This window comes from Scyliorhinus torazame, chromosome 6 (assembly GCF_047496885.1).
Source record: "Scyliorhinus torazame isolate Kashiwa2021f chromosome 6, sScyTor2.1, whole genome shotgun sequence".
NCBI classification, from domain to species: domain Eukaryota; kingdom Metazoa; phylum Chordata; class Chondrichthyes; order Carcharhiniformes; family Scyliorhinidae; genus Scyliorhinus; species Scyliorhinus torazame.
The window spans coordinates 151284863-151573220 of NC_092712.1; the positions used below are offsets into that span (position 1 = coordinate 151284863).

The following is a 288358-nucleotide window of genomic DNA, read 5'->3' on the forward strand; positions in this document are numbered from 1 at the left end:
AAGATTATAATGTTAAAGTGGGAGCTTTAAGTTCTGCTCTGATCATCTTTAGAGTGCAAGGAGAGATTTAACAGAGCTTTATTACAAATTTTAACAGCCGTTTCAGTAGTGCGCAGTCTATGAAAGGATAGATTGTATGTTGCCTATTGGATTGTGCCATATTTTCTATGTTCTTACTCTCTACCGGACAGGGGAGATATATTTTGTAAATTTCCCATTTCTGAGAGCTTATTACTGCGATGTGTTTGACATTACATTCACCCTGAATATGTGTGTTCTTCGGAAAATGTCTGCTATTGAAAAGTGCAGTGTGAATCTTGAAAGGCTGAAGTGGAAGCTCGAGTTCTTTAGAGTGTTTAACACCATTCTCTCTGTAATCTGTGTTGATAGAATGCCAATTGTGAATCGATGCATGGCTCAGTGACACATTGATTTTCAAACACCAAAGTACACAACATTACATTGACAATAGTTTGTAATCTCTGCTGTTAAAGGCACAATCTAGATATGAGGATCACAGAGGTATTGTGTTGTGCAGCAAATAGCATGCCAAATATGTCTACAGTTAGAAGTGTTTTGCAATGAACTGTAAAATAAACCATTGTATAATAATATAATGCAATCTTTATTATTGTCACAAGTAGGCTTACATTAACACTGCAATGAAGTTACCGTGAAAATCCCCTAGTCGCCACACTACAGAGCCTGTTCAGGTACATTGAGGGCAAATTCAGAATGTCCAATTCACCCAACAAGCACGTCTTTCGGGACTTGTGGGAGGAAACCGGAGCACCCGGAGCAAACCCACGCAGACACAAGGAGAACGTGCAGACTCCACACAGACAGTTCCCCAAGCCGGGAATCGACCCCGGGTCCCTGGTGCTGTGAAGCAACAGTGCTAACCACTGTGCTACCGTGCCACCGTAAAAAGAGTGTGGCCGCGAATATGGTAGCACGGTAGCATAGTGGTTAGCACAGTTTCATCGCAGCTCCAGGGACCCAGGTTTGATTCCCGGCTTGGGTCACTGTCTGTGCGGAGTCTGCAAGTTCTCCCCGTGTCTGCGTGGGTTTCCTCCGGGTACTCCGGTTTCCTCCCACAGTCCAAAGATGTACGGGTTAGGTGAATTGCCCATGCTAAATTGCCCTTAGTGTCTAAAAAGGTTAAGTGAGGGTTGCTGGGTTACGGGGATAGGGTAGAGACATGGGCTTGAGTGGGGTGCTCTTTGTAAGGGCCGGTGCAGACTCGATGGGCCAAATGGGCTCCTTCTGCATTGTAAATTCTATGATTCTATGATTTAGCCGTGTGTTTCCCGGCGCTCGCGCTGCTGAGGAACACATGGCTATTCAATGCGACTCGCAATGTATAAGGGGTCTCAAAAGAGAACATGGGGCCGAGGCCGCACAGAGCCCCATTTTGGACAGTGGGGATCTCCGCTCGCTGGAACTCCCCGCACCCCCTCCCCAACACACACGCAAGACACTCTCAGTCCAATCGCCCACGAGCAATGACTGTCAGCTTGGCACCTTAGTAGTGCCAACCTGGCACCCTGGCAGTGCCCATGCCAGCTGACAATGCCACCTGGGCACCTTGGCAGGACCAGGCTGCTACCCATATGGCACTACCAGGCGATGTCTTCCTAGGGTCCAGTGTCTACAGGCACCTTGTCTTCCTCTCAGTTGTCTGTGAAGTGAACAAGATCCTCAAGGCAAGTCCAGACTTCTGCACACCATGGTCCCGACGTGTCCTGGATCGGTCTGTTTTCCCTCTGGCATTACAGAGAACAGGTCATGGGGGGAGCATTCTGGTTGGACCTTCATCTGCATCCCATTAGTGGGGTGCAAATAGGTTTCATTCCAACCTCCAGTGAGATTCCATATCTGCCATGGCAGGCACCAGCAGAATATCCCACACGAAACTCATGACAGTGAAACTGATTTTTGGACACCCGCTGAACCTTTCTCCTCTCCCCCCACCTGCAATTCAACTCACCAGAGGGTCATGGGGGAATTCCACCCCATTTATATTCAAAGTCCTATATCAAAGGCAACTAATGACTTAACAACCTGAATTGTCAATCATACTGAATTTTCAGACCCCCCACTGTGTTAATGATAGGTTGTGGAAGTAGTCAAGCTGTACTACTGTTATAATGATTCCTTAAGACTTAGGGAAACAAACAGCTTTGAAATTGCAAGCATTGTTTTTGTTTCATCTGAGAGACTCAGCAAGCTATTTTATTCAAAACCTAAAGAACATGGAATTCAAATAACTTGATAGCTCCCACAGGCCTTATCGACCTTTTATGTATATTCACATCTATTCTTAAAAATCCCAAAAGAGTTCCTGACCTCGCCAAAGAATTCCTGCAGGTTTGGACCTATTCCTCAAATTCTTAAATTCCACGAGTTGTGTTCCATAAACCTTGGATATGACAATTGTTCCTGAGAAAATTGCCTCCATGAACAACATGTGTGAAATATGTCTTGTCACCATTTCCAATCCCGACCACCCACATTGAAAATGATGGGTGCCAGATACAAGGGGTGATGGGAATTCTGGATTTGGGGCTCTGGTGCCATTTTGGCTAAGGTGTGGACATCCTCTGACTGTAAAAATTCAGGCCGAAGTGTCAGTGGCCACAGGCGAAAAGTATATGGCAATAATTTTGCAAATGCATCCAAATCTAAATTTAAACTGGAGTTTACACCATTTATGTAATTATTCTCTTGCCAAGTTTCTTAATTGTGGGAATTTTAGCTTCTCCATCAGAGCGATAAAAATAATTCCATTGGTGGATTCTCTGAAAAGAACTGTATGCTCTAGATGGAGCTGATTGTGTATCCACGGAGAATTTTCAAAAATGCTTCGAAAATAATATCACTGAGATAGCCATCCAACGCATACCACTAATTTAATTACGTTACTGGATATGAGGGAAAACATGCTTGTATATGACGTCTATGCAATTTAAAAAGGTAAACTGAGCAAACTGTTTACCTCAGGGTTTCATGTCACAGACCTGCTTACAGTGCCATCTTGTGGTCTACATATGTAAATACCACTTCACATTTTCTCACCAAGAACATCTTAACACTTAAAAATATTGGACATGACTTCCGGTGGCGGCCATGGAGGAGTAGGTCACATATTTGATAGTTCCCGCCTGTGACGGACATTTGGACCTTTTTCTCCCGTTTTCCCCCGGATTTTATTGGATGAATCGATGGAGAGTGAGACGGTGAGAAGAAATCCCACTCCAGCGTCTGGAGAATTGGACCAGAAGCGGCCGTATAAGAAGACAAAGTTCTCCAAGAAAGACGCGCGCAGAGCTGGCAATGCGGGAAAGCATGGCGGAGAAGCAGGGCCGTGGGGAGACAGCACAGTGGTCGATGGAGCAGCTGGTGACGTTTTTTGACGATTGCTTTGCTAAGCTTAAGAAAGACACGCTGGACCCGATCAAGGCTTTGATTGATCAGGTTGTGCAGAATCAAGAAATCCACGGACGTGAGATCCAGAAGGTGGAGAAAAAGGTGTCCGAGCACAAGGAATACCTAACCGTGCTGGAGACCAGGGTGGAGATGATGAATGACCGCCAGAAAAGAATGCAGGAGAAGCTGGAGGACTTGGAGAACAGGTCCAGGAGGCAGAACCTGAGAGTCGACGGTCTCCCTGAGGGCAGTGAGGGATCGGTTGCGAGGACCTATGTGACGAACATGCTGGAGAAGTTGATGGGGGCTGAGGCGTTCCCTCGGCCCCTGGAAGTGGATAGAGCGCACAGAGCCCTCGCGAAGAAGCCCCGAGCGAACGAGCCGCCGAGAGCGATGGTGGTACGTTTGCACCGATTCCGGGACAAGGAGCACATTCTGTGGTGGGCCAAGAAAGAACGGAGCAGCAGGTGGGAGAATTGTGAGCTGCACATTTATAAAGACCTGGGCGCGGATTTGGCCAAGAGGCGAGCCGGGTTTAATCGGCCCTCTTTAAGAAGGGGGTGAGGTTCGGGATGTTGTACCCAGTGAGTCTGTGGGTCACATATGAGGCCCGGGAATTTTACTTTGATATACCGGATGATGCATTGACTTTCATCAGGGAAAATAGATTGGAGGTGAACTAAAGACACTGAATCCTTGGGGAGAGTACTGTAATGGCGATTTGTTGACAATCACTTTTGTGCTGGTTTGAATAAGTAGTGTTATGTGCAATAAGGGGTTGTTTCGATGGCTCAAGTTAACTTTGTCTAACAGGGAGCTGGGTGGAGGGTGGGGGGGGCATGGTTTCTGTGGTTGTTTTTTCTGTGGTTGTTTTTCCACTGTTTTTTCTGCTGTTTGTTTACAGGGGAATGTGATGCTTTGAATATGTTTGTCCAAGTGGGGAGAGAGGGGAGAGAACAATGGGGAGACAGACTGTTTGTTGCCACGGGTGGGAGCTATCAGGGCAGCTAGGTCAGCTGACTCACGGAAGCACAGTGGGGGACGAGCAGGTGATAAGCTTGAGGTTGATATGGGGGGTTGGGTTTCTGGTGCTGTTACTAGGGGGGAGGGAGGGGGATGGGGAGCTGCTTTGCTGAACTGTTACTAGGGAACAATTGGGAGGTCGGAGACGGCGAATGCCCGAGGAGGCCGGGGACGTGAGCTGGAGGACAGGTGTGCGAGGTGCGTGGGAAGCCCAGCAAATCATGTCCACATGTTTTGGGCATGCCCGAAGCTTAGAGGGTTTTGGCAGGGTTTCGCTAAGGCAATGTCCATGGTACTCAAAACATGGATGGTGCCGAGTCCAGAGGTGGCGATCTTTGGAGTTTCGGAAGAGCCAGGGGTCCAGGGGGCGAAAGAGGCGGACGTTTTGGCCTTTGCCTCCCTGGTAGCCCGGAGACGGATCTTGTTAATGTGGAGGGACTCGAAGCCCCCGAGTGTAGAGACCTGGGTTAGCGACATGGCTGGGTTTCTCAGTCTCGGGAAAATAAAGTTTGCCTTCAGAGGGTCAATGCTAGGGTTCACCCGGAGGTGGCAGCCGTTCGTCGACTTTCTCGGGAAAATTAAAATGTCAGCAGAAACAGAATTCTAAAGGGAGGGCGGGGAGGGTGGGGGAGAGGGCCGGACTGTTGTTTTATGGTTGGGGTGTGTGAAGATTGTGATGGGGGTGGAAATGTTTATTGTACCATGTTTATGTCGCTGTTATTGTTATTATCATAAAAATTGCAAATACCCTAATAAAAATATATTTTAATAACAATATTGGAAGTGATTCAATCACCATGCTGTGCCCAGATTGAACCCGGCACGCTGGGTAAATAGCAGGAAAGTCCAAAATCCTTTCAGGGGTGGGCTTTGTCAGAGGACTGAAGCATTCTAGGTCAGGGGTCGCCCCTGGGCTGGTGGGCGGGGGAGGGGGGGGGGGGTGAGGGGCTTTCCATCTGTGAAGCCTTCAAGCCATCTTCAAGTATTGTGGAGACCCATAACAGGGGCAACCGCAGCTGCAGCTGCAGCTGCAGCCTGTCTGTCTGTCTGTCTGTCTGTCTGTCTGTCATACCAAAAACTTCCAGGACAGAAACCTGCTCTTGGTTCTATGCTGAAAGTCACTTAAACTCTCTTTAACTGTGAGCAGCCTCTAGCTTCACAGCTGAAGGCTATGAGGAATTGCCTTGTTAATTGTGAAAGCACTTCACACTCCTCAACTCTGAAGTGGCTTCTCGAGGGCCCAGGTGCCATGTCTCAGAGGATGTTTAGTGCACAACTCAAGCACACTTTGATGCCTGAACAGTGTGCCTTAACTCTAGGAGCACCAGCACCATAAAGGCAGCTGCCAACAATCAAACACTAAAGAGCTGGGCGTCAACACCGGGGATATTCTCACAACCATAGATCAAGGGAGGCAACCTGAGCATGGTCTCCCTATTGTTCCCAACAGGGGTCTGTGGTCTAAGGGGTTCTGATGTGGCCAGGTTGCATTTTAAGAGCAAGGCTTGCCAGCACACCTACCTTGCTGGATGGCACTCTGAGAGAGGGCTGGACACGTAAGGATGGGGGAGGCTTGGGGGATTTGAGGGAAGGAAGCCCGAATTGATTGTCAGTCTATCTGAGGAACAAGCACGAGGAGTGGATATGGGGAGAGTATGAGATGTCAACCTGTGATTTGTGTCAGGGTGGGTCGGAATTTGAGGGGTGGCAGATGGAACTGCTGCCAGGGGAGACGCAGTAACATACCCTTGCAGCTTGGGGTTATTGCTCGTCTTCTTCCAATCCTCCTCCTTGTTTAGCTGCCCAAACTGACAGCTGCTGCCACTGGCTCCCAGGCAGTATAGGTGACCCTGTTGCTGGTCCTTTGACCCTCTCGGGGGAACACGGTGCCTCATCTCACATTGACGGTGTCGCGAAGGCTGGCCAGGTCAGCATCCCCAAAGCAAGGTGTAGGTCTGCCCGCTGCCATGCTTGTGTATTGACTGGGAGCGAGCGAGCGAGCGTTTAAAAGCAGACTCCTCTTGTTAGTGTCGAGACGCTCACGCATGTATCCGGTGAATGAGATGATGAGACAGCCAGTAATGGGGAGAAGTTAGTGGGGCTCATTTTTGGCCCATTAAATACGGGCCGCAATCTCACCAATGCGGTCGCCAAGGAACACCCGGCCAAACGCGCCCAAAATACAAAATGTTTCAGTTAAAAATCCAAACTTCCAGCACTAAAATTCCTCATTTCAATAGAACAAAATTAACAAAAAAAACATTTTTTAAGTATCACTGAACCCTGAGCACCAAATTATGCCAGAGAGACTGCTCAGCTTGACTACTGGCAGAATGCCAATATTATTGAGTTGGCCAAGACGACAGCAGAGGCACAAAACAAAAAAGAGTTTAAATCCCAATTCTGATTTTTAACACATTGCATTTGTAATTAAAAGAAACAGGAAATGCTCAGCAGGTCTGACATCACCAAAGCAAAGAGAAGCACAGTTAATGTTTCAGGTAAGTGACCTTTCAGCACAGCTGCTCTGGAGAAGGGTCACCTACCTGAAACATTAGACGACCATTTCCTAAGTTGTTGGAGGTGGGTTCCAGGGTGAGAGGAGTGGGATAGTACATTGCAGAAGGATCTTGATGTGATCCCACTCTCTTGCGGCTTTTCCAGGGGAAACCTATGAGTCCCGAGGGTAGGTGGGAAACTAATTGCAGTTGAAAAGACAATTGAGATCCTTTTAAGTTAACAGTCATACTCCGCACCTGATAGCCGTGGTTTTGGAGAGGGAGCCAGCCCAACGGCTGACGTGTAGTTTAGATGTGGGGCTGCTGGTGGATCTGGGTTTGTGTACGGATGGCCAAGGTGGTGGATGAGTACGTAGGTTTAAACAAGAATGGGGAGGTTTCACCTTCGATAGTATGAGAGGCTCTGAAGATGGTGGTGAGGGGGGAAGCAGTTGCATACAAGGCGCAGGTGGATACGGAAGCAAGGGAGGAATGTAAGTGGTTGGAGAGTGAGATATTGGAGGTAGATGGGAATATTTGGAGGATCCTACTCCAGAGCTTTTGGCCAGTAGGCAGCTGTTGCAGCGACAGTTTGACCTGGTGTCCATGGTTAAGGCAGTGTGGCACTTGAGAAGGGCAAAGGGGGCAGTTTATGGGTATGGGGAGAAGATGAGCCATCTGCTGACGAGCCAGTTGAGGTGGCAGGCAGCTTCCCAGGAAACTACCCAGGTTCGGGGGATGGGGGGGGGGGGGGGGGAGGGGGAGCTGTGTCGGCGCTGGAGAAGGTGAACAGAGTGTTTGAAGCGTTATTTAAGAAATTGTACAGTTCAGAGTCGTCGCCAGAAGATGATTCGGACATGGTGGAGTTTTTGGAGGGATTGGAATGTCCCATGCTGGAGGAGGAAGGTCTAGAAGAGTTGGAGGAACCGTTGGGGGTGGTGGAGGTTAGGAAAGCGATAGGGAGTGTGCAGAAGGGGAAGGCCCCAGGGCCAGATGGGTTTCCGGTGGAATTGCAGACTAATTGATGGAGGCATTTAAAGACTCGATGGCCCGGGGGTCGCTCCCAGAGACGATGAGTCTGTCGTCCATTTCACTTTTGTTGAAAAAGGAAAAGGACCCGGTGGAGTGTAGCTCACACCGGCCAATCTCATTATTAAATGTGAATGCAAGTATTCTGCCGAAGATGCTGGTGCTCAGGTTGGAGGGGTGTCTCCTGCAGGTGGTCAGGGAGGATCAAACTAGTTTTGTGAAGGGTTGGCGGTTATCTTCCAATGCGTGGTGCCTACTGAATGTGAGCCTCTCTCAGGCAGAGGGGCGAACAAGAGCTGAGCCCATTAGATGCAGAGAAGGCTTTTGAGAGAGTGGAGTTGGGATACTTGTTTGCAGTGTTGGAGCGGTTCGGGTATAGGGTCTAAGTTGTATATCGGGCCAAGGATCAGTATTTGGATGAATAATGTTAGCTCATGTTATTTTTGGTTGCAAAGGTGCCCTTTGTTCCCCCCCCCCTCCGAATTGCGTTGCCGATTGAGCTGTTGGCCAGTACTTTGAGAAGTTCGGGTAAGCGGAGGGAAAAATTAAGGGGTGGAGGAGAATAGGGTGTCGAGTTATGCCGATGATCTTTTGTTGTACACAACCGACTCGTTTCCCATGATGGGGGACATTATGGGTTGTTAAGGCGGTTTGGGGCTTTCTCCGGGTACAAATTGAATTTGGAAAAAAGCGAATGTTTTCCGGTTACTCCGGCGGGGAGTGGGTTAGCTTGGGGGCACTGCCATTTTGCTTGACGAGCTCTTATTTTTGATACTTAGGGGTGTAGGAAGTTAAATTTTACGAGTTTAGTTAGTATGGTTAAGGCGGATTTCCAGAGGTGGGACAGCCTCCCTCTGTCTCTTGCTGGGCGAATGCAATCAGTGAAGATGAATAATTTGCCACGAGTTATGTTTTATTCCATTGCCTGCCCACTTTTCTACCAAATACGTTTTTGGTAGGGGTGGAAGGTTTGATCTTGTCGTTTGTTTTTGAAAAATATTTTATTGAGGCATTTATATATTTACTCATCAAACACAACCATAAAACAAAACAAGCCAACAGGGCTGCAAATAATCAAACCAACTAAATACCTAACACCCCACCATCCCACCTCTCGCTCCCCAGCTCCCCTACCTCCCTATTTTACCCCCAATCCCCCCAACAGCTGACATCTTAACTGTTCTCAAAGAAGTCGATGAACGGCTGCCATCTCCCCAGACCCTCTCAAGACGAACGTTATCTTCTCCAGCCTAAGAAACTCTGCCAGGTCACTCACCCACACCCCCGGTTTCGGTGGACCTGAGTCCCTCCATTCTAATACGATCCGTCTCCGGGCTACCAGGCAGGAAAAGGCCAAGACATCAGCCTCTCTCGCCCCCTGGACTCCCGGATCCTCTGACACTCCAAAGATCGCCACTTCTGGACCTTCACCTTCACCTTCAGAATCTCCGACATAATGTCGGCAAACACCTGTCAGATTACCCCAAGCTTTGGGCAAGCCCAAAACATATGGACATGATTCGCGGGCCCACCCGCACACCGCCCACACCTACCTTCCACCCCTTCAAAAAACCTGCTCATCCTGGTCACTGTCATATGTGCCCTGTGGACAACCTTAAATTGAATAAGGCTAAGCCTAGCGCACGACAAGGATGCGTTCACCCTCCTCAAAGCCTCCTACCAAAGCCCAGCCTCGACATCCCTCCCCAACTCTTCCTCCCACTTGTGCTTCGCTACCCCTATCGGGGCTCCATCCCAATCCATCAGCTTCTTGTAAATTTCTTTCACTCTACCCTCACCTACCCCTGTTTTTGACACCACCTTGTCCTGTAGCCCCTGGGGCAGCAGGTGGGGAAAGGACGGTACCTGCTTCCTGACAAAATCCCTCACCTGTAAATACAGAACCCATTCCCGACAGGCGGCTCAAATTCCTCCACCAAACCCTCCAAGGTCGAGAAGCTGCCCCCAATGAATAGATCCCCAAACCTCTCTATCCCCACCCATTGCCACTCTGAAAGCCCCCGTCAAGCCCGCCTGGAGCAAACCTATGATTCCCACAGATCGGTGCTCAAACCAAGGCCCCCTCCAGCCTCGGGTGCTGCCCCCCCCCCCCCCCCCCAGGGCTATCATCACTAACCGGCTTGTGGAGTACCTAGACGGCGAGAACAGTAAAGGCCCAATCAACAATGCCCCCAAACACACGTCCTTACAAGAGGCTGCGTCCATCCGCTCCCATACCCCCTATCCCCACTACCCACTTCCTAACCATGGCTATATTCGCCGCCCAGTCGTAATTTAACAAATTTGGAAGAGCTTACCCACCCCACTACTCGACCCCGCTCCAGCAGCACCTTCTTCACCCGTGGGCTTTAACCGCCCAAACACACAACAAAATCAGCGCAATCACCCTCCTAGAAAAGCCTTAGGGATAAAGATCGGGAGATTCTGGAACACAAACAAGAATCTCGGGAGAACCGTCATTTGCACCGGTCCTGCCAGCGACAAAGGGAGTATATCCAACCTCCTAAAATCCCCCTTCACCTGTTCCACCAACCGAGCCAGATTTAGCTTGTGCAACTGCTCTCACCCCGCGCCACCTGAATACCCAAATACTGAAAGTTCGCCCCACTAAACGGCAACTCCCCCAGCCTCTTCTCCTGCTCCTTTCGCTTGAATCGGAAAAACCTTGCTCTTCCCCATATTCAATTTATATCCCGAGAACCTCCCAAATTCTTCCAATATGCCCGTAATCCCCCAATACCTTTAAAAGGGTTTATAGAGCAACAGATCGTCTGCATACAACAAGAGCTCTACTCCCGTACTATCCCCTGACAGTCCCTCGATGCTCTCAGTGCCATTGCCAATGGCTCTATATCCAACGCAAAGAGCAATGGGGACAGTGGACATCCCTGCCGCGTACCCCGATGCAGCCTGAAATATTCCAAACTCGCCCGGTTCGTTCGCACACTCGCTACTGGTGCCTGATACAAAAGCCGGACCCAATCTCCAAACCCCTGACCAAATCCAAACCACCCCAGCATCTCCCACAGAAAGTCCCACTCCACCCGGTCGAAGGCCTTCTCTGCATGCATGGTGACCACCACCTCCACACTTCGTCCCTCCGGGGGCATCATTATAACATCTAACAGCTGCCTGATGTTAGACGTCAAATGCCTCCCCTTAACAAACCCCATCTGGTCCTCCCCTATCACCCCTGGCACACAGTCCTCAACCCTTGAGGCCAAGATCTTGACCAGCAAATTTAACAATGAAATTGGCCTATAGGATCCACACTGCTCGGGATCCTTGTCCCTCTTTAAGATTAAGGAGATCGAGGCCTGCAACTGCGTAGGGGGAGAGCACCCACTGCTCCCTCGCCTCATTAAATGCCCTTACCAGCAGAGGCCCCAAGTCCACCAAAAACATTTTCCAAAATTCCACCGGGAATCCGTCTGGGCCCAGGGCCTTCCCCGCCTGCATCGCCCCCATACCCTCCGCCACCATGGGGGCTCCCAATCCCTCCACCAGGTCCTCCTCCATCCTAGAGATCTCCAACCCCTCCAAAAATCGCCTCATTCCCTCCATCCCGGACGGGGGTTCCGACTTATACAATCTCTTATAAAAATCCCCAAACATCCCATTCACCCCCACCGGGTCCAAGACTGTATTCCCCTCTATCCTTCACCTTTCCAATCTCCCTCGCTGCCTCCTGCTTTCTCAATTGATGTGCCAACATCCTACTCGACTTTCTCCGTATTCATAGACCGCCCTTTAGCTCTTCTCAACTGCCCTACCGCCTTGCCCATGGATATCAGCCCAAACTCCATCTGGAGTTTCTGCCGCTCCCTCAGCAATCCCGCCTTCGGGGCCTCCAAATAACTCCTATCGACCTGCAAAATCTCATCCACTAACATCGCCATCTCCGCCCGCTCCGCCTTGTCACTGTGCGCCTGTATTGGAATAAACTCCCCCCTTACTATTGCCTTCAATGCCTCCCACAACATGGCTGCCGAAACCTCACCCATGTCATTCAGCTCCACATATCCCCGAATGGCAGCCCTCACCCGCTCACAAACCTCCTCATCTGCCAACAGCCCCACATCCAACCTCCACTGCAGGCGCTGGCCTCGCCCCCTCCCCCCACACCCCGATTCACCTGCAAGTCAACCCAATGTGGCGCATGGTCCGAAACCACAATCGCCGAATACTCCGCGCCAACATCGTGACCAACACAAAATAATCGATTAGGGACTACACCCTACGGATGTGGAAAAAAAACGAGAATTTCTTTGCCCTCGGACTACCAAACCTCCACAGGTCCACCCCCCCCAATACGTTCCATAAACCCCCTCAGTTCCCTCGCCACCGCCGACCTCGGGCTCGACCGATCCAATTTTGGCTCCAGAACTGTGTTAAAATCGCCCCCCATTTTCAATCCATGCGAGTCCAGGTCCGGGATCTTCCCCAACATGCGCCTCATAAACTCTACACATCCCAGTTCGGGGCATAAACATTCACCAATACCACCGGCATCCCCTCCAATTTCCCACTCACCATAACGAAATTCCCCCCCGGAGTCTGCCACTATGCTCCCACTTCAAAAGCTTCCTGTTTATTTATCAAGATCACTATCCCCCTCATCTTCAAATCCAATCCTGCGTGAAATACCTGCCCTACCCACCCTTTCCTGAGCCTCGATCGGTTCCTGATCTTCAAGTGCATTTCCTGTAAGAGTGCCACATCCACCTTTAAGCTCCTCAGATGCGCGAACACACAAGCTCTCTTGACCCGCCCATTCAGCCCTCTCACGTTCCATGTGATCAGCCTGGTCGGGGGATGCCCCCTCACCCAGCGCCAATCAGCCATATCCCCTCCTCGACCAGCCTCCAGCCTGTGTTCCGCATCCCCTCAGGCCCACCCTCGGATGTCCACCGGCATCGACCCTCCTCATACCACACTTCAAAAGCCCCTCCCCTGTCAGCATTCCTCCCCCCTTCCCCCCCCCCCCACAAAACAACAATCCCTACGCCAATCAAAACTCTTACCACCTGCTCACTCCCCACTGCATTTCCGTGAACTAGCCTGGCAGCACCCGCTCATTGCGCCGAGCGTCCGACCCCAACTGATTCCCTCCCACCCCCCCGCTCAAACATTATCCTGGTGCAAACAACAACATAAACATTCAAAGAATAAAAAAGAAAAGAACAACCAAGGGGGCATCCCTTACAGAAGAACAAAGGACGATGAGCCCCAGAGAAAAAAGCACCTCCTCCAAAGTTCAATGTCCTCCCTCTCCTGCCAGTCCATTGTCCCCCCAAAATCTGTTGCTTCCTTCAGCATCTCTGATGCACAATCAATAACCTCAGAAACGAGATTGGAGACAATTGAAGGCTTTAATGCGCTAGATGATTCCCCCAGCAGCGCAGGTACAGAAGGAAACTGCTGGGGCAGCACGGGCTCTTATACCCCGCCTTGCAAGGCGGAGCTAACATGCAAGCTTATCCAATGGAACAAGTACATTCTCCACCAATGGTATTCCGGCATTACTAGGTACCGCAATCCTCCTAACACAGACTACCACAGTCCCAAAATAATATTCTCGGCCATTGTAGGTCATCCACAGGTGAGCTGGGTGCAGCATCCCAAACTTCCCCCCTTCTTAAAGAGGGCAGCCTTCACTATATTAAACCCCGCTCTCCTCTTGGCCAGCTACCTACCCAGGTCCTGGTATACTCGAAGTTCAATGCCCTCCCAGGTACATCGCCTTGTCTGCCAGGTCTACCTCAGGATCCGCTCCTTGTCCAGAAACTGGTACAACCGCACCACAATCCGCCTCGGCAGCTCGTTACCCTGTGGCTTCCTCGTCAGCGCCCTGTGCACCCGGTCCACCTCTAGGAGTTCAAAGATCCTCCCTCCCAGCAACTTCCTGAACATCTTGGCCACATACAAGCCAGCGTCCGCTCCCTCAATGCCCTCTGGCAACCCCACGATCCTTCGGTTCTGTCTCCAGGGGCACATCTGTGCTGTTCTATGTTCTATGTTCCACCTTCTCCTGAAGCTGCTTCTGGATATCTCGCATCACCCCCATCTCGGTCACCATCGAAGTAAGCTGCTCCTCATGCTCCCCCTCCATCTTGTTCAAGAAGTCCACCAGCTGCTCCATAGACCACTGAGATGATAGGGCCAGTCCCTTACCCTCCGCCATCTTCCCCTGTGTCGCAGGGAAAGTTTCTCGCTCCAACAGCTCCTTTCGCCTAAAACCACTCATGGTCCACGAATCCATCCACCGATGGAGCAAAAATAATAATAATAATTGCTTATTGTCACAAGAAGGCTTCAATGAAGTTACTGTGAAAAGCCCCTAGTCGCCACATTTCAGCGCCTGTATGTGGAGGCCGGTACGGGAATTGAACCCGTGCTGCTGGCATTGTTCTGCATTACAAGCCAGCTATTTAGCCCACTGTGCTAAACCAGCCCCTCCATAGGAGACAAAATATTCCTCCACGACTCCTGCACCTTTTTCCATTGAAAAAGTCCGGCCGTTAGCTGGGGAAAAGATTGAAAAATACCGCCACAAGCGGGAGCTACCAAATGTGCAGCCACTCACACCATGGCCGCCAATGGAAGTTGATCTCGTTGTTTAAATTGGCGGGGAAGGGGGTGAGGATTCTGAAAAGAATCCCTCAGATGGACCGGCAATCTGGGCATTTGGTGCTGCCAAATCTCGTGTATTATTACTGGGCAGTGAATGCGGAGAAGGTGTCGGGCTGGTGCGGGAAGCAGGAGGCAGTCTAGATGAGGATGGAGGCTAAGTCATGTAAGGGGACAGGGCTGTGAGCGTTAGTGATGGCTCTGCTGTCATTTGTTCCGGGAAAGTGGGCAGCACGGTAGCATTGTGGATAGCACAATTGCTTCACAGCTCCAGGGTCCCAGGTTCGATTCCGGCTTGGGTCACTGTCTGTGCAGAGTCTGCACGTCCTCCCCGTGTGTGCGTGGGTTTCCTCCGGGTGCTCCGGTTTCCTCCCACAGTCCAAAGATGTGCAGGTTAGGTGGATTGGTCATGATAAATTGCCCTTAATGTCCAAAATTGCCCTTAGTGTTGGGTGGGGTTACTGGGTTATGGGGATAGGGTGTGGAGGTGTTGACCTTGGGTAGGGTGCTCTTCTCCAAGAGCTGGTGCAGACTCGATGGGCCGAATGGCCTCCTTCTGCACTGTAAATTCTATGAATTCTATGAAAGTTTCAGGGAATCCGGTGGTGGTGGCCACATTAAAAGTATGGAGCCAATTACGGCAGCATTTAAGGTGGGGGGAGGGTCAAAAATGACTCCGATTAGGGATAATCACATGTTTGAACCAGTTAGATTGAATGCCAGGTTTAGAAGTTCAGAGGAGAGGGGGTAGTAGTGTGGCATCATTTATTCCTGGTGGGGCAGTTTGCGAGTCTGGGGGAATTAGTGGATAAGTACGAGTTAGCGCAGTTGGAGGGTTCGGATACCTCCAGGCTCTGAATTTTGCTAGGAAGATCTTTCCAACCTTTCTGGTGTTGCCACTGTCGTCATTGGTAGAGAGGGTAATGTTGTTAGCGGGGTGGAGAAGGAGAACACTTCAGGAATTTATGGGAGGATTCTGGCAGAGGACATAGTGATGCTGGAGGGGATTAAGGACAACTGGGAAGAAGAACTGGGGAGGGGGGGGGGTATGGTGTGAAGCTCTGCAGAGGGTGAATGCCACCTCGTCATGTGCAAGGCGCGGGTCCATACAACTAAAGGTGGTGCGTTGGCACATTTCACAAGGGTTAGGATGAGTCGAGTGTTTGAGGGGGTAGAAGATAGGTGTGAGCGGTGTTGGGGTAGGGCAGCGATTCATTTACATATGTTCTGGGCATGCCGTAAGCTAGCAAACCTTTGGGGTTCCTTCTTCAGCACCATGTCGGCGATCTTACAAAGGGAATTGGAGGCTGGGCCCCTGGAGGCCACTTTGGGGGTGTAGAACCTGGCAAAGCTGCAGACAGGAAGTGGGGGAAGATATTTTAGCTTTTGCCTCGCTGATTGCTCGCAGGCAGGTTCTGTTGGAGTGGAGGTCAGCTTCTCCACCCAGTGCCTTGGTGCGGCTGGGCGATCTTATGGAGTTTCCCCCCTGATTTCCATTTTTGCTAGGGCTCCTTGATGCCATCCGTGGTCAAATGCTGCCTTGATTGCCTTGATGTCAAGGGCATTCACTCTCACCGCACCTCTGGCATTCAGCTGTTTTGTCCATGTTTGAAACTTGGTACTTGGTAATGAACCAGGGCAAGTGATAGATTTGTTAGTGGGGGAGCATTTTGGAGATAGTGACCACAATTCTGTGACTTTCACTTTAGTAATGGAGAGGGATAGGTGCGTGCAACAGGGCAAGGTTTACAATTGGGGGAAGGGTAAATACGATGTTGTCAGACAAGAATTGAAGTGCATAAGTTGGGAACATAGGCTGTCAGGGAAGGACACAAGTGAAATGTGGAACTTGTTCAAGGAACAGGTACTACATGTCCTTGATACATATGTCCCTGTCAGGCAGGGAAGAGATGGTCGAGTGAGGGAACCATGGTTGACAAGAGAGGTTGAATGTCTTGTCAAGAGGAAGGAGACTTATGTAAGGCTGAGGAAACAAGGTTCAGACAGGGCGTTGGAGGGATACAAGATAGCCAGGAGGGAACTGAAGAAAGGGATTAGGAGAGCTAAGAGAGGGCATGAACAATCTTTGGCGGGTAGGATCAAGGAAAACCCCAAGGCCTTTTACACATATGTGAGAAATATGAGAATGACTAGAGCGAGGGTAGGTCCGATCAAGGACAGTAGCGGGAGATTGTGTATTGAGTCTGAAGAGATAGGAGAGGTCTTGAACGAGTACTTTTCTTCTGTATTTACAAATGAGAGGGGCCATATTGTTGGAGGGGACAGTGTGAAACAGACTGGCAAGCTCTAGGAAATACTTGTTAGGAAGGAAGATGTGTTGGGCATTTTGAAAAACCCCCGGGCCTGACGGGATATATCCAAGGATTCTATGGGAAGCAAGAGATGAAATTGCAGAGGCGTTGGCAATGATCTTTTCGTCCTCACTGTCAGCAGGGGTGGTACCAGGGGATTGGAGAGTGGCAAATGTCGTGCCCCTGTTCAAAAAAGGGACTAGGGATAACTCTGGGAATTACAGGCCAGTTAGTCTTACTTCGGTGGTAGGCAAAGTAATGGAAAGGGTACTGAAGGATAGGATTTCTGAGCATCTGGAAAAATACTGCTTGATTAGGGATAGTCCGCACGAATTTGTGAGGGGTAGGTCTTGCCTTACAAGTCTTATTGAATTCTTTGAGGAGGTGACCAAGCATGTGGATGAAGGTAAAGCAGTGGATGTAGTGTACATGGATTTTAGTAAGGCATTTGATAAGATTCCCCATGGTAGGCTTCTGCAGAAAGTAAGGAGGCATGGGATAGTGGGAAATTTGGCCAGTTGGATAACGAACTGGCTAACCGATAGAAGTCTGAGAGTGGTGGTGGATGGCAAATATTCAGCCTGGAGCCCAGTTACCAGTGGCGTACCGCAGGGATCAGTTCTGGGTCCTCTGCTGTTTGTGATTTTCATTAATGACTTGGATGAGGGAGTTGAAGGGTGGGTCAGTAAATTTGCAGACGATACGATGATTGGTGGAGTTGTGGATAGTGAGGAGGGCTGTTGTCGGCTGCAAAGAAACATAGATAGGATGCAGAGCTGGGCTGAGAAGTGGCAGATGGAGTTTAACCCTGAAAAGTGTGAGGTTGTCCATTTTGGAAGGACAAATATGAATGCGGAATACAGGGTTAACGGTAGAATTCATGGCAATGTGGAGGAGCAGAGCGATCTTGGGGTCTATGTTCATACATCTTTGAAAGTTGCCACTCAAGTGGATAGAGCTGTGAAGAAGGCCTATGGTGTGCTAGCGTTCATTAACAGAGGGATTGAATTTAAGAGCCGTGAGGTGATGATGCAGCTGTACAAAACTTTGGTAAGGCCACATTTGGAGTACTGTGTACAGTTCTGGTCGCCTCATTTTAGGAAGGATGTGGAAGCTTTGGAAAAGGTGCAAAGGAGATTTACCAGGATGTTGCCTGGAATGGAGAGTAGGTCTTACGAGGAAAGGTTGAGGGTGCTAGGCCTTTTCTCATTAGAACGGAGAAGGATGAGGGGCGACTTGGTCGAGGTTTATAAGATGATCAGGGGAATAGATAGAGTAGACAGTCAGAGACTTTTTCCCCGGATGGAACAAACCATTACAAGGGGACATAAATTTAAGGTGAATGGTGGAAGATATAGGGGGGATGTCAGAGATAGGTTCTTTACCCAGAGAGTAGTGGGGGCATGGAATTACATGCCTGTGGAAGTAGTTGAGTCGGAAACATTAGGGACCTTTAAGCAGCTATTGGATAGGTACATGGATTATGGTAAAATGATATAGTGTAGGTGTATTTGTTCTTAAGGGCAGAACGGTAGCATTGTGGATAGCACAATTGCTTCACAGCTCCAGGGTCCCAGGTTCGATTCCGGCTTGGGTCACTGCCTGTGCGGAGTCTGCACATCCTCCCCGTGTCTGCGTGGGTTTCCTCCCACAGTCCAAAGATGTGCAGGTTAGGTGGATTGGCCATGATAAATTGCCCTTAGTGTCCAAAATTGCCCTTAGTGTTGGGTGGAGGTGTTGACTTTGGATAGGGTGCTCTTTCCAAGAGCCGGTGCAGACTCAATGGGCCGAATGGCCTCCTTCTGCACTGTAAATTCAATGATAATCTATGATTAATCTAGGACAAAGGTTCGGCACAACATTGTGGGCCGAAGGGCCTGTTCTGTGCTGTATTTTTCTATGTTCTATGAAACAAGGCTGTAATGAGTGATCCTGGCGGAACCCAAACTGAGTGTCCGGGAGCAGACTATTGCTGAGTAAGTGGCGCTTGATATTTGATTTCTTCAGCCAGAGGGTGGTGAATCTGTGAAATTCTTTGCCGCTGAAGGCTGTGGAGGCCAAATCACTGAGTGTCTTTAAGACAGAGATAGATAGGTTCTTGATTAACAAGGGGATCAGCAGTTATGGGGAGAAGGCAGGAGATTGGAGATAAGAAAAATATCAGCCATGATTGAATGGCGGAGCAGACTCGATGGGACGAGTGGCCTAATTCTGCTCCTATGTCTTATGGTCTTCAGATAGCACTATTGATGACACCTTCCTTCACTTTACTGATGATTGAGAGTAGACTGATAGGGCGGTAATTGGCCCAGTTGGATTTGTCCTGATATTTGTGCACAGGACATACCTGGGCAATTATCCACATGATTGGGTAGATGCCAGTGTTGTAGCTGTACTGGGACAGCTTGAATAGGGGCACGGCAAGTTCTGGAGCACATGTTTTCATGACCATTCCCGGAATATTATCAGGGCCTATAGACTTTGCAGTATCCAGATCCAGCTTCTTTCTAATTGGCCCAAGAACATATGGTCAAGGAGGTTCATCTGAACACATTTCAGAAATACCTCTCCTCCTTACCCGTTAACACTATCCTAACTGATATTTATGTAATTAAGATCCACCAATATCACCCCGATCTATAGTTCTTGCCCATCTCTGTGATTTCCCTCTGTTGTTCCCCTATCATTCTCTATCTCACCGTTCGGAGGCCTACAGAATTCCCCAGTTGCATAATCATATTTTTATTGTTTCTCGACTCTTTTAAAAAAATGTTTTTATAGGGATTTGTACATAATATAAATACAGGTTTATACATAGCAAAGCAAAGCACAAAGGATCTAGGAAATGTAGAAGGACAGGGGGTCTGTTGTACCCTCAATAACGACGCGAGAGAGTAAAACGGTAAAGAAGGCTTTAATAAGCTAAGAACTAGCCTGGTGCCGAGACGGGTGCTTACTGGGTGCCGCCTACAAGGCCGCCCCTTATATACGACTCCCAGGTGGGCGGAGCCGGAGGCGGAGTCCCCCAGGGTTCCAAGCCTGGTCTTAAAGGGGACATCACCTTACACGATGATAAGGGTACAGTGATACAGTAACCGTTCATCACATTCACCCCTGTTTAAAAAAACGAAGTCCGGCGGGGGTGAAGTGAAATCATAAGTCCATTTGTTTCGGCGGCCTGATAGTCCTCATCGACCTCCTCAGCTCGGGCGGTGGTGCGGCGGACATGGACATCTTAGTTGAGGGTACATCCGGGAGCACGGTGGTCGGAGCCTTGGTCCAGGTCGGGGTAGAGGATCGGGGCGCAGGGGAAATAGCTGGGGCTGGGGGTAGCGGTGCCAGCGCCGGCGGGGGGTGTAGAGGGGGGGGGGGGCGCGCGCGGTTGGTGTCCACCGACAGGGAGTAGGACCGGGGGGTGGGGGACGGGCTGTGGGTGCCGGATCACGCAGGGGAGCTGTGAGGGAGGCGGCATCTGTAGTGGGGGAACCAGCGGGTGCCAGATCTCGGAGGGAAACCGTATCTTGCCTGCCGTCGGGGTACTCAACGTAGGCGTATCTGGAGTTCGCGTGTAGTAATCGGACCCTCTGGACCAGGGGCTCCATTTTATGGCTCCTCGCATGCCTCTGGAGAGGAACAGGTCCCGGAGCCGTCAGCCAAGGTGGAAGCGAGACCCCGGAGGTGGACTTCCGTTTCTGGATGAATAAAGCTCTCCGTGCTCCCGGAGTCAAAAAGGCATGGAGTGTCATGCCCGTTGAACTGGACCTTCATCATAGAGTTCTGCAGGTGTTTTGGCCGTGTTTGGTCGAGGGTGATCGCTGCCAGTTGCGGGTAGTCCGAGTCCTCAGCCAAGTCGGATTCGTAAAATGGCCACCACCGTCGGTCGCACGAGTCGGGTCGAGAAGATGGCCCCCGCCAAAATGACCGCCCCCCATGATTCGCAGGAGGCAGATGACGCGTCAGAACGGGGCGTGTCGGGTCGATGCGCTGCCGCATTGCGAGGCCTACGGGCCTGTGAGCCTGATTTTTAGGCCTGCTGTTCTTTGTGCTTCTGGTCCTTGGGCCTGGCCAGGCAGACCCTTGCAAAATGCCCCTTCTTCCCGCAGTCGCTGCAGATGGCATAGCGTTCTGGGCAGCTTGGGCGTGGGTGCTGGCCCTGCCCATAGAAATAGCACAGTGTGCACCCGGTCTGGGTGGGCCACCGCGCAGCGCAGGCCCATAACGTGGGCGAGTCTGGGGAAGTCTGAGGGGGACTCGCAGGGTACGTGCGCAAATTATGTCGGGCCACTTCCAGCAAGGAGGCAAGCGTTAGCGTGTCCTGGAGGTCTTTTGCCCCATTTTCGAGTAGCCGCTACTGGATGTAGGTCGAGCGGATGCCGGACACGAAAGCGTCTCTGATGTGCAGGTGTCTATGGATTTCCCCCGTCACATCCAGATGGTCACAGTCCCTGGCGCGCGCGGTGAGTTTTTCTACAAATTCGTCGAGCGTTTCCCCCGAGCGCTGCTGGCAGGTAGAGAGCAGATGCCGGGCATGTACCTCGTTGATGGGTTTGACAAACCGCTTGCGTAGTATCTCGAACGCCTCTTCATAGGTAGTCGCCTTTTCGAGCGTGGCGGAGATTCTGTGACTCACCCGGGCGTGGAGTAGGCGCAGCTTGCGTGACCCCAGGATGGGAGTCTCTGAGGAGTCCAGGTAGGCCTCGAAGCATTGGAGCCAGTCTTTAAAAATTTCCTTTGCCTCCGGTATCCATGCTTCCAGATTGAGCTTCTCTGGTTTTAGACCTGCGTCCATCCTGATGTAGTTTAGCTTATTAAATTGTTGTACCCTCAATAAAGACGCTAGAGAGTAAAACGGTAAAGAAGCTTTAATAAGCTAAGAACTAGCCTGGTGCCGAGACGGGTGCTTACTGGGTGCCGCCTACAAGGCCGCCCCTTATATACGACTCCCAGGTGGGCGGAGCCGGAGGTGGAGTCCCCCAGGGTTTCAAGCCCGGTCTTAAAGGAGACATCACCTTACATGATCATAAGGGTACAGTAATACAGTAACCGTTCATCACATTCACCCCTGTTTAAAAAAACGAAGTCCGGTGTGGGTGAAGTGAAATCATAAGTCCATTTGTTATCAGGGTCTTTCCTCCCCTCTCTTCTATTTTCTCTTTCTTTTTACAGAACATCAAACTAGAGTGGGGAGGGCATCAGGGTGGTCCCCCTAATGCTCTTTACATTCTTTGGTGCAGTTGCTTCGGCATTGGCCATTGCTCGTTTCTCCTTCCTGTTTTTCCTTGCGTTCTCTCGCCCTGCTGTGGTTGATGCTGCTGTTGTCCTCCCCTGTGCTCCCCTCCTTTTTGTTCTCTTATCCCTACCCCCTTCTGGCTCCCCGTTTTTGTTCTCCCCCGCTCTCTGCCCCCCTCCCTCCCTACCCCCCCTTTCCCCCTTCTTCACTGCTGCCCCCTTTCTTTCCTGCTGGGTTTTGCTACCTCATCTTGCTCCCCCCAGGTCCTCCCTCGCTTTCCTCTTTCTATCTTGTCCTGGCTATTTCTCCGTGGCTCCTGACTACTTATTTATTTATGTGTTGGTCACAAATAGGTCCTGAAACCCTCTGCACCCGCCTTGTAGGCGGCACCCAGTAAGCACCCGTCTCGGCACCAGGCTAGTTCTTAGCTTATTAAAGCCTTCTTTACCGTTTTACTCTCTAGCGTCTTTATTGAGGGTACAACAATTTAATAAGCTAAACTACATCAGGATGGACGCAGGTCTAAAACCAGAGAAGCTCAATCTGGAAGCATGGACACCGGAGGCAAAGGAAATTTTAAAATACTGGCTCCGATGCTTCGAGGCCTACCTGGACTCCTTGTAGCATATATAAATGATTTGGAGGAAAATGTAACTGGTCTGATTAGTAGGTTTGCAGACGACACAAAGGTTGGTGGAATTGCGGATAGCGATGAGGACTGTCAGAGGATACAGCAGGATTTAGATTGTTTGGAGACTTGGGTGGAGAGATGGCAGATGGAGTTTAATCCGGACAAATGTGAGGTAATGCATTTTGGAAGGTCTAATGCAGGTAGGGAATATACAGTGAATGGTAGAACCCTCAAGAGTATTGAAAGTCAAAGAGATCTAGGAGTACAGGTCCACAGGTCATTGAAAGGGGCAACACAGGTGGAGAAGGTAGTCAAGAAGGCATACGGCATGCTTGCCTTCATTGGCCGGGGCATTGAGTATAAGAATTGGCAAGTCATGTTGCAGCTGTCTAGAACCTTAGTTAGGCCACACTTGGAGTATAGTGTTCAATTCTGGTCGCCACACTACCAGAAGGATGTGGAGGCTTTAGAGAGGGTGCAGAAGAGATTTACCAGAATGTTGCCTGGTATGGAGGGCATTAGCTATGAGAAGCGGTTGAATAAACTCGGTTTGTTCTCACTGGAACGAGGGAGGTTGAGGGGCGACCTGATAGAGGTCTACAAAATTATGAGGGGCATAGACAGAGTGGATAGTCAGAGGCTTTTCCCCAGGGTAGAGGGGTCAATTACTAGGGGGCATAGGTGTAAGGTGAGAGGGGCAAGGTTTAGAGTAGATGTACGAGGCAAGTTTTTTACGCAGAGGGTAGTGGGTGCCTGGAACTCGCTACCGGAGGAGGTGGTGGAAGCAGGGACGATAGGGACATTTAAGGGGCATCTTGACAAATACATGAATAGGATGGGAATAGAGGGATACGGACCCAGGAAGTGTAGAAGATTGTAGTTTAGTCGGGCAGCATGGTCGGCACGGGCTTGGAGGGCCGAAGGGCCTGTTCCTGTGCTGTACATTTCTTTGTTCTTGTTCTTTGAAACAGTCCGGTGAATGGCTCCCATGTTTTGTGGAAGCCCTCTTCCGACCCAAGGATGCCGAATTTGACTTTCTCCATTTGCAGAAACTCCGACAGGTCGGTAGCCATTCTGCAGCTTTGAGTGGTGCTGCTGTCAGGCTTCTACGGCGGCGATCAGGGAGGCAAAGGCAAGGGTGCCCACCCTCCTCTCCATGGAGAGATCTGGCTGTTCTGATACCCCGAAGACCGCTACGTTCGGGCATGGCTCCACCCTCATCCCCACCACTTTGGACATTGCCTCGAAGAAGGCTGTCCAGTACCCAGCAAGTCTGGGGCAAGACCAGAACATGTGGGTGTGGTTGGCCAGGCCTCCTTGGCACCGTTCACATCTATCGTCCACATCCAGGAAGAACCTGATCAAGTGGGCTCTATGTACCACTTATAGCTGTTTTAGGTTGAGCCTTGCGCATGTGGAGTTGACCCTGTGCAGTGCTTCGGTCCATAATCCCCAACCTATTTCAAACCCCAAGTCTTCCTCCCATTTCCTCCTCGTCGTGTCCAGTTTGGTGTCTGCCCTCTCAAGTTCGGACATGTCATTACACTTCCCTCTGCCTAGGATGTCTGCACCCAATGGCTCTTCTAATAATGTCGGTCGTGGTGGTCACGGTTATTTCCTTGTCTCCTTCCGTAGGAAGTTTTTAAGCTACATGTACTTGAGTTCATTGCCCTTAGCTAGCTGGAATCTCTCCGTCAGTTCATCCAGTGTTGTGACCCTACCGTCAGCGTATAGGTCCCTGTCAATTTCGCCCCGTCCTGTGTCCATCTTTTAAAGGTGGCGTCAGTGAGTGCTGGTGTGAACCTGTGGTTATTGCAGATGGGGGCTTTGTCGGACATTTCGGTCAGTCTGAATTGCTGCCGTAGTTGGTTCCAAGCCTGGAGGGTGGCTACCACCACTGGGCTGCTGGAGTGTTTTTTGGTTGGGGATGGGAGTGCTGCCGTGGCGAGGTCCCAGAGCAGGAGGCCTCCTCCGCGTGCACCCATTCAGCTTCTGGCTCCTTTATCCATCCCATCACTCTTTCCACTGTCGCTGCCCAGTGGTAGTATTGTAGGTTTGGGAGGGCTAGCCCTCCCCTGGATTTTGTTTTCTGGAGGACCTTCTTTGTGAAAGCATCCCCCCCCCCCCCCCCCATACAAACACAATGATTAATTTGTCCAGTGAATTAAAAAAGGCCTTGGGGATATAAATCAGGATGGGTCTTAGAAGGAAGAGGTGTCTGGGCAGTACATTCATTTTGATCGACTGTACTCTCCCCGCCATGGAGAGTGGGAGTGTGTTCCATCTCTGCAGGTCCTTTTTGACTTCCTCTGTCAGACTTGTCAAGTTCCATTTGTGGACCCCTGTCCGGTCATTAGCGATTTGGAACCCCAGGTAGTGGAATTTGTGTTGGGCTTGTTTTGTTTCTTAACACTTAACCAAATGGATTCCAGGCTTTTTTTAAATTCACCAGCCTGTGCATTTAACCCATTCTTATTTTTGCAATACATTTTGAAGCACAACTGTATTGCGATAATCTGGCTGTACAATTGAACCTTGGGGGACTCAGTACGATCCATGAACCATCTGGAATCATTCTGTCGGAGCTTTGCTGGTCTATGGGGCCTGGGGAGTAAATCATGGACAGAGCTGCATCCTGACTTAGCTGCACTCTGGGGAGTGAGTCCTGGACCCGGAGAGCGAGCCTTGGGCGGAGCTGCACCCGGGGAGCGAACTTTGGGCGGAGCTGCACCCGGGGAGCGAACTTTGGGCGGAGCTACAGCCCGCCAGCCGGGGCCATCGGCCGGTCTCTCTCTCTCTCTCTCTGGTCCTCATTCCGGAAAAGGTTTTTTCTTATTCCTTAAAAGGCTTTGGCGGTCTGAATGAGGTAACCAGAGTGTGAGCTCAGTGCGTTCCACCTCAGCCAGTTCCCAACTTTTTTCATCATTCCCTCTGGTTCTCCAGCAAGTAGCCAACATGGGCAAATCAGGTCAGTGTTTCCACACGCATTCGGATCATTGTCTCTTTGTTTATTTTTACATTTGTGATTTTTAAATTTACTATTTCAGCTTCCAAGGAGTTTCCCCGTGAAGTTTTAAAAACGCACAACGATTACAGGAAAAAACATGGTGCTTCTGGATTGAAACTATGCAGCAAACTTTGCAAAGAAGCACAACAGTAAGCCTCTTCCTATTGTCTAGACTTTATTGGATACTCTGCTAGTGTTGACTGTGTGTCTCTCTCTCTCTCTCTCTCTCTATTGTCTGAACAGTTTTTTTGGATGCTCTGCTGGTGTTGACCGTGTCTCTCTATTGTCGATTGTTTGTTGGATGCTCTGCTGGTGTTGACTCTGTATTGTCGACTGTTTGTTGGATGCTCTGCTGGTGTTGACTGTCTCGCTCTCTGTATTGTCGACTGTTTTTTGGATGCTCTGCTGGTGTTGACTGTCTCTCTCTCTCTGTATTGTCGACTGTTTGTTGGATACTCTGCTGGTGTTGACTGTCTCGCTCTCTGTATTGTTGACTGTTTTTTGGATGCTCTGCTGGTGTTGACTGTCTCGCTCTCTCTATTGTCGACTGTTTGTTGGATGCTCTGCTGGTGTTGACTGTCTCTCTGTATTGTCTGGATGGTTTTTTGGATGTTCTGCTGGTGTTGACTCTCTGTATTGTCGACTGTTTGTTGGATGCTCTGCTGGTGTTGACTGTCTCTCTGTATTGTCTGGATGGTTTTTTGGATGCTCTGCTGGTGTTGACTGTCTCTGTATTGTCTGGACTGTTTTTTGGATGTTCTGCTGGTGTTGACTCTCTCTCTCTCTCTCTCTCTCTCTGTATTGTCGACTGTTTTTTGGATGCTCTGCTGGTGTTGACTGTCTCTCTCTCTGTATTGTCGACTGTTTTTTGGATGCTCTGCTGGTGTTGACTGTGTGTGTGTCTCTGTCTCCCTCTCTATTGTCTGGACTGTTTGTTTCTTGGATGCTCTGCTTGTATTGACTCCTCTCTGTCTCTTTCTATCTCTGTATATTGTTACAGTTTTATCATTTTTATAGACAATGCAACACATTTTTAAAACACAACTATTTCTGCAAATGTCAGAACAGAGAAAGGATAAATTCAGAACTGTCCTTGAGAACTAGTGCCTCCATTTAGACCAGCTCAATCAGGAACTCGAGGGGGGGTAGACGATAAAGCCATCTAAACATGATAGGATAATATATCAAGGTGCCCACCTTTTATATATTGCGAGATCAAGACTTGCAATATGGCTCATGGAAAACTTTGCAGGAGCAGATCAGTCAAAGCAGAGACTAAAAATGTGACATTGGGTCCCATACTTTACAGAATGTATCAGACTTTGAACGGATCACAGACAAGAGCACAGACGTCAAGAATTCCATAAGAATACATTCTATGATTTTATGCCAGTTTTGAATTGAAAGGTACTTGTCACTGATCCAGGAGCAGAGGATATTTTTCCAAGCTATAAAGGTTAGGGGGTGCGATTCACCGATCGGGGGACTAAGTATCCGTGCTGTCGTGAACGCCATCGTGTTTCACGACGGCACAAAACGGGCGCGGGCAGTAGGGATTCTGACCTCCACAGGGGGCCAGCTTGGCGCTGGAGTGGTTCACGGCGCTCCAGCCTTACATCCTGGCACGGACTGGGGGCGGCGCAAACACGCGCATGCGCAGTGGCGAAGCGCCAAGCGATGCATGCGCGGTAGACTCACGGTACGCTCCGGCCCTGACGCAACATGGCATGGGGGTTCTGGGGCCGGAAGAGGAACAAAGTAGGCCCGGGGGGGGGGGAAAGAGAGGCCGGCATGCCGATCAGTGAGCCCCGATCGTGAGCCAGATCCCATCGGAGGACCCCCCCGGTGAAGGAGTGCTTTTCCCCGCCCCACAGGCCGCCCCCCCGACCCTTCGCGCAGGCAGCGACCAGGGGTGAACGGCGCCGGCAGGACTCTGCCGCTTCCGCGCGGCCCATTTGGGCCGGAGAATCGGCGGCCTGGCCGCGAACAGTGACCGGCGCCGCGCCAAACGCACCGGCGCAAATGGCGCCGATTCTCTGCACCTCGGAGAATCGCGTGCCGGCGGCGTGGCGTGGTTGCGCCGATTCTCCGGCCCGGCACGGGGCTCGGAGAATCGCGCCCAGGATATTATACAGCCTCTTTTCATTAAAGTCAATAATCCTCCTGTCTGGAAGACCCAGAATTAGGAACAAAGGAACAAGTTCTAAGGCTGTGCCAAATATCCTCTCCAGCTCCTCAACTACACCAGACCAATAGGATTGAATCTTGACACAGGTCCGTACGTGGTGTACATAATCACCCTTGACTACCAGGCACTTTAGGCACCACGGGGATATAGCAGGATGAAACTTGTGGCTCAAACTTGGAATGACGTGCAAGCAGTACAGAATCTTAAACTGAGTCACCCAAGTTCGGAATCGATCCTGGGTCCCTGGCGCTGTGCCACCAATCCCTTATAAACCTAAGATTAGAGGGTAATTGGCACATTCTAATATTCAGGACGCCAGGACCCCCTTAGAACCTAAAAACTGCAACGTGAACGAGGCTTCTTTTTATTCCATGTAAACAAACTGATCGTTCCATTGATCCCCTTTAAGATTCTAGCCGACAATATGATTGGCAACATCTGCAGGGGAGATAACAATCCAGGCAAAACATTCACCTTAATACAATCCCACCCAGCCTCTGGCAGGGAGGACCAATGACTCAGGCCCCACCTTTAAATCAACTGGGGGAAATTAGCGCAATATAGTTTTTTGAAAAAGGGGGTATTTACAACACAGAAAAGTAAATCCCAACGGGGCCCACCTAAAAAGGGAAATTAACAATGGGAGGTAAAAGCAAATTACTGCGAATGCTGGAATCTGAAACGAAAGAGAATCTGGAAAATCTCAACAGGTCTGGCAGCATCTGTAGGGAGAGAAAAGAGCTAACGTTTCGAGTCCGATGACTCTTTGTCAAAGCTAACAGACCGAGAAAGTGGGAAATATTTATACTGTGGAGTGAGAATGAAAGATGAGTCACAGCCACAGAAACCCAGGGAAACCGGGTGCTAATGGCCACAGAAACCAAGGGGAAAGCGAGCTAATGGCAGACCCCAGAGAGAACAAAAGATGTGAAAGGTCAAATAGCAGGGAAACTAACATCAGAGGGTGAACTGTAGATGTGGGGGGAGCAGAAGGGGGAAGCAAAGAGGAGAAAGGTGATGGAAAGGTGGATAAGATTGGAGGGGGGGGAGAAATTCAATTAAATATATATTAACAAAGAAAGAAATGGTAAAAGACAGTTAAAATGAAATGGGATGAAAACAAATGGGTCGAGGTGGGTAGAGCTGATCATCTGAAGTTGTTGAATTCGATGTTCAGGCCGGAAGGCTGTAGCGTGCCTAACTGGAAGATGAGATGTTGTTCCTCAAGTTTCGCAAATCGGTCTTCTAAATACACATTCAGGCTCTGTGCCTGCTTGTTACTTTGCATTGTCCATTTTTCCCTGCATGCTCTGCGAGTGTCCATTTTATATGCTGAAAGTGGCCATCCCAGATAGTTACACTCCCTGCTTATGATCCTCAACGCGAATCGTGAAGGATCACATTACTGAATCTTCTTTATTCTCTGCCTAGGTCGAGCACCCGCAGTCAAGGACAGGTTCTATCCTACTCTGTCCTATGGATTCGAACCTTTACCTAAATTGCTTTTATTTACATCATATCACTATAACATTCAAGCATGCATTACATTTCTTTCTTCAAACACAAGAACCTCTAACTATCTTCCTCTAAACTTTATTCAGGCTGTTTAGCCAATAAAAAGAATTTACAAATAGTATAAAACTATACAATAGCAGCGTTACATTTCTCTGTATCTTGGCGGTCAAGTACAGAAAATTCAAATCCTTTCTTTTATTAGAACAAATCAAAAAACAATAATCGATGCACTTTATTTATTTAGAGAGAGTGGGGGGGGATTGCTGGAGTCCGAAAATAAGGGGTCTAAGTGTGTATACTGGAGTGCGGGAGGCTTTCCTTCGCCAATTTAGAAGTCTCAGTGGCTGGAAGACACTGCAGAGTATTGCTATCACTAGTAGGGCTTCCTCGATGTATGAAAGGGAATACCATTTTATGAGGTTGTCGCACCAGGTTGGTGTGTCAGTGGCAGTTTCTGGGTGTATATGGCAGTGATGGGATACATTCACGGCCTGTGTGGTGGGGGTTAGGTGGGTTGCTTCTGCGCGCAACTGTAGTGATCCCACGATGATCCAAATGTGCATTATGTCATTATGTCCGTCTTCATTTTTCTCTTGGTCTTCCTCTGTCTTCTGGTGTTTTGGATTTCCTGCAGGCACAAGCATAATATGTTATTACCTTGTTTAATATCTCATATGTCTGTCTGTCTCTCCTTTTGTCATCAATTGCCCATTAAAATTGTCACCATATATTTTTTTTTTAAACCAAATATTTTTGGGGACAAGACCTCCGAAAAAGAAAATACTGTCACAGTGCGAGCAGTCTCGCAGCCTGTGTGATCGATGCGCTGAGTGGGCAGACAATTTCGGCACCCAGCAGCAAATCGTTTCACCCAAGTGTTTGAACATGTAAATAACGTGTGGGGATAGCGACCTAAGGGTCGCCGGAAAGCAAATAAAACTTGTGGCAAAGAGCATTCTTTAAACCACATCCTAAGAAACAGTAAAAGAGTTTTGAAATAGAAGCTCCGAATGGGGGCAAGAATGTGTGGAATCCTCGGGTAGGGCGGTGACCAGTGTCGTAGGTGCACTACCCAAGCCTAGCTGACCATAGAACATAGAACATAGAAAATACAGCACAGAACAGGCCCTTCGGCCCACGATGTTGTGCCGAACCTTTGTCCGAGATTAATCATAGATTATCATTGAATTTACAGTGCAGAAGGAGGCCATTCGGCCCTTTGAGTCTGCACCAGCTCTTGGAAAGAGCACCCTACCCAAAGTCAACACCTCCACCCAACACCAAGGGCAATTTGGACATTAAGGGCAATTTATCATTGGCCAATTCACCTAACCCGCACATCTTTGGACTGTGGGAGGAAACCGGAGCACCCGGAGGAAACCCACGCAGACACTGGGAGGGCGTGCAGACTCCGCACAGACAGTGACCCAAGCCGGAATCGAACCTGGGACCCTGGAGCTGTGAAGCAATTGTGCTATCCACAATGCTACCGTGCTGCCCTTAAGAACAAATAAATCTACACTATATCATTTTACCGTAATGGTAAATGACCAGATGGGTGTCCTCAGGGGGGTATGATTGCCGTCGAATCAGAAGAGTAGTTTGACTGTATCAGCTGGTGTCTGTCGACAAACCTGTCCCTTTGACTGCCATGTGGCATTAAAAGAGCAGTTATGACTGCATCAAGATTTGGCGTGGGGCCATGAATAAACTATCGTGAGTCAAACAACATCCAAACATTCAACATTTTACAAAAAAAATAAGCTGAAACAAGAAAGCGGGCAGGCTCCATCGAAAAGAAGGACACCGTAAATGTCAATCGGTTCCTTCTCATCATCTGGACACCTCATTGTTCTACTGTAAAAAGAGTCGCAAAGGGGCTGGCCTGGTGGGAGTCAGACTCTGAGTCATCATCTTCTCCCGGTTGCCACACTCGTGACTGGAGTAGCTGTGCCAAGGTGGCCTGGGCCAATGTGGGGTCCATCTCATCGTTACGGATGAGTCAGTAGGAATTGTCACGGTGCCAATCCTTAGTGTCGAGGGTGGAGGCAGTAGGGGGCAATCCATTGTCATCGGGCGGTGGGTCCAGTTCAGGGGCTTTTACATACGTGGTTTCATAGGGGTCAAACATATCCTGTTCGGAGTCGCTGGGAGTGGGGCCTGGTGCAGAATTTAAATCGTGTGGCGGTTCCATGAGGTCGTAACGTATCAGTGCTGTCGCTGTCGATCGAATGAAGGGAGGGGCGGAGTCGTGTGTCTGGGGGTGGAGTCGAAGTGGTGTCTGTGGACGGGCTGGACTGGTTGGGGGAGGGTAGGAATAGCTCGTTCATGGGCGGGGTGTGTTCGTCTGCTACTGCGAGTGAAATGTGGTGGGAGTGGTTGCACTGTGTGCCTTAAACCTTAAGCTGGTTTATGTGAAACCATCTGACTTGCCATTAGGATAAGTGTTCTTATAAACGGAGGGGCTGACTTTGTCTGAAATTGAGTAGGGTCCTGTGAATTTGGGGGAAAGGAATGAACTGGGGTTGTACAGGGAGAGCATGACTTGCTGTCCTACTGAAAATTCTGTTGGGTGTACTGTTTTATCAAAACATGCTTTACTCTGTTTTTTCCGTGTGCCAAGCCTAAAGCTGGGCTGCTTTAACGTTTTCCAGGATTTGTTGTACTGCTTTCTCATGCGTGAGGGCGGTGACTGTGGGGCTGGCCAAACCAAGCCCTAATAAGTATTCTGTTCCCTTCATGGGTCGTCCGGTCATGAGGGTGTATCCTGTTGAAGTCGATACCGTGTTCCTAATGAACATGAGTGCAAATGGGAGAACTGTGTCCCATGTTGTATTATGCTGCTATACCATTTTCCAAAGGGTTGCTTTGAGGGTTTAATTCATGCGTTCTACAATCTCGCTGGATTGGGGGTGATAGGCTATATGAATTTTTTGTCGTATGCCGATAATTGTGAGGACATTTTTAATGACGCGTCCTGTGAAGTGTGAGCCTTGGTCTGACTCGATACTACGGGGGGTCCCCCACCTTGCCTGTCGTTTTAGCCGTGTTAGTTCTAGATGGAAAAGCTTCCATCCAGGTGTCGATCACTACCAACACATATTTGAAACCATTTTTGCAGGGGGGTTGGGGACCTATATAATCTCTCTGTAGATTTGTCCAGGGGCCATTAACAGGGCGGGTGTGACTGAGTTGACCTTTCTTCGCTTACCTGTCTGGATTGTTCTGGGCGCAAATCAAACAATTCTCAATGTAATGAGTCACATTGGATTTTAAATCGGGCCACCAGCAGAGAGGTCTGAGGTGGGCAAGGGTTGAATCTATCCCTTGGTGTCCATGGTTGTCATGGAATTGTCAAATAATCTGGTTTTGTATCTTGGGTGGGGACCACATAAATACCGTCTTTTAACATTATGCCATCGTGTGCTGTTAAAGCGTGTCTGTACTTATCATAGGGGGCTGGGAAGTTACCTTTTAAAACTTCCCTGAGCTTTTCGTCTTCCTTCTGTGCTTGACCTAAATCTTGAATATTGGTCTGTGAGACCTGGGCCGCGTGTACTGGGGCACTCTCGGGGGGCGGGGGATTCCAAAAGTGACCATGTCTGGAACCTGCTTTTGCTGGGGCGTCTGCCTTAACGTTACCGGGGGGGAAGAACGATGGTGGCTGCGAACCTTAACGATACCGTATATACGGCCTTTAGCTGTCTTGAGGATATGCTGGAGTAATGGGGCTGAGGATAGGGGTTTTCCGTCGACGGAAACAAAACCTCTAGATTCCCACAGGGGTAGGAAATCAGTTAAGCGATTGCAGACAAATAGGCTGTCGGAGTATATGTTGGCTGGGGTCGGGAACGAGTCGGGGTGCTGTACAATGTAGGCTAAGGCTGCTAATTCGGCTGCCTGCGAACCTAGATGTCCAGGCAATTTCAGTGAGATTTCTTCTCACGCGTATCCTCTACATAAATACCGCAACCTGTGATTCTTTTACGATTTTAAACTGTGGAGGAGCCATCCACATAAATCCCAAGAGCTGCGTCTGTATCTGTGGGTTGGGGTCTCTGGGGTGTAGTACATGGTTTCGGGGGAGCTGATTTGGGGACAAAGGGTCCTGTAATGATCTCACACTCGTGGGGTGCCTGCGTACTGTAAATTGTCTGCTAGAAACCTGTGTGTCTTAGTCCTTTTAACCGTAATGTCCTGTCCTTGTAGGAGTAGGGTCCATCGTGCTGTGCGAATTTGGCTGACTGTGCCGTCCTTTAGTCTACTGTCTAGTAGAAGTTGGGTTGGGGTGTGCTCTGTCAAAATGGTTACGGGGTTGAGTCCTGTTATGTACGCAAAGTACTGAACAGCCCAAAAAACTGCGAGCAAGTGCCTTTCTCAGGCAGAAAATCCTTGCTCTACCGGATCGAGATCTCGTGAGGCTTATGATACGGGGCCTGAACAATCGTGTCTTTCCTGACGGAGCACGGCCGAAAGGGTTCGGTCGGTGGATGCTACTTCTATTGCGTATGGGGAGAGCGCGTCTGGTACCTGTAAAGCGGGAGCTGTGCTCAGGGCACCTTTCAATGCATCCACGGCATCCGTGTGCTGTGGAAGCCATTTCCATGGGGCTTGCTTTTTTAGGAGCTCGGAAAGAGGGGCTGCCTTTGTGGCAAAACCGTCTGTGGTTCCTGCAGTAGCCAACCAATCCTAGAAATGACCGTAGGGCTGTAACATGGGGCAAGGGTAACTTAACAATGGAGTCAATGCGTTTCTCCTCGATCCTGCGTTTACCATGGGTGATTACTGTGCCTAAATAAATGACCTTTTCCTGGAGAATCTGGGTCTTTTTGGGGTTAACTTTACATCCGATGTCGTGAAGGAGTCCTAATAATTTGGTGAGAAGCAAAATGTGCTCTCCCTGAGTGTCCGTCTGTAGGAGTAAGTCGTCTACATACTGAACGAGGCATTCGGGTCAGGAAAATTTAGCTAATCCATTTGCCAATTGTCTGTGGAAAATGGAGGAGGTGTGGGAGCTTTGTGGTAGGCACGTCCACGTGTATTTCTGTCCCTGGAAGGTGAAAGCAAATTTGTATTGGCACGCTTTATCCAATGGAATGGACCAAAAGCCGTTGCTGATGTCCAAAACCGTGAAAAAGTTCGACTGGAGTCCTTGTTTCAACATTTGTCTCGGGACTCGTGGCCACGGTGGGGGCTGCTAATGGGGTCACGTTTGTTTAGTTCCCTATAATCGGTGGTCAGTCGCCATGAGCCATCGGGTTTCCTTACGGGCCAAATTGGGGCATTGTTAGTTGAGGCTACTGAATGAAGTACGCCTTGGTCAAGTAAACTTTGGATGACTTTTGCAATTTCTCCCTCTGCTTGTTGGGGGAAACCATACTGTTTCTGGGGTTTAGGATCGGGACCTGTGATAACTAAACCTGCGATCTTGCCGTAGTCGTGCTTGTGCTGGGCAAAAGATGCTTTGTGTTTCTGTAAAACGTCTTTAACTTCTTTGTCTTGACTAATGGTTCATGGATCAAGCCAGAAGTCTCCTACTGCGCTAATCCTGTGTGCGTAGTCCCCAACTGTGAGCATGGCGGGTGCTCGTGCTGCCTTTGCCATTCTCCACACACATCTATTGACGGGGTCGAACAAAAGATTGTGAGAGCTAATGAAATCTATCCCCAAAATGTGTTTGGCTGTCTGGGGTAGATCTACTAGAACAACGGGGTGTTTTGTCTTAATGTTGCCTATCTGAATAGCCACGGGGCCGTAATATGTCCCTGCTGTAAGTGTCCTGTGAAGCCGCTAAGGGTAATGGTGTCTGTGGTGGCCCATGTATCCCGTTGGAACATTGTGGAGGAATTTAACGTGGTACGGGACCCTCCTGTGTCCCAAAGAAATTCTATGGGGTGTTCCCGGACTGTGCCTGCTACTACCGGTCTTCCGGACTTGTCCCAAAGGGTGTTGCAGACCCAAGTTGGGGAGTCCGAACACTGTCAATCGGTGCCGTTCATGTCTGTGTTCTCGGAACGAGCGCTAACACTCTGAATGGGCTTGGCTTTGCTCTTATTTGGGGCATTTGCCTGCTGGTTTCGCTGCTGTTTCTGGGGGGCATTGCTTTCCCGGGCGTAATGTCCTAACTGTCCACAATTGTAGCATTCTTGTGATTTAGGCTGCTGTGGGCTGTTTCTTCCCTCGATTACCCATGCGGGGTTTTGATGTGTCCGGACTGGATGCTCTTCCTCTACTTTTCCTTGTTCTGACCTTCCCTGAATGGACTGTTCCCAAGGTGCGGGTCCAATGTGGGTTGGAACGGTTTGATTTTGTCACTCGCGTCCCTTAATTGGGTGACGGTTAATGGGGTGGGGTACAGAAAATCGGGGTCTCTGTCTTTTGTGGCCCTGCGCTGTGTGATGACAGGGTTCATGGGATTGTGCACTACCTGTGCAGTCGGGGGTGGGGGTGCTTTCCTTTTCTGGGTATTATGAGTACATGCTCCATGCACATAGCGATGGGCAGTTTCATTTAGCTCCTGCCAATCGGGGCCATTTTCCTGATCTAGCTGGGGTCCAAATGTATCTTGGAAAACATTTTGTACTGAGAGCAGAGATTGCAGGTCTGCAATTTTTGCTTTCGGCATTGGCGTGGTCCACCGAACTCTGCCTTTGTTCCGTGGTGGAACTGTGCAGTGCTCGTAGGGCTGCCTTTAAATCCTTACATTGCATCTTTAATTGGTCGACTTGAAGTTCTGTCTCTTCTCTTACCAATACCGCGCGTTGCGTGTCTTGGTAGACCTTATCGTACTGGGACTGAAAGCTGCTTAGGTGAGCGAGACACGATTGGTGTGCCTGTTTGACATCAGCCATCTCCTTCACTGCTAACTGCTCTTTGAGTTGCCTGTTAACTTTCTCGCATTCGGTCACGTCTCCCTCACTATTCTTCTCTCTGTCTCAAATCTCTCTGCGGAGCGTCTTCACAACCTCCTCTGTGCCTCACAATTGTGCCAAGCAGGACCCGATTGCCATCGGCTTACGAACTTTTCCTAAACTCTTTTTATGGATCTCGGTTAGGTTATCCCACCAAGTCTGTCCTATACCTCCGGGACCTGTTTCTTCATTTGCGCAAAATTTGTTCCATAGGGGCCATCCTTTCCCTTTTAGGTACTTCCTAATCTCTTCTTCCCATATGGGACACTGCTCTGCTCTATTGGTTGCTGCGACCTCAAGCTCTTGTGGATGCATAAGGCGTTCCATTGCTTTCATTGCCATCCCTTCTGTAATCTCTGGGTTTCTACCGTAAATTTGGAACAAGGGGGAATAAAGCGGTGATGCAAACACGGGTACGGCTTAAGCTATTTTCCAGTCTACAAGACTCCCGACAGTTTTACTATCGAGGTTACCTTATATCCCTTGTTAGTACGCATGCAAATTACACACTTCCGAATCTTGGACGTTTGATCGATACTGGTCTTAGGCTTGTGGTTTCTACTTTTTCCAGTTGGGTTTCTAATTCAAAGTTGGGTTCTCTCGGAGTGACAAAGTCACTTCTAGCTCGAGTCCCGGCGGAGTCGCCAGTAATGTTGCTATCTTTTAGTGGCTATAAATATGGCAGTTAATAAGGTCGCCTTTCTTAATCTTAATTATGAATATGCTTTTCAGAGTAGCCAGGTATCTCTTGATACTGCCACAAGGTTCAACCGAATATCGATCAAAGAGCCAGTTAGTTAGTTCAAAGTCAATGGTACTTTATTTACACACAGTATGGTTTACTCATGCACAATAACACTACAGGCTAAATTATGTCTATCACTAACACCTATACTTAACTTCGGGTACCCGCTTAGGTCAGAGGAACAGTGGCCGTTGTTCGGATCTGAGGCTGTTGGGTTCGAAGAGGTAGCAGCAGTGTAGCTATGGTCGTCCGTCTGGTAGCGAGCTTTGAACTTGAACTTGCTTCTGGTGGTGCAGGTGGAGGGGTCTCTCCAATTGAGAGCCGAACCCGAGAGAGCGAACACATGGCGGGGTTCCTTCTTATACTCGGGGGGGGGGGGGGCTTCGCGCACTTTTAGACAGGTCTTAAACTTAAAATTGGGCAGCTTCTCGATCACCGCCATCGATCTGAGCCAATAAAGGGGCGGGTGCCTTGATGGCTGGGCGTGTCCTAAGTAGCCGTTGGCCTTGCTTTGTTTGTAGCTTCTTGCTGAGGTAGTGGCGCCGGAATGTCTGGGACGGTATCGGCTACCTGAGCACTAGTCTTGTGTTCATCGGAGATGGGCCATCAATGTGCAAATCGGCCAAGAGTTTCGGTTCTGTCTGCAGTCTGTCTTCTAAATACACATTCAGGCTCTGTGCCTGCTTGTTACTTTGCATTGTCCATATATGCTCTGCGAGTGTCCATTTTGTATGCTGAAAGTGGCCATCCCAGATGGTTACAGGTTTTCCAGCATTTTGTCTTTTGTTAACAATGGGAGGTGGTCTACCTTTCAACCCTCCCACTAGCATAGCCTCAGACTTTGTAAAGTTAATCTTATAACTGGAGAAGGTACTAAGTCTACCACGTCGATAATAGCAGGAACTGAAATTTCTGGCTTCAATGCAAATAGCAGCACATCATCAACATAGAGCGCGATCTTATGCTGCTGCCCCCCACAGCGCAGCCCACATATCAAAGGATCTTGCCTAATCTTGCTAGAGACTCTCTGGCGAATGCAAACAGCGAGGGGGATAAGGGGCAGTCCTGCCTAGTCCCTCACTGTAGGCCAAAATTCTCTGATTGTTAACCATTCGTGAGCACTGCCGCCACTGGCCTGCGATACAACACCTGAATCCACTTAACATATTCCTCACGCAGCCCAAATCTCCGCCATGTATCAACTGAGTAATTCCATTCCAACCTATCTAAAGCTTTCTCTGTATCCAGGGAAATGACTAACCCATCCGACACACACTTTTGGAAAACTTAGATTACATTCAGTAATCTTTTGACATATTGCTAGAAAACCAATCTTTTATGATCCCAGTCTGGTCCCCCCCCCCCCCCCCCCCGAAACATCAAGTCAACACTTTAGACAACAAAATTAAATCAACATTCAGAAGTGAGATTGGCCTATAGGAGGCACATTCCTCTGGGTTCTTGCCTGCCTTAGTGGTAACAGTGGTTAACACTGTTGCTTCACAGCATCAGGGTCCCGCGTTCGATTCCTGCTTGGGACACTGTCTGTGCGGAGTCTGCACATTCTCCCTGTGTCTGCGTGGGTTTCCTCCAGGTGCTCCCACTGGCCCTGAAAGACTTGCTGTTAGGTAATTTGGACATTCTGAAATCTCCCTCTGTGTACCCAAACAGGTGAGAGAGGGCGAGGACAAGAGTGAGAGAGGGCGACTAGGGGCTTTTCATAGTAACTTCATTGCGGTGTTAATGTACACCTACTTGTGACAACAATAAAGATTATTATTGTTAAAAATCAGGGAGATATTCGCTTCCCGGAGTGTCCGTGGTCAGAGACCTGCCTCAAATGAATGAAAGGACATACTAATTAATGGATCATTTAACAGGTCCTTAAATTCCCTGTAAAACTCACACCCAAAACCATCCAGCCCAGGGGCCTTTCCCAGTTGGAACACCTAATGGCCATAGCCACCTCTGTTTTAGAGATGTGAGCATTACATGTCATACATCTCCAGACTGGCCCGACTTATACAATTCAGCATAAAAATCCCTGAGTGCCCTATTAATGTCTTTATTTTTAATCAGTCAACTACCTGTCGAATCACGAGCAGAGTGGATAGCTCTAGAATCAGCCCTCTTCTAGTCAAAAAAGCTAAGTATTTACTCGGCTTGTTGGTTTGCAAACCGTAGACTCCTTTTTGGCCAGCTGGGGGGGGGGGGGCGGTGGGGGTGGGGGGGGGGTCGGGGGGGGGGCGGGGGGGGCGGGGGGCGGGGGGGGCGGGGCGGGGGTGGGGGCGGGGGGGGGCGGGGCGGGGGGGGGGCGGGGCGGGGGGGGCGGGGGGGGGGGTGGGCGGGGGGGGGGGTGGGCGGGGGCGGGGGGGGGGGGCGGGGGGGGGGGGGCGGGGGGGGGGGTGGGCGGGGGGGGGGTGGGCGGGGGCGGGGGGGGGGGTGGGCGGGGGCGGGGGGGGGGGCGGGGGGGGGGGGGGTGGGGGGGGGGGGTGGGGGGGGGGGGGGGGGCGGGGGGGGGCGGGGGGGGGGCGTGGGGGGGCGTGGGGGGGGGGGGGGTCACATCAGAAATGGAACTGACTGAGTAACAAAACACGGTGACACAGTCCCTGGCACTGCTGCCCCAAAGCGCCAGGAACCCAGGGTCGATTCCAGCCTTGGGTGACTGTGGGGTTTGCACGTTCTCCCCATATCTGCATGGGTTTTCTCCGGGTGCTCCGGTTTCCTCCCACAGTCGAAAGATGTGCAGGCTAGGTGGATTGACCATGCTAAATTGCCCCGTTTCCATTTCCAGTTCTCTCTAGCTTTGAGAAAGAATCATCCAGACTCAAAACGTTAGCTGCCTTTTCTCTCCACAGATGCGTCAGACCTGCTGAGGTTGTCCAGTATTTTCTGTTTTTGTTAAATTGCGGCTTAGTGTCCAAAGATGTGCAAGTTAGGTGGATCAATTCTAATATGTCATTGAGGAGCTGAGAAAAAAGTAAATTCTTTATCTCTAGGATGTAAATTCCTTCACATGTCTCGCAATCCCATCTCCTCACATACTGAAATCAACACCCTTGCCTGGAAGGTGGGGGTTTTCTGGTTACTGGGAGCTTATTCAATAAGGTATTCAAATGACAATTAAAGTTCCTGCGCACAAAAAGAATTGGCCAAAGCCAGGTCTGTGAAGTTCGTGAAGACTTTAGTAACCAGCTCCATGGAGTGATTTAGATGGCCATACGCCACCAAGGCAGATTCTGCATTTACAAGCCCCTTAATAATCCTGTATCTACTTCCTTTATTCTTCACATCCTTAATTCTCCACCTTGAAAGGAACATCTTTGTTGACCAAAATTGCAACACTCCTGCTGTTGGTCAAAAAGCAAGCAAAGAAGACCTTCCCCACCCATTCCCGCTTTAACTATAAGTGCTCCTCTTAATAAAAATGAACCTTGTAACAAGGCTAAGACTTCTTTCTTAAGAAAAGACAAGGGGTGGAATTCAACCAAAAAATTCCCCCAGGGTGTTTCCCGCTAGCTTTTCAGGTGCGATCCACACTGGGAACACTCACACTTAGTTAGATTTTGGGGGCTTGTGGGGGCTTCTCCCCGGCCCAGCCCACACTTGGAAATATTTTCTGCAGTGGGGAACTGAGCTTGCTGTTGAGACCGGATCCTGGATTGGCTGCCATTTTGAAAGGTTGTCACGATCTTTAAGTGAGCTTCTGAGGGTCCTCCCCACCTACGGACAATGTCACCCCCCTGCAGACATCGGCATTACTCCATACCTCCTCTCTCTGCATTGTGTGGATTGTTTGTTTTTGGGCTCTCTCGCTCTCTTTCTCTCTTTCCTCCGCTCTCTTTTTTTTCTTCGCCCTCTTTTCTCTTTTGCACGCTCTCTTTCTCTATTTTGCGCTCTCTCTCTCTCTCTCTATTTCACGCTCTCTATTTCGCACGCGCTCTCTCTCCCTTGCGCGCTCTCTCACTCTTGTCCTTGCCCTCTCTCACTCTTGTCCTCGCCCTCTCTCGCTCTTGTCCTCGCCCTCTCTCACTCTTGTCCTCGCCCTCTCTCACTCTTGTCCTCGCCCTCTCTCACTCTTGTCCTCGCCCTCTCTCACTCTTGTCCTCGCCCTCTCTCACTCTTGTCCTCGCCCTCTCTCACTCTTGTCCTCGCCCTCTCTCACTCTTGTCCTCGCCCTCTCTCACTCTTGTCCTCGCCCTCTCTCTCACTCTTGTCCTCGCCCTCTCTCACTCTTGTCCTCGCCCTCTCTCACTCTTGTCCTCGCCCTCTCTCACTCTTGTCCTTGCCCTCTCTCACTCTTGTCCTCGCCCTCTCTCACTCTTGTCCTCGCCCTCTCTCACTCTTGTCCTCGCCCTCTCTTGTGGTAGGGGGGGTGGTGGTGGAGGGCCAGCAGCAAAGTTACTAATGTTGCCTGCAAGGCAGTAGCAGTGGTTGTCAGTGTGGGCAGAATGACCAGTAGGACCGCTGTACAACGTTGGAAGAATACCAACGACCTCCATCGAGCTTCAAGGGTAAGTTACCACCTCTCCCTTGGCATCAGTTCTGCAGCCCCCCCCCCCCCCACACACACACACACAAATCACTGGCTGACACCCTGTACTCATCCCACATCTGATCTTCATGCTTGCTTCTCAGAACCCACCAGCACAACGCCTTCATGTCCAGACACGGTGCCCACACATGCCATCTGCTACCAATCCCCCAGACTCATTAAACATGCGGCTCACAATGTCCTCTCTTTGTCCCTGCAGGAGAAGATAGCCCATAATAAGCAGGAAAGGGCCAAGACTGAGTCGAAGTACCAGAGATCTGGGTCCTCACCCCTATGAGGAACTGGCCCTGGAGATCGCAGGGTTGAACGAGGAGAGATCAACCACCAACAATGAGGCTGGCCTTCACCCAGATGACCTGTCACAAGTGAATTGTCCATGTCAGAAAAAATTAAGCTTCCTTCTCACTGACCACATGTCCATTGTCTCGTAGAAACGCCATCTGATGGGCCGGGCCATCGGGAGTGCCCCACCCTCCCCTGCCACACAAAAGACCAAAAGAAGAGTGGATTGCTGAGTGGGCACGGGGGCACTTTCTGTAGCTAGGGGAAATGTAAATGTCAAATGTTGAAAACTAAAACATGTTGCAATTGGTTATCCCATAACTCCATCACTGGTAGCAGGTCATCTTGCATCCTCCCTTTCCTTGGTTTAGGCCACAGAAGCAAAAGAGGCGGCAGCAGACAAACACATAGCCTCCAGGCATTAAATAGTCAATAGTACAATAAAGCCACCAGCAATCTGCAAAAGCATTTCATTAACACTATGAGCAAGTTACTTGATTGAATCAGTCAAACCCACCCCCCTTCTGCAGCTCCTTGGAGTAAACTTGCATCAGTGGTATGTTGCTCACGGGTAGGGTAACAATACACCGGGAAGTTGCACCGACACGGAGCACATTCGAAGAGCGAAAAGAGCACCGCTTCCCCTTCTCCAGCGCTGGTAGCTTATATCCTCGCTCCAGGCGACAGAAGCAAAACAGGCAGCAGCAGACAAACACACAGCCTTCAGGCATTCAACAGTCAACAGTACAATAAGGCTATCAGCAATCTGCAAAAACATTTCTTCAATATTTCCTCAAGTTGCTCAATCGAATCAACACCGCCTCCAGCCAGCTGCATCTGGATCAATCCGCCTCTCTCCCCTCATGGAGCTCCCAGCAGTAGACTCCCAACAGTGGAAAATCACACCGGAATGTCAAACCGTCGCAGAGCATGCCAGAAGAAGAAAGCGCACACCTTCCCCTTCTCCAGCACAGGTATCAGGTCATCTCTGTTTCATTACTCCAGGCCACAGAAGTAAAAGAGGCAGCAGCAAACAGACACATGGTCTTCACACATTTGCAGCTACCAGCAGGAGCAATTAGCAAACACAACCTGCAGCACCACTTGAATATTTTGTTAATTAAATCGCCAACAGTAACAAAGAACAAAGAAAAGTACAGCACAGGAACAGGCCCTTCGGTCCTCCAAACCTGTGCCGACCTTGCTGCCCGTCTAAACTAAAATCTTCCACACTTCCGGGGTCCGTATCCCTCTATTCCCATCCTATTCATGTATTTGTCAAGATGCCCCTTAAACGTCACTATCGTCCCTGCTTCCACCATCTCCACCGGCAGCGAGTTCCAGGCACCCACTACCCTCTGTGTAAAAAAAAAAAAAACTTGCCTCATACATCTTCTCTAAACCTTGCCTCTCTCACCTTAAACCTATGCCCCCTAGTAATTGACCCCTCTACCCTGGGAAAAAGCCTCTGACTATCCACTCTGTCTATGCCCCTCATAATTTTGTAGACCTCTTATCAGGTCGCCCCTCAACCTCTGTCGTTCCAGTGAGAACAAACAAAGTTTATTCAACCTCTCTATTACCATTAACCATTAAACAACAAGGAAATATCACCGTTCCATACTGGTACCAATACAAAGTTATGCCAGCTCATTATCACAAAAAACACAAACATGATATCATCCCTCACAGGTTCCTCAACAGAAACCGAGGATAAGCCCGAGAATGTGTTACCATGTCCAGAACTTTGTCGTAGAAATGATCTGTCCATCAATGTGTGACTTGTTCCATGTATCTGTCCAGGAGCCCCCACATGGCCCAATCACACCGGAACCAAATCCTGGCATTCACATATTCCACTGGTGCTCAAGGTGTAGTTGAGCAACCTTGACTTCCAGCGTGTTTACCTCACGGTGATGTACCAGTTACATGCAGCACTCACTACACCAGCAACAATCTGTGAAAGCGGCGCCATCAGGTACTGCATTTGGACAATGTCGCACACCAGGTCCCGCAGTCTGGCTTCTAACCAGATTGCCTTCTGGACACATACATCGCCCTGAGCCTAGTATGCCAGGACCCAGGTATCTGAGAAAAAATTGGCCTTCTTTCCAGCTACAGAAAAGGAAGGAGACAGCAACAGCAGCCTCCACGCAACTGCAGCCACCAGCAGAAGCAAGCAACAAATACAATCTGTAGCTATGCTCTAATAACTAACAAGGCCAATTCCTCATTAGCAATAGCCTTCAGTTGTGAATCTAGAGGCTGCTCACAGTCAAAGGGAGTTAAAGTGACCTTCAATATAGAACCAAGAACAGGGCTCTGTCCTGGATGTGTTTGATAGGACAGACAGGCAGCAGCTGTCGTCGTCCCTGTTATGGGCATCCACAATATTTAAAGATGGCTTGAAGGCCTCACAGCCAAAAAGAAATGAATGCAAATGAGGGTTAATAAACTCGCCACATCTGGGTGTAATCTGGAACTTGCCATCAGGAGTGGGCTGGTTAGAATGCAATCCGCCGAGAGTGAATCTAGATGTTGACCTTTACCGATATTTAACCGGCGCACCCAGATCAACACCAGGCGCAATGTAGTTAAATCGCGCCCTGTGTCTGGGTGTCTCTGTGTCTCTCTCAAGCCCTCTCTCGCTCTATTGTCTGGACTGCTTGGTTTTTTGGATGCTCTGCTGGTATTGACTTTCTGCCTCTCTCTGTGTAGGTATGCGGAGAATCTGGCCAGTACCCGGGTCCTCAAACACAGTGCGGAATCCAGCCGGGGACAGTGTGGAGAGAACCTTGCCTGGGCATCCTATGATCAACCTGGTTCGTGCAGTTACTCAAACTTTAGCAATGAGGCCTGTTTTCTTTCAAGGCTATTACACTAAGTAGAAGCTGCACACTGGGAGTTGATCCTGGTATCTAATGTGACCCACCTTCATCATGCATTTGCCAATCAGCCCAGTTACCTCATGTTGTTGTTCCCTGCCAGTCATATTTATAAGTGAAAGGGCACTAATTTACTGTGACACACATTATCTGAAGAATGGGCATGTGACTGGAATCAAGGGTATGATCTACCGGCCACAATTGGCGTGATCAGTTTTTGGCAAATCTGCATATTAGAACAAGGCTTCTAATGTGCAGATTCCCAAGGTACCTGAGGCTTTGGGATTCAATCCCTTCGCCTCGGGCACCTCGGGCGAGTGCCGTTTGGTATGATCCCCACAAACGGGGACCAGGTGGAACGGCACTCGTGGGGGTCTCCAAGCAGATCGGAGGCCCCCAGCTGCAAGTCCTTTGGGCAGGGTGATGCCCTGGCACTGGTGTCACCTGGGTACCCTGGCATTGACACCTGGGTGCCAGCCCGGCACTGCTAACGTGCCCAGGTGGCATTGCCAGCTGGCAGGGGGGGACCCTCGCATGTTGCGTTCGGGGTGGGGGGAAGTCAGGGGTGGGGGGAGGTCAGGGAATGTTTTGTGGGCTTCTGAGATCTGCCTCATTGTGGGGACTATGCGCCCTCGGCCACGTGTTCCCTGTTTAGGCCCCTTATTCAAAGCGAGTCGCGTTGGATAGCCGCCATGTGTTTCTTGGCACTGCGAGTGCCAGAAAGCACGCGGCTAAACTCACTCGCACAGGGACTTTGTTCCCTTTTGGGAAGAACACGCCCTATTTATTGAGCAAGATATCAAACATTGAGCTGGAGATAGTCAGGTGGTATTAAAGGAGGATGGTGTGGTCAACCAACGGGAAGTGAAAGGTAAAGTTTCCATAATCCCAGATGACCATAGACTGCTCTCCCCTTTGAGGGGGAGGGCTGGCTGGTGGTGATTCAACCTGAGGATCACCACACCTCAGACGAGGGGCAAGGTTGAGAAGGCGAGGTCTTCATGAATTACCTGAATGACAACAGGGAGTAGTCAGGGTCAGGAGAAAGAGTGATGATTGGGTGAGGGTGGGGGGTCAGTTGCGTAGTTATGCAAGTGCTAGACAAGATTTTAATTTGTGTAAAATTTCCTGGGTAAATATCCAGGTAAGTAATGTGGGACTGTTCAAAGCCTCCAGCTGTAGCTGGACATTTTCACAAAGGGTCCCAGGGAACAGGAGAATTGTCCATCGCAAGTTTCATATTCCTGGGCAATTCCCACATAGTTCACATGTCAGGACTTCTACAGGATCCCAATTCATATCTTCAATTGTACATCTGGCCTCCGATGATGCGGAAACTGGAACATTTGGCCCTTTATGATCTTGGGGTAGGCAGGGAATTGCTAGGACTGATTGGGCAGCTAAACCTGTCAGCCAAATCTTCATAACTCTTCCAAGGTTCAGGAGAGGTTTCCAGTTTTAGTTCCTAATGCACTGTGTTTTTGCTGAGATGACTAACCTTAAGTGGTATACAGAAAACATAAAGTGCCAGTTAATAAATTCTGCACATCACCCAGTTTGTGTGATGTATTGTCACAAAGCAGAATTGTCCATTTTTCCCACAGCTCCATGTTTGAGTCCTTTTAATCAGGTTCTCACCACAGTTACAGCCCTAACCAAAATCACAAATGGAACTCTTTGGGACTGTGGTGAACTATCGCTCCTCATTGTCCCCAACTTGTCTGCAACCTTTTGACATTGTTGACCACCCCATTCTCCTCTAATGATGCTCCAGCTGGCTGGCACTGCAGTTCCATATTTTATTTATCCATTTGTAGCCACAGAATTATCTGCAATGACTTCTTAACCTACTTGCACTCTGTAACCCATGGTTCCCCCACCCTCGCAATGATCTATCTCTATGCTGCCCCTTGGTGACACTGCATGGGCTGGTTTAGCACAGTGGGCTAAACAGCTGGCTTGTAATGCAGAACAAGACCAGCAGCACGGGTTCAATTCCTGTACTGGCCTATCCGAACAGGCGCTGGAATGTGGCGACTAGGGGCTTTTCACAGTAACTTCATTGAAGCCTACTTGTGACAAGCTATTATTATTATTATTATTGTGTTCCACATGTGTGTCAGTGCCACCCAGCAGGTGCAGGACAGGTGGAGAAACATTTAATAAAGCATACAGCATCGTGGGCCTTATTAATAGTGGCATAGAGTGCAAGATGAAGGAGATTATGCTGAACCTATACAAGACACTAGTTAGGCCTCAGCGGGCCTATTGTGCACGGTTCTGGGTGCCATACGGAGTGCAGAAGAGGTTTACACGAATGATTCCAGGATGCAAAACTTCGGATATGAGGACCGGTTGGAGAGGTCGGGTCTGTTCTTCTTGGAGAGGAGAAGACGCAAGAGGAGATTTGATAAAGGTGTTCGAAGTCAAGAGGGGGCTGGATAAGCGTAGATAGGGAGAAACTATTCCTGCTCCTAAAAAGATTGAGAACAAGGGGGCACAAATTTAAAGTGATTTGCAAAAGAAGCAAGTGCAATGTGAGAAAAAGCTTTTTCACAGTGAGTGGTTTGAGTCTGGAATGCCCTGCCTGGAAGTGTGGCGGAGACCGATTCAATTGAAGCATTCAAGAGGGCATTAGATGATTACTTGAATAGAAACAATGTGCAGGGTTACAGGGAAAGGGCACGGGAATGGCACTAAATCATAAAGCTCATTTGGAGAACTGGGGCAGATACGTTGGGCCGAATGGCTTCATTCCGCACCATAACAATTCTGTGATTTGTCAAACATCCAGTGTTGGACGAGCAAATCTTTCCTCCAACTAAATTTTGGGAAGACTGGAGGGCCCTGCCACATAATCCATTCCTTCGGAGACCACTCATCCTTCTCCCTGGCACTGTCTCAGGCTGATCAGCACTGTTCACAACCTTGGCATTGCATTTGAGTTGAGCTTCTGATCACATATCCATCTTTTTCTTCCTTTGTAACATTGCCCAATTGCTGCATTAGCTCATCGGCTGCTGAAACCCTCATCCATTACTTTGTTTCCTCTAGATTTGGCAATTCTATTACACTGTCAGCTTGCCTCCCATTTTGCACCCTACAAAAAATAAAGCTCATCTAAAACTCTGCTTCCTAAATCACACCAAACTCTGGTCACCTATCACCTCTGTACTCTATTCCTGCTCCTGAACTTTTTTTCCGGGGACCGATTTTTATCAACTGGCCGACCTTCGCGACCCACGCCGGCCGACCTTCAGGACCCACCATTTTCTTTTACCTTGTTTGCTGCTGACAAAATGAAGGAATCGCAATTGCACCCAAAGCATGTGATGTCAACGTTCGGGGGGCGTAACCTGCTCTCTGCCTCCCTGCAGGCAGGAACATCACATTAAATTTTTTTTAAAATCTCCTCCTGCGTCCCCAATTCGCGCTCAACAGCCGGGTTTTAACAATGCCGGCTGTGAGCGGCCTTCAAAATGACAGCCGCGACCATATAAAAAAATGACTGCGCACTACGCATGCGTGCCTGCTCATTGCGCATGTGCATCGATGAGCTGGCACGCAAGCGCAGTGCACCCGCATTTTTTTTATATGGTCGCGGGCGTCATTTTGAAGGCCGCTTGCAGCCGGCATTGTTAAAACCCGGCTGTTGGGTGCGAATTTGCGCAATCGGGAGCGCCGCAACAGATGGCTCCGCGACCCTCCCGACACCCGACTTTGAAAATGCCTGCTCTATGACCTACGTTGCCTGCCAATCTGGAGAATGTTTTTAAAATCTGTCCTTTTAAACCCTTCCATGGCCTTGTCCCTCCCTATCTGTGTACTCCTCCAGCCCTACAATCCTCTCATCCAACCTGGTCTCTTGTGCATCCCTGATTTTAATTACTCTAGCATTGGCTGTTCCACCTTCACCTTCAAGTTCTGGAATCCTTCACTAAGCTTCTGTCTTTTAAAAAAATATTTTTATTCCCCATTTTCACATTTTCATCTAATTTACACCAACTAACAAATAATCAACGATAACAAATACAATGGCAATCCCCTGGCCAACAATCCCTTCCTCCCAACAACCCCCAACATTTTAAGTACAAACACCAAAGAAAAGAAATCAGGGCTGGGATTCTCCAAAGTGTTAAGTGTTGACGCCGGTGTAAACAGTGGAGTGTTTCACGCCGGCGTCAATGGGCCTCTTGGCCCGGCGATTCAGTGGTCCACAGGGGGCCAGCATGTGCAGCACTCTGGCGCCGATACGTGGCCCTGCACTGTCGGCGCGGGTCTGCACGTGCACGTGGTGGCTGTTTCCACACTGGCGCATGCGTGTTGTGGCCATTTCCGCGCCGGCGCAGTGCAACATGGCGTAGCGACACAGCGGGCCAGCGTGGAAGAAAATATGCCCCCCCCCCAGATCGCGTGCGCCCGCCGATCGTTAGCACCCGATCGCGGGCCTGGCCGTCGTGGAGGCCCCCCTGGCGTCTGATCCTCCCTGCCCCCCCACCAGGACTGCCACCGCAACCAGATGTGAACCACGCCGGCGGGAACTCGGCCGGTCAATCGCGGAGAATCACCGCGGGGGCCTCTTTCAACGGCCCTTGACCGGCGCCACGTCAACTGCGCGTGCGCGACTGGCGCCAATTCTCTGGTCGCCGGAGAATTGCGACCCAGTGTCGGAGCGGCGTGGCGGGAATTTTCAGCGTCAACGACGATTCTCTGACCTGCCGTGGGCTCGGAGAATCCCGGCCCAGGAATCCACCATCAACCCATACATAATCACCAATAACCTATACATTCCAACCCCCCAACACTAATGTTCGATGTCATCCAATTCTTGAAAACGCATGATAAAACAAAGCCCCAAACCCTTCCATCCTCCCTTTCAACTCAAACTTCTCTTTCTCGAGTGTTAGGAACTCCAGCAGGTCCCCCCCGCCATGCCGAGGCGATCAGCGAGGCGAAGACTAAGACATTTACCTCTGCAACCGCTTCCAACCCCGGCCGATCCAACACCCCAAATATGGGTTCTAGGGTACATGGTGCGAGGCTCATGTGCACCACCTTCGAGATTACCCTGAAGACCTCCCTCCAATACCCCTCCAGTTTTGGGCAGGACCAAAGCATATGAACGTGGTTTGCGGGCCCCCCGCCAACAGTGCTCTACCCCCTCCAAGAATCGGCTCATCCGCGTCCTTGTGAGGTGCGCCCTATACACCACCTTCAGCTGTATCAGCCCCAACCTCGTGCACAAAGTTGAAGCATTCACCCTCCAGAGCTCCTCCTTCCATACCCTCCCCCAACTCTTCCTCCCACTTTAAGCTTCCTCCCACTTTACCTCCTTTAAGACACTCCTTAAAAACTAATTCTGTGACCATGATCATCTGTCCTGATATCACCTAATGTGGCTTGGTGTCCAGTTTTAAAAAATAATGTTCCCTTGCCCATTTTACAATGTGAATGATGCTATAAAATGCCAGTTATTATAGCTGTTCTGGAATAGTAGGATGTGAATTTGCACTTGAAAACTCCCATATGCTGATCCCACGTCTGCCTATTTACTTAATACTACATTCCTCTGACCTTTTCACCTACAAAAACACATTGGTTTGCACTTGAACCCACTCTTATTGTTAGCACACACAAGTGTCCAAATTAATGCGAGTGATTTCTCAAGGTTGGAAGGGTTGATGTTGTCATATTGCTGTGTTGCTAAGATACACTCAGTTCACATGATGCAGGACTTGTTGCCTATTTGTTTGGTTACCTCCTGACCTCCCAGTGGCTTGTCAGTTCACACCCCCACCCCTTCTCGCTGACGTTTCTACCTTCCATCTCTTGCATCACTTTAGCCAAGCTCATTGAGAACTGGGAGGGGCAATAAATACCTTACTGTCATTTGGTTTCTTGAGCACAATGCCAACCCTTGATCTGAAAACTGCCTTCAGGGTTTTAACTGTCTCACTGCCTAGCAGTTTATTCAATTCATTGGTCAAGACTGGTCAGGTGGGCTGAAAATTGGCAAATGGAATTCAACCTGGAGAAGTGTTGGGTGATGCATTTGACGAGATCAACCAAGGCAAAGAAATACACAATACGTGGGAGGATACTGAGAGATATAGAGGAACTGAGGGACCTTGGAGTGAATGTCCACGGGTCCCTGAAGGTAGTAGGACAGGTTGATAAGGTGGTTAAGAAAACAAATGGAATCCTTTCCTTTGTTAGCCGAGGTGTATGAGCAGGGAGGTTATGCTGGAACATTACTAAACATTTAGGCCACAACTCGAGCATCTTGAACAGTTATGGTCATCTAATTACTGAAAGGATGGAAGTGTATTAGAGAGAGCACAGAGGAAATTGAAGAGGATGTTGCCAGGACCGGAAAATTGCAGCCATGAGGAAAGGTTGGAAAGGGTGAGGTTGTTCATCTTGGAACAGAGGTGGCTGAGGGAAGACTTGTTTGAGATGTACAACATTGTGAGGAACCTGGATAGAGTGGGTGGGAATGGCCTATTTACCTCAACAGAGAGATTGGCGGCTAGGGGTCACAGATTTAAAGGATATGCCTCTCAAGTGTTGTAACCTGCAGGACTACAGGCCAAATGCTGGAAAGTAGGATTAGGCGGGTGGCTTGTTTTTCGGCCGGTGCAGACACAATGGGCCAAGTCTTTCTGTGGTGTAAATGTTCAGTGATTAATTTACTCAGTTCCATTTTGGAGTTATTTTACTTGTCATATTCCTGCCTGATACTTTCTCGCAACCTGATTGAAGCAACCTTTTCTATAGCAGTCTCTTTCCCCTCCGCTTTTTAAAACAACCTCAGTTACTTTCTTTCTTTGTAATAGTAGCTACAATGTCTGCATTTTGATCCTGCCCAGTTAATATTCTCTGCACTTTTGTCTCGGTAAGTCCTGCTTTGTGTGATTTGCGAAGCGCCAATTGTTGAAATTTTGAATCCACTTGATAGTAATTTGCAATTGTGATAGCAACACTGAGTAAACCCCTGAGTGTTCCTTGCAGTCCGTGCGGGCAAAACCAACCCTGCATATCCAAAATAAAAACAGAAAATGCTGTAAGTACTCAGCAGGTCTGGCAGCATCTGTGGAGACAGAATCAGAGTTAATGGCCTGAAATTTCATGGAACTGTGGACAGTCTGCGAAGACTTAAATGTAGGACGTACTCTGGATCTGGAAGTCCCTCTGGCATTAGCAACAGATCCAATTTTCCCCAGTGAGGGAAAAGCGGAAGGATGTGACTCACGCAGGCTGAAACCCAAACTCTGCTGGGCCATTTGAACTCCGTGCTGAGTTCAGACAGACCCCATTTTTGCTGTAGCGAGGAACTTAATGAATTTTTAGAGTAGTTCTAAATGCTCTTGAAGGGCAGATATGGTCTGTCAATATCAAGCTATAAAGATATTTAAATCCTCAGCTCTTCAAAAATTTATAACAAAATAGATTATAGGCTGCTTGTGTCAGTGAGAGGTGAAAAACTCTGTCCTAGCATTTGTTGACATGACCGCAAAGGCTATTATTATCTCATTATTAATGTTTGACTGCTTACCACAACCTATCATTATCCCAGCAAGAATATGTTCATAGCTCACTGACAGCTCAAAGAGATTATTAAAGGATTAGCTATCTTTGATGTGTGATTATGAATTCATGTCTGTTTGTTTTATAAGGAATCAAATTGTTGAGTATTTAAATTAACTATCATAAATGGGAACTTTTTAATATAGTAAAGGCTATAATAGATATTTAGAACTTTATTTCATCTTATCATGACTCCTGAGGTCGTCTCATGGTGCATACTGTGTGCTGGCATGGAGGATGTAAGGTAAAAGGGTGCTGGCTGGGTTGATATAAGTTGTCATTAAGTTGACGTGGAGGCTATAAGGGGCTATTGGGGATAGGTGAGGGCATGGGTTGGCATGGTTACATGAAAGAGTGAGGGCTAGAGAGCTTAATATTTAACAAAGCTCCAGAGACTGGAGGCAGGCATTTTAAACCGTCCTCCTCAGCACATAATAGCCTTTCGAACCGCCTCCGACCCAGGGGTAATGGGCCTGACTCCGTCCCAGGCCCATTCCCCAGAATGAAGTTCTCGCTACAGGCTGAGATTTTCCCGGGTTGGGCGCAGAAGCGAAGCATTCCCTGACTCCTGCTACTCGCCTCGGGAGCGAAAATCCAGGCCAACATTTCAGGTCGAAAACCTACATATCCAAATCTGTGACTACTTTCTGTTCTTGATGAAAGTTTAACTGTGAACCTTTGAAAAGAAAAAAGATGCTGTAAAACCTGGTGTGGTAGCTGCACTTCTGTCCATTTGTGCAAACTGGAAGTAGAATCTATACACCAATGTTTTTTTTTAATAAACAATTTTAATGAGGTATTTTTGGCATTACAAACAACAACAGTATAAAAACAATGTACAAAGAACAAGAAACATAGTGCAATCGCCAACTCCCATCCCGCCAAGACCCGCCTAATTGACACTACACTACCCTAACCCCCCCCCCCCCCCCCCCTGCTGACGATTAATTCTCCGCGAAGAAGTCGATGAATGGTTGCCACATCCGGGCAAAACCCTAACAGTGACCCTCTCAAGGCGAACTTAATCTTCTCTAGGCCGAGAAAGCTCGCCATGTCAGTTAGCCAGGTCTCTGACTTTGGGGGCTTTGAGTCCCTCCAAGCTAGCAGTATCTGTCTCCGAGCTACCAGGGAAGCAAAGGCCAGAACACTGCCTCTTTCTCCTCCTGGATTTCCTGGTCTTCCGACACCCCACAAATCGCCACCTCTGGACTCATTGCCACCCTTGTTTTCAATACTCTGGACATGACATCCTCAAACCCCTGCCAATATCCCCATAAGTTTTGGACACGCCCAGAACATGTGAACATGTTTCGCTGGTCCTCCCGCACATTTTACACACCTGTCCTCCACCCCAAAGAATCTACTCATCTGGGCCACTGCCATGTGGGCCCGTGGACCACCTTGAATTGGATCAAGCTGAGCCTGGCGCATGTTGCAGTCGCATTGACTCTGCTCAACGTGTCTGCCCATAAGCCATCCTCCTTCTCCCACTTACGCTTCAGCTCTTCGGTCTGCGTCTCCTCCACCCTCATGAGTTCTTTGTAGATGTCCGAGACGCTCCCCTCTCCCACCTATCCCCTAGACACTACCCTAACCTGGATCCCCCTTAGTGGCAGGAGTGCGAAGGATGATACCTGCCTGCGCAGGAAGTCCCGCATCTGTAAATATCTAAATTTGTTCCCCCTTGCCAACCCAAACTTCTCCTCCAGCGCCCTCAAGCTAGAGAAGCTCCCTTCTAAGAACAGGTCCCCCATCCTCTCAATTCCCGTCCTTCGCCATACTCGAAACCCCCCATCCAAGTTCCCCAGGGCAAACCGGTGATTGTCACATATTGGGGACCAGACCGATGCTCCCACTGCTCCAACGTACCTCCTCCACTGACCCCAGATCCTCAAGGCCGCCACCACCACGGGGCTGGTGGAGTACCTCGCTGGCGGGAATGGCAGAGGTGCTGTTATCAACGACCCCAGACTGGTGTCCCTACATGAAGCTGCCTCCATCCGCTCCCAAACTGACCCCGCCCCCACCACCTACTTCCTTATCATGGCTATGTTATCCGCCCAGTAATAATTACTGAAATTCGGTAGGGCAAGCCCCTCCTCCCCACGATTCCGCTCGAGCATCACTTTCTTCACTCGCGGGGACTTACACACCCACACAAAGACCAGGATGATTTTGTTAACCCTCTTAAAAAAGGACCGCAGGATGAAAATTGGGAGACATTGAAATACGAATAAATCTCGGTAGGACCGTCATTTTGACCGTCTGCGCTCTCCCAGCCAACGACAGCGGAAGTGCATCCCATCTCCGAAACTCGCCCTTCATCTGTTCAACCAACCGGACCAAGTTCAACTTGTGTAACCTGCCCCAGTCCCACACACCACTTGTATCCCTAAATACCTGAAACTGTCCCCTACCAACCTAAAGGGCAGCTCCCTCAGCCGACCCTCCTGACCCCTCACCTGGACTACAAACATCTCACTCTTTGTCATATTCAGTTTATAGCCCGAAAACCGGCCAAATTCCCCCCAAATCACCATAATTTCACCTATCCCTGCCCCGGATCTGATACGTATAAGAGCAGGTCATCCGCGTACAGCGAGACCCTATGTTCCACTCTTTCTTCCCCCCCCCCCCCCCCCGCCCCCAAAACCAACCAGCCTCTTCCAGCCCCTTGAAGCTCTCAGAGCAATTGCCAGCGGCTCTATAGCTAATGCAAACAGTAGTGGGGAGAGGGGGCACCCCTGTCTTGTCCCCCGGTACAGTCTAAAATAGTCAGAGGTCGTCCTATTTGTCCTTGCACTAGCCTCCGGGGCCTGGTACAACAGCCTAACCCAGCCGATAAAGCCCCTACCGAACCCAAATCGTCCCAGCACCTCCCATAGATAGTCCCACTCCACCCGGTCGAATGCCTTTTCCGCATCCATTGCCACAATTACCTCAACCTCCCTACTCTCCGGGGGCATCATAATCACATTGAGCAGCCTTATATTGGCCCCTAACTGCCTGCCCTTGACAAACCTGGTTTGATCCTCTATAATCACATCCGGCACACAATCTTCAATCCTGGAGGCCAAAACTTTGGCCAGCAACTTGGCGTCCACATTAAGCAGTGAGATCGGCCTATAAGGCCCACATAGCTCCGGGTTCTTGTCCCGCTTCAATATCAACGAAATAGTGGCCTGTGACATCGTCGGGGGCAGCACCCCTCTGTCCTTTGCCTCATTAAAAACCTTGACCAGCAACGGCCCTAAAATCCCCGAGAACTTATTATAGAATTCCACCGGATACCCGTCCGGCCCCGGGGCTTTATCCAACTGCATGGCCTTCAAGCCCTCAACTATTTCTTCAGCCCTAATCGGGGCCCCAGCCCATCTACCAACTCCCTGCCCACCCTTGGGAAGGTCAGTCCGTCCAAAAAGCGTCTAATCCCCTCAGGCCCCGTGGGGGGTTCCGAACAATAGAGTCTACTGTAAAAGTCCCTGAACGCCCTGTTTAGCCCTGCTGAGTCCCCTACCAAATTTCCATCCCCATCAACCACCCTCTGGCCGCCTCCCTCTTCCTAAGCGGCTGTGCCAGCATTCTGCTGGCCTTCATCTATACACCAATGTTGACCGCCTTTATATGGATATTCCTGTGCAACATGACCTTGCATAAATGTTGAAGGTGGCATGTTTTTAATTCCATTTTTGTTCTCCAGAAACAATTGAAAAGCAATAAAATACTTCTCCTTATTCTTTCCTGCAGGTAAGGAGGTGTCTGAAAGATGGTACAGTGAGATAAAGAATTACAATTTCAATTGTCCTGGATTTTCCTCCAGTACAGGTGAGTAGAGGATTTTTGTTCAGCTGTTGTTTCAGATGGTGATAAATCTGTTGGGGTGGATTCTCTGATCCTGGCGCTAAGTGTTGACGCCGTCGTAAACGCCGGAGCGTTTTACGCCACGTCATCTGGCCCCTAGGATCAGCGGCCCTGTGCCACACGGGGCCAGCACGGCACTGGAGTGCCTCACACTGCTCTAGCTGCCGATCCGGGCATCAGAACGGGCGCTGCAGGGCGGCGCATGCGCGCTACGGCTGGCGCGGGTTCGCGCATGCGTGGGTTGCCTTCTCCGCGTCGGCCCCGACGTAACATGGCGGAGAGCTACAAGGACCCGGCGCGGAGGAACATAGGCTCCCACCAGGATAAGCCAGCCCGCCGATAGGTAGGCTCCGATCGTGGGCCAGGCCACCGTGGAGGACCCCGCCCCCCCCCCCCAAAACCAGGACGCCACCCTCAACATGAACGCCGAGGTCCAGCCGGGGTCGGACCATATGAGTACGGCGCTGGTGGGACTCTGCCTAACTCGGCGGGCACTCGGCCCATCGCGCGGGGAGAATCGCCGGGGGGGGGGCGCTTTGGGGCCACGCCGATCGCGCTGGCGCCAATGCCGTCGATTCTCTGGTCACCAGCGAATCGTCGGGGCAGCGTCGTGTGTATCGTGCCCCCGGCGCGGGGTCGGAGAATCCCACCCGCTACGTCTGAAGCAGAAGATCCACTCTGCGCACACGTAACTTTGCAGTCAGTGGAAAGTTTTATTTGATGTTGATTAGAGTTGTGTAATTCGGTTTTCTGATGTTGCAGAAGGACAGATGTTTGGGGTGGCATGGTAGCACAGTGGTTAGCACCGTTGCTTCACAGCCCCAGGGTCCCAGGTTTGATTCCCAGCTTGGGTCACTGTCTGTGCGGAGTCTGCACGTTCCCCCGGTGTCTGCATGGGTTTCCTCTGAGTGTTCCGGTTTCCTCCCACAAGTCCCGAAAGACGTGCTGTTAGTTAATTTGGATATTCTGAATTCTCCCTCTCTGTACCCGATTAGGTGTCGGATGTGGCGCCAAGGGGCTTTTCACAGTAACTTCATTGCAGTGTTAATATAAGCCTACTCTTAACAATAAAGATCATTATTATTATTAATAGCTGCTGTCCAGGACTGTGATTGCCAAACAATGTGTCTATATTCTGATTCAAGCATATTGGAGAAAGCCAGAAGACTGAGTTGACATGCAATATTTGCAAGATGTACCTTTCCTGTCCCCTTCGCCTGACCTCTCTTCCCCATTGTTATTTGAGTGTTAATTTCTCAGTAGCTTCCACTTGCAGCATTGGCTTTGGAAACCTGTAAGTTTAAAAATTGTAGACTGAGCAATGTTACTGTTCACCTCTGGAACATGAATTTGAATCTAACTCTGGTGGGATGAAAGTTTGCTCTGGCTGGAAGGATTCTAATTTTCTAAATGGAATTGCCAATCTCATTGGTGTAGTTGTGGGAGGTGGAGAATGGACTTGATACTTTCCAGCAGGAACGAACAGCAGGGAGAGGCGGAAGGGACTGGTTTCCTAGCAGTTGGACTGTGAGTCATATTAGAGAGTTATCTGTGGTTTGGAGAAGCAATGAGAAAGAGGGAAGATTTAGTATGGAAAGACCGTTTTCCTTTCATCCTTTTTGGGAAAGGAATATAGAATGCAAGGCTTTGCTCATGTTAACATGCCCCTGGACTTTTGGAGCCATGCATATTTTGGAACTCTGTTCCTTCTGCATTTGTTGTCCTGACAAAGTTGACAACTATGACTTGCGATATTCTGCTGAAATGTGGAAAGTCACGTTGACTATTCTTGCTATTCTGACCCTTACTTAAAATCCAATTAGCGGCTTTTTATCTTTTGCTCTTTGTTTCTTCTGACAATAGCAACCGTGATAAATTGTTAAAGATTCTGAGATGACATCTGGCTGTGGTGTTTATTTCCAGGGGTTAGTCAGACTGAGTAAGCCCTCCTTGCTTAATCTAGTGAGGCTCCTGCTACATTCCAGAACCTTTGATAGAAGTCACTACTTGAAACTTGGGGAACTGTTGTTTGGCCTGTCCCCTAGATAGCAGAGTAAACCTGGCCTTTCTTTGTGTGCTCTCAATACGTTAACTAAGAACAGCTTTTTTGTTTTGCCAAGGATTTTGTATGCTGATGAATTGTGGATGTAAATCTAGATATTTAAAAAATGACCAGTAACTACTGCCTTCTCCCCCCCCCCTTCATTAAGTTATCTTTGCAGTATGTATTATCAGTATGGCATAGAACTTCATTGTTTATTGATCCCTTGATTACCATAATCTAATGTATTATTGGTCACACTGCTACAGATAGAATGAGCATCCCTATTCTCCAGACCTGGTTCCTGACTCTTCCAAATGTCATAGGCAGAATGTAATTGGTCTCTTACTGATCATAATCAGTAAAACAAAAAGTGACTTTTTTTTACCCTCTGAGTAATTCAAATTAAATACTTCAGCAGCAAGCTTTTGAGTGTTAAAATAAAGAAGCCTTTTTATTCTTACATATTTACCCTAAATTAATGCAACATCGTACACTTGGTCACACACATGCACACACCTACAACAGTTAGAGATAAATGTGCGCTTTTATAGGTTACAGTTAATTCAGTTTCTTTTTTTTTTATAAATCTAAAGTACCCAATTCATTTTCTTTTCCAATTAAGGGACAATTAAGCGTGGCCAATCCACCTATCCTGCACATCTTTGGGTTGTGGGGGCGAGACCCACGCTGACACGGGGAGAATGTGGAAACTCCGCACGGCAGTGGGCTGGGATCAAACCCGAGTCCTCATGGCCATGAGGGAGCAATGCTAGCCACTGTGCCATCGTGCCACTAGAGTTAATTCTGTCTCTGATTTATGATTTCCAATCTCTCTCACGGCAAGCCTGTAGTTTTGTTAATGGTTTCGATGACTTAAAAGTGTTGACCTTATAAAATGAGGGATTGACAGCAGTTTATGAGGTTTCTAGGAGGTTGGCTCTCAGGTAAACTTTGAAACTGGATAGGATTCAGTACTGTGTGTGCTTAATGATTTGCAAATAGTTTTCAGACTGTCTGACGACTGATTGTTCAGGTGGAATTTACCCACACACACTGTGAAACTAATTGAACTCTTTAGTGCCTTAATAGAAGACCTGACTTTAGCCCCAACTGAACATTGCAGGCAGTGATGGGAATTCAGGAGTTCTCAGTGATTACCCCCTGTGAGGGATTCGGGAATGCAGTGGTTAACACCCTGTGAGGGATTCTGGAGTGCAGTGGTTAACCCTCTGTGAGGGATTCGGGAGTGCAGTGATTACCCCTGTGAGGGATTCGGGAGTGCAGTAATTACCCCCTGTGAGGGATTCGGGAGTGCAGTGATTACCCCCTGTGAGGGATTCGGGAGTGCAGTGATTACCCCCTGTGAGGGATTCGGGAGTGCAGTGATTACCCCCTGTGAGGGATTCGGGAGTGCAGTGATTACCCCCTGTGAGGGATTCGGGAGTGCAGTGATTACCCCCTGTGAGGGATTCGGGAGTGCAGTGATTACCCTCTGTGAGGGATTCGGGTGTGCAGTGATTACCCCCTGTGAGGGATTCGGGTGTGCAGTGATTACCCTCTGTGAGGGATTCGGGAGTGCAGTAATTACCCCCTGTGAGGGATTCGGAAGTGCAGTGATTACCCCCTGTGAGGGATTCGGGAGTGCAGTGATTACCCCCTGTGAGGGATTCGGGAGTGCAGTGATTTCCCCCTGTGAGGGATTCGGGAGTGCAGTGGTTACCCCCTGTGAGGGATTCGGGAGTGCAGTGATTACCCCCTGTGAGGGATTCGGGAGTGCAGTAATTACCCCCTGTGAGGGATTCGGGAGTGCAGTGATTACCCCCTGTGAGGGATTCGGGAGTGCAGTGATTACCCCCAGTGAGGGGTTGGGGAGCACTGTGATTACCCCCAGTGAGGGGTTGGGGAGGTCGTCGACGGGCTGATTGGAGGGCGGGCATCATTCGGGACTGGGCTATTATTGGGCCATCCAGGTTGTGCGCACGGCCGATCGGCGGCACTATTTCTGGGGTCCGCTGGAGGCCGCCGTGCGCAAGCGTGGCCTCTGACCCGGAGGTGCGGGGGGGCGTATCGGCAGCTGGAGCTGCGAGCTCCACGACAACTGCCTGCTAGCCCCCTGCAAGGCTGTGAATATGTGGCCTTTTGACAGCAGTTTTTCTGGTGGAAAAGACCACAGTTTTCACCAAGGCGTGAGGACATAGTCCCTGAAACGGTGAATCCAGCCCGGGGTCCACAAAGGAGGAGTTACTAACCAGAGAACTGAATCGATTGGAACAGGTGTCACCAACTGGCCATGGCGGTAAATCAGTGCCAACTATGACTCTTCATGGAGCTGATCATAACCAGCTGTGCCCTTGTCAGTGAGGAGCTCACACCTCGCTCAACCTGCCAGTATCAGTCACTGTGGCCTTGAATTTCTTTACTGTTGGATCATTTCAGGGTTCAGCTGCAGACTTCTGCAGTATCTCACAATTGGCTGCACATAGTTGTATCATGATGGCCACAGATGCCATCCTCGCCTAGGCTGAAAACCACACCACAGTTTCCACTGATGGGGCCTCCCATGCTCTGAGAGCACTCGGATTTTGCTGCTATTGCCAGATTCCCCCAAGTCAAGGAAATTGTTTACTGCACAAATATTGCTATCTCTCTCTCTCTCTCTCTCTCTCTCTCTCTCTCTCTCTCTCTCTCTCTCTCTCTCCCCAGGCCACTGGCAGGTCCCAAGGTGGATTTGAGGCAACTAGTCCTTTGAGAAGGCTCATCATCATCCCTCTGAGTGCCGTAAACAGAGTCGAAAAGACATTCCAATGACAGCCATCTGTTCACCGAAACCCTTATTGAGCAGTCACATTGGCTGTTAATGCATTCCCGCTGTCTGGACTCCTTGGCTGGTGCCCTGTAATACACGCCTGCAGGTGGTGCTAAGCTTTGAAGAGGCAGAGACAGAGGAAGGTGCGATGCCTTTGGAGGAGGCAGAACAGGAGTTAAGAGAGGATGGGGCAGGGGACCTGGAGGGGGAACCTTCTACGTCAAGTGGTCCGAGTGACCATAGAGATGTCCAGCCTGGGATGTCACAACAAGGTTTTTCCAGGAATCTATGATTATGGGGGACAATCAGATCATGCAAAGGATCAGCTGATGAATTCTGAGGACTGCAAGGCCAACAACATGACTGTGAATGTAGTAATGTGGGTGATTTGGGCATTCTGAATTCTCCCTCAGTGTACCCGAACAGGTGCCGGAGTGTAGTGACAAGGGCATTTTCACAGTAACTTCATTGCAGTGTTAATGTAAGCATACTCATGACAATAATAAAGATCTATCTATCTATGAAGCCTGTACTAGCACAGAAAAGACAATCGTGCATGCAATCTCACCATTAAGGGAGATGGACTACTGCCCCGAGCCTCTACTGTTACAAATCAGAACCTATATTTTGTTCATACACCTTTACGACTGTTCTGTACGATGCTACTTAAATTATACATCCCAAGGATAACGAAATGTTGGGTTTATAGAATAAACCCTACTTATTAATAATGTGCAACCTAGTCCTCAGACAGGTGCAATTCCCTCCTCCAGACATTCCTCCATTGTTCTTCCCTTGTTGCCTCAGAGGAGCTGGAGGCAGACAGCTTGTGGCTGTGATAGCTGTCATAATCTTGGAGGGACTCATTGAAGTCTCTCTTGGAACTGCTCTGTCAACATCCCTACAAGAACAGTCCTCATATCTGGTATGACATCCTCATTCTCCTCCGGCACATCCTTGGCCCTTGGTTGTCCTTCCTGCTGCCTTGAGAGAAGCTGCCACTGGGGCACAGCTGATACCCCTCCCAGCCACTTCTGGGTCACCTGTGCAGCTGACCTGTCCAGACTGCAAAAGACTTGCATGTGCTCCGTGGATATCAGTGCCCAGGTGCTGAACTGTCTTGTCCAGGCTATATAAAGCAACATGAATTCTCTGCAGGACAGTGCACTGCAGGTGGTGTTGTACATGACTCTCCCATGAGATTTGTTACCCTCTCATAGGAAAAGCTCATGCACTGCAAGACCTGAGACATGGTCAAGCTCATCTGCTGCATGGACTCCTTCATTCAGTGCATGAGCGCACACGGCCTCGGCGAGCTGCAACAGATGGGAACAAATCTGCTCCTGTTTCCCTCAATACCGACACTCATCTGTCCGCTGAGGGCTCTTATCGCTGCCAAGCGGAGCATCACTGTGACTGTGTGCAGGCCATTACAAAATGGCTTCCTGCTGTATGTCAACGTTATTAAGTGGTAGATCTCTTTGAGATCCTCACTCACATGGGATGGTGTGAAGTCAGGAGTGCCCAAGGCATTGTTTATTCATTGGCCTCATGGCTTTCGGGTGGTCACATGGGACTATTGGGAGAGGCTCTTTTATTCAGGGTCATTTGTGGAGAAAGGCCCCTCAAAATGGCTGGTCTGCTCAATTGTACCACTTTGCTAGCACCTCCAGTAACTGTGCATTTCAACCTGCACACACTGGAAGAAGAGAAGGTTAAGGGTCATCACTGATTGGATTTGTAAAGGGGCACTGAGGCTAAGTGAAGGCTCAAAACAATAGGCCCTTCAAAGTTTTTAACAATGATTTGATGGTCTTCATGCAAGGCCAGTTTGCAGAGGGATTTACAAACATGAGAGAGCAGAGGGCGACTTCAGAACAGTCCTTTTGTTACTTGAAGATCCCTCAACAGAGCTTAAAAGATGAACAGGATGATTCAGGCAGAACACTGTGGCTGTGGCAGACCTTTTATCCTGCTCACTCTGGAATCAGTTCATCTCCTTTGTCACATTCTTGCAGCCTAAACAAATGGCAGTCCCACCTAATTAAGGCCCGAAACTGGGAAAAATCACTCCTGGTACGAGATTCACTTCAAAAGGAGTCCATGACCTGAAATTGAGCCCACCTCCCATTTCCCAGCCCCTATAGGAAACTCCAGCCCCTGGTGTTGATGGTAAGTATTGGGCTGAAGTTGGGCCTACTTGCTCTGCGCACTCACTAACAAGTGCTGGGTAATTGGACTGCAACCATTCTCTATGGCCTACCAAGTACCGTGCCAAATTTTCTCACCTTCCTCATCTCTTTCTCTCTGTCTCTCTCTCTCTCTCTTCCTCCTTTGGATGCTCTTGTCTCCAGTGACATCATTAATTTGTTTCACCTTGACAATTCCCCAATCACAGCCCTCATCTCTGCGCCCTTAAGATTAAGGATCACAGACTGGAACAAATATGATGAAAAACTCTTTAACCATTTACCAGCAAATATGGCAGGATCGCATAACACGCTACGAGGCCATTCACCCGTCTGCCAAAATTGCTCACTATTCTAGAATCATCCCAGAATGCAAAGATGACCTCCGACTTCTTTTCTCTACTGCAGCCATTTTCTCATCTAAGGAAAGATATACTGGCGTTGGAGGCAGTCCAGACCAGGTTGATCCTGGATATGGAGGGATTTTCATATGAGGAGAGGTTCAGTAGATTGGGCTTGTACTCGTTAGAGTTTAGAAGAATGAGAGGCGACCTTATAGATACCTATAGAATTCTCAGGGGGCTTGACAGGGTAGATGCTGAGAGGATGTTTCCTCTTGTGGGGAAGTTTGGGACCAGAGGGAATAATCCAAGAGTAAAGGGTCACCCATTTAAGACCGAGATGCGGATGAATTTCTCCTCTTGGAGGGTAATGAATTTGTGGAATTCTTTATCGCAGGGAGTTGTAGAGGCTGGGTCGTTGGTATGTTCAAGGCTGAGATAGATAGATATTTAACCAGTGATGGAATCCAGGGTTATGGGGATAAGGTGGGAAAGTGAAGTTGAGGCATATATAAAATCAGCCATGATTTCATTGAGTGGCGGAACAAATTAGATGGGCTGAGTGGCCTACTTCTGCTCCTACGTCTTATGGTCTTAAACTCCTGTCCCCTGTCTCCACCATCCTCACCCAAACAAATGTAATAAACTCATGTTTTTTTGGTCACTAAGATTGGAGACATGTAATCTGTTCCCTCCATTCCCCTTGTCCTTTCTCTAAAGTTCCCTCTCCCCTGTACCAGCCCTGAACTCACATCTCTCTCTGGTATCTCTTCTAACTCCCCTCCAAGCTCATTGTATCCATGAGACCTACATCTTGCTCCTCCACCCTATTCCTGCTACACTACTGACCACCCAAATTCCCCTCCTTCTTCTCATGTTAGTTGACGGTCAACAATTCTGTAGGATGGCTAATGCGAGAGACTATTTATACCCATCGTTGTGATGTGCGGGGGTGACCTCCTTGTGTACGCAATGATGTCATTACAATTTGAATCATCAGATTTGGAGATTCAGTACTGTTTGAAAGACAATGGAGGGGAGGTGCTTTGGTGGGAAAAGTATGAAAAATGAATTGATTTCAGTGACTCGGTCGCATCAAGGTTGCTGCCGTTTGGGAAATGAATGTGCACAGGCCCTTGCTCGTGCTTTATTTTAGTATGTGGACTAATGGTCAAAATACCAGATGTGAAGCCTTTTGGAAACACAGTGGCCAGATTGGTTAAAACCTGGACTGTCTGGTATAAAACCAAACATCTGGCCAGTCTTCTGGTTCTCACTGTTTAGGTACTGCCTCAGCTCCTTCATATTTGCCATGATCATTCCACTCCTCAAAAACAACCCTTGAATAATGTTGCGCTATTTTTTCTTTATATTGCTGAGGACTAGAATCTTCTCTGAACACTACTTCCTTGTCCTTGGACAGCTTGCATTTTAAATGTGACATAAATGGGCATGGAAGGTCTCGATGGTGTCGACAAACACTACGTGTTTCCTTTCCTGGGCACCTGGCAGTGAACATAGCCGTGGAAGAGGGGCAGACAGTTAGCGCGGATGACCCTCTCGGCTACCCACTGCCTGAACCTATTAATTTTTTTAAATTACAAACATGTATCAAAGCAGGTTACAGCAAATGAACACCCCGGGAAACATAGTTCCCAACGATCAACTATACAGTCTAGAGATTTTTCCCACGACATCGGCCTTCCTCCTCTCCATGAGCTGCGGCTTCTCTGAAACCCCAAATATCGCCACCAGCGGTCCGGGTCCACCTCCTCCTCCACTATCCTGGTTAAGACCATGAACACTCCTGCCCAGAATCTTCCCAATTTTTCACAATTCCAAAACATGCGCGCGTGATTCGCTGGCCCCCGCCCACAACTCTCACACTCATCTGCCTCCCCCTGGAAGAACCCACTCATTCTCGCCCAAGTCATAGGCACCCTGTGCACCACCTTGAACTGCATCAAGCTCATCCTTGCACAAGAGGAGGTCCCGTTCACCCTTCGCAATGTCTCTCTCCATACTCCCCAATTGGTCTCCGCTTCCCATTTCTCCTTGATCCTCACCACCCGCTCACCTCCCTGCTCCCACAGCCACTTATAAATATCCCCAATTCTTCCCTCCCCTTCCACATCCGGAAGCAGCAGTCGCTCCAGTATGGTGTATCCCGGCAACCTAGGGAACCCCCTCCAGACCTTTCGCGCAAAGTCCCTAACCTGCAGATACCTGAACTCCCTCCCCCTCTCCCTTAGCTCCTCCAGACTGTCAAACCTCCTGAAACCTATTAATGGCCAGCTTGGCCAGGCCTACATGGAGGTCCTACCCTTTCCTAACGCTCCTCCCCCCCCCCCCCCCCCCCCCCGAAATGCAGTCAAGAAAATAACAGATTTCTCAGAATATTAAATGGGGTGCAGCCGAAGATAACTTGGATATAGCTGATCCACGGACTTCACAAAGCTGCAAGAGATGCATGCATCCTGGGAGCCATGAACCAATGCACTCTACAATTTTATGGAACTGCTATGTGCAACATGCTCTGCCCGAGATCCCCGATGGTAAAAGGGGAGGATTCCCGCGTAGAGGGCTCTCCAATGGGAACCTGCGCCACCAAGCAGCAACAAGGCCTGCCAGAACAGTAGGCAAAGGCAAGGAGGTAAAAGATATGCAGCTGCAACCCATACAGGAAAGCCCTCCTCACCAAGAAGCTAGTCCCTGTTCTGGTGTTAGGTTTTGACACAATTTGGACATCCTCATTAGATCAATTACTCCAGATCAAAACAAATGACCTACTTTCTCACCATTTATAGCCCTTTGTCCACATCGAGCAAGATTGTGGCAGGGAAAGCATTTATCTTAACATATTCAGAAACAAATTGTCTATCCTTACCCATCTGTAATTAATATGTCTACCAGCAAGCAAAGCAGTGTGTGTGTGGTGGGATTTGGATGTATGGTCAGTAATAATAATCACTTATTGTCACAGGTAGGCTTCAATTAAGTTACTGTGAAAAGCCCACATTCCGGCACCTGTTCGGGGAGGCTGGTACGGGAATTGAACCCGAGCAGTAGGGCTGTAATTATTCTGGAAATAAAAGGCGGGATTCTCCAGCTGCACCCGCCCGGCGACTGGAAATTTCCACCCCAATGGACCTTTACATGGTCCCCGTCCCGCCTGTGGCGATCTGGCAGCGGGCGGGGTGGAAGAATCCAGCCCCATGGTTCCAGCATTGTGAGCACTCTTCCACTTGTAAGAATGGACCCACAACTTGTCCAGCAACAAAGAAAATGTGGGTAACAATTAGGAGCATATTTGTCAACCCCTTATCCCAATAGACGTCCTCATCTGCAGCCAGATGTCAGGCAGCTGGGTGGACTCAATTGGTGACACCCTTTGATGCAACTTGACCAATAGCTTTACTGGAGAGTGGTCTGCCGGGCTACCTTCCTGTGGCTCATCTGATGTAGCCAGACCTCCGAGTTGCACTGTTGCTTCACAGCTCCAGGGTCCCAGGTTCGATTGCCGCTTGAGTCACTGTCTGTGCGGAGTCTGCACGTTCTCCCCGTGTCAATGTGGGTTTCCTCTAGGTGCTCCAATTTCCTCCCACAAGTCCCGAAAGACGTGCTGTGAGGTGAATTGGACATTCTGAATTCTCCCTCTGTGTATCAGAACAGGCGCCGGAAAGTGTCAACTGGGGGCTTTTCACAGTAGCTTCATTGCAGTGTTAATGTAAGCCTACTTGTGACTATAAAGATTATTATAATATCTTCAAGCTCAGAGGGAATAGTGTTCCTCACAAGTCTCCACCATGCCATTATTTTTTTAAAATAAATTTAGAGTACCCAAATATTTTTTTTTCCAATTAAGGTAGCGTGGCCAATCCACCTACCCTACACATCTTTGGGTTGTGGGGATGAAACCCATGCAGACATGGGGAGAATATGCAAACTCCACACGGACAGTGACCCAGGGCTGGGATTCGAACCCGGGTCCTCAGCGCTGCAGTCCCAATGCTAACCACTGCGCCACATGCTGCCCCGCCACCATGCCATTATAAAAAATGTACTGCATGCTTCTGCCTCTAGCCAACTTAACTTTTGATAGTTAACTTCAGAAATTTAAAAACTGAATTTTCCCATTCCCAGCCAAGCTGTGTAATAATCTTTATGTATAACCATGACTTATTCAAATGAGGGGAAAGGAAATAATTACAGAAACTTGTGTCAGGGCACCCTCTCCTGCATGTTCAGGGGAACCTGGTAATTAGGTGACCACAACTACATTGCTGCTGTCCTTAGAAAATCCAAGCACCTGTTTCCATTTTAAATTGCTTCTCAAAATTGTCAAACACTGAAAGTTATGTTTGTTTTAATTCCCATGTCCATTTCAAACTTTCCCTGTGCTAATTCTGTTCCCTTCACGTATACCTGTGATGTTCATTCTTTCTGCCAATGTGTTTTGCGTTGTCAGTATTAAGTTCCATTTGTCTTTCATCTCCCCAGTTGGAATCCGTTTGCAAAACCTTAAATGTATCTGTTATTCTAACTACACGCTATATCTTGCTGCGGTCTGGGAATTTAACAACCGTTTCTGAATCCAAATCATTTTTGCAGATGTGAAATGACAAGATTCTAAGCCCTCTTCACTACTAAGCTGTACTTCACTCAGTCTGCTGTTCTACTTCTGGCCTGTCTTATCTGTTTCTTGTTTCTTATTTCTATTCCAAATCTTTAAGCAACCTTGCATCCGACCCTGGATTCTTACAGATTTTAGCTTCATTGACCTTTTGTGTGGGTCATTTATTGAAGACCTTCTGACCGTCCAAATACATCTTACATTAGGACCTTCCACCATCAGTCATTTATAACATCCTTCAAAGAAGTTGAACATAGGAGCAGGAATCAGCCATTTAGCCCTCTAAGCCTATTCTGCCATTCAGTGAGATCATGTTTGATCTCTGACTTAACTCCACATACCATTCTTTGCTTTATTTCATAGAACATAGAACAGTACAGCACAGTACAGGCCCTTCAGCCCACGATGTTGTGCCGACCATTTATCCTAATCTAAGATCAACCTAACCTACACCCCTTCAATTTACTGCTGTCCATGTGCCTGTCTTAAGACTCTGACTCCACCACCTCTGGGCTGGTTTAGCACAGGGCTAAATCGCTGGCTTTGAAAGCAGAACAAGGCAGGCCAGCAGCACAGTTCCATTCCCGTACCAGCCTCCCCGAACAAGCGCCGGAATGTGGCGACTAGGGGCTTTACACAGTAACTTCATTTGAAGCCTACTTGTGACAATAAGCAATTTTCATTTCATTTCATTTCTGCTGGCAGTGCATTCCACACACCCACCACTCTCTGTGTAAAGAACCCACCTCTGACATCTCCCCTATACCTTCCTCCAAGCACCTTAAAATTATGTCCCCTCGTGACAGCCATTTCCACCATGGGGAAAAGTCTCTGGCTATCCACTCTATCCATGCCTCTCACCACTTTGTACACCTCTATCAAGTCACTTCTCTGCCTTCTTTGCTCCAGTGAGAAAAGCCCTAGCTCCCTCAACCTTTCTTCATAAGACATGCCCTCCAGTCCAGGCATCATCCTGGTAAATCTTCTCTGTACCCTCTCCAAAACATCCACATCCTTCCTATAATGAGGTGACCAGAACTGGACACAATATTCCAAGTGGGTTTTATAATGCTGCTGAAAAACCTCGCAGCTCTTAAACTCAATCCCCCCGTTAATGAAAGCCAACACACCATACACCTTATTAACAACCCTATCAACTTGGGTGGCAACTTTGAGGGATCTATGTACGTGGACCCCAAGATCCCTCTGTTCCTCCATACTTCCAAGAATCCTGCCTTTAACCCTGTATTCAGCATTCAAATTCGGCCTTCCAAAATGAATCACTTCACATTTATCAGGGTTGAACTCTATCTGCCACTTATCAGCCCAGCTCTGCATCCTGTCAATTTCCTGTTGTAACCTGCAACAACCCTCAACACTATCTACAACTCCACCAACCTTTGTGTCATTGGCAAACTTACTAACCCACCCTTCCACTTCCTCATCCAAGTCATTTATAAAAAACACAAAGAGCAGAGGTCCCAGAACAGATCCTTGCGGAATACTTTCCATCCACTACCACTCGCTGTCTTCTTTTGGCCAGCCAATTCTGTATCCAGACAGCCAAATTTCCGTGCATCCCATGCCCCCTAACTTTCTGAATGAGCCTACCATGGGGAACCTTATCAAATGCCTTACTGAAATCCATATATACCACATCCACTGCCCGACCTTCATCAATGTGTCTCGTCACATCCTCAAAGAATTCAATGAAGCTTGTGAGGCATGACCTGCCCCTCACAAAGCCATGCTGACTATCTTTAATCAAACTATGTTTTTCTAAATAATCATAAAACGTATCTCTCAGAATCCTTTCCAATATTTTGCTCACCACCGACGTAAGACTGATGGGTCTGTAATTCCCAGGGATTTCCCTATTCCTTTTCTTGAACAGGGGAACAACATTCACCTCCCTCCAATCATCCGGTACTACTCCAGTGGAGAGTGAGGACGCAAAGATCATCGCCAACGGCGCAGCAATCTCCTCCCTCGCTTCCTGTAGCAACCTTGAGTATATCCCGTCAGGCCCAGGAGACTTATCTATCCTGATGCTTCTCAAAATTTCCAGCACATCCTCCTTCTTAATATCAACCTGTTCGAGTCTATTAACTTGGTTCACACTGTTCTCATGAGCTACAAGGTCTCTCTCTCTAGTGAATACTGAAGCAAAATATTCATTTAGGGCCTCCCCCATCTCCTCAGACTCTGGCACAAGTTCCCTCCACTATTCCTTAACCGCCCTACTCTCACTCTGAACATCCTCTTATTTCTCACATAAGTGTAGAACGCCTTGGGGTTTTCCCTAATCCTTCCCGCCAGAGCTTTTTCATGCCCTCTTCTAGCTCTCCTTAGTCCATTTTTGAGTTCCTTCCTGGCTACCTTGTTACCCTCTTAGAGCTGGGTCAGATCCTTGCTTCCTCAACCTTGCGTAAGCTTCCTTCCTCTTGACTAGAAGCTCCACTTCTCTTGTCATCCAAGGCTCCTTCACCTTACCATTCCTTCCTCGTCTCAGTGGGACAAAACTATCCAACACTCGCAGCAAGTGCTCCTTAAATAACTCCCACATTACTGTTGTGCATTTCCCCAAGAACAATTGTTCCCACTTAATGCTCCTCAGCTCCTGTCTAATAGCAGTATAATTTCCCCTCCCCCAATTAAATACCTTCCCATACTGTCTGTTCCTATCGCTCTCCATGACTATGGGTAAAGGTCAAGGAGTTGTGGTCACTGTCTCCGAAATGCTCTCCCACCGAGACATAGAACATAGAACATAGAAAATACAGCACAGAACAGGCCCTTCGGCCCACGATGTTGTGCCGAACCTTTGTCCTAGATTAATCATAAATTATCATTGAATTTACAGTGCAGAAGGAGGCCATTCGGCCCTTTGAGTCTGCACCGGCTCCTGGAAAGAGCACCCTACCCAAACTCAACACCTCCACCCAACACCAAGGGCGATTTTGGACATTAAGGGCAATTTATCATTGGCCAATTCACCTAACCTGCACATCTTTGGACTGTGGGAGGAAACCGGAGCACCCGGAGGAAACCCACGCAGACACGGGGAGGACGTGCAGACTCCGCACAGACAATGACCCAAGCCGGAATTGAACCTGGGACCATGGAGCTGTGAAGCAATTGTGCTATCCACAATGCTACCGTGCTGCCCTTAAGAACAAATAAATCTACACTATATCATTTTACCGTAATCCATGTACCTATCCAATAGCTGCTTGAAGGTCCCTAATGTTTCCGACTCAACTACTTCCACAGGCAGTGCATTCCATGCCCCCACTACTCTATGGGTAGAGAACCTACCTCTGATATCCCTCCTATATCTTCCACCTTTCACCTTAAATTTATGTCCCCTTGTAATGGTTAGTTCCACCCGGGGAAAAAGTCTCTGACTGTCTACTCTATCTATTCCCCTGATCATCTTATAAACCTCTATCAAGTCGCCCCTCATCCTTCTCCGTTCTAATGAGAAAAGGCCTAGCACCCTCAACCTTTCCTCGTAAGACCTACTCTCCATTCCAGGCAACATCCTGGTAAATCTTCTTTGCACCTTTTCCAAAGCTTCCACATCCTTCCTAAAATGAGGCGACTAGAACTGCACACAGTACTCCAAATGTGGCCTTACCGAAGTTTTGTACAGCTGCATCATCACCTCACGGCTCTTAAATTCAATCCCTCTGTTAATGAACGCGAGCACACCATAGGCCTTCTTCACAGCTCTATCCACTTGAGTGGCAACTTTCAAAGATGTATGAACATAGACCCCAAGATCTCTCTGCTCCTCCACATTGCCAAGAGCTCTACCGTTAACCCTGTATTCCGCATTCATATTTGTCCTTCCAAAATGAACAACCTCACACTTTTCAGGGTTAAACTCCATCTGCCACTTCTCAGCCCAGCTCTGCATCCTATCTATGTCTCTTTGCAGCCGACAACAGCCCTCCTCACTATCCACAACTCCACCAATCTTCGTATCGTCTGCAAATTTACTGACCCACCCTTCAACTCCCTCATCCAAGTCATTAATGAAAATCACAAACAGCAGAGGACCCAGAACTGATCCCTGCGGTACGCCACTGGTAACTGGGATCCAGGCTGAATATTTACCATCCACCACCACTCTCTGACTTCTATCGGTTAGCCAGTTCGTTATCCAACTGGCCAAATTTCCCACTATCCCATGCCTCCTTACTTTCTGCATAAGCCTACCATGGAGAACCTTATCAAATGCCTTACTAAAATCCATGTACACTACATCCACTGCTTTACCTTCATCCACATGCTTGGTCACCTCCTCAAAGAATTCAATAAGACTTGTAAGGCAAGACCTACCCCTCACAAATCCGTGCTGACTATCCCTAATCAAGCAGTATCTTTCCAGATGCTCAGAAATCCTATCCTTCAATACCTTTTCCATTACTTTGCCTACCGCCGAAGTAAGACTAACTGGCCTGTAATTCCCAGGGTTATCCCTAGTCCCTTTTTTGAACAGGGGCACGACATTCGCCACTCTCCAATCCCCTGGTACCACCCCTGTTGACAGTGAGGACAAAAAGATCATTGCCAACGGCTCTGCAATTTCATCTCTTGCTTCCCATAGAATCCTTGGATATATCCCGTCAGGCCCGGGGGACTTGTCTATCCTCAAGTTTTTCAAAATGCCCAACACATCTTCCTTCCTAACAAGTATTTCCTCGAGCTTACCAATCTGTTTCACACTGTCCTCTCCAACAATATCGCCCCTCTCATTTGTAAATACAGAAGAAAAGTACTCGTTCAAGACCTCTCCTATCTCTTCAGACTCAATACACAATCTCCCGCTACTGTCCTTGATCGGACCTACCCTCGCTCTAGTCATTCTCATATTTCTCACATATGTGTAAAAGGCCTTGGGGTTTTCCTTGATCCTACCCGCCAAAGATTGTTCATGCCCTCTCTTAGCTCTCCTAATCCCTTTCTTCAGTTCCCTCCTGGCTATCTTGTATCCCTCCAATGCCCTGTCTGAACCTTGTTTCCTCAGCCTTACATAAGTCTCCTTTTTCCTCTTAACAAGACATTCAACCTCTCTTGTCAACCATGGTTCCCTCACTCGACCATCTCTTCCCTGCCTGACATCTGACACAAAAGTGTCCAGAGGGGCAATTGATTCACACACAGGGTGGTGAGTATCTGCAGTGAGCTGCCAAGGGCAGTAGTAGAGGCGGATACAATTTTGTCTTTTAAATAGCATTTAGTTGGTTATACAGGAAAGATGGGTATAGAGGGATAGGAGTCAAATGTGGGCAATTGGTACTAGCTTAGTGATAAAAACTGGGCTGCATGGACAAGTTGGGCCGAAGGACCTGTTTTCATGCTGTAAACCTCTATGACTCGATGATCTGGTTCGTTGCCGAGCACCAAGTCCAATATGGCCTCCTCCCTAGTCGGCCTATCTACATGTTGAGTCATTTGCTCTGATACCTGTAGATAGCAAAACATTGTCAGCCTCAGACTAAAATTAACAGTCGATCTAGTTTGCAGAAGAGAGATCCAAACTTTTATCACACTTTCGTGTGTAGAAAGTGTGTTCCTTTCTTCAAGATTGAAAGGTCTGACTGTAATGTTTAAGATTATGTTCCTTGTCCTAGCCTCCCCAATCAGTCAAAATAGTTTATTTTCTGTCTGATTTTCTTCACTTTTGTTGGACTAAGAAAATCCAAGCTACTATTTCCATTTGAATTTCTTCTCCACAAATCACCCCCTTAACCATCTACATTCCAGGGAACATAACCGCAGTGCGTGAAATTTCCTCTCGTAATTAAACACTTGTGCCGAGATTTTCCCATCCCGCCAGTGGCGGGGATCATTGTGGGCGGAATGGGAAAATTTGGACAGCGACCAAAAGTCAATGAGCTTTGGTCGCTCTGCAAATGTTTCCATCCCGCCGGTGAAGGTGCCCACTGCTGGGGTGTCCAGAAAATCCTGCTCTTTCGAATGCGGGTAGCATTCTATTAAATCTATGCTGCAATGCCTCTGAAGCCAGTATGTCCTTCCCAGGGAATGGCGCCCAGAACCTCTTTCAGAACTCCAGATGTGGTCTAAACGGGGCACTGTATGACTATTGCATAACTCCTATCCCCTTGTATTCTATTGGTCAGCATTCCAATAGCCTTTCAGATTATTTTGGTACCTGTTCATGGCATTTTAATAATCTATTTATCTGCTCTCCTGCTTCCCCCCCCCCCCCACCCCAACCCTGTGGTGATATGCCTGAAGACAATATTGTATATAGTTGATGGTGCGACCTCCAACCAGAAGATGGCGGTACAGATCTACCATGCAGTCCAGAGACATTAGTGAGGTGACATCTGGCCGCCTGGAGAAAGTTGTAAGGCGTACATGAGAATAGTCGCGCATAAGGGTAGTTCCAGGAGAGTCTAATAATAACTTAGTCTGTATTGATTCTGATCATTACCATGCCACATGTAAATCAATAAAACATCGTTCTGGCTAAGTCACCAGCAGTTCTGTAGATTCATTGCAAGACAAGCTCACAGAGCACAACACAACCCACAAGTTTGTTTGATCCCCACTGTTTCCAGCTTCTCACCATTTAGAATATGCCCTGTTCTATCCTTGCTCGGTCCCAAATACCTGACTTCACATTTGCTTGCATTTAAAGACATTTGTTACATTTTTGCCATTAATTTAGTCTATCAATATCTCTGTAATTTAATGCTTCCATTTACACAGATTAAAATGCCGCCCACCTTTGTTTCATCAGCAAACTTAGGTAAACAGCTTTCTATCCCATAATTTAAGTTGTTAATAAGTATGATAAATAGGCCCTGACATATCTCTATGCAGGACACCATTAGTCACATCCTGTCTGTTAGAGTACCTGTCTATTATCCTGACTCTATCTCCTGCCATCTCAGCCAATTTCCCAACTGGAGCAATAACTTCCCTTCAATTCCATGGTCTTCAACTTTAGCTCCAGTTGCCTATAAAGGCCTTTATCAAATGTCAAATTTTTTGCACTGAGTGCTGAATTTGGTGCATTTGTGTGCTATAGTGAGAGTTTGATGACTGAGGGAGTATAAGGGTTCATTTTTATCTAAAGTCTAGTCTTTCTTTTATTTAGTTAATTAACTTAAAAGTTGCTGTTTGGTTTAGAAGAAAGTGAATTTTCAATCAGCTTTAAACAAAGGTTCTACCTGTAGGTACTTGCAGCTGGAGCTTGTTAATTAGTTAATTGGAATAGGCCAGTTTTCAGAGGCTAGATTCACAGTATAAAAGTGATCCACTACAGTGCAGACTTTGTTTGCACTGAGTACTGAATTTGATGCATTTGAGTGCTATAGTGAGAGTTTGGTGACTGAGGGAGTGCTGAATTTGGTGCATTTGAGTGCTATAGTGAGAGTTTGGTGACTGAGGGAGTGCTGAATTTGGTGCATTTGAGTGCTATAGTGAGAGTTTGGTGACTGAGGGAGTATAAGGGTTCATTTTTATCTAAAGTCTAGTCTTTCTTTTATTTAGTTAATTAACTTAAAAGTTGCTGTTTGGTTTAGAAGAAAGTGAATTTTCAATCAGCTTTAAACAAAGGTTCTACCTGTAGGTACTTGCAGCTGGAGCTTGTTAATTAGTTAATTGGAATAGGCCAGTTTTCAGAGGCTAGATTCACAGTATAAAAGTGATCCACTACAGTGCAGACTTTGTTTGCACTGAGTACTGAATTTGGTGCATTTGAGTGCTATAGTGAGAGTTTGGTGACTGAGGGAGTGCTGAATTTGGTGCATTTGAGTGCTATAGTGAGAGTTTGGTGACTGAGGGAGTTAGGTGAGGAGGGAGTAAGGGGCTCCTTTCATTTCGTTTCCTACATTTCCGCAAAGAGCGAGAAGGGAGCCAGGAGTTTACAGAGAGTGCAGCTGACTGGGAGCAGAGTTTGAGGGCGGAGGTCCAGTTGGTCCACAGGGCAGTTATATTCTGTAAGGTAAGAGGGGATGGAGGCAAGGCCAGTTGCATGCTCCTCCTGTAGGATGTGGGTGGTGAGGGATACCACCGGTGTTCCCGCTGACTATACCTGTGGGAAGTGCACCCAACCCCAGCTCCTCGTAGACCGTGGTAGGGAACTGGAGCTGGATGAACTTCTGATCAGAGGGGGTGATAGAGAGGAGTTACAGGGAAGTAACCAAACCCAAGGTACAGGACAAGAGTAGCTGGTTTACAGTCGGGGGAAAGAAAACAAACAGGCAGACAGTGCAGGGATCCCTCGTGCCTATTCCCCTTCAAAACAAGTATACCATTTTGGATGCTGTTGGGGGGATGACCTACCGGGGGAAGGCCCTAGCGGCCAGGTCTCTGGCACTGAGTCTGGCTCTGGGGCTCAGAAGGGAGGGGGGGAGAATAGAAAAGCAATAGTAGTAGGAGATTCAATGGTTAGGGGAATAGATAGGAGATTCTGTGGTCGCGAGCGAGACTCCCGGAATGTATGTTGCCTCCCGGGTGCCAGGGCCAGGGATGTCTCGGATCGTGTCTTCAGGATCCTTAAGGGGGAAGGTGAGCAGCCAGAAGTTGTGCACATTGGTACCAATGACGTAGGTAGGAAAAGGGGTGTGGAGGTAATAAACGAGTTTAGGGAGTTAGGCTGGAAGTTAAAAGCCAGGACAGACAGAGTTGTCATCTCTGGTTTGTTGCCGGTGCCACGTGATAGCGAGGCTAGGAATAGGGAGAAAGTGCAGTTGAACACGTGGCTGCAGGAATGGTGTAGGAGGGAGGACTTCAGGTATTTGGATAATTGGAGCGCATTCTGGGGACGGTGGGATCTGTACAAACAGGATGGGTTGCATCTGAACTAGAGGGGCACCAATATCCTGGGAGGGAGGTTTTCTAGTACTCTTCGGGAGGGTTTAAACTAATTTGACAGGGGAATGGGAACCGGATTTGTAGTCCAGCAACTAAGGTAGCCGATATTCAGGACGCCAAAGCGTGTAGTGAGGCAGTGGGGAAGGGAACACTGACAAAGGAGAGTACTTGCAGGCACAGGAATAAGGTGGATGAACTGAAGGCATGGATCGGTACTTGGGAGTACGATGTGGTGACCATCATGGAAACTTGGATAGAAGGGGGGCAAAAATGGTTGTTGGAGGTCCCTGGTTATAGATGTTTCAATAAGATTAGGGAGGGTGGTAAAAGAGGTGGGAGGGTGGCATTGTTAATTAGAGATAGTATAACAGCTGCAGAAAGGCAGTTCGAGGAGTATCTGCCTACTGAGGTAGTATGGGTTGAAGTCAGAAATAGGAAAGGAGCAGTCACCTTGTCAGGAGTTTTCTATAGGCCCCCCAATAGTAGCAGAGATGTGGAGGAACAGATTGGGAAACAGATTTTGGAAAGGTGCAGAAGTCACAGGGTAGTAGTCGTGGGTGACTTCAACTTCCCAAACATTGAGTGGAAACTCTTTAGATCAAACAGTTTGGATGGGGTGGTGTTTGTGCCGTGTGTCCAGGAAGCTTTTCTAACACAGTATGTAGATTGTCTGACCAGAGGGGAGGCCATATTGGATGTGGTACTTGGTAATGAACCAGGGCAAGTGATAGATTTGTTAGTGGGGGAGCATTTTGAAGATAGTGACCACAATTCTGTGACTTTCACTTTAGCAATGGAGAGGGATAGGTGCGTGCAACAGGGCAAGGTTTACAATTGGGGGAAGGGTAAATACGATGTTGTCAGACAAGAATTGAAGTGCATAAGTTGGGAACAGAGGCTGTCAGGGAAGGACACAAGTGAAATGTGGAACTTGTTCAAGGAACAGGTACTACGTGTCCTTGATATGTATGTCCCTGTCAGGCAGGGAAGAGATGGTTGAGTGAGGGAGCCATGGTTGACAAGAGAGGTTGAATGCCTTATTAAGAGGAAGAAGGAGACTTGTGTAAGGCTGAGGACATAAGGTTCAGACAGGGCGCTGGAGGGATACAAGATAGCCAGGAGGGAACTGAAGAAAGGGATTAGTAGAGCTAAGAGAGGGCATGAACAATCTTTGGCAGGTAGGATCAAGGAAAACCCCAAGGCCTTTTACCCATACGTGAGAAATATGAGAATGTCTAGAGCGAGGGTAGGTCCGATCAAGGACAGTAGCGGGAGATTGTGTATTGAGTCTGAAGAGATAGGAGAGGTCTTGAACGAGTACTTTTCTTCTGTATTTACAAATGAGAGGGGCGATATTGTTGGAGTGGACAGTGTGAAACAGACTGGTAAGCTCGAGGAAATACTTGTTAGGAAGGAAGATGTGTTGGTCATTTTGAAAACCTTGAGGACAGACAAGTCCCCCGGGCCTGACCGGATTACATAGAATTTACAGTGCAGAAGGAGGCCATTCGGCCCATCGAGTCTGCACCAGCTCTTGGAAAGAGCACCCTACCCAAGGTCAACACCTCCACCCTATCCCCATAACCCAGTAACCCCACCCAACACTAAAGGCAATTTTGGACACTAAGGGCAATTTATCATGGCCAATCCACCTAACCTGCACATCTTTGGACTGTGGGAGGAAACCGGAGCACCCGGAGGAAACCCACGCACACACGGGGAGGATGTGCAGACTCCGCACAGACAGCGACCCAAGCCGGAATCGAACCTGGGACCCTGGAGCTGTGAAGCAATTATGTTATCCACAATGCGACCGTGCTGCCCTTGGATATATCCAAGGATTCTATGGGAAGCAAGAGATGAAATTGCAGAGCCGTTGGCTATGATCTTTTCGTCCTCACTGTCATCAGGGGTGGTACCAGGGGATTGGAGAGTGGCAAATGTCGTGCCCCTGTTCAAAAAAGGGACTAGGGATAACCCTGGGAATTACAGGCCAGTTAGTCTTACTTTGGTGGTAGGCAAAGTAATGGAAAGGGTACTGAAGGATAGGATTTCTGAGCATCTGGAAAGACACTGCTTGATTAGGGATAGTCGGCACGGATTCGTGAGGGGTAGGTCTTGCCTTACAGTCTTATTGAATTCTTTGAGGAGGTGACCAAGCATGTGGATGAAGTTAAAGCAGTGGATATAGTGTACATGGATTTTAGTAAGGCATTTGATAAGGTTCCCCATGATAGGCTTATGCAGAAAGTAAGGAGGCATGGGATAGTGGGAAATTTGGCCAGTTGGATAACGAACAGGCTAACCGATAGAAGTCAGAGAGTGGTGGTGGATGGCAGATATTCAGCCTGGAGCCCAGTTACCAGTGGCGTACCGCAGGGATCAGTTCTGCTGTTTGTGATTTTCATTAATGACTTGGATGAGGGAGTTGAAGGGTGGATCAGTAAATTTGCAGACGATACGAAGATTGGTGGAGTTGTGGATAGTGAGGAGGGCTGTTGTCGGCTGCAAAGAGACATAGATAGGATGCAGAGATGGGCTGGGAAGTGGCAGATGGAGTTTAACCCTGAAAAGTGTGAGGTTGTCCAATTTGGAAGGACAAATATGAATGCGGAATACAGGGTTAACGGTAGAGTTCTTGGCAATGTGGAGGAGCAGAGCGATCTTGGGGTCTATGTTCATACATCTTTGAAAGTTGCCACTCAAGTGGATAGAGCTGTGAAGAAGGCCTATGGTGTGCTGGCCTTCATTAACAGGGGGATTGAATTTATGAGCCGTGAGGTGATGATGCAGCTGTACAAGACTTTGGTAAGGCCACATTTGGAGTACTGTGTACAGTTCTGGTCGCCTCATTTTAGGAAGGATGTGGAAGCTTTGGAAAAGGTGCAAAGGAGATTTACCAGGATGTTGCCTGGAATGGAGAGTAGGTCTTACGAGGAAAGGTTGAGGGTGCTAGGCCTTTTCTCATTGGGACGGAGAAGGATGAGGGGCGACTTGATAGAGGTTTATAAGATAATCAGGGGAATAGATAGAGTAGACAGTCAGAGACTTTTTCCCCGGGTGGAACAAACCTTTACAAGGGGACATAAATTTAAGCTGAATGGTGGAAGATATAGGGGGGATGTCAGAGATAAGTTCTTTACCCAGAGAGTAGTGGGGGCATGGAATGCACTGCCTGTGGAAGTAGTTGAGTCGGAAACATTAGGGACCTTCAAGCAGCTATTGGATAGGTACATGGATTACGGTAAAATGATATAGTGTAGATTAATTTGTTCTTAATGGCAGTACGGTAGCATTGTGGATAGCACAATTGCTTCACAGCTCCAGGGTTCCAGGTTCGATTCCGGCTTGGGTCACTGTCTGTGTGGAGTCTGCACCGTGTGTGTGTGGGTTTCCTCCGGGTGCTCCGGTTTCCTCCCATAGTCCAAAGATGTTAGGTGGATTGGCCGTGATAAATTGCCCTTAGTGTCCAAAATTGCCCTTCGTGTTGGGTGGGATTGCTGGGTTGTGGGGATAGGGTGGAGGTGTTGACCTTGGGAAGGGTGCTCTTTCCAGGAGCCGGTGCAGACTCGATGGGCCGAATGGCCTCCTTCTGCACTGTAAATTCTATGACAATCTATGATTAATTTGGGACAAAGGTTTGGCACAACATCGTGGGCCGAAGGGCCTGTTCAGTGCTGTATTGTTCTATGTTCTATGTCTTTGGGGAGGTTCAAATAAATAACATCAATGGACGTACCCTCGCCCAGTACATCCATCAGATCTGTCAGGTATGACCTACCCTTTATATATCTATACTGTCTCTCTCTGATCTGCTGAGAATTTTCAAGATGTTCAATCCTCCTATCCTTAATTCTGAATTCCGGTAATTTCCTAATGACATGGGGCAGCATGGTGACAGTGGTTAGCACAGCTGCCTCACGGCGCTGATGACCCAGGTTCGCACCCGGCCCTGGGTTACTGTCCGTGTGGAGATTGCACATTCTCCCTGTGTCTGTGTGGGTCTCGCCCCCACAACCCAAAGATGTGCAGGGGAGGTGGATTGGCTATGCTAAATTGCCCCTTAATTTTTTTTAAAAATTGGGCACTTAAATTTTTTTTTTTAATTCCTAATAAGAGATATTGGGATAATTATTGTATAATCCCCCTCTCACATCTCTCGAATAATGAGGTAGCTGCACACTTTTCCAAACTAAAGAAACAGTCCCCAAATCAAGGGAACTTTGTAACATTTTTTTAAAAAAAGGTTTTATTCCTTTCTGAAGAGTTACAAAGCCAATGTGCAAAGTGGACAGGGCAAGCCCTGAATCTATCTTGCTTGCTCCAAAAAACAATTCAAATTCAAACCAATTCATGGCCCCCACAAAAGAGACATATTTGATGCAAGCTGACAAGAACAGGCAATATATCTGATCTTGGACTTGATCTTAGCCAAAAGGCTGAGAAGTAGCTGCAGCATCTGGTAAGCTTCCTCCACTACAAATAGTGACACAAAGTAATTATTCAACGTGTCCATCATTTATCCACCTTGCTCCTGATCGCCCTTTTTTTCCTAATACGGTTGTGAAAAAATATTTGTGACGATTTTGATATCCTTTGCTTTTTCTTTTTGCATTTTTAATGCTTTTTCTTTTAGTTCCCTGTTACCTTTTTGAGTCATCAATGGCTTTTTGTTCAGCACGGAGAGCTCTTGCTTTCTTAGGGATGTAAACTGATACTGCATCATGATTATTTTTTGAACAACACCACTGATCCCTCATTTTATCCATTATCAGACAGTTTACTGTCAGCAGTTTCTGCCTTGTTGCATTGAATTAAGCCTCACCTAAATCTTTAATTTTATGAGATGTTTTGCTTTTCCACTTTTCAAACACTTTGTTCAATTTGATCATATTATGATTGCAGTTTGATAAATATTCATGCATCAGTAGGCAGTTAACTGACTCATTTTTCTTATTGCGTAATTCCAATATGGCACCTCCCCGTGTTGATTCTTTGAAGTTTGCCAAACTGGGCCATTCCCTCTTGAATCAACTGTTGGCTGATTGTCAGCATTGGATTCTCTGGTCCCATTTTCAGCTTGAATTTACCAGAGCCTGATGTTGTCTCTTTGCTATGGATTTTCTCCAGTATCTAATTAATCTTTCATTCCCATGGCGACGCATAAGAGTGCTAGAGAAATTCCACCAGCAGTGCATCCTGTGCATACTCCAGGTTCAAGGGGAGGACTGTCAAACAAGCACTAGAGTCCTTCATGAAGTCAGCTCTGCAAGCATTCAGGCAAAACTCCCACAAAGTCAACTTCAGTGGACTGGATGTCAAGATATGCAGACATGCAGATAATGATATACAGACAGGCAGCTAATGAACACAGAACAGGACATGACCAATGAGCAGGCAGGACACTCCGGGGTGGTATCTCACTATAAAAGGCACGAGGCACTCACACTCCGCCTCTTTCCACCGGTGAACATCTACAGAGTGAGTCAGGGTGTATGTACAGTATCACACCTCCAGCACGTGGCTAAGAGCTAGTCTGGTTCAGTCAGACAGAGTAACCACACTTAGGTTAGCAGAGAGTCGAACTCATAGAGAACTGTGCTAACTGTGCTACTGGTTCAATAAATCAGATTGAACTAACTTCAAGGTCTGGAGTATCTTTTGGTTAAAGCTGCATCCAGTTGCAGCCTGTGTTATCCCAGAGTACATAACATGACATGCGACCAGGAGACTGCTTAATCTAGTTGGTTTACCTCAGTCCGTTCCGTGACGACCAGCGAATGTATCCCGGCACCATGGTGAAGATTCAGGCTCCTCACCAGCTCAGGACCTCCGGCAATCTCAGTGCCAACTGGCGGACATTCAAGCAAAAGTTTCTGCTGTACATCGAAGCTTCAGACCTCGTGGGTGCGTCTGATGCAAGGAAGATCGCGCTTCTCTCGACAGCGGGTGATCAAGCCATCGAACACTTTAACTCTTTTCACTTCACCGAAGGCCAGGACAAGACAAAGTTTCAGACCATCCTGGTCAAGTTTGACAGTACTGTGAAGTGGACACCAATGAAATCTTTGAGCGCTACATATTCAAACAGCGTCTACAAGGTAAAGATAAATCTTTCAACTCCTTCTTAACTAACCTCCGCCTGCTAGCGTTGTCCTGCAACTTTGGTGATATTGCTGACTCCATGATCAGAGACCAAATCGTTTTTGGAATTCACTCTGATCCTCTGAGAAAGCAGCTACTGAAAATCAAGCATATGATCCTGCCAGTCGCGATTGAAACATGCACAGTGCATGAGCACGCCAAAAACCGCTATGCCCAGTACAAATCGGCTGAAATTGAGAAACTTGCCCTTCATGAGGCAGTGAGTGTGCAGGCCATCTCCCGGATGCAGTGCCTCAGCATTGATGCAAGCGGCCATTTTGCACTCTTTTCCCGGGGCCCCGCGCATGCGCGATGCGAACGGGATAACAAAGCGGCCGACACCTGCACTGCGCATGTGCGACGACGCGCGGAGAGTCAGGATGCCGACGTCATGACGTGCTCGAACTGCGGCAACACCCACTTAAAGAAACACTGCCCTGCAAGAGGCAGGCGATGTTTAAACTGCGGGAAGCCTGGACACTATGCAGCCTTGCGCAGGTCTGCACCACCAGTCAGGGGCCAGCGCTCCCAATTCCGACGACGGCACGTTCAGTGTGTGCAACAACGATTAAAGGATTCTGATCCTGGCAGCACAACGGATCCAGAGGAAGAATGCCTGGACTCCGCCTACTGTGTGGGCATCATTGCCAAATGTGAATATGCCACATCCAACTCATCTCAAATTCAATCTATCCTCGCTGTGGATTCTGCGGACGAATGGCGTGCGGTGATGCAGGTCAACCACTGCTTCATCCAGTTTCAGCTGGACACAGGTGCTTCTGCCAACCTCCTCTCACAGGCAGATTTCAAACGCATCAAGAAGCCCCCCAAGGTCCTTCCAGCAGCCTGCAGCCTCCTGGACTACAACGGAAATGCCATCACGACACTGGGATCCTGCCATCTACTCGTCTCCAACCGGAGCACCCATGCACAGTTACATTTTGAAATTGTCAAGCCAGACAGGGCATCCCTACTTGGCGCGCAGGCCTGCAAGCAGCTGAACCTCGTGCATCGGGTTTACACAACGACATCCTCCAATATGGATCTTCAGGCCGGCATTGACGACATCCTCACTCAGTATCTGGATGTGTTCGACGGGATGGGCACGCTGCCATATCGATACAAGATTCTGCTATGACCTGATGCCAAGCCAGTTGTCCACGCACCACGCCGGGTCCCGGCTCCGCTGAGGGAGTTCCTGAAGGCACAGCTCAAGGATCTTCAGCAACAGGGCATCATTTCCAAGGTAACCGAACCGACTGACTGGGTTAGCTCAATGGTATGTGTTAGAAAGCCTTCGGGAGACCTGCGCATCTGCATTGATCCCAAGGATCTCAATAAGAATATAATAGAACATAGAACATAGAACATAGAAAATACAGCACAGAACAGGCCCTTCGGCCCACGATGTTGTGCCGAACCTTTGTCCTAGATTAATCATAGATTATCATTGAATCTACAGTGCAGAAGGAGGCCATTCGGCCCCCTGAGTCTGCACCAGCTCTTGGAAAGAGCACCCTACCCAAACTCAACACCTCCACCCAACACCAAGGGCAATTTGGACATTAAGGGCAATTTATCATTGGCCAATTCACCTAACCCGCACATCTTTGGACTGTGGGAGGAAACCGGAGCACCCGGAGGAAACCCACGCAGACACGGGGAGGACATGCAGACTCCGCACAGACAATGACCCAAGCCGAAATCGAACCTGGGACCATGGACCTGTGAAGCAATTGTGCTATCCACAACGCTACCGTGCTGCCCTTAAGAACAAATAAATCTACACTATATAATTTTCCCGTAATCCATGTACCTATCCAACAGCTGCTTGAAGGTCACTAATGTTTCCGACTCAACTACTTCCACAGGCAGTGCATTCCATGCCCCCACTACTCTCTGGGTAAAGAACCTACCTCTGATATCCCTCCTATATCTTCCACCTTTCACCTTAAATTTATGTCCCCTTGTAATGGTGTGTTCCACCTGGGGAAAAAGTCTCTGACTGTCTACTCTATCTATTCCCCTGATCATCTTATAAACCTCTATCAAGTCGCCCCTCATCCTTCTCCGCTCTAATGAGAAAAGGCCTAGCACCCTCAACCTTTCCTCGTAAGACCTACTCTCCATTCCAGGCAACATCCTGGTAAATCTTCTTTGCACCTTTTCCAGAGCTTCCACATCCTTCCTAAAATGAGGCGACCAGAACTGTACACAGTACTCCAAATGTGGCCTTACCAAAGTTTTGTACAGCTGCATCATCACCTCACGGCTCTTAAATTCAATCCCTCTGTTAATGAACGCGAGCACACCATAGGCCTTCTTCACAGCTCTATCCACTTGAGTGGCAACTTTCAAAGATGTATGAACATAGACCCCAAGGTCTCTCTGCTCCTCCACAATGCCAAGAACTCTACCGTTAACCCTGTATTCCGCATTCATATTTGTCCTTCCAAAATGGACAACCTCACACTTTTCAGGGTTAAACTCCATCTGCCACTTCTCAGCCCAGCTCTGCATCCTATCTATGTCTCTTTGCAGCCGACAACAGCCCTCCTTACTATCCACAACTCCACCAATCTTCGTATCGTCTGCAAATTTACTGACCCACCCTTCAACTCCCTCATCCAAGTCATTAATGAAAATCACAAACAGCAGAGGACCCAGAACTGATCCCTGCGGTACACCACTGGTAACTGGGATCCAGGCTGAATATTTGCCATCCACCACCACTCTCTGACTTCTATCGGTTAGCCAGTTCGTTATCCAACTGGCCAAATTTCCCACTATCCCATGCCTCCTTACTTTGTGCAGAAGCCTACCATGGGGAACTTTATCAAATGCCTTACTAAAATCCATGTACACTACATCCACTGCTTTACCTTCATCCACATGCTTGGTCACCTCCTCAAAGAATTCAATAAGATTTGTAAGGCAAGACCTACCCCTCACAAATCCGTGCTGACTATCCCTAATCAAGCAGTGTCTTTCCAGATGCTCAGAAATCCTATCCTTCAGTACCCTTTCCATTACTTTGCCTACCACCGAAGTAAGACTAACTGGCCTGTAATTCCCAGGGTTATCCCTAGTTCCTTTTTTGAACAGGGGCACGACATTCGCCACTCTCCAATCCCCTGGTACCACCCCTGTTGACAGTGAGGACGAAAAGATAATTGCCAACGGCTCTGCAATTTCATCTCTTGCTTCCCATAGAATCCTTGGATATAACCCGTCAGGCCCGGGGGACTTGTCTATCCTCAAGTTTTTCAAAATGCCCAACACATCTTCCTTCCTAACAAGTATTTCCTCGAGCTTACCAATCTGTTTCACACTGTCCTCTCCAACAATATCGCCCCTCTCATTTGTAAATACAGAAGAAAAGTACTCATTCAAGACCTCGCCTATCTCTTCAGACTCAATACACAATCTCCCGCTACTGTCCTTGATCGGACCTACCCTCGCTCTAGTCATTCTCATATTTCTCACATATGTGTAAAAGGCCTTGGGGTTTTCCTTGATCCTACCCGCCAAAGATTGTTCATGCCCTCTCTTAGCTCTCCTAATCCCTTTCTTCAGTTCCCTCCTGGCTATCTTGTATCCCTCCAATGCCCTGTCTGAACCTTGTTTCCTCAGCCTTACATAAGTCACCTTTTTCCTCTTAACAAGACATTCAACCTCTCTTGTCAACCATGGTTCCCTCACTCGACCATCTCTTCCCTGCCTGACAGGGACATACATATCAAGGACACGTAGCACCTGTTCCTTGAACAAGTTCCACATTTCACTTGTGTCCTTCCCTGCCAGCCTATGTTCCCAACTTATGCACTTCAATTCTTGTCTGACAACATCGTATTTACCCTTCCCCCAATTGTAAACCTTGCCCTGTTGCACGTACCTATCCCTCTCCATTACTAAAGTGAAAGTCACAGAATTGTGGTCACTATCTCCAAAATGCTCCCCCACTAACAAATCTATCACTTGCCCTGGTTCATTACCCAGTACTAAATCCAATATTGCCCCTCCTCTGGTTGGACAATCTACATACTGTGTTAGAAAAGCTTCCTGGACACACTGCACAAACACCACCCCATCCAAACTATTTGATCTAAAGAGTTTCCACTCAATATTTGGGAAGTTAAAGTCGCCCATGACTACCACCCTATGACTTCTGCACCTTTCCAAAATCTGTTTCCCAATCTGTTCCTCCACATCTCTGCTACTATTGGGGGGCCTATAGAAAACTCCTAACAAGGTGACTGCTCCTTTCCTATTTCTGACTTCAACCCATACTACCTCAATAGGGTGATACTCCTCGAACTGCCTTTCTGCAGCTGTTATACTATCTCTAATTAATAATGCCACCCCCCCACCTCTTTTACCACCCTCCCTAATCTTATTGAAACATCTATAACCAGGGACCTCCAACAACCATTTCTGCCCCTCTTCTATCCAAGTTTCCGTGATGGCCACCACATCGTAGTCCCAAGTACCGATCCATGCCTTAAGTTCACCCACCTTATTCCTGATGCTTCTTGCGTTGAAGTATACACACTTCAACCCATCTCCGTGCCTGCAAATACTCTCCTTTGTCAGTGTTCCCTTCCCCACTGCCTCATTACATGCTTTGGCGTCCTGAATATCGGCTACCTTAGTTGCTGGACTACAAATCCGGTTCCCATTCCCCTGCCAAATTAGTTTAAACCCTCCCGAAGAGTACTAGCAAACCTCCCTCCCAGGATATTGGTGCCCCTCTGGTTCAGATGCAACCCGTCCTGCTTGTACAGGTCCCACCTTCCCCAGAATGCGCTCCAATTATCCAAATACCTGAAGCCCTCCCTCCTACACCATTCCTGCAGCCACGTGTTCAACTGCACTCTCTCCCTATTCCTAGCCTCACTATCACGTGGCACCGGCAACAAACCAGAGATGACAACTCTGTCTGTCCTGACTTTCAACTTCCAGTCTAACTCCCTAAACTTGTTTATTACCTCCACACCCCTTTTCCTACCTATGTCGTTGGTACCAATGTGCACCACGACTTCTGGCTGCTCCCCCTCCCCCTTAAGGATCCTGAAGACACGATCCGAGACATCCCTGGCCCTGGCACCCGGGAGGCAACATACCTTCCGGGAGTCTCGCTCGCGACCACAGAATCTCCTATCTATTCCCCTAACCATTGAATCTCCTACAACTATTGCTTTTCTATTCTCCCCCCTTCCCTTCTGAGCCCCAGAGCCAGACTCAGTGCCAGAGACCTGGCCGCTAGGGCCTTCCCCCGGTAGGTCATCCCCCCCAACAGCATCCAAAACGGTATACTTGTTTTGAAGGGGAACGGCCACGAGGGATCCCTGCACTGTCTGCCTGTTTGTTTTTTTCCCCCTGACTGTAATCCAGCTATTCTTGTCCTGTACCTTGGGTATGGTTACCTCCCTGTAGCTCTTTTCAATCACCCCCTCTGCCTCCCGGATGATCCGAAGTTCATCCAGCTTCAGCTCCAGTTCCCTAACACGGTCTTTGAGGAGCTGAAGTTGGGTGCACTTCCCGCAGGTATAGTCAGTGGGGACACCGGTGGTATCCCTCACCACCCACATCCTACAGGAGGAGCATGTAACTGGCCTAGCCTCCATCCCCTCTTACCTTAAAGAATATAGCTGCTGTGTGGACTAACTAGATCTCCGCCCTCCGACTCTGCTCCCAGTCAGCTACACTTCCTGTAAACACCTGGCTCTCTTTGCACTCTTTGCGGAAATGTCGGAAACAAAATGAAAGGAGCACCTTACTCCCTCCTCACCTAACTCCCTCGGTCACCAAACTCTCACTATCGCACTCAAAAAGCACCAAATTCAGCACTCAGTGCAAACAAAGTCTGCACTGTAGGGGATCACTTTTATACTGTGAATCTAGCCTCTGAAAAACTGGCCTAATCCAATTAACTAATTAACAAGCTCCAACTGCAAGTGCCTAGAAGTAGAAGCCTGTTTAAAGCTGATTGAAAATTCACCTTCTTCTAAACCAAACAGCAACTTTTAAGTTAATTAACTAAATAAAAGAAAGACTAAACTTTAGATAAAAATGAAGCCTTATACTCCCTCGGTCACCAAACTCTTACTATCGCACTCAAAAAGCACCAAATTCAGCACTCAGTGCAAACAAACTGCACCTTCAACACACTGTTTGGCAGATACTGCTTTTAATCACATGCCGTTTGGCATTGTCTCGGCATCGGAGATCTTCCATCGCATCATGGAGCAGATGATGGAGGGCATTGAAGGAGTTTGTGTGTACGTGGATGACATCATCATATGGTCCACGACCCCTGAAGAGCATATTTCCCGTTTCCAGCAGGTAGTCCGCCGTGTCCATGCTGAAGCTGAACAGGTCCAAATGTTGCTTTGGCATGTCGACACTCAAGTTCCTAGGTGACCAGATCTCTCAGCAGGGTGTGCGCCCGGACACAGACACGGTCAAGGCCATCGAAGCCATGAAGGTCCCTGAAGACAAGAAGGCGGTGTTGCACTTCCTGGGCATGGTCAATTTCCTGGGCAAGTTCATCCCAAACCTGGCCTCACACCTCGGCCCTACGAAACCTGGTGAAAATGTCCACTGCCTTTGAGTGGAAGGCAGCACATCAGGCAGAGTGGTTGGAGCTGAAAGCCAAGCTCATCACTGCACCCGTCTTGGCATTTTTCGACCCAGACAGGGAGACAAAGATCTCGACAGGTGCGAGCCAGGATGTCATCGGTGCGGTGCTGCTTCAACGCGATGACACTTCATCCTGGGCACCGGTAGCCTACGCATCGAGGGTCATGACGCCCACCGCAACAAGGTATGCGCAAATAGAGAAGGAATGCCTGGGTCTTCTCACTGGCATTCTCAAGTTTCCCGACTATGTCTACGGCCTGCCGACATTCACTGTCGAGACAGATCATAGTCCTCTGGTCTACATTATCCACAAGGACCTGAGCGACATGACGCCTCGGTTGCAGTGCATCCTCCTCAAACTCAGAAGGTACGACTTTGACTTGGTGTACACGCCTGGCAAGGAGCTCATCATCGCTGCTGCATTGTCCCGCGTCATCACATTGCCTAGTGAACCGCTGGAAATCATCCATCAGATTGAATCATAGCTGCAGCTAGGTGCTAGCACCCTCCCGGTGTCTGATGAGAAGGTGGTTCGTATCCGCGAGGAGACAGCCAAAGACCCCCTCTTGCAGCGTGTCATGCACCACCTCGCCAATGGCTGGCAGAAAGGGCAGTGCCCTCAATTTTACAATGTAAAGGATGACCTGTCGGTGATTGATGGTATCCTCCTCAAGCTGGACCGGATTGTCATTCCACTCAGTCTCCAGAACTTGGTACTCCGCCAAATCCATGAGGAAACCTGGGCGTCGAGAAGTGCAGACGCAGAGCCAGGCAGGCTGTCTACTGGCCCGGTATTAGCCAGGACATCTCGAACATGGTCCTCAACTGAGCGACCTGTCAACGCTTCCAGCCAGCGCAGAGCAAGGAGACGCTCCAGCAGCATGAAATCGAGACCTCCCCGTGGTCCAAGGTTGGCATTGATCTCTTTCGTGCGAATGGTCGTGACTACGTGTTGGTTATTGACTATTTCTCCAATTACCCTGAAGTCGTGAAGCTCTCAGACCTCACATCTTGGACCGTCATCAAGGCCTGTAAGGAGACGCTCTCCAGACATGGTATCCCACTCACTGTCATGAGTGACAATGGCCCGTGCTTCAACAGCCACGAGTGGTCTATGTTTGCCAAGTCATACCATTTCAAACATGTCACTTCCAGCCCACACTATCCGCAGTCCAATGGGAAGGTTGAAAAAGGGGTGCACATTGTGAAACAGCTCATCTGCAAGGCCGCGGATTCTGCTTCTGACATCTACATCGCGCTGCTTGCGTACAGGGCGACCCCACTGTCCACTGGCATGTCACCGGTTCAACTCCTGATGAACAGGGACCTGCGGACGACACTTCAGCCATACACCTGCCCAACCTGGATCACCTCCCGGTGCTGCAGAAGGTGCAGCATCTCCAAAACCAGCAAAAACAGGGCTATGATGCCACTGATTTGCCCGTGTTATCCCCGGCAGACACTGTCAGGATCAAGATACCGGATGGTGGCTGGTCTGCTCCAGCTGTCGTTCGACAGGCTGCGCCCCGCTCGTATGTTGTACGAATGGCTGATGGTTCTATTGTGCGACAAAACAGACGGGCACTGCGCAAAATTGTCTGCCCGCAACCGCTTTCTTCTCCATTTCTGCCCGTTTTGCCACCTCCTGATACCTCGAACTACGAGGCCTCCAGCCAGGCTTCCATCCCACCTGTCAAGGCGCCGTCGTCCCCACCACCACCTCTCCGGCCGTCGACAAGGATCAGATGCAAGCCCCAGAGACTGGACTTATGAACATTTGTTTTGTTTGCTATGTTCTGTTTTCTCACATTAGACAGCTGTCTTCACATGTAAACACGTTCACACAGGCCACCGCTTGTAAATATGTTAATATATGCCACCGCATGTAAGTACGTCCCCATATGCCAAGAAAACATTTTTTTAAAAGGAGGTGATGTCATGATATGCAGACATGCAGATAATGATATACAGACAGGCAGCTAATGAACACAGAGAACAGGACATGACCAATGAGCAGGCAGGACACTCCGGGGTGGTATCTCACTATAAAAGGCACGAGGCACTCACACTCCGCCTCTTTCTACCGGTGAACATCTACAGAGTGAGTCAGGGTGTATGTACATATCACACCTCCAGCACGTGGCTAAGAGCTAGTCTGGTTCAGTCAGACAGAGTAACCACACTTAGGTTAGCAGAGAGTCGAACTCATAGAGAACTGTGCTAACTGTGCTACTGGTTCAATAAATCAGATTGAACTAACTTCAAGGTCTGGAGTATCTTTTGGTTAGAGCTGCATCCAGTTGCAGCCTGTGTTATCCCAGAGTACATAACACGACACTGGACACTGTCCAAATGGCTGAAAGGTGTCTCGCCGGCTACGTCCTGTTTTCTGAACTCTAAATTGCCAATGTTCCAGGTAAGGACAAAGAAAATGCTTCAAAGACTCCCCGAAGCGTGGCAGCAATGAGATTAATGATTATGAGGAGCTTGCTACAGGTCATTCAAAATTGTGAAAACTCGTGCATCAGGCTGCATCATGATCCAAACACCTTAATGATGAGGCAGAGTGGTGGCAGAGACGAAAAGGAGGAAAATCCTGAACTCCATTCAGATCCCATTACCAAGTGGGACATCCTGCCTCATGTGCTCAAAGATCTGCAGGTTCCGAATCAGCTTGTTCAGTCATATGAAGACCCTGAGTAGATGCCATCCTCAAATCGAGGGATATTCAAACACGTTGGTGTAAAATAAATTGAACAGCTTTTACCAACAATAAGGAGTAAAAATATGAATATAATTCTGAGATGCAGTTATTTTAAGACATGAAGCAACCTGGGCAAATGGTGCGCCTGTGTCTAGGTGTAACGATGAGTCAGCACATTAGCTTCTGCAACCAGCACGCCAACAATTAACTGAACAAACCGAAGAAAACAGGACCAACACCTGAAAACTAATCTCACCAATAAGAGGAAGAACTCAAAAATAAATGTTGCAGACTTCTTCCCCTTCTTCCCCCCCCCCCCCCCTTAACCACCACCACTCACTTCCTTTTAATTCGACGGATTTTTCAGGTTTCCGTATATCAGTTGAAGGTTTGAAGAGTATTTGGTATATACAGATGACTTGTTTTATCAGCAGATAAAAGAATGCCACTTCAGATCAGCCGTGATATTGTTAAATGGCAGAGCAGGCTGGAGGGGCTGAATGGCCTACTCCTGATCCTTGTTTTTATGTTCAGAAATGTGGCCTGTTTGGCAAATAGTTAAAATTATTTAAAATAATTCCTCACTTTTAGTTTGCATCCTGTGAGAGCACAGCTGAGAGAGAGATTGCACTCAAATGAATCCTAGGGTGTTCCTTGTCCTGTTGGCAAGTATGGTTTTGGATTTGGCTGCAATTTTTAATCATTGTTTTTGCACATGTGATATTTCCTGCAGATGTTAAGTTGTGGAAAATTCATAGGGCATGATCTACCAGCCTCGCGCCTGAACAGGGGGGGGGGGGGGGGGGGGGGGTGCCTTCCGGGCTATCTGACACCCCTGGGTGGTCAGGGCAGGGTGGGCCTCCCCTCTCCCTGGAATGTGGGCACATTGGCACCTCCCAGATGACACCTTTACACTGCCAAGGTGCACTGCAAAACCAGCAGGAGCACTCCCAGGGTGGCAGTGTCAGGCTGCCGTGATGGCACTGCCAGGGATCAGGGCCTGAGGGGCCTTGCCCATGAAAGGGGGGATATGAAGGCTGAGGGGGGCAGGAGAGGTAATACGAGCCTCTGGGAGGTTGCAGGGAGGAGTGAAGGGTGGGGGTCCTGGAAGGGGGATTTGTAGGGGGGCCCAAAGAGGGGAGCCCTGAAGAGGGGGGGGCTCTTGGGGTCCCCATAGTGGGGTGCCCTCACTTGGGGGGGGTAATGCCCATGTGTGTGGGAATGACATTGCCCAGGTTGGAGGGTGTGGGGGACCTTCAAGCTCACAGAGATCGGAGCACCCTTTCAAAATAGTGGCCCGATCTCTGAGGAACCGGTCTGGTCAGTGAGTTGTGCTCCCCAAGGGTGAAAATAATTATAACTGTGGGCTAAACAGGTGAGAAACTCCCCAGGGCCCAAAATGTGGCTAAGAGTAGTTAGATGATGGTGGGGAACGAGACAGCGGGAAACTCCCAGTCAAACCCGCCACAAATGACACTTCGAAACTCTTCCGTTTGATCACGCGCACAATGTGTATAGCATTTCTAATTTAAAAGTAAAAGATAGGCCTGTCTGCTCATCTCTATCAATAATGTTTGTGGAAAGTTAACCAGCAAAGACTCAGTGAGTAAAAGCATCGCTTGGTGTGGCCCACTTCCTGGCAATATTGCTGATCTCAGCCAGGATGATGGTAGTCAAGATGTCAGAGTCGACTTCAATATTGCCAATTGAGGAGGGGGAAAGAAATCATCCAGGCCCTGGTTCTTGATTAATTTCCGTTGGCCCTTTCTAGGATTCTAGCCTTGCTAGATTCAGTTTTTAGTTCACTGAAAAAAAAGGGGACTGAACTTGTGGTTCCCTGCCAGTGGTTTTGAAGGCGGGGCAGAAATATAAAATTCCTGTGTGGCCTTTCTGCTGTCCTCCTAACCAATCTGCAGTTTTACATGGGGGGGTTTGGTCCAATTGAGGCATTTCAGTGGCTAATTATTAGATAGGCGAAGGCTGTTTCCTGCCCAGCCTCAATTTTGAGGTTGGTGGTCGGGGTTCAGGGCAAGGGAAAGCCAAAGCCACCCTGCTCAGGCCTCCAGCAAGAAGGTGGTATCACCTCCCTCGATGGCCCTTTTCCACATCGGGGGGGGGGGGGTTCCCACGGCTGCTCTCTCCTCCCAGCCAATACAATGTCTGATTAATTTACTATTGAATAAATATTTATCATCAAGACCTCCACCTGCTTCTGGCCATAATCTCTCCCGGATGTAAGACTGCCTGCACTTGACTGGTCCTGGACTCTGGGACTTTGAATCCGACGACTGCTTGTAGTCCGAGTGTTGGCCACTGCTGCCACTAGCACAGCTGGGACAATAGAGTCTCCAGGCAACCAGATTGGCAGGCGGTAACTCTCTGAAGCAAGACTTTCTCCTGAATGAGGGACGAAGCCCTGTCTCCAGCCAAGTGGCTGCGGGCCTGCTGTTGTGGCAGGGTAGGAAACCCTGCCATTTGAAAAATCTTGCACACAGTCGCCTGGGTGAAGTGATGGAGAGTTGCAGGGGCCCCTGGAATTATATGGCAGCCTGGATGGGAGCCTTTAGGAGAAGAGGTGAGAAGTGTTGGAACGACGCTGACTGCTCCTTCCCAGAGTGACTGGAATGACTGCAATATTGCTGTTTTGCATAATGTTTGATAGCTAGTGTTGACACGAGGCCTATACAGCGATTACATTTTCAATCTACCAGCAGTGTGGTAATGTAAAAATAAAGCTCCAGAATGACTCTAATGGCATTGCTGGTTCAGCTCCCAGACTGCCAAACTATACTGTCACTTCACACAACTGCCTGTTTCACAACCTCTCCTTAAAGCGACTCATGGAGAGACAAATTGGATTAGAGTCAGACACAGTTGAGCAATGCGTTGTTCTCAAAGCCAAAATCTTCAGCTCCTTCAGCATAACATTGATCTTTAGAGGAAAATATTTAATCCTGGCCTGCAGTGTTGCTACGTTTATCCCTTTTTTTTTTTTGCTGCATTTCCAGTGTCAGATTGTGTTTTCTTTTACTGTAAAAAGTTCATATTCATAAATTCAGTGACCTGTTCTATCGTGAAACGGATATAAATTTGAGGTAGATGAGCTGAATTACTCGGGTTAATGGTTTTCAGCTGCTGGTAAGCATCAGAATTCAGTCCGGAGAGTGGAATTATGTTTACTATTTCAAAGAAAATACTCAAAATGAAATCCCTGAGAATGAAATGTCGAAAATGGTGCAGCAGGAAATGTTTGTGAGGATGAGCTGCAAGTCTGTCCTTCCTGATATGACATACTGTATCACTGCAGCAAGCTGTAAGCTATGGCCGTGATGAAACTATATTTTAATGGGATCAAGGTGACTAATTCTCCTCCCACCCCACCCTCACTCCCTCCTCTCCACACACAAAACAGACACTGCACTCCTGTGAATTTAATTCGAGCTCCGCCTGATTCACCTGCATCACTACCACAATCTAGAAGCGTTTAATTGAGTAAATAGTTCTGGATCATTTCATTTTCTTCTGGAATGCTAATAACCATAAAAGGCATTTTCTCTCTTTCAAGTTGCTTCTTTAAAGCCGGGAGTCATGGGAATGGACTGATTCTGGGGAAAAATTATTTGTAATACTTTCTCGTTGGGTTCTATGTCCTGAAGCCAATGAGCCTGTGTGGTGGTTTCAAGATGCACATCAACTCAAGTGCACAAACAGGAATGTGGCTGAAACATCCTGTTGAATAAACCTTTATGGACAATTTTCCACTCTGTGGTCAAGGCTGTCTCTCGAGTGTTGATTATCTTCATGTTCAAAATGCGCTTCAGTGCCAGTGAAGAGGTTCTGCTCCGCACACATTCTTTTCAGGATGTGGGAAGTGACATCCTATTTCGTATTATGAGTGTTGACTCACACAGTATTATGTAGGGTGGGATTTTTCAGATGGTGGGGTTTCCCGCTCCACCAACCAAAATGTCGACAGGAACGCATCCACACTGATCACAGCAGCCTCATGACCATTTGGGGGTCTTGATGGAGAGGTATCCATGGTTGACAGACCTTGGGGAGGGTGGGGGGGGGGGGGGCTGATGTGGCATTGGGTCCTTGGGGAAGGTGCTCTCGCCACTGCCTGCATCCCGAGCAGGGTGGCCTGCTAGGCTTCTCCCCTTCTACTAAGGGGAGGCGGTGGTGTTGTGATATTGTCACTGGACTAGCAAGCCAAAGAACTCGGATTTAAATCCCATCGTAGAAAATGGTGAAATTTGAATTCAATAAAAATCTGGAATTAAAGCCAAATGATTAAGAAATGATTGTCAATTGTCATAAAACCCCATCTGGTTCACTAATGTCCTTTAGGGAAGAAAATCACCTGGTCTGGCCTATATGTGGCTCCAAACCCACAGCAATGTGTTGACTCTTAACTGTCCTCTGAAATGGCCCACCAAATGACGCAGTTAAGGGCAATCGGGGATGGGCAATAAGTGCTGGCACTGCTAGCGAGGACCACATTCTGTGAATGAATTTTTTAAAAATGAAACCTCTCTCATTGGTATTGAAATTGAGGCTGGGCAGGAAATGACCCTAAAGTGGCCTTTAATTATCGAAGAATAGTGGGGAAAGTGAAATTGAGTTTGAACATTTGCCATGATTGTACTGAATGGTGCAGGACTCAATGGTCTGAATAGCCTCCTCTTGCTTCTATTTCTTTTGTTGTTACATTCACCTCATGAAAATGTGTCCACTCCATCTCCATCTCTTCCCTGAAACTTTCTCATTGCTCAAATGTTATTTTGTCGAGCACTGTTGTTTCCAATCCATCTGGACCAGATTTAGCCCTCTAGTAAAGTATTTTTATAATTGGTTATACCTTGTTGTTTTCCATTACTATTCTAAACCTGTTGTAAAAAAGTGTTACATCACATCTACAATACAGAAACAGGCCATTCAGTCCAATGGGTTCATTCTAGTGCTTATAGTCAACAAGCCTCCCCTTACCCTTCCTTATCTAAACCTAACATATCCCTCTATTCCTTTCTCCCTCATCTGTTTATCCAGCTTCCTCTTTAATATATCTATGCTAGTCTCCTCATCTGCTCCTTGTAGTGGGTTCTACATTCTAACCACTCTCTGGTTTAATAGCTTTTTCCTGAATTTGTTAATGGGTTTATTTGTGAGTTTTATACTGATGGCCCCATGTCTGGTCACAAACAAAAGTGGAAACATTTTCTCCAGTTCCATTCTATCAAAGACATCTATCAGATCACTCCTCAGAATTCTCTTTTCTAAAGGCAGGAACCCCAGCCTATTCAATCTTTCCTGATGGGTATAACCTCTCACAGACACTTCTATATGATGAGATCTCTACCCCAGTTAAGAACCTGAGCTCCTCTTGATTAGCATCACCGAGCACACTAGCCGACAAAAGCTACTTGCTACAGATCAGTCAGCTATGTTTATTTTGATAGCATATACAGGGCTGCTGCATGGAACAGTCCTCAAACATTTACTCCTTGTCTGGATTTAATTGTAGCACACGATACTGTCTCTGACAGCTTTTATGACAGCTATGCTGTGATCTCCTTCCGAATATTTGCTTTGCTACCAGGATACAAGGAGGGTGTGTACTTAAGAAAAAAGGTGGATTACCTGCCAGGAAAGAGCATCTTGATTCTTGTGATACTGAACACCTTTCAAACATCACAGTGTTCCCCCTCCCCACCAAGCCTAATTCCAAGGGTTCTGCGGGATATTGTTTTGGGAGGCAACTGATCCGTTTTCGCTGGGCCTGAGGCTATCAGGTTAGCCTGTACCACTGTGTGTTATTGAAAATGAATCTTGCAGCACAAAACAAGACCATTTGGCCCGTTGTGCCTGTGTCAGCCCTTTTAAAGGGCTTTCCATTAAGCCCACTTCCCTGCTCTTTTCCCATAAGCCTACATATCTTCCACTCTGATTCCTTTGGCAAGTGTCATGTTACTTGAAGAATGAAGAAGACTTTATGAAATGGGTCTGCCCCAGTCCCCCACCATCACCCCCCCCCCCCCCCCCCCCCCCCACACACACACTTTAACCTTTTCTCCACTGTCATGGGAAAATCCAGCCCAACATTTCAGATTGTTGACTTTTCATCAGCACTGACAGAAATTGCAGACTTAATTGGTTTTAAACAAGTGCAGAGGCAGGGAAAGTGGGGGAGGAATATAAAGATTAAAAGCAAAGTTCTGTGCCAGATAGAGAATGGATAGTTCACAGGCACTGAGCCAGAATGATGAGTCATACTCTGCAGAAGTGTATTACTGCCGTTGATAGTTTCTGGCGAGTTGTAGTAATACATTTTACAACAAAGCCGATGATCTTCGGTGTCTTGTGCAATTTGTGTTATAAAGTTCGTTCCTGAGGGAGTTCTGATGTCATACAGATTTGCATTTTAGGAGACCAAACACTTCTCTCAAAATATCAGCAGTTCTCAATGTTCCCAGCTGGAAAATATCAGGAGCTGGCGATGGCTGAAGCTTTCCCGATTTGGAAATGGTACGGTCAGCAGTTACATTGAGACGCCCATCATAACATGGCTGCCCAAACGTTAGGTGCTGACCAGAGGCCAGCAAAAGTATTTTCTTTACTGTGTATCACTGGTCTTGGATGCAATCACAACTATAAGCAGCTAATCCTACTTAAAGTGCTGCACAATATAAACATTCCCTAATTTGTCTTTTAACTACTTGAGCTGGGTTAACATTGACTGGATGTTGGTGGGAGACCACCAAAGATGTTTATACGCATTACAGCAGGAAGTGAAAGGGAGGGAGAAGCTTTGACATGTACTTCTTAACTGTTACTGTAGCAATTTTAGAGCATTGCGCATACCCTCTAAACTTTCAAAGCTCAACATACTTTTCTTCTGCAGAGTAAGTTCGAAGAGCTAGATTTTCCGCTCCAGTCAGGGTTTGGATTGGAGGTGGACGGCTTCAGAAATTAGAGCTGCCGACCAGTCGGCCAGCTGTCCAGTTCCATCCTGTCTCCGGGAAATTTTTGTACAGGTGGTATTGGAACCGGGCAGGAGTTACAATGATGGGATTTATAAGATTGTTATATTTTTTAGATCTGTGTAAGGTAAAATTAATGGGTCATGTGACCTGTTCTGAAGTCTGCCTGGCGGCAAGTTTGGATGGTTTGATTGTTAGAGATTAAGTGGGGGCCATCATTTTTTTACTGGGAAGAAGGGACATGGTGTTTACAATTGAGGACAATGGCAGCACCAGAATGCTAACGGTGGATAGACTGCGAGTTTCCAAATCCCAGAATATTTTAAAGAAAGAAATAGGTGGATTTCTAGATGCTAAAAGCATCAAGGGGTATGGGGAGAGCGCGGGAGTATAGCATCAAGATAGAGGATTGGCCATGATCACACTGAATGGCGTAGCAGGCTCAATGGGCTGAATGGCCTACTCCTATTTTGTATGGGTCAGAGTCAAACTTTTTTTCTGCGGACCTATTTTTACCAACTGGCCAACCTTCGTGACCCACGCCGGCTGACCTTCGTGACCCACGCCGGCTGACCTTCGTGACCCACGCCGGCTGACCTCCGTGACCCACGCCGGCCGACCTCCGTGACCCACGCCGGCCGACCTTCGCGACCCACGCCGGCTGACCTTCGTGACCCACGCTGGCTGACATTTGCGGGCCACCATTTTCTCTTAACTTTAATGCGAGAGATGAGCCTGCTTGGTCCTCATGATCTCACTCCAACCAGGTTCACAGGAAAAGAGCATGGATTTCGTACCTCAGTTCATAAACTCTTGAGTAGCTGCCCTGTTGACTGATTATTACAGTAACTCTTCAAGCGGATGAAGTCCACCATCATTGGGATTGACTGGTCACTGTTTCGATGCAATACTTTAATGTAATCTAAAAGGTCAGCAAAAAACTTGAAGTCATCCTTCAGTTACACAGAGGGTGATGATGTGATGATTTCCCATGGCTTTCATTATATCCCTTGCCAAACGTTCAGTTCTGTCCATGATTAAACCATAAGGGTTATATACTCTCCAGTTTACTGCAGTAATGTTAAAGGATGCAAAACAGATCGAGGTCATAGCCTTGTTCATCATCGGTGATCACCACTCAGTCAGCCGCCGCCATGCCGCGATCACACTTTGACCCCAGGTTCAGATCCCAGCACACTCGGGCTGCATGCGCACTCATGAGCGGGCACGCATGCGCAGTGCGGCCGCATTTTTTTAGCTGGTCGCAGCCGCCATTTTCAAAGCCGCTCGCAGGCGGCATTGTTAAAAACCGGCTGCTGTGGCTGTTGTGTGTGAATTCCCATGATCAGGAACGCCGCATTAGCTGGCTCCACGACCCTCCCGTTACCCGCTCGCGGGTCGCAAATCCCACTTTGAAAATGCCTGATCTAGATTACTTTTTTTATTCTCAAAAGTTAAAATGTAGAGCCAATTCATAACTTGTTTGTGCTTCTGTAGCGCCCACTTTTAACTCTAATTTCAACTTTTCTGCTACCATTTGTTAACTGCTGCAAGCACTCTAAGGCAAATCCTCTCTTTCAGGGAAAGCTTCAGCAATAGACAGAGCTATTCTTAACTTTTTGATAAATGTAGGACGCGTCACTGTGAAATCTTGTTCGTTTAAACTCTGGCCAGACACAGTGGGCTGGATCCTCCGCAGCCCCGTGCTGAAATCGCGGCCAGCGTGGGGGCGGAGAATCCACTTTCACGCCGTTATGGGGCCCGGCGCTGGTTCAGCGATTCTCCGGGACCCAAACATCAGCATGACCGCGGAGTACGCTGCACCGCCGGGGGCCATTGCCAGCAATCCTCCGCTCCCGACTGGTCGAGTTCCCGACGGCATGGAACTAACCACCTATTGCCGGTCGGGATGCTGGCGTGACGGCTGCGGACTCAGTCCACGGCCGCCCTGGTCGGCGGCGGGGGGATTAGAAATCGGGGAGGCCTTTATAGGCGGTCGGGGATGAGATCTGGGGGAGTAGATGCTCGGGCACGCGGCCGATCGGGGGAGTCTCGTTTTTTTGTCTGCCTCCGCGGTCCGAGTCCGCCATGGAGCTCAGCACGGCCGCTGGAGGCACCGCCGTGCGCATGCGCGGGCTCCGAACCGGAGGTGCGGGGGCCCGTATCCGCAGCTAAAGCTGCGAGATTTACTCTGGGCCCTGTTGCTAACTTTGCCTTAGTTCAATTGCTCTGTTTTATTACCTTTGCTCTTGAGTCGCCAGGTATCTTTATGATACCGCCACGTGGTTCAAGTCCGAGTAATGATCAATAATCCAATACACCGATTAGTAAGATTTAAATCAAAGCACTTTTATTATACACAGTAATCGCTACTCATGCACAGATTCTACGTCTAAGCTACTTCTACAACTAACAGGCCTACACTTAACTTGGAACTGGCCCACCAGGTCAGGGGAACAAATGGCCTTTCGTTCGGGTTCTGAGCCTGCGGGATTCGAAGTTGGTACAGATTGGTAGCTAGGAGCGCCTATCTTGTAGCGAGCGTTGAATTAAGACTTACGATTCGACCTTCACTGCTCCGGTCACGGTCAATGTTGGTTCGTTGTTGCTGGGTGACCCGGGCAGGACGAAGAGCGCGAAGAAGTGGAGAGGAAGAGAAGAGAGCGATTTGAACTTGGGGCTTAATTCTTATAGTCCCCAGGGGCTTCCCGCCTTTCGGGGCGGCCCCTGAACCTGGTCCCAAGTGATTGGACTTTGTCCCAATCGCTTGGTTCTATTTTCTCCAATGCTGGAGCGGTTCCCTGATAGATGGGCGGTCTTGAGGTGCACGGTCACCTCCTTTTGTGTAGGCTTCTGCTGGCGCCGAAGAATCTGGTTTTGCTTTGTGTGTCTAAATGTTGCTAATTGTTCCCGGGGATTGCTGATTAGTATGCAGATGGCTGTTGTTTTGTTATGCTGATGGTTGCTGGTATCGATATTGTCTGGCCTTTCCAGTGGTAAATACACAGCCAACCTGCAGCTGCTCGTTTGTGTCTTGTTGGTTGACTTTCCCATCAGCCTTTGCCGTTCGCCATTTTGAATCGGGAGTTGGCCATTTTAAGTGGCTACAGCCCCTACTAGCCTCCTGCAGGGCATTAGAATATACAGTGCAGAAGGAGGCCATTCAGCCCATCGAGTCTGCACCGACCCACTTAAGCCCTTACTTCCACCCTATCCCTGTAACCCAATAACCCCGCCTAACCTTTTTGGACACTAAGGGCAATTTAGCATGGCCAGTCCACCTAACCTGCACGTCTTTGGACTGTGGGAGGAAACCGCAGCACCCGGAGGAAACCCACGCAGACTCGGGGAGAACGTGCAGACACTGCACAGACAGTGTCCCAGCGGGGAATCGAACCTGGGACCCTGGCGCTGCGAAGCCACAGTGCTAGTCACTTGTGCTACCGTGCTGCCCAAATTTAAATTGGCATTGAATTAGGTCAATTTTTTTCTCAGAATCTCTGGAGTAAAACTCCACCGTTTTTACGCTACCGGCGTGGGGACATAGTTTAATTTTGGGAGAATCCTGCCCAGTGTTTCTGTCTGTGGATGAGAAATCCTGAAAAGCGTCCCCAATTTTGTTGCAATCACCTTAGAGACTGTTAACTTTTAAAAATAAATATCTTTGTTTGTTTGTGTTGCAACACTTGTTGGAGGGAAGAAAAACCTCAAAGTCTGTTCTCGACCGCGTGGTGTTGGCAAAACTTTGTTTAATTCGGAAAAACTGTGTGCACACAGGAGAGGCAAGTTCTGCTGCTAGCTTTAGCTCTGAAAAGTCAGCTCTGCCTGTCCTCAGAATTACATGCATATACATTTAAAGTTCTTCGGAGTCACAACCATGTATTGACGTCACTGAATCATTTGGAACAATACAAAGTGATCAGTATGCATATTTTCTGGTCCCCGTAATGGGAAAACAATTAAAGAATACAATGTTTCCTTACAATCTCATGGGTTTGTGCTTAACATATTTAACTTCTAGAAGAGGTGCAAATGTGTTGGACAATGGATCCCTTAGACTTACTGGGGCCTCCTGTGTTTCCCTTTTCATATTCAAATGCTCTGTGAGATGATTAAATCATTTTCAATGTGGGTGACTTTAACCCCTTGCTTGCTGGTTTTCCCTTGGTATATGTTTAACCCCTTGCCTACTGGTTTGCCCTTGATCTGTGCTATTACAACACTTTGAGACATCTTTATTATACCAGTCCTGACACGTATAGCAATTTCTTCCGCTAACGACACTAAAAGAAGCATTACCTGCACATGCGCATTTACAGTCTCAGGATTTTTCAGACCTGACACCGGCAGGAACCATCGCAGGCTGGACGGAAACATTTGCAGCGCCTTTAAAGGTCAACGGCTCTCCAAATTTCCCGTCCTACCCGGGACACGGAATATTTCTGCACAAACACGTGGTGGTGGAGGTGGCCCACCATTGGTCTGTGGCGGGATTTACTGGTCTCACTGTTGTCAACGGGGTTTCCCGAGAGCAGATGATCCCGTCCCGCTTAAATGCCTGGAAAATTCTGACCTCTGTGTCAGTGTCAGAGCTGGGTGCATTAAAACAAACAAGTTGGTTTGACACAGACGACCAATAAAATTCAAGTTACACATGTTTCGGTCTCAGAAGTCCTTCACCAATTGCAAGTTGTTGTATCTAGTCTGTGTATCAATTATCAACTGTTCCCTCTGTAGACCATGCTTCTGACGAGGGAGTAAATAATGAAGATATATAATCAGGAATTTCAGTAAATGGGATTCTCAGTTTTCAAAATGGAGAGTTTAAGGACGCTTATGATAAATAAGTGGTCAATAAAAAATGATTTTGACTAAAATATTTAAGAAAAATTCATCATCAAATATGGGACTGAATGAAGAGTACCATTATGTACCAAATGAACTGCGCAAGCTGTGCAAAAAAACTCCTTGTGCTGGATCTAGCTTAAGGAAGCAACACTCACATGTAAATCTCATTGAAATTGAGATTCCACGATATGTTGGGAACGGGAATGAATTGTTGCTGGCAAATTGTGCTTTTCTATTTGCTACAGCAAAATTGATGCTGATCGAAACCCTTGCCAGCGATCGCAGAGACTTCAGGAACAGTTGTGCATGCGCTGACGGCTGCCATGTGGACCAAGTGCGCATGCGCAACTGTTCCTGATGCCTTTCCAGTTGGCAGCAGCAGTTAATGTGAAAATAATTTTGAACTTGGTTAATAGCTGAAATGATGACAGATCAAGATTTCACATTTTACCATGTTTACTATTAACAAATGACAAAACACATTATTAATTAAACACGATCTTTGTGGGCAACGTCTACTTTAAACCACAGAACAGAATACTCCCTTTCACATTAGCCCAATCGAGAAAATATACTTCACAGGTATATTTTTCACTTTCCTTTAGATTGATGTTCTGTTTTCCCAGAATCAATCCCAAGTGATTCTTAGCTGCCAAGAGTTTATTCTTGACTTCCAGTTGCGGCGATGACCAGCTAAGCCGCACGTTTCGGCACCTCCCTTTTCAACGGACTTTTGGGTTCTTATCGGGAGACCCAACGGAAATTTTTTACGGCCAAACCCAGTGTGAGGTGACAAAGGAAGAGGTCCCCCCGGGTGTAGATGGAAAGGAGCGACAGCAGTGTCCAGATTGCGGAGGATCCTCTGGAGCAGCGGCAGGGAAGAGAAGGGAGAAGCAAGATGGCGGCCGAGGGAGCCCAGCTGGTATGGGGCCCGGAACAACAGGAGTTCCTCCGATGATGTGTGGAGGAGCTCAAGAAAGAGGTGCTGGCGCCGATGTTACTGGCAATCGAGGGATTGAAGGAAACACAAAAGGTCCAGGCGATGGAACTCCGTGGAGTGAAGGCAAAGGCAGCCGAGAACGAAGACGAGATACAGGGCCTGGTGGTAAAAACGGAGACGCACGAGGCACTACATAAGAGGTGCATAGAAAGGCTGGAAGCCCTGGAGAACAGCCCAAGGAGGAGGAATCTAAGGATTTTAGGTCTCCCTGAAGGGACAGAGGGGGCTGATGCTGGGGCGTATGTGAGTACGATGCTCCATACTCTAATGGGAGCTGAGGCCCCAACGGGCCCCCTGGAAGTGGAGGGAGCGTACCGTATCCTCGTGAGAAGACCAAAGGCAGGGGAAACAACACGAGCAATAGTGGTGAGGTTCCACCGCTACAGGGACAGGGAGATGGTCCTGAGTTGGGCTAAGAGGACACGGAGCAGCAAGTGGGAGAACGCGGTGATAAGCGTATATCAAGATTGGAGTGCGGAGGTGGCGAGAAGGAGGGCGAGCTTCAATCGGGCCAAGGCGGTGCTCCATAGGAAGAAAGTCAAATTTGGGATGCTGCAGCCGGCAAGATTGTGGGTCACACACCAGGGCAAACACCACTACTTCGAGACGGCGGAGGAGGCATGGACATTCATTCAGGAAGAGAAATTGGACTAGACTTGAGAAATTGATGTCTGGAGAGAGGTAGCGAGGTGGTGGCACGGAAATGTAAAGTGGGGAGAGGGGAGGGCTAATATGTAAGAATGTTGGATGGGGAATTTTTTCAGCCCCCCCCCGGAGGGGGAGGACACGAAGAAATGTGGGCGCCGGTGGAAAAGGGGACAGGGAAGGGGAATGAGGGAACTGCGCAATTAGGGGCGGGGCCGAGAGGGGAGCGCGGGTTTTTTCCCGTGCTATGGAAATTGAGGCGGGGAAAAGGGCGCAGGAAGGAAGGGGGCCTCACACGCAGGGAGGTCAAAGGATAAACGGGGGAAGCCGAGGTCAGCCAGAGTTAGCTGACTCCCGGAAGCAATATGGGGGGAGCAATCAAGCTAGAGGGGAATCTAGCGGGGGGAGAGGGAGGGGAGTGGGATAAACTGGGTTGCTGCTGCTGAGGGTAAGGGGGAGCTGATACGAGACGAGGTGGTCGGGACGGGAGGGCGCCGTCTGGGGGACAGACGGGTGGTGGGGCCTGGGTGAGGAGCTGGCTTAAAAAAGGGGCTGGCTAGTCGACGAGGGGGGGGGGGGTAAATGGCCCCCCAACCCGACTGATCACGTGGAATGTGAGAGGTTTAAGTGGGCCGATTAAGAGGGCAAGGGTGTTTGCGCACTAAAAGAGACTGAAGGCGGACGTGGTTATGCTCCAGGAGACGCACCTGAAATTGGCGGATCAGGTTAGACTGAGGAAAGGATGGGTGGGACAGGTATTCCACTCAGGGTTAGATGCGAGGGGTGGCAATACTGGTGGGGAAACGGGTATCGTTCGAGGCTAAGACCATAGTGGTGGATAGTGGGGGCAGGTACGTGATGGTGAGTGGCAGATTGCAAGGGGAGGCGGTGGTGCTGGTGAACGTATACGCCCCGAACTGGGATGACGCGGGATTCATGAAGCGAATGCTGGGACGTATCCCGGACCTGGAGGCGGGAAGCTTGGTAATGGGGGGGATTTTAACACAGTGCTGGACCCAGGGCTGGACCGGTCCAGATCCAGGACCGGGAGAAGGCCGGCAGCGGCCAAGGTGCTTAAGGGATTTATGGAGCAGATGGGAGGGGTAGATCCGTGGAGATTTGCTAGTCTGATGGGGAAAGAGTTTTCCTTCTTCTCCCACGTCCATAAAGTATACTCCCGGACAGACTTTTTTGTCTCGGGAAGGGCGCTGATCCCGAAAGTGGCAGGAACGGAGTACTCGGCTATAGCCGTTTCAGATCACGCCCCACATTGGGTGGATCTGGATCTAGGAGAGGAAAAGGAGCAGCGCCCACTTTGGAGATTAGACATGGGACTACTGGCGGACGAGGGGGTATGCGGAAGGGTGAGGGGATGCATCGAAAGATACCTGGAGGTTAATGATGGTGGGGAGGTCCAGGTGGGGGTAGTATGGGAAGCGCTGAAGGCGGTGGTTAGAGGAGAGCTGATTTCCATTAGAGCCCACAAGGGGAAACAAGAGGGTAAAGAAAGAGAGAGATTGGTTGGGGAAATTCTGAGGGTAGATAGGCAGTATGCGGAGGCCCCGGATGAAGGGCTATACAAGGAAAGACGAAGACTATAGACGGAGTTTGACCTGCTGACCACGGGAAAGGCGGAGACGCAGTGGAGGAAGGCACAGGGGATACAATATGAATATGGGGAAAGGCGAGTCAGCTGCTGGCCCAACAACTTCGAAAGAGGGGGGCGGCGAGAGAGATCGGAGGAGTTAGGGACGAAACGGGAAAGATGGAGCAGAGAGCAGGAAAAGTGAACGAGGTGTTCAAGTCGTTTTATGAGAGGTTGTATAAGTCCCAACCCCCGGACGGGAAAGAGGGAATGATACACTTTTTGGACCAGCTGGAGTTCCCGAGGGTGGAGGAGCAGGAGGTGGCAGGTCTTGGGGCGCAGATTGAGGTGGAGGAGGTGATCAAAGGAATTGGGAATATGCAAGCAGGGAAGGCCCCGGGACCAGATGGGTTCCCGGTGGAATTTTACAGGAAGTATATGGACCTGCTGGCCCCGCTTCTGGCGAGAACCTTCAATGAGGCTAAGGAAAGGGGGACATTACCCCCGACAATGTCGGAGGCGACGATATCGTTAATTCTGAAACGAGACAAAGACCCGCTGCAATGCGGGTCATACAGGCCCATCTCCCTCCTAAACGTAGATGCCAAGCTGCTGGCCAAAGTGATGGCGACAAGGATAGAGGAGTGCGTCCCAGGGGTGGTACATGATGACCAGACAGGGTTTGTTAAAGGGAGACAATTGAACGCCAATATACGAAGGTTGCTGGGGGTGATGATGATGCCCCCACCGGAGGGGGAGGCAGAGATAGTGGTGGCGATGGATGCAGAGAAGGCATTTGATAGAGTGGAGTGGGACTATTTGTGGGAGGTGCTGAAGAGATTTGGGTTCGGGGAGGGGTTCATTAGATGGGTTAGACTCCTGTACGGGGCCACGGTGGCAAGCGTTGTTACAAATAGGCAAAGATCGGGTTACTTCCGATTACATAGGGGTACAAGACAGGGGTGCCCCCTGTCCCCGTTACTGTTCGCGTTGGCAATTGAGCCATTGGCCATAGCGCTGAGGGACTCTAAGAAGTGGAGGGGGGTGCTTAGAGGGGGAGAGGAACATCGAGTGTCACTGTATGCAGACGATTTACTGCTATATGTGGCGGACCCAGTAGAGGGGATGCCAGAGGTAATGCAGATACTCAGGGAGTTTGGAGAGCTCTCGGGATATAAATTAAATATGGGAAAGAGCGAACTTTTTGTGTTGCACCCCGGGGAACAGGGCAGGGGGATAGATGCTCTGCCGCTGAGGAGAGTGACAGGAAATTTTCGATACCTAGTGGTATCAGGTGGCCAGGAACTGGGGAACCCTACACAAACTTAACCTGACGCAACTGGTAGAGCAGGTGGAGGAGGACTTTAGGAGGTGGGATATGGTGCCCCTGTCATTGGCGGGCAGAGTACAGGCGGTCAAGATGGTGGTCCTCCCGAGGTTTCTTTTCGTGTTTCAGTGCCTCCCCATGCTGATTACTAAGGCCCTTTTTTAAAAAATAGACAGGAGCATTACGAGCTTTGTATGGGCGGGAAAGACCCCGAGGGTAAAGAGGGGGTTCCTGCAGCGCAGTAGGGACAGAGGGGGATTGGCACTGCCGAGTCTGAGTGACTACTATTGGGCCGCTAATGTGTCGATGGTTTGTAAGTGGATGAGGGAAGAGGATGGTGCGGCGTGGAAAAGGCTGGAGATGGCGTCCTGTAAGGGAACAAGCCTGAAAGCACTGGCGACGGTGCCGCTACCGTTCTCCCCAAAAAGGTACACCACAAACCCAGTGGTGGTGGCGACCTTGAAGATCTGGGGGCAGTGGAGATGACACAGGGGAGTGACGGGTGCCTCGGTGTGGTCCCCGATAAGGAATAACCACAGGTTCGTCCCGGGGAGGATAGATGGGGGATTTCAATGTTAGCAGCGAGCAGGAATTAGGAAGCTGAAGGACCTGTTTGTGGACGGGACGTTTGCGAGTTTGGGAGCATTGGAAGAAAAATATAAGTTGCCACCAGGGAACGCTTTCCGATACATGCAAGTGAGGGCATTTACGAGGCAGCAAGTGAGGGCATTTACGAGGCAGCAAGTGAGGGCATTTACGAGGCAACAGGTGAGGGAATTTCCTCAGCTCCAGACGCAAGGGATCCAGGATAGAGTGATTTTGGGGGCATGGGTTGGAGAAGGTAAAGTGTCGGAAATATACAGGGAGATGAGAGACGAGGGGGGAGACGATGGTAGAGGAGCTGAAGGGAAAATGGGAAGAGGAGCTGGGGGAAGAGATTGAGGAGGGGCTGTGGGCAGATGCCCTAAGCAGGGTAAATTCCTCGTCCTCATGTGCCAGGCTTAGCCTGATTCAATTTAAGGTTCTACACAGGGCGCATATGACGGGAGCAAGACTGAGCAGGTTTTTTGGGGTGGAGGATAGGTGTGGGAGGTGCTCGGGAAGCTCGGCGAACCACACCCACATGTTCTGGTCGTGTCCGGCACTGCATGAGTTCTGGGAGGGCGTGGCAAGAGTGGTCTCAAAGGTGGTGTGGGTCCGGGTCAAACCAAGCTGGGGGTTAGCTATATTTGGGGTTGCAGAAGAACCGGGAGTGCAGGAGACGAAAGAGGCCGACGTTCTGGCCTTTGCGTCCCTAGTAGCCCGGCGAAGGATTCTACTCATGTGGAAAGAAGCGAAGCCCCCGGGCTTGGAGGCCTGGATAAACAACATGGCAGGGTTCAAAAGACTGGAGCGAATAAAATATGCGTTAAGAGGATCGGCTCAGGGGTTCACCAGGCGGTGGCAACCGTTCCTTGACTATCTCGCTGAACGATAATGGAAAAACAGAAAAGACAGCAGCAGCAACCCAGGGGGGAGGGGGGGATTATCCCGTGTTTTTGTTTTTTGCCAGTTGTTGATATTTGCTTTTTGTTTATCTCTCCTTTTTTCATTTGTTGTTAGTTCAATATATTATTTAAATAACGTTAACGTTTAATGCATATTCCTTTATTAAGTTGTAAAAACGGAAAATCTCTGTTTGAAAAATGTCAATAAAATATCTTTCAAAAAAAAAGAGTTCATTCTTGTTTTCTTTTCCAGTCTGATAACTTTCAACCTTAAAACTCTCTTTCACAATGAAGTTTTCTTTTCCTGACAAATCTCCCTCTTGCCTAATCTCGACAACTCCTCCAGCCTAATTTGAACTTTCCACAAATTTTACCTTTTCCCTCCGATTGTGAGGGCGTACCCATATTCCTACTCGGAGAACAATAACAATTTTGTTTTTTTAGCTGCTCCCTCTCTCCCAGATTCAGGCAAACTCCAAAAAACTCTGCGATATTCATTAATATTCCAGGAAAAACTACCTTAGCCTTACAGTGGCTTCCTCCGCAGTCTTCCCCAGGGCAATATGAATCATGGGGTATCTAGGTAGAAATGCTAATGAACTGTCCTTCAGAGCACAACTCTCTTTCACCTTGTGAGAGTTTAAAATGTAACTTTACATCCCGACATTCCCAACACTAGCTGGCACTTTTGAGACTTGCTGTTAGCATGCAGGCTGCTACCATTATCTCCAAGTGTAAACACATTGCAAGATAAAAATGAAAGGGATCATGGGGCCTGTTATGAAGTCTGCCCGACAGCAAGTCTGAGTGGTTTGATAGAGGAAAGGGAGGCCCAGATTGTTTTACTGGGAAGAAGAATCCATAGAATCCCTACAGTGCAGAAGGAGGCCATTCGGCCGATCGAGTCTGCACCAGCTCTTGGAAAGAGCACCTACTTAAGACCATGACTCCATCCTATCCCAGTAACCCCACCTAGGCTTTTGGACACTAAGGGGCAATTTAGCTTAGCCAATCCACCTAACCAGCACATATTTGGTCTGTGGGAGGAAACCATAGCACCCGGAGGAAACCCATGCAGACATGGGAAGAACGTGCAAACTCAACACAGACAGTCACCCAAGGCCGGATTTGAACCCAGGTCCCTGGCGCTGAGAGGCAGTGGTCCTAACCAATGCAATAAACCTGACCTTTTTTCTGGCCCCTGGGTGGGTGGGCCAGTCCTAAAAGACGGAATTGTTCATGTTTGGGGGACATTGTGAATGAAAACCTTGGGCTGGATTCTTCGCCGGTGGGATACTCCATTTTGCCGGCAGCCCGGGGGTTTCCCAACGGCGTGGGGCTGCCCCATAATGGGAAAGCCCAATGAATAGCGGCGTAATGGAGCATCTCGTCGGCAGGGTAAAACAGAAATGCGGTGGGGCGGAGAATCCAACCCCTTGTTTTTCTAGTTCAGTGTTTTATCTCTTGCCTCTTTACAATTAAGATAATATTTGAACGATTTCTCTCTGGTGGGTGTTAAGATTTGTTTTGAGCAATGGCTCTCTTGTAGGTTGATAGAGTGCATTGAATTGGAATGTGATTAGTTGGGAGTATTGTGATTGTGAAGCATCCAGCTGATGAGTAATAGGGCTGAGGGACAAACGGTGTACACCTCACTTTTTGATGGTGATTTCCTCAGATCTCCTGCTCCTTAACTTGTGTCTTATTTTTGCTCTAGGTCACTTTACAGCAATAATTTGGAAAAGCAGCAAGAAGCTGGGTGTTGGGAAGGCCTCAGCCACGGATGGCTCTACATTTGTTGTAGCCAGATACTTTCCAGCTGGCAACATCATGAACCGGGGATATTTTGAGGAAAATGTTCTCCCTCCAAAGAAGTAAATCCCTAAAATTTGTAACAGACCGTGAATTCCATCAGTGGTGAAGGAAGAATGTTTGGCCATTTGAACATTCGCCTGTATGATTTGTCATCCAGTGATCTGGTCCGGCAATGTTTTCATGTTATGTGTTCTCATATAATGCTTAAAAGGGCCTGTTATTGATGCATCCGTTGTGCCTTGTTTAGAAAGTACAAAACTAACCAACTAACCACCATGAAAATGGGCTCAAAATAAACACCAGTCTGCTGTATGATCCTGCCTGCTGCACAAGTATTCGGTCATCAAAGCAAACCACTCTGTTGGCAGGTGCTTTGTACAATAATAACTTGCTGCAGTGGATGGCGTTTTAGGGCCTGTTTTTCACTTGAGCTCAAGATGCTTCTGCTATCTGTCCAAGATCTCATGCTAACATAACCTGCAGGTTACTTTTATGATTGATTTTTTTTCTCTTGTGTAGTTCAGCAAGTCATTTATTCTTCTTCCTGCTTAAATCAGTCTTGACTTCATGTTGTTTGTAAAACATCAGACACTTTGACCAGTTTATTATTCAAAGGTTTTACCCAGGTGCCTTCATTTGCAAGATGAACAAAGGACAAACACAAATTCACAATTCAAACAAATTTATCATCAGAGTAAAAACAGTTACTCCCTTTAGATTATCCCAACTACAATAATCCCAAGATTCTTAATACTATCTGTGCCGATGAGCTCAATCGAGCTGCGGTTCAATTCTCTGATTCGCGGTTGTCTCAGGTCTTCCGTCCGTCATCTGGTCCACTGTCGAATCTTCTTTGTTGCCTCTATACCGAGTCTTCATTGGGGAGAGTCCAGGTAGTCGATTCTTATTCCCCTCTTTGTGCCTTTCCAGGGCAACGGGTCACAACACCCAATGCAGTTGCCAATTGCAACTCCACAGGACACCAGGAACCCACTCCCAGGGGTCCATCTCCAGGTATTGTCCGCATGTAACCTTACTCTATATATGGTAACGGTGGGAGATCTGGGCGCCAGAAAGTCTAGCTTTATCTGGGCAATCCACAACAATTGATCCATTTGAATGGGACCGATTATGTCCTGTTTAGAGGGCAGGCCCAGGCTTGTCCTGAATTTAGGTCTCTGCTCAATGGATTCAAACGTAGCTGTTCAAATTCCCATCAGGCCTGACTGTGGTTTAATTTAAAATGTCCAATTCTTAATTTAAAGTGTCCAATTGTATATTGGGCCTAAAATTCAGGCCGTTGTCCATTTTACCAAACTCCCCTACATCAACAAACCTTCACCTTCATCTGGGTAGTAATGCAGAATGGCTGAACCTCCTACTTCCTAATTCAGAGGTGTGAAGCTCAATTGATCATCATCACTGCCCTCTCTCCCCTGTTGCCTCTGGTTACTCTATATGTGAGTCACAAACCTGGGATTTCAGACTGCACCTACTTGCTGCCTAATCTGTTGGGGCCAAAGAGAAGCAAGTCAGCTTTTTGGTATTACCTTTGAATAATTTTTAAAATTTAGATGTGGCCTTGTTAATTCTACAATGCAAATCGGCTGAACAATGGTGTTGACAGTTTTTCACATTGCGAAGAATAAGAAGTGAAAAAGATTTTCCTGTTTTCGGTGAGCATCCAGATGGCTGTATCAGTAGACATGCGCAGGTTCTTGAGGCAATGTAGGCAGGATTAACAGAGTTTTAGAATCCTGTCGTAATCCTTTAAACTAATCAAAATGTGTTCTTGGCCTTCAAATAGGTCTAGTGACGGAATCGCATCCTTATTTTTGTTTGAGAAAAGGCAAGTGCATAAATTTTTATGTTCATATTTTTGATATCTTTTGTGTTTCTGGGCGGCCAATGATATTCTCCTGCAAAGACAACAGGACTGAATACAATCTACCAGCGACATTATGCTTCAAGATTGGTCAACAAGTATTGGAATTAAAGTGAACTGTGGGCATCTTAAACATGCGTTATTTGGTTTCCGTCTTCTGCTGCAAGCTTTCTACAGAAGGATTAAATTCCACCTGGGACCCTATCGATCCAGTTAAGAAGCAATGAAAATCACTTGAGCAGGATGAGGAGGTTTGATTGGTATTGGGTTGTGAAATTCTGCATATTACAGTTAGGAGTACACCATTCAACTAATGAGTCACTGGGGACTTCATTTCTCAAAACCAAAGCATGCAGAAAATGTGGTGGTCTCCTAACCAGCTGGAAAGAAAGAAGTTGGGAGAGAAGCCTACCTATAAAGCTGCTCTAACTCACTCCAGGTGAGGGCTAAACACAAATCTTACTGCAAACAATCAATGATGGATAAAGGGATCAAGGAATGAAAATTCATTGAATATATCTCTTCACAAAATATTCAGCTCATTTATTAAAATTGTACTTACATTTGAAATGAAGTAAAGTTTTTTTTTAATTTAAATGGTGGATGAAAGGTGCAGTTTTGATGAGTTGTCCAAACTTCTTTCCCCACTGGTTGGTTGATTGCAGCTACGTTGTTTTGTATTTAAGTGATTTACAATGTAATATTTCCCGTTCACCAGTTAGGTAAGTAACAGCTACAACGTTTATTTACATAGAACTCAATGCAGAGGCTTGCGGCCTTGTGGTTGCGGGTCAGCTTTCAGGATCAAACTGATACAGAAACCCGTGCTTGCTAGGGTGATCCGCCACCTGGTCCCGGATTAGTTACCCAGGTCACATGACCCTCAGCAGATTTTTAAAATGTATTTATGGGATGTGGGCATTGCTGGTTCAACCAACACTTATTGCTCATCTCTATTGCCCTTCAGACGGTGGTGGTGAGTTGTCTTTTTGAACCGCCCCTAAAGGGGACAAACACCACATCCCTCCCTCTCTAAGTTATTTTATACATTGCTAATAATTAAGTTACTTAGTCCCCAATAATCAGGACATCAAACACATGAAATCAGTCCATCATAAATGGAGTCTTTCAGGTGGTTTTCAATTTCTATTGGAGCGGTGGAACTCCTCTGTCCGGGACTGAGGTGCTTTCTGCTAAAAACACAATACCCGATACCTCCTCAAGTATTGGTAACTGAGCTTCATCTGTTTCCATGGGGACGACAGACTCACCTGTCACAGGCTGGCTCAATATTTCACTGCTTGGATAGTCAACGTTTCCTGCTGGTAACATGGTTTTAGGTGGCAGTACTGGCTGCTGGGACAACTTTTCTCCTCGTAAATAGTCTACATGCTTCAGGACTATTTTTCCTTGTACATCGCTTCATAAGACAAAGGTCCTGTTTTGATACAACACCTGGGACCCAACTCGATCTGTTTCCAAAATTTCTGACATACACGGCTTTCTGCACTGAAAACGACCTTGTTGATTTGCCTGAATCATGATTTTTCTTCTGACTGTAATGACTGGCCTCTACCCTCCCCAGCAAATTTGGAAACACCAGGTTTAGTCTGGTCCTCCGATGCTGGCCCACCAACAACTCTGCTGGCGGCACTGACATTGTAGAGTGCGGAGTGGTTCTATAGCCAAGAAAGAATCATGAGATTCTGGTCTCCAGGGTCGCCCCTGACTGCTTCTTAAGTCCCGCCTTGAAGGCTTGAACTGCTCATTCAGCCAGGCGTTTGGGTGCTGGGTGATTAGGCACAGTCCTAATGTGCTTGATACCATTTAAGCAGGTGGATTTTGGAATTCCGCACTTGTGAAGGCTGTTCCATTATCCAACACTGACTTCCGGTATCCCTTGGATTGAAAAACACTGATGCAATTTCTCAATTGTGGTGTGTAACATCGTTGACTTCATTTCAAACACTTCCATTTACTTTGAATGGACATCGACAAGGAACAGAAACATTGTGCCCGAGAATGGGTGGCACAGTGGTTAGCACTGCTGCCTCACAGAACCAAGGGCTCGGGTTCGATTCTAGTCTTGGGTGACACTGTGTGGAGTTTGCATATTCTCCCCGTGTCTATGTGGGTTTCCTCCGGGTGCTCCGGTTTCCTCCCACAATCCAAAGATGTGCAGGTGAGGTGGGTTGGCCATGCTAAATTGCCCTTTAGCATCCAGGGATGTGCAGGTTAGGTGGGGTTACGGGGCTAAGATCGGAGAGTGGGCCTAGGTAGGATGCTCTTTCAGAGGGTCGGTGCAGACTTGCTGGGCCGAATGGCCCTCTTCTGCACCGCAGGAATTCTATGGTTCTAATGGCCCCATCCATGTGAACTCATGCCCATGGCCAGCCAGGCCATTCCCAAGAGTGCAGTGAGGCTGTTGCTGTCATTCTTTGTTGCATTTGACACTGTTCACGGCACTTCACCAGACTCTAGATATCGACATCAATTCCAGGCCACTATATATAACTCCTGGGGAGCATCTTCATATTAGATATACCCGGATAGGCACCGTGCAATTTGGCTAGGAGCAACTCTCCCCCCCCCCCCCCGATACAGGGACAACTACTCTGGCTCCCCAAAGTATGATGTCAACTTCTCAACTTAATTCATCCTTTCGTAGATAGTATGGTTTGATCTCTTCAGAAACTAGCTCACTGGTCCAACCTCTTAGTATCCTGTGCCCCACTTTGGAGAACAGCAGATTCCTGCTGATCCAATACTTTATTTGCTATGCCGAAACTGGCAACATATTCAAAAAACTCAACACCATACCAATTTCCTCCGGTACTGGGGGAGTGGCTACACCATTACTAAGCAGGCGACTAAGCACATCGGCATTCGCGATATGTCTTCCAGGCCGGAGTGTATATCTGTAGGCGGACAGAATTAACACCAATGCTGAATTTGATGCAATTGGTGGAATACACGTATCTTCTTTAAAAAGACCCAAGATTGGTTTGTGGTCCATAACATTGGTAAACTGCACCCCCCCCCCAATATACTGCTGGGACTTCTTCATCCAATATACTATTGACAAGCCTTTTTCAATCTGAGAGTAGCCTATTTCGGACCTCTGAGATGGTTCTCAAGACGTACTCTATAGTCCAGATCTGGCATCCACCTTATAGGACAATACTGCACTGATGCAACATGGAGAGGCGTCACAGGTTAATATCTATTCCTTAGACGGGTCGCAATGCACTAATAAACTCAATAAATGCAACAATTGCTTTACTCTTTTAAAAGTTTCTCTCTAGGATATCATCTAAATCCAAAGCTGATGCTTCTTTAGTAGCATGCAAAGGGGCCAATAATGTTGAAAAAGCTCATAGTAATTAACCATTTTTAAGAATGCTGAGGTCAGATGTGTTTCTGGAGGCCTGTGCTTCCTTTATTGCTCTGACCTTGTCTTCCATGGAGTGTAATGTTTATGCATCTATCAATACCCCAGATTGGTTAGCGCTGTTGCTTCACAACCCCGGTTCGATTTGGGTCACTGTCTGTGCGAAGTTGCATGTTCTCCATGTGTCTGCGTGAGTTTCCTCCGGGTGCTCCGGTTTCCTCCCACAAGTCCCGAAAAATGTGCTGTTAGGTGAATTGGACATTCTGAATTTTCCCTCCTTGTACCAGAACAGGTGCCGGAATGTGGCGACTAGGGGCTTTTCACAAAAATTTCATTGCCGTGTTAATGTAAGTCTACTTGTGACACTAAAGATTATTAAAATAGGAACCCTCAGGGTCTTGAAAAGTAAATCTTTCCTTCTTGAGGCATACCCCAACCTCTTGAAATTTCTTTAGCACCTCTAAGTTAGCTAGGTACTTAGCTTCTGATGATCCAGTTATCAAAACATCATCCAGGTCTACTACATCTCAATGCAGACCTTACAATAGACTTTCCATTGTTTTCTGGAAAATAGTATATACCGTTGATACACCAAAGGATAAGCACATATACTGAAACAAATCTTTGTGCATTTTTTGTAACATAACCTCGGGAAGCTTCGTCTAACTCAAGTTACTGATATCTAGCTTTGTGTAAGACTGACCTTCAGCCAACTTTGCATACAAGTCTTCAATCTTGGGGATTGAATACTTATCTAACCTGATTAACTGTTAATTTGTAATCTCCACAGGTCCGGACGGTTTTATCAGGCTTTATCACGGTGACTATGGGTGCTACCCACTCCACAAATTGAACTGGCTGGATAATAAGCATTTCTTCCAAACTCTCAATAATGTGTCCAACCTTTCTTGCAAGGCGGTTGGTACTGGTCTTGCTCTAAAGAAAACAAGGGATTGCCCCAGGATCTACATAGATCTCCACCTGGAGGCCCTTTATTTTACCTAACTAGTCATGAAAAAGGTTCTCATACTTCTTCATTAACTCAGCCAGTCCTTCTTCCTGTACTTGGAAGATCTCCATCCAGTTTTAACTTGATTACCTTGTGCCAATCACTGCCCAAAAGACTTGGCCCTTGGCCTGACAGTATTATTATTGGAAGCTGAGCAGAATGCTGCCAATAGCTTACCCTTTACCTTGACGACTTCTCCTGTATAAGTTGTTTGTTTTTCTGCGGTGCCCCTCAAACTCAATGTCTGGGCTCCTTGTAAATATTGAAATGTGTTTGATCACTGTGGTAGAGGCTCCCGTGTCAACTTTCATCTTTAAGGGTCTTATCATTTACCAAAAGCATCACAGTGGTGGAGACTACTTTACTGCATTCACATTGAACAATAAGTGAACATTTAAATCCCTAATACTGGACTCTTCCATATTATGTACTTATGATGTCTTACTAACTGTTACTGGGTCGACTGGACTTACTTTTGCATCGGAGCCTTAGGTGACCTTTCCTGTGGCAGTAAAAACATTCAGCCTCTTTCTATCGGCAGGCTTCAGGGGAGTGATTACACTCACGGAAGTAACACTCTACTTCAATCCTAGGCGATTGATTGGCTCTTTTAAATATTCTCACTCTATTTGTGGCTACATTTGCTTTTAAAATTGCATATTCATTTTGGGCACCACTGCTGACTGCAGCTTCCCGCCCTAACTTCTGGATCGTGCCATTTTGCACGTTCTGAAGCTCCTCTGTGCCCTTTTCTGTGCTCTCCATTGCCAACACCTCCTCTATCCCCAGCGCCTTCTTACATTTTTTATCTGCTTCTGCTAATTACCTCCTTTGGTAGGCCCCATTTAACCCATAGACTAAATGGTTCTGGAAGCATATCGTTGAGTGGCTTTGAAGTCACACTGCTCTGCGATCTTAACTTGGTAATATAAGTTGCAGTAGTTTCCCCAGAGGCACTCCCGGTTGAATTAAACTTAAATCACTGCAACATTACCAATGGCTTCGGGTGGTGGTGTTATAACACCAATTCAACTACCTCAATGAATGACTTGGAATCGGACACACTTGGGAATGTGAGGCTGCGTATTAAATTGTAGGCCTGTGTCCCACACACTCCGAAGGATTGCCTTTCTCGTTCCCTCCTCCATTTCATTGGCCCGAAAAAGGTAGCCTAAATGTATTGTGACCAATACTCCACAGAATATCAAAAGAATCTATCCGTCCAAATAAGGGCACATCTGCAAATGCTCTTTTGTTTCTCAAATCAAACTGAACTTCAACATGACTTAATAGTCACGATCCTACGACCACTTTTTTTTTCTTCTACATTGCCAATGTAATATTTCCCATTCACCAGTTAGTTAAATAACAACTGCAATGTTTATTTACATAGAACTACAGTGCAGAGACTTGCAGTTTGGTGGCTGCAAATCAGCTTCTAGGATCTAACGGATACAGAAACTGCACTTGCTAAGGTGACCCCCCACCCTGGTCCCTGATTGGTTACCCGGGTCACTCGACCCTCTTGTCAGGGGCAAACACCACATCTAGTTTATGATTTTGTACATTTTTAGGCTTTGTTTATATAATAGGATTATGAAAAGAGAAATGTTATTGGTATAAATTGTTCTGCAGTTACTTTAACATCACAACCCTAACTTTTGGCTTAATGAAACTTGAATGTTGTACACATTTTCTTCTATCATGGAACAAATTAACACTATGCAGACTAATTTCCAAATGTGATCAGTATATTCATGATTGCGATAAAAGATTTTTGGGTGCAAAGGGAATCAAAAAATTGGGCAGGAAAGTGGAGTAGATGTAAATGATCAGCCTGATCTTACTGAATGGTGGAGCAGGCTCGAGGGGCTGAATGACCTACTCGAAGAGCTGGTTTAGCTCAGTGGGCTAGACAGCTGGTTTGTAATCCAGAACAAGGTCAGCAGCGCGGATTCAATTCCCATACCAGCTTACCCGAACAGGCGCCAGAATGTGGCGACTAGAGGCTTTTCACAGTAACTTCATACTTGTGACAATAAAAGATTATTATTATTATGAATGGCCTCCTCCAATTTCTTATGACTTGCTTGTAACCTGAATACTTGTTCCCACAGCATTGCTATAGTTTTGCACTATGAAGAAATCAACAAGTCTTTCTATATTAAAAATCAAGCACTTGATTCTTGGACCAATATTGTTACTTCCTGCTGTCAACTTTTCCCATTATAAATTACCTGCCAACATTCACAATGAAAATCTGAACACATTCCTTTTGGTGGTGGTGCAGACTCCACACAGACAGTGACCCAAACCAGGAATCGAACCTGGGACTCTGGAGCTGTGAAGCAACAGTGCTACCCACCATGCTACCATGATGTTCAAGGGAAGCAGATAAGATGTTAGAATCAGGGGTCTCTATTTCAAAATAAGGGGCAGCCACTAAGGACTAACTGTGGTGATCCACTGTAATAGGAGATGTAAGGTAGGACCTGCACTACAGGTTCGCCGGTAGCTCCTGCCGGCTGGCTCTGCCCACGGTGAACTGTATAAATATGCATGACCTCCAGTGCCCTGCCATTTCGCCAGCTGCAGCAGGAGGCCTCGCATCTGACTGTAATAAAGCCACAGTTGTACCCAACTTTAGTCTTTGTGCAATTGATCGTGCATCACTAACATGCGGAGAATTTTTTTTACTCAGAGGGTTGTGAATTCTCTACCCCAGAAGGCTGTGGAAGCGCAGTCATGGAGTATGTTAAAAGCAAAGATTGACAGATTTCTCAATACCAATGACATGAAGGAAAACGGCGATTGTGAGATCTAAGGCATTAAAGTAGATCATCAATCATGATTGTATTGAATGGCAGAGCAGGCTGGATGGGCTGAATGGCCTACTCCACTTCGTACCTGGATTGCAAGGAAACGTCATACAGTGGAAGCGCCCATGCTCTAACCAACTCCATCTGCTTCCCAATTTTGCTACTTAACTAGACATGATCATAATGAAGTCGAAATATTATAGAAATGAGGTCGCAAAAGAAAGAAAATTAGGTTGCATGGTATTAAAAGGTAGAATTTCACCTGCATGCGCTGTTCCAATTTTACACGACCATCATGCCCCACTGTACCTGGAGATTGCACTAGGCCGTGACTCCTTGGGGGCAATTCTCCGATATGAACGCCATTACGTTTCACGATGGTGCGGACAGGGCCCGGGCACAACCTATTGGGGGGCCAGCACAGTGCTGGAGCGGTGCTGCAGCCTCCTTACGCAGCGCCGAATGGGCGCCGCACCAACCCGCACATGCGCAGTTGGGCCGCGCCAACCTGCGCATGCGCGGGGGACTTCCGCATGCCGGCCCCGACCCAACATGGGGTCGGTGTACAGGGGCCGGTCGCGCCAGGAAGTAGGCCCGGGAGGGTGGAGAGGCCGGCCCGCTGATCGGTGGGCCCCGATCGCGGGCCAGATCCCATCGGAGGCCCCCCCCAGTGAAAGAGCCCCCCTCCCCCCCCACAGGCTGCCCCCCCCCGAGCGTTCCCACAGAGTTCCCGCCGGCAGCGACCAGGGATGAACGGCATCGGCGGGACTTTGTCATGTCGGAGCAGCCGCTCGGCCCATCCGGGCTGGAGAATCAGTGGCCCGCCGATTCCAGCGGCCGGTGCCGCACCAAATGCGCCGGTGCAAATGGCGCCGATTCTCCGCACCTCGGAGAATCGTGCGCCGGCGTCGTGGCGCGGTTGCTCCGATTCTCTGGCCCGGCGTGGGGCTCAGAGGATCGCCTCACCTCTGTGCAACACCATGACAGGACTAGTTAATATGATAAAAATGTAACATGTACATTTGCTGGCCATAATGTCTATGTCTTGCAGATTTTCCCATCCCGCCAGCAGCCGGCATCCTCATGAGTGGGATGGGAAAATTTGAACCATTCTCCAAATTGTTCCATCCTGCCACTGGTGGGACTGAAAAATCCAATAAAGTAGAGGACGGGATTTTCCACTCCAGTTAGCGTCGGGTGGGTTCGGCGACAGGTCAGATAATATGGAAGGTCAAAGTCGGGTTTACATCGGTGTGAAAGCTTGCTGTGACCGTCCTTTCTCCCCGACAGTGGCAACCTCGTTTATGTCGGGAATCTCCTTATAATATACTTGCATCTCTATCGGGCCCATACGCCAGAGTCATACCTCCCGTCAATGATGTCAGAATAGCACAAATCACAACTGGCCTGAAAAGTCATATATCTGGTGAGCACCCCTCTGACCGGAGCTCGGATTTAAGTGCAGTGCTCACACACGGCTCTGTATTAAGGTGACTGCCTCGAGTGTACCAGTGTTTGACTGGGGGCCACCAGCCTTTGAGCTGAGGGAGACCAGTGTAACACTGAAAGGGTACTGGGGGTGGTGTGGGGAGAGATGGGGGGGAGGGGTGGTTGACAGTAGTAAACCGGGCGGACAGCTTCAGAGGACTGGGGGCTCAGTTGGGTGAGACCATGCTGTGGACTCGGACGAGACCAGCCGTTGGTGCAGGGGAGAGAAGACTGACAAATGGGAAAATCGCCATTCGTAAGATTGACCTCTGCTGCTGCGCGACAGGCTTCTTGGAATGGCCACGGGCCTAACAGAGAGAATGGAAGCCTGGGGCAGTGCAGTTGGTGGGTGGGCAACCATCAGAAACTGATGGTTCCTCTCAAATCTGGGTGTGGGGGACCTTCTCAGGTGGGATGTTGACAAGAGTAAGGCTAAAGGAAAGACGCATCAGTACCCCACTGTAGCTGAGACCGGTTAGCTGTAATTTGATTGTCATGCCTGCAGTCAAACTAGTCACACGGTTATGCCCACTCAAGCAACTCTTCTGTGTGTGACTGGCACTGATTGCTGCTGACTATTTAACATGGTGCACTGACTTCTAAAATTGCTGAATGCTATGGTTTGCCTGCACCCTTGGCCACTGGGAAAGGAAATACATTCCCTGAGACAGTTGACAATGGCACACTGCCCGAGCAGAGAGCGCGTAGTCCTTGGCTGTGAGCTGAGATGCACATTGACACGTGCCCCTTATAGACCAGGTTGAGCGCAAGGCCTTGGAGTGAAGCTTGGGACAATACCTGCAGCTGAAATGACAGCTCAGAATTCAGTACAGTGGCCAAAGCTGTGACCATTCATGTGGTGTGGGACAAGGGTGGTGTGGGGTCTTGCCCAACCAGCACGCGAATGAAGGATTGGGAATCAATGTGGTGGCCAGGAGAAGAGTCAGTGGGTTTGGAGAGGCAGCTTCTGATGATGAATGGACAAAAAGTGTCCCAATACAAAAAACCTCTCCCCTATTGAGCCACCCAGCATCTTAAGCTTTGCTTTCACTGAGCACTGACCTTTATTCTCCCATTAACACATTCTAATGTCTTACATTGATGCTTTCTCCTGCCACTAACACTTCCTTGTCTTACCATCCACACATCTTTGTTACTTTTCTCCCAACTCCCACCAATTACTGACCTACTCTGCTCCAGCTGCTCCACCCCTTATACAGTACAAAATGCAACAAATTTCTTCCACTCTTTAGCTCTGAAGAAGAGTCATACAGACTCAAAACATTAACTCTGTTTCTCTCCACACATGCTGCCAGATCTGCTGGGTTTTTCCAGCATTTTCTGTTTTTGTTTCAGATTCCAGCATCTGCAGTATTTTGTTTTTATTTTAGTACAAACCATGGAACTTTGTGAACTCGCATTCATTCTTCCTCCTCATAGGCAGGAGAGGAGAATAAGATGTCAATGCAGTCAGCTGGCTCAGTGCAGGACTGAGAAGAGGAAGGGGTGACAGGGCCTACTCCGCATGCAGAAGATAAACCCCAGAGAGCCGTCGCTTGGAGGCACCTCACTGGACTGGACCCAGGTCTATAAGACAGCGCCTAACGTACCTGCGGATGTCCATGGACCATTGTCGTTGAAGACAATGCATGTTGTAAGGATCCTCCTGTTAATCCCTGTTTGCCCCTTGCTTTTTTTCCTTTCAATTTCTGTTATTCTGCTATTTTAATTTTTGTACATGGACAAAATTCACCTACACTTTTAAGAGAGACTTTATCTTTAATTTTTTTAAAAAGAAATCCAGCAGGATGTGCTAACATCGGTGACGACTCATCTTGATGGACTTGGCTGTCGGCTAATGAGCTGTTAACTTTGCTGGGCTCTTAGCTGATAGTCAATGCTGATTGGTGCTGACCATCCCAGATTGTTCTGCAAATCAGGATCAGGCAAGTCAGGACTCCAGAGCAACGGGCTTTGAGCAAATCCCTGGCTTTCCACAGGTGCAGGGTGCAATCGACAGAACTGACATGGTGCTCAGACCTCTGGAGCATGAAGCAATGTGAATCGCAAGGCATTCCACTTGCTGAATGTTCAACTGGTCTGCGGCCACACCAAATATATCGATTCCCAGGGAGTGTGCACGACGCCTACATTCTGAACCGCTCTCAGATCCTTGACATGTTCAGGGTCCACAGGGACTGTAAGGTTGGCTCCTGTAGGAATAAGGGCTACCCACCGAGGAGGTAGTTGATGATGTCTGTGAGTAGGTCCCAGAGTGCAGTTGAGTCAAGATAAAATGAGACTCTATGCTACAATTCGTGCATTGGTGGAGCAGACCATAGAGATGCTGAAGATGAGGTTCCAGTGCCTGGATCAGGCTAGTGGAGCCCAGATATACAACCCGCAGAGCCTGTCATGCATCGTGGTCGCTTGCTCCGTCCTGCACAACCTGGCGGAACAATGGGGGGGGGGGGGGGGGGAGGGGGGGGGGGTTGAAGCTGCCTGAGAAGGTGGTGAAGGAACGGCACATGTCTGCCAATGAAGAGGATGTTGAAGGGGATGAAGCTGAGGAGGTCCTCGAGGGAGAGGATGTCGACCATGAGGTAATGGCGATGACCACATGAGGCAGATGAACTCGGGACGTGCTCATTGCCACTAGATTTATGGATGCTGATGAGTACATCCAGTGAGGACAGCCCATTATCTCTACATGGCTCTGTGCACATTGTTCTCCTGTCTAACTGGTGGCAGGGCACACTCTCTATGATAAGGTTCATGTCATGGGGAGGGAATGGTTGCTCATAGTCCCTACATTCCAGGAGGATGATGACAATTTGCAGTAGGGTCGGTATTTTGATCCTCACGGACCTCCTGTGAATGCCTGACTCCTGTATGGTGATAGCAGCTCACTTGCTCTCAATGACTAGGGTCATATCATGGCAACACAACGAGGAATGTTTCACCTCTCCTGATCTTGGACATCCTTGGTGAGCTTGGTGAGGTTCAGTGTCACCGGAGGATTGGGGGCGCCAGCTGCACCACAAAGGTGCAGAGATCAAACAAGGACAATGACTGGAATGAGTGACGCGAGCCTTGTATATTGTGGGAGACGTCCTCATCGCTTATGGCATACAGGCCTGACTGATGTGTTCAATCACTGTGAAGGGACACAACCAATGTGCTGGAGCGGTCACAGGAAAAGGAGATTCCGAGGGGTGGAGTACTCCCCAAGTCACCTGGGTAGGTGACCCCAGGATGTGTACCAGTTGCTCCAACTCCCTCTGGGTGCCCGAGGGCCCCAAGCTTCCTCCTTGGGATAGATGGGCAGCTGGAGTGAGCTTAAGAAGCTGTTAGTGGATCACGTGGACCCCAACAAGTGCCTGCAACATGCAGTGCATATCCTGCAAGAGTGTCTTGCACCAAGGTCTCCACATGGCCTCCACCCTTGCTGTGTTGACCTCGTTGCATTGCAGTGTTGGTACAATCACCTCAGACATAAGGCTAATGGACTCCTCGATGCAGCCTTTCAATCCGGGGAGTGGACCGGACATCCCTTCCTGATTTTCCCAAGTTTACCTTTGGGGCTCCAACAACTGAGGCATCACCATGCCCAGAAGCTTGTCATCTGACTGGGACTCAGTGGCCTCCAGCAATCCTCTGAGCCTGTCACCCTGGGGCGTCCCTGCCTCCACCTGCTGTGGATCTGAGAGTGTGATGTGTTCACCAGAATGTGACTCCGAGGGTGTTCTAGAACTAGGTCCCACTGAGGAGTGTGTTTCTCGGCTGATGGAAGGTGTGAGTGAGATCCAAGAAATCATGGTCTGAGCTGCTGTCAGAGCTGGTGTCGGGGATATGGTTCATGCCCTCCTGGGCTGCTTCCCAGGTGTGCCTGTGAAAGAAAAGGGAGGTCATTAATGCATAGCAGAGGCCTGAGAAACGGGGACATGACTCACAACATTGTTGTCTGATGGATGATGGAGCACTGGAACCTGACTTGGTTTATCACCGCCAACCACACCATCAGCAGAGAGGCTTCCTCCCCGGCCAGCTGGCTGGCTCTGTCCTCGAGGGTCTTCAGCTCTGACATCCCTCCACCCGTCTGCGATCTCTCACTCTTGTTGCTCGTCCACTTGTCCTGCATGAAAACAGATGGAGAGAGTGTAAGCAGGATGCATGGCAGGGCAGGTGTTAAGGATGCTGGCATGTGTGGATGGTGAGTGGGACCAGCGGGGTGAAGAGGAAACAGCCCTCGGTGGAGATGAAGATTTGTCTGGGAGACCGAGTGGTGATATGAGTAGTGTATGAGATCCCTGTTGATGTGTGAGTTGAGTGAGATGAGAAGAGTGACTTACCCTGGCAGAATAGAGAAGATCATTCAACCTCTTTCTGCATAGCTGTCCTCTTCTGCAGGATGTTAGTGCTGACCACTGCTGCCATCGCCTCCCATGTGGAATTGGTGATCCTGCTGGCCCGTTTTCTGCTTGTAGAGGACATGACATCAGGCCTCTACTGCATCCAGGAGTCTTTCCAGGGAGGCGTCAGACAATGTTGGGGGAGATTTCTCGGCAGCCATCACTTCCTGACGACCTATGAAGTGTGGCTGGCGTATTCAGGGAAGGCCTTTAAGTGATGGTTACAATGCTGAGGTGATGACAGAGGGCAGGCAAAGGGCGGTATGGTACCACAGTGGTTTCTTCACAACGCCAGGGACCCGGGTTTGATTCCAGGCTTGGTCTCTGTGTTGAGTCTGCACGTTCCCCCCATGTCTGCGTGGGTTTCCTCCGGGTGCTCCGGTTTCCTCCCACAAGTCCCGAAAGACGCGCTTGTTAGGTGAATTGGACATTCTGAATTCTCCATCTATGTACCTGAACAGGCGATGGAATGTTGCGACTAGAGGATTTTCACAGTAACTTCATTGCAGTGTTAATGGAAGCCTACTTGTGATATTAATAAAGATTATTATTATTGTTTATCATTAAAAAAATCAGATTACCACCCCCCCCCCCCCCCTCCCGCCAGCAATACGGTGTGGAGCCCGTGGTGAAAATGTTTGGCACTAAGTGCCACACTATATGGCAGGAAAAGCTGCCATTAGCGGGTTCAACGCTACTTTTCCCACCCACCATTGGCCTTTGCTGATTTCTGGGAAAATCTCACCGAGTGGAAGTGCACAGTGGCTATCACTGTGGCTTCACAGCGCCAGGTCCCAGGTTCGATTCCCAGCTTGGGTCACTGCCTGTGTAGAGTCTACACATTCTCCCCGTGTCTGTGTGAGTTTCCTCCGGGTGCTCCGGTTTCCTCCCACAAATCCCCAAAAATGCGCTGTTAGGTGAATTGGACATTGTGAATTCTCCCTCCGTGAACCCGAACAGGCGCCGGAATGTGGCAACTAGGGGCTTTTCACAGTGAGTTCATTGCAGTGTTTATGTAAGCCTACTTGTGACAATAAAGATTATTATTATATGAGACAATTATTTGGAGTGTGCACAGAAATATCCCCATGAACAAAAGAAACACCTGATTAACATGGGATCAGGATGTCTGTAGCCTGCACTGTTTAAAAAAATCAATTCATCCCAAATATTGACTGGCAACCTGAAGAACAATAAACTCTGATTAACCTGAAGTCATGTTTGCAAAGCAATTAATCTTTGGCCTTGGCAGAAGGAGAATATATGTGTAAAAAGTGTCCTGTAAATGTACGTACATAAATATAAGGAAAGACGCTGTACTGAGTTTTCTTTCACTGCTACGGTGTTCCCTCATTGAAGAGGAATTAAACTCATGGGGCGGGATTGTCCATTTCTGAGACGGGGGCGGGATTGTCCGCTGGCAGGATGCTCCATTATGCCGGTGCCCGAAGGTTTCCCGACGGCGAGGCGCTGCCCCACAATGGGAAACCCCATTGACCGGTCTGCGTACCGGAGAATCCCACCGGCGGGTCAGGGCAGAAATGTGGCCAGCTGCCCGGAGAATCCAGCCTTAAGTGCAGAATTTGTGGACTTCCATGACAGCAAAACTGGCGCCGAACCTGGACCAATTCAGCAACTGTGAAGGGGCTAACACCGGCCCACATGGAACACAATCTATTCCAAAGAACAATGGTGCGGGGTTCACCTGATCTGTGATTGACACTCGGGAAGCTGACAAGCTGCAGCCACACATACACATTACAATTCCCACACACATTCATCCCAGCCAACAAGATGGCACTGGTTGTGCTGGAGCGCGCCCATACAGCTGATGGGTCGGCTGGGGCCAGAGAGCACCTGGGGGGGTGGCCTGCGGGGACACCTATATGACCCATGGCTCTAAGTTCACAGCGGGCAGACAGTGGCAAGTGCAGCTGCATGGCTCCCTTTCTGGCTGCGGCAATGGTGTTCCGTATCCGTCCACCCTGACCCCACAGCCCTCATGGCCACCCCCCGTTACTCCCCCCGGCCCTGGCAGAAGCCTCCCCAGCTAGTGGCGCAACCATCTTCACACTATGGCAATGTTGGGCACCTTCCGTACCCCGTCTCTCCCTCAGCAGCCATGACACCGATTTCACGATTTTTAAAACCGCGCAGTCGGGAACTTGGCTCATCGTAGGCGGAGCATTGTGGAGGCCCTGGAGAATACCGGGTCAGGCCTGCCAATGATATACAAATTGTGGCTCCTGTATGTGCGTTCCGGATCATATTGACGCTGCTGTCAAGGTGACGGAGAACAGCAATTTGGCGTCAAATCGGCACCCGCCGCGATTTAAAAAAAAATTTAGAGGACCCAATTATTTTTTTCCAATTAAGGGGCAATTTAGCGTGGCTATTACACCCAATCTGCACATCTTTGGATTGTGGGGGTGAAACCCACGCAGATACGTGGAGAATGTGCAAACTCCACACAGAGACCCAGGGTCGGGATTTGAACACGGGTCCTCAGTGCCGTAGTCCCAGTGCTAACCACTGCACCAAGTGCCGCCGCCTGCCGCGATCTTGGCGTCGGAACCTTTCTCCACCCAATTGCATTTTGTGATTTTGGTATCAGCAAATAGTGAGTCCCGCCCATGGTCTCACTGATTAGTGGCATTAACCCTTTAACAACTTAACATTTCTGTGCTCTGAGCTCTATGTTATCAGTCAATGATGGGTTCAGAAGATGAAATAGTCTTACAAAAATGGCATGTTTTTTGAAAGCTGCAAGAGTTAGAATTTTTAAAAAAATTCCTGCAAAATTGAAATTGATCCTTTTGCTCATCAGTAGAAGTAATCTCATTCTGTTTGTTTTAACAGGATATATCTAACCAATTGCCCAGGTTTTGTATTGATTCTGTTCGTTACTTTCATGATTTATACTATGGGTGTGGGCTCAGGGGCAGTCTGATGCCTCCAGCAATTACTGCCACCTCACAGTTCTACGCACGTTTTCAACTGACTATCGATGATCTCTCAATACAACGCAGTTTAAAAAATAGCTGAGATTCTTGGATTTTAATGCTTTGAATGCATTTGCTTTGCCTTTCCTTTCCATATACTTAAGCGCACAGGTTATATTCAGTATAGCATTAGAGAGGCCAAGTTCCAAAGTTCAATAATATGAAAGTGAAAATGGAGGTTGGGGCGTGAGGTTTGTTTTATATTTGAATATAAACCTGGACAAAAGATTGCGGCCCCACATTTATATTTGCGATGGAGAGACTGAACGCTTGTCAGGTTAAACGTGTAACATCTTGTAGAACACCAAGTCCAGTTATTCCCTTGCAGCTGAGGTGCCATGAGCAGGAGGTGAACACACAGTCAATCCCTGCCACTGTATCATTCATTTATTACATGACATCCTAACTTGACACACAAGCAGGTTTGCATATCATCAGGTCTTCTAAAATTAAACCATACCTGACAATCTATATACTATTGAAGTTGCTTCCAGCTGTCTTTTAGTTTAAATATTAATGAGTACAGGTGACTCAAAATCTATTTAGGTTTGTTACTTTGCATTTTATGTAACATCCGAGAGAACGTGTTGAGCGAAGTGTTGGTCTCCCCACCCCCTCATGCAAATGGTGACCCTCGTTTTATATGTGCCAGGGAAACTTTAGTTTTGTGTCAATTGTTTTATTGGGATATTAATCATCTTTCAATGGGGTTTTCAGCATCATTGCTCATTTTTCAATGCTCACACTGATCCAATTAAGGTAAAATTAATTAGTAATCTGATCTTGTTTCTTAGAATATGGTCATGTGGTCTCCCTGGTTACAGACAACCTTCTCCCTCGGTTCACATTCCATTCAGGCTCCAGCTTCCAATCTGCTCCACAAACTCCCAAGACCAGTCTTTGTGGCCGGTTCCCCCTTACGTTTTTATTTTGAAAAAGCCCCCAAAATATTCAAATTAGGGAGTCTACAGCAGCACTCCTGTTCCCATTTTTGACATTCAGGAATTTTTTTTTAAAGTTTTAAGCCATTCTAATCTTTTCAAACTTTTCTTTTTGGAAAAAAGCAAAAGATTTACCTTTATACATAGTAACCCACTGGTTATCTTAAAGTGCTTTACAGCCAATGAAGTTGTTTTGACGTGTAGGCACTGTTCTAATGTAGAAAGCATGATAGTGAATTTCTGCACAGCAAGCTCCTACAAACAGCAATGTGGCAATGGCCAAATATACGGATAATTTTCTTCTGTGTGATGCTAATTTAAGGATAAATATTGGCGAGGACATCATGGTGACACGCCTGCTTTTCGAAAGAGTACCGTGGGATCTTTCACATTCACTTGAGAATGCAGGGGGTCCTGGCTTGAACATTTCGCCTGAAAGGCAGCGGGCAGGATTCTCCGTTGCCCGACGCCGATATCGTAATCGGCGATTGGGTAGAGAATTCCTTCCGACGCCCAAATCGGGGGTGGCGCCGGTTTGACGCCAGCTTTCAATTCTCCGCCCCCTCCGAAATGACGGCATCGAGTCGTGCAACCCACACCGTTGGAACGGCGTTGGTGCGTCATCGGAATGCCCTTCACCGATGCTCCGCCCCCGATGGGCCGAGTTCCCGACTGCGCGGGGAACTTGTGGTCTGAGCGGTTGGGAACCCGGCGTGGCGGCCGAGGACTGTGTCCAGCGCCACCACAGTCAGCCGGGAGCTCTGCCGTTGGCCAAGGTGGTTTCCGCAAGGGCTGGGTGGACTGGTGGGGGTGGCCAGGGGGTGTCCTGTGGGGCCGTATTGGCAGGTGGGATCCGTGCACGGCCGGTGCCATGTTGTACGGTGCGACCGTTGCAGGTCAGCGCTGTGCACATGCATGGCCATGGACCCGGCTATTCTCCGGCCATTTTTGGCACGGGAGCCGGAGTTTTACCCGGCGCCGCTGCTAGCCCCTCACCAGTCCCAGGATTGGTGAGGGTTCAGCCCCAATTTTGGCATCGTAAAACGCCACAGTTCCCACGCTGGCGTCGACAGTTAGCCGCAGAATCGGAGAATCCAGCCCAGCACCTCTGACAATGCTGCACTCCCTTATTGGAATGGTGAAATCTCTGGCCCCCAGTCTGTAATAACCACCAGTTTGCCCTGGGAACGATGGACGGGAGATTTCAGAGATGGCAGAGGGCAGGAATTGAGAGGATGGCGGATATGTTTATAGAAGGGAGAGTAAACTGCTCTCCCGAACACTCCTGAGAAGTGAGAAGGAAGGGGAAAAAATGAGAAGGAGGAAAAATAAAAGTAAATAATTAAGTAAAGAAATAAAGAAAGAAAAAAACAAGGAAAGAGAGAAAGGAAGGACGGGAGGAAGGAAACCAACCACAACCCCCCCTCCCCCAACAAAAAAATAGCAAGCCCGAGGCAGACCCAGCGAGAGCAGAGGAGCGGGGGAAGTGAGAGCAACCCCAGGGTAAGGAACAGCAGCGGAGAAAGAGAGACAGACAGATGGCTGGAGGAAAGAAAAACTTGAACGTGAAGTGATAACGAGACGCAAGCAGCAGCAGCAGCAGTGAGGGAAAGGCGCATGAGCGGCGGGCGCGCAGGCAGGCGGCCCCACAAGAGACAGAGGTCCAGGCGAGCCTGAAAGGGAAAACGATGGTGGACGAAGCAGCGGAGCGGGAGCAGGACGCAGCGACCAGCATAAAGGAGGCTCTCTGGTCGGAGCTCCAAGCAATGATGAAAGAGACAACGCACAAAATGCAGCAGACCATCGAAGGCCTGGAAAGGGAAGTGAAGGCGCAGACAAAAACGATTCTGGAGTTGGAGAGGGCCGCCTCGGACCAGAGCGACAGGGTGATAACCCTAGAAGCCGAGGTCAAAAGGTTAGTAACGGCCCAGGGGAGCCTCAGAGGGAAAGTGGAGGACCAGGAAAATAGGTCCAGACGGCAGAACATTAAAATAGTGGGTCTGCCAGAGGGGATAGTGGACAGAGACCCAACAGGCTACATCACCCAAATGATGGGCAAGCTAGTGGGAAAGGAGGTATTCCCAAACCCACTGGAAATAGACAGGGCGCACAGGTCGCTCCGACCCAAGCCCAAAGCCGGGGACCAGCCCAGAGCAATTATTGTAAGGCTACACCGGTTCCAAGACCGGGAGAGAATCCTAAAGTGGGCCCTGTTTTGTTATGCTCTTGATGTAGCATAAGCTGCTTCCTTTATGTGCACTCTGACAAAGGGAGGTTCAGACTTGGAGATAGCTTTAACACATTTATTGAACTGTTAACAATTCTCCTACTTTGATTCGACTCTCCTGTTAATCCTGCTATAGCTACTCAGTCTAACTAACCAGCCTGCTACAATCCACGTGGTGGGTGTGATGTGCTTCAGTCAACCCTTTCTGTACTCACTAAGTGTCTCCACTGGAAAGAGGAAGATCACGTGTGCTGTGTCCTTATATATGGGTTGGTGTAATGCCCCCCTGTGGTAGTGTCACCTCTGTGTGTGTCGTGACTGCCCATTGGTCGTGTCCTATCTTACTGGCCTATTGGTTGAATGTCTGTGTGTCATGTCTCTGGTGCTCCCTTTAGTGTTTATCGAGTCTAAGTGTATTTACATTAACCCCTTGTGTACTTACAGTGATGTATATCACCACATCATCCCCTTTTTTCCTGTTACATATTTTCTGTACAGTATTAAAGAAAATTGAACAAAATAGATAGATGAGTGATGACAGGTACAAATCATGATGAGTGATGATTACACAATAGGTCCAAATCATATGCATGAGTCCAAAGTTCAGTAATTAATATGGGCGAGTGGCTTTCTTGTTTGGTTGGTGATGTTAATGGTGACATTGCTTTGTAAACACCATCAGTGTCCCTGTGCTGAAGGAACCAAGAAGTGGTCAACTCACTTTGTTGTCTGATTTGGAGTCTTTCTTTCTTTCGATGCTTGTGGTGGTCATTCCTGATGGCATCTGTCCTGAAAGCCAGGTTGCCAATTGGTCGTGCAGCAAACGTGAATTGGTAAGTTGCATCATCCTGCCATGGCATGTCATTGTACTGAGCTGAGCAGTAACAGTGTCCTCATGGGCAGAGTTGTACCATGTCGTACCAGTCGTAGTTCCACTGTTGTTGTTTTTGTCGTGCTTGTTGTCGACGTTGTTGCCGCTGGTACGCTTCTTGTTATTGTCTTTGATGTTGTTGTTGTGTTGGTTGATTTTGTTGCTGTGTTTGCTGCACTCAAGGACCACACTGTGGATAATACGAGTCCCTCACACAATTACTAGTGTCAGCGTCCTTTGTGGCATCTGTTGTTTACTTGAGCGTGCCGTCACTGAGTTTGCGGCGTTCCCCGTCTGGAGTCAGGTCCGGCTTACATGAATCAGCTTTGGCTTGTGGATGCTCCCCGTCTGGCATCTGGTCTGTTTCACCTGAGTCAGTTTTGGCTTGTTGATGCTCTCTATCTGAAGCCCTTTCTGGTACACCTGAATCAGCTTTGGTTTTTTGATGCTCCCCGTCCAGAGTCATTGCAGGTTCACTTGAATTTTCAGAGGTTTCTTGATGCTCCACGTCAGGAGTCAAAACGTTCAGGAATTCATTTGCTTGTGGAGAGGCTCAAGCGGATGAGGATTGAATTAACGTGGTGTCACCGGAGTCACCAGTAGTTTCACTGTGATTGTCGAGTGTGATGTGTTAGGCAGGTAGGTTCGATGTGGACTGCACTCGATGCAGGGAAGCTAGAAACAGACATCTAACACTGGAGAAGATCCAACACTGTTTTATTCAACGATAGAACTGATATACATATTCAGCTGTGGGTCGACACTATACTGAACTGACTGGAGACCTTGTACTAGCCTGACCAGACTTACTCGCTACCGCATGGTGTTTGCACTTGCTAGCTCGTGGACTCTGACTGTCTCAGTGGCTGGGTCCCGAGAAAGCGGGAAACCTACTGCCCTCTGGCTTTATAGTGGTAGTGTCCTGTCTGGTGATTGGCTGCACTGTGTTGTGTGCTTACTGGTCATCCTATGTGTCAATCACTGCCTGTCTGCATCAAGAGCTGCTGCCAAAGGGAGTCGGAGTGGACCCCGAAAACAATCTGATCCCGGATAATGGAATCAGCCATCGAGTCATAGTTACATGACTGCGCTAGGATGCGGAGATGGGCCTCGAAGGACTGAAAAGGTTCATCTTTACCCTGAAGCCTCTGCTGGAAAACGTACCGTCCCAAGCTCTCATTCACCTCAATGTCGCAGTGGCTATCAAACTTCGGCAGGACTGTTTTGAATTTTGTTTTGTCTTCGCCGTCACCGAACGTAAGGAAGTTGTGGATGTGGATGGCGTTATCCCCCACGGTGGAGAGAAATAGCGCGATCTTCCTGGCATCCGATGCTGCTTCGAGGTTGGAGGCCTCGATGTACAAGAGAAGCTTTTGCTTGAAGATTTTCCAATTGGCACCGAGGTTGCCGGAGATGCGGAGTTGCGGAGGAGGCTGGATGTTTTCCATTTCACCGGATGGCTGCTTGCTGGTCAATGTTGATTCACTTGAGGTAGGTCCGTCAAGATCAGTATCATTCTGGTACCATGATGTGTTAGGCAGGTAGGTTCGATGCGGACTGCACGCGATGCAGGGAAGCTAGAAACAGACGTCTAACACTGGAGAAGATCCAACACTGTTTTATTCAACGATAGAACTGATATACATATTCAGCTGTGGGGCAACACTATACTGAACTGACTGGCGACCTTGTAGTAGCCTGACCAGACTTACTCGCTACCGCATGGTGTTTGCACTTGCTAGCTCGTGGACTCTGACTGTCTCAGTGGCTGGGTCCCGAGAGAGCGGGAAACCTAGTGCCCTCTGGCTTTATAGTGGTAGTGTCCTGTCTCGTGATTGGCTGCACTGTGTTGTGTGCTTACTGGTCATCCTGTGTGTCAATCACTGCCTGTCTGCATCTCATTATATACATGAGTGGATATTATGACAGAGTGCCTCTGTACACACTAGCTGAGGTCTGTCACGTTGCACATCTTGTATGGGAAGGGGGGTGCCGTCGTCACTTGTCGCACATACAGTGGGTAGAGCCTCAGTGTCTTCTTGTCGTTCACTTGAGAGTGGTAGACTGTCATAGTCTTCTTGCTGTTCACTTCAGCGTGGTAGACTGTCATAGTCTTCTTATCAACTCAGGCCCGGCAAACGAAACAGAGCACGTGGGAAGGGAAGGCCATAAGGGTGTATCAGGGCTTTTGGGCGGACCTGGCCAAAAAAAGGGCTGAATTCAACAAGGCGAAATCAGCACTGCACAAAGCAAGGTAAAATTTGGGATGTTATTCCCGGCCAAACTCTGGGTAACATTTGAGGGGAAAGAGCTGTATTTTAACACCCCAGCGGCGGCTGATGAGTTTGTTAGAGCGAACAAGCTGGGGGAGGAGCACACGCAACCGCAGTGAAAGACAGGGGACGGAAAAGGAAGGGAAAACCAGATCAAAGAGCGGAGGACAGACCGCAAACAAGGACAATGGACTCATGAACTGTGCACATGTGTGTTATGACTTGCGCGGAACTGTGCTGTCTTGTTTCAGAGCTTGTCTCCTCTCTCAATGCAATGGAGGGGGGAGGGGTGGAGCGAGGGAAATGAGGGTGAGGAAAGCAAACAGGAGGGCGAGACAAGGGCCAGTAGGAGAAAAATTAAACAGGGCCAGAACTGGGCGAATACTGGGAGGAGGGTCACCGTACTAGCGAGGAGGGCCAGCACGGGAGGGCAGGAAGGAAGGAGGGCCGCGGCGTCCCTGTCAGGGGAGGGGGAGCGTCTGGCACAAGGAGGGGAGGGGGGGCAGAAGGCGGGGGGGGAAGAACGCAGGGGGGGACAAAGGTACAGGGGCTGTGGGGGGGGGGAGAGGAGTCTGGGGGAGAACACAGAAGAAAAGAGAAGCAAAGAGTAGGGTGAGATAGTGAAGCAGTACAGACATAGGCCTCAGCGGGCATGGAGCAGGGCGGAGGGAGACCCCGGAGCGTAGGGGTGCACCCGAGTGGCGTACACGCAGCTGGTGGCCACATTGGGTGCTCCCTGGGCAAAGGGAAACCCCTGAGCGCTGGGGTCTGACCCCATGGTGAAGGCGGTGATCCTGGCCATTTTGGACGGCCCCCTAGCAAAGGGAAACCCCAGAGTGCAGAGGCGCGTCCACCAGGTAAGTATGGGTGATTCCACAGGACCGGGGGGGGGGTCAGAAACCCCCCACCAGGATTGTTACCTGGAATGAAAGGGGACTCAACGGCCCAGTGAAAAGATCCAGAGTGTTCGCCCACGCACAGTGGGTCCCCAACTACGCAGACAATGCCCGACCCCATATCCAGTCCACAACCTTCCCCCTATTGACGGAGGCCAGCCAGGCCTTCAGCCGCATCAAAGCAGACATTGCAAAGGCCACGATGCGCGCCATCGACGAGTCCCTCCCCTTCCAGGTCGAGAGCGATGCGTCCAACTTAGCTCTGGCGGCCACCCTCAACCAAGCAGGCAGGCCCGTGGCTTTCTTATCCCGTACCCTCCATGCTTCCGAAATTCGCCATTCCTCGGTCGAAAAAGAGGCACTGGAGGCATTACCTGGCCGGCAGGAGATTCACTCTTCTCACTGACCAACGGTCGGTTGCCTTCATGTTCGATAATGCGCAGCGGGGCAAGATTAAAAATGACAAGATCTTGCGGTGGAGGATAGAACTCTCCACCTTCAACTACGAGATCTTGTATCATCCCGGGAAGCTAAACGAGCCTCCTGTTGCCCTGTCCCGCGGCACTTGTGCCACTGCACAAGTGGACCGCCTCCGAGCCCTCCACGTGGACCTCTGCCACCCGTGGATCACTCATTTCTTCCACTTCATCAAGACTCGCACCCTGCCCTACTCCATCGAGGAGGTCAGGACAGTCACCAGGGACTGCCAAAACTGCGCGGAGTGCAAACCGCACTTCTACCGGCCAGAGAGGGCGCACCTGATAAAGGCTTCCCGTCCCTTTGAACGCCTCAGCATGGATTTCACGGGCCCCCTCCCCTCCACCGACCGCAACACGTATTTCCTGAACGTGATTGACGAGTACTCCCGGTTCCCATTCGCCATCCCCTGCCCCGACATGACCACAACCACCGTCATCAAGGCCCTCCAGGGTATCTTTACACTGTTCGGTTTCCCCGCGTACATACACAGCGATAGGGGGTCCTCCTTTATGAGTGACGAACTGCGTCAGTTCCTGCTCAGCAAGGGCATCGCCTCGAGCAGGACGACCAGTTACAACCCCCGGGGAAACGGGCAGGTAGAGAGGGAGAATGGAACGGTCTGGAAGACCGTCCTGCTGGCCCTACGGTCTAGGAATCTCCCAGTCTCCCGCTGGCAAGAAGTCCTCCCGATGGCCCTCCACGCCATCCGTTCGCTGCTCTGTACAACCACAAATCAGACACCTCATGAACGTCTCCTTGGTTTCCCCAGGAAGTCCTCCTCCTGGACCTCGCTCCCAACCTGGCTAGCGACACCCGGACCCATCCTGCTTCGGAAGCACGTGCGGGCACACAAGTTGGACCCGTTGGTCGAGAGGGTCCACCTCCTGCACGCTAACCCCCAGTACGCCAGTACGCCTACGTGGCGTTCCCTGACGGCCGGAAAGATACAGTCTCCCTTCGGGACCTGGCGCCCGCCGGAACCCCACGCGCTCCCGAATCATTACCCCCACTCCCACCCACCCCACAGCAGTGGGAGGGGTCAGTACTCCCGCCGCCGCTCCTGCCTTGGCCCGCCCACCCACCGACGCCCCCTAAGGGCGTCCCCCCCTTGTGTCAACCGTTTGCCCCAACAGCGCCGCCTAGGGGTGACGAAGCTGCCAGGGAGGCCGAAACCACGCTCCCGGAGTCGCAACCACCGGGACCCCTACCAGAATCACCACCGAAGCCCAGACGCTCCAGAAGGACGACCAGGCCACCCGATCGACTGATTGCTTCGCTGTGACTTTAACTGTTGTAAATATCCTCGACTGCACGGTACCTCCATACCTGATCATACCATGTTAAAGGCGACTGTTACCACTGGCCACCACCCCCGCCGGACTCTTTTTTAACAGGGGGTGAATGTGGTAGTACCAGGTATTGCGGTACCTAAGAGGCTGATGACCATTGGTTAGACCCAGGAGTTTACCATTGGCTGTTGTTACGTAGCTCCACCCTGATAGGTGGAGTATAAGAGATGGTGCTGTCCCAGCAGCCTTCACTTTCTGTACCAAAGCTACTGGGGAACAAGTTCTAGTCGATTAAAGCCTTCGTCTTGAGTGTAATTGATCGCGCATCACCCACCTAAGAAGCCTAAAAGCAGACATAATCTACCTACAAGAGACGCACCTGAGGGAGAAGAACTGACTGCTGGTAAGGAAGGCCTGGGTGGGACAGACGTACCACTCATGCTACGGGACGAGGGCAAGGGGGGGTAGCAATATTAATCAGCAAAAGGACGAGGTTTACGGGAACCAAGACAGTTACGGACCCAGGGGGGAGGTACGTCATGGTCAGCGGTGTCCTGGAAGGGGCACCTGTCGTACTGATAAATGTGTCCGCTCCCAACTGGGACGACTCTGAATTCATAAAGAAGACCATGGCGGAAATCCCCGACCTTGACACACACCGACTGATTATGGGGGGTGACTTTAACTGCATGCTGGATCCACTGACCGACCGACCGACCCAGAACGGGGAAAACGTCTGGCATGGTTAGGGAGCTAGGGGCCTTCATTGAACAGATGGATCCATGGAGGTTCTGCACCCGGGAGAAAAGGAGTTCCCATTCTTTTCACAGGTGCGCAAGGTATACACCCGTATCGATTTCTTTGCAGTGCGGAAATCGGTGATTCCAGGTCTCACCCTCCACGTTTTGGGAGGCACTGAAGGCCGTGTTCAGAGGAGAGATCATAACCTACAAGGCAAGTGTGGTGTTACCTGCGTGGTCGATAACACATGTTACTCAATCCTTGGTTGATGGTGAGGTCCTCTGAATCTTGTTGAAGAAGACTCAAACTCGTCCAGTAACAACAAAGATTTATTGAGTAACTATAACTATTAATGCATGAACTCTTTATCTTAACATGGAAACTAGGAATTGGTTAACAAGATTTAACAATTATAACTAAACGTAACTCCACTAACTATCTATGTGATTCTGATGTTACCCTGTTCAGAGCACACCCACGAGAGAGAATGAGAGACCCCGTGTGGCTGCCTTTTATACCCCTGCTGGTCCAGCTCTCTAGTGATCATGTGGTGCTGCTATCTACCCATTGACCCCTTGTGTGCGTGCACCTACAGAGATCACTACAGCAATTAGAGACATGGAAGAGAGGGTGGCCAGGCAAAAGCTAGTGGACACCATCCTGGAAGTCGATAGACAGTACTCCGAGGCCCCGACCGTAGAGCTGCTGGCGGAGAGGAAAAAGCTGCAAATGGACTTTAACCTGCTATCCACTAGGAAAGCAGTGTACCAACTCCGCCAGAGACGGGGGACCTTCTACGAACACGGAGAAAAGGCTGCCCGCCTATTGGCTCACCAGCTGAGAAAGCAGGCAGCCACGAGGGAAATAGCGCAGGTAAAGGATAGCAGAGGCAGACTGTTAACAGAGCCAAAGGAGGTCAATCGGGCATTTGAGACCTTCTACCGGGGACTGTACACCTCCGAGCCCCCCGACGGGGATGCGGGAATGAAACAGTTCATAGACAGACTGGAACTACCAGTGGTGGGGGAAGACAGACAGGGGGAGCTGGAAACACCAATAGACCTGGGAGAAATCATGGAGACCATCAGCTCCATGCAGGTGGGGAAGGCACCGGGACCCGACGGGTTCCCGGCGGACTTCTGCAAAAAAGTCGCACCAGTCCTGGCCCCACACCTAAGGGACATGTTCGCGGACTCACTGGCAGGGGGCACCCTGCCCCCCACGCTAGCGCAGGCCACAATTTTGCTGATACCCAAAAAAGATAAAGACCTGACAGAATGTGGATCACACAGACCCATTTCACTGCTGAATGTGGATGCGAAAATACTCGCAAAGACCCTGGCCCAAATGCTGGACGATTGTGTACCAGAGGTTGTCGCAGAAGACCAAACGGGCTTTGTCAAGGGTAGGCAGCTCACAGCTGTAGCCGTCTGGGATGGCCACTTCCAACTAGGTGAAGAGGAACTCGAAAAGCCTGACGGGTAAAATGGACAAGCCAAGACTCAGGCAGGCTCAGAGCCTGGAATGCATATTTGCCAGCAAAAGACCAGACGGTATCGAAACTCCGTCCAATTAGCATTATAATAGGTGACGGTGTTCGGGCTCCCCAACTTGGGTCTGCGATACACTTTGGGATAGGTCCGGAAGACCGGTAGTCACAGGCACAGTCCGGGGACACCCCATAGAGTTCCTTTGGGACACAGGAGGATCCCGAACCACATTAAACTCCTCCATCATGTTCCAGAGAGAGATATGGCCCACTACGGATACCATTACCCTTAGTGGTTTTACAGGTCACCTCCAGCAGGGACACATCACAGCCCCTGTGGACATACAGCTCGGTAATATTAGGACAAAACATTCGATTGTTTTAGTGGACTTGCCCAGGCAGCAGAACACATCCCAGGTATCGATTTCATGAGTACACACAACCTTTCATGCGACCCAGTTAACCGATGCATATGGAAAATGGCTAGAGCAGCACGAGCACCCGCCACACTCACAGTAGGAGATTATGCCCATAGAATCAGGTCAGTAGGAAAGTATTGGTTTGATCCACAAAACATTATCACCGACAAAGTGGTTAGAGAGGTCTTGAAAAGACAGAAGACAGCATTTTCCCAGCACAAGCACGACTGTGGCAAAATCCCAGGTATAGTAAATATTACAGGTCCTGATCCCAAACCCCAGAAACAGTACGGCTTCCCCCAGCAAGCCGAGGGAGAGATAGCCAAGGTAATTCAAAGTTTATTGAATCAAGGTGTGATTCGACCTGTTGCATCGACAAATAATGCCCCGATTTGGCCAGTACGAAAACCCGATGGATCATGGCGACTGACCATCGACTACAGAGAATTGAGCAAAGTGACACCCTAGCAGCTCCCACCGTTGCCACAAGTCCCGAGACTATGTTGAGACAGGGACTCCAGTCGAAATTATTTTCAGTATTAGACATCAGTAATGGCTTTTGGTCCATACAACTGGATAAAGCATGCCAGTCTAAATTTGCGTTTACCTTCCAGGGACAGCAGTACACATGGACGTGCCTTCCACAAGGCTTCCACAACTCCCCCTCCATTTTTCACAGACAATTGGCAAACGGATTATCTAAATTTTCCCACCCTGAATGCCTTGTTCAGTATGTGGATGACTTGCTCCTACAGACTGACACCAAGGTAGAGCACATCTCGCTTCTCTCTGAATTATTAGAACTCCTTACAATGATTGGATGCAAAATGAACCCCTAGAAAGCTCAAATCCTTCAGGAAAAGGTCACTTATTTAGGTACGGTCATCACGCATGGGAAGTGTGAAATAGAACTCAAATGCATTGATTCCATTGTAAATTTGCCCTTGCCCCAAAACGTTACAGCCCTCCGGTCATTTTTAGGACTGGTCAGATATTGTCGCAACCATATAGACGGATTTGCTACAAAAGCTGCCCCACTTTCCGAGCTACGAAAGAAACAGGCCCCATGGAAATGGCTTCCACAGCACACGGATGCCGTGGATGCATTGAAACATGCCCTGAACACAGCCCCCCGCTCTGCAAGCTCCAGATCCCCACTCCCCTTACGCGATAGAGGTAGCGACCACAGATCGCACCCTTTTGGCCGTTCTCCTGCAGGAAAGGCACGATCGTCTCAGACCCATAGTCTATGCCTCACGAATCTTACATCTGGTCGAACAATGATTTTCAGCCTGCGAAAGGCACCTATTAGCAGTTTTCTGCGCGGACAGTACTTCTCGTACATAACCGGACTCAACCCGGTAACCATTTTGACCGAGCACACCCCGACACAGCTTTTATTGGACGGCAGACTAAAAGACGGCACAGTCAGTCAAATTCGAGCAGCGCAATGGACTGTACTCCTACAGGGACGCGACATCACTGTCAAACGGACAAAAACGCACACGTTTCTGGCCGATAATTTGCATTATACAGGAACCCCACATGAGTGCGAGATCATAGCCCCAACGCACAGCACAGGCCCCTTTGTTCCCAAGTCAGTACCAAGAAAGACAGGTATCGGACCCCAGCCCACAAACAAAGCACTGAGAATTTACGTAGATGGCTCCTCCACAGTCCTTGATGGAAAAAGGATCACAGGATGTGGTATTAATGTAGAGAACGCGCAGGGACACGCTTTAGAAGAGATAGCTTTAAAGTTGCCTGGATACTTAGGTACATAGGCAGCCGAGTTAGCAGCCATTGCTTACATTGTCCAGCACCCCGATTCATTCCCGACCCCTGCAGACATATATTCGGACAGTTTGTATGTCTGCAACAGCCTAACAGAATTCCTACCCCTGTTGGAATCGACAGGATTTATTTCCGCCGACAGAAAGCCTCTACCATCAGCCCCACTGCTCAAACATATCCTTCAGACAGCTAAAGGCAGGAAATATGGCATCGTCAAAGTAAGAAACCACCATCATTCCTCCCCGCCCGGTAATGTGAAAGCTGACGCCCTAGCGAAGGCAGGCTCACGACATGGCCACTTTTGGCAACCCCCCGGAGTGCCCCAGTACACGTAGTTCAGGTCTCACAGACCAACATCCAAGACCTCGCCCAGGCACAGAAAGAAGACAAAGCATTAAAGGAGATTTTAAAAGGAAACTTCCCAGCTCCCTATGGAAAGTTTAGAAAATCTTTGACGGTCCATGAGGAAATCGTTTTAAAGGATGGAATTTATGTAGTCCCCACCCAGGACAGGAATGAGATAATTTGTAAGTTCCATGAGTGACATGGACATCAAGGGATTGAATCCACCCTCGCCCACCTCAGACCCCTCTGCTGGTGGCCCGATTTGAAAACCGACGCGTCCCATTACATCGAAAACTGTTTAATTTGTGCTCAAAACAACCCTGACAGGTATGCGAAAAAAGCTCAGCTACGACACACCTGCCTGTAAATGGCCGGGGACAAACCTTCAATTGGATTATATTGGTCCCCTCCCCCCACTGTGGAAATGGATACAAGTATGTGTTAGTGATGATAGACACATTTACGAAATGGGTCGAAGCGTTCCCATCGAGTACTAACACAGCCAAGGCCACCGCTTAACAGAGCAGATTCTTACAAGATGGGAACTCCCCCGTAGTATTGAGTCGGACCAATGTTCCCACTTTATGGGAAGGTTCATGAAAAATGTAATGACGATATTTGGGGTTAAACAAAAGTTCCACATTGCCTATCACCCGCAGTCCAGCGGCATTGTGGAGCGCATGAATCGGACACTAAAGGCCACCCTTAGGAAAATGGTGCAGCAGCACAACACAACATGGGACATAGTGCTCCCATTCGCACTGATATTTATTAGGAACACAGTGTTGAGCTCAACAGGATATACCCCCCATACCCTCATGACTGGACGATCCATGAAGGGTACCGAATACATATTCGGACTTGATTTGGCCAGCCCCGCAGTCACCGCCCTGACCCATGAGAAAGCAGCAGTCCAGCACATGGTAGAGAATATTAAAGCAGCACAGCTCGCTGCAGCTGTTCAACTAGGCGTTAACCGAAAGCAAAGTAAGGCCTTCTTTGATAAAACAGTACACCCGACAGAGTATACAGTCGGACAGGAAGTAATGATCACCTTATACAACCCCAGCTCATTCCTCTCCCCTAAATTTGCAGGACCCTATTCAATCTCGGACAAAGTAAGCCCCTCAGTTTATAAAATCACGTTTCCAAACGGAAAATCAGGATGGTTCCATGTAAATCAGCTTAAGGTTTATGGAACGTAGTGCAGCCACTCGCACCACCTCTCATTGGCGATGGCGGACAATGAGAACCCGCCCACTGACAACCCAATGTCCCCCTCCCCCAGCAGCAGCACGTCCACATACACGACCTTGACCACAGCCCCAGAATCAAATTTCACCCTGACGCTTGATTTGGCTGCTAGCGACAGCGACAGCACTACTGAAGCCCCTGAGAGACCCAAACAAAGATCCCACGAACCAGGCCCCAGTCACTACAGGCCCAGAGACCCTGACCATTATACGCTCCAGCCCTTTGAAACGATTTATCTGCCCACTCCAGAACCTGCCCCGCCACCCGGCGATAATGACAGCCCCCTTACAACCTCCCTACGGAGCACGAAGCACTGGCACTGTGACAATTCCTGTCGCTTGAAGAGGAATGTCGAAATGGACCCCACCTCGGCACACGTCGCGTTAGCACACAAACTCCATGAAAGAGTTTGGCACCCGGGAGATGGTGACAACTCCGAGTCTGACTCCCACCATGGTAACCCCTTTGCAAATCTTTTTGAAATGGAATCTTGAGGTGTCCAGATGATGAGAGTCAGGAACTGATTGATATTTACGGTGTCCTGTACTCTGATGGAGCGTGCCCGCTTTTCTTTCTTTAATTTGTTATTTTTAAATGTTGAATATTTGTTCTTTGTGCAACTATTTGTGTCGACCTCACTGAATTTCTTGATACAGCTTATGGCTGCTTTAGCACAGGGCTAAGTCGCTGGCTTTGAAAGCAGAACAAAGCAGGCCAGCAGCATGGTTCAATTCCCATACCAACCTTCCCGAACAGGTGCCGGAATGTGGCGACTAGTGGCTTTTCGCAGTAACTTCATTTGAAGCCTACTTGTGACAATAAGTGATTTTCATTTCATTTAATTTCATTTCTTTCGGTCTCACAGCAAAGTTCTGGATGCAGCCATAATTACTTGTCCGACGCCACATGGCACATAGTGAAACAAGTTTGTCTGGAGCCCATATAGTTACAAATTCGTACCACTCTTGGAAGGTCACTCAGGCAGTGGAGTAACGGCACTGATCCCCACCCTGCCTGAGGACCCCATCTGGTCAGCCAAGCTCGGGTAGTGGAGCAACGGCACTGATCACTGCCCTACCCGGGGATCCCACCCATTCTTGCCCTGCCGCGGATCATACGCACCACCCCATTCGGATACATGTTTTCAAAACTCTTTTCCTGTTCTTTTCTAGTCCTGTGGTTTAAAGAATGCTTTTTGTCACAACTTTTGCCCTTCCCGGCAACCCTTCGGTTGGTATTCCCCCACATACTATTTATATGTTAGAAACACTTGGTTGAAAACAAACAAGTTTGCCGAGGACGGAGAAATTGTCCGCCCACTCAGCCCATCGACCACAGGCTGCGAGAGTGCTCGCACTGTGACACCAAATTTTTTTTCAGATGTCTTGTCTCCGCAAATGGTTGTTTAAAAAAAAAAATGAGGGAGTCATATATGGTGACGATTATAATGGGAAATTGACATTAAGGAGAAACAGACGGACATACGAAATGTTAAACAACATGATTATAACAGATACTATGCTTGTTCCCTTAGAAAGATACGGAGACACTCAACGGCGAAGGAAAACCCGAATAAGATGAAGACGACAGGCCACGAACACGACCATCCAACACAACACCCCCAGCCCGGACACTACACTACACACACACCCAGCCACCGATACCCCCACATGGTGTGAGAACCTCGTCAAGTGGCATTCACTGTCCTACACAGTGGAAGCATTACTAGTAATAGCCATATTGTACAGTGTCATTCAGACCATTAGATTGCAGAAATGGAGGAGGAGAGCCTCCCACCCTCCAGTATACACATTTAGAGCCCCCTTCCTCGGACTCCAGCAAACCCCACACTCTATCTGAAACTTTCTCTTTAAGAAATTCCGCGGTTGTTGCTTTGTTAATAAAGTTTACTTTCTTATGTATGTGAATGTTAGTGATAGGAAGAAATGTGATGCTGCTATCGGATATTTTTTGTATTGTAAGATAAGTTCTTTGATTGTAAACAGCAACATGAATGTAGTCTAGTTAGAGACAGTTAGAGGTTCCCCTTTTTACTGAATGTTAAATGGCTCCCTAGAAATTCTTAGACATGTGTTGTTTAGGGAAAATTAGGTAAATGTTTTTTGACCCATCGGACAGAGTAAAGTAGAACCTGTCCTTGGTTAAGTGTACCCGGCATTTCAAGAGAACAAATAAGACCCAGTATTGTGATCCTTCACGCTTCGCGTTGAGGATCAAGAGGACGGAGTGTAGCCATCTGGGATGGCCACTTCCAACAAGGTGTAGAGGAACTCGCAAAGCCTGGCAAGTAAAATGGACAAGCCAAGAATCAGGCAGGCTCAGAGCCTGAAATGCATATCTGCCAGCAAAAGACCAGACAGTATCGAAACTCCGTCCAATTAGCATTGTAATCGGGCCGATTAGTATTTGATTGCCTAATCTTCACCAAAACAAAGGACTGGTACTCAAGCAACCGGGACAGTCCCAGACATTTCGGCGCCACTCCCTGTTTCAGGGAAATGCAAACAACGGGGTCAGTGACTGCTTGGGACACGCCCAGCCATCCAGATCCCTGCCCACTTATTGGCTAAGGAATCGAACGGAGTGATCAGGGATCACCCAATTAGTAAGGCCCAAATCGAAGGACTGCCCAAAAGAGTGCGAAACCCCCCCCCCCCGAGTATAAGAAGAAGGGTTTGCCCTATGTTGGCTCTCTCTTGGCGCTCTCTTGACCTTGGTACCCCGGTCACGGCTATCGGCAATTGCAGCAACACCAGGATCAAGTCCAAGGTCAACACTCGCTACCAGACGGATTATCCCAGCTGAGCAGCAGTTACTCCTTCGAGCCTGAGAGATCCAGAATTGAACAGCGGCCACTGTTTTCTGACCTAAGCCGGGTGCCCGAAGTTAAGTACAGGTTGTCTTAGTTGATAGGTGTAGTTAACTAGTAGTGTTTATGTTGCATGACTAATTGTGTGTAAATACTGTACCCTTGACCTTGAACTAACTAACTGGTGTTTGTCTCTTTGATCGATAGTCGGTTGAAACTTGTGGTGGTATCATTCGATACCTGGCGACTCTGAGCATTCGCACATAGATAACATAGAAAGAAGGGCAAACTCACTGATTGCCATAATTGGAACAGAGCCACTGAAAAGACAGAGTAAAAGAAAGCACAACACAGTGAACATAAGGCGGCTTCTGAAAGTGATAATGACCCCCCCCCCCCGGGAAGAGAACACCAGAGGTGATCGTCTCCCTGGACACAAAAAAGGCCTTTGACAGAGTCAAATGGAGCTACCTCCTCGAGGTACTGGAACGGTTTGGGCGAGGAGTGGGATTCACCGCCTGGGTCAGGCTCCTGTACAACGCTCCAAACACGAGTGTCCGAACTAACACCACCAGCTCTGAATACTTCCAGCTACAGAGACGAACAAGACAGGGCTGCCCCCTGTCCCCACTCTTGTTCGCGCTAGCAATCGAACCCCTGGTGACGCAAAAAACTGGAAAGGAATCCAGAGAGGAGACAGGGAGCACACAGTCTCACTCTATGCAGATGACCTGCTCCTCTATGTCTCGAAGCCACAGGAGGGACTGAAGGCAATACTGCAAATGCTGAAAGAGTTTGGAACCTTCTCGGGTTACAAACTTAACCATTGAACAGGGACAGAGCTGTAGGGGCTCCCGTTCAAAACGGCACAGAACAGATACCGTTACCTGGGGATCCAAATAGCCAGAGACTGGACACAGATCCACAAGTGGAACCTGACCAGCCTGGTGGAGGAAGTAAGAAAAGACCTTTAACGGTGGGGCTCAGTCCCACTCACCCTGGCGGGAAGAGTGCAGACGATCAAGATGCACGTACTGCCAAGGTTCCGCTTCCTGTTTAGATCCATCCCGATCTTTATCCCCAAGGCCTTTTTCCAAAACATAGACAGGCTAATCATGACGTTTGTGTGGGGAGAGCAAGAACCCGAGAATTCCCAAACCGACACTGCAAAGAGGGAAAGTCAGAGGGGGCCTGGCTCTATCAAACCTACAATACTACCACTGGGCAGCAACGGCAGAAAAAGTGAGGGGATGGGTACAAGAACCCGACACAGATTGGGTACAAATGGAGGAGGCATCCTGTAAAGGATCAACCCTCCGGGCCCTGGCCACAGCAGCACTCCCATCCTCCTCAACAAGGTACACAACGAGCCCAGTGGTAGAGGCCACACTGAGAACGTGGACCCAGTTGAGACAGCACTTCGGGATAACCAAAATGTCCCTTATGGCCCCCATCGGTGGCAATCACAGATCCCCCCCCCCCCAGCCATGCTAGATACCACCTTCAAAAGATGGAGGTGGGACGGGGGCACACTGATGGTCGGGGACTTCTACGTAGGGCGCAGACTGGCGACACTGGGCGAACTGACGAGGAAGTGGAAACTATCAAGAGGACAGGAATTGAGACACTTCCAAATAAAACACTTCCTCCGCAACGAGACAGTAGGGTATCCCAGGCCCCCAGAAAGCACACTACTGGAGGACCTGATAGGCACAAGCTGCGAGAAAGGGGGGGCTATGTGGGAAAATATACGGACACCACTGGACGGGACCAGACAAAAATGGGAGGACGAACCGGGGACAGAGGTAGGATGGGGACTCTGGAGCGAAGCACTGAGCAGGGTGAGCTCCACCTCCTCCTGTGCAAGGCTAAGCCTAATGCAAGTGGTGCACAGAGCGCACCTGACCAGAGCCCGAATGAGCAGGTTCTTCCCGGAGGTGGAGGACAAATGTGAACGGTGCCAGAGGGGCCCGGCCAACCACACCCACATGTTTTGGGCTTGCCCCAAGCTTGCTGGGTTCTGGACAGCCTTCTCCGAGGCAATGTCCAAGGTTGTGGGGGTGAGGGTGAAGCCGTGCCCAATAGTGGCAATCTTCGGGGTATCGGGGCAGCCAGAGCTACACATGGGGAAGGGGCCAACGCCCTTGCTTTCGCTTCCCTAATCGCACGGCGGAGAATCCTGCCCGGCTGGCGATCGGCAGCACCACCCAAAGCTGCAGACTGGCTCGCTGACCTCTCGGAATTTCTCCATCTGGAGAAGGTTAAGTACGCCACCCAAGGGTCAGAGGAAGGCTTCCTGGATACTTGGGGCAGTTCGTCGGCCTGTTCCAAAACCTGTTCGAGGCCAGCAACGAGGAGTAAGCCAGGGGGAAAAAAAATGATGAAGAACCAAAGGACTGCGCAACCCGGGGGGGGGGGGGGTTGAGAAAATTGGGGAAACCACAAGAGAAGAGGAAGGGTGCTGAAACCAATGGGGGGGAGTGGGAGGACGAAGGGGGGATATCATAGACTGATCCAGAGGGCAGCAAAATGTACGTACAGTTAGTCAAATGAAGGACAAAACAAACTTCTCTGTAAAATCTAGCAAATTAGTGCAGGCAAGAAAATGCACTGTATATAAGTAACAACTGTTTATAAATATGAGAAAAGCCAATAAAAAGATTTTCAAAAAAAAAAAAATGTTTATAGAAGGAAGCTTTCCTAGCTTGAGGGAGCTGGAGGAGAAATTCGGATTGGCGAGGGAAACAAATTTAGGTACCTGCGTAGACAGGTCTCAAACTTCCCGCTCCAACCACCAAAGGGGATTCAGGATAGGGTAGTTTCCAGAGTGAGTGTGGGAGAAGGGAAGGTCTCCGACATCTATAAGGAGCTCATGGGGGTCAGAGGAGACGCAGACCGAGGAGCTGAAGCGCAAATGGGAGGAGGAATTAGGAGGAAAGATAGAGGATGGTCTCTGGGCGGATGGGTTGAGTAGAATCAACATGTCCACAACATGTGCCAGGCTCAGCCTGATACAGTTCAAGGTCGTTCACCGGGCTCACATGACAGTGGCCCGGATGAGCAGGTTCTTTGGTGTAGAAGACAGGTGTGCAAGGTGTGCGGGGGAGGCCAGCGAACCATGTCCATATGTTCTGGACATGCCCAAAGCTCAGGAGATTTTGGCAGGGGTTTGCAGATGTCATGTCCACGGTGATAAAAACAAGGGTGGCGCCGAGTCCAGAGGTGGCGATTTTTGGGGTGTTGGAAGAAATGGGAATCCAAGAGGAGAAACAGGCAGACGTTCTGGCCTTTGCTTCCCTGGTAGCCCGGAGATGGATACTATTCGCTTGGAGGGACTCAAAGCCCCCAAAGTCGGAGACCTGGCTATCGGGCATGGCCAGCTTTCTCTGTTTGGAGAAAATCAAGTTCACCTTGAGAGGGCCACTGTTAGGGTTCGCCCGGAGGTGGCAACCGTTCGTCGACTTCTTTGCGGGAAATTAATCGTCAGCAGAAGGGGGGGGGTTTAGTTTAGTTTAGAGTAGGGGATTAATAAAGGTGGGACCTGCAAGGGAGGTTACAGGCTGTTTTCCACTATGGTTATAGACTTATGTATATTGTTTATTTTGTCGTTGTTGTAAAACCAAAAGATACCTCAATAAAATGTTTATTAAAAAAAAATTCTCTGAACTGGGACGTCAACGCACGGGTTGCCTCAAAGGCAAGGGTGCTACTGATGACACCGAGAGAATCCTTCAAAGATAAGGAAAATTTTAGAGGAAGATACTTTCTTTGCAGAGAGATGTAAATAAAGGAATGAAGGTGTTGGAGATGATGTTTGTTGCAAGAGAGATGTTTGGAGTTCATTCTTTCAGCTCCTCCAGGTATAAAAGGAGGGTTTGACTGGAAGGAACACTGGCATTACCCAAGGTGCCCAAGCTTGATGAACAGTAAGAAGTCTTACACCAGATTAAAGTCCAACAGGTTTGTTTCGAATCACTAGCTTTCGGAGCACTGCTCCTTCCTCAGGTGAATGAAGAGGTGGGTTCCAGAAACATATATATAGACAAAGTCAAAGATGCAAGACGATACTTTGAATGCGAGTCTTTGCAGGTATTGATCGTGAGCGGGACACTCACTGCCGCACGTTGCACCAACCCGAGGCGTGTCATCCTGCCTACTCCTTCGCCAGCCAGCATCTTTCCAATCCTGGTCACCCCAGCAGTCACAGCCCGTTCCTCTGCCAGCCATCAGAAATGGAATTGGTGGAGGTGCGGCTCCCTGACGACAGCCACTACTCCAGATGAGGGCGAGGCGACCATGTTCTAGGCTTTAAGTAGGGACAGTGATTCCAAAGGTTCAAAATTGGGTGCCAATCAGTGGCACACTAATGCATTGCAATGCTAACTTATTTGACACAATTGACTCATCAAGGAAGGACTAGGGGCTGATCAGGCAACTGGCTTCCTCTTGTGGCAGGCGAGGCACACCTGATTCTTGTGAAGACTGCAATTAGCATGTCAACCTCATCCTTAGAGGACACCCTCATTTCCCCCGCGCACATGGGCTGTGGGTTAACAAGCCTTCCAACTGGAACAGTCAGCCACCCAGAAACTAATCCTTGACAGCCAGACCTCCATAACCAGTGGCCTTGAACTTCCATACAGCACATGCCCATGCAGCTTGGCATCTCACTGCACCCCACCCAAGAACCTCACAGTCGCCCACTGTGCTGAGCCTGTGGATTCACCTGCTCCCACCCACATTCCAGCTGCCACTCTGGAAGGCCAATCCCTCAGCGTTGACATCACCACAAGCCCAGCAAGGAGGGACTGGAAAGTGCTGCCCGGATACCAGCCGCCAGACCCCATTACACCAACTGGCTCACAGCCATGAAGGGTTGCTAAGGCCTGCAGGCGGCCCAGATGCTGAGACTGAACGATCCCCCCCCCCCACTCCCAGCCCTGGGTTGAACCTATCTGCGGCCCCCGCATCCTCTCCACTGCCCCCTCTGTGACTGCCACCCTGGATGGTAATGATGACCTGAGCGCTCACCCCTCATATCCCCTTCAGAGGTGAGGTCACCAGCTTCTCGTTTTTATTCAGTTGTTCTAAATCACGCCAGCAACTGATGAATATTCAGTGAGTGGGGAAGTCTCGGAGGGAGGCCTCGCTAATGATATTCTAATGTATTAAAACGAGGACCCTGGCCTTCTCCGGCATATTTCTCGTCACACTGCCGGCGAAGGGCCTGGAAAATCAGTAATTTCAAACTCGTCGGACAGCATCACATTTTCTGATTTCCCCCAAATATTTCTCCTGTGCCGTTGTTCTCACTGATGGCTAAGATGGCTTCAAAATGGCCCCCGGCATCTTCCTTCAGTAGTTCCTGTCCTGTTAATCACCCTGGGGTAACATGGACTGCAACTGGATGCAGTTGTACTTGAAAGTAGACTCCAACCTTTGATATAAGTTCAATACGCTTTATTGAACTTGTTAAGCAGTGCACACAGTTTGCTGTGGGGTTGACACTCTACTAATCTAAGCGTGCTAACTATAACTAACTAGACCAGACTAGCTCTGAGCCATGTGTAGAACGTACTAACCGCTATATACACCCTGACTGTCACTACAGTTGTCACCAGTGGAAAGAGGCAGAGTGTTGATGCCTCGTGTGTTTTATAGTGGAAGACCATCTTCTAGTGTTCTGCCTGATGATTGGTTGTGTTCTGTCCTGTGTGTTGATTGGCTGTACTGGATGTCTGTCACTGTCTGTCTGTATCTCATTATGTGCATGAGTGCATATCATGACATCTCCCTTTTTTAAAAAAATGTTGGTTGCTTGGAGCATATGCGACTGTATTTACTTGGAGAACTATTTACATTAAATGGCGAGTGGATGAAAGCGAGTGGATGAATATATACATAAGAGGTGTCTAGCATGCAGATACAGAACATAATTTACAAGATAAATGTCTATAAGTCCAGTATTTGGGGCTTGCGTCTGATCCTTGTCGACCGCCTGAGAGGTGGAGGTGGGGACGACGGCGCCTTGACAGGCGGGATTGCTGCCAGATTGGTGGCCTCGCGGTGCGAGGTGTCCGGAGGAGGCATAACAACATCTGGAAAAGTAGGATCTGGTGGTGGGCAGGCAACTTTGCGCAGTGCCCTTCTGTTGCGCCGGACAAGAGAGCCATCAGCCATACGAACCACAAACAATCTGGGAGCAGCCTGTCAAACAACAACAGCTGGAGCTGACCAGCCTCCAGCAGGTAGCTTGATCTGAACAGTATCTTCCGGAGACAGCACAGGCAAATCGGTAGCATGAGCAACGTACGCCAGCTTTTGCCGGTTCCTGAGTTGCTGCACCTTTTGCAGCACTGGGAGGTGATCCAGGTCTGGTAAGTGTATGGCTGGAACAGTCGTCCGCAGGTCTCTATTCATGAGGAGTTGAGCCGGGGACATGCCGGTGGACAGAAGGGTTGCCTTGTACGCTAACAGCGCAAGGTTGAAGTCAGAAGCAGAGTCCGCAGCCTTGCAGAGCAGTTGCTTCACTATATGGACCCCTTTCTCAACCTTCCCGTTGGACTGTGGGTAGTGTGGGCTTGAGGTAATATGGTTACATTGGTACGACTTGGCGAAATTGGGCCCCTCTTGGCTGTGGAAGCAGGGACCATTGTCACTCATGACAGTGAGTGTAATACCATGCCTGGCAAATGTCTCCTTGCAGGTCTTGATGACTGTCCTTGATGTGAGGTCTGACAGCTTCACAGTTTCTGGGTAATTTGAGAAGTAATCTATGATGAGCACATAGTCACGCCCATTGGCGTGAAAAAGGTCGATTCCCACCTTGGACCACGGAGAGGTCACAATCTCGTGTTGCTGGAGTGTTTCTTTTGTTTGAGCAGGCTGGAAACGCTGGCAGGTCGCACAATTGAGGACCATGTTGGATATGTCCTGGCTGATTCTAGGCCAATAGACAGCCTACCGGGCCCTGCGCCTACACTTGGCGACACCTAGGTGTCCCTCGTGGATTTGTTTGAGCGCTAAGTTCTGCAGGCTGCGAGGAATAACGATACAATCTAGCTTGATTCCCTCGACGACTGTCATGTCGTCCTTCACATTGAAGAACTGAGGGCATTGCCCTTTTTGCCAGTCATTTGCAAGGTGGTGCATTACACGCTGCAGAAGAGGGTCTTTGGCAGTCTCTTCACGAATGCTGATCACTCTTTCACCTGAGGCCGGGAGGTTGCTGGCACACAGCTGCACCTGTGCCTCAATCTGGCGGATGAAGTCAACCTGTTCACAGGGCGAGGTGATGGAGTGGGGCAGGGCATCCGCAATTATCAGCTCCTTGCCTGGTGTGTATACTAACTCAAAATCGTACCTTCGGAGTCGAAGGAGAATGCGCTGAAGCCTGGGCGTCATGTCATTCAAGTCCTTATGAATGATATGGACCAAGGGTCTGTGGTCAGTCACCACAATGAATGTTGGTAGATCGTAGATGTAGTCATGAAACTTTACAATGCCGGTTAGGTGGCCCAGGCACTCTTTTTCTATCATTCTATCTGGGCATACCTCTGTTCAGTGGGAGTCATGGCCCTTGACGCATAAGCCACTGGAGCCCATGACGAGGAGTCATCCTTCTGGAGGAGCACCGCACCAATGCCGTCCTGGCTTGCGCCCGTGGAGATTTTTGTTTCCCTGTCTGGGTCAAAAGACGCTAGTACCGGAGCAGTGGTGAGCTTTGCTTTGAGCTTGAGCCACACTTGATGTGTGGGTAGCCACTGGAATGCAGTGGACTTCTTCACCAGATGCCTGAGAGCCGTGGTGTGTGAGGCCATGTTAGGAATGGATTTTCCCAAGAAGTTCACCATTCCGAGGAAGCATAGTACCGCCTTCTTGTCTTCTGGGGTCTTCATGGCGTTAATGGCCTTGACCTTGTCCGGATCTGGTCGCACACACTGCTGGGATATCTGGTCACCCAAGAATTTGATGGTTGACATGCCAAAGGAGCACTTGGCCTTGTTCAGCTTGAGGCCGTTTGCATGGACACGTCGAAAACTTATTTGCGACGAGATATGTGTTCCTCGGGGATCATGGACAATATGATTACATCATCTATGTAGACACGTACACCCTCAATGCCCTCCATCATCTGCTCCATGATCCTGTGGAAGATTTCAGAGGCTGAGACAATGCCGAACGGTATACGGATATAACTGTACCTGCCAAATGGTGTGTTGAACGTGCAGAGCTTCCTGCTGGACTCGTCCAGTTGTATCTGACAGAAACCACGCGATGCATCTAGCTTCCTGAAGAATTTGGCGTGTGCGATTTCACTGGTCAGTGCCTCCCGCTTCGGGATCGGGTAGTGTTCCCGCATTATGTTCCGGTTAAGATCTTTGGGATCTATGCATATCCGCAACTCTCCTGAGGGCTTCTTCACACAGACCATCGAGCTGACCCAGTCAGTCGGTTCAGTCACTTTGGAGATGATGCCCTGGTCTTGGAGCTCCTGTAGCTGTGCCTTTAAACGTTCCTTCAGAGGAGCTGGCACCCGGCGTGGTGCATGGATTACAGGCATGGCATCGGGCCTGAGTAGGATCTTGTAGCGGTATGGCAGAGTGCCCATTCCGTCAAACACATCCGGGTATTAAGCAAGGATGTCATCAATGGCAGCCTGAAGATCCACATTGGAAGAAGACATGGTATGGACTCGCTGTACGAGGTTGAGTAGCTGGCATGCATGGGCACTGAGCAGGGATGCCTCATCAGGCTTGACGATTTTGAATCATAGTGTGACATTGATGGTCTTGCTGGAGACCAATAGATGACAAGATCCTTGTGCAGTTATGGCATTGCAATTATAATTGAGGAGCTGGCAGGCTGGCGGAAGAATTTGGGGTTGCCATTTAATGCGGTAAAAATCAGCTTGAGAGATGATATTGGCAGAAGCACCAGTGTCCAGCTTGAACTGGATGCTGCATTGATTTACGTGTATGACAGCACGCCATTCGTCCACGGAATCCACATTGAGGATAGATAGGCGTCTTGCTGAATTTGAAGAGGCATATTCACAAGTAGTGATGATGCCCACACGATAGGGTGACTCCAGACAGTCGTCCTCTGGATCTGTAGTGTTACCAGGATCAGAATCCAGTAAACCTTGCTGTACACATCGAACGCGCTTGCGTTGGAATTGGGATCGCTTGGAGTTGGTTTTTGGCCGCTTTGTTCTCCCGTTCGTGTTGCGCATGCGTGGGGCCCCGGGAAAAGCACGCAAAATGGCCGCTTTCATCGATACTGAGGCGCTGCATCCGGGCGGTGGCCTGTACACCCTCTTCTTCGTGGGAGGCAAGTTTTCGTAGTCTGCCGAGTTGAAACGTGAGTACCGATTTCTCGCATGCTCATGCACTATACACGTCTTGATTGCAACTGGCAGGGTCATGTGCTAAATTTTGAGGAGTTGCTCCCGCAAGGAATCGGAGTACACCCCAAACACGATCTGATCCCTGGTCATGGAATCAGCGGTTGCACCATAATTGCAGGACTGCGCTAATATAGGGAGATGAGTTAGAAAGAATTGCAAAGGTTCATCCTTACCCTGAAGGCATTGCTGGAAGATATAGCGCTCAAAGGTCTCGTTTGTTTGGACTTCACAGTGACTGTCGAACTTCTCCAAAACGGTCTTGAAATTGGTCTTGTCCTGGCCGTTGGTAAAATCAAGCAAATTGAAAATCTGGATGGCTTGGTCCCCGCAGTTGATAGGAGCAGCGCGATTTTTCTGGCATCGGACGCATCCTCGAGGTCTGAGGCCTCAATGTAGAGAAGGAACCTTTGCTTGAAGGCCAGCCATTTGGCGCCGAGATTGCCAAAGATCCCTAGCTGTAGAGGGGCCTGGATCTTCTCCATGCCGCTGGAAGGCACTTGCCGGCCGTCACGGAATCACTCGAGGTAAACCACTCAGAGATAGTAGACTCCTGGTACCATGTCGTGTCAATCACCCTGGGGTAACATGGACTGCAACTGGATGCAGTTGTACTTGAAAGTAGACTCCAAACTGTGATGTTGGTTCAATACGCTTTATTGAACTTGTTAAGCAGTGCACACAGTTCGCTGTGAGTTTGACACTCTACTAATCTAAGTGTGCTTACTATAACTAACTAGACCAGACTAGCTCTGAGCCACATATAGAAGGTGCTAACTGATATATACACCCTGACTGTCACTACAGTTGTTACCAGTGGAAAGAGGCAGAATGTTGATGCCTTGTGTGTTTTATAGTGCCAGACCACCTTCTAGTGTTCTGCCTGGTGATTGGTTGTGTTCTGTCCTGTGTGTTGATTGGATGTACTGGGTGTCTGTCACTGCCTGTCTGTGTCCCATTATGTGCATGAGTGCATATCATGACCGTTCCTACCAGAAATCTCGAATAGGAGACATGTCATGAGAACACGATCACACTTAGTTGTGTTGCTTCATTGGACAATGCCCATTAACCTGTGTGTTCCAGATTGAACCAGATTGTACTTGCAGGAGGCGAGGGAGAGAAAGTAAGGAACGTTATCTGTGTCCTTGAATAAAATGCAATAGTAATCTGTATCTGAACTTTCAAATGGACTTATCTGCCAAATTACTCGAACTGTGGGTTGGAATGAAAAAGTGTAGCAGTTCCTGCAGTTTCAGCCTCTCCTCCAGCGCCACCTGCAGGCAGATGATCTAGTTATTCTGAACCCTCAGTTTGGACTGGACTCAGAGAGATCTCTGCTGTTGTCATTCTCTGTCTCACATGCAGTCAATCTGGTGGTATTTCAAATGGAATTGACAGAATTTGTAGAAATTTAATTTAGGGGAATGACACCACAGGTTACACACATTAAATCTGAAAAACAAAAAGGGAAGGGTAGAGAATGTTCACTGCTCAAAACACAATGTAGTTGGAAATCCCCAGGTTGTGATCTTGGCAGTTGTACCAATCCTGTGCTCACTGCTGCTCTCCAGCATTGACCCCATCCGGGTTGATGGGTCATCAAGAAGATACTTCATGTTCATGAAACTAGGAAGTGTCCATGGCATCACAGAGACATTGCCTTCACCTGTTTGCCCTATAAAACAGAAACTCAAACACTTCCTCACGATTGTCGAAGATTTCCTTGACCCAACACCACCCATTATCGAGAGGCCTTGTGCTTTGCTTCCCAGTCAGCCCCCATTGTAAGATGGGACTTACTAGTTGAGCCCCCTTGTGTCTTTCTGCAAGCTGGTAGACCTCATCTCACTGGATCGATCACATTCCAGTCTTCTCGGCAGGGGAGGCAGGAAGATCTGCCCATGACCCCACCTCCTGGCCATGTGTCTCTTTCGTCACTTCCGTGACCAAGCCAGAATTCCGAATTGTTATAACCTCCCTGCTTACCATTGGCTGGGGACTAATGACAATCCCACAATCCTGTGGGAGTATGAGCTTCCCCAATAAGGGGGGCGGAGAAACCATTAGTAAACTCCTAGTATAAATAAAACTGGCCAGTTTGGAACCAGCAAGTAGCAGTGTGCAGCAAGGGAAGTTGCTGCTGCTGTTATATATATATATATATATGATATTGTAAATAAATGTTATTACTTTGTATCCTTAAAACTCGTGCTGGATTCTTCGTGGCCCTCACAAAACTGCCGACGAGTGTTAAAGTGAATAGCTGTCTACACTGCTGAAGCCACGTCCCTGGATTTTTGTTGGGTACAGGTTGGAAGTTTTGTATTATACCATGCCTCTGTACGGACGTTTGGATGTTTTTGATGCTGCGCTGGAAAGTTGGAACCAGTACGCACAACGGATGCGTTACTAATTCCGGGCAAACAATATCACCGAAAACGAGCGCCAGGTGGTCATATTGCTCACCGCCTGCGGCCCGCATACGTTTGGGATGATGAGGAGCCTTACGTACTCAGCTGCGCCGGACACCAAAACGTTTGATGAACTTGTGAATATAGTGGGGCAACATTTTAACCCAACCCCGTCCATGATAGTCCAGCGTTACCGGTTTAATACCGCTGAGAGGACCCCTGGAGAATCCCTTGCCGATTTTCTATCCAGGCTACGCAGGATTGCGGAGTACTGTGACTATGGTGAGACCTTGTCAGAAATGTTACGCGACAGTTTGGTTTGCGGTATTAACAGTGCGGCCACCCAGAGTAAGTTGTTAGCTGAGCCAACGTTGACTTTTCAACAAGCCATTCAAATAGTATTGTCCCGAGAGAGCGCAGAACGAGGAGTGCAGGAGCTGCAGGGAATGGAAGTGCATGCCTTGGGGCGCAACCCCTTCCGTCCGAAAACGTCCCCCCGCACTCCTGCGGTACCTTGGGCGAGGCGACGTCCGGACAGACGCCAGTGGCCGTCGGACATTCCTCCCCGAAGGGAGCCTTCTCCAGAACCAATGGATGAGGAGCCATGTCCGTGTCAGACTTGTAGGCGCTGACCTCGTCGTGGACGCCGGTCCTGGGGCGCCAGAGGCGCCGTCGTTCTGACCGAAACTGGGACCAGCCCAGGGGCCGTACCTTCCATGTGGATGAACCTGCGGCGACTACTCCTGAGGACGTGGAGACGGAGGACAACTGCCTGCAGCTGCATTGTGTGGCAGCTCCCCGTGTGGCCCCATTAAGGTGACAGTACAGGTCAATGGTCACCCGCTTGAGATGGAGTTGGACACTGGTGCAGCGGTCTCCATGAACGCCCAGAGGACATTCGACCGCATCAAGCAGGGTATACAGACCCTTACATTAACTGACTCACAGGCCAGGTTGGCCACCTACACGGGGGAACCACTGGACATTGCAGGAACTACAATGACCCCTGTTGTTTATGGACACCAGGAGGGGCGTTTCCCACTTATCGTGGTGCGCGACCATGGGCCCAGCCTGTTGGGTCGGGACTGGTTGTGCCATCTGCGGTTGCAATGGCAGCACATCCTCCAAACAGTTTCTGAAGCATTGACTGAGGTGCTAGGACGATACCCAGATGTATTCCAGCCTGGTTTGGGGAAAATAAAAGGGGCCGTAGCCCATATCCAAGTCGGACCAGGAGCCACGCCGCGCTATTTCTGGGCGCGCCCAGTGCCTTATGCCTTGCTCGAGAAGGTAGAAGGGAAGCTCACTCGTTTGGAGAGTTTGGGTATTATCAGGCCCGTCCGTTTTGCTGACTGGGCAGCACCAATTGTACCTGTAATGAAGCCAGATGCCACAGTTCGCTTGTGTGGCGACTATAAACTTACAGTGAATACGGCTTCCCTACTCGACCGATATCCAATGCCTCGCATAGAGGATCTCTACGCGAAGCTTGCAGGTGGACTCTCGTTCACAAAATTAGATATGAGTCATGCCTACCTGCAGTTGGAGCTGGACCCTGCCTCCCGACCATATGTAACGATTAATACACATCGGGGCCTGTATGAATATACACGGTTGCCCTTTGGAGTATCCTCTGCCTGCGCTATCTTTCAACGTGTTATGGAGGGCATTTTGAGAGGTTTACCACGTGTTGCTGTCTACTTAGATGACGTTTTGATTACAGGGACGTCGGAGCAGGAACATTTGGAAAATCTGGAGGCTGTCCTTAGACGCTTTTCGAAGGCTGGAGTCTGTTTACGTCGCACAAGGTGCGTATTTCAGGCTAAGGAAGTAGTCTACCTAGGTTATCGGGTGGACCGCGAAGGTTTGCACCCCGTCGCAGAGAAGGTGCGTGCGATTCAAGAGGCCCCTGCCCCTACTGACACTTCGCATCTTCGTTCTTTTCTCGGTCTCATAAACTATTCCGGGAAGTTCCTCCCCAATCTGGCAACTACGCTGGCCCCGTTGCACCTTCTGCGAAAGAAAAATCACACCTGGGTTTGGGGTCAGCCGCAAGAAACCGCTTTCCGGCGGGTAAAGCAACAATTGTCGTCGTCTGGGTTACTAACCCACTGTGATCCTGGAAAGCCTTTGCTCGTCACATGTGATGCATCCCCGTATGGTATTGCGGCCGTCCTGTCCCACAAGATGGAGAACGGGGCCGAGCGACCGATAGCTTTCGCCTCCCGCACATTGACTGCAGCGGGGAAAAAGTACGCGCAGATCGAGAAGGAGGGCCTGGCAGTGGTTTTTGCGGTGAAACGCTTCCACCAGTACGTGTGTGGCCGCCACTTCACTATCGTGACTGATCATAAGCCTCTGCTGGGACTTTTCAGAGAGGATAAGCCAATACCGCCCATTGCTTCCGCACGGATCCAGCGCTGGGCTTTGTTGCTTGCTGCATACGAGTATTCTCTGGAGCACAAACCAGGAACGCAGATAGTGACGCACTGAGCCGATTGCCTTTATCGACCGGCCCCATGTCGACCCCCACGACCGGTGAGGTGATGGCAACCCTAAATTTTATGGACACCTTGCCTGTCACGGCATCACAGATCCGTGAGTGGACCCAGACGGAGCCTGCCCTGTCAAAGGTTCGGCACATAGTCCTGTATGGCGGGCAGCATAGACAGCTCCCAGGCGAGTTGCGGGCATTTTCCTCCAAGCTGTCAGAATTCAGCGTGGAAGACGGCATCCGCTTGTGGGGGCCGCGTGTGATTGTCCCGGAAAAAGGCCAGGAGCTGATACTAAAAGACTTGCACAATGGGCATCCAGGTGTGACCAAAATGAAAATGTTGGCCCGGAGTTATGTCTGGTGGCCAGGCCTCGACACTGACATTGAGAAGGTGGCCCAAAACTGCTCCATGTGCCAGGAGCATCAGAAGCTTCCGCCGGCCGCGCCCCTACATCACTGGAAATGGCCAGGGCGGCCTTGGGCGTGCTTGCATGCGGATTTCGCTGGCCTTTTTCAAGGACCCATGTTCCTTCTATTAATCGATGCCCAGTCTAAATGGGTAGAGGTGCATAAGATGCAGGGGACAACGTCCTGCGCAACAATTGAAAAGATGCGTTTGTCTTTTAGTACGCATGGCCTCCCCGAGGTGCTGGTCACGGATAACGGCACTCCATTCACAAGTGGAGTGCCGTTTGCGAGGTTCATGAAGATGAACGGCATACGCCATATCCGCACTGCCCCTTACCACCCGGCTTCAAATGGGTTGGCAGAGCGCGAAGTGCAGGCATTCAAACGAGGCCTAAAGAAGCATTCTTCCGGATCAATGGACACGAGACTGGCTCGCTTTTTGTTTTCGTATAGGACCCACCCCCCATGAGGTGACTGGGGTAGCTCCCGCAGAACTCCTAATGGGCCGGAGACTTCGCACCCGCCTCAGTATGGTTTTCCCGGACATTGGCGCAAAAGTACGCCGCACACAAGAACGGCGGGGACAGGGATTTTCTCGACATCGGCCGATTTGGCAGTTTGCGCCTGGTGACCCAGTGTTCGTTCAGAATTTTGCTGGTGGTGCCCAGTGGGTTCCTGGCGTAATCTTTCGCCAAACGGGCCCTATATCTTACCAGGTGCAAGCCCAGGGTCGTCTCCAGCGCAAACATGTAGACCACGTTCGGTCCAGAAGACTATCCCCTCCAAAGATTCCCTGCCCCCGGAGCTCATTTCTACAGCCGCAGAGACCAGAGACAAGTGAAGGTAGTCCTCACAATCTTCCACTGGTGCCTCACTCGAAGCCTGCGCAGGTTGTTACAGAACCGAATGGAGATAGAGACGCTGACATGACGGAAGCAGCAGACTCTGACTCCGAGATGGAGACACAGGACGCATCAGAGGGGGAATCCTCGGGTCCACGGGCCGTGGATGTACAACCGTTACGCCGTTCATCACGGAAGCGCCGGTCACCGTCTTGTTACACGCCGCCTGATCCAGCGCCGCGTGCAAATGGTGTCCGGCCTGCGGCAAAACGAGTCTTACGCCCTCCTTCGCCAGTGTCTTCGGTGGATTCCTTGGACTTTGGGGGGGAGGGATGTTATAACCTGCCTGCTTACCATTGGCTGGGGATTAATGACAATCCCACAATCCTGTGGGAGTATGAGCTTCCCCAATGAGGGGGGGCGGAGAAACCATTAGTAAACTCCAAGTATAAATAAAGCTGGCCAGTTTGGAACCAGCAGGAAGGAGTGTGCAGCAAGGGAAGTTGCTGCTGCTGTTTCATATATATATATATATATATATATGTTATTGTAAATAAATGTTATTACTTTGTATCCTTAAAACTCGTGCTGGATTCTTCGTGGCCCTCACAAAACGAATCAAGGTCAGGCACATCTGAATCTCAGTTTTTCTTCCTGAGTTATTTGGATGTGCTCTAGCCAGATTTGCAGCAGAAAGCTGACAGAATAGCAATGGGAAATTGGCTCCAGTATTTCAGTGTTGGATGTCAGCCATTTTCCTGGTATCCTTGCAAGGATGGGTACAGCTACAACAACACTCTAGAATCACCTAAAACAGAGTATTCTGGTGCTCATGCTCTGGATTCAATATCTACTCATTCCCCTCCCCAACCATTGGCACATTAGTTGCAGTAATTGTGATCTGGAGGATGCATTGCAGCAGCTTCCCCAGGTTGCTCCTCAAACATTTCCCTTTTACGGGAATCCTTTACCATCCAGAAAGAGAAGCATCAATGTATTAGGAACACCAGAACACCATCAAGTTATGCTCAGATTCAGGGCAGCACGGCGGCGCAGTGGCAGCACTGCAGTCTCACGGCGCAGAGGTCCCAGGTTCGATCCCGGCTCTGGGTCACTGTCCGTGTGGGGTTTGCACATTCTCCCCGTGTTTGCATGGGTTTCGCTCCCACAACCCAAAGATGTGCAGGGTAGGTGGATTGAACTCACTAAATTGCCCCTTAATTGGAAAAAAATTAATTGGGTACTCTAAATTTATTTTTTTAAATGTTATCCTCAAATTCTAATGACATGCTAAGTTGGACATATATTGCCATTCCTTTATTGTCATTGGGACAAAACGCTGGAACTCCCTACTCATAATGGGAGCATTATGAGCACTAGGATTAAACTGGCCAACCATCACCAGCCTCCCAGGGTAATGCATGATGGGCAATAAAGTTGATCTTAACTGTGACACCCATATCCTGAGGACAAATAAATTGAAAATTCTAATGCAACATTATCAAATCACAGTTTTGTTGTCACTTTATTTAAGGAATAATAACTAAATGAAATTGTATTTTAATATTGCGCTGCATTTTTTGCTTGTATCTGCTTGAGAAAATCTGTGCCCTCTGATTGGTCAAAATAGAATTGTTACTTTTCAGAGTATGTGTAAAGAGTTGTTCAGAAGACCCAGGAAGCTTCTCATCGTGAGAAGGAAGACTTTTAAGGTTTATGTCCTTGAATTTCTTTTTGTAGGATAAAGTGTTAAAACTGTGTGCTTTCGTCAGTTCAGACACAGAAATATTCTCAGCAGAAATGAAGTGATTTGTATAAATTTGCTTGGCCATCCCAGCACAGGATTTTCCTGCCTGCTGTTGTAGCTTTCAAAAACAGTGAACCAGAGAAAAGATTCTCCTTTGCAATACCCCAGGGTGTGCATGTTCAGTTTCAGATGCACCACACATCTGTCAACTGAACACCAAGAGAATCCATCTGGAAAATGAACTTTAGCCTGTTCCTACAAATCTGTCCAAAAAACATCTAGCTGATTCATATGTGTGGAAAATAATGTGAATTCCTAATATTCCTAGGATTTTGTTGGAGCTACTATTTAGGAAACACAGGCTAACACACGTAATGAGTCTCAGAGTTCAATTGTTTGCTTTCGACCCTATTGTTCATTTTCTCCGAAGCAGAAGATTTCTCCTGATTACAATCAATGAATTTGACTTGGTTGAGTTCGTTTTCCTGTAACTGATTATTATTTTGGAAGCACTGACAAAACCTGGCAAATCAAAAATCTTCAACTCGCAAATAAGTAATTTGCCTGCTTGAGATTCTCCTCCACGCCATTGCTGTTCAGGGATTTATTCAATGGCAGTGTTAACTATCTCCATTTAGTTCCATTCCTTGGATTGCCCAATCAAAGCACGAGGTTTTCAGCAGCAAATCTGGAATCCTCTTCCTTAAAAGACTGGGGTGAATTGAAATTTTCAAGACATAAGATTGACAGATTTTATTTACGTTAATGTATGTTGTTTCCAGCCAATTTTCTTCCACTACATCCACCTCCACTTGGCGAGACTGATTTCTTTAAGTGTGAGTCTCGTCAAGCTATTTAACCATTGTTGGGTATTATAGAATGCCAGAATTTATCTACACCTAACACAACTACATGTGCAGTTCCAGCAATGGTTGCTAGGTAGCAGTCAGGAATGGGAACCTTGATCAAATTTCATCACCTTCGCCCAACTACAGCACCCACCACCCCCTGCCTGCGCACCGCACCCCCCCCCCCCCCCCCCCCAACCCCAACCTTCCACCTCAACCTCCACTCCCAAATCTGGCTAATCATCGCATCATAGCTCCCTGCTGCTACTCAGGCTGACTGCTGGCATCAACTAATACAGCAGGGACTGGGGATTCTATGAGAGAATGTCTTAGTCTGTATGTCTTGTGTACCTTAAACCGGTTGAGCAGTGGACAGTGTGTTCGTTCTTAGTGTTGCGTGTTGTGTCATAATGTACACAGTATATCATGGTGCAGATACACACACACTGATGGACACACAGCAAGACCAATCAACACACACAACACCGCAGCCAATCACCAGTTAGAGCACACTCACTATAAAGACAGGGGGCATCAGAGTTCCCGCGCATTTGGGATGCAGCCTCCTACAACGACAGAGCTCACAGCTTACAGCATAGATCTTCACCATGTGCTGAGTGTATAGACTGTTTCGGACAGGCATAGGTCTTTAGTTTAATCTAACATCGTGTTAACCCACAGTGAAAGTATGTTCAACAGTTTCTAACTTAATAAAATAGTGTTGCACTATTTTAAGTGTTGGTGGCCTGTATGTGTTCCACGGATCCAGAGCACCCAACACATCATGATACCAGGAGTTGAGGGATATTAGAACTTCTTAGACCTGCCTGCAAGTGATCTGCCTTCCACCAGCATACAGTCATCCTGCAAAATGGACAGCGTCCGCCCGCCGCCGCCGTTCCGCATCACCGGTAACCTAGGGGCCAACTGGAAGATATTCAAACAACGCTTCCAGCTCTACCTTGAAGCCACAGACCGGAAAGATGCCTCAGAGACCAAGAAGATCGCTCTCTTCCTATCCACGGCCGGAGGCCATGCCATCCACATTTTCAATTCTCTCACCTTTGCTGATGATGAAGATAAATCAAAATACAAGACGGTCCTCCTCAAGTTTGACACTCACTGCACATAGAGGTGAATGAAAGTTTCGAGCGCTATGTATTCCAACAGCGTTTGCAGGGTAAGGATGAACCTTTCCAGTCCTTTCTTACCCACCTCCGCATCCTTGCGCAGTCCTGTAATTACGGGCCCACCTCCGACTCCATGATATGCGACCAGATCGTTTTCGGTGTTCAATCGGACCCCCTACGCCAGCAGCTCCTCAAGGTAAAGCAGCTAACCCTAGCGATTGCCATCGAGACCTGCATGCTACACGAACACGGCACCAGTCGTTATTTCCACATCTAAGCGGCTGAAACGGCACGGCAAGGTCCCCATTAGGCAGAACGGGTCCAAGCAATCGAGCAACTCCAGGGCCTCAGCCTGGATGAGGGCGGCCATTTTGCGCGCTTTTCGCGGACTCCCGCGCTTGTGCGCACCGAACGAGGGGACGCCGACGTCGACGAACGTGCTGCGCATGCGCGCACCACGTACGGTCTCACCGCGCATGTGCGGTGGTGCAGCGAACGTACTGACGCTACAACGTGCGGCAACTGTGGCTCCGCCCACTTAAAGTGGCAATACCCTGCCAAATCCCGACAATGCCTGAGATGTGGCAAACTTGGCCACTATGCTGCTTTATGCAGATCAGCTCAGCCTGCCAATTCGTATCGCTCCGGCCAGCCTCGCAGGAATGTCCGGGCCATTCAACCCACGGTCACCGAGTCCGATGCGGACCTACTACCCAACATTGACACCGAGGACTCAAAGACACCGTTTCGAGTTGGTATCGTTACAAAAGACAGGGTGTCCCCAAAGCAAAGAATCCAGCCTCTATCGGTATACAGCATCAATCCAGACGGTGAGTGGTGTGCCACCATTATGGTCAACCGGTCCCAAATACAATTCCGCCTGGACACTGGTGCCTCCGCCAATCTCATTGCGCAGTCTGACCTCCAAAGCCTTTGTGTCAAACCAGCCAGCCTCCCATCAGCCTGCCAGCTATTAGATTATAATGGCAATGCCATTGCTGCCAGCGGCTCGTGTCAACTTGAAGTGATGCACAGGTCACGCAAAGCCATCCTTCCCTTTAAAATCGTGGGCTCCTCAAAAGCCTCCCTGCTTGGCGCGCAGGCATGCAAGCTGTTGAACCTAGTTCAGAGAGTTCACTCTCTCTCTCCTGCTGAAGCGTCTGCCTTTCAGGACACTGACTTCAGGGCGCAGCTCAACGCCATTATCAACCAGTACCACGATGTCTTCGAGGGCATGAGCACGCTCCCGTATACCTACAAGATTTTATTAAAACCGAATGCCACGCCTGTGGTGCACTCACCTCGCAGGGTCCCAGCACCCCTTAAGGACCGCCTCAAGCAGCAGCTGCAGGACCTCCAGAATCAAGGAGTAATTTTCCAAAGTTACGGAACAGACCGACTGGGTCAGTTCCATGGTATGGATTCCATGGTATGTGTAAAGAAGCCTTCCGGCGAATTGGGAATTTGCATTGATCCCAAGGATCAAAATTGCAATATCATGAGGGAGCATTATCCAATTCCCAAGCGCGAAGAGCTCATATGTGAGATGGCTCGAGCCAAGCTCTTCACTAAACTCGATGCCTCAAAAGGATTCTGGCAAATCCAGCTCGATAAATCCAGAAGGAAACTGTGTACATTTAATACCCACTAAGGCAGATATTGTTACAACAGGATGCCGTTCGGGATCATATCTGCATCAGAAGTGTTCCATAGGATTATGGAACAAATGATGGAAGGCATTGAAGGTGTTCGCGTTTATGTCGATAACATAATCATTTGCAGGAGCATGTTAGTCGCCTCCAGTGCATATTCAGACGTATACATGAGCATGGCATCCACCTCAACAGGGCCAAATGCTCTTTTGGTCAGACGGAACTCAAGTTCCTCGGGGACCACATCTCCCAATTGGGTGTGCAGCCGGATGCGGACAAGGTAGCTGCCATTACAGCTATGAAAACACCAGAAGACAGGAAGGCGGCTCTCCGATTTCTGGGCATGGTCAATTTTTTAGGGAAATTTATCCCTAACCTCGCCTCTCATACCGCGGCTCTCAGGAACCTGGTCAGGAAGACGACAGACTTCCAATGGCTCCCTGCCCACGAGCACGAATGGAGAGAACTCAAAGCAAAACTGACCACGGCCCTGGTCTTAGCTTTCTTTGATCCAGCAAATGAGACTAAATTTTCGACCGATGCCAGTCAATCCGGCATTGGGGCAGTGCTCCTTCAACATGATGAGGCCTCATCATGGGCCCCCGTTGCATTGGTGTCACGTGCGATGACCCCCGGAGCAGCACTACGCGCAGATAGAAAAGGAGTGCCTGGGCCTTCTGACCGGTGTGGTCAAGTTTCACGATTATGTGTACGGACTTCCTCAATTCACCGTCGAGACCGACCTTCGCCCGCTGGTCAATATAATACAGAAAGACTTGAACGATATGATGCCTCGCCTCCAGCGTATTCTTCTCAAGCTCCGGCGATATGACTTCCAGCTGGTATACACCACAGGCAAAGACCTCATCATTGCTGACGCTCTCTCCAGGGCAGTCAACACTCCATGTGACCCAGCGGGATTTGTCTGCCAGGTTGACGTCCATGTGGCATTCGTGGCCTCCAATCTACCTGCCATGGATGAACGCCTTGTCCAAATTCACCGCGAGATGGCGGCTGACCCCTTGCTACAGCGTGTCATGTGCCACCTAACGGACGGGTGGCTCAAGGGCCAATGCCCTCAGTTCTATAATGTCAGAGATGATCTGGCAGTAGTTGACGGGGTTCTTCTAAAACTGGACCACATTGTCATCCCGCTTTGCAGCGCCAACTTGTCCTGGAACAACTACACGAGGGCCACCTTGGCGTGGAAAAGTGCCGCCGACGGGCCCGAGAGGCAGTGTACTGGCCCGACATTAATGACGACATAGCCAACACAGTGCTCAACTGCCCCACTTGTCAGAACTTCCAGCCGGCCCAACCACGTGAGACCCTGCAGCCCCATGAGTTGGTCACATCACCATGGACCAAGGTGGGCATCGACCTGTTCCACGCGCTGGGTAGAGACTACGTCCTGATCATGGACTACTTTTCGAATTACCCGGAGGTGATAGGGTTGCACGACATCACCTCGTCTGCAGTCATCCGTGCCTGTAAAGAAACATTTGCTCGACACGGCATCCCGCTCACGGTTATGTCGGACAACGGCCCCTGCTTCGCCAGCCAGGAATGGTCCAACTTTGCCAGGCGGTACAATTATGCCAATGTGACATCCAGTCCCCTGTACCCCCAATCCAACGGCAAAGCGGAGAAGGGAGAACATATAGTCAAACGGCTCCTATGCAAGGCTGCCGATGCTGGGTCCAATTTTGACCTTGCCTTGCTGGCCTATCGCTCCGCTCCGCTGTCCACTGGCCTGTCACCAGCCCAGTTACTCATGGGTCGTACCCTGAGGATGACGGTGCCGTCCATCCATGTCCCAGACCTCAACCACGTTCCGGTCCTTCGCCGGATGCAGCTATCTCGTGCACAGCACAAGGCGGCTCATGACTCCTGTGCAGCTGATCTCCCTGCTCTGGCTCCAGATGACAACGTCCGCGTCCGTCTTCCGGATGGGGGCTGGTCTGCAACCACTGTTGTCCTTCGGCAGGTGGCCTCCCGCTCGTTCCTGGTTCGTCTACTACTGGATGGCTCTATTCTGCGCTGCAATGGACGCGCCCTTCGTCTCGTTACATGCTTGCCACGTGATCCTCCACTGTCGCCTCGCCCTCCTGCTGACTCTGCCATGGACTATGCAGAGCTCCCTGTCACTCTGCATCCCCCTGACTCTGACGTAGTCCAGCCCGCATCTGAACCGATGGCTCTCGACCCACCCTTGAGGCGGTCAACCAGAATTCATCGCCCACCTCAGAGACTTAAATTATGAACTTTGCGGACTTACAGACTCTCTGAATTGTTTTGTTGCTTTGTTTGATCGTTTCCCTGGTTTGTATATAGTGTTGATCTCGTTGCTCTTGTTGCATACTGCTTCTCTGCACCAGGCACCTTCCCATGTAAATAGCTTAGTTCTCATGTATGTAGTCCTGTAAATATGTGTTCGCACCCCACACGTAGTTAGGAACATTCTCACCACACATTATTTATTGCCACACACATACATTTTTTATAAAAGGGGGGATGTCATAATGTACACAGTATACCATGGTGCAGTCACACACACTGATGGACACACAGCAAGACCAATCAACAAACACAACACCTCAGCCAATCACCAGTTAGAGCACACTCACTATAAAGACAGGGGGCATCAGAGTTCCCGCGCATTCGGGATGCAGCCTCCTACAAGGACAGAGCTTACAGCTTACAGCACAGATCGTCACCATGTGCTGAGTGCATAGACTGGTTCAGACAGGCATAGGTTTTCAGTTTAATCTAACATCGTGTTAACCCACAGTGAAAGTATGTTCAACAGTTTCTAACTTATTAAAATAGTGTTGTACTATTTTAAGTGTTGGTGGCCTGTATGTGTTCCACGGATCCAGAGCACCCAACACATCACGTTGTGCATAGGAAAATAGAATCAGTAAGGGCTGAGGACAATTCCTATTGCTCCGTTCCAGTTCATTTCCCCTGTGAGATTTGGTTCCCGAGTCTAAGGGAAGTACTTGAGCAGGCTCAAATAAAATGTCTGTGTTTATAAATCAAAGAAGCAGTAGCTAATGCTGTATAAAATCTGACTTTCAAGAAATCTTTGTACAGTCAAGAAACCAGTCACAGAATGTTGGAACTAACTGTTTAGTTTCTTTAGGGAAAATGGTAAGGGTGGTGCAGAGCTTTCCTGTGCTCTGACATCTTCCCCCTTTCTCTCCTCAGGAGTGAGAACTCTAGCTGATTCACCCTCCACAGACCAGCTCACGTAATCCTCCCAGTGCTGGTGCTAAAATCAGCTGAAGCTTTAACCATTTTGTAAAGGGATATTTCTTATATTTGTTTTACTGTCCTTCGGTGGTTTGAAGTTAGTGTAATAGGCAGTGACACCTAAAACCTCCTGAAATGAGTAGCTTGAAAAGAATGGCTATTTCAGTGCAGTATTTTGGTAAAAGACAGTCTGTTATTGACTCAACATTTCCTCATTGTGAAAATTGACGTTAGACTCTGACTCAGATCATTCGGAATCTCTGACTGCGTGCGACCTCACCCTGCACCCTCACAAGGCCTCCGCCCACTCAGCATACTGAGCTGGTGAAGTTCTGTGTAATGGTGACTCGGGCTTAGATTACACATTGCTTAATAACAAGGGGAGACCACACCGACAGTATTAAGAAGAAGGCTTTAAACAATTGGCAAAAGTATTTGGGGAGATTAGGAGGATTTCTTCTTTACGCCGGGGTTGTCATGATTAAAAATTCACTGTCTGATCCAATAGTAACTCTCAAAAGAGGATTTAATGTGCTTGAAAAGGAAACAATTGCAGGAATATGGGAAAAGAGCAACAGAGTGGGCAAATAACTCTTGCAAAGAGCCAGCACTGGCAAGGTGGACTGAATGACCTCTTTATGAGCTGCATGATTATTTTTAAGTTTATATTTATATAGTGTGGAGGTCTTGCGGTGCAGTGGTAGTGTCCCTATCTCTGGATCGGAAACTCCAAGTTCCAGTCCCACTCTTGGACTTGGTGGCCATGGAAGGGGCATTCACAGCATGGCCAAACAGGTTGAATATCAGCTGGTAAATCCTTCCAATACACCTGATGCTAAGCGGAAAGAGAGAGGAAGTTTCCTGGTCAGCCATACTGCAGACCGCAATACTTTACCAAGCTTAATCATGGGTCAATCCAATGGAAGTCCATGGTTACCAATGCCCTTTTAGGGCATGGTGCTTGAAGAAGCAGGATGAGGATAGCACTTTATCACATCTTCATGATCTCCCAGGGTATTTCATACCAATGAGTAACTCAAGTATAGTCACATATTGTGTGGACAATGTTATGGGTCAGGGTTTAGAGAACCCCAAAGTGTATCATGGAGTTCACCTGACCCACAACTTTTAATAGATTGTGGTATGGGAGCACACGGCCCACTCTACAGGTGTGGTACAGCAGAAATGGAAAAGTATTTTTTAAAACAAAACAATGTTTATTCCATGAACTCCAGTTAACCTTTTTAAAACAAACAGTGATTATCTTAGCAACCATTAATTCAACGATAACCCCCAAAGAATACAACACTAAGTAATCCTTTAAGCTGTCCTTTTAACATCCAAAAGACTTAACAACCTTTAAACAGAAGCACGTCAGGGTTTACATTCAATACTGAAAACATTTAAATTTCTGAATTCGCCCAATGATCAAGAGATAGTCCTTCATGGCAGAGAGATCAACAGTACAGCTGCTTTGGCTGACTTCAGCTGCAACACACTGAAAAACGAAACCAAATAGACAGACACACCCAAGCTTTTCTCAAAGTGAAACTAAAAAGCAGAATCTAGGGCGACATTCTCCGACCCCCCGACGGGTCGGAGAATCGCCGGGGGCTGGCGTGAATCCCGACCCCGCCGGTTGCCGAAGTCTCTGGCACCGGATATTCGGCGGGGGCGGGAATCGCGCCACGCCGGTTGGCGGGCCCCCCCGCTCAATTCTCCGCCCCGGATGGGCCGAAGTCCCGCCGATAAATTGCCTGTCCCGCTGGCGTAAATTAAATCACCTACCTTACCGGCGGGACAAGGCGGCGTGGGTGGGCTCCGGGGTCCTGGGGGGGGGCGCGGGGCGATCTGACCCCGGGGGGTGCCCCTACGGTGGCCTGGCCCGCGATCAGGGCCCACCGATCCGCGGGCGGGCCTGTGTCGTAGGGGCACTCTTTCCCTTCCGCCTCCGCCACGGTCTCCACCATGGCGGAGGTGGAAGAGACTCCCTCCACTGCGCATGCGTGGGAAACTGTCAGCGGCCGCTGACGCTCCCGCGCATGCGCCGCCCCGAGATGTCATTTCCGCGCCAGCTAGCGGGGCAACAAAGGCGTTTCCGCCAGCTGGCGGGGCGGAAATTCCTCCGGCGTCGGCCTAGCCCCTCAATGTTGGGGCTCGGCCCCCAAAGATGCGGAGCATTCCGCACCTTTGGGGCGGTGCGATGCCCGTCTGATTGGCGTCGTTTTGGGCGCCAGTCGGCGGACATCGCGCCGTTTCCGGAGAATTTCGTCCCAGAGCTCAGCTCCACCCACACTCTGACATGACTGCAGTAACATGAGCAGCCAAACATTTCTTCAAGGTACTTTTCTTAAACACCCATTTCTTAAAGCTACTCTCACATGACAGCAAACACAGCATCAATTATAGACACAATGTCTGCAAATGAGCTGGATGACCAGGCCATCTGTTTCAGTGGCATTGACTGAGGGAGGAATGTTAGGGCACTAGGGAACATTAGATGACGCTTGGACACTTTGCATCCTCCACATTAAGTGGGAGAACTGTCAAACAAATGCTTGTGTCCCTCTTCCAGTCAGCTCCACAAGCATTCAGACAAAATTCCTGCAAAATCGACTGGACACTCAGTCCAGGTGGCTTAAAGTGTCTGGCCAGGTCCTGCTGTCTCAACTTTCAAATGCTCAACGTTTCAGGGGAGGACAAAACAAATGCTTCAAAGACACTCTGAAGCTCATCCTGAAGTGGGGCAGCATTGACATCACTAACTAGGAGGGGCGCTGCTACCAGTCATTCAAAATGGAGACAACCTGCCCATCAGAGGGGTGATAGAGAAGAGTTACAGCGAGGTAACCACACCCAAGGTACAGGACAAGAGTAGCTGGGTTACAGTCAGGGGAAAACAAACAAACAGGCAGACCGTGCAGGGATCCCTCGTGGCCGTTCTCCTTCAAAACAAGTATACCATTTTGGATGCTGTTGGAGGGGATGACCTACCAGGGGAAGGCCTTAGCAGCTAGGCCTCTGGCACTGAGTCTGGCTCTGGGGCTCAGGAGGAAAGGGGGGAGAATAGAAAAGCAATAGTTGTAGGAGATTCAATGGTTAGGGGAATAGATAGGAGATTCTGTGGTCGCGAGCGAGACCCCCGGAAGGTATGTTGCCTCCAGGGATGTCTCGGATCGTGTCTTCAGGATCCTTAAGGGGGAGGGGGAGCAGCCAAAAGTCGTGGTGCACATTGGTACCAACGACGTAGGTAGGAAAAGGGGTGTGGAGGTAATAAACGAGTATAGGGAGTTAGACTGGAAGTTAAAAGCCAGGACAGACAGAGTTGTCATCTCTGGTTTGTTGCCGGTGCCACGTGATAGTGAAACTAGGAAGAGGGAGAGAGTGTAGTTGAACACGTGGCTGCAGGAATGGTGTAGGAGGGAGGGCTTCAGGTATTTGGATAATTGGAGCGCATTCTGGGGAAGGTGGGACCTGTACAAGCAGGACGGGTTGCATCTGAACCAGAGGGGCACCAATATCATGGGAGGGAGGTTTTCTAGTACTCTTCGGGAGGGTTTAAACTAATTTGGCAGGGGAATGGGAACCGGATTTGTAGTCCAGCAACTAAGGTAGCCGATATTCAGGACGCCAAAGCGTGTAATGAGGTAGTGGAGAAGGGAACACTGACAAAGGAGAGTACTTGCAGGCATGGAGATGGGTTGAAGTGTGTATACTTCAACGCAAGAAGCATCAGGAATAAGGTGGGTGAACTTAAGGCATGGATCGGTACTTGGGACTACGATGTGGTGGCCATCACGGAAACTTGGATAGAAGAGGGGCAGAAATGGTTGTTGGAGGTCCCTGGTTATAGATGTTTCAATAAGATTAGTGAAGGTGGTAAAAGAGGTGGGGGGGAGGGGGTGGCATTGTTAATTAGAGATAGTATAACAGCTGCAGAAAGGCAGTTCGAGGAGTATCAGCCGACTGAGGTAGTATGGGTTGAAGTCAGAAATAGGAAAGGAGCAGTCACCTTGATAGGAGTTTTCTATAGGCCCCCCAATAGTAGCAGAGATGTGGAGGAACAGATTGGGAAACAGATTTTGGAAAGGTGCAGAAGTCACAGGGTAGTAGTCATGGGTGACTTTAACTTCCCAAACATTGAGTGGAAGCTCTCTAGATCAAATAGTTTGGATGGGGTGGTGTTTGTGCAGTGTGTCCAGGAAGCTTTTCTAACACAGTATGTAGATTGTCCGACCAGAGGAGGGGCAATATTGGATTTAGTACTTGGTAATGAACCAGGGCAAGTGATAGATTTGTTAGTGGGGGAGCATTTTGGAGATAGTGACCACAATTCTGTGACTTTCACTTTAGTAATGGAGAGGGATAGGTGCGTGCAACAGGGCAAGGCTTACAATTGGGGGAAGGGTAAATACGATGTTGTCAGACAGGAGACTTATGTAAGGCTGAGGAAACAAGGTTCAGACAGGGCGTTGGAGGGATACAAGATAGCCAGGAGGGAACTGAAGAAAGGGATTAGGAGAGCTAAGAGAGGGCATGAACAATCTTTGGCGGGTAGGATCAAGGAAAACCCCAAGGCCTTTTACACATATGTGAGAAATATGGGAATGACTAGAGCGAGGGTAGGTCCGATCAAGGACAGTAGCGGGAGATTGTGTATTGAGTCTGAAGAGATAGGAGAGGTCTTGAACGAGTACTTTTCTTCTGTATTTACAAATGAGAGGGGCCATATTGTTGGAGTGGACAGTGTGAAACAGACTGGTAAGTTCGAAGAAATACTTGTTAGGAAGGAAGATGTGTTGGTCATTTTGAAAAACTTGAGGATAGACAAGTCCCCCGGGCCTGACGGGATATATCCAAGGATTCTATGGGAAGCAAGAGATGAAATTGCAGTGTCGTTGGCAATGATCTTTTCGGCCTCACTGTCAACAGGGGTGGTACCAGGGGATTGGAGAGTGGCGAATGTCGTGCCCCTGTTCAAAAAAGGGACTAGGGATAACCCTGGGAATTACAGGCCAGTTAGTCTTACTTCGGTGGTAGGCAAAGTAATGGAAAGGGTACTGAGGGATAGGATTTCTGAGCATCTGGAAAGACACTGCTTGATTAGGGATAGTCAGCACGGATTTGTGAGGGGTAGGTCTTGCCTTACAAGTCTTATTGAATTCTTTGAGGAGGTGACCAAGCATGTGGATGAAGGTAAAGCAATGGATGTAGTCGACCGTCTGAGAGGTGGAGGCGGGGACGACGGCGCCTTGGCAGGCGGGATTGCTGCCAGATTGGTGGCTTCGCGGTGCGAGGTGTCCGGAGGAGGCATAACAACATCTGGAAAAGTAGGATCTGGTGGTTGGCAGCAACTTTGCGCAGCGCCCTTCTGTTGCGCCGGACAAGAGAGCCATCAGCCATACGAACCACAAACAATCTGGGAGCAGCCTGTCGAACAACAACAGCTGGAGCTGACCAGCCTCCAGCAGGTAGCTTGATCCGAACAGCATCTTCCGGAGATAGCACAGGCAAATCGGTAGCGTGAGCATCGTACGTCAGTTTTGCCGGTTCCTGAGTTGCTGCACCTTTCGCAGCACTGGGAGGTGATCCAGGTCTGGTAAGTGTATGGCCGGAACAGTCGTCCGCAGGTCTCTATTCATGAGGAGTTGAGCCGGAGACATACCGGTGGACAGAGGGGTTGCCCTGTACGCCAACAGCGCAAGGTTGAAGTCAAAAGCAGAGTCCGCAGCCTTGCAGAGCAGTTGCTTCACTATATGGACCCCTTTCTCAACCTTCCCGTTGGACTGCGGGTAGTGTGGGCTTGAAGTGATGTGGTTACATTGGTACGACTTGGCGAAATTGGACCACTCTTGGCTGTGGAAGCAGGGACCATTGTCACTCATGACAATGAGTGGAATGCCATGCCTGGCAAATGTCTCCTTGCAGGCCTTGTGACTGTCCTTGATGTGAGGTCTGACAGCTTCACAACTTCCAGGTAATTTGAGAAGTAATCTATGATGAGCACATAGTCACGCCCATTAGAACATAGAACATAGAACATTACAGCGCAGTACAGGCCCTTCGGCCCTCGATGTTGCGCCGACCTGTGAAACCACTCTAAAGCCCATCTACACTATTCCCTTATCGTCCATATGTCTATCCAATGACCATTTGAATGCCCTTAGTGTTGGCGAGTCCACGACTGTTGCAGGCAGGGCATTCCACGCCCTTACTACTCTCTGAGTAAAGAACCTACCTCTGACATCTGTCCTATATCTATCTCCCCTCAATTTAAAGCTATGTCCCCTCATGTTAGACATCGTCATCCGAGGAAGAAGGCTCTTACTGTCCACCCTATCTAATCTTCTGATCATCTTGCCTGCCTCAATTAAGTCACCTCTTAACCTTCTTCTCTCTAACGAAAAGAGCCTCAAGTCCCTCAGCCTTTCCTCATAAGATCTTCCCTCCATACTGTAGCCATGTAAAATGGCTGCGTTCCGATTAATCTGGCCAAAACCCAGTTTAAAATGGCTGACCCGAAAGACTGCTGGGGAAAGCAGTCAAGAAGACACAAGCAGGCAGCTGCAGACAGTTTTGCATATTCGGCTCTGGGAAGTTAGCCCAGATCGATATTCAGGGCTATCAACAGCCCATCAACCCAGATATTTGCAGTTGCAGTCAGGACTGTTTGCAGCAAATCTATTTAGACATCTGCAGTTAAATCGGCTATCCCCGGAACATTTGCAACACATTACCAATTGAATACCGGGCCAGACCTGTCAGCGCCTGCAGTGGCCGAAACAAAGACAGGTGAGCGACCACCCCCCGATCGAGGAATCGCCTCACCATTGGACACATCGACCCCAGAGATTGGGGACAGAATCCAATCACTTGGGACTCAGGGTCAAGGGCCGCCGCGGGAGGCGGGAAGCCCCTGGGCCCTATAAAAGTGAGGGTCCAAGTTCAGATCTCTCTCTTTCTCCTCTTCGCCTGCTCGAGACCTTCGCAAGACCAGCCACCGGCAATAGCAAGTTTGAATCCAACGATCGCTATCCGGTAGAGACACCTAGCCACCGACCTGTAGCAGCCTTTTGAATCCCGCGGGCCAGATTTGATTGGACAAGCCATTTGTTTCCCTGACCTGGTGGGCTCTTCCTAAGTTAAGTATTGGCCAGTAGTGATAGGTTTTATTATATAGATAGTAGTATTAGAGTATTAATATTGCTTGTTGTATATAATAAATGACCGTTGTTTTAATCCTTACTAAGCGGTGTGCTGTGTTATTAATCATAACCTGAACTTGAACCACGTGGCGGTATCATAAAGATACCTGGCGACTCATGAGCAAAGGTGACGTAAACAGAGCAAATAGATTAAGGTTAAAAAGAGCAACAAGCTGTGTCAAAACTGTCTGGAGAGTAAGCATTCTTGCTCATGCTTATCTGTCCATTCAAAAGTACTCATCTTCTTCATAACCTCGCTCAGACACATTGTGCAGGATTCTCCGATCCCCCGCCGGGTCGGAGAATCGCCGGGGGGCGGCGTGAATCCTGCCCCGCCGTTCCGGCACCGGCTGCCAAATTCACCACCGCTGGTTTTTTGGCGGGGATCGCGCCATGCCGGTCGGGAGCCGTTGGCAGTGCCCCCCCCCCCCCGGCGATTATCCGGTCCCCGATGGGCCGAGGGCCACCCGTTTTCGGCCAGTCCCGCCGGCGTGAATTACACAAGGTCTGTACTGGCGGGACCTGGCTCTGAGGGTGGCCTGCGGAGTTCTCGGGGGGGCGCGGGGGGATCCGGCCCCCACGGTGGCCTGGCCCACGATCGAGGCCCACTGATCTGTGGGCGGGCCTGTGCCGTGGGGGCACTCTTTCCCTCCGCGCCGGCCTGTGTAAAGCTCCGCAATGGCCGGTGCGGAGAAGAAACCCCCTGTGCATGTGCAGGAATCACGCCAGCGGTTCTGGGAACACGCTGCAGCTCCTGCACATGTGCCAACTCGCGCCGGTCGGCAGAGGCCCTTTGGCGCCGGGTTGGCGCCGTGCCAATCACTCCAGCGCCGGCCTAGCCCCCGAATGTGCAGAGGATTTCGCACCTTCCGGGCGGCCCGACGCTGGAGTGGTTCACGCCACTCTTTGGCATTGGTACGGCCCGCCCCGCCGGATACCGGAGAATCCCGTCGTTGTCTTGGCTGACAAATTCTAAATAAATTTGACTATAACGTTGATCGTTCCTAATATCCTCAGAACTCGTTTCTTGTCTGGTGGTCGTGACATATTTATTATTGCCTGTATTTTCATTTGATCGGGTTGTACGCCTTGAGCAGACAACGTGTCCCCCAAAAACGTGATTTCTTTAACGCCAAAGTGACACTTGGCTTTGTTCAATCTTAGCCCATATTTCTTAACACTCTGCAGTACTTTGATGAGTTGGTCGTTGTGTTCTTCCTTCGTAGAACCCTATACTATTATATCGTCAACATACACACAAACTCCTTGAATACTTTCAACAACGTGCTCTATTGCCCTGTGAAAGATTTCAGATGAGGATGTTATCCCAAAAGGCATTCGGAGAAAACAGAAATGCCAAAATGGAGTGTTCAACATACAATACTTTGTACTCTCTTCATCCAATTCGAGTTGCCAAAAACCCTGCGATGCAACCAGTTTAGTGAAACATGTTGCACGTGATATTTTGCTTGTTATTTCTTCACGTTTTGGATAGTGTTCTCGCTTGATGTTGGCATTGAGGTCTTTAGGATCCATGCATATTCTTAAATCGTTATTGCGTCTCTTAAAACACACCATTGAATTTACCCAATTTGTTGGTTCTTTGATTTTCTTAATGATCCCCAGATTCGTCATTCTACCAAGTTCAGCATTCAACCGATCCCTTAATGGTGCTGGTACTCTCCTAGGAGCATGTATTACGGGTTGTGCATTATCCTTAAGTTGAATTCGGTAAGCAAATGGCAAGACATCGAAACCTTGCAAAATCTCCGGAAATGCATGTATTATTGAATGCACCGATCCACTGTGTGCATTCAAAGCATAGTCAGCACTATATACTCACTCTCTTGACTAACTGAAGTGTTTCACAAGCTTCCACACCTAGTAACAATTCACGATCTGTGGCTACAACTGAAAATTTCACTTGATGGATTCTATCTTTGACTTGAACTTCAAGCTCACACACGCCTAAAGAATTAATCCTTTAACCATTGTAATCTTTTAAAACTACTGGTCTGATCAAAACCTTGGGTATGATTCTCATCCCTTCAATAGCCGTGATACTGATGAGATTTGCTCTCGCTCTTGTGTCGAGTTTGACATTTATAAACTGTAAATACAGTGGGCGGGATTCTTCCTTCTGAAGGCAGAGTGTTGACGCTGTCGTAAAAACTGGAAAGTTTAACGACGGCGTCATCGGGCCGCCAAGATCCTTTGCCCTACAAGAGGCCAGCACAGCACTGGAGCGACCCACGCCGCTCCAGCTGCCGCTACCGCCGTCAAATGGGTGCTGCGGGTCGGTGCATGCATGCTGCGACCGGTGCGCACGCGCGGTAGCTTCCTTCTCTGCACCGGCCCCGACGCAACATGGCGGAGAGCTACAGGGGCTGGCGTGGAGTAAAAGAGGCCCCCACCAGGAGAGGCTGGCCCGCCGATCGGTAGGCCCCGATTGCGGGCCAGGCCATGGTGGAGGCACCCCCCAGGGTCGGATCCCCCCTCCCCCCCCAACAGGCCACCCCCGACAGGATGGATGCCGTGCTCCCGCCGGGTAAGACCAGATGTGAACGCCGCCGACGGGACTCAGGCTTTTTTGGCGGCCACTCGGCCCATCCCGGGTGGAGAATCACATGGGGGCCCGCGTAGAGCGGCCCCCGACCGGCGGCGCACCGGCCGCACCGGCGGCAATGCCGCCGATTCTCCAGTGACCGGAGAACCGGCGGACCGGCGTCGGAGCGGCGCCGAGTGAATCGCGTACGACCCGTTGATTCTCCGAACCGGCGTGGGCTGAGAGACTCCCACCCAGGATGTATTTACTACTTCTTATGTTCGTCGAAAACATTTCATTTTGCTTGGTTATGTTGGCCCTATCTTCATTATTAACGATATCAATGAAGAATGTATCATCTAAATTAATTTCTTCAACAGTGTTGAGAGATATTTGTGAGTCGACTCTTTTGTTGGAAAAACACTACTTGGCAAAATGTTTTTTGCCTTTGCATTTTGCACAAACTATCCCAAAGGTGGGACATTGCCTCTGTAAGTACCTATTTCCACTCTGCTTACACAAAATGGTGGCATCTGGCAATCGCTTAAAATGGCCACTGCTGTTGAGATCACGTTTTACTTTTGTGTGCATCACAACATTTATGGCATTGGCCTCATTCACGGTTTACGCGCCTGATCTTCTCATGGTTCTTAAAATAAATTTGGAGACCCAATTTTCCAATTAAGAGGCAATTTAGCGTGGCCAATCCACCTAGCCTGCATATCTTTGTGTTGTGGGGGAGAATGTGCAAACTCCACACGGACAGTGACCCAGAGCCGGGATTGAACCTGGGACCTCGGCGGCGTGAGGTAGCAGTGCTAACCACTGAGCCTCCATGCTGCTTCAAACTTCTCATGTTTAATGTGTTGATTTGCTGCGCAGCTAATTTGCTGGCTTGGCAAATTTTTATTGCGTCTTCGAGCTGGAGCCCATTCTCCCGCAAAAGACATTCTCGCATGTTATCGTTTTTTTTACGCCAAATACGATTTGATCCATGATCATTGATGATTTTAATGTGGCAAAATTACAAGTCATAGAATCATAAAATTTACAGTGCAGATGATAAGTCTGAGCCTTTAATTTTAGATCCGGGAGAAACGACTCGCCTGTCTGCTGCGTACACGATCTGAAAATATACCTTTCAAAAGTTTTGTTCTTCTTCGGGGTACAATGCTAAGCGAACTTTTTAACAATGGCATCAAAGTTCTCACTATCTGACTCTCGCTCAAATACAAACGTGTTAAAGATTTTTGTTTCCCTGTCCGGGTCACAAAATGCTCGTACCGGAGCAGTGGTGAGCTTTGCCTTTAGCTTGAGCCACTCTGCTTGATGTGTGGGTAGCCACTGGAATGCAGTGGACTTCTTCACCCGATGCCTGAGAGCCGTGGTGTGTGATGCCATGTTGGGAATGAACTTTCCCAAGACGTTTACTATACCAAGGAAGCGTAGTACCGTATTTTTGTCTTCTGGGGTCTTCATGGCGTTAATGGCCTTGACTTTGTCCGAATCTGGTTGAACACCCTGCTGGGATATCTGGTCCCCCAAGAACTTGATGGATGGCATGCCAAAGGATCACTTGGCCTTTTCAACTTGAGGTCGTTTGCAAAGACACGTCGAATGACTTGTTTGAGAGGAGATATGTCTTCCTCGGGGGTCGTGGACCATATGAATACATCATCTACGTAGACACGCACACCCTCAATGCCCTCCATCACCTGCTCCATGATCGTGTGGAAGATTTTAGAAGCTGAAACAATGCCGAACAGCATCCAGTTATAACAGTACCTTCCGAAAGGTGTATTGAACGTGCAGAGCTTCCTGCTGGACTCGTCCAGTTGTATCTGCCAGAAACCACGCGATGCATCCAGCTTCGTGAAGAATTTGGCGTGTGCCATCTCACTGGTCAGTTCCTCCCACTTCGGGATTGGGTAGTGTTCCCGCATTATGTTTTGGTTAAGATCTTTGGGATCTATGCATATCCGCAACTCTCCTGAGGGCTTCTTCACACAGACCATCGAGCTGACCCAGTCAGTCGGTTCCGTCACTTTAGAGATTATGCCCTGGTCTTGGAGCTCCTGCAGCTGCGCCTTTAAACATTCCTTCAGAGGAGCCGGCACCCGGCATTGTTCATGGATTACAGGCGTGGCATCAGGCCTGAGTAAGGTCTTGTAGCGGTATGGCAGAGTGCCCATTCCACTAAACACATCCGGGTATTGCGCCAGGATGTCATCAATGTCAGCCTGAAGATCCACATTGGAAGAGGACATGGCATGGACTCGCTGTACGAGGTTGAGTAGCTGGCATGCATGGGCACCAAGCAGGGATGCCTTGTCAGGCTTGACGAATTCAAATTGCAGTGTGGCATTGATGGTCTTGTTGGAGACAAACATGACAAGATCCTAATGTAGTTATAATCGAGGAGCTGGCAGGCTGGCGGAAAAATTTTGGGTTGCTTTTTAATGCGATCAAAATCAACTTGAGAGATGAGATTGGCTGAAGCACCAGTGTCCAGCTTGAACTGGATGCTGCATTGGTTAACGTGTATGACAGCCCGCCATTCGTCGCAGAATCCACATTGAGGATAGATAGGCATCTTGCTGAATTTGAGGAGGCATATTCACATGTAGTGATGATGCCCACACAACATGGGGACTCCAGGCAGTCGTCCTCTGGATCCATAGTGCTACCAGGATCAGAATCCAGTAGCCCTTGCTGTACACATCGAAACCATTTGCATTGGAAATGGGATCGCTGGCCCTTGACCGGTGGTGCAGACCTGCACAAGGCTGCATAATGTCCAGGCTTCCCGCAATTTAAACATCGCCTGCCTTTTGCAGGGCATTGCCGCTTTAAGTGGGCGGTGCCGCAGTTCGGGCACATCATGACGTTGACGTCGTTGCGGTCCGTGCGTCATCGCACATTCGCAGTGCGGTCAGCCGACGTTCGCACTTGCGCAGTTTGGTCTTCGGCCGCTTCGTTCTCCCGATCGTGGTGCTCATGCATGGGACCCCGGGAAAAGTGCGCAAAATGGCCGCCTTCGTCGATACTGAGGGACCACATCCGGGCGATGGCCTGTACAGTCTCTGCCTCGTGGGAGGCAAATTGTTCCTGTTCTGCCAATTTGAAACGGGAGTACCGATTTCTCGCCTGTTCATGCACTTTACACGTCTCGATTGCGACTGGCAGGGTCATGTTTTTAATTTTGAGGAGCTGCTCCCGCAAAGAGTCGGAGTGGACCCCAAACACGATCTGATCCCTGATGATGGAATCAGTGGTGTCACCATTGTTGCAGGACTGCGTTAATATATGGAAATTAGTTAGAAAGGATTGGAAAGGTTCATCCTTACCCTGAAGGCGTTGCTGGAAGACATTGCGCTCAAAGCTCTCGTTCATTTCGACTTCACAGTGACTGTCGAATTTAGCTGGAACGGTCTTGAATTTGGTCTTGTCCTCGCCGTCGGCAAAAGTGAGCGAGTTGAAAATCTGGATGGCTTGGTCCCCCACAGTTGATAGGAGCAGCGTGATTTTTCTGGCATTGGACGCATCCTCGAGGCCCAAGGCCTCAATGTAGAGAAGGAACCTTTGCTTGAAGACCCGCCAGTTGGGGCCGAGATTGCCGGAGATCCGTAGCTGTGGAGGGGCCTGGATTTTCTCCATGCCGCTGGAAGGCACTCGCTGGTCATCACTGAATCACTCGAGGTAAACCACTTAGATAAAGTAGACTACTGGTACCATGTCGTGTTATTCACCCTGAGGTAACACGGACTGCAACTGGATGCAGTTGTACTGTAAAGTAGACACCAAACTTAGACGTTAGTTCAATACGTTTTATTGAACTTCTGGAGCAGTGCACACAGCTTGCTGTGGGTTGACACTCTACTAATCTAAGTGTGCTAACTATAACTAACTAGACCAGACTAGCTCTGAGCCACGTGTAGAAGGTGCTTATTGATATATACATCCTGACTGTCACTACAGTTGTCCCCAGTGAAGAGAGGCAGAATGCTGATGCCTCGTGTGTTTTATAGTGGGAAACCCCCCTCTAGTATTCTGCCTGGTGATTGGTTGTGTTCTGTCCTGTGTGTTGATTGGCTGTACTGAGTGTCTGTCACTGCCTGTCTGTATCTCATTATGTGCATGAGTGCATATCATGACACCTATGTCTTGTCCCTCCGGAGTATCTACAACCTGGATAGTCCAATGGCTTAACAATTAGACAAAAAAAAACACATTATCAAATGATTGTTGGTGGTTACAAAACAATTTGAACTATTCCTTGTATTGAATAATCCAAAGAATAACCCCCCCCCCCCGCCCCCGAGGTTTCTTTGAGGAAATGAAATCACTGTGTATGCGTGTAGGCCATGGACAAGGGTAAATAGAATAACCTCAGTGGTCTTTTATCTCTATGTTACTATGTAAGATCCCTAATATGTCAGGTCCTATTTTTACCATTTCTGAACTATCTCAGAGCTGATGATAGCAGAGGTCACCATCTGCTTCACTGTTAAATTATTGAGAAGGTGGAAACCTTATTCACATTCAATTTTGTTTGAGTATTATTCCAAACTCCCTGCACTCTAGTACGGCTTTTGACAGTATTGTGCAACCCCTCTGATGAAAAACAAGGTTATTTAGATGTAATCAGGCTACAGGATGTTCAAGTGGTATTACTGATGATTTCTGGCTTGCTGTGTGACATTGTAGGTGGAGTGCAACATAGATTCTAATCTCTGATCACTTAGTGATGGAAACATAAGCATTCCCCATCAATAACTTGTTTATCCTTGACCTGTTCTTACTCAATACTAATGAAAATGTGCTGGTGGTGCACATTCGGCACGTGACTGCAATTTCCATGGTAACGATTCTGATAAATAAAGATAATTTTGCCCCATAATACAATTCTTGTATTTATTTTTAAAACTGTTGAAACCCTGAATTCGCAATGAAGCATTTTGGGACAAGGTGCTCTATTAATGCAAGTTAATTCTTGATTTCTATTTTCATGTCCTTGAAACAAAAATATAGTCAATCATCAGCGTCTAGCTGGAATGTCATTTGATTCATGGATTTAACATAGATTCTGGTTTACTCATTTATGTCATCTCCTTCAATGCAAATAGCCATGGCCACTGAAAAATAGATCAAATGCCTCTTTCTTGAATATCTGTTTAACATGTTTGTCAACTAAATTATATATTGGGCCATAACTTCCCAACTCCCGAGTTTTGGATTGGGGGGTACCCCAATGATGTGCTGGGGATACCCACTCGGACGTTCCCAGGTAAGCATTTGCAAGGCTATTGTCCAGAAGCGCTAACTTCCCCCGGACAATTGGGCTGGGAATCATCCAGAAAAGTGATTCAAATCACAAACATCTGAAAGTTCTGCCAGGGTTACGCTAATAGCTACTCAGAAAAATGCTAGATGAAATAAAATCTCTGGGTAATATTTCAAAGACCCAGATCCATCCCTGAATGGGATTCCCCTACATCCAAGCCCTCCAGGGGACTCCCTCCACCCCTCCTCAACTAACCCCCCGCGATATTTCCAACGCTACCGCATGGGACACCAATCTCCCTCAACTTGACGCTCATCCCTGACTCGATCCCCCAACCTAGCTGGACCCCCAACCCCATCCGACACTGATTGTCACTCCAACTTCAATAACTGGAACATATTGTCGATGTGGATCTTGTTAAACGATTACATCTCTCTGCTGCCTCGTGGCGCTGAGGACCCGGGTTCGATCCCGGCCCCGAATCTGTGTCCGTGTGGAGTTTGCACATTCTTCCCGTGTCTGCGTGGGTCTCACTCTTACAACCCAAAGATGAGCAGGTTAGGTGGATTGGCCATGCTAAATTCCTCTTAATTGGAAAAAAAATAATTGGGTACTCTAAATTTATAAAAAAATTTTAAATGATTACATTTCTAAACTTGTACGAACACCTTTATACTGGAGAAACTGTGAATAGTTTGGTGTCGCGAAGTCTTGAAGCGCAATTAAATAAACAGCACAAACAGTTTGCTTAAGGCAATAGCTTAACAGGATTGATTCTTGAAACCTAACAGACAATATTTGACCAGTACCAGATAAGGGGCGAAATTCTCCCCCAACGGCGGGATGTCCGCCGACTGGCGCCAAAGCCGGCGCCAATCAGACGGGCATCGCGCCGGCCCAAAGGTGCAGAAGGCTCCCTCAATGTTGGGGCTAGGCCGACGCCGGAGGGATTTCCGCCCCGCCAGCTGGCGGAAATGGCGTTTGTTTCCCCGCCAGCTGGCGCGGAAATGCGGCGTATGCGCGGGAGCGTCAGCGGCCGCTGTCAGTTTCTCAGCGCATGCGCGGGAGCGTCAGCGGCCGCTGTCAGTTTCCCGCGCATGCGCAGTGGGGAGAGTCTCTTCCGCCTCCGCCATGGTGGAGGCCGTAGCGGAGGCGGAAGGGAAAGAGTGCCCCCACGGCACAGGCCCGCCCGCGGATCGGTGGGCCCCGATCGCGGGCCAGGCCACCGTGGGGGCACCCCCGGGGGTCAGATCGCCCCGTGCCCCCCCCCAGGACCCCGGAGCCCGCCCACGCCGCCTGGTCCCGCCGGTAAATACCAGGTTTGATTTACGTCGGCGGGACAGGCAATTCCTGGGCGGGACTTCGGCCCATCCGGGCCGGAGAATCCAGCGGGGGGTCCCGCCAACCGGTGCAGCCCGATTCCCGCCCCCGCCCAATCTCCGGGAGCGGAGACTTCGGCGGGGGCAGCGGCGGGATTCACGGCGACCAACAGCCATTCTCCGACCCGGCGGGGGGTCGGAGAATGACGCCCAAGATTCTCGATCTGGCTTCGATGTGACAGTGCCAAATGTTTGACAAAAATTCTGTACTGATCGAGAATGGAAATTTCATCATGAACTAAGCAAAATAAAATTTCACTAAAGCTTTATACGCATTTCTTTTCCAGTTACTATTTCTACCTACCTGTGGCCCATTAAGGGCCAGAGTGGGTAAAAATTGCTCCTGCAATTTCCACCCGGCTGAAGGCCTGGGTGGGCTCCTCATTTGCCTGAGAAAGGTTGCAGGTTGAGAATCAAGAAATGGTCTGGATTCAGGCAGGTAAATAACTTGTTTGTTTTCAACTACCCAGCTACCTTGTTTCTATTAGATGTGCAGGGTTAAAATTGACCTCATTAAGTGGTATGTATGAGTCAAAATAACGAATAGCATAAATGTCACTATTTTGTTGAATTGAGTTATAAAATCTGCCCTGCAACGTAGAATGGAGCCAGAACCATAGAATCATCAAAAAGTTACAGCACAGAAGGAGACCATTCGGCCCATCTTGTCCATGCCAGCCTGAGGACACCTCGGTGTCCTTTCTAATCCCACCTTCCTGCACCCGGTCCATAGCCCTGTAGCTTAGAGCACTTAAGGTGCAGATTCACGTACCTTTTAAAAGAGTTTAGGGTCTCTGCCTCCACCATAATTTTGTACACCTCAATTAAGTCACCCCCTCAGCCTTCTTTCTTCCAAGGAAAATAACCCCAACCTATCCAATCTCTCCTCACAGCTACACTTTTCTAGCTCTGGCAACATTCTGGTAAACCTCCTCCAGAACAATTACGTCCTTCCTGTAATGTGGTGACCAGAACTGCACACAATACTCCAGTTGTGGCCTCACCAGTGTTTTATACAATTCCAACATTATATCCTTACTTTTATATTCTATCCCTCTGCCAATGAAGGAGAGCATTCCATGTGCTTTCTTTACAACCTTGTCTACTTGAACTGCTGCCTTTAGGGACCTGTGTACCTGTACGCCAAGGTCTGTCTCTTCATCTACCCCTCTTAGTATATTCCCATTATTGTACTCCCTATAACTATTTGACCTCCCTAAATGCATGACCTCACACTTCTCTGTGTTAAATTCCATCCACCACTTTATCCCCATTTCACTAACCTATCTTTGTCATTTTGGAGATTATAGTTACCCTCTACATTGTCCACCACTCGACCAATCTTTGTGTCGCCTGCAAATTTCCCAATCGTGCCCTCTACATTCACGTCCAAATCGTTAATACATAACACAAACAGTAAGGGTCCCAACACCGAGCCCTGTGGAACACCACTTGAATATTCCAGGTTTGTTCCATGGTCACCGCAGAGTTTGTGAATCACAGCTGTAACAGTAGCAGCAGCTTCAGGAAAGGAGGAGAAAATGTAGGAGTGATTTAGGGGAAATTTACTGCAATGTACAACTGTGTATCATGGGGGCAACACGGTAGCATTGTGGATAGCACAATTACTTCACAGCTCCAGGGTCCCAGGTTCGATTCCGGCTTGGGTCACTGTCTGTGCGGAGTCTGCACATCCTCCCCGTGTCTGCGTGGGTTTCCTCCGGGAGCTCCGGTTTCCTCCCACAGTCCAAAAATGTGCAGATTAGGTGGATTGGCCATGATAAATTGCCCTTAGTGTCCAAAATTGCCCTTAGTGTTGGGGATAGGGTGGAGGTGTTGACCTTGGGTAGGATGCTCTTTCCAAGAGCCGGTGCAGACTTGATGGGTCGAATGGCCTCCTTCTGCACTGTAAATTCTATGATAATCATATTTTTCTTTTCTTATCAGCAATGGTGGGGGAATACTTTGTGAATCTCAGGGTAGGGGATTACAACATAAACTTTCTGTCTATGTTAAATAGTTACTGTAAGTTAGGAATGAGTTGGGTGAGAATGGTAAATGCAGATGAATAATGTCTTTATATTTGTCTTGAAATTAAGTAATTAGTAGAAAATGTATGCATAAAAATGCCCGACATTAATTTATGTCAAAATAACTTTCTGATCTGACATGTTGCATTTTTAAAATTTCCTTTGCTGAAATTATTTATGATCATGTTTAATTTGTGCTTTTTAACAGCATTTAAATGAGCTCTTTGCAAAATGGTTATACTTTCTGCATTCCTGCCTGCCTGTAGATGGCTCCACTACACAAGGCATAGGCCCCATCCCTGGCACCACTCAGTAGGACACATTACAATTGGAATTGATCACTGATAACACTGCTGCTTCCCAGAGGCACTATGGAGTATTAGACCTTCGAAAGTGTTTGAAGTCCAGCGATAAGGTAAGCAGGCAGTGAGTGACCTTTCGTTCCTTCTTGATGTCCTCGCTTTCTCCACTGAGGCCATTAATCATCATAATCAGAAGCGGACTGGCTACAGTAACCAGCAATTAACTTCAGATCTATGCTCTCTTTGATAGGCTACTTTTAATTGTCTAATCCAATTATCTGAACAGGAGACACAGCTCTAAGTGAAGCCTGTGCTAATTGGCAATTGTGTAATTAAGGTTCTTGCACATAGTTTGACAAACTTAATAATCACAAAAGAAACTACTTAATTAAGGGGGAAAGGTCTCAAGGTAAATCCTGTTCAGGGCATTAAATAGTAATTGGGTTGTATCTTAGTTGCTATTTCAGTGGTGAAGGTAGATCAGTTTTAGAGTTGCTTTTGGTAACTTTTTATATCCCAGAATCTTCAAAACAGCTCGGAATAGACTTTTGCGTGAATATTGCTATTCATAGGGCAATTGAGACGTGTTGTTTATGTATTCAAATGGAAAATGAGGAAACATTTTTGATATCACTGGGATGCACTGGCTAGTTTGTTGCTGCCCCCTTGTGATATCCAGTTTTGTGGCCAGAATCACAATACTCAGTGGGTTCTAATATTAGGCAGCGTTAAAGGGCGTGATTCTCCGGCCTTGTTGCGCTCTCGCTCGAGCGAAACGAGGCCGGTGAATAGCGGGAGAGGCCGAAAAAGAAAACCACACCAGGTGTCAAACAGTTTGCAATGCAACCAGCCCGCTCCCGTAGCTGAAATCTTGTCATCGCGTGGCGAGAAATCAATTATCACCACTCAAGCCCTATTTCCCTACAATTAATGGGAGCGAAACCATAGCCAACTGCCTCCCTTCATTCAGCGGCCTTCCCAGCAAGTGGTCACACTGGCGCCGATCAGTACTCCTTTTGAAAAAGTGAACCTGCCAAAAGGGCTTCTGTGGGGAATCGAGGAGATGAGTAGCCATCTTTGCTCATAGGCAAAGGGCCCGGGGGGAGCTAGGCTTGCCACCCTAGTGCTCATCGGTGCGTGGGGGAACCATCCGCTTGGGTGGGCCGCCATGGGAGGATGGGGGGGGGCAGCGCTGGGAGGGCAACCGGGGGCAACTGATAGCGGCACCACCATGCCAATGCCTGGGTCATATGTACCCGTTCTGGGGGCAACCCTTATCCCTGCCCATCTGCCCCACCAACCACCCATATGGGGCAGCATGGTAGCATAGTGATTAGCACAATTGCTTCACAGCTCCAGGGTCCCAGGTTCGATTCCCGGTTTGGGTCACTGTCTGTGCGGAGTCTGCATATTCTCCCCGTGTGTGCGTGGGTTTCCTCCGGGTGCTCCGGTTTCCTCCCAAAGTCCAAAGATGTGCAGGTTAGGTGGACTGGCCATGCTAAACTGCCCTTAGTGTCCAAAATTGCCCTTAGTGTTGGGTGGGGTTACTGGGTTATGGGGACAGGGTGGGAGGTGTGCGGTTGGGTAGGGTGCTCTTTCCAAGAGCCGGTACAGACTCAATGGGCCGAATGAATCCGCCACAGACTGCCGAGGCCTCTGGCCGTGCAGCTGAAGGCCTTTGCTAATCGGGAATTGGCAATCGTCGTTAGGTGAGCACTTCACACAACTCAAGTGAATTCCCGTAGGTAGGCGGACCATGTAGCAGTCATTGCCTGGCACCCTAATCAGCCCACAGTGCTTGGACACTGTGCCTTAACACTACGGGGGCAGCACGGTAGCACAGTGGTTAGCACAGTTGCTTCACAGCTCCAGGGTCCCAGGTTCGAATCCCTGCTTGGGTCACTGTCTGTGCGGAGTCTGCACATCCTCCCCGTGTGTGTGTGGGTTTCCTTCGGGTGCTCCGGTTTCCTCCCACAGTCCAAAGATGTACAGGTTAGGTAGATTGGCCATGCTAAATTGCCCTTAGTGGCCAAAAAGGTTAGGGTTGTGCGGATAGGGTGGAGGTGTGAGCTTGGGTAGGGTGCTCTTTCCAAAGGCCGGTGCAGACTCGATGGGCTGAATGGCCTCCTTCTGCACTGTAAATTCTATGATTCTATGAACACCACACATGCAGCAGCCAAGATCCGAACACCCCAGGGATGGGACACAGCTCCGGGGACAGGTCTACGGCCGGAGGGTGGGTGAGTGCCATGGGGAGCGGCGATGCCTGAAGAGATGGGCCAAGGGTTCAGAACTCGGCCTGCATTGTAGAAGAAAGTGACAGAGGCATCGCACTGGTTGTGCATAAGGGTGTTTACTGTGTGTAACAATTTCCCACTCTCCCGATGGTACACCACCACCACCCCCCCCTCTCCCCCCTCAGCGCCCCCTCCTCCTGGCCGCTGCCTATACAACCCTGGAGTTCACCTTTGAATGGAGGGGCAGCTGGTTCGAGCCCCGGCTGCCCCTGGATCATCTGGCTCCCCATGGTCTGGACCATCGTGTCGAAGCCCTCGGTAATACTCCTCAGTGACTGGGACAAGCTCCGCAGCACCTCATCCATTCCCATCTGAGAGCGGGACATGTCCCGCAGAACCTCATCAAGATCAGCCTGGTACTGGGTCAGCGAGGCAGACATTCTGCCGAGACCTTCAGCCATGGCCGTCACCGACTGCGCGACGCCTTGGACACCTTCACTGATGGTGCTGACGTCGTCCACCAGGCTCGCCACTGTGTCACTGCCCTAGCAGTGTTGGCCTTGGTGCCATGAATTGCCGGCGACAACGTCTGTAACGCCTTTGGGAATCCTCCAATCGGCCTTGGATCTGCTGGAGTGACGCTGGCATCTCCATCTGAATGTTCTGGCCACTCCCTATCATCCCCATCTGCTCCGGGATTACCCCTCCCATAGGCTCAGCATCAGGCTGGGACCCAGCTGAGTCGTGGATCCAACATTCCTCCAACTGCTGTCTCGCCTTGGGGTTCCTGCCTCCACCTGATGTACAGCAGCAGCAGTTTGGTGCTCACCAGATTGTGCCCCAGAAGCCTGATCACTAACATTTCCCACTGAGGTGCGTGTACCTGTGCTGGTGTAGGATGGGGCTGACTGCTGTGATGCCTTGATCATGTCTTCCTCGGAGCTTCCCTCCGAGGTGGTCTCCTGGGAGGCTGGAGAGGGGCCACCCAGGATGGGCTGGCACCGTCGGCTGGAGGACCTGAGGGAGAATGGACATATGGTCAGTGGGAGAATGGGTCAGTCAGTAAGGCAATCACTACTCATGCTTGACAGGTCCTCCAACTGGGGCCTGGTGGGATCCTCACCTCTGCGGCGTTGGTGACCGCCCTGTTCTCGGCCACACTGGACACCTCCAGGGCCCGTTCCTCAAAGCAGGTGAGGATTCTTATGTCCGGTACCCCACCGCCAGTCTGGGGCCTCTTCCAACGATTGTGGGACAGCTTTTCCTGAGGAGGCACAGAGAAAGCATCGGTAGCCACATCGGTAGCCCCTTGCAGTGTTGGGAGGGTGGGGAGTGAAGGAAATGATGGGGGGGGGGGGGTTGAAAGAAGAGGGAGTGGAGGTAGGGCTGGGGTTTGAAGGGAGAGGGCGTGGCGGGAGTGTTGGGGGTCACATGGAGAGTTGGGGAGGGGTGGATGCTCGCGTGGGGGCGTGAAGGTCTCGGGGTGGGTGGAGTTGGTGTCGGTTCACTCGCGCTGCCCGGCGTAGGTCGGCACTTTTTTCGGCACCTCGAACCAGGCAGCACCTCCGGGTACGCTCAGGCAACAGGACATCACCTCTCCTGGCCTCCACTGGGTCTTGGAGCTGTGATGATACGCATAAGCAGTCATGTATACAAGACCTCCAACCAGCAGGTGGCAATAGAGAACAACCACGTGACACTGTTACCCCAGGGAGTTGATAGAGGGTCTTTGTAGTGGATAGTCCCAATTTGTAGCAGTTTGTAGTTAATTTATTAGTTAGTAGTTTTTGATAATATTCTTATGGTTATCTAACCCACCTAATTGGACAACAATAAAACTCAACTAGTCTAAGAACTAGACGTTCTTTAGTGCATTTATTCCAAGCGGCCAAGCACAGAACGTAACAGGAGCCTCCCCAGGTCTGCAACCTGAATCTTGGGGCCAGTCTCCTGGGTGCCATTGTTGCGAGCTGACTGGGGTTGGCTGAGTAAGTGCTGCTCGACCTTGTTATCAGGGAGCCGGCGAGTGCGGTGCCAGCGAATCGGCTGGTGAGCCTTCATTTGCAGCAAGAAGCCTGCGGGACGCAGTTAAGTGGACCAATTAACGTTTGTTTTGTTTTTTAAAGAGTTTTTAATCAACAAATGTTCAAAATGCAGCACCCAAACACCCCAAGCAACCCCCAAACAAATCATCCCCCCACCTCCTCCCCAACAATCAACAGTAACCAATTGCTGAAAATGCATAATAAACAAACCCCAGCAATTGTACAACCCTTCCGTCATTCCCCTCAGCTCGAACTTTACCTTCTCGAGGTTCAAAAACAGTAAATGGCCCCGCCACGCTAAGGTGCAGGGTGGCGAGGCTGGCCTCCACCCCAATACAACCTGCCTTTGAGTGCTTAACGAGGCAAAGGCTAAGACATCCTCCCCCGCGCCCACCTGCAGCTCGAGCTGGTCTGACACCCCGCATATGGCTTCTCGGGGGCCGGGCTTCACATCCTCATACAGGAGCCGTGAAACTGTCCCGAATACCGACTTCCAGAAATTTTCCAGTTTCAGACAGGACCAAAACATGGAAACATGATTTGCGGGATCCCTCCCACATGCTCACAGGTATCCTCAACCCCCACAAACAGCCGGCTCATTCTTGATTTAGTGAGGTGAGCCCGATACTCCACCTTCAGCTGTATCAGCCCCAGCCTCGCACAAGAAGTCGAGGCATTCACCCTCTGCAGCACCTCACACCACAATCCCTCTTCAAGCACCATCCCCAGCTCCTCTTCCCATTTCATCTTGATCCCCTCCATGGATACCTCGTCCTCCTCCAGGATCTTTCCGTAAATTGCCGAGATGACTCCCTTCTCTAGTCCCTCCACTGACAACACTTCCTCCAACAACTAAGGAGCCGGTGCTACCGGGAAGTTTGGGAATACTTTCCTTGTGAAGTTCCGCACCTGCATATCCCTAAACCCCTCGCTCTGTGTAAATCCATATTTCTCTCCCAACTCTTCTAGACTCGCAAATCAACCCCCAAGAAACAAATTCTTCATTACACTGATACCCTCCTCTTCCCAACCTCCAAATCTCGCATTCATCCTTCCTGGCCCAAACACTAATCGTCATCTCCACTGCCCCAGCCCTCAGTTTAAAATGTAACCTAAACTGCCTCCAAATTCTCAGTGTGGACACCACGACCTGACTCCCCGAATACTTACCTGGGGCCACCGGGAGCAACGCTTTTTCCAACGCCCACAACCCCGACCCCCTACAAGAGCCCACCTCCATCCCAACCACAGAGCCCCCACTCCTTACACCATCCCCTCACCTTCTCAGCATTTGCCCCCCCAATAATAGTAAAGCAAGTTCAGGAGGCCCGGTCCCCCCTTTCGCCTTCCCCTCTGTAATATCACCTTTCTAATCCTGGAAGCCTTCCCTGCCCCAGATCGCGGCGCCTGCCGATCGGTAGCTCCCAAACGGAATCCTGGCCATTCTGGAGCCCCCCCCCCCCCCTCCCCAGTGACGGATCCCCCCGACTGGGTCCGCAGCCGCCACTCCAAGTGCCCGCCAGGAGGAACCATGAGGGAACCATGCCGGCTGGAATTCGGCCAGCCTACTGGCTGAGAATCGCCACAAGGCCCTCTTTCAATGGCCCCCAACTGGTGCTGCGTCGACCGCGCGTGACTGCCGCCGATTCTCCGGTCCACGGAGAATCGCAGGAAGGCGCGGACCCGATCGTGGGCCTGACGCCCCATTCTCCGCCTCCGCGCTGAGCGCGATTTCGGCTTGGAGGCTCGGAGAATCCCGCCTCCTATGTTCTAACCCATCTCTCACTATCCCCTTCCAGAACCCAGAGCTCCTTAAAGCAATGGCCAAGGGTTCTAGAGCTAGTGCAAACAAAAGGGAGGCCATGGGGCATCCGTGCCTCGAACCCCGATGCAATGCAAAATATCCCAAATTCAAATTATTCGTACACTCGCTAGCCTTTGGTTCCTTATACAGCAGACGCACCCATGCCCCAAACATTGACCTGATACCAAACCTCTCCAATACTGCCATCAGTACCGGGTCGAATGCCTTCTCCGTATCCAGAGCCACCATCACTTCCGTCTCCCTTCCCTCTACTGGAGAGAGGGCCACATTCAGAAACCTCCTCATGATTGAGAACAACTGCCTTCCCTTAACAAACCCCATCTGATCCTCCCGATCACCCTCGGGAGACACCCCTCCAGCCTTAACACAGACACTTTTGCCAAAGTTCTAACACCTACATTCAGCAGTGAAATGGGTCTATACGCGCACATTCCACTGGGTCCTTATCTTTGTTTAGCAGCAATGAGATGGAGGCCTGCCCCATTTTTTGTGGCAAGGCCCCCCTGTCCATCGCGTCCTCGAACATGCCCACCAATGGAGCCAGCTGGTCTTTAACATTTTTACAGAATTCAGCTGGGAATCCGTTGGGCCCTGCCACTTTCCCCGCCTTCATCCTCCCCATTGCCTCCTTCACTTCTTGCATCCTCACGGGCTCATCTCAGCCCACCCTATCCTTCTCCCCCAACCTCGGTTACTCCAACCCATCCAAGAAATCCCTCATCTCCCGATTCTCCATTGGAGGCTTCGACCTACACAGTTCTCTATAAATGTCTACAAAATCTTCATTAATCTGCTCTGGAGCCACCACCAACTTCCCTGCCTTATTCGGTATCCGGACTATCTCCTTCTCCATTGCCTCCCTTCGGAGTTCGCCCGCCAACATGGGTCTTGCCTTCTCCCCATACTCATATACTGCCCCTTTCAGCTTTCTTAGCTGACCTACCGCTTTCCTCATGGACAGCTGATTGAACCTCGTTTGTAGCTCCTTCCTCTTAACTAGAAGACCCAGGGCCGCGCCCTCATTGAGCTTCCCATCTACTTCCAAAATCTCCTCTATCAGTTTATGACGTTCTTCCCTCTCAGCCCTATCTTCCATGGCCTTGAACGAGATCACTTTGCCCCTTATTACCACCTTCAACGCCTCCCAGACCACCGATTGTGAGACCTCCCCGTACAATTAAACATCACATGCTCCTAGATCACCTTTCCAATCTTCTCACAGAAGCTCCGGTCTGCTAGTAACTCTACATCCATTCTCAACCCTGGCCTCTGAGCTACCCCCTTTTCCAATACCACATCCATCCAGTGTGGGGCATGATCCAAAATCACGATTGCTGAGTACTCAAGATCTCTGAATCCTAGCCAATAATGGGAAAAAAAAATAATACTCCCGTACCTCTGGATGTAGGAACCTCCATGGATCTACCCCTCATAGCTTCTCCATAAGCCCAGCCAACGCATTCGCCCCCCCCCCCCCCCCACATTGGGACAGCAAGCGCGGCTGGGACTTGTCCACCTTCGGGTCCAACACCATGTACCAATCTCCCCCTACTATTATCTCACGGGTATCCAGATCCGGGATAGCACCCAGCACCTTCTTTGCAAACCCTTCATTGTCCCAGTTGGGACTGTATGCGCTCACTAATGCCACTAACCTACCCGCCAACGCACCAATCACTACTACATACCTGCCACTGATCCGCCACCTCCTTCTCCATCTGGAACCCCACCCTCTTGCCCACCAATACCACTACCCCCCCATAGCCTTACTGTCAAACCCCGAGTGAAACACTTGACTCATCCAGCCCTTCCTAAGCCTCACCCGATCTTTCACCCTCAGATGTGTCTCCTGCAGCATCACTACATCAGCCTTTAAGCTCTTCAAATGTGAGAAAACCCTCGATCTCTTCACCGGTCCCCCTAACCACCTCACGTTACACGTTTCTAATCTGACTAGGGGTCTCTCACCCCCTCACCACCCTTTATATCCACAATCATCATATATCTGGGTCCTGCCTCTCAGGCCTAACCCACCCCAACCTTTTGTTACCGTCAAACAACTGCCTGGACGTGGGGTCCACAAACACTCCCAACTACACCCCCATATTAACCCTCACCCAGTATCACTTCCCTCCCTCTCTCTTTCACACCCCAGGCCCATCAAAACCTGCTCCACCAGACTGAGATAGCCGCAGCCCCTTCCCCCACTACACTCCCATCCACTAGCCAGACTCTGCTTGATAGTGCAGGGGCCCCTGCCTGGACTCCCCTCCTCCCAATCCCCTCTTCCATAACACAATACCAGGGAAAAAGAGAAAAAAGACCCCAACCAACAACACCCCTCCCGAACTATCCCTGCCGAAGTTAGTGCACTTTTCCCCCAAATCCAAAATAATTATAACAAATTCAGCCAGACTACCCTCCCACATTCCACCAACCCCGAGACCTCTACTTTCCCACCACCCAGTACACAAATGTAAAACCCTGCAAACAGAATGTGGTGAATGTATTCACCATAGTATAAGCTGTCTGTGTAGCACTATTGCCCAATGGTAATGTGATCTCCTTCCAGGTATTGTACTGGAACCTGGTGGGCTCGTCTCTGGCTCCGCCCCCCACGGACGGTATATAGACCGGCCGCCTGGGGGCGGCGCTCATTTGTACAGCCGACACAGGCAGGCATGTTCTTGGTTAATAAAGCCTATGTTCACTCACTCTCATCGTCTTGCAGTGAATTAATGGTACATCAATTTATTAACCAAAGACATCACTATGGAAGCCACTCTAAAGCCTGATAAACTGAAACTCGACGCATGAGCAGCAGAAGCTAAGGAAATCGTCTCCCACTGGCTCTGCTGTTTTGAGGCCTACCTTGACTCCTTCAAAGCGCCTCTCTCCGATGCCCTCAAGCTGCGCATCCTCCATGGCGGGGTGAGCCACCGAATATCGGGTATGATTAAGGACGCAGCCACGTACGAAGCGGCGGTCGCGATTGTAAAGAGACAGTTCGTGAAGCCTGTGGACGAAGTGTTCGCGCGGCACCTCCTCACTACCCGCCGTCAATGCGGCGGGGAATCACTGGACGAGTACCTAGAGAACCTGACGCTACTCGCCCGCAATGGCAACTGCAAGGACGTGACGGCCGATGGGCACATAAAACTGATGATCCGGGACACCTACGTGGCTGGGGTCCGGTCTAACTACATCCGCCAGCGACTGCTGGAAAATGGGGCCACTGACCTACAGGACACGGTAAAACTAGCCACCTCGTTGGAGGTGGCCTACCAGAGCCTCAGCGCATTCCTGGCAGACCCAGCGAACGCCTCGTGGGCACCACCGACACGGGCGTCACCAGACCCGACTACGTCTCAGGTCTGTGCCACGTGGCTGCCCGTGCAGCCCAGGGGACCATCGTGCTACTTCTGCGGGCAGGGCCAACACCCCCGGCAACGTTGCCCAGCCCGCACCGCGACATGCAGTGACTGCGGCAAAAAGGGACATTTTGCCAGAGTCTGTCTGGCCCGATCCAAAGCCCCGAAGTCGAAAGCTCACCAGGCCCGATCCACGGACTCACAGGCCCACAGATCCCACAAGATGGCTGCGTGCCTGCCGGTACCAACCCCTTCAGACGCGTCACCCGCCTCGTGCAGCTCGTGGGGGGAGCCACCTTTACCTCAGCCCGACACGTGCGACCAGTGGGGGCGGCCATCTTGGTCGCCATCTTCGCCTCAGCCCGACACGTGCGACCCTTGGGGGCCGCCATCTTGTGACCTCGATACCTCAGACCACGCAGACTCTGCCGCAGCTCGGCGCAGTAACCCTCGACCAGTCGCGGCCAAAGCATCTGAGGAATTCAATGATGGCCGTCCGGGTCAATGGGCACGAGATCCCCTGTCTTTTCGACTCCGGGAGCACAGAGAGCTTCGTCCACCCCGACACAGTAAGGCGCTGCTCCCTCCACATCTACCCCACATCCCAGACAATCTCCCTCACCTCCGGATCCCATTCGGTACAGATCCGAGGTATTGTGTCGCGAACCTCGCGATACAGGGCGCTCAGTACGCCCAATTTAAACTGTATGTCCTCCCTCCCCTCTGTGCCCCCCTACTGCTTGGACTCAACTTCCAATGCAGTCACCGAAGCCTGACACTAAAGTTTGGCGGACCCCTACCCCCCTCACTGTATGCAGCCTCGCGACCCTTAAGGTCCCCTCCCTTTCCCTCTTTACGAATCTCACCCCCGACTGTAAGCCCATCGCCATCAGGAGCAGGCGGTACAGTGCACAAGACATGGTTTTTATCAAGTCGGAGGTCCAGCGATTCTTGAGGGAGGGGTCATCAAGGCCAGTAATAGCCCCTGGAGAGCACAAGTGGTGGTCGTCAGGACCGGGGAAAAGAATCGGATGGTTGTGGACTACAGCCAGACCATTAACCAGTTCACGCAACTGGATGCGTACTTCCTCCCCCGCATAGCGGAGATGGCCAACCAGATCGCACAGTACCGGGTGTTCTCCACGGTCGATCTGAAATCTGCCTACCACCAGCTCCCGATCCGCCCGGAAGAGCGCCACTACACTGCCTTTGAATCAGCCGGTCGACTCTTCCACTTCCTCAGAGTCCCTTTCGGCATCACTAACGGGGTCTCGGTTTTTCAGAGAACGATGGGCCGAATGGTGGACCAGTATGGGCTGCGGGCTACATACCCGTACTTGGACATCTGCGGCCATGATCAGCAGGACCACGACGCCAACCTCCAGAGGTTCCTCCAAACCGCCCAAACCTCAACCTCACATATAACAAGGAGAAGTGCGTTTTCCGCACTACCCGGCAAGCATCCTCGGCTATGTCATGGAAAACAGGGTTCTGGGGCCCGACCCCGACCGCATGTACCCCCTCATCGAACTTCCATTTCCCCACAGCCCCAAGGCCCTCAAACGCTGCCTTGGGCTATTCTCCTATTACGCCCAGTGGGTCCCCAACTGTGAGGACAAAGCCCGCCCACTTATCAAAGCCACGATATTCCCCCTGACGGCTGAGGCCTGCTTGGCCTTCAGCCGCACCAAGGTCGATATCACTAAGGCCGCGATGCACGTGGTGGACGAGTCCGTCCCCTTCCAGGTAGAGAGTGATTCGTCAGATGTCGCCCTGGCCGCCACCCTCAACCAGGCGGGCTTCTAGTAGCCTTCTTTTCTAGAACCTTCCACGGCTCCGAGATTCGACACTCCTCTGTCGAGAAGGAAGCGCAAGCCATTGTGGAAGCTGTGCGGCACTGGAGGCACTACCTAGCCGGTAGGAGGTTCACCCTCGTCACCGACCAACGGTTGGTAGCCTTCATGTTTGACAATACACAGCGGGGCAAAATTAAAAATGACAAAATCTTGAGGTGGAGGATCGAGCTCTCCACCTATACTTACAATATCAAGTATCATCCTGAGAAGCTCAATGAGCCCTCAGATGCCCTGTCCCGCGGCACATGCGCCAGCGTGCAGGATGACCGACTTCAGGCTATCCACAATGACCTCAGTCACCCGGGGGTCACTCGGCTTATCCACTTTATTAAGGTCCGCAAACTGCCCTACTCCACCGAGGAGGTCAGGGCCATGACCAGGCATTGCCAAGTCTGCGCAGAGTGTAAGCCGCACTTCTATCGGCCAGACAAGGCCCACCTGGTGAAGGCCTCCCGGCCCTTTGAGCACCTCAGTATCGACTTCAAAGGGCCCCTCCCTTCCACCAACCGCAATATATACTTCCTGACCATCATTGACGAGTACTCCCGCTTCCCCTTCGCTGTCCCATGTCCCGACATGACCTCGGCTACCGTTATAAAGGCACTGCACAGCATCTTCACCCTGTTCTGTTTCCCTGCATAGGTCCACATGACCGGGGCACCTCTTTCATGAGCGATGAGCTGCGTCAGTGCCTGCTCAGTAAGGGCATCGCCTCGAGCAGGACTACGAGCTACAACCCGCAGGGAAACGGGCAGGTGGAGGGAGAACACGACGGTATGGAAGGCCGTTCTTCTTGCCCTTCGGTGTAGAAGTCTCCAGATTCCCCACTGGCAGGAGGTTGTCCCCGAGGGACTCCAGTCCATTAGATCGCTCCTTTGCACAGCCACGAACGAGACCCCTCACAACTGTTTGTTTGTCTTCCCTAGGAAGACCATCTCCAGGGTCTCGTTTCCATCCTGGCTGACGACTCCGGCACCTGTCCTGCTCCGAAAGCCTATGAGGAGCCCCCTGGTTGAGGGGGTCCAGCTGCTGCACGCCAACCCCCAATATGCCTATGTCGCGCACCAAGACGGACGGCAAAACACGGTCTCCCTCTGGGACCTGGCGCCCGCTGATTCCCAGGCCAACCCCCCCCCCCCCCCCCCCCCCCACCACTTATCGCCACACCCCGAATCCCTTACGTCCCCCCGGGCTCCTGTACTGTCCCGAGCCTACACGCCACCATCCACCACCCCCCTGCCGCCATCCACCACCCGCCTGCCTACCCCCACCCCTCAACCGTCGCCGACACACCTGACCGAAGCTCCGGACAACATGCTCTCGGAGTCAACAACTGCAACGCCGCACCGCCAGAGCGGAGGAGGTCCAAAAGAACAATCCGACCTCCAGACAGACTGAATATATGATGATCCCACTTCACCCCCGCTGGACTTCACTTTTTTAACAGGGGCTGAATGTGGTGAATGTATTCACCATAGTGTAAGCTGTCTGTGTAGCACTGTGGCCCAATGGTAATGTGATCTCTTTCCAGGTATTGTACTGGAACCTGGTGGGCTCCGCCTCTGGCTCCGCCCCCCTCGGACGGTATATAGACCGGTCGCCTGGGGGCAGCGCTCATTTGTAAAGCAGACACAGGCAGGCAAGTTCTTGGTTAATAAAGCCTATGTTCACTCAGTTTCATCGTCTCGCAGTGAATTAATAGTACATCACAAAACAAAAGCAAAGACTAAACCCAGACCCCTTCCCCTCAGTCCAGATCACATTTCCAGTCCCATCTCTCATTTCAGTCCCATTCCTTCGGCCTTCACGAATGCCTCTGCTGCCCCCACCGTTCTGAAATAGAGATCCTTTGATTTGTATGTCACCCTCAACTTCGTGGGATAGACCACTCCAAACCGCAGACCTTTGTTGCAGAGTGCCGCCTTCACCTGTCCGAAGCCACTCACCTTTTTGCCAGTTCCATCGTCAAATCATGGTAAATTTGTATATCAGCACCCTCCCATTTCACCTCTTGCCTTTGCTTTGCCTAGTTTAGGACCTTTTCCTTGGTATGATATTTGTGGAAGCGAAGTATGACTACTCTTGGCTGCTCATTCGCTTTTGGCTTCGGCCTTAACGACCAATGTGCCCTGCCCAGCTCGTAATGGGAGGGTTCTTCGCCCTCCCCATCAACTCCACCAGCATCTTTGCAAAGTATTCGGTCAGCCTCGGGCCCTCCACCCCCTCCGGCAGACCCACGGTCCCAAGGTTTTGCCTCCTTGACCTGTTCTCCAAGTCCTCCACCTTAGCTTTATTCGTCACCGTCACTCCTCGTCCATCAAAGTAATCTAGTTGCTGTGCTGCGACATAGCCACCTCCATCTCTTCCAACCTATCTCCTTGCTCACTTATTTTGGCCGCATGTTTTGTTTCAATACAGCTGCCTTTACCGGAACCCCATCGCCTCTCCACCCATTTCGCATCATAACCATCATTTCCCTTCTCATCACCTCCATATGTCTGGTGAACAGCCTTTCAAATCCACCAGACATCACTTCAATCAAAGAATCCGCCGCGAGGGGAGCGGAGCCATGTTGTGCTTCTTACCCCGCCATCCTCTTTTCTGTCTGAAGCGTCGACTCACTCGGCAACAAATTATCGGTCACCCCCTTCTTTTCTGTTCATCTTCCGAAATCGATTAATACAAAAAAGCGCCGCTGGGAATGGGCTACAGATGTTGAAAAAACTAAAACTTTGGGTAGGAGCTTCCCCAAGCACGACCTCCGTTCACATGACGTCACTGGAAGTCCAAGTGGACCAATTAACGTTGAATAGCGTTGCAGCCTCGTTGGGCCGAGTGCCTGAAAGCTCGTGGCAGTTTCCGCTCACTACCACACTCAGAAATCTTTCCGGATAATCGCGCCCCAAATCTTGAAGACTCCCAAACTCTGCAATGGCTCAATGAATAAATATATTGCCTGCCATGGTACTCAGCCATACATGCCAGGATGGTCTTGGGGTGTCACAGCCAGAGGATTCCAATGAACCTGACATTACATACCAGTGACATTGAAAAACATTCAGACGTATGATTCCTGGATCATGTTGAGATATCCGATTTGAGGTGAGGTAACTATAGGACTGTGTGGTGCGACTGGTGCAGACAGAGGAGGGCAAGGTTAAAGCAGAAGCAGAATTTGCATTCTTGTTCGCTATTGGGGTGATCCCTGCTGAAACGTTGCCAGTGTGTAAAAGGCAATTAACCTCCACTGCAATGATCCCCATGCCTGAATGATACTTGGTCTAAACTTAATAAATAAACAATTAGTTCTTGGAAGTGGACAGCCAATGAAATTGGAACTCTATCTCAACAAAAGTGCGAACTGATAACTTCAAAAGAAGGTGAAGAACATTAGAACCATAAAAACAAAAGGCTGAAATTCTGGATTAGAATCTTACCTGATCTATCTATCTATCTATATCTATCATGTGACAGTGGTCTTGTAAAAATAGCCATTTGATGAGCAGTTTTCTTTCTTGCATTTTGTTTACTGTGGATTCATGAAGCCCATTTTTAAGTTTATCACCTGCACTCTGTCTAGAGCCTATCACATCGAATGACTTGTGGGGATCAGACCACATGAATTGTAAAAGTATCATGCTGTGCAGTGATCACTGTCATAATATCCACTCATGTATATAATGAGATGCAGACAGGCAGTGATTGACACACAGGATGACCAGTAAGCACACAACACAGTGCAGCCAATCACCAGACAGAACTTTACCACTATAAAGTCAGAGGGCACTAGGTTTCCCGCTCTCTCGGGACCCAGCCACTGAGACAGTCAGAGGCCACGAGCTAGCAAGTGCAAACACCATGCGGTAGTTATTAAGTCTGGTCAGGCTACTAAAAGGTCTCCAGTCAGTTCAGTCTGGTGTGGACCCACAGCTGAATATGTATATCAGTTCTATCGTTCAATAAAACAGTGTTGGATCTTCTCCAGTGTTAGATGTCTGTTTCTAGCCTCCCTGCATCGAGTGCAGTCCATATCGAACCTACCTGCCTAACACATCATGTTACCAGAGTGATACTGATCTTGACGGACCTACCTCGAGTGAATCAGCCTTGACCAGCAAGCAGCCATCTGGGGAAATGGAAAACATCCAGCCTCCTCCGCAGCTCCAACTCTCCGGCAACCTCGGCGCCAATTGGAAAATCTTCAAGCAAAAGTTCCTCCTGTACATCGAGGCCTCCGACCTCGAAGCAGCATCGGATGCCAGGAAGATCGCGCTATTTCTCTCCATCGCGGGGGACCACGCCATCCACATCTACAACTCCCTTACGTTCGCTGACGGCGAAGACAAAACAAAATTCAAAACAGTCCTGCTGAAGTTTGACAGCCACTGCGACATTGAGGTGAATGAGAGCTTTGAACGGTACGTTTTCCAGCAGAGGCTTCAGGGTAAGGATGAACCTTTCCAGTCCTTCATGACCCATCTCCGCATCCTAGCGCGGTCATGTAACTATGACTCGATGGCTGATTCCATTATCCGGGATCAGATCGTTTTCGGGGTCCACTCCGACTCCCTTCGGCAGCAGCTCCTGAAAGTCAAACAGTTGATCCTCTCTGTCGCTGTCGAGACGTGCGTTGTCTATGAGCATGCTAAGAATCGTTACTCCCACATCAGGGCGGCAGAAACTGCGAAGCTGGCCTCCCACGAGGTGGAACGGGTGCAGGCCATTGCACAAATGCAGGGCCTGAGCATCGAGGAGAGTGGCCGTTTCGCGCGCTTTTCCCGGGACCCTGCGCATGCGCGCTACGACCGAGTGGACAACGAACCCAACAACCCGACTGCGCAGGTGCGTACGTCGACCGACCGCACTGCGCATGTGCGATGGCATATGGAACACGCTGACGTCGGCGTCATGACGTGTTCAAATTGTGGCTCCGCCCATTTAAAGCGGCAATGTCCGGCAAAAGGACGCCGGTGTCTACAGTGTGGCAAGCTTGGCCACAACGCAGTCCTTTGCAGATCTGCTCCACCGCTCAGCAGCCAGCGATCCCAGCTGCAGCGCAGAAGTGTCCGCTCAATACAACAAGGCATGCTAGATTCCGATCCCGACAGCCCAACAGACCCTGATGCTGAGTGCCTCAAGTCCCCATACCGGCTGGGCATCATAACAATACATGTGCTGCCTTCCACCACAACGGCGAAATGCCTCTCGATCCTCAGTGTGGATCCCGACGATGAGTGGTGTGCTGTCCTCACAGTTAACAAGGCTCACATCCAATTTAAACTGGACACTGGCGCATCAGCGATCCTCATCTCAAAATCTGACCTTGACACCATCCGCGCCAACCAATCATTCTTCCACCGGCCTGCCAGCTCCTTGACGACAATGGCAATGCCATAGCTGCCAGTGGCTCCTGTCAACTAGGGGTACCCAACAAGGCGATCAAGGCAATACTGCGGTTTGAAATCACCGGGCCTGACAGAGCGTCCCTGCTCGGTGCTCGAGCCTGCAAGCCCCTGACCTGGTTCAGCGAGTCCACTGGGGATGGCCTCGCCTGATGGAAACTTGCAAGCCGATCTAGATGACGTTATCACGCAGTACCACAACGTATTCGATGGAATGGGCACGCTCCCATACCGATATAAAATCCTGCTCAAGCTGAACACCACCCCTGTAATTCATGCACCACGCCGGGTGCCGGCGCCCCTCAAGGATCATCTGAAAAGCAACTACAGGACCTCCAAGATCAGGGCATCATATCGAAGGTCACAGAGCCAACAGACTGGGTCAGCTCCATGGTCTGCGTAAAGAAGCCGTCAGAGGAGCATCGCATTTGCATTGACCCTAAAGATCTTTTTTTTTTTAAATAATTTTTATTAAAGGTTTTCATAAAATATCAATAACAAAATGAGAAAGAAAAAAGAACCCAACAGGGTTAAGTACAAAACACAATCTAAAAAAGCAACCCCCCAAACCCCTCCCCCCCTGTACCTAAATAATAAATTAACATTAACACCCCGACTTAAGACAACAGGTGTATACAGCCCCTCAGACCCTTCCAGTGAAAATAACATAAACAAAAATAAAGTAAACCCCCCCCCCCTCCCCCCCCCCCCCCCCCCCCCCGCCCACCACCCCCCCCGAGCTGCTGCTGCCATTGACCAATGTCTATCGTTCTGCCAGAAAGTCTAAGAACGGTTGCCACCGCCTAAAGAACCCTTGTACCGACCCTCTCAAGGCGAATTTCACCCTCTCCAATTTAATGAACCCTGCCATATCGCTGATCCAGGATTCCACGCTTGGGGGCCTCGTATCTTTCCACTGAAGGAGAATCCTTCGCCGGGCTACCAGGGACGCAAAGGCCAGAATTCCGGCCTCTTTCGCCTCCTGCACTCCCGGCTCCTCTGCCACCCCAAATATTGCGAGCCCCCAGCCCGGTTTGACCCTGGATCCTACCACCCTCGACACCGTCCTCGCTACGCCCTTCCAAAATTCCTCCAGCGCTGGGCATGCCCAGAACATATGGGTGTGATGTGCTGGGCTCCCTGAGCACCTAACACACCTGTCCTCACCCCCAAAGAACCTGCTCATCCTTGTCCCGGTCATGTGTGCCCTGTGCAGCACCTGAAACTGTATGAGGCTGAGCCTCGCGCATGAAGAGGAAGAGTTCACCCTCCCAAGGGCATCTGCCCACGTCCCCTCTTCGATCTCCTCTCCCAACTCCTCCTCCCACTTACCTTTCAACTCCACCACCGAGGCCTCCTCCTCCTCCTGCATCACCTGGTAAGTTTCCGAGATCTTCCCCACTCCCACCCACCCCCCCAAGAGCACCCTGTCCTGTACTGTGTGTGGCAGTAGCCATGGGAATTCCACCACCTGCCATCTGGCAAACGCCCTTACCTGTAAGTACCTGAAAGTGTTCCCTGGGGGGAGCCTGTACCTCTCCTCCAGCTCACCCAAGCTCGCGAACTTCCCGTCCACAAACAGGTCCCCCAACTTTCGTATGCCTGCCCTGTGCCACCCCGAAAACCCTCCACCTGTTCTTCCTGGGGCGAACCGGTGGTTCCCCCGTAATGGGGTCCATGCCGAGGCACTAACTTCCCCCCTATGCCGCCTCCACTGCCCCCAAATTTTGAGGGCCGCCACCACCACTGGGCTCGTGGTATACCTCCTTGGAGGGAGCGGCAGCGGCGCCGCTGCCAGCGCCCCCAGACTCGTACCCACACAGGACGCCGTCTCCAGCCTCTTCCATGCAGCCCCCTCCCCCTCCATCACCCACTTGCACATCATTGTCGCATTGGCGGCCCAGTAGTACCCACAGAGATTGGGCAGCGCCAGCCCCCCCCCCTATCTCTACTGCGCTCCAGGAACACCCTTCTCACCCTCGGAGTCCCTCGCGCCCACACAAACCCCATTATACTCCTGTTAACCCGCCTGAAAAAAGCCTTCGGGATAAACACGGGGAGGCACTGGAACAGGAACAAAAACCTTGGGAGCACCGTCATTTTGATTGACTGCACCCTACCCGCCAGGGACAGCGGCAATGCGTCCCACCTCTTAAACTCCTCCTCCATTTGCTCCACCAGCCTTGTAAAGTTAAGCCTGTGGAGGGCCCCCCAGCTCCTGGCCACCTGGATCCCCAAATATCTGAAACTCCTCTCCGCCCTTTTTAGTGGGAGCTCGCCAATCCCCCTCTCCTGGTCCCTTAGCTGAACTACGAACAGCTCGCTCTTCCCCATATTGAGCTTGTACCCCGAAAAGTCCCCAATTTCCCTAAGCATCCTCATTACCTCTGGCATTCCTCCCACCGGGTCCGCCACATACAGCAGCAGGTCGTCCGCATAAAGCGACACCCTATGCTCCTCCCCACCCTGCACCAACCCCCTCCAGTTCCTTGACTCTCTCAGTGCCATTGACCCTAAAGATCTAAACCGCAACATCATGCGGGAGCATTACCCGATACCAAAACATGAAGAGTTGACCAGTGAGATGGCTCATGCCAAATTCTTTACTAAGCTGGACGCCTCCAAGGGTTTTTGGCAAATACAGCTGGACGCTTCCAGTCGCAAGCTGTGCAGGTTCAACACCCCGTTCGGTCGCTACTGCTACAGCCGGATGCCTTTTGGGATCATGTCTGCCTCAAATTATTTCACCGCATCATGGAGCAGATGATGGAGGGCATCGAGGGGGTGTGAGTATACGTTGACGACGTAATTATCTGGTCCACAACGCCCCAGGAACACATCGCTCGCTTTGGAAGGTATTCCAAAGAATTCATGAACATGGTCTCCAGCTCAACAGGGCCAAGTCTCATTTGGTCAATCGGATATTAAGTTCCTGGGTGACCACATCTCGCAGCTGAGCGTGCGGCCAGATGCCGACAAGGTCTCGGCGATCAACGCCATGAAGACCCCAGAGGACAAGAAGGCGGTCCTCCGCTTCCTCGGGGTCAACTTCCTCGGGAAATTCATTCCCAATATGGCTTCCCACACCTCGGCCCTCCACCATCTCGTCAAGAAGTCGACGGAATTCCAGTGGCTGCCCACGCATGAAGAGGAATGGCGTGAGCTGAAAGCAAAGCTCACCACAGCCCCGGTACTAGCGTTCTTCGACCCAACCAAGGAAACCAAGATATCGACTGATGCAAGCCAGGACGGCATTTGGGCGGTGCTCCTTCAGTGAGATGACTCCTCGTCCTGGGCTCCAGTGGCGTATGCCTCCAGGGCCATGACGCCCACTGAGCAACGGTACGCTCAGATTGAGAAGGAGTGTATGTGCCTCCTGACAGGGATAGTCAAGTTTCACGACTACGTTTACGGCCTGCCAAAATTCACGGTAGAAACGGACCACAGACCTCTAGTCCATATAATGCAGAAGGATTTAAATGACATGACACCTTGGTTACAGCGAATTCTTCTTAAGCTACGCCGCTATGATTTCGAACTTGCCTACACGCCAGGCAAAGAGCTGATCGTTGCAGATGCCCTATCCAGGTCCATTACCACATCGTGTGAACAAAGTGACTTCATCTGCCACATAGAAGCGCAAGTGCAATTGTGTGCCACCAACCTTCCGGCCTCTGACGAACGGGTGGTCCAAATTCGTGAGGAGACGGCCAAGGATCCTTTACTGCAGCGCGTGATGCAGCACCTTACCAATGGCTGGCAGAAGGGACAATGTCCCCAATTCTATAACGTAAAAGACGACCTGACGGTGGTGGAGGGAATCCTTCTGAAACTCAACAGGATCGTAATTCCTCAGAGCATGCGGGCTCTGGTGCTGGGCCAACTCCATGAGGGTCACTTTGGGGTCAAGAAATGCCGACGCAGAGCTCGGGAGGCGGTCTATTGCCCGGGCATCAGCCAGGACATTGCCGACACAGTCCTCAACTGCCTACCTGTCAGAAGTTTCAATCAGCTCGACCCAAGGAAACGCTGCAACAGCACGAGAACGTGACCTCTCCGTGGTCCAAAGTAGGTGTAGACCTTTTCCACGCCAAGGGGCGTGACTATGTACTCCTGGTCGACTACTTCTCCAGTTACCCAGAAGTGATGAAACTGTCCGACCTCACGTCGAAGGCGGTAATCAAAGCCTGCAAAGAAACGTTCGCCAGGCATAGGATTCCGCTCACGGTAATGAGCGACAACGGTCCTTGATTTTACAGTCACGTAACCTCCAGTCCCCACTACCCGCAGTCAAACGGGAAGGCCGAGAAAGGGGTCCATATTGTAAAGCGGTTGCTGTGCAAAGCTGCAGACTCAGGCTCCGACTTCAACCTGGCGATGCTGGCATACAGGGCAACCCCACTGTCCACTGAGTTGTCTCCAGCGCAGATGCTCATGAATCGCACTCTGAGGACCACAAATCCAGCCATCCATGTTCCAGACCTTGACCACCTCACGGTCTTACAGAAAATGCAGCAGTCACGGGCCCAACAGAAGGCCACATATGATGCTCATGCCACGGATCTACCCGAGCTAGCCCCAACTGATCATGGTCGTGTCCAGTTGCCTGAGGGCGGCTGGTCAGCCACAGCTGTTGTGATCAAACAAGTGGCCCCAAGATCGTTCCTTGTCCGCATGGCTGATGGCTCCCTGCTACGGCGCAACAGACTGGCACTGCGAAGAGTTCCACGCCTGCTACCTGACCGAAGTGCCCCACCGCCTACGACACTTCATCCTGACGTACCCTGCCACGAGGCCACCGATCTACCAGCAATCCTGCCCGCCCATGCGACCACCGCGATGGCAGTGATCCCGCCTATCCACATGCAGGCGGTTCCTGATCCACCTCTGCGGCGATCGACAAGAATTTGTCACCCACCACAAAGACTGAATCTGTAGACTGGACTTCTGTACATTTTGTGACTTCATCGATTTAACCTGTGTAAATATTGTTTTGTTTGCCATGTATCTGCACTATCGACACCTTCCTATGTATATATGTTCATTTAGACACCTTTTGTATATAGTCAGGCATATATATATATATATATACGCACGCACACCTTAGTATTTATTTATCTAAAGAAAAGGGGGCGTTGTCATAATATCCACTCATGTATATAATGAGATGCAGACAGGCAGTGATTGACACACAGGATGACCAGTAAGCACACAGCACAGTGCAGCCAATCACCAGACAGAACTTTACCACTATAAAGTCAGAGGGCACTAGGTTTCCCGCTCTCTCGGGTCCCAGCCACTGAGACAGTCAGAGGCCACGAGCTAGCAAGTGCAAACACCATGCGGCAAAAACAAACAGAGGATAACAAAGAGAGAAATAAGGAAAGAGAGGATCAACTATGAAGGTAGGCTAGCCAGTAACATTAAGAATGATAGTAAAAGTTTCTTTAAATACATTAAAAACAAACGGGAGGCAAAAGTAGACATTGGGCCGCTCCAAAATGATGCTGATAATCTAGTGATGGGAGACAAGGAAATAGCTGAGGAACTAAATAAGTACTTTGCGTCAGTCTTCACAGTAGAAGACATGAGTAATATCCCAACAATTCAGGAGAGTCAGGGGGCAGAGTTGAATATGGTAGCCATCACAAAGGAGAAAGTGCTAGAGAAACTAAGAGGTCTAAACATTGATAAATCTCCGGGCCCAGATGGGCTACATCCTAGAGTTCTGAAGGAGATAGCTGAAGCAATAGTGGAGGCGTTAGTTATGATCTTTCAAAAGTCACTGGAGTCAGGGAAAGTCCCAGAGGGTTGGAAAATCGCTGTTGTAACCCCCCTGTTCAAGAAGGGAGCAAGGAAAAAGATGGAAAATTATAGGCCAATTAGCCTAACCTCGGTTGTTGGCAAGATTCTAGAATCCATTGTTAAGGATGAGATTTCTAAATTCTTGGAAGTGCAGGGTCAGATTAGGACAAGTCAGCATGGATTTAGTAAGGGGAGGTCGTGCCTGACAAACCTGTTAGAGTTCTTTGAAGAGATAACAAATAGGTTAGACCAAGGAGAGCCAATGGATGTTATCTATCTTGACTTCCAAAAGGCCTTTGATAAGGTGCCTCACGGGAGACTGCTGAGCAAAATAAGGGCCCATGGTATTCGAGGCAAGGTACTAACATGGATTGACGATTGGCTGTCAGGCAGAAGGCAGAGAGTTGGGATAAAAGGTTCTTTTTCGGAATGGCAACCGGTGATGAGTGGTGTCCCACAGGGTTCAGTGTTGGGGCCACAGCTGTTCTCTTTATATATTAGCGATCTAGATGAGGGGACTGGGGGCATACTGGCTAAGTTTGCTGATGATACAAAGATAGGTGGAGGGGCAGGTAGTATGGAGAAGGTGGGGAGGCTGCAGAAGGATTTAGACAGTTTAGGAGAGTGGTCCAAGAAATGGCTGATGAAATTCAACGTGGGCAAGTGCGAGGTCTTGCCCTTTGGAAAAAAGAATAGCTGCATGGACTATTTTCTAAACGGTGACAAAATTCATAATGCTGAAGTGCAAAGGCACTTGCGAGTCCTAGTCCAGGTTTCTCTAAAGGTAAACTTGCAGGTTGAGTCCATAATTAAGAAAGCAAATGCAATGTTGTCATTTATCTCAAGAGGCTTGGAATATAAAAGCAGGGATGTACTTCTGAAGCTTTATAAAGCATTAGCTAGGCCCCATTTAGAATACTGTGAGCAATTTTGGGCCCCACACTTCAGGAAGGACATACTGGCACTGGAGCGGGTCCAGCGGAGATTCACACGGATGATCCCAGGAATGGTAGGCCTAACATACGATAAACGTCTGAGGATCCTGGGATTATATTCATTGGAGTTTAGGAGGTTGAGGGGAGATCTAATAGAAACTTACAAGATAATGAATGGCTTAGATAGGGTGGACGTAGGGAAGTTGTTTCCATTAGCAGGGGAGACTAGGACCCGGGGGCACAGCCTTAGAATAAAAGGGAGTCACTTTAGAACAGAGATGAGGAGAAATTTCTTCAGCCAGAGAGTGGTGGGTCTGTGGAATTCATTGCCACAGAGGGCGGTGGAGGCCGGGACGTTGAGTGTCTTTAAGACAGAAGTTGATAAATTCTTGATTTCTCGAGGAATTAAGGGCTATGGAGAGAGAGCGGGTAAATGGAGTTGAAATCAGCCATGATTGAATGGTGGAGTAGACTCGATGGGCCGAATGGCCTTACTTCCGCTCCTATGTCTTATGGTCTTATGGTCTTATGGCAGCAAGTAAGTCTGGTCAGGCTACTACAAGGTCTCCAATCAGTTCAGTATAGTGTCGACCCACAGCTGAATATGTATATCAGTTCTATCGTTGAATAAAACAGTGTTGGATCTTCTCCTGTGTTAGACATCTGTTTCTAGCTTCCCTGCATCGAGTGCAGTCCACATCGAACCTACCTGCCTAACACATCAATCACCTTTTGCTGGTACCAGTAACCTCCGGAATGTGTAGGTTTTTACTTTCATGTTTTACAGGTAAACAAAACTGAAACAAACATGTCTGCAGCTCCCAACGATTTCTCAGGAGGTTGATTGCAGACCCTGGTTAAAAGATACTGCCGTCAGCACTGTGAAGTTGCTGACGTTTTTACCATATATTTTAATCTGAGTTTTGTCATCGGGTAATTATCTTTTTTTCTACTATTATTATTTATTATACAATAGTTTTTTAAATGAATGAGAAATGTACGGGAAATGTATTTCTGTACAGACAAAAAAATAAAATTGAATTGAATGTTAATGTCACTGGTTAGGTCAACATTTATTGCCCATCCCTAGCTGTCAGTGTGAAGATGGTAGTGACCTGCCCGCCTTCTTGAATCACTGAATTCTCTGTCATTAGGTAAGATACTGACCCTAGTCACAGTGATGGAACAGCGATATATTTCCTTGAAGGGGAATTTGGAGGTGCAAGTGTTTCCCTGTGTCTGCTGCCTGCACATCTTTGGATTGTGGGAGGAAACCGGAGCACCCGGAGGAAACCCACAGTCACAAGAAGAATATGCAAACTCCATATAGCTGGAATCAAACCCAGATCCTTGGCGCTGTGAGCCAGCAGTGCTAACCACCGTGGCACCTCTCTTACTGGGGATGTTCGCTGCTTGGCATTGTGTGGTGTGAATGTTCCTTGAAAAATGCTCAAGTTCCACAGAGAGCTAATGAGATCTGAGATCTGGGGCGAAATTCTCCCCCAACGGCGCGATGTCCGCCGACTGGCGCCAAAAATGGCGCCAATCAGACGGGCATCGCGCCGGCCCAAAGGTGCGGAATGCTCCGCATCTTTGGGGGCCGAGCCCCAACATTGAGGGGCTAGGCCGGCGCCGGAGGGATTTCCGCCCCTCCAGCTGGCGGAAATGGCGTTTGGTGTCCCACCAGCTGGTGCGGAAATGCGGCGCATGCGCGGGAGTGTCAGCGGCCGCCGACAGTTTTCCGCGCATGCGCAGTGGGGGGAGTCTCTTCCGTCTCCGCCATGGTGGAGACCGTTGCGGAGGTGGAAGGGAAAGAGTGCCCCCACGGCACAGGCCCGCCCGCGGATCGGTGGGCCCCGATCGCGGGCCAGGCCACCGTGGGGGCACCCCCCGGGGTCAGATCACCCCGCGCCCCCCCCCAGGACCCCGGAGCCCACCCACGCCGCCTGGTCCCGCCGGTAAATACCAGCTTTGATTTACGCCGGCGGGACAGGCAATTTCTGGGCGGGACTTCGGCCCATCCGGGCCGGAGAATTGAGCGGGGGGTCCCGCCAACCGGCGCGGCCTGATTCCCGCCCCCGCCCAATTTCCGGTACCGGAGACTTCGGCGGGGGCGGGGGCGGGATTCACGGCGGCCAACGGCCATTCTCCGACCCGGCGGGGGGTCGGAGAATGACGCCCCTGCTGTCCGGGATCTGATAGGAGCGGAGAGGGGCATTGCAAAATATTTGGGAACTGGTTAATTCTCCAGCCTCTCAGCCAACAAATCAGTGTGTGGTACTGGGTACCTGAACAAAGTAGAAAAAATGGATTGTATAAATTGGGTTATGAGTAAATCAATCAAACTAACCAAAGGAGAGCAAAGGGGCTATTTTGGTCAAAGTGTGGAAACAGATACTAAATGGATACAGTTTTAATAAGACACTGTTTAAAGCCTGGATTTAGCACATAATTTTGTCCTGATTGCTGATTGCTGTAATTTGAACTTGCCTATTGGTGCTAAATCAGAATCCTGCAGGTTACCACACACATACTGATTAGATATAATTTTTGTGGGCCAGTATAAATGTCTCCTTGCACCCAATTCCACTTAATATGTGGATGTCCTGGCTGGTACACAGTGGCAGGTACAGGATGTTTCAGTGACCGAGTGGAGCCACAGGTTAATGGATACAGCACTAGAGTTCCTGGTAAGGGAGGTCATGAGTCAAGGGGAGAATGCCACTTCGTCCTCCTCATCCTCCTGCCTCCCTCTCCTGCAGTAACGTGGTCTCATAGCCTACTCCCATTCCTTGTCCAAACGAAGGAGTTCCCCACAAACATGCCCATGCTTTCTTAGTGACTCCTATAAAAGTGCAGAAATGTAGCACTTTGTTTTAGGTCAAGTCTTCAGAGGACGTGAGGAATGAATTTTACATGATTGTTGGTGAAATCTTAACAAAGTGGCTCAGAAAGTCACTTGACAAGTTTGCTCTTCACAGCTCCAGCAACAACTGGATATGAAATTATGTGTATTTCTTCAAGTAGCAATTTAAATCCACACTCCTCAATTTCACTCCAGGGCTTGAAACAAAAATCTAGACCGTCACTCCAGTGCAGCACTGTGGGAGTGCCGCACTGTGGGAGTGATGCACTGTGGGAATGCTGCATTGTGGGAGTGCTGCACTGATAGCAGTGCTGCTTTTTGGTGAGGCACTAAATTGATGTCCTTGTTCGGAGGCCATTGTTCGGAGGCTGCTGAATGTTGTTATCTCCCCTTCTGTTCGACCTGAGCCGGAGGTGATTGTGTCTTTGGATACCAAGAAGGTATTTAATAGCATGGAGTAGATGCACCTTTTTGAAGTTCTGGAGAGGTTCAGTCTAGGGCCAAAATGGATTTTGTGGGTATGGTTATTGCGTAGGGCCCACTCGGCTAGTGTTCGTGCCAATGCCTTGAGTTTGAGGTACTTCCAATTGAATAGGGGAACAAGACAGGGGTGTCCGATGTCCCCCCTCCTATTTGCGTTAGTGGTTGAATCCTTAGCTATTGCTTTGAGGGCTTTGGGTAAGTGGAAGGGATAAAGCGGGGAGGGGTGGCACACAGGGTGTCCCTATATGCTGATGATCTGCTGCTTTATGTTATGGACCCGGTCCCCAGTATGGGTGAAATAATGGAGCTACTGAGGATCTTTAGTTCTTTCTCAGGATACAAGTTGAATCGGAAAAGAGCGAGTACTTCCGGTTAATCCCCCGGGGAGGGGAGCCAACTTGGGGGTGCTGCCTTTTCTTTGCCTGTGCTGTACATTTCTTTGTTCTTTGTTTGTTTGTGCCAATCACCTATTTGAGCAATCAAGACTGGATGCCACATTTGGGGTGTTGTGGGGGTGGGGGGGGCAGGTGTGAAGAGGCTTGAGAGATTCGGGGATTTGTTTGTAGACGGACAGTTTAGCCAGCTTGGAGGAATTGTTGGTGAAGCTTGGGTTTTGGGGGCCGAACATTCAGGTACGTCCAGATAGGGAATTTTGTACAAGGGGCCTTCCTGACAATTCCTGTGCCACCGCCAACGTCTCTGATGGAGAGGATCCTTTCGCTAATGTGGTCGAAGGAGGGTAGCACTTCGGGCATTTACGGGTTGATTCTGTCTTAGATTTCGGACCCGGTGGATGAGGTGAAGACGATGTGGAAGAGGGAGTTGGAACCAATAGTGGATGATGAGGTTTGGAGTGAGGCCCTTCGTAGGGTGAACTCCACTTCTTCATGTGCATGGCTTGGTCTGATCCAGCTTAAGGTGGTGCATAGGTGCACCTGACCAAAGCTAAGCTGAGTGGCTTCTTTCTAGAGGTAGAGGATAGGTGCGAATTGGCGTTCCAGGGGGTCGGCCAACCACACACACATGTTCTGGTCTTGTCCCAAACTGTTACGCTTTTGGGTCTTCTTTAGCACCACGTCAACGATTCTGAATATTGTTCTGGAGCCTTGTCCTCTGGGTGGCCATTTGGGGGGTTTTGGACAAACCGGGGTTGCAAATGGGGATGAAGGCACATGTCCTTGTCTTCTCCTCGTTGATTGCCCAGTGGCGAGTTCTGCTTTGGTGAAGGTCTTCTACTCTGCCCAGCACCTCAGTATGGTTGGGTGACCTAATGGAATTCTTGAGCTTGGAGTAGGGGTTCGGTTGAGGAATTCTACCATAGATGGCAGCCATTCATTGCCTACTTTAAGGAATTGGACACCGTCAGTTGTTGGAGGGGGTTTAGTTGGCAGGTGGGATTGTGGTTTGTGGTTTGTGGTTTTTTGTTCTCTCTTCACTTTGTGGATGAGGTGTGTAGGGTTGGTTGGGTTTTTGTTATGTTGGTTTTGTGTAACATCTGCTGTAGATAATGTGGGTTTGCTTATAAAATTTATTATAAATGAAAAATCTTTAATAAAAATATATATTTTTAAACTATTTTAAAGAAGAACACAGGGAGATATCCCTGGTGTCCTGGCCAACCCTCAATTAACAGCTCTAAAAAAAACTGCACTTGTTACTCATAACACTAAAGATTATTTTGAGAAACAGTGAACATTGTACCTTTGCTGCTCCTGATCGCTAGCCAAGTACTTGTTTACATAGGGAAGGCCAAGCAGGCCTCAGTTGAATTGGATGTGAATCCAGTTGACCAACTGGACAGCTAAATGCACAGGTGACTGATACCACATGTTGCCCTATTAGGTGACCCTATATTTGACTTTTTGAAGTGTTAATGAAAAGTGAAAGTAATTTTTTTAACAAATGCCAAAGTTTTGTTGTTCATGCAAAATTGAGCCTCAAGCCTTTCTTGCCTATTGCTTTTCAGCTTTGTATGCCAATCATTCCTTTCTTCCCCAGAACTTATCTAAAGGTCTCTGCCAATTTGGGCTGGCTGCCTTACTGGCCTGTAAGATTTAGCTGTGCATTTTCTGCATTTTCTAGTTTTACTTCAGATCATTTTAGCTAAGAGACCATGCCCATATATGGGTTGAAAATAATGTAGTCAAATGAGGATTTGTAAACCTGATCGAGTGGGTAGAAGAATACAATTCATGCTATAAACACACAGATGGGGTGGTGGTTTGCTGGGACACGGGTGAAGGTTGGATTTTTGAGGAGAGGTGTGATGACATCAGATGTGAAAGACCTGATCAGGGCACGATACATCTTAATGTATCTGTAATGATCTGCATCACTGTAGATACGCAAGGGGTTAAGTAAATACACTACAACTAAGTAACTACTAGAGGGAGCACTAGAGATATATATAATGGACAGACAGGAATTCAGGGTCACTCTTCACAGGAACGGCAGCTAGTGAGCAGGACACAGACAGACAGCTCTCATGTGACACCTAGTATAAGCTCTGGAGGAAGAATGAATTTACACAATAAAGCATCTACTTCCACTCTAAGACTATGACCTTTATTCAGAAAAAAGAAATAATATATGGTATCAGGAGACTCCAGGAAAGCTTACTAGAAGATTACACAAAAGAGAAGAAAACTCAGACCAGACATTCGACGTGGGGAGACTTCGCTGATTCGATGGACCTCATTGGAACTCCACTGCAGCTGGAAACAACCAGTAATTTAAGTCATAACTGGAAAATGTTTAAACAAATGTTCAAAATATATATTGTAGCTAATGATTTGAGCACGGCCTCTGAAGAAACGAAAATAGCACTGCTACTAGCAGGACATGAAGCTAGAGAAATTTGCTTCAATTACTTGAAAGGTGAAGACAACACCAAATTAGAAGTACTACTCAAAAAATTTGAAGATCACCGTAACACCAGTAACAAGACCAAATTGCACAGGGAATGAGGGGTGCGAAACTCAAACAATCATTATCAGAACAGAAAGGTTAAACACTGGAAATCGAAAGTGCAGATCGCAAAAAAAAATAACATTACGTTTTTACCATGAAAGAACGCCAAAAAAGTTCTTCTCCACGGATCTAAAAAAGTTAAAGTGGCGTCAGAGCACATTTTAAACTGCCCAGGGAACAAAAGACGCAAATCTGGTTCTGCGCATGTGCAGGAAACCGCAGCCGCGTATGCACAATTGAAAACTGCTGTTTTGTGCGAAGATCGTTCTGCACATGCGAAAGCCGCGCAGGCACAGTCAGAAAAAGATCGAACACCGGTCGAAAATGGATCTGACCATGCGCAAACCATGCATGCACAGTTGAAGAAAACGCGCACAGTAAAGGAAAATCGATTTGCGCATGCACAATCGATTGCTACGCATGATGTCATGAGTGCATGATGTCAGAAGACTCAGACCACGCCCACTTAAAGGGGAAATCCCCAAAAATCACAAACGAGACTCTTAAAGGCACAAAACCCAAAAATTCAATCTCAAAAGGCACAACATTGCCTGAACTTCTACCAGCAGTTGAAAATAACTTCCGCAGCACCCAGGAACTTGCAATTTGCAGCACAAAAAGTGAAGAGCTCAATAACAAAGCCAAAGAAGGTGATTTGTTAATTAAAAGTGAAACGCTCAATAACAAATCCGAAACAACAGAAGATGATTTGTGTATCAAAGAACACTACTCAGACATGGCTGAGTTATTCGGATATGATGATCATAAAAGCATCAGCGACACAGTTGAAAAGCTCAACACGACTCCACTCATGGTAGATGAATCCAATACCATGATGCAATGGCAAATCGTCGATACATTGGATGACAGCAACCTGTCAAATACTCAAGAAGAAAACGACGCCACACAGAGAGTACTGACCGACTCCGTTGAGAGAGCACAGATCGACTCCACAGAGAGAACACTGCACGACTCCACACAGAGAGCGATGAAAGACTCCACAGAGAGAGCGACGCAAATCTCCACAGAGAGCTCATTGACATGGAAGCAATTAAAAACTCCAGAGTGACACGAAGAAGACTATGAAGGTCTATCCACCTTATTTGAGCAAGCAGAAGCAGACTATGAAAGTCCACTCAGCTCATGTAAAAAACAAAAAGAAGACTATGAAAATCTACCCAGCTCATTTGAACGACAAGAAGACGATGAATGTCCAACCACTGTATGTACGGATAGTGACGCAGTGATCACAATCAGCATACATAATGTGCAAGATCACAGTGAGACTGACAGATCTCAGCTCGTCTGTACAGACTCACTAACCATCAAAGTAAAACTACTCTTGAGTCCAGTGAGACCGCATCAATTTAAACCTCATCTACTCTTGACAACCCACAAGAAACTGAAATCTTGATGACGTTGACTCCTGAAGAGATCAACGATGAAGCAAATCAAGCAGAAATGACTCCAGAAGAGGAGCACCAAGGAATCAAAGAGGAATCACATCAACCATAAATGACCGATGTGACCAGGATCAATGCAACATCAGATCATTTTCACAATCCTCAAGTTGAAACGGTCAATGAAATGTCAGATACCACAAAGGATACTGATACAAACAACGCACAGAAAAAAGTCCAGGTCAGACAACAAAGATGACATACAGCATTAATATCGCAAGCACAGGAAAAAGTCCAGGTCAGAAAACAAAAGTGATTCGACCACTCGAACACCTCATGATGACCTGTTGGTTACTTAAACACAAGAACACTGACGACGTTCACAAAGAAATGACAACATCAACATCACCACTTCAACAACAGAAGAAGAAACAGACTCAACCGAATACATTCATAAAGTTTGGACTCATAAATTTTTTAATTAAGATTGGACTCATAAATATTAATTGGCTTTGTATAATCATCAATATCATCACAACTTGTACATATCATCATTTATCCACCTGTTTTGTACAATTTTCTTTAACAAAGTACAGAAAATATGCAAAAAGAAAATAGGGGGGATGTAGTGATCTGCATCACTGTATATACACAAGGGATTAATGTAAATACACTACAACTAAGTAAACACTAGAGGGAGCACTAGAGATGAATAGGCAGACAGGAAGTCAGGGTCACTCTTCACAGGAACGGCAGCTAGTGAGCAGGACAGACAGGCAGCTCTCATGTAACATCTGGTATAAGCTCTGGAGAGAGAAAAAACTTACACAATAAAGCATCTGCTTCAACTGTAAGACTTTGAGCTTTATTCAGACACAAGAAATAATATAGTATCATCACTGCCTTTGACTTCTGTACCCCCAGAAATAAATCCAAGTGCTCTGTTGTCTCTTTAACTGCTTTGCTGATCCGTGATGCTGTGTTTGATGATTTGCTTACCTGTATCCACCTATCCCTTTATTCTTCTAACCCATTCAGTTCCCTCATTTTTAAGGGGTTGGTGATGTTTATGCTACTTTTATCAAAGTGCATCACTTATCTATGCTGAATAAACTTTGCCACCTAACTGCCCGGCCTGCCTGTTCTCCAATATTGTCTTGTGTTATGTTGCATTCTTCCTCTGGGTTAGCTATATCTTGCTTGATGAATCTGCATATTTTGATACTTGGTTATTTATCCAAATCATTAATATAAACTATGAAAAACAGTGTTCCCAATACTAATCCTTGTGCAACTTCATTTCCTACCTTCTTCCAATATGAATAACCAACCTTTCTCCCGACTCTCGGATTTCTATTTTTGGCAATTTGCTATCCTTTAAGTTGTTTGTCGCCTAACTCCACAAACTCTAACCTAACCTTTCTCACGAGTGTGGTACCTTATAAAAGTATAGGACATCATAGAATTCCTACAGCACAGAAGGAGGCCATTTGGCCCATCAAGTCTGCACAAATCCTCCTCTGAAAGAGTACCCTACCCAGTCCCATTCCCCAGCCCTATCCCCACAACCCTATAACCCCACCTAACCTTTTTTATTGGACAGTAAGGGGCAATTTAGCATGACCAATCCACCTAACCTGTGCATCTTCGGACACCCCATGACTTTAGCCTTATGTACTCTTTATTCGGTTTGTTAAGCATTACTTATTTTTTTGGAATCCATGCTGACTATTTTGATTATATTTTTTGCCTCCAGTTGCTCTTCCAGCATTTATTTTTTGAAATACGTTTAGAGTACCCAATTATTTTTTTCTCAATTAAAGGTCAATTTAGCGTGGCCAATCGACCTAGCCTGCACATCTTTGGGTTGCGGCGGCGGAACCCACACAAACATGGGGACAATGTGCAAACTCCACACGGACAGTGACCCGGGGCCAGGATCGAAACCGGGTCCTCAGCGCCATAGGCAGCAGTGCTAACCACTCTGCCACTGTGCCGCCCCCTCTTCTAGCATTTCTTTTAGTATAAATTACAGTATCTTTCCTATCACAGACATAAAGCTGACTGGTCAATAGTTCCCAGGTTTGTTCTATCTTCCTCTTTGAGAATAGAAGCTGGCTTAGCTATCTGCCAGTCTTCTGGTACTATTCCCTCTGCTGATTTAAAAACTAATGTCTCTGCTATCTCCTTCTAGTTTCCTTCAGTATGCACTACGCGTATTTTCTGGACTAGAATTTTATCATCCATTGGCTTTGCTAGTTTATCAATTGTTTTCTCATTATTTATCCTGGGCAGCACAGTAGCACAGTGGTTAGCACTGTTGTTTCACAGCACCAGGGACCCGGGTTCAATTCCCACTTGGGTCACTGACTGTTGTCATGTGAGAGTACCTTTAAGACATGGATGTTTAAGCAATGTACCTTTAAGAAAATGCAGTGATGTCAGAGTGTGGGTGGAGCTGGGCTTTAGATCAGCCATTTTGCAGTTTTTAGTTTTGCAGTTTGAAAAGAGCTTGGGAGTATCTGTGTTTGCAGTGAGCTGGATCTCTGCCATGAAATACTATCTCTGGATCATTTGGGTGATTTAAACTCATAATAGTAAAGCCTTTAACCTGATGTGATTCTGTTTAAAGGTGTTAAGTCTCTTGGAAGTTTGAAGGAACATTTTGAGGAATTATTTACTGTTGCAATATTTTCTGAGTTATGTTTCAAGTAAGGGGTGTTAAGAGATCCAATGTTTATTTAAGATGTTAAATTGAGTTCATGGAATAAACATTGTTTTGTGTTTAAAACCCCACGTGTCCATAATTTTAATCGCACACCTAGGGAACAAGCCGACTGCTCGGAAAAGCAACAAATCCATTAAAGGGTCTGGTTGAACTCCATGATACATTTTGGGGTTCTGAAAATGCCTCGCCCATAACAATTGGGGGCTCGAGGGGGATAAAAGTCTATCTATTGGATTGGCTTTTGTGAACTTAAAGACAGTGAAGGATTGTTGCTTTTCCAGTGTGGTATTTTAGTTTAAGTGGGGAGAGTGTTGTGAACAATGGCTCTTTCAGAGGCTCAGAAGTTTTTGGGGGTGGAGAATGTTACACGTAGTACCTTATGGGCAAAAACGAAAAGCAGAATGTTAGATTTGGCAAGATCATTGCAGTTAACATTACCTGACAAAATGTGAAAAGGTGAGGTAATTATGGCGGTGGTTAAGCATCTAAAGTTGCCTGAGATAGAGTTTGACTCATTGGAAAGGGCAAAAATTCAGTTGCAAATTAAACAAATGGAACATGAGAAAGAATTAAAGCAGCTTGAATACGAGAGTGAGAGAGAGGAAAAAGAAAGAGAAAGAGAGAGAGAGGAAAAAGAAAGAGAAAGAGAGAGAGAGGAAAAAGAAAAGGAGAGAGAAGAAAGGAGAAAAGAAAGAATAGCCCTAGCAGAACAAAAAGAAAAAGAAAGGGAGATACAGATCAGGGAAATAGATAAAGAGAGTTTGAACTTCAGAAAATGGCCATGAAACATGACAATCAGTTAAAATTGGCAGACGTAAAGGGAAACGTACAGTTGGATGATAGTGATGAGGATAGTGAGAAAGAGCGTCATAGTCGAAGGCTTGGTAGGAATCTATTTAAATATGTCCATACATTGCCCAAGGTTTGACGAGAAGGAAGTGGAAGCCTTTTTCATTTCATTTGAGAAGGTCGCTAAACAAATGAAATGGCCACAGGACATGTGGGTGTTACTGATTCAAACAAAGCTGGTAGGTAGAGCTAGTGAAGTGTTTGCATCACTACCGGAGGAGGTATCTGGAACGTAGGAGGAGGTGAAGAAATCCATCTTAAGTGCATATGAGCTAGTGCCTGAAGCTTACAGACAAAGGTTTAGAAATTTAAGGAAATAATTTGGTCAAACATACATGGAGTTTGAAAGGCTCAAACAGAATAATTTTGATAGGTGGACAAGGGCTTTGAAAACAGACCAAATGTATGAAGCTTTCAGAGAAATTATACTTTTGGAGGAGTTTAAAAATTCAATTCCTGATGTAGTGAGAACTCATGTGGAACAACAGAGGGTTAAAACTGCAAGATTAGCAACAGAAATGGCAGATGATTATGAATTAGTTCATAAATCAAAGATTGGTTTCCGACATCAGTTTCAGCCGGTGAGGGATAGAAACTGGGGACATGAGAAATACTCAAGTGGTAAAGGTATAGGTGATCTGATGGGAGACAATAAAGAGAGTGTACCTCAGATTAAAAAAGAAATCCAGGAGGGTGGAAAAGAAATGAAAAGTTTCAAATGTTTTCACTGTAATAAACTAGGCCATGTAAAGTCACAGTGTTGGTGGTTGAAGAAAAGCACTGGGAAGGTTGATGTGGTAAAACAGGATAAGACAGTGGGGTTTGTTAGAGTGGTAAAGGAAAGCCCAAGGGAAGCGAAGGAGGTGCGAACAGGTACAGCCTGTTCAAGAGGTAATTGTCAAGAAGGTGCCAGATGTCTTTAAAGAATTTACTTGTGTGGGTAAAGTTTACTCATGTGTATCAGGAGGAGCAGGTAAAGAAGTCACAATTTTAAGAGATACAGGGGATAGTTAATCTTTAATGGTAAGAGATGAGGAATTATGTAGTTTGGGAAGATTATTGCCAGAAAAGGTGGTGATATGTGGAATTCAGGGTGAGAGGAGTAGCATTCCATTATATAAGGTAAGGTTGGAAAGTCCAGTGAAGAGTGGTGAAGTGGTGGTAGGAGTAATAGATAAACTATCTTGCCCAGGAATACAGTTTATCTTGGGTAATGATATAGCTGGATCGCAGGTGGGAGTGATGCATACTGTGATTGATAAGCCAGTGGAAAATCAGTCAACTGAAGTGTTGAAGGACGAATATCCTGGGATTTTTCGGGATTGTGTAGTAACAAGATCGCAAAGTCACAGGTTAAGATAAGAGGAGAAATCAAAGAGTGAAGATGAAGTTGAAGTGCAATTATCAGAAACGATTTTTGATCAGATGGTTGAAAAAGAACAAGAACAGGTGGAGGATGAGGTGGATATTTTTAGTTCAGGAAAATTGGCGGAGTTACAACAGAAAGATGTAGAAATAAAATGGGTATATCAGAAAGCATATACGGAAGAGGAATCTGAGAGTATACCAGAGTGTTATTACCATAAAAATGATGTCTTGATGAGAAAATGGAGACCTGTCCATATGCAGGCGGATGAAAAGTGGGCAGAAGTTCATCAAGTCATAATGTCGGTAGGGTATAGAAAGGAGGTGTTGCGAGTTGCACATGAGGTACCAGTGGGAGTTCATTTGGGAATAAGGAAAACTCAAGCTAAAATCCAGAAACATTTTTATTGGCCTGGACTACATAAAGATGTAGTTCAATTTTGTCAATCATGTCACACATGTCAAGTGATAGGGAAACCTCAAGCAGTGATAAAACCAGCGCCCTTAATACCCATTCCAACATTTGAGGAACCTTTTACAAGGGTCCTAATCGATTGTGTAGGACCGCTTCCTAAAACAAAAAGTGGGAATCAATATCTTTTGACTGTAATGGATGTGTCTACTAGGTTTCCAGAGGCCATTCCAGTACGTAATATTACAGCTAAAAAGAATGTGGAGGAGTTACTTAAATTCTTTACTAGATATGGACTACCCACAGAAATTCAATTGGATCAAGGCTCAAATTTTACTTCAAAGTTATTCAAAGAAGTTATGTATAGCTTAGGAATAAAACAATTTAAATCAACTGCGTACCATCCAGAATCGCAGGGAGCGTTAGAAAGGTGGCATCAGACATTAAAGACAATGTTGAGGGCATATTGTCAAGATTATCCAGAGGATTGGAATAAAGGAATCCCATTCATATTGTTTGCAATTAGGATGCACCTAATGAGTCTACCAAATTTAGTCCTTTTGAACTAATTTTTGTTCATGAGGTAAGAGGACCACTTAAATTGATTAAGGAAAAATTGGTGGATGAGAAATCGGAAATTACACTATTGGATTACGTGTCAAATTTTAGGGAACAATTAAATAGAGCAGGTGAATTGGCTAGACAACATTTGAAAGTTGCACAAAATGTGATGGAACGGGTAGCGGACTAGAAATCCAAAGTTCGTAGTTTTGCCAGTGGGGATAAAGTTTTAGTGTTGTTACCAGTGGTAAGGGAGCCTTTAAAAGCTAGGTTTTGTGCACCATATCAGATTGAAAGGAAATTAAGTGAGGTGAATTATGTGGTCAAAACACCAGATAGAAGGAAGACTCACTGAGGGTGTCATGTGAATATGCTTAAAAGGTACTTTGAAAGGAAAGGAGAGAAAAAGGAGGTTTTAATGATTCTAACTCAAAGTGACGAACCAAATCCAGATGACTGTGAATTTGACATACCTCATATTAAATTGGAAAATGAGGATGTTCTTAAAAATTGGGATGAAGTGTTAAGTTACCTTCCAGAGGAAAAACGAACTGACCTGAAAGCGTTATTGATATCACATGGGCAAGTTTGTAGAGATAAATTGGGAAGTACTAAAATGGCTCCACATGATGTAGATGCGGGAAATGCTGTTCCTATCAAACAACATCCATATAGACTTTACCCTTTAAAATTGGCACAGGTTAACAGAGAGATTGAGAGTATGCTGAAGAATGGCATAATTGAAGTGGGTTGCAGCCAATGGAGCTCACCCATAGTGATGGTACCTAAACCAGACGGTACCCAACCGTTGTGTGTGGACTTTCGAAAGGTGAATGCAGTTACAAGAACGGACTCTTATCCTATTCGACGTTTGAAGGATTGTATTGCGAAAGTGGGACAATCTGCTTTTATTTCCAACTTCCGGACATGGAGAAAACATTTAAAACATCGTATGGAGTTCTTCGATCGACTTCGGGAGGCGGGTTTGGTGATGAACCTAGCCGAAAGTGAATTTGGAGAAGCCCGAATCACTTTCCTTGCGGGGTTTCCGTTATCCTCAAGACGAAGGGAAATAATACGATTTCTTAGCATGAGTGGATTTGATCGAACAGCTGTGCAAAGGTTTTGTGGTGTGATTACTCCACTGATGGAATTGCTAAAGAAACCTAAAAAATGTCAATGGACAGTGGACTTTCAACAGGAATTTGACTGCCTGAAACCTGTGATCACCAATGCTCTTGTATTGGAGAATTGCAAGGGACTCTGTGGTCAGATTGAACTAAAGTATCTGATTCTAAAGAGAATTGCCGAGGCGTAGATGAATGGATGGATCGTGCAGAGACTTTCTTGTTCAAAGAGACTGTCAATCGAGAAGAATTTCGGTTGGAGAAAGCAGAACAAAGAAAAATGGACTATATTATTATACCTGCTTGAGTGTGTTGTTTTCTTTAAATGAAAATGTATATCTACTGTGTGCATTTCTTAGTGGATGGCGCAAAAGTGAAAAATGAAACCATTTTGAAGTTGATTGGGTTTTTTTTCTTGGGGGGAGGTGTCATGTGAGAGTACCTTTAAGACATGGATGTTTAAGCAATGTACCTTTAAAAAAATGCAGTGATGTCAGAGTGTGGGTGGAGCTGGGCTTTAGATCAGCCATTTTGCTGTTTTTAGTTTTGCAGTTCAAAAAGAGCTTGGGAGTATCTGTGTTTGCAGTGAGCTGGATCTCTGCCATGAAAGACTAACTCTGGATCATTTGGGTGATTTAAACTCATAATAGTAAAGCCTTTAACCTGATGTGATTCTGTTTAAAGGTGTTAAGTCTCTTGGAATTTTGAAGGAACATTTTGAGGAATTATTTACTGTTGCAATATTTTCTGAGTTATGTTTGAAGTAAGGGGTGTTCAGAGATCCAATGTTTATTTAAGATGTTAACTTGAGTTCATGGAATAAACATTGTTTTGTGTTTAAAAACCCACGTGTCCATAATTGTAATCCCACTCCTAGGGACCAAGCCGTGTGCTAGGAAAAGCAACAAATCCATTAAAGGGGGAGGTTGGTTGAACTTCATGATACATTTTGGGGTTCTGAAAATGCCTCGCCCATAACACTGTACAGAATCTGTACGTTCTCCCCATGTCTGCGGGGTTTTCCGGGTGCTCCGGTTTTCTCCCACAAGTCCTGAAAGACGTGCTGTAAGGTAATTTGGACATTCTGAATTCTCGCTCCGTGTACCCGAACAGGCGCCGGAATGTGGCGACTCGGGGCTTTTCACAGTAACTTCATTGCAGTGTTAATGTAAGCCTACTTGTGACAATAAAGATTATTATTATTATTATCCCAACCACATTAATTTTCTTTTCATGCTCATGCCCTTGTCATCTTCATTATCTTCTTCAGTAAAAACTGAGGTGAAGATGTTATTCAAGTCTTCTACTATTTCTCTGTCGTGATTTGTGAGTTTATCTAGCACATCTTTTAGTGGCCCTATCCCTACTTTTTTGTTTGTTATTTATTTGTCTACAGAACACTTCATTCATTCTTTCTGTATTCCTTGATGATTTTCAATTGTTATTTCTCTTTGCCTTCCTGGTGGGGTTTTTAACCTCTCTCCTAACCTCTTCATTTTCCCTTTTGTCTGTCTCTCTCCCCTATTATTTACGTACTTCTCAGTTGAATTGGGGCTAATTCACATCTTGATTTGGAACTTGCCCTCTCTTGACCCTTCTAAGCTCCAAGTAAGTTGTGTTACATTCTTCTCTTTGTCTCAGTATCATTAATGTGTTGAAATAAACATTTCTCATACAGTCTCCTCAAACACTACATTTCCCAAGATCATAAAAAGCTTCAGCTTTTCATTCCTCCTCTGATTTAACTCATGCCAAATTCTCCTCTCAGCCAGATATTGTGTATTGGACTGCGTTTCTCTACAATGTTCCAGTTCCCTTGGTTTTCAAGTTACTCTAATAAATTGAAAGGCTTGTTAGGTAATGGTAATTATCCTGATTATTGGAATTCAATGGCAATTATCCTTACTGTGTGGAAACACATACACCATTAGTTTTGGCTGTATCCCGGTTCTAAACTTCAGCTCACAAGGCTTTGTTAAAAGTCACAGGACGGCGATTCTCCGGCCTCGTCACGCTCTCACGCAAGCGAAACTAGGCCGGTGAATAGTGGGAGCGGCAGAAAACGAGAACCTTCCCACGCGCAAAACAGTTTGCGATGCGACTGGCCCGCTCCCGTAGGTGAAATCGGGAGCCCGCCGTGGTGCGGCGGAAACCAATTATCACCACTTAAGCCCTATTACCATACAATTAACGGGAGCCACCCCTTATCCAACGGCCTCCCATCATTCATCGGCCTGCCCAGCAAAGGGTCACGTTGGTGCCAATTAGTACTCCTTCTTAAAAACGTGAACCTGGCGGAAGGGCTTCTGTGTGAAGCCGAGGAGGTGAGTAGCCACCTTTGCTCACAGGCAAAGAGCCCGGGGGTGCTGGGCTTGCCACCCCAGCGCTCGTCAGTGTTCTCTATGTTGCTTTACCTGGATGGCTTGGATGTGTAGTGTTGAATAAAGAACACAAAGCTTTGTTAACAAGCAAAACTATATATTTATTACACTACAAACTAAGATTTGTTCAAATTCCTAAAGTAGGAGGTTACTGAATTAAACTATGCTAACTCCAACTGCAGAACTCTCAAGTACACAACTGCTCTCTTCCTTTCTCTCTCTCATGCATCACCATCATCTCTAATCTTCATCTGTCTTCTGTATCTTCTGTCCCACAAGGCTCAGCGTCATCCCTTATATACTCATAGGACTAGCTCCCTCTAGTGGCTGTCTGCATACACTTCATTAACCCTTGCATTGCCTTCATGTATGATAATACCACAGGCGGGAGATGGGGGACTCTCTGCAGGGGTGGGCTGACACGGGAGGGTGGGGGGAGGCACTGGGGGGCAACTGCTCACAGCACCACCATGCCAACCCTTCGATCGTGTTTACCTGTTCCAGGGGCAACCCTTGTCCCTACCCATCTGCCCCACCAACCACCCATAGTCCCCACTGACAGCCCAGGCCTCTGACCGTGTGCCTGAGGCTATTGCTAATAGGGAATTGCCAATCGTGGTTACGTGAGCACTTCACACAACCAAAGTGGATTACCGTGGGTGGGCGGGCCATGGAACATGTCGGAAGCATTTCCTAGCATCCCAATCACACCTTGATGCATGGACACTGTGCCTGAACACTGCGGGAGACAATGCCACACATGCAGCAGCGAACATCCAAACACCCAGGGGATAGGACACAGCTCTCTGGGACATGTCCACAGCGCCTGGTCCAGGTGATGTTATGAGCTGGTGTCTGAGGTACACGGTCGGGGTCTGGTGAGGGGGGCCTGTTGCGGCCTGGTGTACTTGGGCAGGGCGTTCTGGGCATGGGGGAGATCAGTGGGGGAATGGAGTGGAGCCCAATGTGGCTGTGTGTGCATGGCCAGGGCGTTCGGGTGGGGGGGATCAATGCGGGATTGGAGGGTTCTGGGGTGGAAGCAACCACTGTTTGTCAGTCTAACACCTCTCCCAATGCCTAACAGATATTGAACGCTATGGCAGGGTGGCACAGTAGCACACAGGAGGCGGCATGGGTAGCACAGTGGAGGTGGCACGGTAGCACAGTGGTTACCACAGTTGCTTCCCAGCTCCTGGGTCCCAGGTTCAATTCCCGGCTGGGTCACTGTCTGTGTGGAGTCTGCACGTTCTCCCCGTGCCTGCGTGGGTTTCCTCCGGGTGCTCCGATTTCCTCCCACAATCCAAACATGTGCAGGTTAGGTGGATTACCCATGCCAAATTGCCCTTAGGTTGGGTGGGGTTACTGGGTTACGGGGATAGGGGGGAGGTGTGGGCTTAAGTACGGTGCTCTTTCCAAGAACCGGTGCAGACTCGATGGGCCGAATGGCCTCCTTCTGCACTGTAAATTCTATGATTCTACAAAATCACACATCAGATTCTATGTTGGACCAGAACTTGCCCTAGTGGTGCCTCTGGTAGCCCGGGCGGCCAGACACCAGAGACTGCAGCAGCAGCGTCAGCAGATGCTCGAGGTGGCGGATCATGTACCAGACCCCGCCGCACACCCTGAGGATCCGGCCGCCCTTCAGGCCAGGGAGGGACCCAGAGGGGGAGTCCCACGACGCCCAGAGCATACAGGCTTCGTTGGTCATTCGAACAGATGACGGACAGCACATGCTGCAGGAGGCTCCGCCTCAACAATGGGAGGCTCCGCCTCAACAAGGAGACAGTGCGACATCTGTGCCAATTCCTCATGGACGTGGCACCATATGGAGTAGGAGGACATTCACTCCCGGTGCCCGTCAAGGTCACTGCAGCTCTAAACGTTTACACCTCAGGCTCGAGATGGGACTTGTGTGGCATCTCTCAGGTTATGGATGCCCTGTTTGCCCAGGCGGAAAACTGTAAACTGCATCATCTTTGACATGGACCAAGCCCAACAAGATGCCCGTGCTGCAGGTTTCTCCATCATCGCCGGGATGCCCCAGGTCCAGGGTGTCATAGATGCCATGCATGTTACCCTATGCTCACCAGGCCATCTGAGAGTGCCCTACATTAACAGGAAGAGGTTCCACTCCCTGAACACACAGCTCAAGTGTGACCACCAGATGAAGATCATGCACGTGTGTGCACACTTACCAAGGAGTGTCCACGACAGCTACATCTTGGCTCTTGAAGGATATTGGGTATCCACTAAGGATCTGGCTAATGACACCAGTACGGGGCCGGAGACCAGAGCAGAGACCCGGTACAACGAGGCTCATGTGACCACCCAGGCTGTGATTGAACAGTGCATTGGACTCCTCAAGATGAACAGCAGCAGGACAACATGCTGGAGGTGGGGAATGAGGAACATGTGGCCACCTCCGAGGAAGAGTACAGGGAGGAGGAGGGAGGGCGAGGACAAGGATGAAGAGGAGGCTCCGGAACAGGGGCTGGAGGACGAGGCCAGGGATGAACCTCGGACCAACCGGAGGCTGCAGGACAGGTGGCAGCGGCGAGGGTCCGGCAAGCCCGGAGGGCCAGGGAGGCCCTCATACACATCCGATTCACTTTGAATGTGGCCTGGTCCACCACTCCCCACCCCCATTTATCACCCTCCCAGGGTATGTGTCGCATCACTCCAGGGTGCTGGGACTGTGTCGGCACTGGGTCATTGTCGAGGGCAGGAGGTGATTGTCATGATATTCAAACACACACATCATGATGGACACACCAACAGACAAATCAGAACACACAACACCACAACCAATCACACACAAAGACAGGAACCATATAAAAGCACGAACACGACACCTGGTGGACAGTAGGTCTGGGGACAAGGACACGGACACGACCTGTTTTAACATCACAAACAGGGAATCCCCACATGCAGAGTATCAAGACAAAACTGTACATAGAAAGTTTAAATAAAATAGCGTTGTACCATATACAACCGTGTTGGCTCATCTGTGTGTCAGAACGCCCAACACCACATGGTACAGGAGTGGATCGATACCTGCCAACTAACCTGCCATTCTGGACATGGACCGCACCGACAAACCGCAGCCGTTGCAAGTCGCGGGGAACCTTGGTACCGATTGGAAGCTCTTCAGGCAGCGATTTGACCTGTACATCCGAGCCAACGAGAAACAGTGTGCCTCGGATGAAACGAAGATTGCACTGCTCCTCTTCTACGCAGGGCAGCACGCCCTCGACGTCTTCAACTCACTGGTGTTCGAAGAAGGGGAAAACCAATCCAAGTATGACACGGTCATCCTCAAACTGGACCAGCACTTTAATGTTGAAGTGAAGGAAAGTTTTGAAAGATACCTCTTTCAGCAACGCCTGCAAGGTAAGGAGGAGCTTTTTCAACCCTTTTTGACGCACCTCCGAATTCTAGCGCAGTCCTGCGGTTACGGCAGCACCACAGAGTCCATGATCAGGGACCAGATTGTTTTTGGCGTTGCCTCCAGGGGCCTACGCCAGCAGCATCTTAAAATAAAAGGCCTCACCTTAGCGTCTGCTGTGGAAGCCTGTGTCCTCCACGAGAATGGAACCAGCCGTTTTGCCCGATTTCAGGCGTCCGAATTGGCACGGAGGGGGTCCCCTGCCGTCGAATCGGCAAGCCAGGCCGCCCACGACGCCGAACGCATCTAGGCCGTCGATTACTTCCCGACCCGCGGCCCCGACGAGAGCGGCCGCTTCCCGCGGTCTCCTGCGCTGGTGCGCGCCAAAAATATCGGCCACATCGAGGGACGCATTGCGCAGGCGCGCCCACCGCAAGATCGCACTGCACATGCGCAGTGGTGCAACGACCGCCGTGATGTCATGACGTGCGACAATTGTGGAGCTGTACACTTAAAAGGGCAATGTCCTGCTAAAAACCGACAGTGCCTCAGATGTGGCAAGATGGGCCACTATGCTGCCCACTGTCGTGCGGCTCAACCCATGGATCCTGCACATCCCCGACAATCTCGCAGACAAGTCAGGACCGTCCAGCCCACGCATCAAGACTTCCAGTTAAGTGATGCAGATGACCAGGATGCCTTCCGCGTTTCCGTCATCGATGTCAACAAGGTCAATGCCATCAATCCAGCCGATGAGTGGTGTGCCAACCTGACGGTCAACCCGAACTCGTCGCAAGCCCATTAGACTGGACTTATAACACCGTTCATATGTTCAAAAAGTTACACACTTCTGTATTATAACCTGTTGTTGTTTATCGTTCCAGATATCATCTGACTGGACCACTGTTCAAGTTTTTTTTTCTCGTTCGCATTCATGTTCTGTTATGGTACAACCTTGTTGATGTGACGCACCCGACATCGCCCCATGTAAATAGTTACGTCATATGCACATGCTGTACACAACACACACACACTCTTAGATGCACTCACGACACAATTATATTTATTACCACGTAGGCACATATCTTTGTAAAAAGGGGGGATGTCATGATATTCAAACACACACATCATGATGGACACACCAACAGACAAATCAGAACACACAACACCACAACCAATCACACACAAAGACAGGAACCATATAAAAGCACAAACAAGACACCTGGTGGACAGTAGGTCTGGGGACAAGGACACGGACACGACCTGTTTTAACATCACAAACAGGGAATCCCCACGTGCAGAGTATCAAGACAAAACTGTACATAGAAAGTTTAAATAAAATAGCGTTGTACCATATACAACTGTGTTGGCTCATCTGTGTGTCAGAACGCCCAACACCACAGTGATGATAACCCGCAGAGAGCTGGGTGCTGGTGCTCTTCAATCTATGCCATAGTCTGACTGACCTGTCTGCAGAGTGCTCGCTCACACCCATCACATGCGGTGTGCCCGGGGGGGGTGAGGGGAAGATTACTGGAAAGATGGGCCAAGGGTTTGGAGGTCAGTCTGCATTGCGGAAGAAAGTGACAGGTGTCATACTGGTTGTGCTCAAGGGTGTGTTTATTGTGTTTTACAATTCCCCATTCTCCCGATGGTGCCGTCCCCACCCCCCTCACCCAAGCCCCCTCACCCACTACATACCCCCCCACCCAGTCACCTCTCCCCCGGTGCCCTCAGTGATCCTCGATGTGATTTGCCTTCCTAGCTCTACCGCTATGTCCAGGTGTGTCCTCAGGATGCACATCAGAAGTGGAGGCAGACAGCTGCTTACCTCGTCCCGTGGCCTCCGTGCTCCTGGTGGGAGTCCTCTGGGGCCAGGGGGTCCTGACTCACTTGTTGGCGGCACATGCACAGCCGTGCCGCCCTGTCCGGTGTGCTGGCTGTGAGACGCGGCCTCAGGGCGGCACGGGAGCACAGTGGTTAGCATTATTGCTTCACAGCGCCAGGATCCCAGGTTCAATTCTCGGCTGGGTCACCGTCTATGCGGAGTCTGCACATTCTCCCTGTGCCTGCGTGGGTTTCCTTCGGTTGCTCCGGTTTCCTCCCACAAGTCCCGAAAAACGTGCTTGTTAGATGATTTGGACATTCTGAATTCTCCCTCAGTGTACCCGAACAGGCGCCGGAATGTGGCGACTAGGGGCTTTTCATAGTAACTTCATTGCAGTGTTAATGTAAGCCTACTTGTGACAATAATACAGATTACTATCAGAGGGGTGGAGCTCCGGGGAGCTGGTGGCCACCAATGCTACTCCATGGGACATGCCCGGGTCGGCATTGAGCGCCCCCTCCTTCCTCTCGGTGCCCAATGGGCCCTGAGGTTCACTTTGGGACGGAGGAGCAGCTGGTTTGAGCTCCGTCTGCTCCTGCTTCATCTGGCTCTGCCAGCCCTCGCAGTTCCCCATGGCCTGCACCATGGTGTTGACACCCTCGATGATGCTTCTCAGTGACTGGGACATGCTCTGCAGCGCCGCGGTAATGCCCACCTGAGAGCGGGACTGTCTTGCAGAACCTCATCAAGGTCGGCCTGGTACTGGGTGACATCCCGGAGCGAGGCGGACATTCTGTCGAGACCCTAGCCATGGCTATCACCGACTGCACGGCGCCTTGGACGTCTCTATTAATGGTGCTGACATTGTGCAGCAAGCGCTCCACTGTGGTCACCAGCCTAGCAGTGCTAGTCTCGGTGCCACGCATTGCAAACCTGTGCCCGTAGCCTCTGGGGCATCTCTAAGTGGCTATGGACCTGCAGTGTCACTGACAGCTCCTTCTAAATGTCCCGGCTGCACTCTAGCATCTGCATCAGCTCCGGGATGACCTCTTCCACAGGCTCAGCATCAGGCTGGGACCCAACTGGGTCCTGGGATACGGCAGACCTCCGGCTGCTGTCACACCTAGGGGTTTCTCCCTCCACCTGATGTGCATCAAATGTTGTGTGGCGCTCAACAGATTGTGCCCCAGAAGCCTGTCCACGAACATTTCCCACCGAGGAGCATGTATCTGCACGAGTGGAGGGTGGGGATGACAACTGTGCCGCGACTTTACGGTGGCATCCTCGGAGCTCTCCTCCGAGGTGGTCTCCTGGGAGGCAGGAGAGGAGCCACCCAGGATGGGCTGGCACGGTTGGCTGGAGGACCTGAGGGAGAATGAACATGTGGTCAGTGGGAGGGATGGGTCAGTCAGTAAGGCAATAACAACTCATGTTTGACAAGTCCTTTGGCTGGGGCACGGTGGTTCCTCACCTCTGCGGCTTCTGCCAGCCTCCGCGTTGGTGACCGCTTTGTCCTCGACCACCCCAGTCACCTCCAGGGCCCGCTCCTCGAAGGTGATGAGGAACCTGGGACGGGATTCTCCGATTGTTGACACCAAAATCGCATTTGGCGATTGGCTGGAGAATCCGTTTTAACGGCGAAATCGAGGGCAGCGCCATTTTTGGATGCTCCTCCCCTCAAAAACGGCGTAATCGGTGAGTACCCGCATGCTGTTGGGATGGCCTCAGGACGTCACCCGAGGTCCTTCCTCGATGCTCCGCCCCTGATGGGCCAGCTTCCTGACGGCGTTGGTCGCTTGTCTTCTCGGCTTTCGGGGACCTTGCAGTGTCCAGTGCTGCCACAGTCATGGGGGAGCCGTTCTGCTGGCCGGGGGTCTTCGGCGTGACTGTTGGGGGTGTGATCCAGGGGTGGCGAGGGGGGTTACAGAGGCACACTATCTGGCAAGCCGGGTCCGTGCGTGACCGATGCCATGTTGTACAGCCTGGCCGCCGCAGATCGTCGCCGTGCGCATGCGCTGCCATGGACCTGCCCATTCACCGTCCGTATCTGCAGGTAAAGCCAGGGCTTTACGTGGCGCGGCTGCTAGCCCCCCACTGTGCGGAGGATTGGTGCAGGGGTGCCGCCGACCTTTTGGTCAAAAGACCAGACACTTCCTCTGGACATTGCCTCAAAATCAGAGATTCCAGCCCCTGATATCCGGCACCCCACTGTCAGTCTGGGCCCTCTCCCGGCGATTGTGGGAGAGCTTTTCCTGAGGAGACACACAGAGGGCATCATTAGCCACGTGTGGTTCACAGTGAAGGCGGGGGGAGTGCGTTGGAAGCGTTGGAGAGGGTGTTGAAGGGAGAGGGGGGAGAGGGATGGCTGGGGGTCGCATGATGAGTTGGGGGTGGATGCTGACGTGGGGACGGAAAGGTCTCGGTTGTGGCGTTGCTGTCTCCTCACTTATGTTGCCTGGTGTAGGTCGTTGTCCTTTTTCTGGCACTGGAGGCCAGTCACAGCCACCGCCACCTCATCCCAGGCAGAACTGGCTGCCCTATGGCTGACCCTTCGGGACCCTCAGGGGAGCAGGACATCCCTCCTGGACTCCACTGCATTTGTGAGCCTCCCCAGATTTGCATCCCCAAATCTTGGGGCCGGTCTCCTGGGTGCCATTGTTGTGAGCTGACGAGACTTGGCTGAGCAAGTGCTGCTCAACCTTGTTCACGGGGGGGCTGGTGAGCGCGCTGCCGGCGAATCAGCTGGCAAGTCTTCATTTGCGGTGAGAAGCTTGCCGGGCCTCGTTAAGTGGACCAATTAATGTTGTTTGGCGTTGCCGGCGTTGCTGGGGTAAGCACTAGGAAGCTCGCGGCAGTTTTCGCTCGCTACCACACTTCAAAATCTTTCCAGAGAATCGCATCCATAGAGTCCTAGAATCCCTACGGTGCAGAAGGAGGCCATTTGGCCCATCAAGTCTGCACTTACCCTCTGAAATAGTACCCTACCTAGGCCCAATCCTCTACCTTATTCCTGTAACCCCACCTAACCTTTGGACACTAAGGGGCAATTTAGCATGGCCAATCCATCTGCACATCTTTGGACTGTGGGAGGAAACCGGAGCACCCGCAGGTAACCCACGCAATCAGGGGGGGAAAGTGCAAACTCCACACAGACAGTTACCCAAGATCAGAATCGAACCTGGATCACTGGAGCAGTGAGGCGGCAGTCTAACCACTGTACCACCGTGGCATAAAAATGGTGATTTGCCTGACCACTGGTACATGTAGCGTGGACAATGCATCATGTGATTTTTCATAAAGGTAAAGTTGCCATAGTGTCAGATGACCATAGGCTATTCTCCCCTTTGAGGGGGAGAGCTGACTGGTGGTGATTTAACCTGAGGATCACCACACCTCAGACGAGGGGCAAGGCTGGGAAGGCAGGGCCTTCATGAATAACCTCAGCTGGTACAGGAATTCCCATATTACATGAACAAGTGGTATGGTGTATCACTGTGATTTTGGCACCAGTCATTCAAAACCAGCTCCACAATGCAGGACATGCTGTTCCTATGCTTGACACCAGATTCCCAAAGTAACTGCTCTACACAGAACTCGCTCATAGCAGGAGACTCCCAGGAGGAATGTTGGATGTCCTCAAATTATCCCTGAAGATGTTAAACATCGCCAACAACTCATGGAAGTCCCTGGTTTGTGAACAACCAAAATGGGGAAAGCTCATCTGGGAAGGAACTGAACATGTTGGGAGACTTTGTCAGGAACGTGCAGAGGCAAACTCAAGGGGGTGTACAAACTTCCAAATAACCCATCTACTTGATCCTTTAAGCACCACCTGCACTTGTAGGTGGTAGAGTCTGCAGATTGTGCACTGGATTTAACAGCCATTCAGAAAGAGCCCATTGAACTAGAGTGGAAGCAATTTATCCTTGACCCCGAGCAACTGCCTAAGTGGGCGGCACGGTAGCACAGTGGTTAGCACTGTGGCTTCACAGCTCCAGGTCCCGGGTTTGATTCCCGACTTGGGTCACTGTCTGTGCGGAGTCTGCACGTTCTCCCCGGGTCTGCGAGGGTTTTCTCCGGGTGCTCCGGTTTCCTCCCACAAGTCCCGAAAGACATGCTGTTAGGTAATTTGGACATTCTGAATTCTCCCTCTGTGTACCCGAACAGGCGCCAGAATGTGGCGATGAGGGGACTTTCACAGTAACTTCATTGCACTGTTAATGTAAGCCTACTTGTGACAATAATAAAGATTATTATTATCAAAGAGGAGGAGGGTGAAGGCTAACATTCCTTTGCCTTCCAGAGCACATCCTGCCATTGGGCTGGATATTAGGCTGGGACCTGGATCTTCTGGGTCTAGTTCAATGTCAGAGTTTTTAGAGTTGAGCATCCTGCCCCTTACAAGACCAGAGGTGTGAGGTATGGGGACTCACTGCATTCACAGTTCCTCTGATGGCGCAAGGTGTATCCTGAGAGATGGTACACCTTTTGAGAACAGGCACACTGCGTACCAACTGATGGGAATATGAGCCATCTTGGGTTGCAATCGCAATACAGGCTTTGGCTCCTGAGAAGCAGAATTAAGTCAGTGATCATAGAATCATGGAATCATTGAATCCAGTGCAGAAGGAGGCCATTCAACCCATTTTATCTGCACCAACCCTCTGCAAGAGCACCCCAACCAGGCCCACTCCCCTGCCCAATCTAACCTTTTTGGACACTGAGGGACAATTTTAGCATGGCCAATCTACCTAACCTGCGCATCTTTGGGCTGTGGGAGGAAACTGGAGCATCCGGAGGAAACCCACGCAGACATGGGGAGAACGTGCAGACTCCGCACAGACAGTCACCCAAGGTCGGAATCGAACCTTGAGTCCCAAGCGCTGTGAGGCTGTGGTGCTAACCACTGTGCCACCGCGCCGCCCACTCAGCAGCCCCATTAAAATATTCCATCAGTCCAGCTGACTGGTACTTATGCATCTTAGGAAATTCGGTACTTTGCACATCTTCAGATTGCTCACCCTCCAGGCCTGGCTAAATTGTCAGGAAGGAGCCCGCCCATGAACCCGATGGCTGTCCCACTGTAATTGAATGTTAGGAACAGAAGTAGGCCATTTGGCCCCTTGAGTCTGCTCCATCATTCAATAAGATCATGGCCAATCTATTTGTGTTTTGAGTTCCAATTCCCCTCTACCACTGCTAACCTTTGATCCCCTTGCCAAACAAGAATTTATCTACATCCGCCTTTAAAATATTCAATGACCCCCTTCCAAAACCTTCTGAGGCACAGACTTCCAAAGTTGCACAACCCTCTGAGAGAAAAGAATTCTCAGAAGTAGGCCACTCTAGCACAGTGGGCTAAACAGCTGGCTTGTAAGGCAGAACAAGGCAGCAGCACGGGTTCAATTCCCGTACCGGCCTCCCCGAACAGGCGCCGGAATGTGGCGACTAGGGGCTTTTCACAGTAACTTCATTGAAGCCTACTTGTGACAATAAGCGATTATTATTATTATTCAGCCCGTCGAGCCTGCTCCGCCATTCACATTCCCATCTAACCCTGATAACAAAAATCTATCTACTGCTGCTTTAAAAATATCCAATTACCCCGCCCCCTCTGCCTTCTGTAACGGCGCCTTGGCCTGGAGTCCCAACACAGGTAAAATTAGATTTTATTTAAAATACCCGAGGTCATTGGTTGATCCCAATAAGCTGTAAGCACCAGGTTGAACACAAATAACCTTTTATAATGTACGGTATTATAATTAAATGGACAGAAAATGTAACTGGCTATCTAATACCCCTTTCCCAACTCCTCCTTCCATTCTCTATATCTATACACACACAAACACAGACAAACAACACAGAGGGGAAAGGCTGATGGAAAGAAAGGTAAATAAAATATTAATAACATTTAAGGATAAAGATCTTTGCACCGGGATGATTTTCGGTAATTGTCTCTCCGACGTTCAGCTTTCATTTTGATACTTCTTCCTTTTAGGCTTGGGAAGATTCTCTCCCGCAAGGTCGTCTATCTTCTCTGCAGACTCAGCATCATTCCAACTTCACAGCAAAGGATGTGCCAGGCAGAACAATAAAGCAGTTCTTCCACTTCAGTAAGCAGGCGAGAGAGAGAGAATGTTCCTTCTCCTTCCAAGGTCTAAATACCTCTGCCCAGTTCTCTCAGAAAGCATCATGCAGGAATCAATGTCAGGCAGAACACTGTCCCTGGCTAACCCACCAGTTGCAGTTAATCAATCAAACCGACATCCTCCAAAACCTTTTCCTAAGATACACCTGGTGCCAAAGAGTCTGGCCTCTTCTCTCCAAAAACAAAACCTGGGAGCACAGTGTCCTGGCAAGCAGACTGTTTCAACTGAGTCTTCTGATTAAAGGCACATCCCAATTATGGGTTCACAGACCAAAAGTAATAAAATAAAGTAAATGGGAACAAAGGAAATAAATAGGAAGGACTCTTATACTTCTGAGGCAGAGAATTCCAAAGTCATACAAACGTCTGAGAGGAAAACATTCTCCTCATCTCTGTCCGAAAAGGGCAACCCCCTAATTGTAAACAGTGCTCCTGGTTCTGGATTCACCCATAAGAGGAAGCATCCTTTCCACCTGCACCTTATTAAGATGATTCAGGATCTCAGATAAAAACAAATTACTACAGATGCTGGAATCTGAAACAAAAAGAGAAAATACTGGAAAACTCAATGGGCTGGATTCTCCATTATTGGGACTATGTCCCCAAGCCAGCGTCAAAACGTTAGAGTTAAACTGGCATCAAAGGGACACAAATTCTTAGCCCTGCAGGGGGCTATCAGGGACCCAGAGTAGACCTCGCAGCTTTTGCTGCAGATACGGGCCCCCGCACTTACGGGACGGAGGCCGCGCATGCGCACGGTGGCGGCTTCCAGTGGTCGCGCCCTGCTCCATGGCGGACCCAAAAAAGAAACCCCCTGATCGGCCGCGCGCCAGACCCTGAACGCCCGCACAAGCATTTACTGGCCGCCTATAAGGCTCCCCTGGCCTCCGATCGGCCTGCCCCCGTCCAGGGCGGCCGCGAACTGAGTCCGCAGCCGCCATGCAAGTATCCTGACCGGCTGGAGCAAATTAGTTCCATGCCGTCGGGACTTTGGCCGGTCAGGGGCGGAGAATGGCGGAGCAGGCCTCTGGCAATGGCCCCAGGTAGGAGGTACTCCCTGAGTACGCCGCTTTTCGGGGCCCACAGAATTGGGGAACCAGTCCCGATTCCTTGCGGGAACAAGGAGCGGGATTCTCCACGCCAAAATTGTGCTCGCCGCGGTGGCGGAGAATGGACATCAAACCCGAGATCGGGTCCAACGCCACTCCCGCGATCCTCCGGTCCCCGGAGAATCACCGCCAATCGGGCGCACGCTGTCGACGTGGTGCCGGTTGGAGGCCATTGAAAGAGGCCCCCGCGGCGATTATCTAAGTGCAGCTGGCCGAGTTCTTGTCGGCGTGGTTCTCTCATGGTTCCACCAAGCGGGCACTCGGCGTGGCGGCTGTGGACTCTGTCCGTGGTCGCCCTGGTGGGGGGCGGGAAGGATCATTCACCTGGGGGGTGCCTCCAGGACGGCCAGGCTATCGATCGGGGGCCACCGATCCGCTGGCGCGCGCCATCTGTGGGGGGCCTATCTTCATGGTGCCGGTCCGCGGGGTGGATCGGCCAAGTCGCGAGGGGCGGCCGACACAGGCTGTCGCCGTGCGCATGCGCGGACCCCCGACCGGTAGTGCGGGGTCCCGTATCACAGCCGGAACTGCGAGGAGCACTCCGGGGCCTTGCTAGCCCCCTCCTGGTAGGAGAATCACTCTGGTCTTTCTCCAGGTAAGTCCAGAGTGATTTGCGTGCGTTTTCTCGCAGGCGTGGTGACATAGCCCCATTATTGGAGAATCCCGTCCACAGATTCTGGCCGCGATTTTGGCGTCGTGGTGCAGAGAATCCAGCCCTCAAGATCTGACAGTTTCTGTGGAGAGATAAGGGAGCTAACATTTTAAGTCATGATGGCTTTGGCAAAGTCTGAATTGTTCCCTCACCATCTGCCACAGACCCTGTTTAGCAGACATGTCCTTTAGGACTCAGTCAGCTCGGTCTGTAGTTGTACTACTACAAGCCACTTTTGGTGATGGACATTGAAGTCCCCACCCAGAGTACATTCTGTGTCCTTTTCCACCTGCAGTGCTTCCTCCAAGTGGTGTTCAACATGGAGGGGTACTGATTCATCAGCTCGCGGACAATCTTGGGGGTTTGGCGGTAGGTGGTAATCAGTAGCTTTCCTTGCCCATGTTTGACCTTATGTCATGAGACTTCATTGGGTCCAGAGTTGATGTTGAGGACTCCCAGGACAAACTCCTCCTGACTATACACCACTGCCCCACCAGCTCTGGTGGGTCAACAAGGCTGGGTTTGCTGTTGTCATTTCAGGTGCTTAGGTTAACATCTAGCTCATTCCTCTTGTGTATTTCCCCTGGGGAATAATCAGCCATGTTTCTGCTCCTGGCCCCAGCAGTAATGTGGGCCTGCTGCACTGTGGTGTCATGTGATGACTTCACAGCAAAGCGTTTGCATTCTAAAATTTACCATTGATCCATGCTCAATGATTAATACAGCACAACCTCTCCTCTTGGTCAGTGCTCATCTGCCGATTTTATTCGCAATTGTCGTGATCCACAGTGGCTTTTTAGCATTGATCCCCGGAGTCCAGCAATGTCATAGGATTATAGAACCCTTACAGTGCAGAAGGAGGCCATTTGGCCCATACAGCACCCTACCTAGGCCCATTCCCATGCCCTACCCCCGTAATCCCACCTAACCTTTTGGACATTAAGGGACAATTTAGCTTGACCAATCCACCTAACCTGCACATCTCTGGACTGTGGGAAGAAACCAGAGCACCCGGAGGAAACCCACACAGACATGGGAAGAGCGTGCAAACTCCATACAGTCACCCAAGGTCGGAATCGAACCCTGGTCCCCAGTGCTGTGAGGCAGCTGTGCTAACCACTGTGCACCATGCCACCCCCTAAATGTAGACGCCTATGAAAGTTTCCCAGAATGCCTGTGAAAAAACTTGAGATTTTTTTTCATCATGGATCATAAGTAAGGCTTAACTTGAAATTTGTATCGCGCACAATAAATGTCCTTGACCTGTCGGAAATTTCATCCTTCCCTTCACCAATATTACCTCAATCACAGCTGTCTCTGCCCTGGACAAATCAATAGTTATGACTAATTAAATAAATAAAAGATAAACGGATAAAACTTGAAGAGAATAAATTCTTCATGCACAAATCGCCTTTTTATCTTTTCTGATGACAGCTGTCCCTGTTAAGCAAGTTCACATAAATTGCAAAAGTCTGAATTTATTCATTTAAGGGGCTCAGTAAAATTGATGTGTTAGTCCTCTTTGCCAATCAATGTGCTAAACTCTTTTTACAAACCGTTTTGTCAAGGTGTGAAAATTGCCTAGTAACCAATTCAGAGTCTTTTTCACCTCACCAGGTGCTGGAGTTCAAACACTTTTAACAATCAATATGACAAGTGCTTTTGTTTAGCTGTGAAAACCCCCTCATCGGTGCTAATTCGCCAGCTTCGGAAAGCCAGAGGACACAGTTCATCTGCTGCCTCGGGCTAAAAGGCAACATTAATTGATCATCTCTGTTTTTACAAAATGATTAACAGTTACATAGTTTACAGTAATTTCATTCATCTGCTTTCAGAGGTCTATTTGAAAAAGATTCTAAATGGTTTTTAAAATAAGATTTCTTGTTGCACTAAGTCCGATTCCAGAGTGACCAACTCCTGGCAAAGAAATTAAGGATCACTGGCACGAATCTGTAAGAGCTGGAGGGAGGAGAGGGTGGCTGTCAGGGAAGGAGGAGGAGGGAGGAGAGAGTGGCTGCCAGGGGGGGAGGGGGAGGGAGGAGAGAGTGGCTGCCAGGGGGGGAGGGGGAGGGAGGAGAGGGTGGCTGCCAGGGGGGGAAGGGGAGGGAGGAGAGGGTGGCTGCCAGGGGAGGAGGGGGAGGGAGGAGAGGGTGGCTGCCATGGGAGGCGGGGGAGGGAGGAGAGAGTGGCTGCCAGGGGAGGAGGGGGAGGGAGGAGAGGGTGGCTGCCAGGGGAGGAGGGGGAGGGAGGAGAGGGTGGCTGCCAGGGGAGGAGGGGGAGGGGGAGGGAGGAGAGGGTGGCTGCCAGGGGAGGAGGGGGAGGTGGAGGGAGGAGAGGGTGGCTGCCATGGGAGGAGGGGGAGGGAGGAGAGAGTGGCTGCCAGGGGAGGAGGGGGAGGGAGGAGAGGGTGGCTGCCAGGGGAGGAGGGGGAGGGGGAGGGAGGAGAGGGTGGCTGCCAGGGGAGGAGGGGGAGGGGGAGGGAGGAGAGGGTGGCTGCCAGGGGAGGAGGGGGAGGGAGGAGAGGGTGGCTGCCAGGGGAGGAGGGGGAGGGAGGAGAGCGTGGCTGCCATGGGAGGCGGGGGAGGGAGGAGAGAGTGGCTGCCAGGGGAGGAGGGGGAGGGAGGAGAGGGTGGCTGCCAGGGGAGGAGGAGGAGGGAGGAGAGAGTGGCTGCCAGGGGGGGAGGGGGAGGGAGGAGAGAGTGGCTGCCAGGGGAGGAGGGGGGAGGGGGAGGGAGGAGAGGGTGGCTGCCAGGGGAGGAGGGGGAGGGGGAGGGAGGAGAGGGTGGCTGCCAGGGGAGGAGGGGGAGGGAGGAGAGCGTGGCTGCCAGGGGAGGTGGGGGAGGGGGGAGAGCACGGCTGTCAGGGGAGGAGGGGGGAGGGAGGAGAGGGTGGCTGCCAGGGGAGGAGAGGGAGGGGGAAGGAGGAGAGGGTGGCTGCCAGGGGAGGAGGGGGAGGGAGGAGAGAGTGGCTGCCAGGGGAGGAGGGGGAGGGAGGAGAGGGTGGCTGCCAGGGGAGGAGGGGGAGGGGGGGGGAGGGGGAGGGAGGAGAGCGTGGCTGCCAGGGGAGGTGGGGAGGGAGGAGAGCGTGGCTGCCAGGGGAGGTGGGGGAGGGGGAGAGCACGGCTGTCAGGGGAGGAGGGGGAGGGAGGAGAGGGTGGCTGCCAGGGGAGGAGGGGGAGGGAGGAGAGCGTGGCTGCCAGGGGAGGTGGGGGAGGGGGAGAGCACGGCTGTCAGGGGAGGAGGGGGAGGGGGAGGGAGGAGAGGGTGGCTGCCAGGGGAGGTGGGAGAGCACGGCTGTCAGGGGAGAAGGGGGAGGGGGAGGGAGGAGAGGGTGGCTGCCAGGGGAGGTGGGGGAGGGGGGAGAGCACGGCTGTCAGGGGAGGAGGGGGAGGGGGAGGGAGGAGAGGGTGGCTGTCAGGGGAGGAGGAGGAGGGAGGAGAGCGTGGCTGCCAGGGGAGGAGGGGGAGGGGGAGGGAGGAGAGGATGGATGCCAGGGGAGGAGGGGGAGGGAGGAGAGGGTGGCTGCCAGGGGAGGAGGAGGAGGGAGGAGAGCGTGGCTGCCAGGGGAGGAGGGGGAGGGGGAGGGAGGAGAGGATGGATGCCAGGGGAGGAGGGGGTGGGAGGAGAGGGTGGCTGCCAGGGGAGGGAGGAGAGGGTGGCTGCCAGGGGAGGAGGGGGAGGGGGAGGGAGGAGAGGGTGGCTGCCAGGGGAGGTGGGGGAGGGAGGAGAGGGTGGCTGCCAGGGGAGGAGGGGGAGGGGGGAGAGCACGGCTGTCAGGGGAGAAGGGGGAGGGGGAAGGAGGAGAGGATGGCTGCCAGGGGAGGAGGGGGTGGGAGGACAGAGTGGATGCTGATGTGTTGGGTGTTCTGGATCACATACAGGTCACCAACACTTGAAATAGTGCAACACTAACTGTTTAACATACTCTGACTGTGGGTTTACACAATACTACCTTTAACTAAAGACTTTGCCTTGTCTTAAGCAGTCGATGCACTCAGCACATGGTGAATGTCTGTGTTACAGGCTGTGAGCTCTGTCTTCCCAGCTAGCTGCAACTCGAATGAGCGGGAATGCTGATGCCCTCTGTCTTTATAGTGAGTGTGCTCTAACTGGTGATTGGCTGTGGTGTTGTGTGTGTTGATTGGTCCCACTGTGTGTCCATCAGTGTGTGTCTGCACCATGATATACTGGTGCATATTATGACAGATGCCATGGGAGGCGGGGGAGGGAGGAGAGGGTGGCTGCCTGGGGAGCAGGGGGAGGGAGGAGAGGGTGGCTGCCTGGGGAGCAGGGGGAGGGGGAGGGAGGAGAGGGTTGCTGCCAGGGGAGGAGGGGGAGGGAGGAGAGGTTGGCTGCCAGAACAGGAGGAAATGGGGAAGAGGGAAGCGAATGGAGAGTGCTGCCAGAACAGTGGGAGGTGGGGAACAAGGAGGGGGAAAGGATGCTGCCAGAACAAGGGGAGGTGGGGATGGGGGGAGAAAGTGAGGGGGCTGCCAGAGCCGGGGGAGTGGAAGTGGACCACAGCAATTCACAATATACATGAACAATCTGGAAGAAGGAACTGAAGGCACTGTTGCTAGGTTTGCAGATGATACAAAGATCTGTCGAGGGACAGGTTGTGTTGAGGAAACAGGGAGACTGCAGGTGGACCTGGACAAGCTAGGAGAGTGGTCAAAGAATTGGCAGACGGATTACAATGTGGAAAAGTGTGAGGTTATGCACTTTGGTGGGAAGAATAGAAGCACAGACTATTTTCTAAATGGGAAATCTGAAGCACAAAGGGATTTAAGAGTCCTTATTCAGAATTCTCTTATGGTTAACATGTAGGCTCAGTTCGCAGTTAGGAAGCTAAATGCAATGTTAGCATTCATTTCGAGAGGGCTAGAATACCAGAGCAGGGATGTACTTCTGAGGCTGTAAAAGGTCCTGGTCAGACCCCATTTGGAGTATTGTGAGCAGCTTTGGGACCCGTATCTAAGGAAGGATGTGCTTTGGAAGGGGTCCAGAGGAGGTTCACAAGAATGATCCCTGGAGTGAAGAGCTTGTCGTATGAGGAACGGTTGAGGAATCTGGGTCTGCACTCGTTGGAGTTTATTATTAATAATAGCTTATTGTCACAAGTGTACTTCAATGAAGTTACTGTGAAAAGCCCCTAGTCGCCACATTCTGGTGCCTGTTCGGGGAGGCCGACACGGGAATTGAACCCGCGCTGTTGGCGTTGTTCTACATTGCAAGCCAGCTATTTAGCCCAGTGTGCTAAACCAGCCCTAGAAGTATGAGGAGGGATCTTATTGAAACTTACAGGATGCGGGCAGCACGGTAGCACAAGTGGGTAGCACTGTGGCTTCACAGCACCAGGGTCCCAGGTTCGATTCCCCGCTGGGTCACTGTCAGTGCAGACTCTGCACGTTCTCCCCGTGTCTGCATGGATTTCCTCCGGGTGCTCCGGTTTCCTCCCACAGTCTAAAGATGTGCAGGTTAGGTGGATTGGCCATGATAAATTGCCCTTAGTGACCAAAAAGGTTACGAGGGGTTATTGGGTTAAGAGGATAGGGCGGAAGTGAGGGCTTAAGTGGGTTGGTGCAGACTCGATCGACCGAATGGCCTCCTTCTGCACTGTATGTTCTATGTTCTATGTACTACGAGGCCTGGATAGAGTGGACATGGAGAGGATGTTTCCACTTCTAAGAAAAACTAGAAGCGGAGGACACCATCTCAGACTAAAGGGATAATCCTTTAAAACTGAGATGAGGAGTTATTTCTTCAGCCAGAGGATGGTGAATCTGTGGAACTCTTTGCCGCAGAAGGCTATAGAGGCCAAATCACTGAGTATCTTTGAGACAAAGTGTTGTGTTATGCTGCTTCGGATAACACAGGCTGCTACTTGGTGCAGTCTTAACTAAAGGATGCTCCGGACTCTGAAATGAGTTCAACGTGTTTATTGAACTATTAACACAGTTCTCAAATGAGTTTGACTCTCTGCTAATCTAACTGTAGTAACTCAGTCTAACTGTACCAGCTTGCTCTAAGCCACGTGCTGGGGTGTGATGCTGCTGATCAACCCTGTCTAACTCTTTTGATGTCTGTCTGTGGAAAGAAGCAAGGTGTGAGTGCCTTATCCCTTTTATAGTGTTTATGTTATGCTCCCTTGTGTGGTGCCACTTCTGAGTGTACTGACTGCCCATTGGTTGTGTCCTCTTCTGAGTGTTCATTGGTTGCATGTTTGCATATCATGACATCTTCCCCTTTTTATTTTAGATGTATATACATGTGAATGTGTCTGTCTAATGTGACTGACTGAGGAATACAGAGCAAACAAAACAAATGCTCATAAGTCCAGTCTCTGAGGTTTGCGTCTGATCCTCATTGACCGCCAGAGAGGTGGTGGAGGGGATGACGGTGTCTTGACAGGCAAGTGAGAAGCACGACTGGTGGCCTCTTGGTTCGAGGCATCTGGAGGTCACAATTCAACATGTGGAAATGAAGGGGAAAGTGTTTGTGGGAAAGCAACGTTTCGCAGTGCCCTTCGATTCCTTCGCACAATGGAGCCATCAGCCATATGTATGACATAGGATCTGGGCGCGGCCTGTCGAACAACGATAGCCGGAGCAGACCACCCACCATCCGGTATCTTGTTCCTGACCGTGTCTGCTGGGGATAGCACGTCCAGATCGGTGATATGTGCGTCAAAGCCCTACTTCTGGCTGTCGTGAAGCTGCTGCATCTTCTGGAGGTGATCAAGGTTGGGCAGGTGTATGGCTGGAAGCGTCGTCCGCAGGTCCCTGCTCATCAGGAGCTGAGCTGGCGACATGCCAGTGGACAAGGGAGTCGCCCGGTATGCAAGTAGTGCAAGGTGTATGTCGGAAGCAGAGTCCGTGGCCTTGTGGATGAGCTGTTTCACAATGTGCACCCCTTTTTCAACTTTCCATTGGATTGCGGATATTGCAGACTGGAGGTGGCATGCCTGAAATTGTAGCTCTTGGCAAACGTGGATCATTCTCGACTGTGGAAGAACGGGCCATTGTCGCTCATGACGGTGTTCGGGATGCCATGCCGTGAGAATGTCTCTTTACACACTTTGATGACGGTCCGTGAGGTGAGGTCTGGCAGCTTCAGCACCTCAGGATAGTTCGAAAAGTAAGCAATGATTAAGATATAGTCGCGACCATTCGCGTGGAATAGGTCAATGCCAATCTTGGACCACGGAGAGGTCTCTAGGTCATGTGGTTGGAGGGTCTCCTTGCTGTGCACTGGTTGGAACTTCTGACAGGATGCGCAGGTCAGGACCATGTCCGTGATGTCCTGGTTGATGCCGGGCCAGTAGACAGCTTGCCGGGCTCTGCGTCTGCACTTTTCTACGCCCAGGTGTCCCTCATGAATCTGCCGCAGCACCATGCTCTGGAGACGTAGCGGGATGACTATTCTGTCCAGCTTGAGCAGGATGCCGTCGATCAGCATCAGGTCGTCCTTGACGTTGTAGAATTGAGGGTATTGCCCTTTCTGCCAGCCATTGCTGAAGTTGTGGATGACTCGCTGACTGGGGGTCTTTGGCCGTCTCTTCTCGGATGAGAACAATCTTCTCATCTGTTGCCGGGAGAGTGCTTTCACACAGTTGTACCTGCAATTCAATGTGCTGGATGATCTCCAGTGGTTCACTGGGTGAGTTGACGGAGCGGGACAATGTATCAGCGATGATGAGCTCCTTGCCAGGTGTGTACACCAAATTGAAATCATACCTCCGGGGTTTGAGCAGAGTTCTCTCCAAACGAGGGGCGCGATTCTCCACTCCCACGCCGAAGTGGCCGTGCCGTCGTGAAGGCCGTCGAGGTTCACGACGGCGCGGTACGGCCCCGATCCCGACCGATTCAGGGCCCGAAAAAGGGCTAGGATCGGGGCCGCGAGAACCTCGGGGGGACGTTCCGCGAAGGCTGTGTCGTCACCGTGCGACGCCTGAATGACGCGGCGCTGTGTCATAAATTGCGCGAACCGCGCACAGAGGACCCGGAGGAGAATTGTGGAGGTGGCTGAGCCCCGAAGAGCCGCACCGAGGTTCCGGGATACGGACCTGGACACCCTGGTGGATGAGGTGGAGCGGAGAAGGGACACCCTCTGCCCAAGACCTGGGCATCGCCAGCCATCCAGCGCGGTGAGGCGCGGCTGGCGGGAGGTGGGCACTGCAGTCAGTGCTGTGGGGCAGACACCCCGGACGGGGGAGCAGTGCCGCAAGAAGCTGCACGACCTCACCCGGGCTTCCAGGGTAAGTGCCATGAGGGTGCCCCCAGGCTCCCCCTCCCCCCCCCCCCGGCATGGGGGGGGGAAGTGGGGTTGGGGGGGGGGGGGGCGTTGGGAGTGTTGGGGGGGACTGGGGCATCAGGGGCGATGTTGGGGGGGGTCAGGGGGTTTGGGGGGTGTCACGGTGCCCAACTATCTACTCGACCCACATGAGCCCCGGGACACCCCTGGAGCGAACCCATGGCGTGCTGTCTCCTGAACCAGCAACAATGTTGTCAATATCTGCATGCCCTGATGATACCCGCCTAATGGTAATGCTTTATCCAAACCCCCCCCCCACCCCATGACAAGACAGCGCATAACCAGCGGGAGCGCATGAGAACCGGAGGGGGTTCTCCTGTCCTGCAACTCCTAACCATTCACGAGCAGAGGGTCCTGGACCTCGCTGGGGGATCCGCCACCCGGGAGATCGCGCCATGCCAGGTCAGAGGCGCACAAGCAAGTGAGAGAACCCTGCATGTCCTCTCCACCCCCAACCCGTCATCGCCCCCCTCACACTCTGGCCACTGCACCCCAGATCCCATCCCCCCTCACACTCTGGCCACTGCACCCCGATCCCATCCCCCCTCACACTCTGGCCACTGCACCCCAGATCCCATCCCCCCTCACACTCTGGCCACTGCACCCTCGATCCCATCCCCCCTCACACTCTGGCCACTGCACCCCGATCCCATCCCCCCTCACACTCAGGCCACAGCACCCCAGATCCCATCCCCCCTCACACTCTGGCCACTGCACCCCGATCCCATCCCCCCTCACACTCTGGCCACTGCACCCCAGATCCCATCCCCCCTCACACTCTGGCCACTGCACCCCGATCCCATCCCCCCTCACACTCTGGCCACTGCACCCCAGATCCCATCCCCCCTCACACTCTGGCCACTGCACCCCGATCCCATCCCCCCCACACTCTGGCCACTGCACCCCAGATCCCATCCCCCCTCACACTCTGGCCACTGCACCCCGATCCCATCCCCCCTCACACTCTGGCCACTGCACCCCAGATCCCATCCCACCTCACACTCTGGCCACTGCACCCCGATCCCATCCCCCCTCACACTCAGGCCACTGCACCCCAGTTCCCATCCCCCCTCACACTCTGGCCACTGCACCCCGATCCCATCCCCCCTCACACTCTGGCCATTGCACCCCAGATCCCATCCCCCCTCACACTCTGGCCACTGCACCCCAGATCCCATCCCCCCTCACACTGTGCACCCACCACCACCATACACCCGGGCCACCGTGTCTAACGAACCCCAAATCTGTTATGTTCCCCAGGGCCACCTGCCGAACCTTCAGGGACGTCTCGCCCAGGGACGCACGCCAGAGGTTGACAGTTGGTCGGACAGGAGGGCAGACCTCACAGTCTGGGACACAGGACCGGGCGCTGAGACCTCCGGGACAGACATTAGTCAGGGGCACAGGGTGGACAGTCATGCCGAAGCCCACATCACAGCCACACACCCGCTGGATCGAACTGGAGGTCAAGACGACATGGCCCGCATGGAGCTTGCGCCGGGCCATGAGGGGACCAGTCCACACCAGACTTCTTGACGGATGATGACCTCGAGCTTGCGACACTGCTGTCTCCCACACCGTTCACCATCACAGAGACACTCACCTCGGTTGGGCAGATAAGTGATGAGGCTCCCGGGTCACTGTCTGGTGCGCACCCCACAGCCGAGCCGGTACAGCAGGTGGAGTTTGGAGCAGCCGAGGGGCTGGACGGTCGGAGGGCAGCCCAGGCTCAGCAACCAGCTGCCACCCAGACGGTTCCCGGGTTCCTGGATGTAATTGACCCACCCGGACAACCGATGCGTATGGACACCCAGGGACTGAGTAACGGGATGAGGGCCATCTTCCAGGACCTGCACACACAGCTGGAGGAGTCTATCCGCATCCAGGAGCAGGGAGTGGTGCCGCTCATCGCAGCCACCCAGGCCGACACCACACGGGTGGCGTCCGCGGTGGAGGCAATGGGCGAAGGAGTTTTGGCCATGGATTAGGTTCTGCAAGGCGTTGGGCTTAACGTACACACGTCATCCATGGCCCAGGAGAGGGCTGCCCTCTCACAGGCAGCCATCTCACAGAGCCAACACAACATTGCCGCTGCTCTCCGGGCCCTGGCCGAGTCTCACCATGCCATGGCCCGGTCCCAGCAAGCGATGGCACAGTCCCAGCAGTCGGTCGCAGAGAGCATTGACCGCCTGGCGCACGTGATGGATGGCGTCGCGCACCCACAGGTCAAGATCGCACAGACCTTGGCAGGAATGTGGCACTCCCTGGGCTCCGTCTCTGCGAACATTCGGACCGTGGTCGATCCCGCTGCAGGCCTCCAGGACTTGCAGCGCCAGGTTTCGGTGGTGCGACGGGGCATGTCTCGAGCGCATCTCCATCCCACAGTGAGGTCCGGGGGCCACCGGGCTACCCGAGGGAGGAGGAGGTTCTGGGGCCCGTCCCGGTAGCTCCACCAAGGGACGTCCCGGTATACTCGGCCTCCCCCCGTTCCGTCCCTGGCGCATCTGGTGGGGAGCGGGCAGGTCAGGGTGGCACCACGCCATCCAGCACGCCCGCAGAGCAGCCTGGCCCATCGAAGCCGGGCCGCCCCAGGAAACGTGTGCCGACGGGGAGCCATGTCGAAGGGCGTGATTCACAGCAGTCCACCTCCACTCCTGCTGTACCATCTGGGAACACACCTAGACGTAGTGGTAGGGCCCGTAAGGCAAAGTCGTTAGGCACGTAAGAAGTTGGCACGGGTGCAGGGCACAGTCTAGTTCCAGTGGGTAGGGCACCTATGTTCACCACACAAATAAACGCACTGTTGAATTTGACTTGTAAGACTGTGTGCTATGTCTGGTGCCAGGGGGCTCGGGAGTGTGCCCGATTGGCGTTGTGGTATACGAGCCGTTCAAGGTCTGTTCCGGACGTGGTGACCCTTTCCCCCCCCCCCATAATCGGACACCGTTGTCCTCGGTACACCGACGCCAGCTGCCCCACACGGGCATGTGTCCGTCAGGAAGGCTGTGACCACCGGAGTGCAGGGTTCAGCTATAGCCATGAGTCAGACCTCGGCTGGCGAATCTGAGCACACAGCTCATCGCAGAGCGGGCTGTCATCATTCAACATGGCACTGATCACACCCAATTACCCAATCATCACTGTTGTGCAATCCCGTAGTGCCGCAGTGGTAAGGTGATGTGGAATTGGTGCCGTGAAGGCGGTGCGGGGGTGTGGGGCGGGGGTGCGGGGGCAGGGGGGGGGGTGGTGGTGGGTGCTGTGTGGTGCCCGTGTACAGGAGTGATGGTGCAAGTGGCAGTGTTCAGCGAATCCCACCCCCACAGTGCGTGAACCGTGCGGCCACCAACGCATCGCGTGCCTGCTGTCCCCGGCGGTGCCGTCGCGCAGCCTCCTGGGCGTAACGAGCAGCCGGGCAGTGTCTGTGTCCTGCGCCCCTCCCCCCACCCTGATGCGCCCCATCCTCCGCATCCTCCTCTTCCCCATCCCCCTCATTTGCGTTGGCTCCGGTGCCGTCGGGTCCTCCCTCCGGCTCCTCCACCAGGTCATCTCCCCTCTGCATGGCAATGTTGTGCAGCGCACAGCAGACCACAACCATGCGACCGACCCTGTCGGGTTGGTGCTGCAGGGCCCCTCTGGATCGGTCCAGGCATCTGAAGCTCATCTTCAGCAGGCCGAAACACCGCTCCACCACACCTCTGGTTGCTGCATGGGCCTCGTTGTATAGGCTCTCCGCGTTGGTCTGAGGCCTCCGTATTGGCGTCAGCAGCCATGACCTCAATGGATAGCCCTTGTCGCCCAGCAACCAGCCCCTCAGCCGCGGGGGCGGTATCCATCGAACATTGCGGGGATGAATGACTGTGCCAGAATGTAGGCGTCATGCACACTGCCGGGGTACTTTGCACACACGTGCATGATCTTCATGTGGGGGTCGCACACCACCTGTATGTTCATGGAGTACGCGCCCTTTCTGTTCATGAACACTTCCCTGTTGTCTGCAGGTGGGCGCACGGGGATGTGCACACCATCGATGACACCCTGGACCATCGGTATCCTGGCCACCTTGGCGAATCCACGTGCCCGTGCTTCCTGCTGTGCTTGGTCCTCGGGGAATTGAATGTACCTGTCCGCGATGGCGTACAAGGCGTCGGTGACGGCCCTGATGCACCTGTGGACCGATGCCTGTGAGATCTCGGATAGGTCCCCGCTCGGCGCCTGGAAGGAAGCGGTAGCGTAAAGGTTTAGGGCCACCGTCACCTTGACAGAGACTGGTATCGCGTGTCCACCTCCCATTCCACGTGGTGCGAGTTGCGCCACGAGCTGGCATATATGTGCGACCGTCTCCCTGCTGAACCGTAGTCTCCTCCTGCATGTGATGTCCGGTAGGGCCTCGAACGACATTCTATCACGGTACACCCTCGGCCTTGCTGGACGCCTGTGGCGCCCTGGCACCACCATCAGTGGATCCTCGTGCTCCACCTGCTCCTCCTCCTCCTCCTGCTCCCCCCCAAGCACTTCCTCTGCATTCCTCGCCGTCTGGCGATCAATGTTCCCCTCGGCATCCCCCTGTACATTCGGGTCCTGAGCGCCTGCGGCCTGCGTGTCAATGACGGGCCACTCCGCGGCCATCCCCTCTGCTGCACCGGCGACCGCTGCATCTGCAGCCACTGTGGGCCGTCCGACTCTATGCTGCCGGATGGCAAGCTCCAGAACTGCGGCTCCAACCACGGCAGTGAACATCGCTGTCTGGTTGGCATACATGGTGACCTGCAGGAGGGTGGTGGGGGGCAGAGAAACGACATGTTACACGGAGGTTCTTCCACACCTTGTCAGCTGGGTTGCCTGGGATACCGGTGTGCCCTGGTGGCCTGGTCGCGCTGCAGACACGCAGCCAGCCTAACACCTGGTCACTGTCTGCGCCCAACGGTCAGTTCACACCGTACTGCTCACCAGTGTGCCACTCGTCTGTGCCCATTAGCCACACGCAACCTGCGGCCGTGTCCTCATCACCGTCCTGCCATATCAGGGCGGCTGGCATGTGGCATCCGCGGATGGACGATACCATCCACACTCTCCCTCATCCCCCCCTTCCACCTGCACACTCTCCCTCATCCCCCCCTCCCACCTGCACACTCTCCCACCCCCTCCCACCTGCACGCCGCTCCCTCATCCCCCCTCCCACCTGCACACTCTCCCACCCCCTCCCACCTGCACACTCTCCCTCATTCCCCCCTCCCACCTGCACGCCGCTCCCTCATCCCCCCCTCCCACCTGCACACTCTCCCTCATCCCCCCCTCCCACCTGCACACTCTCCCTCACCCCCCTCCCACCTGCACGCCGCTCCCTCATCCCCCCCTCCCACCTGCACACTCTCCCTCACCCCCGTCCCACCTGCACACTCTCCCTCATCCCCCCCTCCCACCTGCACACTCTCCCTCATCCCCCCTCCCACCTGCACACTCTCCCTCACCCCCCTGCACACTCTCCCTCACCCCCCCACCTGCACACTCTCCCTCACCCCCTGCACACTCTCCCTCACCCCCCCCACCTGCACACTCTCCCTCACCCCCCTCCCACCTGCACTCCGCTCCCTCACCCCCCCCACCTGCACACTCTCCCTCACCCCCCCTCCCACCTGCACACTCTCCCTCACCCCCGTCCCACCTGCACACTCTCCCTCATCCCCCCTCCCACCTGCACACTCTCCCTCATCCCCCCTCCCACCTGCACACTCTCCCTCACCCCCCTGCACACTCTCCCTCACCCCCCCACCTGCACACTCTCCCTCACCCCCCTGCACACTCTCCCTCACCCCCCCACCTGCACACTCTCCCTCACCCCCCTCCCACCTGCACACTCTCCCTCACCCCTCCCACCTGCACGCCGCTCCCTCATCCCCCCTCCCACCTGTACGCTCTCCCGCACCCCCCCCCCCCCCACCGGCACACTCTCCCGCACCCCCCCCCCCCTTTGGCCGCAGCTTTCTCGGGTAAGCCGACCCAGTCTCCGGGCGCTGCGCTACAGTCCGCTCACCTCCTCCCTGCTCAGCGTCAGCCAGCACGACTGGCTGACGACTTTAAATAGCAGGTGTGCATGGCGACGGCGTGGACTGGGGTCACGCTGTCGGGACTTCGGCCCATCCGGGCCTGAGAATAGCAGGGGTGCCGGAGAATCGCCATTTTGGGTGTCTCGGGCGATTCTCTGGCCTGCGCAGCACGGAACTCGACGGGGCCGTTGCCGTAGACATAATCATGAAATTTGAGGATCCCGGTGAGAAGGCCCAAACACTCCTTCTCAATCTGCGCATATCTGGTCTCAGTGGGTGTCATTGCCCGTGACGCGTATGCTACTGGTACCCAGGATGATGTGTCATCTCTTTGAAACAACACCACCCCAATGCCAACCTGACTCGCATCTGTGGATATCTTGGTCTCTCGGCCTGGGTCAAAGAATGCAAGGACGGGTGCAGTGGTGAGCTTGGCTTTCAGCTCCAGCCACTCTGTTCGGAGCTCCGCCTTCCACGAAAAGGTGGTTGATTTTTTTCACCAGGTTACGGAGGGCCGTGGTGTGTGTGGCCAAATTCGGGATGAACTTGCCAAGGAAATTGACCATTCCCAGGAAGTGCAGTACTGCCTTCTTGTCCTCGGGGACTTTCATTGCCTCGATGGCTTTAATCTTGTCTGTGTCCGGGCGCACACCGTGTCGCAAAATCTGATCGTCCAGGAACTTCAGCGTGGATGTCCCAAAACAGCACTTGGACCTGTTTAGCTTGAGGCCATGTTCATGTATGCGTCGGAATACTTTCTTGAGTCGTGACACATGTTCCTCTGGGGTTGTGGACCAGATTATGATATCGTCAACGTAGACACGATCCCCTTCTATTCCCTCCATCATCTGCTCCATGATGCGATGGAATATCTCCAATGCCGAGATGATGCCAAATGGCATTCGGTTGTAGCAGAACCTGCCAAAAGGCATGTTGAAGGTGCAGAGCCTTCTGCTGGATTCTTCAAGTTGGATTCGCCAAAATCCTTGGGATGCATCCAATTTTGTGAAGAAGCGCGCGTGTGCTATCTCACTCGTGATTTCTTCCCTCTTCGGGAAGGGGTAATGTTCCCGCATAATGTTTTTGTTTAGATCCTTGGGGTCGATGCAAATTCGTAGGTCCCCCGAAGGCTTCTTTGCGCACACCATCGAGCTGACCCAGTCAGTTGGCTCAGTGGCCTTGGAGATGATGCCTTTTTGTTGTAGACTCATAAGCTCTACCTTCAGGCGCTCTCTCAGTGGAGCAGGGACACGTCGTGTGCATGGACCACTGGCTTGGCATCAGGCCACAGTAGAACCTTGTACTCGCACGGCAGCGTGCCCATCCCACTAAATACATCTGGGTACTGGGTTAGGATGTTGTCGATGCTGGCCTGAAGATCCGAATGGGACGGCGTCGTGGTGTAGACCCTTTGAATGAGGTTCAGTTGCTTGCAGGCGTGCGCAGCTAGCAGGGACGCCCTGTCTGGTTTAACAATCTCAAAGCGTAAGCTTGCTTGTGTGTGTCGGCTGGACACCTGCAGATGGCAGGACCTCAGTGCCTTGATTGCGTTTCCATTGTAGTCCAGGAGTTTGCAGGCAGCTGGAAGGATTGTGGGGGGCTTCTTGATTCTCTTGAAGTCTACCTGTGAAATCAGGTTGGCGGAGGCACCTGTGTCCAGTTTGAACTGTATGGGGCAGTGGTTGACCTTCATCACTGCATGCCATTCGTCCTCGGAATCCACGGCCAGGATTGATTGGACTTGCGGTGTGTCCGGTGTGGCGTATTCGCACTTCGTAATAATGCCCACTCGGTAAGTGTTGTCCAGGTATTCATCTTCTGGATCTGTCGCATTGCCTGGATCAGAGTCATGCATTCAGCGTTGCACACTTCTGATGCGCCGCTGTCGGAATTGGGAGCGCTGGCTCCTGACTGGTGGTGCAGATCTGCACAGGGCTGCATAGTGGTTTGGTTTCCCACAATTTAAACAGCGTTTGCCTCTTGCAGGGCAGTTTTTTTAAAAATGGGCGGTGCCGCAGTTCGCACACGTCATGACGTCGGCGTCATGATGCTCAGTGCGTCATTGCGCATGCGCGGTCCGGTTCTCGGACGTCTGCACCTGCACAGTGCGGTTTTCGGCTGCTTCATGTTCCCGATTGCATTGCACATGCATCGGGCCCCAGGAAGAGCACGCGAAATGGCCGCTTTCATCAATGTGGAGGCGCTGCATCCGGGAGATGGCCTGAACACTCTCCACCTCGTGGGAGGCTTGTGTTTCACTTTCTGCCGTTTTGTACTGTGAATAGTGATTTTTAGAGTGCTCATGCACAGTATGCGTTTCAATCGCGACTGGCAGGGTCATGTGCTTGATTTTCAACAATTGCTCTCGCAGAGGATCAGAGTGGACTCCATAAACGATTTGGTCTCTGATCATGGAGTCAGTGATATCACTGAAGGTGCAGGATTGCGTTAGCAGTCTAAGGTTAGTTAGATAGGAGTTGAAGGATTTGTCTTTACCTTGCATCCTCTGCTTGAAGAAGTAGCGCTGGAAGATTTTGTTGGTGTCCACCTGGCAGTGCCTGTTGAATTTGTCCAGGGTGGTTTGGTACTTCGTTTTGTCCTGCCCTTCGGAAACGTGAAAGGAGTTGAAGATCTCTATCGGATGATCACTCGCAGTGGTGAGTAGAAGAGCTATCTTCCGCACATTGGTCGCGCAATTGAGGTCGGATGCTTCCATGTATAGTTGAAATTTCTGCTTGAATGATCGCCAGTTGGCACTAAGATTGCCGGTGGTCCTGAGCTGATGAGGAGCCTGAATCTTGTCCATTGTGCCTGTATTCAGTCGCTGGTTGTCACGGATCATGCTGAGTTGAACTAAATAGATTGAACAGTCACTCCTGGTATCATGTTGTGTTATGCTGCTTCAGATAACACAGGCTGCTAATTGATGCAGTCTTAACTAAAGGTGCTCCAGACTGTGAAATGAGTTCAATGTGTTTATTGAACTATTAATACAGTTCTCAAATGAGTTTGACTCTCTTCTAATCTAACTGTAGTAACTCAGTCTAACTGTACCAGCTTGCTCTAAGCCACGTGCTGGGGTGTGATGCTGCTGATCAACCCTGTCTAACTCTCTAGATGTCTGTCTGTGGAAAGAGGCAGGGTGTGAGTGCCTCATCCCTTTTATAGTGTTTACGTCATGACCCCTTGTGGTGATGCCACCTCTGAGTGTCCTGACTGCCCATTGGTTGTGTCCGAGTCTGAGTGTTCATTAATTGCATGTTTGCATATCATGACACAGAGATAAATAGGTTCTTTATTAAGAAGCAGATTAGAAGAATGGGGATGAGAAACATATTAGCCATGATTGAATGACGCAGCAAACTCGATGGCCCGAATATCCTAATTCTGCTCCAATGTCATACGATCTTATAGGAGGTGGGAGAAGGGGGAGCGAGGTGAGTGTGCTGCCAGAGCAGGGGAAGGTGGGGAGCGAGGAGAGGGTGCTGCCTGGACTGGGCAAGGTGGGGAGCGAGGAGAGGGTGCTGCCAGAGCAGGGGAAGGTGGGGAGCGAGGAGAGGGTGCTGCCTGGACTGGGCAAGGTGGGGAGCGAGGAGAGGGTGCTGCCTGAGGTGGGAGCGGGGGGAGTGAGGAGAGGGTGCTGCCTGGACTGGGCAAGGTGGGGAGCGAGGAGAGGGTGCTGCCAGAGCAGGGGAAGGTGGGGAGCGAGGAGAGGGTGCTGCCTGGACTGGGCAAGGTGGGGAGCGAGGAGAGGGTGCTGCCAGAGCAGGGGAAGGTGGGGAGCGAGGAGAGGGTGCTACCTGGGCTGGACGAGGGGGGGAGCGAGGAGAGGGTGCTGCCTGAGGTGGGAGCGGAGGGAGCGAGGAGAGGGTGCTGCCTGGGCTGGGCGAGGGGGGGAGCGAGGAGAGGGTGCTGCCTGGGGTGGGAGCGGGGGGAGCGAGGAGAGGGTGCTGCCTGCGGTGGGGGAAGGTGGGGAGCGAGGAGAGGGTGCTGCCTGAGGTGGGAGAAGGGGGGAGCGAGGAGAGGGTGCTGCCTGGGGTGGGCGAGGGGGGGAGCGAGGAGAAGGTGATGCCTGAGGTGGGAGAAGGGGGGAGCGAGGAGAGGGTGCTGCCTGGGGTGGGCGAGGGGGGGAGCGAGGAGAAGGTGATGCCTGAGGTGGGAGAAGGGGGGAGCGAGGAGAGGGTGCTGCCTGGGGTGGGAGCGGGTAGTGCGAGGAGAAGGTGATGCCTGAGGTGGGAGAAGGGGGGAGCGAGGAGAGGGTGCTGCCTGGGGTGGGCGAGGGGGGGAGCGAGGAGAAGGTGATGCCTGAGGTGGGAGAAGGGGGGAGCGAGGAGAGGGTGCTGCCTGGGGTGGGGGAAGGTGGGGAGCGAGGAGAGGGTGCTGCCTGAGGTGGGAGAAGGGGGGAGCGAGGAGAGGGTGCTGCCTGGGGTGGGCGAGGGGGGAGCGAGGAGAGGGTGCTGCCTGAGGTGTGAGAAGGGGGGAGCGAGGAGAGGGTGCTGCCTGGGGTGGGGGAAGGTGGGGAGCGAGGAGAGGGTGCTGCCTGAGGTGGGAGAAGGGGGGAGCGAGGAGAGCGTGCTGCCTGGGGTGGGCGAGGGGGGGAGCGAGGAGGAGGTGATGCCTGAGGTGGGAGAAGGGGGGAGCGAGGAGAGGGTGCTGCCTGGGGTGGGGGAAGGGGGTGCGAGGAGAGGGTGCTGCCTGGGCTGGGCGAGGGGGGGGAGCGAGGAGAGGGTGTTGCCTGGGGTGGGAGCGGGGGGGAGAGAGGAGAGGGTGCTGCCTGGGGTGGGAGCGGGGGGAGCGAGGAGAGGGTGCTGCCAGAGCAGGGGAAGGTGGGGAGCGAGGAGAGGGTGCTGCCTGGACTGGGCAAGGGGGGGAGCGAGGAGAGGGTGCTGCCTGGGGTGGGGGAAGGGGGGAGCGAGGTGAGTGTGCTGCCTGGGGTGGGGGAAGGGGGGAGCGAGGAGGGGGTGCTGCCTGGGGTGGGGGAAGGGGGTGCGAGGAGGGGGTGCAGCCTGGGCTGGGCGAGGGGGGGAGCGAGGAGAGGGTGCTGCCTGAGGTGGGAGCGGGGGGAGCGAGGAGAGGGTGCTGCCTGGGCTGGGAGAAGGGGGTGCAAGGAGAGGGTGCTGCCTGGGCTGGGCGAGGGGGGGAACGAGGAGAGGGTGCTGCCTGGGGTGGGAGCGGGGGGAGCGAGGAGAGGGTGCTGCCTGGGCTGGGAGAAGGGGGGGAGCGAGGAGAGGGTGCTGCCTGGGCTGGCCGAGGGGGGGAACGAGGAGAGGGTGCTGCCTGGGCTGGGCGAGGGGGGGAGCGAGGAGAGGGTGCTGCCTGGGCTGGGCGAGGGGGGGAGCGAGGAGAGGGTGCTGCCTGGGGTGGAAGCGGAGGGAGCGAGGAGAGGGTGCTGCCTGAGGTGGGAGAAGGGGGAGCGAGGAGAGGGTGCTGCCTGGGGTGGGAGAAGGGGGGAGCGAGGAGAGGGTGCTGCCTGAGGTGGGAGAAGGGGGAGCGAGGAGAGGGTGCTGCCTGGGCTGGGCGAGGGGGGGAGCGAGGAGAGGGTGCTGCCTGGGGTGGGAGAAGGGGGGAGCGAGGAGAGGGTGCTGCCTGAGGTGGGAGAAGGGGGAGCGAGGAGAGGGTGCTGCCTGGGCTGGGCGAGGGGGGGGAGCGAGGAGAGGGTGCTGTCTGGGCTGGGCGAGGGGGGGGAGCGAGGAGAGGGTGCTGCCTGGACTGGGCGAGGGGGGAGCGAGGAGAGGGTGCTGCCTGGGCTGGGCGAGGGGGGGGAACGAGGAGAGGGTGCTGCCTGAGGTGGGAGCGGGGGGAACGAGGAGAGGGTGCTGCCTGGGGTAGGAGAAGGGGGGAGCGAGGAGAGGGTGCTGCCTGGGGTGGGAGAAGGGGGGAGCGAGGAGAGGGTGCTGCCTGGTGTTGGAGAAGGGGGGAGCGAGGAGAGGGTGCTGCCTATGGTGGGAGCGGGGGGAGCGAGGAGAGGGTGCTGCCTGGGCTGGGAGCGGGGGGGAGCGAGGAGAGGGTGCTGCCTGGGGTGGGAGTGGGGGTAGCGAGGAGAGGGTGCTGCCTGAGGTGGGAGAAGGGGGGAGCGAGGAGAGGGTGCTGCCTGGGGTGGGAGCGGAGGGAGCGAGGAGAGGGTGCTGCCTGGACTGGGCGAGGGGGGGAGCGAGGAGAGGGTGCTGCCTGGGGTGGGAGCGGAGGGAGCGAGGAGAGGGTGCTGCCTGGGGTGGGCGAGGGGGGGAGCGAGGAGAGGGTGCTGCCTGGGCTGGGCGAGGGGGGGAACGAGGAGAGGGTGCTGCCTGGACTGGGCAAGGGGGGGGAGCGAGGAGAGGGTGCTGCCTGGGCTGGGCGAGGGGGGAGCGAGGAGAGGGTGCTGCCTGGGGTGGGAGCGGGGGGAGCGAGGAGAGGGTGCTGCCTGGGGTGGGAGCGGAGGGAGCGAGGAGAGGGTGCTGCCTGGGGTGGGAGAAGGGGGGAACGAGGAGAGGGTGCTGCCTGGGCTGGGCGAGGGGGGAGCGAGGAGAGGGTGCTGCCTGGGCTGGGAGCGGGGGGGAGCGAGGAGAGGGTGCTGCCTGGGGTGGGAGTGGGGGGTAGCGAGGAGAGGGTGCTGCCTGGGGTGGGAGCGGGGGGAGCGAGGAGAGGGTGCTGCCTGGGCTGGGCGAGGGGGGAGCGAGGAGAGGGTGCTGCCTGGGCTGGGAGCGGGGGGGAGCGAGGAGAGGGTGCTGCCTGGGGTGGGAGTGGGGGTAGCGAGGAGAGGGTGCTGCCTGGGGTGGGAGCGGGGGGAGCGAGGAGAGGGTGCTGCCTGGGGTGGGAGAAGGGGGGAGCGAGGAGAGGGTGCTGCCTGGAGTGGGAGAAGGGGGGAGCGAGGAGAGGGTGCTGCCTGGGGTGGGAGCGGCGGGAGCGAGGAGAGGGTGCTGCCTGGGGTGGGAGAAGGGGGTGCGAGGAGAGGGTGCTGCCTGGGCTGGGCGAGGGGGGGAACGAGGAGAGGGTGCTGCCTGGGGTGGGAGAAGGGGGGAGCGAGGAGAGGGTGCTGCCTGAGGTGGGAGCGGGGGGAGCGAGTAGAGGGTGCTGCCTGGGCTGGGCGAGGGGGGGAACGAGGAGAGGTTGCTGCCTGGGGTGGGAGCGGGGGGAGCGAGGAGAGGGTGCTGCCTGGGCTGGGCGAGGGGGGGGAGCGAGGAGAGGGTGCTGCCTGGGCTGGGCGAGGGGGGAGCGAGGAGAGGGTATTGTCTGGACTGGGCGAGGGGGGAGCGAGGAGAGGGTGCTGCCTGGGCTGGGCGAGGGGGGGAACGAGGAGAGGGTGCTGCCTGGGGTGGGAGCGGGGGGAGCGAGGAGAGGGTGCTGCCTGGGGTGGGGGAAGGGGGTGCGAGGAGGGGGTGCTGCCTGGGGTGGGAGAAGGGGGGAGTGAGGAGATGGTGCTGCCAGAGGTGGGAGAAGGGGGGAGCGAGGAGAGGGTGCTGCCTGCGGTGGGGGAAGGTGGGGAGCGAGGAGAGGGTGCTGCCTGAGGTGGGAGAAGGGGGGAGCGAGGAGAGGGTGCTGCCTGGACTGGGCAAGGTGGGGAGCGAGGAGAGGGTGCTGCCTGAGGTGGGAGCGGGGGGAGTGAGGAGAGGGTGCTGCCTGGACTGGGCAAGGTGGGGAGCGAGGAGAGGGTGCTGCCAGAGCAGGGGAAGGTGGGGAGCGAGGAGAGGGTGCTGCCTGGACTGGGCAAGGTGGGGAGCGAGGAGAGGGTGCTGCCAGAGCAGGGGAAGGTGGGGAGCGAGGAGAGGGTGCTACCTGGGCTGGACGAGGGGGGGGAGCGAGGAGAGGGTGCTACCTGGGCTGGACGAGGGGGGGAGCGAGGAGAGGGTGCTGCCTGAGGTGGGAGCGGAGGGAGCGAGGAGAGGGTGCTGCCTGGGCTGGGCGAGGGGGGGAGCGAGGAGAGGGTGCTGCCTGGGGTGGGAGCGGGGGGAGCGAGGAGAGGGTGCTGCCTGCGGTGGGGGAAGGTGGGGAGCGAGGAGAGGGTGCTGCCTGAGGTGGGAGAAGGGGGGAGCGAGGAGAGGGTGCTGCCTGGGGTGGGCGAGGGGGGGAGCGAGGAGAAGGTGATGCCTGAGGTGGGAGAAGGGGGGAGCGAGGAGAGGGTGCTGCCTGGGGTGGGCGAGGGGGGGAGCGAGGAGAAGGTGATGCCTGAGGTGGGAGAAGGGGGGAGCGAGGAGAGGGTGCTGCCTGGGGTGGGAGCGGGTAGTGCGAGGAGAAGGTGATGCCTGAGGTGGGAGAAGGGGGGAGCGAGGAGAGGGTGCTGCCTGGGGTGGGCGAGGGGGGGAGCGAGGAGAAGGTGATGCCTGAGGTGGGAGAAGGGGGGAGCGAGGAGAGGGTGCTGCCTGGGGTGGGGGAAGGTGGGGAGCGAGGAGAGGGTGCTGCCTGAGGTGGGAGAAGGGGGGAGCGAGGAGAGGGTGCTGCCTGGGGTGGGCGAGGGGGGAGCGAGGAGAGGGTGCTGCCTGAGGTGGGAGAAGGGGGGAGCGAGGAGAGGGTGCTGCCTGGGGTGGGGGAAGGTGGGGAGCGAGGAGAGGGTGCTGCCTGAGGTTGGAGAAGGGGGGAGCGAGGAGGAGGTGATGCCTGGGGTGGGCGAGGGGGGGAGCGAGGAGGAGGTGATGCCTGAGGTGGGAGAAGGGGGGGAGCGAGGAGAGGGTGCTGCCTGGGGTGGGGGAAGGGGGTGCGAGGAGAGGGTGCTGCCTGGGCTGGGCGAGGGGGGGAGCGAGGAGAGGGTGTTGCCTGGGGTGGGAGCGGGGGGAGAGAGGAGAGGGTGCTGCCTGGGGTGGGAGCGGGGGGAGCGAGGAGAGGGTGCTGCCAGAGCAGGGGAAGGTGGGGAGCGAGGAGAGGGTGCTGCCTGGACTGGGCAAGGGGGGGAGCGAGGAGAGGGTGCTGCCTGGGGTGGGGGAAGGGGGGAGCGAGGAGGGGGTGCTGCCTGGGGTGGGGGAAGGGGGTGCGAGGAGAGGGTGCAGCCTGGGCTGGGCGAGGGGGGGAGCGAGGAGAGGGTGCTGCCTGAGGTGGGAGCGGGGGGAGCGAGGAGAGGGTGCTGCCTGGGCTGGGAGAAGGGGGTGCAAGGAGAGGGTGCTGCCTGGGCTGGGCGAGGGGGGGAACGAGGAGAGGGTGCTGCCTGGGATGGGAGCGGAGGGAGCGAGGAGAGAGTGCTGCCTGGGCTGGGCGAGGGGGGGAGCGAGGAGAGGGTGCTGCCTGGGCTGGGCGAGGGGGGGGGGCGAGGAGAGGGTGCTGCCTGGGGTGGGAGTGGAGGGAGCGAGGAGAGGGTGCTGCCTTGGGTGGGCGAGGGGGGGAGCGAGGAGAGGGTGCTGCCTGAGGTGGGAGCGGGGGGAGCGAGGAGAGGGTGCTGCCTGGGGTGGGAGAAGGGGGGGAGCGAGGAGAGGGTGCTGCCTGGGCTGGCCGAGGGGGGGAACGAGGAGAGGGTGCTGCCTGGGCTGGGCGAGGGGGGGAGCGAGGAGAGGGTGCTGCCTGGGCTGGGCGAGGGGGGGAGCGAGGAGAGGGTGCTGCCTGGGGTGGAAGCGGAGGGAGCGAGAAGAGGGTGCTGCCTGGGGTGGGAGAAGGGGGGAGCGAGGAGAGGGTGCTGCCTGAGGTGGGAGAAGGGGGAGCGAGGAGAGGGTGCTGCCTGGGCTGGGCGAGGGGGGGAGCGAGGAGAGGGTGCTGCCTGGGCTGGGCGAGGGGGGGAGCGAGGAGAGGGTGCTGCCTGGACTGGGCGAGGGGGAGCGAGGAGAGGGTGCTGCCTGGGCTGGGCGAGGGGGGGAACGAGGAGAGGGTGCTGCCTGAGGTGGGAGCGGGGGGAGCGACGAGAGGGTGCTGCCTGGGCTGGGCGAGGGGGGGGAGCGAGGAGAGGGTGCTGCCTGGGCTGGGCGAGGGGGGGGAGCGAGGAGAGGGTGCTGCCTGGGCTGAGCGAGGGGGGGAGCGAGGAGAGGGTGCTGCCTGGGGTAGGAGAAGGGGGGAGCGAGGAGAGGGTGCTGCCTGGACAGGGCAATGGGGGGAGCGAGGAGAGGGTGCTGCCTGGGGTGGGAGAAGGGGGGAGCGAGGAGAGGGTGCTGCCTATGGTGGGAGCGGGGGGAGCGAGGAGAGGGTGCTGCCTGGGCTGGGAGCGGGGGGGAGCGAGGAGAGGGTGCTGCCTGGGGTGGGAGTGGGGGTAGCGAGGAGAGGGTGCTGCCTGAGGTGGGAGAAGGGGGGAGCGAGGAGAGGGTGCTGCCTGGGGTGGGAGCGGAGGGAGCGAGGAGAGGGTGCTGCCTGGACTGGGCAAGGGGGGGAGCGAGGAGAGGGTGCTGCCTGGGCTGGGCGAGGGGGGAGCGAGGAGAGGGTGCTGCCTGGGCTGGGCGAGGGGGGGAGCGAGGAGAGGGTGCTGCCTGGGGTGGGAGCGGAGGGAGCGAGGAGAGGGTGCTGCCTGGACTGGGCGAGGGGGGGAGCGAGGAGAGGGTGCTGCCTGGGGTGGGAGCGGAGGGAGCGAGGAGAGGGTGCTGCCTGGACTGGGCAAGGGGTGGAGCGAGGAGAGGGTGCTGCCTGGGCTGGGCGAGGGGGGAGCGAGGAGAGGGTGCTGCCTGGGCTGGGCGAGGGGGGGAGCGAGGAGAGGGTGCTGCCTGGGGTGGGAGCGGAGGGAGCGAGGAGAGGGTGCTGCCTGGGCTGGGCGAGGGGGGGAGCGAGGAGAGGGTGCTGCCTGGGGTGGGAGCGGGGGGAGCGAGGAGAGGGTGCTGCCTGGGGTGGGAGCGGGGGGAGCGAGGAGAGGGTGCTGCCTGGGGTGGGAGCGAGGAGAGGGTGCTGCCTGGGCTGGGCGAGGGGGGAGCGAGGAGAGGGTATTGCCTGGACTGGGCGAGGGGGGAGCGAGGAGAGGGTGCTGCCTGGGCTGGGCGAGGGGGGGAACGAGGAGAGGGTGCTGCCTGGGCTGGGCGAGGGGGGGAACGAGGAGAGGGTGCTGCCTGGGGTGGGAGCGGGGGGAGCGAGGAGAGGGTGCTACCTGGGGTGGGGGAAGGGGGTGCGAGGAGGGGGTGCTGCCTGGGTTGGGAGAAGGGGGGAGCGAGGAGATGGTGCTGCCAGAGGTGGGAGAAGGGGGGAGCGAGGAGAGGGTATTGCCTGGACTGGGCGAGGGGGGGAGCGAGGAGAGGGTGCTGCCTGGGCTGGGCGAGGGGGGAGCGAGGAGAGGGTGCTGCCTGAGGTGGGAGAAGGGGGGAGCAATGAGAGGGTGCTGCCTGGGGTGGGAGCGGGGGGAGTGAAGAGAGGGTGCTGCCTGGGGTGGGAGCGGAGGGAGCGAGGAGAGGGTGGTGCCTGGGCTGGGCGAGGGGGGGAACGAGGAGAGGGTGCTGCCTGAGGTGGGAGCGGAGGGAGCGAGGAGAGGGTGCTGCCTGGGCTGGGAGAGGGGGGAGCGAGGAGAGGGTGCTGCCTGAGGTGGGAGCGGGGGCAGCGAGGGGAGGGTGCTGCCCGGGGTAGGAGCGGAGGGAGCGAGGAGAGGGTGCTGCCTGAGGTGGGAGCGGAGGGAGCGAGGAGAGGGTGCTGCCCGGGGTGGGAGCGGAGGGAGCGAGGAGAGGGTGCTGCCTGAGGTGGGAGCGGGGGGAGCGAGGAGAGGGTGCTGTCTGGGGTGGGAGAAGGGGGGAACGAGGAGAGGGTGCTGCCTGGGGTGGGAGCGGGGGGAGTGAGGAGAGGGTGCTGCCTGGACTGGGCAAGGTGGGGAGCGAGGAGAGGGTGCTACCTGGGCTGGGCGAGGGGGGGAGCGAGGAGAGGGTGCTGCCTGGGGTGGGAGCGGGTGGAGCGAGGAGAGGGTGCTGCCTGAGGTGGGAGAAGGGGGGAGCGAGGAGAGGGTGCTGCCTGGGGTGGGGGAAGGGGGCGCGAGGAGAGGGTGCTGCCTGGGCTGGGCGAGGGGGGGGAGCGAGGAGAGGGTGCTGCCTGGGGTGGGAGCGGGGGGAGCGAGGAGAGGGTGCTGCCTGGGGTGGGAGCGGGGAGTGCGAGGAGAGGGTGCTGCCTGGGCTGGGCGAGGGGGGGAGCGAGGAGAAGGTGATGCCTGGGGTGGGCGAAGGGGGGAGCGAGGAGAGGGTGCTGCCTGGGGTGGGGGAAGGGGGTGCGAGGAGAGGGTGCTGCCTGGGGTGGGCGAGGGGGGGGAGCGAGGAGAGGGTGTTGCCTGGGGTGGGAGCGGGGGGAGAGAGGAGAGGGTGCTGCCTGGGGTGGGAGCGGGGGGAGCGAGGAGAGGGTGCTGCCTGGACTGGGCAAGGGGGGGAGCGAGGAGAGGGTGCTGCCTGTGGTGGGGGAAGGGGGTGCGAGGAGAGGGTGCTGCCTGGACTGGGCGAGGGGGGGAGCGAGGAGAGGGTGCTGCCTGGGCTGGGCGAGGGGGGGAACGAGGAGAGGGTGCTGCCTGAGGTGGGAGCGGGGGGAGCGACGAGAGGGTGCTGCCTGGGCTGGGCGAGGGGGGGAGCGAGGAGAGGGTGCTGCCTGGGGTGGGAGCGGGGGGAGCGAGGAGAGGGTGCTGCCTGGGCTGGGCGAGGGGGGGAGCGAGGAGAGGGTGCTGCCTGGGGTGGGCGAGGGGGGGAGCGAGGAGAGGGTGCTGCCTGGGGTGGGAGCGGAGGGAGCGAGGAGAGGGTGCTGCCTGGGGTGGGCGAGGGGGGGAGCGAGGAGAGGGTGCTGCCTGGGGTGGGCGAGGGGGCGAGCGAGGAGTGGGTGCTGCCTGAGGTGGGAGAAGGGGGGAGCGAGGAGGGGGTGCTGCCTGGGGTGGGGGAAGGGAGTGCGAGGAGAGGGTGCTGCCTGGGCTGGGCGAGGGGGGGAGCGAGTAGAGGGTGTTGCCTGGGGTGGGAGCTGGGGGAGCGAGGAGAGGGTGCTGCCTGGACAGGGCGAGGGGGGGGAGCGAGGAGTGGGTGCTGCCTGGTGTGGGAGAAGGGGGGAGCGAAGAGAGGGTGCTGCCTGGGGTGGGAGAAAGGGGGAGCGAGGAGATGGTGCTGCCTGGGGTGGGAGAAGGGGGACCGAGGAGAGGGTGCTGCCTGGGGTGGGCGAGGGAGGGAGCGAGGAGAGGGTGCTGCCTGGGGTGGGAGAAGGGGGGAGCGAGGAGAGGGTGCTGCCTGGGGTGGGAGAAGGGGGACCGAGGAGAGGGTGCTGCCTGGGGTGGGGGAAGGGGGGAGCGAGGAGAGGGTGCTGCCTGAGGTGGGAGAAGGGGGACCGAGGAGAGGGTGCTGCCTGGGGTGGGAGAAGGGGGACCGAGGAGAGGGTGCTGCCTGAGGTGGAAGCAGGGGGAGCGAGGAGAGGGTGCTGCCTGAGGTGGAAGCAGGGGGAGCGAGGAGAGGGTGCTGCCTGGGGTGGGAGCGGAGGGAGCGAGGAGAGGGTGCTGCCTGGGGTGGGAGAAGGGGGTGCAAGGAGAGGGTGCTGCCTGGGCTGGGCGAGGGGGGGAACGAGGAGAGGGTGCTGCCTGGGGTGGGAGCGGGGGGAGCGAGGAGAGGGTGCTGCCTGGGGTGGGAGCGGAGGGAGCGAGGAGAGGGTGCTGCCTGGGGTGGGGGAAGGGGGGGAGCGAGGAGAGGGTGCTGCCTGAGGTGGGAGAAGGGGGACCGAGGAGAGGGTGCTGCCTGGGGTGGGAGAAGGGGGACCGAGGAGAGGGTGCTGCCTGGGCTGGGCGAGGGGGGGAGCGAGGAGAGGGTGCTGCCTGGGGTGGGAGCGGGGGGAACGAGGAGAGGGTGCTGCCTGGGGTGGGAGAAGGGGGTGCGAGGAGAGGGTGCTGCCTGGGCTGGGCGAGGGGGGGACCGAGGAGAGGGTGCTGCCTGGGGTGGGGGAAGGGGGGGAGCGAGGAGAGGGTGCTGCCTGAGGTGGGAGAAGGGGGACCGAGGAGAGGGTGCTGCCTGGGGTGGGAGAAGGGGGACCGAGGAGAGGGTGCTGCCTGAGGTGGAAGCAGGGGGAGCGAGGAGAGGGTGCTGCCTGAGGTGGAAGCAGGGGGAGCGAGGAGAGGGTGCTGCCTGGGGTGGGAGCGTAGGGAGCGAGGAGAGGGTGCTGCCTGGGGTGGGAGAAGGGGGTGCAAGGAGAGGGTGCTGCCTGGGCTGGGCGAGGGGGGGAACGAGGAGAGGGTGCTGCCTGGGGTGGGAGCGGGGGGAGCGAGGAGAGGGTGCTGCCTGGGGTGGGAGCGGAGGGAGCGAGGAGAGGGTGCTGCCTGGGGTGGGGGAAGGGGGGAGCGAGGAGAGGGTGCTGCCTGAGGTGGGAGAAGGGGGACCGAGGAGAGGGTGCTGCCTGGGGTGGGAGAAGGGGGACCGAGGAGAGGGTGCTGCCTGGGCTGGGCGAGGGGGGGAGCGAGGAGAGGGTGCTGCCTGGGGTGGGAGCGGGGGGAACGAGGAGAGGGTGCTGCCTGGGGTGGGAGAAGGGGGTGCGAGGAGAGGGTGCTGCCTGGGCTGGGCGAGGGGGGGACCGAGGAGAGGGTGCTGCCTGGGCTGGGCGAGGGGGGGAGCGAGGAGAGGGTGCTGCCTGTGGTGGGAGCGGGGGGAGCGAGGAGAGGGTGCTGCCTGGGGTGGGAGCGGGGGGAGCGAGGAGAGGGTGCTGCCTGGGGTGGGAGAAGGGGGTGCGAGGAGAGGGTGCTGCCTGGGCTGGGCGAGGGGGGGAACGAGGAGAGGGTGCTGCCTGGGGTGGGAGAAGGGGGGAGCGAGGAGAGGGTGCTGCCTGAGGTGGGAGCGGGGGGAGCGAGTAGAGGGTGCTGCCTGGGCTGGGCGAGGGGGGGAACGAGGAGAGGGTGCTGCCTGGGGTGGGAGCGGGGGGAGCGAGGAGAGGGTGCTGCCTGGGCTGGGCGAGGGGGGGAACGAGGAGAGGGTGCTGCCTGGGGTGGGAGCGGGGGGATCGAGGAGAGGGTGCTGCCTGGGGTGGGGGAAGGGGGTGCGAGGAGGGGGTGCTGTTGGGGTGGGAGAAGGGGGGACCGAGGAGATGGTGCTGCCAGAGGTGGGAGAAGGGGGGAGCGAGGAGAGGGTGCTGCCTGGGCTGGGCGAGGGGGGGAGCGAGGAGAGGGTGCTGCCTGGGCTGGGCGAGGGGGGGAGCGAGGAGAGGGTATTGCCTCGACTGGGCGAGGGGGGGAGCGAGGAGAGGGTGCTGCCTGGGCTGGGCGAGGGGGGACCGAGGAGAGGGTGCTGCCTGAGGTGGGAGAAGGGGGGAGCAATGAGAGGGTGCTGCCTGGGGTGGGAGCGGGGGGAGTGAAGAGAGGGTGCTGCCTGGGGTGGGAGCGGAGGGAGCGAGGAGAGGGTGGTGCCTGGGCTGGGCGAGGGTGGGAACGAGGAGAGGGTGCTGCCTGAGGTGGGAGCGGAGGGAGCGAGGAGAGGGTGCTGCCTGGGCTGGGAGAGGGGGGAGCGAGGAGAGGGTGCTGCCTGGGCTGGGCGAGGGGGGGAGCGAGGAGAGGGTGCTGCCTGAGGTGGGAGCGGGGGCAGCGAGGAGAGGGTGCTGCCTGTGGTGGGAGCGGGGGGAGCGAGGAGAGGGTGCTGCCTGGGGTGGGAGCGGGGAATGCGAGGAGAGGGTGCTGCCTGGGCTGGGCAAGGGGGGGAGCGAGGAGAGGGTGCTGCCTGGGGTGGGAGCGGGGGGAGAGAGGAGAGGGTGCTGCCTGGGGTGGGAGCGGGGGGAGCGAGGAGAGGGTGCTGCCTGGACTGGGCAAGGGGGGGGAGCGAGGAGAGGGTGCTGCCTGAGGTGGGGGAAGGGGGTGCGAGGAGAGGGTGCTGCCTGGGGTGGGAGCGGGGGGAGCGAGTAGAGGGTGCTGCCTGGGCTGGGCGAGGGCGGGAGCGAGGAGAGGGTGCTGCCTGGACAGGGCGAGGGGGGGAGCGAGGAGAGGGTGCTGCCTGGGGTGGGAGAAGGGGGGAGCGAGGAGATGGTGCTGCCTGGGGTGGGAGAAGGGGGACCGAGGAGAGGGTGCTGCCTGGGGTGGGAGAAGGGGGACCGAGGAGAGGGTGCTGCCTGGACTGGGCGAGGGGGGGAGCGAGGAGAGGGTGCTGCCTGGGGTGGGGGAAGGGGTGAGCGAGGAGAGGGTGCTGCCTGAGGTGGAAGCGGGGGGAGCGAGGAGAGGGTGCTGCCTGGGGTGGGAGAAGGGGGTGCAAGGAGAGGGTGCTGCCTGGACAGGGCGAGGGGGGGGAGCGAAGAGAGGGTGCTGCCTGGGCTGGGCGAGGGGGGGTGCGAGGAGAGGGTGCTGCCTGGGGTGGGAGATGGGGGAGCGAGGAGAGGGTGCTGCCTGGGCTGGGCGAGGGGGGGTGCGAGGAGAGGGTGCTGCCTGGGGTGGGAGCGGGGGGAGCGAGGAGAGGGTGCTGCCTGGGCTGGGCGAGGGGGGGGAGCGAGGAGAGGGTGCTGCCTGGGGTGGGCGAGGGGGCGAGCGAGGAGTGGGTGCTGCCTGAGGTGGGAGAAGGGGGGAGCGAGGAGGGGGTGCTGCCTGGGGTGGGGGAAGGGAGTGCGAGGAGAGGGTGCTGCCTGGGCTGGGCGAGGCAGGGAGCGAGTAGAGGGTGTTGCCTGGGGTGGGAGCTGGGGGAGCGAGTAGAGGGTGCTGCCTGGACAGGGCGAGGGGGGGAGCGAGGAGAGGGTGCTGCCTGGGGTGGGAGAAGGGGGGAGCGAGGAGATGGTGCTGCCTGGGGTGGGAGAAGGGGGACCGAGGAGAGGGTGCTGCCTGGGGTGGGAGAAGGGGGGAGCGAGGAGAGGGTGCTGCCTGGGGTGGGAGAAGGGGGACCGAGGAGAGGGTGCTGCCTGGACTGGGCGAGGGGGGGGAGCGAGGAGAGGGTGCTGCCTGGGGTGGGAGAAGGGGGGAGCGAGGAGAGGGTGCTGCCTGGGGTGGGAGCGGGGGGAGCGAGGAGATGGTGCTGCCTGGGGTGGGCGAGGGAGGGAGCGAGGAGAGGGTGCTGCCTGGGGTGGGCGAGGGGGGGAGCGAGGAGAGGGTGCTGCCTGGGGTGGGAGAAGGGGGACCGAGGAGAGGGTGCTGCCTGGGGTGGGGGAAGGGGGGAGCGAGGAGAGGGTGCTGCCTGAGGTGGGAGAAGGGGGGAGCGAGGAGAGGGTGCTGCCTGAGGTGGAAGCAGGGGGAGCGAGGAGAGGGTGCTGCCTGGGGTGGGAGCGGAGGGAGCGAGGAGAGGGTGCTGCCTGGGGTGGGAGCGGAGGGAGCGAGGAGAGGGTGCTGCCTGGGATGGGGGAAGGGGGTGCGAGGAGAGGGTGCTGCCTGGGGTGGGAGAAGGGGGAGCGAGGAGAGGGTGCTGGCTGGGGTGGGGGAAGGGGGTGCGAGGAGAGGGTGCTGCCTGGGGTGGGAGCGGGGGGAGCGAGGAGAGGGTGCTGCCTGGGGTGGGAGCGGAGGGAGCGAGGAGAGGGTGCTGCCTGGGATGGGGGAAGGGGGTGCGAGGAGAGGGTGCTGCCTGGGCTGGGCGAGGGGGGGAACGAGGAGAGGGTGCTGCCTGGGGTGGGAGCGGGGGGAGCGAGGAGAGGGTGCTGCCTGGGGTGGGAGCGGAGGGAGCGAGGATAGGGTGCTGCCTGGGATGGGGGAAGGGGGTGCGAGGAGAGGGTGCTGCCTGGGGTGGGAGAAGGGGGAGCGAGGAGAGGGTGCTGCCTGGGGTGGGGGAAGGGGGTGCGAGGAGAGGGTGCTGCCTGGGGTGGGAGCGGGGGGAGCGAGGAGAGGGTGCTGCCTGGGCTGGGCGAGGGGGGGAGCGAGCAGAGGGTGCTGCCTGGGGTGGAAGAAGGGGGAGCGAGGAGAGGGTGCTGCCAGAGGTGGGAGAAGGGGGAGCGAGGAGACGGTGCTGCCTATGGTGGGAGAAGGGGGAGCGAGGAGAGGGTGCTGTCTGGGGTGGGAGAAGGGGGGAGCGAGGAGAGGGTGCTGCCTGGGGTGGGGGAAGGGGGGAGCGAGGAGAGGGTGCTGCCTGGGGTGGGGGAAGGGGGGAGCGAGGAGAGGGTGCTGCCTGAGGTGGGAGAAGGGGGAGCGAGGAGAGGGTGCTGTCTGGGGTGGGAGAAGGGGGGAGCGAGGAGAGGGTGCTGCCTGGGGTGGGAGAAGGGGGAGCGAGGAGAGGGTGCTGCCTGAGGTGGGAGAAGGGGGAGCGAGGAGAGGGTGCTGTCTGGGGTGGGAGCAGGGGGAGCGAGGAGAGGGTGCTGCCTGGGCTGGGCGAGGGGGGAGCGAGGAGAGGGTGCTGCCTGGGGTGGGAGCGGGGAGTGCGAGGAGAGGGTGCTGCCTGGGGTGGGAGCGGGGGGAGCGAGGAGAGGGTGCTGCCCGAGGTGGGAGAAGGGGGAGCGAGGAGAGGGTGCTGCCTGGGGTGGGAGCGGAGGGAGCGAGGAGAGGGTGCTGCCTGAGGTGGGAGAAGGGGGAGCGAGGAGAGGGTGCTGCCTGGGGTGGGAGCGGGGGGAACGAGGAGAGGGTGCTGCCTCGTGTGGGAGCGGGGGGAGCGAGGAGAGGGTGCTGCCTGGGCTCGGCGAGGGGGGGAGCGAGGAGAGGGTGCTGCCTGGGCTGGGCGATGGGGCGAGCGAGGAGAGGGTGCTGCCTGGGCTGGGCGAGGGGGGGAGCGAGGAGAGGGTGCTGCCTGGGGTGGGAGAGGGGGGAGCGAGCAGAGGTTGCTGCCTGGGCTGGGCGAGGGGGGGAGCGAGGAGAGGGTGCTGCCTGGGGTGGGAGAAGGGGGGAGCGAGGAGAGGGTGCTGCCTGGGGTGGGAGCGGAGGGAGCGAGGAGAGGGTGCTGCCTGGGCTGGGAGCGGAGGGAGCGAGGAGAGGGTGCTGCCAGAGGTGGGAGAAGGGGCGAGCGAGGAGAGGGTGCTGCCTGGGGTGGGAGAAGGGGGGAGCGAGGAGAGGGTGCTGCCTGGGGTGGGGGAAGGGGGGAGCGAGGAGAGGGTGCTGCCTGGGGTGGGAGCGGAGGGAGCGAGGAGAGGGTGCTGCCTGAGGTGGGAGCGGAGGGAGCGAGGAGAGGGTGCTGCCAGAGGTGGGAGAAGGGGGGAGCGAGGAGAGGGTGCTGCCTGGGGTGGGAGAAGGGGGGAGCGAGGAGAGGGTGCTGCCTGGGGTGGGGGAAGGTGGGAGCGAGGAGAGGGTGCTGCCTGAGGTGGGAGAAGGGGGACGAGGAGAGGGTGCTGCCTGGGGTGGGAGCGGGGGGAGTGAGGAGAGGGTGCTGCCTGGACTGGGCGAGGGGGGGAGCGAGGAGAGGGTGCTGCCTGAGGTGGGAGAAGGGGGAGCGAGGAGAGGGTGCTGCCTGGGGTCGGAGCGGGAGGAGCGAGGAGAGGGTGCTGCCTGGGGTGGGAGCGGGGAGTGCGAGGAGAGGGTGCTGCCTGGGGTGGGAGCGGGGGGAGCGAGGAGAGGGTGCTGCCTGGGGTGGGAGCGGGGAGTGCGAGGAGAGTGTGCTTCCAGAGGTGGGAGAAGGGGTGAGCTAGGAGCGGGTGCTGCCTGGGGTGGGGAGGAAGAGGGCTAGAAGTGGCTGGTGTCAGAGCAGTGGAGGGCGGCGGATGGTGCTGGCATAGGAAGGGGACGCATGAAGGGGGGTAAGAGTGCTATCAGAACTGTGGGATTCGAGTTTCGGGTGGGGTCCTGCCAGGGCTGTGGGATTCGGGGTTCAGGGTGGGGTCCTGCCAGAGCTGTGGGACTCGGGGTTTGGGGTTCAGGGTGGGGTCCTGCCAGGGCTCTAGGACTCGGGGTTCGGGGTTCAGGGTGGGGTCCTGTCAGAGCTGTGGGATTCGGAGTTCAGGGTGGGGTCCTGCCAGCGCTCTCGGACTCGGGGTTCGGGTGGGGTCCTGCCAGGGCTGTGGGATTCGGTGTTCGGGGTTTGGGGTGGTGTCCTGCCAGAGCTGTGGGATTCGGGGTTCGGGGTTCAGGGTGGGGTCCTGTCAGAGCTGTGGGATTCGGGGTTTGGGGTTTGGGTGGGGTCCTGCCAGAGCTGTGGGATTCGGGGTTCGGGGTTCGGGGTGGGGTCCTGCCAGAGCTGTGGGATTCGGGGTTTGGGGTTTGGGTGGGGTCCTGCCAGAGCTGTGGGATTCGGGGTTCGGGGTACGGGCAGGGTCCTGTCAGAGCTGTGGGATTCGGGGTTCGGGTGGGGTCCTGTCAGAGCTGTGGGACTCGGGGTTCGGGGTTCAGGGTGGGGTCCTGTCAGGGCTGTGGGACTCGGGGTTCGGGATTCAGGGTGGGGTCCTGTCAGGGCTGTGGGACTCGGGGTTCGGGGTTCAGGGTGGGGTCCTGTCAGGGCTGTGGGATTCGGGGTTCGGGGTGGGGTCCTGCCAGAGCTGTGGGACTCGGGGTTCGGGGTTTGGGGTGGGGTCCTGTCAGGGCTGTGGGACTCGGGGTTCGGGGTTCAGGGTAGGGTCCTGTCAGGGCTGTGGGATTCGGGGTTCGGGGTTCAGGGTGGGGTCCTGTCAGAGCTGTGGGACTCGGGGTTCGGGGTTCAGGATGGGGTCCTGCCAGGGCTGTGGGACTCGGGGTTCGGGTTTCAGGGTGGGGTCCTGTCAGGGCTGTGGGACTCGGGGTTCGGGGTTCAGGGTAGGGTCCTGTCAGGGCTGTGGGATTCGGGGTTCGGGGTTCAGGGTGGGGTCCTGTCAGGGCTGTGGGACTCGGGGTTCGGGGTTCAGGGTGGGGTCCTGCCAGGGCTGTGGGACTCGGGGTTCGGGGTTCAGGGTGGGGTCCTGTCAGGGCTGTGGGACTCGGGGTTCGGGATTCAGGGTGGGGTCCTGCCAGGGCTGTGGGATTCGGGGTTCGGGGTTCGGGGTGGGTGTCCTGCCAGAGCTGTGGGATTCGAGGTTCGGGGTTCAGGGTGGGGTCCTGCCAGGGCTCGAGGACTCGGGGTTCGGGGGTTTGGGGTGGGGTCCTGCCAGGGCTGTGGGATTCGGGGTTCGGGGTGGGGTCTTGTCAGGGCTGTGGGATTCGGGGTTCGGGGTTTGGGGTGGGGTCCTGCCAGAGCTGTGGGATTCGGGGTTCGGGGTTCGGGGTGGGGTCTTGTCAGGGCTGTGGGATTCGGGGTTCGAGGTTCGGGGTGGGGTCTTGTCAGGGCTGTGGGACTCGAGGTTCGGGGTTTGGGTGGGGTCCTGTCAGGGCTGTGGGACTCGGGGTTCGGGATTCAGGGTGGGGTCCTGTCAGGGCTGTGGGACTCGGGGTTCGGGGTTTGGGGTGGGGTCCTGCCAGGGCTGTGGGACTCGGGGTTCAGGGTGGGGTCCTGTCAGAGCTGTGGGACTCGGGGTTCGGGGTTTGGGGTGGGGTCCTGACAGGGCTGTGGGACTCGGGGTTCGGGGTTTGGGGTGGGGTCCTGCCAGGGCTGTGGGATTCGGGGTTCGGGCAGGGTCCTGTCAGGGCTGTGGGACTCGGGGTTCGGGGTTCAGGGTGGGGTCCTGTCAGAGCTGTGGGACTCGGGGTTCGGGGTTCAGGGTGGGGTCCTGCCAGGGCTGTGGGACTCGGGGTTCGGGGTTTGGGGTGGGGTCCTGTCAGAGCTGTGGGACTCGGGGTTCGGGGTTTGGGGTGGGGTCCTGCCAGGGCTGTGGGATTCGGGGTTCGGGCAGGGTCCTGTCAGGGCTGTGGGACTCGGGGTTCGGGGTTTGGGGTGGGGTCCTGCCAGGGCTGTGGGACTCGGGGTTCGGGGTTTGGGGTGGGGTCCTGCCAGGGCTGTGGGACTCGGGGTTCGGGCAGGGTCCTGTCAGAGCTGTGGGATTCGGGGTTCGGGGTTCGGGCAGGGTCCTGCCAGGGCTGTGGGATTCGGGGTTCGGGGTTCAGGGTGGGGTCCTGTCAGAGCTGTGGGATTCGGGGTTCGGGCAGGGTCCTGTCAGAGCTGTGGGATTCGGGGTTCGGGGTTCAGGGTGGGGTCCTGCCAGGGCTGTGGGATTCGGGGTTCGGGGTTCAGGGTGGGGTCCTGTCAGAGCTGTGGGATTCGGGGTTCGGGGTTCAGGGTGGGGTCCTGTCAGAGCTGTGGGATTCGGGGTTCAGGGTGGGGTCCTGGCAGAGCTGTGGGATTCGGGGTTCGGGGTTCAGGGTGGGGTCCTGTCAGGGCTGTGGGATTCGGGGTTTGGGGTTCAGGGTGGGGTCCTGGCAGAGCTGTGGGACTCGGGGTTCGGGTGGAGTCTTGTCAGAGGTGTGGGAGCAAAGAGGTGCCAGAGCCTTTCAGGCCATCGGAGAGAAGATCAAAGATGAGAGCATACTGCACAGGTGGAGAACTCAAACATCATGACTGTGGGAAAAAGGACATCTCAGCCGCAAGCTACTCAGGACACGAGACAATCAGCCCAGTTACAGGACATTTGGGATGGTTGGTCATCCTGTTCTGTCCATTCAACACCTCTGGACCTACTGAACTACACTGGATACCAATCTGGCAACGCACCAATTCAAAAATTCCCATCCTTGTCCTTGTTTTCAATTCCCTCCATGACCTCGCCTCTCTTTAGCTCAACTTCGTCCAGTCTGACAACCTTCTGAGACCTCTGCATTCCTCCAATCCCAGACTCTTTGTGTATACCCAATTTGAATTACTCCACCATTGGCGGCTGTGCCTTCAGCTGTGGGTGTGTTAAACCCTGGAATTCCCTTCTTAATATTCTCCACCGCCCTTCCATTCTTTAGGTTCCTCCTTAAAACCTCCCTCTTTTGCCAAGCTGTAGACATCTGGGGCTGGATTCTCTGTTTCAAGGCCTGTGGCCCACACCGTCGTGAAACCTTTGGCCTTTTCGCCAGAAAAACTGCCGTCTAAAGGCCACATATTCACAGCCCTGGAGGGGGCTAGCAGTCCAGATGTAGATACGGGCCCCCACACTTCCGGGTCAGAGGCCGCGCATCTGCACGGCGGCAGCCTGCAGCGGCCGCGCTGTGCTTCACGGCAAACTCAGACCGCGGAGCTGGACCGTATAAATAGTGCCCCCGATCGTCAGCGTGCCTGACCTGGACTGCCCGCCGAAAAATAGCCCGGCCCTGCATGAGGCCCCCCCCCCTGCCCTCTGATCGTCCCGCCAACGACCATGGCGGGCGCGGACTGAGTCTCCCGAACGGCTGGGACCATGTTAGATCCACGCTGTCGGGACTTCAGCCAGTCGAGGGCAGAGAATAGCGGGGCGGACCTCTGGCAATGGCCGCAGGTGGGGGATACGCACCGCATTCCGAGTACGCTGCTTTTCGCTGGCCGGAGAATCAAGGAACCGGCGCCGGTCCAGCTTTCATGCGCGGAAATGGATTCTCCGCCCCGGCGCTGGACCCGATTTCGGTGTCGGGGTGCGGAGAATCCAGCCCCTGACCTAATATCTCCTTATGTGGCTCGGTGGTGTACTTCAGTTTAAAATGCTCCTGTGGAATACATTGGGACATTTCATTGTGTTAAAGGTGCTATATAAATACATGTTGTTGTGAGTGTAAGAAATTGGATTAATGCAGTAGTGTCAAATCCTGTGTCCAGTATCTGAACAAAGTCATTAAATCTTGCTAAAAGGATTGCAACGTGAATACATTAAACATTAACACATTAAAAATAATGCACAGAGGAGTATGAATTCATGAGTGCTGTGAGGCTGATGTATCATTTTTGTCTTTTTGTGTTGCCAAATTGTGGATATTTGCATCCAAATACAGCCTTGAACAATTCACAGAGGAGTTGTTGAGTTGTGCCAAGGCATGAGAGGATTTATCTACTCGGCTCACTACAGCCAACACCATTGCATATTCTACAGTGAATCATACCAGTGGGCATCTCGTTGTTGACGGAGCATACATTTGCAGAGACATTGTCCATGGCTTGCTTCACACAGCCTGCTGTGTACAGTTTCTGGAATTCACTGAGGGGGAGGGATGAAATGAGAATGGCTATTAAGCATCTTTTCTGCCTGACAGGCTCTCTCATCAGTCTTCAATGTCCCACAAGTCTGTGGTAGAGATTGTGGTGGATCTGCTGACAGGTGAGGGTTTTTCCACATTAGAGTAAAGACTGATTGCGTGTTTTAATATGGGCTGACATTTTTGAGAAAACATTTTGTGACATCTCTCAGGATAATTATTATGCAATTCTGAAATAACTACGTCAGCACTCCAGATCATCATCCCTGATAAATTTTACTTCAGAAAGGGTTTTGTTAGAGGAGGGAAAAAAGAATAATTGGTAAATAGTATAACCAAGTGATACAATGGTTGCAATTCAGCGACCTTATTGCCCGGCACAGAGCGAATAGCGGGAGAGTCCCAAATCAGGCTCCGCGTTGGGTGCCGGGCCGATCGCAAGTCACTTGACTTGCTCCTCCCGGTGAGATCTGTATCTCTCCCTCGCTGGGCGAGATCGAGATCTGAATATTTAAATGAGCCACGGGACTCTCCAGCTGTGCCTGGGAGACCTCGCCAGGGTGCCGTTTAGTACTGACCAACAAAAATGTGGACCAGGCTTATCAGCACTTGGGGGGGGTCTCCCAGGGCATTGGAGAAAACTGGGTGGTCAGGGACAGGGCAGGGTGGTACCCTGGAACTCCTCCAGGCACCTGGGCACCCTGGCACTGCCAAGGTGCTCGGATGGCACTGCTAGGGTGCCAGAGGTTGTGACTCGGTGGCACTGCCAGGGTGTTCAGGTGCCAGGTTGGTACTGCCAGGCGTCAGGCCTGGGAAGGGGTGCCCCTGCCAATTAGGGGGGGGGGTGAGGAGGGTTCCCAGGAGTCTCCCCCAGGTTAAGGGGGGAGGGTGGGTGAGCGGGGGTCAATAATGCGGGGGCGGACCTGAAGGCGGCGGGAAAGATCATGGCTGCCAGACCAAATGGCGTCACATCTGCGAACAGCCTTCCTGCTGGCATGCTGCGGCTCTCCAGCAGGAAATCTATCTAAGTGCAATCTCAGCAGAAAAAAAGACCCCGAGGCCATAAGAAACGGCAAAGTGCTGTTGGATAGCGGGGTGTTTCTCGGTGCTGCAGCTGCTGAGAGACGCCCCGCTAAACGCACCAACAGCAGACTTAGTTCGAAGTCCGGTGAATCGTGCCCAATGTGTTAGGTGATTTCTAGCAGTTGACATTATTTCCAGATTTGTGCACATAGTTTTCCTCTGTGAGAGTGGAGCATGAGCAAATGTACAAATTGAACTGTCACCAGCTGACGCGTTATTTGTGATGGTGGCAGCGCATCCTTCTGTCTCGTGACATGATGAGTTGCACCATGGTGGTCAGCTCCGTGTTGAGTATTGTTGACTACACGGCAGTCTGTGTCGCACGTTCTGCAGAGGATCACAGTGGCTGGGAAGGAGCAGGATTCACTGGTCTCTTTTCTCTGGGCCCTGTTCTCGGTTTCAGATGGTGGATGGGGTGCCAATTAAGTCGTCTATACTGTCCTGAATGGTTTTGCGCTTCTTGTGTTTTTGGAGCTGCACTCATCCAGGCAAGGAAAAAGTATCCCATCACACTCCTGACTTGTGCCTCGTAGGTCGTGGACAGACTTTGGGGAGTCATGAGATGAGTCACTTGTTGCACAATTCCTAGCCTCTGACCCGCTCTTGTAGCCACAGTATTTATTTGGTCAATGGTAAAGCCCAGGATGTTGATATTGGCAATTCAATTCAATGTCATTGAACATCAAAGGGAGATGGTTAGATTCTCCCTTGTTGAAGATGGTCTGGTGTGTTACTTGCCACTTGTCAGCCCAAGCCTGAATGTTGTCCTGTCTTGCTGCATATGGGCATGGACTGTTTCAGTATCTGAGGAGTCGTGAATGGTGCTGAACATTGTGCAGTCATCCGCAAACATCCTCACTTCTGACCTTATGATGGAAGGGAGGTGATTGATGAAGCAGCTGAAAATGGTTGGGCCGAGGACACTACCCTGAACTCCTGCAGTGATGCTGTGGGGCTAAACTCCACACGGACAGTGACCCAGGGCCGGGATTCAAACACGGGTCCTCAGCGCCGTTGGCAGCTGTGCTAACCACTGTATCAAGAGCCACCCCCCATTGGCTCCTTGATGCCATACCTGGTCAAATGCTGCCTTGACGTCAAAGGCGGACACTCTCACCTCACCTCATCTCTGGAGTTCAGCTCTTTTATCATTGTTTGAACGTAAGTTGTAATGAGGTCAGGAGCTGAGTGACCCTGGCGGAACCCAAGTGAATTGTCAGTGAACAGGTAATTGCTGACTAAGTGCCGCTGTTGATGACCCCTTCCATTATTTTGCTGATAATGAAGAGTGAATCAATTGTTCTGGTTGGATTTGTCTTGTTTCTTGGGCAACTTTCCACGTTGCCGAATAGTTGCCAGTGTTGTAGCTGGACTGGAACAGCTTGGCTAGGGGCACGGCAAATTCAGGAGCACAAGTCTTCAATACAATTGCAGGAATGTTGTCAGGGCCTATAGCCCTTTGCGCTATCCAGTACCTTCAGCTGTTTCTTGATATCATGTGGAGTGAATTAAAGACCCGACGTGATATTGCCTGCACATTCTGGTGCTCTGTTCAAGATACCAAGTACTCTGCAAAAGAAATACTTCCTGATACATTTCAATGTTTCCTGCCTTGCCCTCCCTTCCCTGTCATAACTCAAATGGCTGATGAGTTTGAGTTTGATTAAATTGTAACTGTAGAGGGCGCACTTCCTGCACATGTGGTTACAATGTCTGTGACGACAGAGGCAGCTCTGACTGTTCAAATACAGCAAATTTGGATGAAATTTTCCCTGGATTAGAGTGTCATGTTAACTCCAGTAGAAACAGTCAATAAACTCTGCTTATAAGATTTTACTCTGCTGTATATTATTTCCCAGACCGCAAAAATGTTCACATCTGTTATGCTACATAATTTCCTGCATTAGAGTTTTTAAGAAGCTGATTGTAAAGTGAAAGTTATTGAGATTGCCATGCATGCAGTGAGAGGCAGTGGTACGTTGGCCACCACCGCAGATAGATAGACTGTGACTTGCAACAGCTGGAGACAGGAGACCACAAGATGAGAACGCAGTGGAGGGTCCAGCGAGAGTCTGAAAGAGGGATCGGCGAAGGCCTGAGAGAGGGTGTGGTGAGCGCCTGGGAGAGGGTGTGGCGAGGGCCTGGGAGAGGGTGTAGTGAGTGCCTGGGAGAGGGTGTGGTGAGGGCCTGGGAGAGGGTGTGGTGAGGGCCTGGGAGAGGGTGTAGTGAGGGCCTGGGAGAGGGTGTGGTGAGGGCCTGGGAGAGGGTGTGGTGAGGGCCTGGGAGAGGGTGTAGTGAGGGCCTGGGAGAGGGTGTGGTGAGCGCCTGGGAGAGGGTGTGGCGATGTCCTGGGAGAGGGTGTGGTGAGGGCCTGGGAGAGGGAACGGCGAGGGCCTGGGAGAGGATGTGATGAGGGCCTGGGAGAGGGTGTAGTGAGGGCCTGGGAGAGGGTGTGGTGAGGGCCTGGGAGAGGGAACGGCGAGGGCCTGGGAGAGGGTGTGCTGAGGGCCTGGGAGACAGTGTGGCGAGGGCCTGGGAGATGGTGTGGTGAGGGCCTGGGAGAGGGTGTGGTGAGGGCCTGGGAGAGGGTGTGGTGAGGGCCTGGGAGATGGTGTGGTGAGGGCCTGGGAGAGGGTGTGATGAGGGCCTGGGAGAGGGTGTGGCGAGGGCCTGGGAGAGGGTGTGGTGAGGGCCTGGGAGAGGGTGTAGTGAGGGCCTGGGAGATGGTGTGGTGAGGGCGTGGGAGAGGGTGTGATGAGGGCCTGGGAGAGGGTGTAGTGAGGGCCTGGGAGAGGGTGTGATGAGGGCCTGGGAGAGGGTGTAGTGGGAGCCTGGGAGAGGGTGTAGTGAGGGCCTGGGAGAGGGTGTAGTGGGAGCCTGGGAGAGGGTGTGGTGAGGGCCTGGGAGAGGGTGTAGTGAGGGCCTGGGAGAGGGTGAGGTGAGGGCCTGGGAGAGGGAACGGCGAGGGCCTGGGAGAGGGTGTGCTGAGGGCCTGGGAGACAGTGTGGCGAGGGCCTGGGGGAGGGTGTGGCGAGGGCCTGAGAGAAGGTGTGGTGAGTGCCTGGGAGAGGGTGTGGTGAGGGCCTGGGAGAGGGTGTAGTGAGGGCCTGGGTGATGGTGTGGTGAGGGCCTGGGAGAGGGTGTGGCGAGGGCCTGGGAGAGGGTGTGGTGAGGGCCTGGGAGAGGGTGTAGCGAGGGCCTGGGAGAGGGTGTGGCGAGGGCCTGGGAGAGGGTGTAGCGAGGGCCTGGGAGAGGGTGTGGCGAGGGCCTGGGAGATGGTGTGGCGAGGGCCTGGGAGAGGGTGTGGTGAGGGCCTGGGAGAGGGTGTGATGAGGGCCTGGGAGAGGGAATAGCGAGGGCCTGGGAGAGGGTGTGGTGAGGGCCTGGGAGAGGGTGTGGTGAGTGCCTGGGTGAGGGTGTGGCGAGGGCCTGGGAGAGGGTGTGATGAGTGCCTGGCAGAGGGTGTGGTGAGTGCCTGGGAGAGGGTGTGGCGAGGGCCTGGGAGAGGGTGTGGCGAGGGCCTGGGAGAGGGTGTGATGAGGGCCTGGGAGAGGGAATAGCGAGGGCCTGGGAGAGGGTGTGGTGAGGGCCTGGGAGAGGGTGTAGTGAGGGCCTGGGAGATGGTGTGGCGAGGGCCTGGGAGATGGTGTGGTGAGGGCCTGGGAGAGGGTGTAGTGAGGGCCTGGGAGAGGGTGTGGTGAGGGCCTGGGAGATGGTGTGGTGAGGGCCTGGGAGAGGGTGTGGCGAGGGCCTGGGAGAGGGTGTGGCGAGGCCCTGGGAGAGGGTGTAGTGAGGGCCTGGGAGAGGGTGTGGTGAGGGCCTGGGAGAGGGTGTGCTGAGGGCCTGGGAGAGGGTGTGGCGAGGGCCTGGGAGAGGGTGTGGTGAGGGCCTGGGAGAGGGTGTGATGAGGGCCTGGGAGACAGTGTGGCGAGGGCCTGGGAGAGGGTGTGATGAGGGCCTGGGAGAGGGTGTGGTGAGGGCCTGGGAGACAGTGTGGCGAGGGCCTGGGAGAGGGTGTGGTGAGGGCCTGGGAGAGGGAATAGCGAGGGCCTGGGAGAGGGTGTGGTGAGTGCCTGGGAGAGGGTGTGATCAGGGCCTGGGAGAGGGTGTGGCGAGGGCCTGGGAGAGGGTGTGGTGAGGGCCTGGGAGAGGGTGTAGTGAGGGCCTGGGAGATGGTGTGGTGAGGGCGTGGGAGAGGGTGTGATGAGGGCCTGGGAGAGGGTGTAGTGAGGGCCTGGGAGAGGGTGTGATGAGGGCCTGGGAGAGGGTGTAGTGGGAGCCTGGGAGAGGGTGTAGTGAGGGCCTGGGAGAGGGTGTAGTGGGAGCCTGGGAGAGGGTGTGGTGA

The 288358-nt window shown here is 51.2% G+C and overlaps 1 protein-coding gene and 1 pseudogene across 2 annotated transcripts; one reads left to right on the forward strand and one right to left on the reverse strand.

Moving 5' to 3' along the window:
- The first annotated feature begins 25380 nt into the window (after positions 1-25380).
- Positions 25381-148647, forward strand: glipr2l (GLI pathogenesis-related 2, like). Of its 2 annotated transcripts, none has more exons than XM_072508914.1 (5): positions 25381-25771; positions 25851-25959; positions 44725-44828; positions 56226-56303; positions 146948-148647. In XM_072508914.1, exons 1-5 carry the CDS (start codon positions 25759-25761, stop codon positions 146992-146994), a joined length of 351 nt encoding a protein of 116 aa, XP_072365015.1. In that variant the 5' UTR covers positions 25381-25758; the 3' UTR covers positions 146995-148647. The 2 variants fall into 2 exon arrangements, with proteins under 2 accessions (XP_072365015.1, XP_072365014.1); XM_072508913.1 differs by lacking the exon at positions 146948-148647 and adding an exon at positions 112291-120735 and having other exon boundaries at positions 25403-25771.
- LOC140425884 (U2 spliceosomal RNA) lies at positions 81453-81662 on the reverse strand (annotated as a pseudogene).
- Positions 148648-288358: the final 139711 nt, after the last annotated feature.

Bases quoted from the DNA above. Each gene is read 5' to 3' on its own strand.
- glipr2l (XM_072508913.1), top strand. The intron at 25,960-44,724 runs GTAAGCCTCTTC...CTCTCTGTGTAG, and splicing joins CTTTGCAAAGAAGCACAACA to GTATGCGGAGAATCTGGCCA. The intron at 56,304-112,290 runs GTGAGTAGAGGA...TTTTTGCTCTAG, and splicing joins TGGATTTTCCTCCAGTACAG to GTCACTTTACAGCAATAATT.